This window comes from Oncorhynchus nerka, linkage group LG25 (genome assembly GCF_034236695.1).
Source record: "Oncorhynchus nerka isolate Pitt River linkage group LG25, Oner_Uvic_2.0, whole genome shotgun sequence".
Classification (NCBI taxonomy): Eukaryota; Metazoa; Chordata; class Actinopteri; order Salmoniformes; family Salmonidae; genus Oncorhynchus; species Oncorhynchus nerka.
This window is the reverse complement of record NC_088420.1, coordinates 19,674,925-19,893,165: the sequence shown is the minus strand read 5'-3', so window position 1 is coordinate 19,893,165 and position 218,241 is coordinate 19,674,925. Positions and strand designations below refer to the sequence as shown.

The 218,241-nt window shown below is 41.8% G+C and overlaps 9 protein-coding genes, 3 long non-coding RNA genes and 1 pseudogene across 21 annotated transcripts in view; 5 read left to right on the top strand and 8 right to left on the bottom strand.

The window, feature by feature from the left end:
* Nucleotides 1-10,272: 10,272 nt before the first annotated feature.
* LOC115108870 (prostaglandin E2 receptor EP4 subtype-like) lies at nt 10,273-14,322 on the top strand (annotated as a pseudogene).
* Nucleotides 14,323-17,992: 3,670 nt separating this feature from the next.
* slc35e1 (solute carrier family 35 member E1) lies at nt 17,993-29,743 on the bottom strand. The gene is made up of 6 exons (XM_029633790.2): nt 29,103-29,743; nt 27,537-27,607; nt 26,792-26,929; nt 25,869-25,994; nt 25,014-25,259; nt 17,993-20,837 (listed from the first exon to the last, which is right to left on the bottom strand). Exons 1-6 carry the CDS (start codon nt 29,428-29,430, stop codon nt 20,601-20,603), a joined length of 1,146 nt encoding a protein of 381 aa, XP_029489650.1. The 5' UTR covers nt 29,431-29,743; the 3' UTR covers nt 17,993-20,600.
* A 675-nt stretch (nt 29,744-30,418) lies between these two features.
* Nucleotides 30,419-34,468, top strand: LOC135564507 (uncharacterized). 2 transcript variants are annotated; one of them, XR_010461087.1, is made up of 4 exons: nt 30,420-31,650; nt 33,002-33,780; nt 33,889-33,953; nt 34,158-34,468. It is a non-coding gene; the product is annotated as an uncharacterized LOC135564507 (long non-coding RNA). The 2 variants fall into 2 exon arrangements; XR_010461086.1 differs by having other exon boundaries at nt 30,419-31,650; nt 33,002-33,953.
* A 310-nt stretch (nt 34,469-34,778) lies between these two features.
* On the bottom strand, nt 34,779-35,945 carry LOC135564506 (uncharacterized). Its single transcript, XR_010461085.1, has 2 exons — nt 35,470-35,945; nt 34,779-35,272 (listed from the first exon to the last, which is right to left on the bottom strand). It is a non-coding gene; the product is annotated as an uncharacterized LOC135564506 (long non-coding RNA).
* Nucleotides 35,946-36,660: 715 nt separating this feature from the next.
* LOC115109155 (mediator of RNA polymerase II transcription subunit 26-like) lies at nt 36,661-46,283 on the bottom strand. 2 transcript variants are annotated; one of them, XM_029633786.2, is made up of 3 exons: nt 45,886-46,283; nt 40,463-40,540; nt 36,661-40,353 (listed from the first exon to the last, which is right to left on the bottom strand). In XM_029633786.2, exons 1-3 carry the CDS (start codon nt 45,955-45,957, stop codon nt 38,713-38,715), a joined length of 1,791 nt encoding a protein of 596 aa, XP_029489646.1. In that variant the 5' UTR covers nt 45,958-46,283; the 3' UTR covers nt 36,661-38,712. The 2 variants fall into 2 exon arrangements, with proteins under 2 accessions (XP_029489646.1, XP_029489647.1); XM_029633787.2 differs by having other exon boundaries at nt 40,463-40,537.
* Nucleotides 46,284-46,894: 611 nt separating this feature from the next.
* LOC115109156 (small integral membrane protein 7) lies at nt 46,895-50,342 on the bottom strand. Its single transcript, XM_029633789.2, has 5 exons — nt 50,172-50,342; nt 49,758-49,799; nt 48,830-48,885; nt 47,834-47,924; nt 46,895-47,465 (listed from the first exon to the last, which is right to left on the bottom strand). Exons 1-5 carry the CDS (start codon nt 50,195-50,197, stop codon nt 47,450-47,452), a joined length of 231 nt encoding a protein of 76 aa, XP_029489649.1. The 5' UTR covers nt 50,198-50,342; the 3' UTR covers nt 46,895-47,449.
* An 870-nt stretch (nt 50,343-51,212) lies between these two features.
* LOC115109154 (trimeric intracellular cation channel type A-like) lies at nt 51,213-61,443 on the top strand. The gene is made up of 6 exons (XM_029633785.2): nt 51,213-51,712; nt 54,389-54,545; nt 54,778-54,962; nt 55,131-55,218; nt 55,633-55,750; nt 60,593-61,443. The coding sequence occupies exons 1-6, from the start codon at nt 51,589-51,591 to the stop codon at nt 60,803-60,805; spliced, it is 885 nt and encodes a 294-aa protein (XP_029489645.1). The 5' UTR covers nt 51,213-51,588; the 3' UTR covers nt 60,806-61,443.
* Nucleotides 61,444-63,917: 2,474 nt separating this feature from the next.
* comp (cartilage oligomeric matrix protein) lies at nt 63,918-75,269 on the top strand. The gene is made up of 19 exons (XM_029633433.2): nt 63,918-64,143; nt 65,991-66,064; nt 66,179-66,230; nt 66,796-66,941; nt 67,201-67,338; nt 67,455-67,532; nt 67,656-67,808; nt 68,008-68,112; nt 68,227-68,334; nt 68,440-68,599; nt 68,702-68,820; nt 68,930-68,982; nt 69,250-69,443; nt 69,566-69,744; nt 69,865-69,913; nt 70,009-70,205; nt 70,540-70,712; nt 73,819-73,958; nt 74,788-75,269. Exons 1-19 carry the CDS (start codon nt 64,077-64,079, stop codon nt 74,844-74,846), a joined length of 2,244 nt encoding a protein of 747 aa, XP_029489293.1. The 5' UTR covers nt 63,918-64,076; the 3' UTR covers nt 74,847-75,269.
* A 597-nt stretch (nt 75,270-75,866) lies between these two features.
* On the bottom strand, nt 75,867-113,905 carry LOC115109153 (CREB-regulated transcription coactivator 1-like). 2 transcript variants are annotated; one of them, XM_029633783.2, is made up of 14 exons: nt 113,744-113,905; nt 109,918-110,034; nt 108,328-108,453; nt 107,708-107,769; nt 106,004-106,098; nt 101,298-101,374; nt 101,168-101,208; nt 100,648-100,871; nt 97,037-97,167; nt 93,237-93,455; nt 82,786-82,872; nt 81,039-81,125; nt 80,740-80,905; nt 75,867-80,451 (listed from the first exon to the last, which is right to left on the bottom strand). In XM_029633783.2, exons 1-14 carry the CDS (start codon nt 113,867-113,869, stop codon nt 80,240-80,242), a joined length of 1,770 nt encoding a protein of 589 aa, XP_029489643.1. In that variant the 5' UTR covers nt 113,870-113,905; the 3' UTR covers nt 75,867-80,239. The 2 variants fall into 2 exon arrangements, with proteins under 2 accessions (XP_029489643.1, XP_029489644.1); XM_029633784.2 differs by lacking the exon at nt 82,786-82,872.
* A 1,570-nt stretch (nt 113,906-115,475) lies between these two features.
* On the bottom strand, nt 115,476-123,797 carry LOC115109152 (kelch-like protein 26). 2 transcript variants are annotated; one of them, XM_029633780.2, is made up of 3 exons: nt 123,498-123,797; nt 120,826-121,008; nt 115,476-118,556 (listed from the first exon to the last, which is right to left on the bottom strand). In XM_029633780.2, exons 1-3 carry the CDS (start codon nt 123,545-123,547, stop codon nt 116,975-116,977), a joined length of 1,815 nt encoding a protein of 604 aa, XP_029489640.1. In that variant the 5' UTR covers nt 123,548-123,797; the 3' UTR covers nt 115,476-116,974. The 2 variants fall into 2 exon arrangements, with proteins under 2 accessions (XP_029489640.1, XP_064865721.1); XM_065009649.1 differs by lacking the exons at nt 120,826-121,008; nt 123,498-123,797 and adding an exon at nt 119,882-120,814.
* A 928-nt stretch (nt 123,798-124,725) lies between these two features.
* Nucleotides 124,726-128,084, bottom strand: LOC115108868 (uncharacterized). The gene is made up of 3 exons (XR_003860410.2): nt 125,569-128,084; nt 125,217-125,445; nt 124,726-125,107 (listed from the first exon to the last, which is right to left on the bottom strand). It is a non-coding gene; the product is annotated as an uncharacterized LOC115108868 (long non-coding RNA).
* A 187-nt stretch (nt 128,085-128,271) lies between these two features.
* Nucleotides 128,272-143,254, bottom strand: LOC115109151 (interleukin-6 receptor subunit beta-like). 5 transcript variants are annotated; one of them, XR_010461084.1, is made up of 17 exons: nt 142,950-143,254; nt 141,894-142,017; nt 139,633-139,805; nt 139,115-139,192; nt 138,867-138,943; nt 138,730-138,757; nt 138,419-138,541; nt 138,057-138,136; nt 137,705-137,933; nt 137,419-137,583; nt 137,190-137,288; nt 136,918-137,079; nt 135,081-135,239; nt 134,745-134,814; nt 134,518-134,593; nt 129,503-129,617; nt 128,272-129,428 (listed from the first exon to the last, which is right to left on the bottom strand). XR_010461084.1 is itself a non-coding variant. In XM_065009645.1 (17 exons), the coding sequence occupies exons 1-17, from the start codon at nt 143,011-143,013 to the stop codon at nt 129,920-129,922; spliced, it is 2,034 nt and encodes a 677-aa protein (XP_064865717.1). In that variant the 5' UTR covers nt 143,014-143,254; the 3' UTR covers nt 129,903-129,919. The 5 variants fall into 5 exon arrangements, 4 of the variants coding, with proteins under 4 accessions (XP_064865719.1, XP_064865717.1, XP_064865720.1 ...); XM_065009645.1 differs by lacking the exons at nt 128,272-129,428; nt 129,503-129,617 and adding exons at nt 129,903-130,133; nt 130,222-130,334; XM_065009647.1 differs by having other exon boundaries at nt 128,272-129,617.
* A 38,214-nt stretch (nt 143,255-181,468) lies between these two features.
* Nucleotides 181,469-218,241, top strand: part of LOC115109149 (microtubule-associated serine/threonine-protein kinase 3-like) — a 57,071-nt gene continuing 20,298 nt past the window's right edge. Inside the window, exons 1-19 of one of the 2 annotated variants that reach the window (XM_065009641.1) lie at nt 181,469-181,811; nt 190,766-190,846; nt 199,240-199,328; nt 200,191-200,263; nt 204,319-204,397; nt 207,140-207,297; nt 208,950-209,025; nt 209,165-209,374; nt 211,936-212,037; nt 212,238-212,370; nt 212,491-212,552; nt 212,847-212,909; nt 214,318-214,406; nt 214,685-214,893; nt 215,042-215,180; nt 215,264-215,396; nt 215,671-215,836; nt 215,928-216,029; nt 216,269-216,391. In XM_065009641.1, coding sequence (XP_064865713.1) covers nt 181,765-181,811; nt 190,766-190,846; nt 199,240-199,328; nt 200,191-200,263; nt 204,319-204,397; nt 207,140-207,297; nt 208,950-209,025; nt 209,165-209,374; nt 211,936-212,037; nt 212,238-212,370; nt 212,491-212,552; nt 212,847-212,909; nt 214,318-214,406; nt 214,685-214,893; nt 215,042-215,180; nt 215,264-215,396; nt 215,671-215,836; nt 215,928-216,029; nt 216,269-216,391 — 2,134 coding nt within the window. In that variant the 5' untranslated portion in view covers nt 181,469-181,764. The remainder of the gene's footprint in view (nt 181,812-190,765; nt 190,847-199,239; nt 199,329-200,190; nt 200,264-204,318; nt 204,398-207,139; nt 207,298-208,949; nt 209,026-209,164; nt 209,375-211,935; nt 212,038-212,237; nt 212,371-212,490; nt 212,553-212,846; nt 212,910-214,317; nt 214,407-214,684; nt 214,894-215,041; nt 215,181-215,263; nt 215,397-215,670; nt 215,837-215,927; nt 216,030-216,268; nt 216,392-218,241) is intronic. The other variant, XM_029633774.2, reaches the window with a different exon arrangement.

Here is a 218,241-nt window from a genome sequence, read left to right as displayed (position 1 = left end):
CTGACACCCCAGTGCTCCCACTACAATCCTCCCTCCTTTAAAACAGTTTGCTCCATCTGTCTGTCTAAGAATAAGTAGACCTATACAGAACGATATAAACAAACAAAATGTATTGAAAATAATATTTTCTATAGAATCTCACAATATTATACAATTAGCTTAGTCTACACAATGTAAACATAAGCCTATGGCTGCAGCGATATGTCTTAAAATAGTCAATAAAACCTAGACAGATGTGTGATTAGCTTTGGTTCTCTCTACAGCCTGGGCATTTTCAGCATCAGCATGGACACCAGTCTATCTGGATGTATATCAAAGTATATCACATAGTTAAGCAGTCATTTACACAAATGCACTTCTGCCATAAAATCTCAAATGTTACTAAGTGTGTAAACATTTGAATGTTTGAAATAAAATCTTACCATCAAAATATTCCTCTTCTGCAATTTCTTTCAAAATCATAAATGACGTCATCATAGGACATGTGTTTCCCCACGTCATGATTAATGCTCATGATGGCCAGACCACTCAAACGCTCATGATTAATGCTCATGATGGACAGACCACTCAAACACTCATGATTAATGCTCATGATGGCCAGACCACTCAAACGCTCATGATTAATGCTCATGATGGACAGACCACTCAAACGCTCATGATTAATGCTCATGATGACCAGACCACTCAAACGCTCATGATTAATGCTCATGATGGCCAGACCACTCAAACGCTCATGATTAATGCTCATGATGGCCAGACCACTCAATCGCTCATGATTAATGCTCATGATGGCCAGACCACTCAAACGCTCATGATTAATGCTCATGATGGCCAGACCACTCAAACGCTCATGATTAATGCTCATGATGGCCAGACCACTCAAACGCTCATGATTAATGCTCATGATGGCCAGACCACTCAAACGCTCATGATTAATGCTCATGATGGCCAGACCACTCAAACGCTCATGATTAATGCTCATGATGGCCAGACCACTCAAACGTTCCTGTGACATAGTAGGCCTCAGGTACCTTTTGATGCGTTTGAATTTTGAAAAGCTCCTCTCTGATGATGCTACTGTTACCTGTAGGGTGACTGCCATTCTTAGGGCTATCCAAAGTTTAGGATACAGTTACTCCAGGTTTTTCTTACAGAGAAAGGAAAGCAGCTCAAAAGGTAGTCATCTTATCTGATGGCAGATCAGGTCTATTCTGAATCTCGTGTGCCAGATCCATTCCACTGATGTCACAGTGATCTCTGAAGATTAGAGTGTTTTCAACTTATCTAAGATGACAGTGGACCAATTCGAGCCTGTTGTAACAACATTCACAAAGCCAAGGAAGTTCTCCTTGATCTCTGGCTTTCTCTTTGAAGCCACGCTTCTCAGAAAAATTGACATTTGCTCCTGGTGACTAATGTCAGGTGTACAGTCCAAGATAATGGAGAAGTACTTTGAGTCTCTTACTTGAGTCACTATTTCTTGTCACTCACAATCTGTATCAGCTCATTTTGTGTGCGCCTCCCAAGGTAATTTTGCTGAGATGATTTTCCATAACGGGGTCAAATTTTGCCAGTAATTCAACCTCTTTTAGGAAGTTTTCCATTATCTGGTTGGAAGAGGTTGTCTGATTAACCCCTGAATGCTTGGTTTATTTCACCCAGAGACTGGGTGATACTTATTAAACATGTAAGGACATCCCCACCGTCTCTTTCTTTCAGCCTCCAAAATGGTCATTTGTATCTGGTCAAGAGTCTGTCCCAGACTTCGGCGCAGATCAAGTTCTCTCCACTTAATCATATTGTTTGTGTGTTCAGGACTACCCTCATGGAGTTTCAGGAATGGCGTTGATATTTGACCAGTCATTCACACCTTTATTATTTTGTAGTCTTTTGTAGAAAAAGCTTACAGCAAAAACAATACACAGCTTTGTTTTTGATTGAGTATGAAAGCAAGCTCCTGGTAATCTTTTCCCCATTTGACAACTGTCTCTGTAATAAGCCTGAATGGAAACCTCTTCTAGACTTGTCTTTAGGGTAAGAAAAATGTAGTCCTGGTTTGAATGGACCTCTACGCAATAACTCAGTCCTCATAAAATCTGTTAAGACTGGGGGCCAATCTGCTGGGTCATTTTGTGGAGCAGCAACTGTTCTATTAGGGTCTGAGCTGCTTGTATCTGATGCTGGCTGTACACCTCTAGTAGTGCTAGTACTGGCTCAGGCTGCCTGTACTTCACCTGGGTCTATGTTAGTATTTGCTGAAGCCGGCTGGACTGGGTCTATGTTAGTACTGGCTGAGGCTGGGTGTGGATCAATTGAGTCTGTGCTTGTACTGGCTGATGATCCAGCATCTTCTCTACTGACAAACTTACGCAAAGCACCTGTAAATTATAGATAATACTATTAATTTTGTCAGCTGCATCAGGCCCATTCAAACTGGCTCCCCAGATTTCCTTTTATACATTTTCAAATATAAAATACTATTTATACTAGGGCTTGGCTGAATACTTGATGGTTATTATTTACTGAGAGATGTGCATCCATATTGTCCAGTATGCCCAGCTAATCAACTTTTTAAATTGAATATATGAATCAATAGTCAATGTCAATCCATTGCTTTCCATCTTGCATTAGTCCAGAATGATAACTAAACATTGACCGAGAGACGAGATAATCATGGTCTTGTTTTAAAATAACGTGCGCCTATGAGGAGTGTCATCACACTCATAAATTGTCTGGACTGGTCCCCACAGAGGTTGCAGCTGGAAAGCGCGAGTTTCATTTTGTGCACTCGCATATGAACGCATGTTCCTGCGCGACGCGTTATCTTTTCCGAGCTGCAGTTTATAAACACCATTGCCCGTTGGCGTTTATCAAATGTAATAAATAGTTGCATTTCACTTTTGTCAGGCACAAAGTCACAGAACACAGCCCTGGAAGTGGCTGGCAAGCAAGCAAGACACTGACAGACCAAGAGACGCACTGCCCAGCTAGGTTAGCAAGACAGAGACTAGAGAGAGATGTACTGCAAGCTAGCCTATCAACTTAACGTTACTGTTATTTACTGACATCAAACTTGGAGAGTAGAGAACACAAGTTTACCTGATTGCTGTTCCCGCAATTCACTCTCATGGTGTTTGTTGTGTGTGTTTTTGTGACTATAAGGATAGTTCCGCTTCATCCTAAGAGAGAGAGAGAGAGAGAGACAGCTGCATGTGAGCGCTCACATTTTTCAACATGTTTTTTACAAAAGGATAGATTTGGAGTTAACTCCAGGTCAAAACTCCAAACCTACAACATAATTTTGACCAAAATTAGCCCGGAGAGATTACTGCTTCCAAAGTTTTCTTTTCCAAGCTATATGGAGGGTGCTCTAGCTAACAAACAGTAGAGATCTAAGAACACCATCCAACCTGGAACTGAGTGAGTAGTGTTTGGTTTGATGCTAGTTAAAAAGCCAAGAAGAAGAAAAATAAAATAATAAATGAAAAATAAAGTACATTACAATGATATGGGGACTGAATGCTGAGTTAAGGCTCCCAGGCTTGCAACAACAGACCAGATACAAATTCAATTAGCACTAAGGTGTGAGGTAAAAGGTGTCGAGGACTTTGGGCCCAACAAGTGTCAGGAGTCTTTGAAGCGTCCTCTGAAGCCCCCTACTCCTTTTGCCTGCTGCACTACTGCTTGGATTCCACCTGGTGACCTGTTCACCGTCTGCCCTAGCCTGTCTCCCCCTGTCTGGTACAGGTACCCCCACCACACTCACCCCTCTCTCCAGAGCTTTCGCTCACCTCCAGCACTCGCACACTGTTGGGGAGAGTGACTCTGAACTTACAATGGCTAGCCCCAAGTCGTTATATATTTGAGTTCTCATGTGCATTTTGCTATTTGCCTCATGACTCCTGCATACTTTGTTGACTACAAACTTTCTATACCCAACCGTGGGACAGACTGTTTGTTCCCACACTCGGGACACTGACTCTCTATTGGTTACACTGACTTTTGGCCTCCCATCCCATTCTAACCACCTCTCGCCAGCTTTGTATTCATGTTACCTGATAAAATTGCTGTACAATATGATCTTGCTGCCATCTGATGCACATTCAGATGTCATAAATCTGCAGCGCTCTCCCTGTCCTATGCCGTGATAGTATTACTGTTGATGATATCTGGAAATGTTTATGTACAACCTGGCCCATCTACTGTTGCTAGCCCCAATTCTGACTTGTGCTCTGATATCTACTTCACTGATTTCTGCTCTCGTAAAAGCCTGGGTTTTCTGCACGTTAACATTAGAAGCTTATTACCTAAAATGGATCAATTGAAAGTGTGGGTTCACAGCTCCAATCCAGATGAGTTGGTCATTACTGAGACGTAGTTAAGGAAGAGTGTTTTGAATACTGATGTTAACCTTTCTGGGTATAACCTTTTTCGGCAAGACAGATCTTCCAAAGGTGGGGGACTGGCAATCTTTACCAAGGATCACCTTCAGTGCTCGGTTGTCTCCACCAAGTTTTTCCCCAAACAATTTGATTTGCTGGTTTTAAGCCTTAAACTTTCAAATAGCTCTTTGTTGACTGTTGCTGGGTGCTATCGTCCTCCATCAGCACCGGCATGTACCCTACCTGCACTAAGCTCTCTCCTGGCCCCTTACACTAAGTCTGAATTTGTCCTGCTTGGTGACCTAAACAGGGACATGCTTAATACACCTGACCAAGTCCTAAAGCAATGGGACGCCCTAAATCTTGCTCAGATTATTACCAATCACACAAGGTATGACTCCAAACACGCAGAAAAGGCCACTCTCTCCTTGATGTTATCCTCACAAATAATCCTGATAGGTATCAGTCCGGTGTTTTCTGTAATGACCTTAGTGATCACTGTTTAACAGCCTGTGTTCATAATGGCTGCCCAGTGAAACGATCTGTCCTGATTTGTCATAGAAGCTTGCTACAAAACTTCAATGAGCAAGCCTTCCTTCCTAAACTGGCCTCTGTTAAATGGTATAGAATCAGCTTCATCCCCTCTGTCAAAGACGCTTGGACCTTCTTTTTTGATATTTTCAGTGGTATTGTTAACAAACACGCCCCCATACAGAAAATTTGAATTAAAAACAGGTTCAGGCCCTGGTTCGACCGTGATCTTGCAGAGTTACTCCACCTCAAGAATTGCATTTGGTGAAAGGATCGGCACAAGGTTACTCAGGCTGACTGGCTTTCATTCAGGCAAATGATAAATAAGTGCACTCAGGCTATCCGGAAGGCCAAAGTTAGTTACTTTAAGGAGCAGTTCTCTCTCTTTGGGTCTAACCCCAAGAAGTTCCGGAAAACAGTTAAAGACCTGGAGAATAAACCCTACTCCTCACAGCTGCCCATGTCCCTTAATGCTGATGATGTGGTTGTTACTGACAAGAAGCACATGGCTGAGCTCTTTAAATCACCACTTCATTAAATCAGGATTCCTATTTGACTCAGCCATGCCTCCTTGCATGTCCAACATTTCCTAATCTCCCACCCCTTCCAATGCGACTATCCCCAATACTTCTCCCTCTTTTTCCCCTGCCCCGCTACAAAGATTCTCCCTGGAGGAAGTCACTGAGTCCGAGGTGCTAAAGGAGCTCCTTAAACTTGACCCCAAAATATAATCTGGGTCAGATGGTTTAGACCCTTTCTTATTTAAGGTTGCTGCCCCTATCGTCGCCAAGCCTGTCTCTCCTTTCTGGGGAGGTTCCCATTTCTTGGACGGCAGCCACGGTTAGTCCTTTATTTAAAAGGGGGAGATAAAGCTGAACCTAACTGTTATAAGCCTAATTCTATTTTGCCCTGTTTATCAAAAGTGTTGGAAAAACTTGTCAATAATCAACAGACTGGCTTTCTTGATGTCTATAGGATTCTCTCGGGTATGCAATCTGGTTTCCTCCCAGGTCATGGATGTGTCACTGCAACCTTAAAGGTCCTCAATGATGTCACCATTGCCCTTGATTCTAAGCAATGTTGTACAGTTATATGTATTGACTTGGCCAAAGCTTTTGATACGGTAGACCATTCCATTCTTGTGGCCTGGCTAAGGAGTATTGGATGCAAGATGGCGCCAACAGGGATGGTCGCCTTGATTCAGGTCCTTAGAAAACTATGCAGGTATTCCTTTTTTTATGTATTATTTCTTACATCGTTAGCCCAGAAAATCTCAAGTGTTTTGCATACAGCCAGGCCATTGCATACAGCCAGGAAGAACGACCAGGAATATGTCTTTCCGAAGCGGATCCTTTGTTCGGACCTCCACCCTGGACATGGGATCTTATCCCAGAGGCCGACCCAAAACAATGCGGTTGCCGCAGGAGTGGCAGAAGGAGCGGCCTACTGGTCAGACTCAGAAGGCGAGCACACTATCCACCGCTTCTGAGCATATTACTCACCAATCTCCAATCTCTAGATAACAAGGTGGACCAAATTAGGGCACAAGATGCCTTCCAGAAAGACATTCTCTTTTTCACGGAAACATGGCTCACTCGGGATATGTTATCAGAGTCGGTACAGCCACCCAGTTTCCTCATGCATCGGGCTGACAGAAACAAACATCTCTCTGGTAAGAAGGAGGGTGGGGGAGTATGCCTTATGATTGAGGACTCATGGTGTAATCACAACAACATACAGGTACTCAAGTCCTTTTATTCACCTGACCTATAACTCCTCACAGTCAAATGCAGACCGGATTATCTTCCAAGATAATTATTTTCGATTATAGTCACAGCCGTGTACATCCCCCCCAGCAGATACATCGTCGGCCCTGAAAGAACCTCACTGGAATTTATGTAAACTGAAAATCCCCAGCTACAATAAATGCAGCCTCAGGATGTATGGTTTCAACAAAGCTACCGTGAGAACAAGACTTCCTCAATTCTATCAGCATATCGAATGCGTGACACGAACTGGTAGCATTCTGGATCATTGATACTCTAACTTCCGCGATGCATACAAAGCCCTCCCCCGCCCCGCCTTCAGCAAATCTGACCACGACTCCATTTTGTTGTTCCCAGCCTATAGACAGAAACTAAAACAGGAAACGCCCGTACTCAGGTCTACTCTGGTCTGACCATTCAGATTCCATGCTTCAAGATTGCTTCAATCACGTGGACTGGGATATGTTCTGGATAGCCTCAGACAATAACATTGATATATACGCTGACTCGGTGAGCGAGTTTATTAGCAAGTGCATCGGAGATGTCATACCCACGGTGACTATTAAAACATTTCCTAAACAGAAACCGTGGGTTGATGGCAGCCTTCGCGCAAAATTGAAAGCACGAACCACCGCTTTTAATCGCGGCAAGGGGACTGGAAACATGGCCGAATGCAAACAGTGCAGCTATTTCCTCCGCAAGGCAATCAAACAAGCAAAGCATCAGTATAGAGACAAAGTAGAGTCGCAATTCAATGGCTCAAACACGAGACGTATGTGGCAGGGTCTACAGTCAATCACGGATTACAAAAAGAAAACCAGTCCCGTCGTGGAAGTCTTGCTCCCAGACAAATTAAACAACTTCTTTGCTCGCTTTGAGGAAAATACAGTGCCACTTACACAGCCCGCTCCCAAGAAAGCGAAGGTAACTGAACTAAATGACTACCGCCCCATTGCACTCACTCCTGTCATCATGAAGTGCTTTGAGAGACTAGTTAAGGATCATATCACCTCCACCCTACCTGATAGTCGAGACAAACTCCAATTTGCTTACCACCCCAATAGGTCCACTGACGACGCAATCACCATCACACTGCCCTATCCCATCTGGACAAGAGGAATACCTTTGTAAGAATGCTGTTCATTAACTATAGCTCAGCATTTAACATCATTGTACCCTCCAAACTCGTCATTAAGTTTGAGACCCTGAGTTTCGATCCCGCCCTGTGCAACTGGGTCCTGGACTTTGACAGGCCGCACCCATGACTGCGCATCAGGAGGCTGAAGAAATTTGGCTTGTCACCTAAAACACTCAAACTTTTCCAGATGCACAATCGGGAGCATCCTGTCAGGCTGTATCACCGCCTGGTACGGGAACTGCACTGCCCTCAACCCGCAAGGCTCTCCAGAGGGTAGTGCGGTCTGCACAACGCATCACAGGGGGAAAACGACCTGCCCTCCAGGACAGCTACAGCACCCGATGTCACAGAAAGGCCATAAAGATCATCAAGGACAACAACCACCCGAGCCACTACCTGTTCACCCCGCTATCATCCAGAAGGCGAGGTCAGTACAGGTGCATCAACGCTGGGACCGAGAGACTGAAAAACAGCTTCTCTCAAGGCCATCTAACTGTTAAACAGCCATCACTAACATAGAGGTTGCTGCCAACATACAGACTCAAATCTCTGGCCACTTAAATAAATGGACTTGACAAAGGGATCACTAATCACTTTAAATAACGGCACTTTAATCATGTTTACATATCCTACATTACTCATATCATATGTATATACTGTATTCTATACCATCTAGCCTATACTGTATTCTATACCATCTACTGCATCTTTCCTATGCCGCACGGCCATCACTCATCCATATATTTATAAGTACATATTCTTATTCATCCCTTTACATGTGTGTGTATCAGGTAGTTGTTGTGAATTTGTTTGATTACTTGTTAGATATTACTGCATTGACAGAACTAAAAGCACAAGCATTTCACTACACTTGCATTAACCTCTGCTATTCATGTGTGTGACCAATACAATTTTATTTGATTGGTCTCTGAGAGGTCTTTGGGCTGGTTTGCTAACTATCTCTCAAAGAGTGCAGTGTATAGTCAGAAAATCTGCTGTCTCAGCCACTGCCTGTCACCAAGGGAGTACCCCAATGCTCGATCCTAGGCCCCACTCTCTTCTCAATTTACATCAACAACATAGCTCAGGCAGTAGGAAACTCTCTAATCCAGATATATGCTGATGATAGTCTTATACTCAGCTGGCCCCTCCCTGGATTTTGTGTTAAATGCTCTACAACAAAGAGTTCTTAGTGTCCAACAAGCTTTCTCTACCCTTAACCTTGTTCAGGACACCTCCAAAACAAAGGTCATGTGGTTTGGTAAGAAAAATGCCCCTCATCCCACAGGTGTTATTACTACCTCTGAGGGTTTAGAGTTTGAGGTAGTCAACTCATACAAGTACTTGGGAGTATGGCTAGACTGAACACGGATTTTCTCTCAGCACATATCAAAGCTGCAGGCTAAAGTTAGAGCAAACCAAGTCTAGATTTATCGTAATCGCTCCTCTTTCACCCCAGCTGCCAAACTAACCCTGATTCAGATGACCATCCTACCCATGCTAGATTACGGAGACATAATTTATAGATCGGCAGGTAAGGGTGCTCTCGAGCGGCTAGATGTTCTTTACCATTTGGCCAACAGATTTGCCACCAATGCTCCTTATAGGACACATCGCTGCACTCTATACTCCTTTGTAAACAGGTTATATTTGTATACCCATCGCAAGACCCACTGGTTGATGCTTATTTCTAAAACCCTCTTAGGCCTCACTCCTCCCTATCTGAGATATCTAATGCAGCCTTCATCCTCCACATACAACACTCATTCTGCCAGTCACGTTCTGTTTAAGGGCCCCAAAGCACACACATCCCTGAGTCGCTCCTCATTTCAGTTCGCTGGAGCTAGCGACTGGAACGGGCTGCAACAAACACTCAAACTGGACAGTTTTATCTCAATCTCTTCATTCAAAGACTCAATCATGGGCACTCTTACTGACAGTTGTGGCTGCTTTGTGTGATGTATTGTTATTTCTACCTTCTTGGCCTTTGTCTGTGCCCAATAATGTTTGCACCATGTGTTGTGTTGCTACCATGTTGTTGTCATGTTGTGTTACTGCCTTGTTATGTTGTTGTCTTAGGTCTCTCTTTATGTAGTGTTGTCTCTCTTGTTGTGATGTGTGTTTTGCCCTGTATTTATATTGTTTATTTATTTTATCCCAGGCCCATCCCCACAGGAGGCCTTTTGGTAGGCCCTCATTGTAAATAGGAATTTGTTCTTAACTGACTTGCCTAGTTAAATAAAGGTTAAGTAAAATTGTACAAAATGATCCTATCATCGAAGTTGTAAACATTAACACCCGCTTTGACACGAGGAGTATGCGGGCCCTTGCGTAATTTGCGGGGCCCTACGCAACTTGCGTAGTGAGCGTATAGGGCCGCCTGGCTCTGCGCCCCACTGGCTTTGATATATCTATTAGGACCAGATTGCTGTGCGTCAAGAGCGCATTTCCAAGTTTTTCCATCCACGGGATATTTCAAAAGGTTGATGTCAATGTAGGCTATTGAACAACAGCCATCATGAAATAGGGATTCTACAAGAGAAAACACATTTGTCAATATCCTGCTTGGATTGTAATGGACTCAAGAAGTAAGTGGCATCTATCTAAAAGAAAGGAACAAATAACGCCCATTGGATAGCTTTCTTTTGGAACGGAAAACATGAACGATACAAGTAATTTCACGACACACACTGTGCCTTACAAGTCAGCTGCAGCCATGGCTTTACCTGTATTTATGTTTGCAGTTGGTGTCATTGGAAATATAATAGCAATAGCCGCTCTATCTGGATCTAAGCAAGGGCGCAAGTCGTCCGCGTTCTTCACCTTAGTTTGCGGTTTGGCTATCACCGATCTTCTTGGGACTTGTTTGGCCAGCCCAATCACTATAGCCACTTACCTCGATAAAAATGTACTCCACGACCGTCATCTTTGTGAATTCCACTCATTTTTGTTGCTGTTTTTCGGAGTGGCAGGACTAAGTATTATATGCGCAATGTCTGCTGAGCGCTACCTCGCAATATGCTGCCCTTACACATACCAAAGATGGGGAATTGGCCCACATTTTGCGCGCAAGTGCTTGTTTTGCATTTATCTCAGCAACATTGTATTTTGTTGTCTTCCAGTGATGGGTATGACTGAAAGCATGAGCCAGCCCTCCAAAACTTGGTGCTTCATCAACTGGATGGCTCATGAGCCGTGGTCTGCAGCCTATTCGTTTTTATATGCAAGTTTGAGTTTTCTACTCATATTGATGACGATAGTCCTCAACTTTGCAGTTTGTGGCACTCTATTGATAATGCATCGCAGGAAAATCCAACGTCCAGTTACTAGAGGGAGCACACGGGCGCATTGGACAGCGCTTTCCTCCGGCGTGGAAGCCCAAATGATGACGGTGCTCGTGGTGACCTCGATGGTTGTTTTAGGTTGCTCAGCGCCGCTGGTGGTAAGGAACGTCTTAATATTTTATATGTTAATTTAGTTTGTCTACGAGGAAAGCAGTGGGTCTAATTGGCATATCTCTTGTTATGCTGTTGTAGGTACGCGTATTTGCTAACCAGATATCACGGGAAGATAATTCCCATGCAGATTTGAAGGCTATACGGATTGCCGCCGTCAACGCCATCCTTGACCCTTGGATCTACATTTTGCTGAGAAGGACTCTGTTCAGTAAAATTCGGAGATTATCTAAACGAGTTTACAGTGATCGAAAAGGCAAATAACCCATGTTGCCAGTCAAATCCTCACAAAGGACTTTCCACTACCAAACAAACACCCATGACTTGCCTAGTTAAATAAAGGTTCAATTTAAAAAAACGAATGAATTCACATACCTCTGAAGCACTGTACAGCAGCATCAGCATCAATCAACTAACAGCCAGTCTCCCATTGCGCCCACATCACGCAGGGGGGACAAACATAGCTAACAAGTAGGGCTGCAGCACCCCCTGAAAAATCAGAATTTAAAAATACAGTACATTCGGGAAAGCATTCAGACCTGACTTTTTCAAAATTGTGTTACCTTACAACCTTATTCTAAAATTGATCAAATATTTTTTTTTTATCTTTATCAATCTACACACAATAGCCCATAAAGACAAAGCAAAAAAAAGAAACAAGATAAGTATTCAGACCCTTCACTCAGTCATTTGTTTTAGCATATTTGGCAGCGATTACAGCCTCGAGTTTTCTTGTGTATGACGCTTGGCACACCTGTATTTGGGGAGTTTCTCCCATTCTTCTCTGCAGATCCTCTCAAGCTCTGTCAGGTTGGATGGGGAGCGTCGCTGCACAGCTATTTTCAGGTCACTCCAGAGATGTTCTAGTCCGGGCTCTGGCTGGGCCACTCAAGGACATTCAGAGACTTGTCCCAAGCCACTCCTGCGTTGCCTTGGCTGTGTACTTCGGGTCATGTCCTATTGGAAGGTGAACCTGAGTGCTCTGGAGCAGGTTTTCATCAAGGATCTCGCAGTACTTTGCTCCGTTCATCTTTCCCTCAATCCTGAATAGTCTCCCAGTCCCTGCCGCTGAAAAATATCCCCACAGCATGACGCTGCCACCACCATGCTTCACCGTAGGGATGGTGCCAGGTTTCCTCCAGATGTGACGCTTGGCATTCAGGCCAAAGAGTTCAATCTTGATTTCGTCAGACCAGAGAAAATTGCTTTAGATGCCTTTTCGTATCATACAAGCGGGCTGTCGTATGCCTTTTACTGAGGAGTGGCCACTCTACCATAAAGGCCTGATTGGTGGAGTGCTGCAGAGATGGTTGTCCTTCTGGAAGGTTCTCCCATCTCCACAGAGGAACTCTGGTTCTTGGGATCTCGGTCACCTCCCTGACCAAGGCCCTTCTCCCCCAATTGCTCAGTTTGGCCAGGCAGCCAGCTCTAGAGTCTTGGTGGCGCCAAACTTCTTCCATTTAAGAATGATGGAGGCCACTGTGTTCTTAGGGACTTTAATGCTGCAGAAATGTTTTGGTACCCTTCCCCAAATCTGTACCTTGACACAATCCTGTCTCGGAGCTCCACAGACAATTAATTCAACCTCATGGCTTGGTTTTTGCTCTGACATGCACTGTCAACTGTGGGACCTTATATAGACAGGTGTGGGCCTTTCCAAATCATGTCCAATGAATTGAATTTACCCCAGGTGGACTCCAATCAAGGATGATTAATGGCAACAGGATGCACCTGAGCTCAATTTCAAGTCTCATAGCAAATGGTCTGAATACTTATGCAAATAAGGTATTCCTGTTTTAATACATTTGCTAGCATTTCTAAAAACCTGTTTTCACTTTGTCATTATGGGGTATTGTCTGTAGATTTGAGTAAAACAAATATTTACTCCATTTTAGAATAAGGCTGTAATGTAACAAAATGTGAAGAAAGTCAAGGGGTCCGACTACTTTCCTGAATGCACTGTATATATCAATACAATAAAACAAAACAAAAAAAGTTATATTAGCGGACCGAAATAGACATCTGTAATGTGACGAAACATTTTTTTTCAGCATCTCTGCTTTGGCAAAAAAAAGGTAGTTGTATAATTAAGAACAGTATCTTGCAGGATTCAATAGTTGGAATTAAGTTGTTGCCCTGTTGCTTTCTCTGCAATTGTCATTCTAATGATGTCCAGAAAGAACAAAACCATGTCCTCAAACATTTATATGAAACGGTGCAAAGTTATGGGAAAACACACATCAAATAAAATATTTTTCTTGATCAAATAACATGGAAAAACACCCACTTTTGTGCAGTATTATTTTACCACTCTTACAAACCACTTAAAGTAAATGTATGTTACTGTATTGTACCATAGGTTGGACATCTAGGTTTGTACCTGTAGACTTTCCATCACCATGAAGAAAAACAATGCACAATACAGTAATTGAGCACATTGATATATCAAGTGGTTTGTGATGATGTGGCTCAGTTGTATGGCGTTTGCAATGCAAGGGTTGTGGGTTCGATTCCCACAGGTGAACAGTATGAAAATGTATGCACTTACTACTGTAAATTGCTCTGGATAAGAGTGTCTACTGAAAAGGAATGAATAAACCATTTCAGTTTTCAAATAGAAATAAGTTGCATTTGCAAAGTATTTCAAGCACGCCAATACTTCCCCCAGATTGTCCAATATCAAGTCTCACTGAATGCTGTTGGAATCTGCACAGTCAGCTAAACTTTGAACATCAAGATATTAAATAAATGATAGATCAGAAGCATATAATATTTGGAGTGAGATCTGTAGAAAGACAGAGTGCCTGTGGAATGTGCTGGGTGGGCGGGAAGAGATCAAAAGATTGCTATCATGGAGGCAGATGGACATCTGTGGACTAGGCGAAGGAGGGGTTGAGGTCAGATACCCTGATGGGAGTAATAAAGGTTTTACTACCCTCTTCTTGTGGAACCATTAGATGTAAGGATTGGAGAGAAGGAGGAGTGTCTTAAGTGGTATATACACACCTGTGATGGTGAGAAATGTTTGGTTGGCTGAATTACAGCTGTAAAGACCCTTTGGGAAGAATTAAACTTGGTTAAGCTTCTCTAATGTCTGGGAGTTATTTATTCTGAAAAATAAGAACCAAATAATGTGTTGTGTCGATAATTGAAGACGGTTGGAGATTCACCCGTTTTCATTATAGAACTTTCAAAAACAGTAGGTAAATTGACTAAATTAACCAGTCAATGTTAACATTTAAATTAAAGATAGGTCAAGTGCCTGAGCCTGCGATGTATTACACCAACAATAATGATCACATTGTGAAGTTAAAGAGACCAAGAGTTATAAGTTTTATAAAACACCAGGTGTGATTAGTGCTGCAAACCAATTCCGACTTCCTAAACCAGGGATAATGAACTCGATTCACATGACAATTTTTTTCTTGAGCGGATGGTCCGGGGACCTGGAACATAATTTAGCAATAAGGCCCGAGGGAGTGTGGTACTATGGCCAATATACCACAGCCAAGGGCTGTTCATAGCACGACGTAATGAGGAGTGCCAGGATACAGCCCTAGTCATACCAGTGGTATACGGTCTGATATAACCACAGCTGTCAGCCAATCAGCATTCAGGGTTCGAACCACCAGGTTTATAATTACAAATAATTTGTAGACTGAAAATTGACTGCAAGAAGCCCAAACAGATAGGTTTGACTAAAACAATACTTTCAAACCTTGCTTACATTTGTATACGATCACGTGTCTCTCTATTATGGTGGGAATACTTGGGAACATATTTCTTAAATTAAAATCACATATCCTGTGGTTTTTACAGTATTTTCATGTCTAGGTGTTTTTACATGTCCAACACACACATACATATATATATATATATATACACACACACAGTGGGGAGAACAAGTATTTGATACACTGCCGATTTTGCAGGTTTTCCCACTTACAAAGCATGTAGAGGTCTGTAATTTTTTATCATAGGTACACTTCAACTGTGAAAGACAATCTAAAACAAAAATCCAGAAAAATCACATTGTATGATTTTTAAGTAATTAATTTGCATTTTATTGCATGACATAAGTATTTGATCACCTACCAACCAGTAAGAATTCCGGCTCTCACAGACATGTTAGTTTTTCAATCAGTTCACATATGGTGTCCAGAGCACAGCTGGGGGCAGAGGGTGGTCTATAGCAGGCGGCAACGGTGAGAGACTTGTTTTTAGAGAGGTGGATTTTTAAAAGTAGAAGATCAAATTGTTTGGGTACAGACCTGGATAGGAGGACAGAACTCTGCAGGCTAACACTGCCCCCTTTGGCAGTTCTATCTTGTCTGAAAATGTTGTAGTTAGGGATACAAATTTCAGAATATTTGGTGGTCTTCCTAAGCCAGGATTCAGACACAGCTAGAACATCCGGGTTGGCAGAGTGTGCTAAAGCAGTGAATAAAACAAACTTAGAGAGGAGGCTTTAATGTTAACATGCATGAAACCAAGGCTATTACGGTTACAGAAGTCATCAAAAGAGAGCGCCTGGGGAATAGGAGTGGAGCTAGGCACTGCAGGGCCTGGATTCACCTCTTCATCACCAGAGGAAAAGAGGAGGAGTAGGATAAGGGTACGGCTAAAAGCAATGAGAATATTGAGCTTGTTGAGCCGTTTTTTCTCCATTGAGGCCACATAGAGTGACCATTACTTGTTAAACCAATACCCTTGCTGATAGTGTGATTAGTTACTGCATATCAGACCCTTGAGGGGCTAATGGATCAATCTCAAAGGCAGTTAATGCACAAGATGTAAAGTTAAATTTCCTGGATCTACCCCTCACCAATGCTAAAAAAGCAGATGTTTCACAGCAGACACTTTGGTGCCTCTTCTGCAGAGGTGTAAACAACCACAGAGGAGCAGGAGGATGTAACCTGGACTCAAGCATAGACGTAACATAGTAAATATAAGTTTGTCCCCCTCCATCTCGTAAACGTTGAGTATTTAAAACATTAGGAACAACTGCTCTTTCCATGACAGACTGACCAGGTGAATCCAGGTGAAAGCTGATGCCTTATTGATGTCACCTGTTAAATCCACTTCAATCAGTGTAGATGAAGGGGAGGAGACCGGCTAAAGAATGACATTTAAAGACTTGAGACATGGGTTGTGTGTGCCGTTCAGAGGGTGAATGGGCAAGACAAAATAATTAAGTGCCTTTGAACAGGGTATGGTAGTAGGTGCCAAGCACCGGTTTGAGTGTGTCAAGAATTGTAACGCTGCTGGGTTTTTCACCCTCAACAGTGTGTATCAAGAATGGTCCACCACCCAAAGGACATCCAGCCAACTTGACACAATTATGGGAAGCATTGGCGTCAACATGGGCTAGCATCCCTGTGGAACACTTGACACCTTGTAGGGTCCATGCCCCGACAAATTGAGGCTGGTCTGAGTGAAAAGGGGGGTGTAACTCAATATTAGGAAGATGTTCCTACTGTTTTTGTATACTCAGTGTACGTTACATTTAATTTGGTACAGTATGTATTAATTTGTGGATGTCCATCAACCATTTAATTTGTTACGAATTACAGCAAGTATGATATGTTATGAATTCCTATTTGTTGTGGCTAATGTTAGCTAGGTGGCTAAGTAGTTGCAAAGTAGCAACAACAACAAAAAAGTAGTAAGTACAATAGTTGCAAAATGCTAAAGTGGTTGATTAGATTTGAACACGCAACCTTTGGGGTGCTAGGCGTTCGAGCTATAGGTCCAACCAACCACCTTATTTGAATTTTTAACCTTTCCAAAATGTAACATCATACTAATGAGTTTCCAGGATTTACGTTCCCTATGTTACGTCTAGTCTATCCCACTGGGCACTGTTGGAACCAACGTGGAACAGATGTTGAATTGACGTCTGTGTCCAGTGGGATGAGATGGGATGGGATTTCCACACGTTTTTCTCCTCTAAAACTTTGATTGGACTGAATTCGAAACACTGTGCAGCAGCTATGCATCTCAGGAGTGAAGTTACTCAACAACAAATCTAGCTTTTTGAACTTTTGTCATGGAGGTTGTGGGAGTACGCCTCATCCCCTGGGAGATGACTAGTTCTCCTGGGTTGTGTTCCTGTTGTCCACCCTTTCACCCAGAAGTGTTCACTTCCTCTCATGCTTTAGCCCTACCAGCCCCCATGGCACTGTAAACATTAGATAGGTGTAGCAATATGGTGAAAATGGATAGGTATAGCTACAAAATGGATACAAAGCTACATTTCCATTTACAGGCTCTTTCGTGGTTGGTAGTTAATTCCACCAATACAAAGTCCTATTGTCCTCATCCAAGCAAGAATCAAATACCCATACCATGCCTGAAAGTTAGATATGGAGGGGAAATATTAACTTGTGAAAAGTCCATTCTTATTCTTGACACAAGAGGGAGCACTTGCTTTGTTTTTAAAATTATTTTATTTAACTAGGCGAATTACAGTTAGTGTGATATGTTACGAATTAGTTGGCTATTGGATAAGCCGAAGCGTTTAGTATAAATTCATACTAGTCCAAATAAACAATTGAAAACAATGCAATGAACAGATGATCATTAGAATTGTCAACAATAGTAATAGATGACTCACCTTCATCCTTTACCAATGTAAGCACCCACCTGTCCAAAGTCAAATAAATGTTTACTATGCATTCAATGTACAGCACACCTTTATCAAGAAAATTAAATCATACATTCATTTCACAATGCATTTATTTTTTTAGACATTTAAAAATAGTATTTACTAAACGTAAGCAGACAACACTGTGCATGGTTGCACTTATGTATACTTTTCTGTACCTAGACACCATAAATAAAAATCTATAAACATTGGTTCAGTAAAAATTCGGGTTTTCAAGATTATTTAACACAAAAAATTGCATTTATACAACTTTTACAAAGCAAACCCCACATATCCAAATGTACATTCCAGTAAATAACCTCATAGCAAATACCGTCCCAGAACTAACAAAGTTTCTCTAAATTCTCATGTTCAAAGTGTTATCCATTAGCTTACTGTATAGACAAATTAGGCTTTACGTTAAATTAAACATATACATAATGCACATCAGAATTCATCACTCCATGCTACTGGGTCAAAAAATTATAGAGTAAAAAAAAATAATCCTTGTGATGCACTTTGAGCCAGGTAGCGCCTTCCATTTGGCACCTTGCGTAAGGACGTGACATACTCGACCATAGATTTAAGAAGAGACCGTGAGACATTTGAACAGAATGACATACAATAATACAAAATAAGTAACAAAATAACAAGATGGGATCCAAGCTGACTTACCACAGCTCTTCATAACATCTTATGTTAAAGGTGACAGAAAAATGATTTAGTAGAATCCAAATTGTGGCTCCAACATTTGATATTCCTTCCACAAATAAAACATTTGTTATCCAATTACAGATTTCTACAAATAGTTCTCTGTAAAGAAGATTCAAAAGACAATGATAGGACAAAGTCAAGTCAAAACTCATTCGTGAGGACATGCAGAGAACAGGCATAAGTGACAGTCAAATGTATTCAAATCCCCATAGCCTAATCACCACGCCAGTATGAATTTCATTACGTAAACAGACCAAACCTGCCAAACTAAATGATATGGAAGTTTCACTAAATGGACTATGATAAGCTTGGAACTACCTGAGAATTCCACACAAGCTCACACACAAGAGTTCCTTAAATGTGTAAATACACATGGATCCTCTGTGCAGTCTTCCATAACTATCCATCATATACCATAGGGGAATATTCAAATACATTATTTGTATTTATGGTAAACAGTCAAAATGCTTTTTCAAAATCTCAGCATGTAGTTTGTTGCCGGCCAGTCGCTGAACATGCAATAAAATCAGGTTAGATCAAACTTTCCTGCCGTTAAGAAACGGCAAAGAAATTCTCCACTTAAAATGCTTGAATGTGCTGTAGCAAATTGAAACACGCAAACTCAAATAAAAAAGTTGGACTAGAAGAATATTCCTTTTATAGTCAACAAGGATAACATTTTGCTAGTGTCACACAAGTTAGTTAGTCTCCGTCACATCTTTCATTGATTTGCAAAGTAAATAACCAGTTCAGGTGCGTCACACCAGCTTTGAAAAACAGCTATTGTTCCCTGTAGGCTAAATTACTCGCATGCAGGGGGAAATACTACTCCTTAATCAGAACATGATTGTAAGTGTGAATATTAAGAACAAAATGACAAACAGGAAAAACAAGTGGAGTCTACTGACACTAAAGCCTGATCCAGTAAGTCTGCCAATCCTGACCCTTCTACCGACATATTACACAGCTATTACCAGATCAGATACGAATTGATTAAATGACCGATGTAAATATGGAACAAAATGAATTAAAATAATATATGTTTTTGTCACATACACTGGATAGAGCAGTGAAATGTGTCGTTTCACATTAACCTCCAGAGGTACTACTATGGCTGACAAGGGCCTTGTTCAAGGACACAGACATATTTTTCCCCTTTTCGGATTGGGTATTCAAACCAGGAACCTTTCTGTACCTACAACCGATTATATACATTTTCATTCCTCCATCACTAGACAAACCAGAAAATGTCATAAGAGCAAACGGTTTTACATGTATAGGACAAATGTTGCCAATCTCTGCAAAACATTTATGTAAAATGTTCATGCCTTCTGTGATAAAATTGGGGTCAATGTAACCTTGAGGACAAGCCTGATTCACATGGCATTATGGGCATGGTAAACATTTCATGGTCTTTAACTGTATATCAAAGTTGTGAACTATTTATTTTTGAACTACGCTATTGTAGCTACAGTAACAATTATTCCCATGTTAGCGAACTCCCACAGAAAAAAAGAATAAGAACATCCCTTCCTTAGCAAGCAAACAAAAAACAAACAGATAGTTCACTCCAAAATCTAAATTTGTCAAACGAGTCCATGTTCCAAGCCATCTGTTTTGTAGATCCAGTGGTATGCATCAATCCAAAATTAACTGGAAAGTTTGACACTATCGGCAACAGTTGACGAAGGACAAGGTTGGAAGTGGACAACATTTGGGGTCTGAAAACATCTGACAAACTTTGATTTTGACTTAACTATCCCTTTAAGTGTTCATATCAAAATAAATACAACACAAGGAGGTGAAGAGAATATGTTAGAGAACATGTTTGGGACAAAACGCTGGCCAACTCATGACTGATACTTCCCTCTCCGCCAATACGACAGCACTTGCCTTTCTTTTTGTTAGAGGTGGTTTAAGAATTCTGCTGGAAACAAATACAATATGTCCATGGAGAAATCCACCAGCCTAAACCACATACTGGTGGTTGGAGGCACCATAGTTCATTGTGTAGGCCTGCCGGCTGTACTGGAAGTGGTCGGTCAACACGTTGCTTCGACCATACTGAATGTCTGAACCTTGGGAGAAAGGCACTGAACCATTGGGCTGCGTCTTGTCCAGTCCCAAATTGTCAAAGGACATCATGTCCTGCTTGGAGGAAGGCAGCAGCTTTTTCTTAGCTTCCTTGTTTGCGTCATATTTTGCCTGTTGGCAGTGAAGAGAAGGGAATAGCTTAGTGTAGCACATAACAAAGGATAACAAAAAAAAAACACATGTAAATTACTGTGTGATTTCCCAAAGTTAAATGTGGTATGTAAACTTTCCACAGTGAGTGGGGGTGGGTTTCAGAGCACGTGAGCACTGTACAGCGTGAGCCATGTCTACCACATGGCCTCACATGTGAATCCTTAAAGAGATGTGTGGGGCTAAAGCTTAAGAGTGTGAACGACACTGAACGGGAGTAGACAAAGAAGAGCTCTCGAGTAGGTGTACCAAAACATTCAAGGGCCATTTTCTACAGTTGGGTTACAAGTTTAACAACTTCCAAAGCTGAATTAATTTCATATTGTTCTTCAACTGCAGTGTATGATATACCATTTTCTAGCTCTGAGTCTATACTTTTATTCAATGTAAAAATTTTAAAAACTTGAGGTAGTCAGTCACATTTGACATTTTACTCATTTAGCAGACGCTCTTATCCAGAGCAATTTACTATTAGTGCATTCATCTTAAGATAGCAAGGTGAGTCAACCACAAAAACACAGTCGTAGTAAGTACATTGTTCCTCAAAGAAGTTATCAGCAAAGTAGGAAAAGACAAGTGCAAGGATATGTTCTTATTATATGTGGTTGTCTCATCTCGCTATCTTAAGATGAATGTATGTTGCTCTGGATAAGAGTGTCTGCTAAATTCTAAAAATGGAAAAATGTCTTTACGGCTCCCATTGGAGCTACAGTTGAAGTTGGAAGTCTACAGTCGTGGCCAAAAGTTGAGAATGACACAAATATTAATTTCCACAAAGTTTGCTGCTTCAGTGTCTTTAGATATTTTTGTCAGATATACTATGGAATACTGAAGTATAATTACAAGCATTTCATAAGTGTCAAAGGCTTTTATTGACAATTACATGAAGTTGATGCAAAGAGTCAATAGTTGCAGAATGGACCCTTCTTTTTCCAAGACCTCTGCAATCTGCTCTGGCATGCTGTCAATTCACTTCTGGGCCACATCCTGACTGATGGCAGCCCATTCTTGCATAATCAATGCTTGGAATTTGTCAGAATTTGTGGGGTTTTGTTTGTCCACCCGCCTCTTGATGATTGAGCACACGTTCTCAATGGGATTAAGTTCTGGGGAGTTTCCTGGCCATGGCCCCAAAATATCAATGTTTTGTTCCCCAGGCCACTTAGTTATCACTTTTGCCTTATGACAAGGTGCTCCGTCATGCTGGAGAAGGAATTGTTTGTCACCAAACTGTTCCTGGATGGTTGGGAGAAGTTGCTCTCAGAGGATGTGTTGGTACCATTCTTTATTCATGACTGTGTTCTTAGGCGAAATTGTGAGTGAGCCCACTCCCTTGGCCAAGAGGCAACCCCACACATGAATGGTCTCAGGATGCTTTACTGTTGGCATGACACGGGACTGATGGTAGCGCTCACCTAGTCTTCTCCGGACAAGATTTCTTTCCGGATGCCCCAAACAATCGGAAAGGCGATTCAGAGAAAATGACTTTACCCCAGTCCTCAGCAGTCCAATGCCTGTACCTTTTGCAGAATATCTGTCTGTCCCTGGTGTTTTTCGTGGAGAGAAGTGGCTTCTTTGCTGCCCTTCTTGACACAAGGCCATCCTCCAAAAGTCTTCGCCTCACTGAGCATGCAGATGCACTCACACCTGCCTGCTGCCATTCCTGAGCAAGCTCTGTACTGGTGGTGCCCCAAATCCCGCAGCTGAATCAACTTTAGGAGATGGTCCTGGCGCTTGCTGGACTTTCTTGGGCACCCTGAAGCCTTCTTCACAACAATTGAACCGCTCTCCTTGAAGTTCTTCATGATCTGATAAATGGTTGATTTAGGTGCAATCTTACTGGCAGCAATATCCTTGCCTGTGAAGCCCTTTTTGTGCAAAGCAATGATGATGGCACGTGTTTCCTTGCAGGTAACCATGGTTGACAGAGGAAGAACAATGATTCCAAGCACCACCCTCCTTTTGAAGCTTCCAGTCTGTTATTCAAACTCAAACTGCTGAAATGCAGTGGAAATGTTTTTTTTGCGATTCAGTTCACTTGCATGGCAAAGAGGGACTTTGCAAGGAATTGCAATTCATCTGATCACTCTTCACAACATTCTGGAGTATATGCAAATTGCCATCATACAAACTGAGGCAGCAGACTTTGTGAAAATGAATATGTGTGTCATTCTCAACTTTTGGCCACGACTGTACATACACCTTAGCCAAATACATTTAAAGTCAGTTTCACAATTCCTGACATTTAATCCTAGTAAAAATTCCCTGTCTTATGTCAGTTAGGATCACCATGTCACAATAAAAGTAGAGAGAACGATTTATTTCAGCTTTTATTTCTTTCATCGCATTCCCAGTGGGTCAAAAGTTTACATACACTCAATTAGTATTTGGTAGCATTGCCTTTAAATTGTTTTAACTTGGGTCAAACGTTCCAGGTAGCCTTTCACAAGCTTCCCACAATAAGTTGGGTGAATTTTGGCCCGTTCCTCCTGACAAAGCTGGTGTAACAGAGTCAGGTTTGCAGGCCTCCTTTGCACACACACGCTTTTTCAGTTCAGCCCACACAATTTCTATAGGATTTGAAGTCCGGGCTTTGTGAGGGCCACTCCAATACCTTGACTTTGTTGTCCTTAAGCCATTTTCCAAGCTTGGGGTCATTGTCCATTTGGAAGACCCATTTGCGACTAAGCTTTAACTTCCTGACTGATGTCTTGAGATGTGGATATATTGAAGCAACAACTTTCCTCCCTCGTGATGCCATCTATTTTGTGAAGTGCACCAGTCCCTCCTGCAGCAAAGCACCCCCACAACATGCTGCTGCCACCCCCATGCTTCACGGTTGGGATGGTGTTCTTCGGCTTGCAAGCCTCCCCCTTTTGCTCCAAACGTAACGATGGTCATTATGGCCAAACAGTTCTATTTTTGTTTCATCAGACCAGAGGACATTTCTCCAAAAAGTACAATCTTTGTCCCCATGTGCAGTTGCAAACCATAGTCTGGCTTTTTTTATGCCGGTTTTGGAGCAGTAGTTTTGTCCTTGCTGAGTGGCCATTCAGGTTATGTCGATATAGGACTAATTTTACTGTGGATATTGATACTTTTGTACCCGTTTCCTCCAGCATCTTCACAAGGTCCTTTGCTGTTGTTCTGGGATTGATTTGCACTTTTCACACCAAAGTACGTTCATCTCTAGGAGACAGAACGCATCTCCTCCTGAGCGGTATCACGGCTGCGTGGTCCCATGGTGTTTATACTTGCGTACTGTCGTTTGTACAGATGAACGTGGTACCTTCAGGCTTATGGAAATTGCTCCCAAGGATGAACCAGACTTGGAGGTCTACAATGTTTTTTCTGAGGTCTTGGATGATTTCTTTTGATTTTCCCATGATGTCAAGCGAAGAGGCACTCAGTTTGAAGGTAGGCCTTGAAATTCATCCACAGGTACATCTCCAATTGACTCAAATTATGTCAATTAGCCTATCAGAAGCTTCTAAAGCCATGACATCATTTTCCAAGCTGTTTAAAGGCAGTCAACTTAGTGTATGTAAACTTCTGACCCACTGGAATTGTGATACAGTGAATTATATGTGAAATAATCTTTCTTTAAACAATTGTTGGAAAAATTACTTTTGTTATGCACAAAGTAGATGTCCTAACCGACTTAACTATAGTTTGTTAACAAGAAATTTGTGGAGTGGTTGAAAAACGAGTTTTAATGACTCCAACATAAGTGTATGTAAACTTCCGACTTCAACTGTATATTATACACCTGCATGCTGAATGCTGAGTTTGATATAATTGTTAATCTATTTCATGAACTAACTTGAATTAGTTGTTGGTGGCCAAAGTGTTGGAAAATTAAAAAAATTAATACTATTAATACTAATACTTATACTATTTCAAGAGATTATGTTTTAGACGTTTTCGAAAGATGGACAAGAGTCCTTCACACTCGCATTTCTCTTTTTTCTTACTAGCACTGATTTAGCAAACAGTGAATATTATAAGGTTTAAATTGCAATAATTGTGAAAGTGGTCGTTTTACACATTTTAGTTGAATGCAGTGATTGTAATGACTGGATAACAGCGTCTGCTAAATAACTAAAACGTAAATGTAAGCATGTCAAAGAGACTCACCTTGTTGTACAGGAAGACGCCCACTATTGCCGTCATCATGCCCATGATGTTGGTGGAGCTGACGGGGTTGCGTAGCATTAGGAGCGATATGCTGATGACCATGATCCTCTTGGTGGCGTTGGCCACGGCGTAGCTCAGCGGGCTGATCAGGTTGAGGACACTGAAGGCGATGACATTCTGGGCAAAGTTACAGAAGCCGCTGACCAGGAGGAGGAGAAAGGTGCCTGTCCATTCAGACATGCCCGTCTGGAGGGGTTATGCAGAGGAGGGAGAGGGAGTGATTACTTGGATATTTGGAGAGAACAATGGATTTAGTCATGACTTTCTAGGAAAAGAGAACGTATCCAGGTTGTGGTCTCAATGGGACAATTGAATAAAAGGCAACCGGATACTAAAGATTTTGGGGTGTGGAGTTTAATTTAGTATTACTTATTTTTTTATTTCACCAGGTAGGTCAGTTGAGAACAAGTTCTCATTTACAACTGTGACCTGGCCAAGATAAAGCAAAGAAGTGCGACAAACAACAACAACAGAGTTACACCTGGACTAAACAAATGGAATGGAATAAATGGAATGGAGTCAAACATATGTTTGATTCCCTTCCAGCCATTACAATGAGTCTGTCCTCCTATAGCTCCTCTCACCAGCCTCCTCTGGTACCCAGTATATGACATTCCTGTGGACTTGTGTATGTTAAATATATCATATGTATGGCACACACACACTACCAGTAGATGAAACACTATCATATAAGCTCATAAGCCGGACAACAAAAGATCACATTATTTGACGCATAACATACATGAACCTGCGCATACACTTGACAAAACTGAAGCACGTATTATTTAAACTCACAAAATCCCCCTCAACCAAAAATGAGGAGAGGTCCACCAGAACCCACGTAGGCACCATGAAGAAAACAGCATTGAAGCCCAGTATGTTGAGAAGTCTCAGGTGGTGGATCCTCGTGTCCCGCAGCACCTAAAAAGCAATGAATATTAATTCATAGCTTTGTCATTTCTTAGGCCAGCCATTTCAGAAAACTGTTGTGTGTTTACCTTGGAAATCAGTGGGCAGCGAAATATATCAAGGTTACGCAAAGACAAATCGTTATAAATTGAGAGGGCACAAATTCCTTGTTCGTTGAATGCTTTGGTTTTCTTCATCAACAGCATGATAGACAGGTAATGTAATCACAGTTGGTAATCAACAAGACATGGTTGTTAAACTCTTAACACTACAAATCATTACACAATAATGTAACTGCAGGGTTAGTAATATCAAAAGTAATTCTAGCACTTGTCAGTTTTCATAAAACAGCATTTAACCAAGTAATAATGTCCAATGGAGGAAATATGTTTTCCTCAAATATTGGTTGAAGGGAGGCCACATCAGCATAGTATAGGACACTACCCATACTGCACATCGACAGTATGTAAAGAACAAATACATTGAAAAGATTCACAAGGCTTCACACTTGAAACCCTTGAGTTTTCCTTTCGGGTGTTTTCATGTTTAGTATGAGTGCTGTCTACTATATCTACACTTGAATATTGCAAGGAATGCTTTTACAGTGTGAATGATCCATTCCTTCAAATGGCAATACAGTATTCTATTAAATAAAACAGCTTGAGTTTATTCTCCAACCATTACCCAAACATAGGTAATTTAAATGTCCACCAAAGTTCAAAATGTGCTCTCCGGCTATACTTTTATCCATCATCTAACACCACATAAATAACAGTATTTTTGAAAGGGTGCAGACTGGTAAGATGTACCTTTTTGGAGAAGATGTTTTGCAGAGAGAAGCAGAGTGTGGCAGCCAGGGCACTGACTAACCCAGATACATCAAAGGACATTTCTGTCATCGTGGCCAGAAGCACTCCTCCGATGATGGGGATGAGAGATACATACACCTGAGACAGGCACAAGACAGGAGTGCAAAAGAGAAAGGGTTATACTTTATTTGGATAGTCCAGATTTTCCATCTGTAGATGCTATACAGATTGATAAAAATATAAACAAACGATCTGTTGATAAGCAACTGCTTGCTAAGGTTACGGTTAAGGTACTTTTAGAATAAGGGTTAAGGTTGGGGCTAGGGTTAAGGTCATGGTTAGTAGATAGAGCATCTACAGATGGACTTCAGACTATCCAAATAACGTGTTACTAGGCCAAAGTCAGCAGGATATTCCTAATCATGGAGGAGTCTCAAAGTACAGTTGAAAAAAAGATGGCCATCCATACACATGCAGTTGTTTTGCTAATTTGTTTTGGGACATGTCACATTTGCCCAACCTCTAAATGCCTATGACACATAAATAGCTTTGTTATTGCGGAACACTACTAAAGCCCCTGCAGTGTTAACATGATGTAAGAAGCAGGATACATTTTCTGTAAATGCACCTGCAAGGCTGGCAAGATATATGAGCCAACATACAGGCTCATATTGTGCCATGTCACCATTGCATGGACAAAATATCTTCCAAAGCAGCTTTATGTACAATTTTCTGAGCTACTCACTTTTGTTGTTTGCTTCTCCTTCATGATAATCCTTGATAACAACACAACCCATATTGGCATTGTGGCTTTGACTGTGGGGTGAAAAGAAACAAAGAATGTCAGATTGGAAAATGGATAAAAAGATCCTGTTCAGTGCATGAATTGAGGACAATGGCTTGAGTGGAACAGGTATTGATTGGAAAGGTAAGGAGCATGACTTGAGATACAGTGGTTTAAAGACTTAGTTGCCCATGCAACTGTGCCTCACACCTACAGTTTAAGTTTCATTGTGTATTGTGTGTCACAGACACACCCCTGGTAACAACAAACGTGTTACTTTGCATACTGTATCATCACGCCATAGCTTGATGTGTCAGTTAGTGAGGTGAGACAGCAATGAGTTAGTTACACTGTATGGGCGCTGACGTGCAACATTGGGTACCTAACTAATTATGAAGTAAAGGGCATAACACATAGGGATTGACATGAAGTGTTATCGGGGGGCAAGTGAACTGAGCAGTTAGGAAACAGTAATTGGGCAGGTGGAATTTAATGCAAAGATTTTCAGTACCTTAAACAGATCATTCTGGTTCCTCCCAGTTTTTTAGGTGAAAGACAAGTAATGGCATTTCCGTGTGTAAACTACTTCTACATTTTCAATCAAGTGACCATAATCTTCGGTTAACCAAGAAATACTCCTGTCTTGCCCGATGGGCTAGTGCTGTTCAGACCTCAATGCCAATCCCTGACACAGTACCTTGAAGTTCTGCTTTCTCATAGTAATGACAGCATAATTAAAATACTCATTGTGAATAATCATACTTTACACTTTCATTTAGAGGTGACAAACTGCAGTCACACACTCCCCTATAGGCTGTCGCTGTAGCAGGTATTAGGCTTAGTACGCTGTAGTTGTAACCATGGACGTCATACATGACAGGCAATAATGCATCATAAGGAGTAACACAACATAAAACCTATTGTGAGCAGAAAAACGATGGTTAACGCACAGGTTTAACCATTTACTTAATGATCAACGGAGATCCAGCCTTACTGTTCATTGCCACTGAATGAGACAACTGTAGTGGCGCAGCAGTCTAAGGCACTGCATCTCAGTGCTACAGACACCCTGGTTCGAATCCAGGCTGTATCACATCCGGCAGTAATTGGAGTACCATAGGGCGCAGCACAATTGGCCCAGCGTCGTCCGGGTTTGGCCGGTGTAGCTCGTCATTGTAAAGAATAATTTGTTCTCAACTGACTTGCCTAAATAAATAATGGTTAAATAAAAGTAACATTACAATTTTAAGCACTGGCTAGGTGGGGCCCTCCCCCAAACAAATAGGTATTCAAATAACCCAGTATGTCGCAAGCTCCTCGGTTAAACGGAACGTGGGTAATACAGTCCCATGCAAAGGAAGCCAATTCACTTAAAGCTTGCCTAAAATTGTCCAGCACAAGACACCAATTCATTGAAGTTATGTTAGCAAGGTAACGCTAGCTAGCTAGCATTCCATGTTGCTAGTTAGAATACCAAGCAATGCTTCTGCGCTAGCTAGCCTAATTCGGAGTTCTTGCAATGCTTACCAGTGTGTGCGTAGGAAACCGGTACCTTCCATATACTGAAGTGGGCCGACACAGATGCGAAGTATTTTCCAAAAGCTAAAGGGATAATATACCATTTGAAGTATCTAGTTGGTATTTCTGTTTTGGGGACTCCCCATGCTCGCAGCAACGGTGGAAGGAAGACGACGATTGAGAATATATGAAAAAGCGAAACTGTGACAGGATAAGGGAACCCATTTAGAATAATTTTGTTAACTACGTTGCCTCCCGAACTAACAGTATACCAACAGAAACAGAGTAAAGCTATCCGGACCCCTTCCTTGACTGGGGGACGCTCCACCGCAGCCATCTTCCACTTCGGAGTCACCGGCGGCAGTGTGTGGCAGCAAGGCCAGCAGTGTGAGACGTGGAGAAGCTACTATGCCGCGTTCCAGACAAGTCGGAAACTCGGAATCCCCGAGTTAACATTTGCGTACGTTTTTTGTAGAGCTTCCTTTTGGTTGATTCTGATAAATTACAAGTGGATAAACTCGGAGCATGAACTTTATATAACAAGATTCCATGTCGGAAAGTTCCGAGTTGGCATGAATGTGGCAGTATGTACAATGTTGAGAAAATACTCGTAGACCGGGTTCGAGAGCATCAAAACCGTGATGTGTCGTGGGTAAATTCTTACTATCTACAAATAATAATGAGTCGTTATGTATGATATAAGGTGATGTGTAGATATGGCAGTCGGCTGCACTGGCCGTGCTCGAGAGGGTCAAACCGTAATGTCTCATAGGTCAATTGTGACTGATTTACAAATAACAATTAGTAGTTATTTATGATGCAAGCCCATTGTCGGCTGCAATGTCAAACTAGCCCATAGATGTATTGCTAATTCATAGATGTATTGCTAATTGCGTCACTTCCTGCAATCAAACCGCCTCCAAAGATGATGATCGCAGACAGTTGCACCGGTTTTGCACTACTCAGACAGTTGCACCGGTTTTGACTAGATAGAATACCGGTTATGTCAGAATGGACTTTTCGTAGCAGCCGCAGGTTAGGATCATTTACGTAGCAGGTTAGGATAATTAGGTTAAGGCTAGGAAAAGAGTTAGTTAAAAAGCTAAACAAAAGTCAACCTTAGAGGTCAATATGGCAATCTGTATCCCATCATTGTGGAATGAAGGCTGAGACAATGGTTCCGTGTCACGTCATTGACTGTGCAATCGGGCACCAGATTGCTTTGACTTATCCTCATTTGTTTGTTGATATTTGTTAATACATTTATTTAAAATGTGCTTAGCTGCTAAATAAAATACCTATCCAGGCGTTGTAAGATCTGACAGTCGTCAGCAACGTCTGAGCAGAGGAACGCGCCCTCAGTATGTTGGTACAGCAGAGGTCCCACATAATTTACACATTGTTCTGATTGATCAAAATACCAATTATTTAAAATATATATATCCGAATTGGGCTTCCTGTGTAAATGCAGCTATATAGCCCAGTGGTGTCAAACTCATTCCATGGAGGGCCTAGTTTCGACAGGTTTTAGTTTTATCTTTCAATTAAGCCCCAGACAATCGGTGTTCCTTACTAATTAGTGACCTTAATTCATCAATCAAGTACAAGGGAGAAGCGAAAACACACAGACAATCGGCCCTCCGTGGAATGAGTTTGACATCTATTATAGACATATTTATCATGCACAATTAAACACTTCCACGTTGAATCATGTTTTCAGTTCATTTGATTGTGCAAAACAAACATCGTTTATGTCTGGCTGTCCATACCAATTTTTACTATTAAAGAAATCTCCAGTGTTGTAGATATTTACAGAATAAAAAAAAATGTATATTTATTTTGCACACCGTTTTTATGGGTCCAACAGACATTTCCACCTGCAGTGCAGAGCGATAGTAGATCCTCCTCCAGAGGGCGTTCTTTACTAGGGACTCAGAAATAGAAACTTGAGAAATTATCAAAAAATTTCATCTGGATAGCGCATTGAAGTCCAATGTATGTTGTAGGCTACTTTGAGAAAGACGGGCTCAAAAGAGAGTAATTTTAACTGCTTACAATGTGGATATTGAGTTTAAAATTCGAGCCATTGTTGATGCGCTCGTCTGGCCTGAGATGTTTGCAACAAGATACAGTTATATCGAAAGAATACTATAGGTTGGAACGCCGTTTGGGTTTTGTCATGTCAAATAACACAGTTATAATATAGAATGTTTTGAATTTACACGTGCAAGCCAAGCGCAACCACTACTATCAGTAACAATGTCAAAGCTGTACAAAAAAGTCTGCAAACACCGGCGATGACAAATCGTTCATCGCCGGTGTTTACAATACCGCTTAACCGGGCATGTACAAGTTAAATGACCGCTTATTGTGATTCGCTTGTGGGTGTGCTGGCAGTATTTTGACCGTGCGTCAAAAATTCAGCACAGCAAGTTTGTATGAAGGTCTTATTATTAAATGAGTAAATAGTTCAATAGTAATATCCTCTAAAACGCTCTGGTGACAAACTTTGCTACCCTGTTTCCAATTGTTGACATGGCTGGGAGAACCTATTCAAGTAAGTAAATATATGTCGAAAATGTTAAATTATGCATTATTAGCTAACTAGCTACAGTGCAGGCTAACTTAATTGAGCACGCTAACATTAGCTATCTAGCCAACTTCACATACTCTATAGATAGCTAGCTAAGTTAATTACATTTCACCAGCTACCTAACTTCATATTAGCTATCTTGATGTATTTATCATTGTAAAAAAACAAACTCCAAATGCATTTGTAGCTAGCAGCCCCAACTGTCAAAGTAAGAAAGTAGGCTATTCTGGATAGGACAGGTACTTGTGTAGTTCCTGTCCCTAGAAGTGAGGACGGAGATAATAGTAACATAACATTCAGTGCGTTGAAATTTGAGTATAATGAAGTCTTGTGAGGTTTTCTGTTCTCGGATAAAGAGCTATGAAAGCCTGTCTACATATGAAGAGCAGTGGTTCTCAGTGCTGGGGACTCAAAGAAGTGCACATTTATTTTTGCCTTAGCACTGCACAGCTGATTCAAATGATCAATTCTTCAAGTGGTATTTATGTATTCATTTGTGATGCTATCCTTGATATGATCCTGTAATTGTCACATGCTACACGTATGCCCATGCATCTGTAGCAGTGTGATGTTATTCCCCTAGATTATGCACCAAATTGCACACAAGGACCAATTCAAATAGGCCAGGACAAGAGGGGATGTTAATAATTTGATAATAATAATAGTTCAGTGTATTTAAAAAAAAAAAAAAAAATACAGCTGCATAGCTAATGTTTTTCTTTGGTGTACAAACACTTTTTCATATCAATATTGTACATGTGATTGTAAAAGTTTTGTATATTTTTGTTTGGTCCATCGCTGGTTACCTGTATTTCCTTACCCCCTTATTGTTTTCTTTTGCCTGACCTTCAGCTAGTAAGGTATGTTTTCCTTGGCTCCGAAATGGTTTAATATAAAACCGTCATAATGTTACACAATGGACTGTTATGCAACCATAAGTTTGTTACAATGTGGATAATATAAAGATTTATGTTAACAAGTTTCACAAAGCTCGCTAACTAGGGTATCTATTGTAACTTGTGAGTACTTGGGACAGTGTTTGAGTGAGTGTCCATGTGCTTGCGCAGGTGCCTGAGAGCTAGGACCGCGCCAAGGGTTAACATACTGTGTGTTGTCTCTTCGTGTGCAGGGCAAATAAAAATAATTCAACTAGCAGACCTGCAGTTGTGGCAGCGTCCTAATTAAAGTACACAACGCAGAATGAACCACGCTACACATCTATCAATCCAATGTTATAAGGGATATTATACTTTAGTAATCTACAATGACCTGGTGATGTAAAAGTCTAATTACATCGTCTTCCATATTCTTACAGATACCTTGTAACTGGAGATATCTTCAAAACGATTGCCTAGTTAACGTGTAGGGCACTGCAAGGTTGGGTCACCAGGGACTGCCTCCTGGAGGAATTCAGGTGTGTGAAGGCTACCTGTGTCCTGCATAACTTCATGAGGATGGACACGAGGACCAGGAGGGGATCTGCAGCTCACCGCCATGTGCCAGAGGGGAAGTCTGCTGCTCTGCAGGATGTTTCAAGGATGGGGTCCAACAACGCAGCAAAAGAGGCAATCTGTGTGCGGGAGATCTTCACCTCCTACTTCTACTAAGAGGGTGCTGTTCCCTGACAATGCCATAGACTACACTATGCACAACCAACGGCTCTTTTAATAGCCATTCACATTGCAATAAGAGTATTCTTCCATTTACTTAGCTATGTCAACTGCAGTTATTCAATTCCCACTTTCTCTCCCTTTGATTTCAACTTCTCAGGTGATGGTGCTGTTTAGGTAAGTGTGATGCCTGTACAAAAACAAAACAGGCTATTTTAAATCAACCATATTGAAAAAATGTAGAACAATTAGACACCCTATAGCCCAAACGCATGTATCAATCTGATTGATGAATTGTGTTGTGCAGTAAGCAGGCTCAGGTGTATAACTGGCTCCTTCCACCTTCAAAAAATAGGCAAGGCCAACCATGGAGAATAGTAAGACACTTCATTATTTCTATAACTACGCTATATTGTTTGTCCTCGTGTGTCCGTTCATGTTTTTCAGCATAAAGTACTCTGTAGCCACTTGGTGTGGACACCAGGTGAGGCCACACACACAAATTCCTATTGAACACTGTCTCTAACTACCTTATTTTCTCAATAAGTCTTTCTCCTTCACTTCATCCCTCTCTTCTTCCTAAATCCTCTAGGTTATATCAGCTATGTAGGTGAACCCCTCCCGCATCTGACTTGGCTACATAGAGGGCACATCATGGTGAGGTCACTTGGTCAGGTCAACAGGAAGTATTACTAAAGAGATGCTTTACATTGAAATATAGAGATGCAGTAGTCCCACAGTTAATTATTGAAGATCAGTTTTGCATTTCACTTCCTGGTGATTGATGATTAACAATGTTTGAATAAAAAAATTAAAACAATGCTTAAACATGCTCTCTCTCTCCATCTGGCTCGTCTGCAGATATATTTTGACATGAGAGGATGCCAACCCCTGGTCCCATCATTGCCACCTTACCCGCTCTTAAGATAATCTTCGGGCTGACTAGAAACACTAATTTTGATGAACTGAGAGAATATTTGGATTCATTAATCATACGCTGCATTCTCTGCTCTTTCCCTTTTATGCCTCTTCCTCTGTTTTTATAATGCACAACAGATGTGCATTGAAGTACAGATTGAACGTGTATTTATATTACAATTATAATATTTAATGCATGTATTTATAACACTTTGATAATGAACTTCTTTCAATAAAGCATTTCACATTCTCTACTGGTTGAAATGAAGTCTCATTTGATGAAATACTATACCTATCCTGTGTTTATCAAATCAATGCAGATGAAGGGCATTAGATATTGAGATGAATGGGTTTTAGAGTATTTACAAGTTACAAATCAGCCTTTAACTAGTTAAATCCTGTTTCTAGTCTTAGTTACAATGTGTAACCATTGATGTCCCAGAACCAAGATTGGTAAACACTGTTGAAGTGTATAATTGTAATACATACATGCAGACACGCATCATTCAAAGACTGGAATTTCATCTCCTGGTATTGGATATGACTGAAAAATAATCTTAGACATTTATACCTGAACTGCACCTTTATTTGCCAAGGTAGAGTACATGATCATTGACTATATTAAATATACAGGCTACAATGTGGGGATCTCATGCATGGTAATAACTACATGTATATACGACTTGCATCCTTGGCACAAAGTTATATTCTACTGAATCCTTAGGCTTCATTAATGTCATTGACTGTTTTGAAGTTAATACAACTGGCTATGATAGCTTGGTTCTGAACAAATATGTATACCAAACGTTTGGGTCCATACACAGATCGGCTAGATAGCTAGCTACACATCCATAGGCATATACAGTTATTTTTTTATCCTCCACTGCACAATAAGCAAGAACGTAGCTAGCTTTCTCCCTTGCATGGCAAATATCAGCAAGGCAAGCTGAACAAATTTTACATTCAATTTGCAGTAAATGCTTTAGCTAGCTACTAGATTCTTTACATCCACTGTTTCACAAGATGACAGCCTGGTTTGCTGGTTGTTTCAGGAGTCCCTAAAACGAACAACCATAATGTCATACTCATGTCACAACATAAAGCTAGCTGGCTAATGTTATCTAGTCAGCTAAATCGCGATTTTCGTAAATTAACTTTATGATTAAAAAAAATGCATAATCGTTTCTCTACATTAACTAACATATTACTGTCAACTACATTTTTTGGATGATTCGTTAACGTTTCAACCACTTACATTTGCTTCCGTCCTAGTATTTTTGTCAGCCATCTTTGCTGAAGAACGTCTCTAGCCTTGGGTCGCATAGCGACAAATTCGTCATGGGACGAAGCACTCGATATGATTGGTCATCGCCCAGTCGTCGCTGGTGATTTGCATAAAGATGATAAAGTTGAACTTTTTCACCGCCTCCCACGCCACCTTCCATGGAAGATAATGGGAAGCGGTGTTTGGGATAACTAGCTTTAGCTTGGTACCTAGCTAGCACCAATACAACCAGCCAGAAAACTATGACCAGTAGAAACTGCAGTAATTTTCATTATTCTTAACAATGATTTAGGAATCCTTGTAAGTATTAGCTAGGTAGCCACTTGTTGTTCGCCAATTGGAACTGAATTTAGGTTCATGAAAATAAATAGCTATCCAGCTACTTAACCCTTTTGCCCAAAGCTAACGATATAAGCAGCCAGCTAGCTTCATCTGGCTTAGTGGGGCTCAACCGGACAGGGCTGTGTTGTGAAGCTAGACACAATAAGGATTAGTCACAATGGTGGAATGTGTGGTTTGTCTTCAAAATAAAAGTACCTATTTGAAAGTGTTGCAGAAGGTTACATTTGGTGGAATAATGCAATGAAATGGGGTATCAGTCTACTCGGTGACACCCACACAACACAACTGTGAAGAGTTTATACAAATAATAGCATTGTAGCACTTATCGCAGGACTGTGACTGTGAAATCACCTCTCCAGTCAGCCTATTGTGTCATTCATATTGCACTGTACAGCTTTACCTACAGATTGGGGATCAGTCTACTCAATACACAATATATTTTTTCCCCAACGTCCTCCTCAGAGATATCAGACTCCAAAACACAGTATTGTTTTTCTTCTGAAATAGTGTTCAATACACATAGGTTGACAATACATGTGGCTCAATTCACAGTTGTTTCAGAGTCCCGCAATGAGAGCTACGAAGCTAATGTTCTCTGGGTGTCACGGAGTAGACTGATACCCATGTCATTGAGCCATAATCCATAGGCAAGGCTGTACAGTGAAGTATGCACCCAATGCAATTCTAAAGTAAAATTACATCCAGTGTGATTTCAACATTTTTGTCAGATTAACAAATAGTCTTTTGTTGATTTTATATAACATTTGTTAGAGGCTGCGTCTTTCGAATCCAGTATCAGGAAGAATAAAAGTCAGAACCTGTCGTTAATTATCTTTAATTGAGGTAAATGCAATTTTCGTATATACGGGCTCTCTGTCCCACCTCGCAGGGCAAACAGAGAACTGACAGGATGTACGTAAACAGCTGTTCTTATACTGTGATAGACATAGTTCCAACCCGTCTATTGGCCTATCACAGTAGAGGCTGAGCGTGGTTTAGACTTGCTCAGCCTATCGCAGGCTCTCAGACTAGTCCTAGCTTCTTGGAGTTCACCCTTTGTCGATGTATAGATTCTCACTGTTCTGGTATCACACCCTAGTTGTAACAGTTGCTCAGTTCCTGCTATTGTGTTCAGTATTTTTCCATCTCAGTTAAACCTTGTGATGACCACCCCTCCCTATACCTGATTACCACAACTTTGTAACATGCAGCAAGTCACACCATGTGCTCAATATTGTCACACACACAGACAGGCAGGGCAAATGTAGCAAACAGTACACCACTTTGCAACATGCAAGTCACACCATGTTACTCAGTTCTTGTCACACACACACACACAGATAAAGACAAAGCAGCTGTTGTTCAAACAATTCAATCTTAAGTAATATGGTAGCGGGTTTAAAATGCATTAATCCTAAATCCTTACACATTCCAACCTCGTTTAGCCTGATCTATTCAATTATGGCATAATTCTACTATTTGTATTAATTTGCATCACAGTCAATGATATACTTTTATTTTGAAGTCTAACCGCAAAGTCCACTATTGTGGCTAACTTCACATAGATGTGTCCGACGACCATTAATCAAATAACGGTCTTATAAATTAGGGTTATTTTATATGACACCTCGCTATAGCTACTGAAACAGTTGTTGTTTTGCTATGTTTTTGGGGATGAACATTGTTTGCATCCATGAGCTAGCTAGCTTTTTTTTTAATGACCAGCACTGTAGGTGCGCGAGACAACATTACGGCCAACATAGCATACGTATCTATAAATAGTTGTGACAAATGAAATACGAGTGTGAGTGTAATCACTACGTTAAAAAATTAGTTACGCTTTAAAGTATGTGACGTGCAGTTATATTCAGGTCCTGATTGGTCAACAAGCTTATTTGACGTGAATATTTGACACGCAAAGACCCAAACGGCTTTCCACATGAAAGGGAGAAAGACACTCACGATATGCTTTTTTATTTTTTATTAACACATACTGTATCAACGTGTCCATTTAAAAAGGACTAAGTAGCAAATATGTTCTCCTCTGCATTCCTGAACACAAAAAGGCAAATTTATGTACATTCACTAAGGCTCCGTTTGAGGAAACATTGTTTTCCACAAGGCAAACAATATAAAGGAATGGGAACAAGTATATTTCCAGCATAAACATTTTATTTTTCTGTTTGTCCTCATAGTTGCAATGTTGTAGCATCATCTGCTTTGCCATTAGAATTCATATTTTACTACCTAGAAACAGGAAAAAAGGAAAAGCTAAAGAAAATGCTATTAACTCACACATTTCCATAATGTGTCATTTTGCAGATAGTTTCCCTGTATATTAAGATGTTAGTGTTGGTGCAAGAACCGTTCTAGTTGTATGGTGGTATGGAATGTTGCTACTGCAAACAATTTTTGTGAGAAAATATGCAGAACACAGTTTTACCTTATCTGACAAGCAGAACTGATTGAATAAGTGAAGTGTATAATATTATTTTATGTAACTAACAAAATGAAAGAAAATGAGATAAATAAAATGCATACATGATATAACCACACGTTTCATTCCCTTTGCCAGCATGTACATGCCAAACAGGTTCCATACTTGAAGTTACTGGGCACCTTAAACTCTTAGCATTTGGCAGACAATGTATGGACCCATTCCACTCAAAGAACTTCAGTGATGCTACAGCTGAGCTCTCTCCCATCGAACACTGATCAACGTTTGCTTTTTATGGGAGCAGCACAATTAGCAAGGCCTCTCTTACACCACCTCTGCAAAGGAGTGAGCAGGTTCTTCCATTGACAATTGCCTTTTTGCACTCAGCCAAGGAAGGTGCCATTTTTCCCTCTTGAAGCCACAGCTCATTAAACTCAGTCTAGGCAGACATATGGCAGGATATTCAGCTTGCCATCATCCCCATGTGAGTCTAAGGAAATGCAATCTGTCCATTCATACCAGTTGTCCTTGGTGTCATAGCAACCATTCACCCCAGGCCAGTGCTCCTTGTGTATTCTGTTGAGATCCTCGTTTGTGACCGCTCGGCTCACCCCTGGTAAGTCCGTATCAGGGATATTTGGTACCAGCATGCGTTTTTTTCTGCCCTCTTTGATATGATGTCCCTCTTGTTTCAAGTACTCAGACATGAAAAAGTGTGCCCCCGAGGTTTGAGCCCCAGACAATGTGAGCACATTGCTTTGACGGTTAAGGTAGGACTGGATGATTTCATTCCTTGACAGCTCTTTCCAGTTGGTCTGTTGAAACGGACTGGGAGTAACAGGGCTATTCTGTGCACAATGGTTCTGCTTGAGCAGTTCTGTCCGAGGAAGTTCTGGTGTGACCGGAGCCACTGTAGCCTCCCGTTCCGGGTCAGACTCTTTGAGGGTTGAGGGTTTGATCTGTCCTGTTACAGGGTCAAACGTAAGTCTACGGTCTTTTAACCTACATGGCATTGTGGTCTCTTCCGTGGGCTGCCCACCCAAGTTCACTGTATAGTCTCTGGACCTGTATTTCTTTCTCCTCTTTCTCTCTGTGCTAGTGACAGAACCATCACTCTCTGCCTTCACCTCGCTGTGGGACGAGGCTTTGGGGTGCAGAGTGCTTTGTTGAAGGCGTTGGTCCACGTCTGCCGGTCCGTCCCAATGAAGGGCAGACTCTGTAGGCAGAGGCCCAACAGTGAGGGAACCCTGCATACATGGAGTTAAAAGGTGTGGAGAATGCAAAGGAGAGGGCCCCAGTCCAGAGCTGTCCATGACCCTGGGGCTCCGAGCAGGGCTCAGTAGAGTCGTTGATTTGGTCATAGACAGTTTAACTACCGCATCCTGTTTTGTACTTCTGGGACTATATGAGTTGCTTCGAGGGTGTTTGGGCTGATACAGCCCCCCTCCTGAGACAGCCAGGTCCATTTTGCCATGCTGTTGCAAAACAGCCGTTTTGAGCAATGTGGAAGTGCTCGGAGGTTTGGCTACTCCCGGTGAGCTAGGGTGAGGTTTGACAGCATTGACAGGGATATTGTTGAGCCTGTCGATGTCAAGATGCTCAGCACCATCCTTGTCTGATTTAAGATGTGTACCACATGTGTCCGTAAAAGCCTCAGGACCGGCTCCAATTCCATTTGTTGGCAGTCGTGAGTTGTGTGTTCTTTCATAGGTGGTTATTTTGGAAATTTTCACTGGTATGTGCTGTCTGTCCCTCTGTTCCCCCTTCCGTTTTCGGTTGCCTGACTTTTCCGCTTTGGGGGAGTAATGGTTGTTGAAGTCATTTCTACTCTTGAGCTCCGGAACCATTTTACCTGAAGGCGAGATAGCAGCTGGAGGGGAGACGTCCATCCGGCAGAGATGCATACCACCGTTGGCAGTGCCTGGCGGACCCATATGCCCCTTGGATAGTGCCTCACTCTGCCCAGGCTCAATTAGCTTCTGCCATGTGCGCAGGAGCTTCTTTGCGCGCTTGGCTAGATCCTCATCCTTCGTCTTTTTCCTTACGTCATTGATCAGCTTGCCAAGGCGGGTTTCCTTGAGGAAGAACAGGAAGTTTTCTTTAGTACAAACCCCATCTTCACAACATCTATTTCCAAGAGCTGACATAATATTATTATGGATATTTACCCCTAGTGTATCCTACCTCAAGTGCTTCCTTGGTGATGGGATATTTCTCCAAATAGGAAATTACTTCCATTACAGCCACCATGTTGCAGATCTGCTGGAAAGTAAACATCAAATCATGTTAAAACTATTCATAATAAAGAAAGACAGAATATGTCCCTAGGAAAACCCTCAATTACTATTTACAAAGACAGATGAGGCATTTGGATATTTGTAAATAAAGAGCTTTGAGTGTATATAACAAATCATTGAATCATTGGATTCAAAACCACACACTGACATCCATAGAGTCGGTGGCTTAGATCAGGTGTTTACAAACTTTTTCACTCAAGTCCCCCCTTCCACCATTGGGGAACATCCCGCATCCCCCCTGCACATGCACACCACTTCTATTTCTATGGGCACAAGAACTGTTCACACCCCTCTTGTTGGCGGAGAGAAAATGTTGCAGGTTTAAAGCTTATTTCATGCAATTCTACACATTGTCATGGGGTGCAGAGAACATTTAGCAGTTTTAAAGCTCATGTTCTTGGAATTCTATACATATTGCCATGTGTAATGTGTATTCATGTGATATTTGAGTGACTTGAACATTACTACAAAATCTTTGGGATAAAACACCTAGTTAAAAAACCTGACATGGGCTAGTTGATCTGGACATTTCTGATAAGTTATAAATAGCCATCTAAGGCAGTGTTTCCCAACCCTGGTCCATGAGTACCCACAAAAGTACAGTTCCGTTGTCACCCTTGACAAACACACCTCATTCAACTCATTAAGGGTTTGATGATTAGTTGTCAAGTTAAATCAGGTGTGCTTGTCCAGGCTTACAATAAAAACATGTACTGTTCGGGGTACTCCACTAAAATGACAAGAGGAAAACTGATGATGCACTACCTCATTTCGAAATGGCACCTTGTGCATTCTATTATGTTCTACTAGTATGTTGCAAGCCAGACGGAGTTCCTTAAAAAACTTCTTTTTTTTTAATTGATGAGGCCTAACGGATCATTCCCCAGATCAATGGATGTATAGAGGTTGACAGTCAGCTACTGACCTGTGGGCAGAGACCATATGAAAACAAATAACATGTTCGCCAACAAGTCATGTCTGCAGGCAGCAGCAGGACTAATCTTTAACTAAGTTATTCATATCATGAGTCTCTCTCTGGCTAGCTTCTTGGTAGCTCCCCTCCGTCTGACATTTTGTTTAGTTTGAATGTTTTTCATCTCAAAAAACAATATACAGGAGTAGTTAGATACTGATGTTAAGGCCTACTAGCCTCGCATAAAATGTCACCCCCCCCAAACATTAGCCTACACAGCTTCAACCACTTGTACAATGCAAATAGTAGTCTGTCAGCAGCTAGTAGTCTATCAATATTTCCATGGTGTAGCCATCTCTGTTTAACAGAAATCTCACTGATGATGAATTTAGTGTTGTTGATCATCAAATACAAATGGCTGTTATTCAGATTAGCACCTCACAGTGATTTCCCCTGTAAAATGTGGAGGACAAAAGCATATGGCTAAATTTGAATGGACTTTCAGATGTGCACCTGTACCGGGGATGTAAACCGATAGCAGTTTCAAGTTTGAGATTACAAAACTGAGAATACACATGCAAATGTTAGCCATTCTAGTCATACCAGTAAGGAGCATTAGGCTAAACCTAACCAATCCACTAAATCTGACTGGCTAGATTTATTCATATTCAAAAAACTTGACTCAACAATAAGGGGGTTTTGTGCAAGATATGTTCAACTAAAACTGTTTACACACACAATATATATAACAACCCAAATCAAATCTCAGCTCTGAATTGGCTCAATGAATATTATGCTGTAAGCCTTGGCAGAGAAAGGTTCTTTTCAGCAGTGTATGCCTATTAGTGCTGAGTGAATAAATTACATTTCAGGGGGGTTTTCAGTTATTAAACAAATCATTTTGGGAGGGGCCTATCACACCATTTCTCAGACATGGCTAGAAAGATTCCAGATTTAATCAAAGTCAGTGGTGTAAAGTACTTAAGTAGTACTTGAAAGTATTTTTACTTAAGTCATTTTGTTATGGTATCTGTACTTTACATTTTTATTTTTGACAACTTTATTTTCTTTAAGAATGTAGTGAATCAAAATGATGTACTTTTTACTCCATACATTTTCTCTGACAGCTAAAAGTACTCCTTACATTTTGAGTGCTTAACAGGACAGGAAAATGGTCCAATTCACACACTTACCAAGAGAACATCCTTGGTCATCTACTGCCCCTGATGTTGCGGACTCACTAAACACAAATGCTTTGTAAATTATGTCTGAGTGTTGCATTGTGCCCCTGGCTATTTGTAAATTTAAAAAACAAGAAAAAGGGGCCCGCTGGTTTGCTTAATATAAGGAATTTGAAATGATTTACACTTTTACTTCACTTTTCATACTTAAGTATATTTTAATAATTACATTTACTTTTGATACTTAAGTATATTTCAAACAAAACACTGTATTTTACTGGGTGACTTTCACTTTTACTTGAGTCATTTTCTATTAAGGTATCATTACCTTTACTCAAGTATGACAATTGGGACAAGCATTTAGCTAAACTTGCATTAACATCTGCTTACCATGTGTATGTGACCAATAAAATTTGATTTGGGTACTTTTTCCACCACTGGTCAAAGTAATGTCAAACGTTGAAATTTTAGCTAACCCTAAACCTTTCCCCAACCTTAACCTAATTTTCCTAACCTGCTGCGAAATGTCAAATCTGATGTTAATTTTATTAAAGCTGGATCCCTTCTAGCCATGACCCCATTCTCATTCATGAGAGAAATTAAGTTAAGATATGGGAAGCTGGGCTGAGAGTTGTAGTTTTCCTGAAGCAAATATTCAACCTAGTTCAGCACATAAACGTGGTAATTAACTACAATGGTCATAATCCATTGCGGCTGTTATTTTCCGGATCAAAGTAGATACACTTTTACGCCTGCTACGTTAGGGTAAGATACACACAGACCGCAAACACCGCCGCATGAGAGCGGAATGTACACAACACTACTACGAGAGAGACGGATAGAGACAGTTTGTGAAAGTCAGTGGTGGAAAAAGTACCCAATTATCATACTTGAGTAAAAGTAAAAGTACTTTAATAGAAATGACAAGTAAAAGTGATTCACCCAGTAAAATACTACTTGAGTAAAAGTATTTGGTTTGAAGTATACTTGAGTATCAAAAGTAAAAGTATAAATCATTGCAAATTCCTTATATTAAGCAAACCAGACAGCACAATGAGTTTTTTAATTTACGGCTAGCCAGGGCCACACTCCAGCATCATTTACATATTAAGAATTTGTGTTTAGTGAGTCCGCCAGACCAGAGCCAGTAGAGACGACGTCTTTATAAGTTTGTGAATTGACCATTTTACTGTCCTGCTAAGCATTCAAAATGTAACGAGTATTTTTGGGTGTCTGGGAAAATGTATGGAGTAAAACGTACATACTTTTCTTTAGGAATGTAGTGAAATAAAAGTCGTCAAAAAATAAAAAATAAATAGTAAAGTACAGATACCCCAAAAATCTACTTAAGTATTAATTTACACCACTGTTGAAAGTATGCCTTATGTTTTTTTTTTTTAACTAGTAAAATTATCATCTGACAGCTCTGCAGCATACAGTACTTAGGCAGGCTAGCCTAGCTAAATAGGATGACTAAAGACAGTACAGTATGGGGAGAACAGAGTAATGTTAGATGGTTGTCTGGCTGGCTGCTTCTGCCTGAGCAGAGATGAGATTACTTTAAGGAATGAAAAATAATCAAATTAAATAAAACGAAACGAAATATACACAACTGAAATGTTTCAATATTTCATAGTAATTTCCTATTTGTCTATGTGGACCTGAGATACAATGGAATATTTTCATTTTTTGGCAATTGAATGTTAACAATTTTTGCTTTGGAATTTACATTAAAAAGCTCTTATAATTTTACGGTCATCATTTCATAATGCATGTAAAAAAAATAATGTTAACTGAAATTTAGGACTTAAAAAAAAAAAAAATCAAAAATCACTAAATTGCTCAGCACTAATGCCTATGATAGGTAGGCCCACAAGTCTTGACCAACAGACTTGGCAAGCATCCTTGCAATGTGTTGTCACTTCAACAACACATTTGGTTACCTCAGACATTTCTTTCAAGGGAACACTTTGTTAATATCAAATAGCATAAGTAGTTGGGCCTTTGACTGATGGCACCCATACTAAGCCTACACTACAAACTGATCCAAGTCTGGCTGTGCTGAATATGTTTAGTGCGCTTTTAATTTAAAACATTGTCTGTCAAATTCTCTTTACTGGGTAATAGGCCTAATCACTGACTATGTGTGAATGCTATAGGTAGCTAATTACCAAAGACATTGCTGACGTTGGTGCTAGATTAAGAGTGGTCAGGTCATTATTCCATTTAGTTAGCTAGTTACAGTGCCTAGTAAGCAGTTAGCTGAATGTCCACACTCGCCAGTCTACTTGGTCCTAACTTAAAATCAGTAAAAGGGTGGCGGACTAAACTCCAGTAAAGTCGCAGTTTTTATCTCTGGTTAGCTACAATAGTCATAGGCAACGGTAATGTTTGCATCTTTAAATATACTGAACCAAAATAAAAACGCAACATGCAACAATTTAATTGATTTTACTGAGTTACAGTTCATATGAGGAAATCTGTAAATTTAAATAAATTCATTAAACCCTATGCCACACCTGTCAGGTGGATGGATTATCTTGGCAAAGGAGAAATGTTCACGAACACATTTGAGAGAAATACGCGTTGTGGGTATTGAGCATTTCTGTGATCTTTTGTTTCAGCTCATGAAACATGGGACCAACAATTTACATGTTGCGTTCATATTTTTGTTCAGTGTAGTTAGCTTGCTTGCTAGTTAGCTAACATTAAGTTTCGAAATCAAAACTAACTAGCTAGCTGTGCTAAATGACAGGTAAGCAGATAGTTATTTTATTAGAATAACTGAGACAGGTTGAAAACGCTGAGGTATAATAACGGTTGAGAATAATGATTGATTTATACTATTGGTTGAGAACCGAATATGTCAACATACTAGCCTCACAAGGCTCCTGATCTCGCGAGTTTACATGAATGGTTCATTACCAGCAACACCGCGGTATTGTTTATACGAAGCTATCAACATGTTGGGGGTCAGTCCAGAGTCCAGTGTGTTTAGCTAGTTACTACACAGCTAATTAAACTAACTTAGTATCTAGTATTTACTTAGCTTAACAAACTCTTAGATCTACCTAGCTACCAGGCTTACAGCTAACGTTACTGTAGTTAGCTAATGTACGCTGTCGACTTTAGTCATAAGACAATAACAATAGGGGACCATTGCAATTGTGGGCACATACACTTAAAATGAGTGGAAAAGTTAACTAGTTAACTCACATTGCTTTGGCCATCGATGGCCTGCATCAGCCGGTCTCTCATCTCCTGCGGAGTTGCTGTAGCCGATGTCATTGCCTGGCAGTGGTGCGGATCAGTACAGTAGACGAGGGCGAGGAATCCTCCGAAAAGACGGGTGGGTGACTTAGACACTCACAGGCCTTTTGGGAGATGTGTTAGTAAATAAAGCCCCATATTATATGGGGCTTTATTGTTTGTCCAGGTGTATTCATGTATTTTGCAATGAATAACTGTCTCCAGAGAGAGGATCTTCCGAATACGCATGTGTCCAACTGCCTCTTCGGCAGTAGCCAACGCTGTGGCAGTGGTCTTTCAACATCGGTTTCTCTGCTGTTGAAAAACGCTCTCCTGGTGCATGGTGGGAAATGTTGTAACACAGAGACGTCAGATGTCACCACGTACACTGCCATCGACTGTGAATGGAAATGGATCAACATAAGGAGATATTTTTTGTATACCTTCAGTTTCATTACTGGGTTATCATATTGCAGTATGGATGTGTAACCAAACACTAGCTGGACAACGTTGTCTCAGAGCAGTTCTTATTATTCTGTATTTATCCTGAACAGTAACGTAAACGCAACAATTGACGATTTTACGGAGTTACAGATCATATGGAAATCAGTCAATTGAAATAAATGCATTAGGCCCCAATCTATGCATTCCACATGACTGGGCAGGGGCGTAGCCATGGGAGGGCATCTAGTCTTAGACTAAACATTATGTAGTCTCAATTCAATAACTTTAGCATGAACAGTAGAGCCCAAAAAATACATTCTGATAAATGTCAAAACTGTAGCCTATATAGGCCTATGCTCATTCATTTAATTGAATGAAGACTTAATACACAAATGTTTTACATGCTTACACAGGTGAGTGAGTGTGTTAAATACACGATTAAGTACAGCAACCAACTAAGGTTGAGAATCACTGAAACACTACTCAAATACCAGAATAGAAAAGGAAAAAAAGGTATGCTGAAAACACCAGGTGCATTTCAGAGTAAAGGTTTATTATACAGAACAAGGTTATAGATGTGACAAAAGTACACAACGATGAATTGAGGTCTGACTGCTGGTAACATCAGAAGGCCTATGTAAGCAACACATCAAACATGTCTAAAATGGTTGGGGATTTACATATTTTCTTATTGTATTCACAAGTTTAGAAGAAAATGAGGACTATAAATAACAGGTCAGCAACCCAAATAAGATACTAAAAGCCTGAAAGGAACAGAAAATTATGAAGAGAACAGCCAAGAGTCCAATGTTTTGTATATTCACAGTTGAATAAACATGGAGGTCCAAATATAACATGTACAAATGTGTTTGAACTAACTTATACATGTAGTAGTAAGTGTTATTGTGCAGAATAATCTGGTTACTGAAAATTACAGGCAAGACATTGAGATATATAAATACAAGGTAAATGCACAGAATGGTCACAGGATCTGACACAAGAGCAACCCATCAAAGTATCAACTCGAAAAACATTGAGTATTTGTTTCATTTTTCAGCAGGGGTCCCCAATCCAACAACGAAGTTGATCATGATCCAAACAATCTGTAAGTGTAATAGATATGGGCAATAAATACATTATAGTCAATAAGGAGTATACCTTTTGAGGCACAGAAGCACCTCAGTGTGAACATTACTATTATAAACTGAGTGGTTTGTGCCCTGAATGCTGATTGGCTGAAAGCTGTGGTATATCAGACCATATACCACGGGTATGACAAAACATTATTTTTACACTTGTAATTACGTTGGTAACCAGTTTATAATAGTAATAAGGCAACTCAGGGGTTTGTGGCATATGGCCAATTGTGCGTAAGAAGAACACTTAGCCGTGGTATATTGGCCATATACACCACACCCCCTCGGCCTTATTGCTTAAGTAGATTAGCCTCTACAAGATGGCAGATACTTACAGAATCATGCAAAACATCATGAAGATGTTCCATAAGGCAATGAAGATCCGGAAGTAACGTAGACTCAGGAGGAACTCCCTGATGTTGTCACCTAAAACAAATACGCCATGACATAATTTCAGCCCTTCATTGTGTTTTATTGGTCCATCTAGCCTGTTTATAGATGCTAACTACCTTTATCGCCTATTGACGATAGTATCCTAGTATCTTCTGGCTGGGGGAGTTTTGTTAAGAGTCCCGACGCTTGCTCTAAACGTTAAAACACACATCGCTTGCAGTACGGTTTTGGAAAGGAACTTACCTTTCATATCAGCAAGAAATAATTTTCCCCAAAAAGGTAAATTACCACACACACCTTTAAAAGGGTTAGAGTTCCCACATGGCCATATTCCCATTTTACATAGCTTGTTTAAGGAAAACAGACGGAAGAGAGTCGCCTACCTGTGCTAATTAGCTATCCGAACACCTGTGTGTAAATGGAAGACTGACATCACAAACATGTTGTCACTGAAAAATGCTGTTGGATGCAACTGTTAAAACAGTGTACAGTAAGTATATTTTGCATTTGTGAAATTAATTTGATGTGATATGAAAGTAGAGCGTTTTATGTTTCTAGAACCGTACAGCAATTGAGAATCAATTCACATTTAGATGGAGTATGTGGATGTTTTGGTTGCCAGAGACAATTCGCCTCAAAGAGAACATGCAAACTCCTAGAACTATAAGGATTAAGGTTAGGCTCCTTTAGTCCAATATTGGGCTACTATCCATCATGCAATGCAGTGTACCAATCATGCTTCAGTCTGACTCAAAGGCAAAGGGGAAGGTATACAAACAATGCAGAAACATCAGCCATAGCTGCCTGCAGCCTAATGTTATTGAAAAACAGATTCTCTCTCAATGCAGACCACTCAAGTGTCCCTACTTTTTCATGGATAGTTACCCTGTGAAGTTCTCACGGGTGAGGTTTTTAATACACTGTCATGCATTACACACCTGTAGTTGGTCCACGAGGTTCATCTCCAAATCCTCCATGCGTCTCCTTTCTCTTTCTGTAATAGAGGACAGTGTTGTTTGTCTTGTATTGATGAGCTAGTAAAAATATGTGGTTGAGCAATATTGTCTGTTACCAGTGTATCAGTTGTTATAATACTTTGAATTTCACCAGGTTCATATATTAATATAGCATGTTGATTTGTTATTACGCATTCCTGCATCCTGGGGAATTAGGAGAGCGCATACTTATGTTTTACCCTGTGTGCTCATGCTCAAATAACTGATGCACTAGGAGAGGTAGGTATGCTTTTTCTGTCATCTTCAGAAAAAAAGTTAGATTAAGCACAAAGTCAGTGTTTTGTTCATGAATAATGATGTATAGTTTACTCATAAGTGGATGGTATTGTCAAGATGTATTTGTACTTTTTTAGGATGATATTAACATTATGAATTTAACATGTGGTTACTAGCTAGCTAAGGTATTGTATGTGTGAACGATGGCAAGGTCCTCGACTAATCCCAGTCCTTTGTATTGTCCGTCCGTTGTACAGAGAGGTGACGATTGGCAGAACATATTTGTGCTCTACAAATGTTTTGTCTTCTTTTGGATGCAGTTATGTGGTTTTATCTATGTAAAATGTACATTGTGTTGATACATTACAAGGAGAGGCTGTACTCACTTTATTTTAAAATAATTTTGATGCACTAGGAGAGCGAGAGAGGCGACGATTGGCAGGACCTATTTATGCTCTACAAATGTTTTGTATTTTATTTTGGATGCAGGATAGAGAACTCTGATACAATAAAACAAACTGATCTCTGAAGTCAACGTCTTTAGTCTAAATCAATCAAACACAACGCAGAGCTACAGTACAGGTTACACATGCACAACGTCTTCAGGGTAAGACTCAAATTGTATCATACTCACAGTTTGAAGTTTAACACAGCACCAGCATTCATGAGTAAGGTCCTAAAAAGGAGGACACAGACAACTAGAAATGATCACTTCTAATGAAGCACATGCCATGGCACAGAACTCCAACTTTGTCACGAAGCAAGTCTAAACTGGGCTACTGTAGCTAGCTAACGTTAGTGAGCTGGCAAAGAAAATAACTAACTAGGCTTGCTCAGCCACACAGGCGTAGCTGGTAGTAGTTAGCTTTCTTTTACGCCTGCTAAGCGTTAGCTTGCTAAGAACAACAATCAAACTACACACTGGCTGGTTGAAACAAAATACCACTATTGCTTAATATCACATTACCTATTTTTTTAAATAGCATTAATCTTTTCATTAAGTCGTTGATTTGTTTCAATAACACAATTTTAAAAAGGAGAACATTACCCGAATATCAAGAGATCCCCGATCATTTTGTCCACATCAGAGGCGCTATAACTTCCGTACACGTCATCAAAATAGTGTCAAAAGGCTGAAGGGAAATCCTGGGTTATGTTCAGTAGAGAAAACGTTTTGAAGAGAAAGCCACATTAGAAATATGATCAATCACGTTGGGCAGGGGTGTCAAACTCATTCCATGGAGGGCCAAGTTGTTTTTTCTTCTTTCATTTAAGATCTAGACCAGGTGAGGGGAGTTCTTTACTAATTAGAGACCTTAATTCATCAATCAAGTACAAGGGAGGAGCGAATACCCACAGACACTCGGCCCTTCGTAGAATGAGTTTGACACATGTGACGTAGGGGGTAATGAATGGAAACAATCAAGCACCACCCTCATCCAATAAACTTGAGGAGTCTTCGAGGAATTAAATTACGTTTTAGGTTTTCTAGACCCTACGTTTCTCGTCATTAGGCCAGTTAAAAGACCGAGGTTCCATAAATTTAATACCTTTATTATATTCAATTTTAGCGTATGTATTGCAAAAAAGAAATGGGAGATAATATCTAGATGCTTTTTATAGTGGAGATCAAGTTTATACATTTCCAGGGTTGACGAGACAGTGGATTGCGCAGTGAGATGGAACAGAGTGAATCAACATTTTGACGTCATAGATTTAGCCAGCGGTAACTTGTGAAATAGACTCCGGCTGGAATGCGGTTTTAACCAATCAGCATTCAGAATTAGACCCACCCGTTGTATAATTTAGCCTGTGTATTGCAAATGGCTTTATTGTTGGCCACCAGATCCAGTCAGTGGAATTGTATTTCTAAAGAAAGACACATATTAATCTGTCATAGTTTCTATAAGCATATCCATACGATTCAGTACCGATTTTTCACATCAGGGTCCAATGCCAATTAAATTAGGCTACCCACGATTTAGGCCTATATAAAAACGTGTAATAGTAAAATAAACCGCATAGTGTCATGCGCATCGTCTGTCCTTTCACTTGGCTCTCTCTTTTTCTTTGTGTTATTTGCAGAGAACTATAGTACATCGTCAATATCTTTCTTAGGCCAGCTGACCTTCAAAGATTTGATTCAATAATTTAGAGCGATGCATATCTGATTTAAAAAATCGGGATTCGAAAAGAAAAGCCTATCTGTCATTTTTCAACAGCAGCGACGAGTTTGGGAAGTCCTTTAAATGGAGTTGACAAATAAAACCTGTTGGCTTAGAAAAAACTCCCGGCTGAAGAACAAATTATAAGGCTGTGCAGATGAGGTATATTAATAGGTTGGCTTGAGTGTCCGTTTTTACTCGTAAAGACGAGGGGCTTAGTGGCGGGTCGCGGGACAACTGACATTCTCGTTACGCATTGATCATATAAAATACATGCGGTAGGGTTATACATTTTAAATCATGGACGTGTTGGGAGTCCTCAATTTGGGCGATGTTGCCCAAACTTTCTCAAAAATTGGAATGTTTCCAGTTTTTGATCTTGCTTATTACATCGTGTCCATACTCTACCTCAAGTATGAACCAGGTAAGTGTTTTTTTTTATCCCTATAAATGCACGTTCAAAAAATCAACAATGATTGTGATGTTGAGAGTAGCTTATAATTGTGTAGGCTATAGAATATAACACAGGTCAACGTTGAAATAGATGGCTATATTGACTAGGTTATAACCAATATGAGTTGTCAACCTCTGGAAAGTATAACACCTATAAATACATGCACCTATACAAGCAATAATTTGGCAACTGATAGCCGTACTATGGAAGCCATAATACACTTTTGCTAAATTCATTAACCCATTATTTGTCTCATAAATAACATTTGCAGTAGCAGCTTGGCATATACCTTGAGGGAAGAATAAAGAAACCACAACAGGAGTTAGATTAACCCCGTTTTCTTTAATACCTCACATTTCCCAATATTTAACCCTGTAAACAGACAGGGTCTATTGTATGAAATCTGATAGAGACTCGTTGCATACCAAAGCTTTGGCCCCTATGCAATAAATAGAATGTCCTTAAATAGAATTTCAGTGGGCTACACACTACATAAATTATCCTCTGCTTTAGAGCAGGCTTGTTCATAGACCTTTTGTAATGGTGCATGTTTGTAAGACCTCATTGACATTGTATTAGTCAGAAGTGAAACCCACAATACTCAATAATATTTTCAGTCGAGCCTCTTAGAAACAAAGAATATGGGCAAAAGCACTTATGTTGTCCTCGAAAGGAATATGTTTAATGAAATCCCAGCACTAATCCACCCTTCTGGATCTCCCTTGTTCACACACAGAATGGTAAACTGAATGAGGAATTGCACGTTAGTTGATAAATTACTTTGAAATATTTTATTATTTACTTATTGACACCGTTTTGTCTTAAGTACATTTTAGTGGCCTATAAAAACTTGTGTAAAAATACTCTGATTCCCTACTTTGACTCTTTGGACAAACATTAGCCAAATTATGGGTTAGTTCATCTCCAGTAATGGTCTGAAAAAAACAAATGAGTTCCTAGATCTAGACCTATGTAAACCAATCTCTGAGAGACATGTTGGAAGTGGTTCCCTGGTTCTCACTATATGGTGAAACCCATGAATGAGTTTGGGGGCTGGGGATGTTAAGGGTCAAAGTTAATGTCAAGCCTACCAGTTGCTTTGCGAGGCAGGAAAATAAATAGAGCAATGTGTATTTTTAGGCCACATTTCTAGGGATCAGTTTTCTGTCAAACAGCAGGCTAATCGCTCCTCCACCCAGAATCACATTTGTTCTTTTAGATCTTCACAGTTCTGACTCACATATCCTGATTTACTCCACAATGTTGCAACGATCCATAAATGTTTCATTTCATCTTTGGCCTTTTTAAGTTACTTTTTGGTTTGTTTGATTGTAGTGCAAGACTTGATTCCTCTTTCCTCATGACCAGTAACACTCATGAGTAAAGTTAATGAATAAGTGAGTAATGGATGAGTTAAAGGATCAGAGACCTTCTCTGCAACTTTGTCCTTGAGTAACTCAATCAATGTTGGGAGTTGGTAGACATGTGATATGGGGATGAAAGCTAAGGAATAACCAACCAAAAGATAATAGTACATACACCGTAACACTTTATAATAACTTTGATTTACATTGACATTTTTGTCATTTAGCAGACGCCGTTATCCAGAGCGACTTACAGTTAGTGCATTCATCTTAAGATAGCTAGGTGGGACAACCACATATCTCTGTCATAGTTAGTACATTTTCCCTCAATTAAGTAGCTATCAGCGAGTGTCCTGTGTAGCTCAGTTGGTAGAGAGCATTGTGCTTACAGTGCCAGGGTTGTGGGTTTAATTCTCACAGGGGACCAGTACAAAAAAAGTAGGAAAATGTATGTACTCACTACTGTAAATGACAAAAAAAAAAGAAAAACATGCTGTGGGATTATTTAAGATACTCTTTGAAGAGGTATGTTTTCAGAAGATGGGCAGGGACTCTTCTGTCCTAGCTGCAGGGGGAAGCTGGTTCCACCATTGGTGTGCCAGGACAGAGAATAGCTTTAACTGGGCTCAGCAGTGGGCCTTTCATCCAAGCTGAGATATCTGCCAGGCACGCAGAGATGCGTGTCGCCACCTGGGTGTGAGAAGAAAATAGTTGAATGTCATCCGCATAGCAATGATAGGAGTGGCCATGTGAGGCTATGACTTGGTGTATAGAGGAGAGGGCCTACAACTGAGCCCTGGGGGACACTAGTATTGAGAGTTCGTGGTGCAGACACTGATCCTCCTCACGTCACCTGGTAGGAGCGGCCTGCCAGGTAGGCTGCAATCCAAGAGTGTGGAGAGCCTGAGATGCCCAGCCCTAAAAGGGTGGAGAGGAGGATCTGATGCTTCATAGTGTCGAAAGCATCGGATAGATCTAGAAGGAGGAGAGAGTGTCAGCTTTGGCGGTGCGGATAAGCCATAAAACAGTCATGAATAAGCATTAAGGAACAATTGATAAACTATGAATAAATGTGTGCTTCTTTACTAACATTTAGAAACATTTGTAAGCATTATCAGCATTACAAATCATGAGTATTTATTACATTTCAAATAATTTATGAAGCGTTGATAAACATTTATAGTGATTTATAATGGATTATTTATGAAAGTTACTATGAGTGTTCCCGATGTATAATCTGGCTTCATGTGAAGAAAATATCTAAATTGTTATTCTTCTGCAGGGTCAGTGGAGGTGGCTCGCAAGAGCCCTGTGGCCTCTTGGCTTTGTGCCATGCTCTATTGCTTTGCGAGCTACATCTTAGCAGACGTTTTGCTCGGAGGTTGCCCCCTGGACTATTTTCAATACAACACCCACATCCTCCTAGCCTCCATTATTTGGTAAGATCTTTAAATTGTTAATGTTCTAATCTTCATCATTGGTTTAGTTTTTGCTTGAGAAACTGCAAAAACGATGTCTGTATATGCCTAGGATTGTTGAAATAGGTCAAATTCAATTCGATAGAAAATATTTTGAAATTATTTTTAAAATGTTATTGTTAAGTAACCAAACGACCACCTCAACATTAAAGATGTACTCTTTTGTTTCTTGTTCACTAAAATGTAACAACAGGTACCTCATCTTTTTTTGCCCACTGAACCTGTTCTACAAATGTGTGGCTTTCCTGCCTGTAAAGCTTGTGCTGGTAGCCTTAAAGGAGGTTGTCCGTGCTCGTAAAATTGCAGCCGGCGTGCACCATGCCCATCATGCCTACCATAACGGCTTCCTCATCATGGTCATCATCGGCTACGTCAAAGGTTGGTGTCTCACTGCACTTCCCCCCATTGCTACAGCTGCGACCTGTAGGCCTTTCCTTGTGTGTGTTCATTTTGCAGAGGGAGGAAGGCAAAACGAAGATAAGACCAGTGAAGCGAGATACAGACCTTTGTCCTAATTATTTGTACCTTCTATTTATATCCTCTCAGGGTCAGGAGTAGCTCTCATTTCCAATTTTGAGCAACTGCTTCGTGGTGTGTGGAGCCCCGACACCAATGAAATCCTCAACATGTCATTGTGAGTTGGTTTCCCTTACAGCTCTGTGGTTTATGTCAGCCGCCGATATGTGTTGCCGCCTCCTCTCATGAGAGATTTATTTTAGATGTCTGTTTGTTAGTAACCTAAGCTGTTTCAGGGCGTCTCAGGTTATTCCAGCTCTAGTTTTTTAAGAACTTTTTTTTATATTACAGCAAATAATCTGATATTGATATTTCCATCTATTACTCCTGAAGGTATCAGGTATTGCAACAACTTGATTTGAAGGCATTCAAATGCATTGACTGACTCTCTAGGAATCTATAAAATATCAAACACTTGTAATTTGGGCTGAACTATCCCTCTTAAAGCTGACCAATGGATAATAATGGATAGTTTTTTTAATCAAGAGAAGTTGTGACTTTGCTTTATTTTCATAAAATGTTCCCTCTCCAGCCCTACTAAAGCCAGTCTGTATGGAGCCATTCTGTTTACACTTCAGGAGGCACACTTACTTCCCGTGTCCAAGAGCACCCTCATCTGTCTTTTCACTCTGTTCATGGCTACTACCAAGGTAGGTCCTGAAGTCCATACTAGTGAGTGAACACCATACTTTTACTCAGGGATTGGGGCAAATATGCTTAAATTGTGCAAATGAAATAACAATAATGTTTCTGGAAAATAATTGTCATTTTCCAGTTCATGGATTCATTAGCTGCCAAGAAAAGGAAACACCAACATGAAGTGTCTTAATAGGTCTTTGGGCCACCAAGCCAGAACAGTTTCACTGTACCTTTGCATAGATGGGTTAACTGACGACGTCACAAAAATTATGTGCGTGCTTACATGGGGCAGAAGTCAGCGCGTTGTGTTGCTGTGATTCTGGATAGCCAGACTGATTGCAACAATGACAATAAACTATTATGTGGGGAATCATAAGTGGCTCGTTTCAACTCCTTTGATCTTGTTCTTGATTAGAATTTTTATTTAACCTTTATTTAACTAGGCAAGTCAGTTAAGAACAAATAAAGCCTGGATTCGAACCAGGGATTGTAGTGACGCCTCTTCCACTGAGATGCAGTGCCTTAGACCGCTGCGCCACTCGGGAGCCCCAATATGTTACTCTCGGGGTGAAAACCTGAGGTAAGGCTGACCGAGACCCCTAGACATCCTTGAACGCCCTCCAGACCCTCAACGTGAACTGGAGACCCCGATCAGACACTATTTCCTCAGGCACCCCGTAGTGCCGGAAGACGTGAATAAACAGGGCCTCCGCAGTCTGTAGGGCCGTAGGGAGTCCGGGCAAAGGGAGGAGACGACAGGACTTAGAAAACTATCCACAACGACCAGGATCGTGGTGTTACCCTGTGAAGGTGGAAGATCGGTTATGAAATCCACCGACAGGTGCAACCACGGCAATTGTGGAACGGGTAAGGGTTGTAGCTTACCTCTGGGCAGGTACCTAGGAGCCTTACACTGGGCGCACACCGAGCAGGAGGACACATAAACCCTCACATCCTTAGCCAAAGTGGGCCATCAGTACTTCCCACTAAGACAGCGCACCGTCCGGCCGATCCTAGGATGACCAGAGGAGGGTGACGTGTGGGCCCAATAGATCAGCCGGTCGAGGACACCAGACGGAACGTACAGATGCCCAGCTGGACACTGAGGGGGAGCAGGCTCTGCACGTGACGACCCGCTCCATGTCTGCGTCCAGATCCCACACTACCGGCGCCACCAAGCAAGAGGCGGGGAGTATGGGAGTGGGATCCATGGCCCGCTCCTCTGTGTCATACAGCCCAGACAATGCGTCTGCTTTAACATTCTGAGAGCCAGGTCTGTAAGAAAGGGTAAACACAAAACGGGTGAAAAACATGGCCCACCTTGCCTGGCGAGGGTTCAGTCTCCTCATCGCCTGGATGTACTCCAGATTGCGGTGGTCAGTCCAGATGAGAAAATGGTGTTTAGCCCCCTCAAGCCAATGTCTCCACGCCTTCAAGGCCTTGATGACAGCCAACAACTCCCGGTCCCCCACGTCATAGTTTCGCTCCGCCGGGCTGAGCCTCCTCGAGAAGAAGGCACAAGGGCGGAGCTTCGTTTGCGTACCCGAGTGCTGAGAGAGCACAGCTCCTATCCCAGCCTCGGACGCGTCCACCTCCACTATGAACGCCACAGATGGATCCGGATGGGCCAGCACGGGAGCCGAGGTAAACAGAGCTCTCAGGTGACTGAAAGCCCTGTCCGCCTCAGCTGTCCACTGCAAGCGCACCGGACCCCCCTTCAGCAGTGAAGTAATGGGAGCCGCTACCTGACCAAAACCCCGGATAAACCTCCGGTAGTAGTTGGAAAACCCTAAGAATCGCTGCACCTCCTTTACCGTGGTGGGAGTCAGCCAATTACTCACGGCTGCAATGAGGTCACTCTCCATCTCCACCCCTGATGTGGAAATGCGATACCCTAGGAAGGAGACGGACTGTTGGAAGAACAGGCATTTCTCAGCCTTGATGTACAGGTCATGCTCCAACAGGCGACCAAGCACTCTGCACACTAGGGACACATGCTCGGCGCGTGTAGCGGAGTATATCAAAATGTCATCAATATACACCACTACACCCTTCCCGTGCAAGTCCCTGAAAATCTCGTCTACAAAAGCTTGGAAGACTGATGGCTCATTCATCAACCCGTACGGCATGGCGAGGTACTCATAGTGCCCAGAGGTGGTGCTGAAAGCCGTCTTCCACTCGTCTCCCTCTCAGATATGCACCAGGTTGTAAGCGCTCCCGAGATCTAGTTTGGTGAAGAAGCGTGCCCCGTGCATTGACTCTATCGCTGTGGCTATGAGCGGTAGCGGGTAACTATACCTCACAGTGATCTGATTTAAACCCGGTAGTCAATACACGGAAGCAGACCTCCCTCCTTCTTAACAAAAAAGAAAGGAGGCGGGTGAAGTGGAGGACCGAATGTACCCCTGACGCAGGGATTCAGTGACATATGTTTCCATAGCCTCCGTCTCCACCTGTGAGAGGGGATACATGTGACTCCTGGGATGTGCAGCGTCTACCAGGAGATCTATCGCACAATCGCCCCGTCGATGAGGTGGTAATTCTTTTTAGAGAAGGCGAGAGCCAAATCGGCTTTTCAGGGGGAATGCGCATGGTGGAGACCTGGTCTGGATTCTCCACCTTAGGTGCACCAACAGAAACCCCTAAACACCTACCTGAGCGCTCTTGCGACCACCCCGTGAGAGCCCTCTGTGGCCAAGAAAGAGTGGGACAAGCTAACCAGGTTAGGCCCAGCACCACGGGAAACGCAGGAGAGTCAATAAGGAAGAGACTAATTCTCACCGTATCACCCCCCCCCCCCCCCGCGTCACCATGCCCAAAGGAGCGGTAACCTCCCTAATCAACCCTGACCCTAATGGTCGACTATCTAAGGCGTGAACGGGAAACGCACATCCACGGGAAAAATGGGGATCCCTAAACTATGGGCTAAAGCTTTATCAATGAAATTCCCAGCCGGGCCTGAATCGATGAGCCCCTTATGCTGGGAATGCGGGGAAAACTCAGGAAAAGTGACGGACACAAACATATGTGCAACAGAGGACTCTGGGTGAGGATGGTGCCAGCTCACCTGGGGTGACGCCAGAGCGCCCTGCCTGCTGCCTTGATTCCCACCCGGTACCGACCGTCAGTGTGATCTCTGCGGCCACAGATAGTGCACGAGCGGGAACCCCCTCCGGTCTCCCTGCGCACCACCCCTCCCAGCTCCATGGGTATCCGAGAGGGGGTGCGGGAGGATGGAACCACCAGATCACGATCTGAACGTCTGCGAGTAGCCAGCAGGTTGTCCAGCCGGATGGACAGGTCCACCAGCTGGTCAAACGAGAGGGCGGTGTCTCTGCAAGCCAGCTCCCGACGGACGTCCTCACGTAGACTGCAGCGGTGATGATCGATCAGGGCCCTGTTGTTGTTCCATCCCGCGCCGGCAGCCAGGGTCCTAAACTCCAGGGCGAAATCTTGGGCGCTCCTCCTGCCTCAGAGGGTAGAGGCACTCACCCTCCATACGGCGTTGGCCCACTCCAGGGCTTTCCCGGTGAGGCACGAGACTAGGGCGGACACCCTCTCACGGTCCGATGGAGCTGGGTGGACCGTGGCCAGATAGAGGTTTAATTGAAGGAAGAACCCCTGGCAGTTGGCGGCACTCCCTTCGTACTCCTGTGGCAAGGAGAGACAGATCCCACTGGGTTCAGGCGGGAAAGGGGCGCTCAGGGGAGACCCCGGTTGTGCTGGTGGAGGCGCTGGAAGAACTCCCTGTCTCTCCCAGCGGTCCATTGTCTGGACAATGCTGTCCATGGTGGCACCAAGATGGTAAAGTATTACTGCATGCTCCTTGACGCGCTCTTCCACCTCCAGGGCCGGGGTACATTCTCCTGCTGACTCCATAGAAGGGTAACAGAGACCAGTTGGTTGTTGTAATTGGTGCGTGTTGGTGGCAGGGAAGTCAGGCGCAGGAGAACGAACTTGATATAAACGGAGTCGTTTAATAAAAGTTAACAAAACTCCAAAAACCTAAATATATAAAATAATCAAAGTGGGTAGAAAACCCGTCGCGCACCAACACACACAACATACAATCAAACAATCGCCAACAAGGACATGAGGGGAATTCTACTCTGTTAAATACACAACATGTAATTGATGGGATTGGAACCAGGTGTGATGGAAGACAAGACAAAACCAATGGAAAATGAAAAATGGATCAGTAATGGCTAGAAGATCAGTGACGTCGACCGCCGAACACCGCTCGAACAAGGAGTTGGGGCCGACTTCAGCGGAAGTCGTGACATTTGTACCAGAGACCAGTTGGTTGTACCAGAGACCAGTTGGTTGTACCAGAGACCAGTTGGTTGTACCAGAGACCAGTTGGTTGTACCAGAGACCAGTTGGTTGTACCAGAGACCAGTTGGTTGTACCAGAGACCAGTTGGTTGTAACAGAGACCAGTTGGTTGCACATTTTAGAGTGGTCTATTATTGTCCCTAGCACAAGGTGCACCTGTGCAATGATCATGCTGTTTAATCACCTTCTTGATATGCTACACCTGTCAGTATTATCTTGGCAAATGAGAACAAACAAACAAATAAACAAATTTGTGCATAAACTTTGAGAGAAATAAGCTTTTTGTGCACATGGAGAATTTCTGGTATCTTTTATTTCAGCACATGAGACCAACACTTTACATGTTGCGTTTATATTTTTGTTCAGTATACTTACCTCTGACATCCTATTATTTACTATTAGTATTAGCAAATAAACACAATTGATAGTGATCATAAACTATGGTTATTTGGTTGTCTCAACTAGAAATTACGCAAACTAAGCAAATATTTTCACACTGATGATTTGTAATTTTCTTAGGTGATCTTGACCGCCCGCCACTCTCACGGCTCTCCCTTCATCCTCATCGAGTCTTGGGTGTGCCACTTGCTCTTTGGCTCCCCTCTTGGAGGTGGTGAGGAGGAGCACCACGCCACCCTTGCCCCAGCCCCTGTCGCCCCCGTCTCACCAGTCAAAACCAAGGAGGAGCTCGGCGAAGGCACCCGCAAAAGGAAGTCCAAGAAAGCCGAGTAGAACACAAACTACTACACCAGTGAAGGGGGGAAAAAGGTCCCCCATCAATTAACTGCATCTGATTTCCTCTCATAGTCCAGCCTTCTATTTAGACATGATGGAGTCTCCCATTCCTTGCTGTGGAAAGGGGCAGTTTGATGTTTACCAAATGAGCAAATGAGTAAATCTATTGAAGCAAATGGTGCTTTCTATGACATATTACACAGTATGGGGATTCTGTAAATAGCTCACCGAAGTCGAGTCAAACACTTAAATCTTCCTTCCAGCCAGTACATACAGTATAAACATATTTATTTCCGTATTTATTTTTCATCTGTGAATATCTCTAACTGTGTGCAACAGCACGAGGTGAACAGTGAACTACAAGTTACTTGATTGTTTTAGGATGGCATTTGTTACAAGTACTTCTTGCCGTAAGCTATCAATGGGTTTTTGGTTTAAACCCTGTCAGACCTATTTCAGTAATGTAAAGAAATTGGATCAAAAGCACAATCTGACCCTAGATCAGATAACAGAATGAATCAGACAATACAACAGAATATGACGTAAGTAATATAATGTGAAGAATACATGGCTGCTTTTTACAAAGTAAACAAGTGAAATGCATGTCCTTTATAAATAAAGGCAAGTGAAAATTCTTACGTGGTGACACTTTGATTTATTTGTTTAGTAAATGACATTGTTATATGTTGTTAACGGTTACCATATAAACAGAAAGTATGAGGTGGAAAGCTATGCATTCATACAGAATTGTGCTACATAGTAAGGAATTATTTCATAAAATGTTGTTTTTATATTGAAATGTAAAATAAATCAATAAGGGCAAATTGCCACTGTACCCATATACAACACATTAAATAAAACAAGTGACCACACAAAAAACACAACAGAAATTCAGGTATTTAAGGAGAAAGTTGCATGTCTCTATATACTTTTCCATGAAGAAATGGAACTTATTCAAAAGTGAGCAGTGTCATTACAAAAGTATCCTCAAAGGTTGTCATACTGAACTCAAAATGGTGTTGAAACCTTAAGCTATGTCTGTGTTTGTTTGCACTTGTCTCACTTCCTGTCCTTTGTAGTACGTCTAATGAACCATCACTGATAAACTTTATAGAAGGTCACAACCTCTGACCTCTGACCCCTGACACTTACATACCCCACAACAGCAGAAGAGATCACTGACCAAGAACAAGCATTCCCTTTATTTTCCCTCTTCATACAAATGATAGCTTCTTTTGTATGCACCTCAGTCCCATCTCACATACAGAAAACAATGCTCTTTTTCAAGTGAAACCAAAAGTCAGCACAGAGAGCTGAGGACACCTTGAAAGATTCATTTTACTCTCAGTTTCGTCAGCCTGGCTAAAAGTTTAAATGCACAACTAGAGAAAGGTATTAACGTTTTTCCAGAGTTGGACTTGGATCATCAAAGGAGACTTCTAAGGGACAAGTCATGCATCACCTTGTTTCCTGCCAAACTTTGAGTCCATGTCCAAAAATCCCAAAGAAACATCAACATCTTTGGAAAGAGATGCCTTGAAGCCAACCCCATGCCTTCCCTTTTTCTTTACCCTCTGACTGATAACTGTTTGTAGAGAGAGGCAAAGACACAGTCAAATGTAGTGTAGTTTTGTTTCCCTTCTGAGATCACTATTGAAGCATTCAAGCTAGTAGTGAAGACAGAAATCAGGGCTTGATTTGTTTTTCCAGCGAGGGACCAGGAGGAAGCTTCTCTATTGTAGAGGGTTTAGGAGGGAGCTAGGATAAATGTACTGGATGTGATGAAAGCCAGTCAAGGTGCATGCATCAGAAAGCCTCAGGGGTGCCTGCACTGGAATGCAACCAACATCTGTTGGTTCCATCACTGGCAAACAAAACATATAACACAAATCCATGCTTCCCATGCAATCAGTTGTAAATCATGGTTCAAGCAAATACTGGAGTTGATCTGGGTCCCCATTTTATTTTGACAGAAGTTGTGATGTCCAAGAGGTGTACCCAATAGACAACCCGATCAGAAAAAATACTAATCATTCAAATTCATTATAACTTAATAGAGGTTTGAAGACTTAAGACATGGTTAGTTTCAGTTTGTGCTGCTTATTGGGTTCTCTCTTAATGCTTTATTTGATGAGCTGATAACTTAGCTGCTAAACTGACTAGGCTTACTAGCAGGCAAAACGTGTTGTGATGACCCACGCATCAGGCCTCCAGTGCGCCTCCACAGTCCAGAGCTTCCGGCGACAGTTCCCAGTCCAGAGCTTCCGGCGACAGTTCCCAGTCCAGAGCTTCCGGCGACAGTTCCCAGTCCAGAGCTTCCGGCGACAGTTCCCAGTCCAGAGCTTCCGGCGACAGTTCCCAGTCCAGAGCTTCCGGCGACAGTTCCCAGGCCGGAGCTTCCGGTGACAGTTCCCAGTCCGGAGCTTCCGGCGACAGTTCCCAGCCCGGAGCTTAAGCCGACGTTTCACGGTCCGGAACCTCCGGCGATGGTCCGCGGTCCGGAACCTCCGGCGACGATCTACGGTCCGGTTCCTCCGGCGACGGTCCGGTGCCTCCAGCGATGACCCATGGTCCAGAGCTTCCAGCGATGCGCCCCGCACCGGAGCCGCCCCCGACGCCCTGTGTCATCCATCATAGATGCCCACCCGGACCCTCCCCTATTGAGTCAGGTTTTGCGGTCGGAGTCCGCACCTTTGGGGGAGGGGAGGGGGGTACTGTTATGCCCTGACCATAGAAAGCTGTTTATTCTCTATGTTTGTTGGGGCGTGATAGTGACTAGGGTGGGTCATCTAGGTGTTTTTGTATTTCTATGGTGGCCTGATATGGTTCCCAATCAGAGGCAGCTGTTTATTGTTGTCTCTGATTGGGGATCATATTTAGGTAGCAATTTCCCCATTGGTATTCGTGGGATCTTGTCTACATTTAATCAAAGTTGAGAGGACTCTGTCCGAAAGCACCATGATTTTGGGCCAGTGGGCTTCTGTGTTACGTGGACATTCCAAAGTGAAGGGTTCCAGAGGACCTCCTGGGCGGAGGTGATGTCACTCTAGGAGAGATGTATAAAAAGACAGGCAGGAGAGGAGACAGATCCCACTCTCTCTGACTCTCCAAACCCTGCTGCAGGAGCCTTCCCTGGTCCTACTTGAAGACAGGGCAGAATTTGGATAAACGACCTGGTTGAACCACACCAGACTTCACACAGTGGCTCCAGACTTCACATACCTTTACTTGTCAGTTGCCGTAGAGAAGTCTAAGGGAAAATAAGAACATGCTGTGGATCCTGGTGTTGGTGATTTCTCTCAGTGTGAGCAGTGAGCTAGTAGCTGGTCAGAGAGGTATGTCTATAATCACTTTAGTATCTTTAGTGAGAACTTAATATATACTTGTAGGTCAAAAATGTTGGAGAGATTTGAAAGTCTGGTAACACCTTATAATAACAGTGTCATGAATAAGGCATTTATAAATTAATGATTATAAATTGTATAAATGATTACGAATTGTAGTGCTTATAAATGCTTATACATGTTTATAAATGTTTACAAATAATTATTTCTATACATGAGTTATTATTAATAGTATATAAATAGTTTATTAATGCTAACTTCTTGGAAGTTATTATAAAGTGTTACCACCTTTACAGATCAAATTATTTTGGGAGCCTGTGATAAATGTAAAATAAATGTCTTGTCAATGTCACGTAAAATTATATTTGTCTAAAATGCTACGTTTATACGTTGAATGTCACTGTTTTTATTAAGCATATTCCTTATTTTCAGCATTCATATTCAGCATTCATTTACACATCTGAATTGCTAAGTCCTATCATCTTCATGGCCAATGGGTTGATTCATTCAGCAGCTTATGCTGTTGAGCAACTTGTCAAATCACACTGGTAGTGTCATCGTAGTGTTCACACCATTATTTCTGGAGCCTGTTTGCTAGGAATTCATACAGAAAACATTTCAGCTCCTAATGTGAAGACCACACTTCCCCTCCTCCATGCTCAAGAGATGTTGACACAACACAGATCCCTAAGGAGTTGTCCTAGGTCAAATAATATATCTAGTAGGTTCCTATTGGAGCAGCACAACAGTCCCCACATACCAGGTTATCCCAGCATCCTATTCATCTGGGACACTTCTTCCTGGGTAAGGCCCAGACCTCATGCCCTGTAAATCTAACATCCACAGGAGTCCATAATTAAGCCTTAAAGTGAGTGACCTTGCCATGATTCTTGCCAACAACTGTGAAACTTAACCAGACTCCAGTATAGTATCTGCTCTGTTCTTTCCAAGCTCCTATTCGATATCTTTCACATTGAAATTAGTGTGAAAAATTCAATGAATTCCTTATCGATCCAAATTTGAGACAAATTGGTTTTGCAGCAGTAGGAAAAAGCATTTGGCACAAACCCCACGACATGTAAGTCTCTGTGTTTGAGTATGCATGTAATTCAGGCCAACGGATAGTCTTGGAATGCCAGCTCTTGTGGCAGGGGGATAGTAGCGCAGAGGCAGAGAGCCCACTCAGGTAGTAAAGATGATGAATGGGGAAGTGGATTATGTTGTTTTATAGAAGGACATCTGCATAGTTCATCCCCAACTCATTGCTCACTGATGACTTGAGTCCAACACAGATGTGTTTCCAAAACAATGTCACAAGAAGAGGAATGAGGTAGAAAAAAAGGTTTCTGAAAGGTTTCTTCAGCTGTCCCCACAGGATAACCCTTTTTGGTTCAAGGTAGAACCCTTTTTGGTTCCAGGTAGAACCCTTCTGGGTTCCATGTAGAACCCTCTGTAAAAATTATTCTATATGGAACCCAAAAGGGTTCTACCTTAAACCAAAAAAGCATTATTCAAATGGTTCTCCTATGGGAACAGCCGAAGAACCCTTTTAGGTTCTAGATAGCACTTTTCTTTTTTAAGAGTGTACGAGCAAGAGCTTTGTGATGTGACTAACATTCTGTTGCAACATGAGGAGGACTTCGGTGGGGTTGACATTAGTTTGAGTTGATCTTGGCATCCTATGATGATAACACCCCATTCACCTAAAATGTCTATTCTTACTATCAACTGACTCGTCCTTTGACTTTGGTTGAAACGTAGTATACTGGAACAGGAAGTATGTTCTGTCCATTGCTAATGTGTCGCTAATACAGTATTATGAAATATTTAATTTTCAGATGGAGAAATCATCAATCAGATCAAGGGAACAAATCAAGCTCTGGCTGAGATCAAAGAACTGCTGAAACAACAGGTAAAGCCACTGTTTGGACGTACAGGGCAACTCTCTGTGAGGATGTCAGGTCCAGTACACGGTCCCATACAGTTTAATAATGTGAACTAATAGTGTATTTGTACCTCCATGCAGATCCAAGAGATTGTGTTCCTGAAGAACACAGTGATGGAGTGTGAAGCCTGTGGTGAGTAGCCTAGACCAGCCAGCAGAAATAGATATGCCAGTTGGATGGCAGTAAATACTGTGGTGTAGCAGGCTAGAGCTCCTTCAGGCACATAAAACAGTTACTGTATTTTGAATGCAGTACATACATTAATAAGTACATATTTAATATATAATTATGTATACATTCCACATAGTACATTACACCAATATATCAACAGCATGATTGCTATCTCTATTATATGTAAATATGGTACATTTATCATATTATTGGCTTTCATGTACTTTTGAATATATACAGTACATAAATCAACATATTCATATTTAATGGAAAATGTAAACAACTAGAAAATTCCATGTTTTTTTATTTTATTTATTTTTACCAGATAAGTCGACAGAACAAATTCTCATTTACAGCAACTACCTGGGGAATAGTTACAGGGGAGAGGAGGGGGGATGAATGAGCCAATTAAGTTTCATTGCCTCCAGTAGATGGAGACATTGTACGGGAGAGCGCTACAATTCAGAACATTAATTCAGGTGGTCTACTTGGCTGATGGATGACTTATCACCCCCCACCCCCCTAGGCATGCAAGGTCCCTCTCGCCCCTCCTGTGACCCTAACCCCTGCCACCCGGGGGTAAAGTGCATTGAAACAGCTGGCGGCATCAAGTGTGGCCCCTGCCCTGAGGGCATGGTGGGCAACAGTACCCGATGCATGGATGTGGACGAGGTAGGACACTTGAGCAAACACCCCCACCTCCCCCAAAAAAACAAATTCACCTAGTATTCTGTAGTGGGCCTAAATTGAAACACGATCATGTACTCATAGTATGTGTTATTGTGTATTGCACAAGTTATTGTGTACGTTGGTTTTAAATCAACTGTTAAAGTGTCTGATTTCATGATATCTCAATGGCAAATTCTAATATCTATTGAAGAGTCACATTTCGAACATATTAATACACTCTCTCTCCTCTGCTCCTGTGTAGTGTGTGGTGAAGCCTTGCCACATGGGTGTGCGCTGCATAAACACGTCCCCAGGTTTCCGCTGTGGCCCCTGTCCAACTGGCTACACTGGCCCTCAGGTGCAGGGAGTAAGCCTCTCCTACGCCACTAAAAACAAACAGGTAGGCATTTTGGCTCAAGCAAAAAGCTTATGAGCTTGGCATTGGCAACATGTAAGGTTTTTGTTTGAAGATATATGCATTATGGCTTTCTTTTTTTGTATTTGAATTCTACTCAGGTCTGCAAGGACATCAATGAGTGCGAAGGACCCAAGAATGGAGGTTGTGTGGAAAATTCCAATTGTGTAAACACACCTGTAAGTATAAATAATAACCAATCAATGCCACTCAATACTGTATATTTGAAAATCCAGAGGTCTTTCCTCTGAGGTCTTGAGGAACTAAGTTTACAATGTGGTGGCGGTGTTTGTTGTTGTCAGGGCTCGTTTAGGTGTGGCCTCTGTAATGCAGGCTATGTTGGGGATCAGCGCAAGGGCTGTAAGCCTGAGAGAGCATGTGGTAATGGCCAGCCCAACCCCTGCCATGCCAGCGGAGAGTGTATTGTCCAACGAGATGGGAAAATAGAGTGTCAGGTAATGGGATACGATTATGTTGCAATGGATCAATATGAATATGAATACAACCTAAATGTATACTGCTCCTTTTAATACATGTTGTCTATAGCATTCTGTTGGATGCAGATTGCCCTCTATTGATTCTGCTGAAATGTAATTGAATGTTAATTGACATTTCATGTACAGTCCATAACTCTGTCTTTATCCTGATTCACAGTGTGGGGTGGGATGGGCTGGCAATGGCTACTTCTGCGGATCTGATATTGACATTGATGGCTTCCCTGATGAGAAACAGGAATGTGCCGAGAGGAACTGTGCCAAGGTAATACACTATTATCACCTTGAAAAGACAAAGGAAAACTGTGACTATACTATTTCAAACAGAAAGAAAAATCTAAAGCAGAAAAATTAAGTCACAGTCATGTGCTTTATATAGGATAACTGTCAAACGGTACCCAACTCTGGCCAAGAGGACGCAGACAAGGATGGTATAGGAGACGCCTGCGATGAGGATGCAGATGGGGATGGAATCTTAAATACACAGGTTACTGGTCTCTCTCTCGCTCATGCTTACTACAAGTATTTACACCCTATTTTGTATCTTAGTGTAAAGACAGGCTCTGATAAGAATCTGATGCCTCTATGGTAGGACAACTGTGTGCTGGTACCAAACGTCAACCAAAGAAATGTGGACGAAGACGACTTTGGAGACGCCTGTGACAACTGCCGTATGATCAAAAACAACGACCAGAAAGACACTGATATTGATAGACTGGGTGACGAATGTGACGAAGACATTGATGGCGACGGTCAGTATGCATGGACAGTATTTGACCGTGACAAGACTAATTCTGCTATTGCTGTAATACATGTCAATTGACATACAACAAAGATAATCTTCCCTACTACAGGAATCCCCAATAACCTGGACAACTGCAAAAGGGTTCCCAATACTGACCAGAAGGATCGAGATGGGGACAAAGTCGGAGATGCCTGTGACAGTTGCCCTTACGTTCCCAACCCTGACCAGGTCTGGTTTCGTATTGGCTGTACTTGTACACATTCTAGTCATTACAACATGTTGTACGTAGCAGCACAACCAACTTTGGTTTGTTTGAATGATATTTATGTTTCCACAGTTGGATATGGACAACGACTTGATCGGAGACCCTTGTGACACCAATAAGGACAGGTATAGTAGTGTTACTAACTAGCTTTCTTTCCACCTCCCTGCCTTTAACCATTGTAGGCCTGTGCGTGTGGATCCAATCTATTGGTACTCCATTATTAAAAATGACCTTCCAAATATTATTTTATATGTTATGTAATGACTTTGGATCAACACTTAAACTTTCATAAACCCACAACAGTGAGAACTGTAAAATGGTCTCCAATGCTGAATCCTACCCCAGCCAAATCTCTGTATTGGTCTCCTTGTGTTTTTCTCTACTATTCTCAGTGATGGTGACGGTCACCAGGACTCTCAGGACAACTGCCCTGCGGTCATCAACAGCGCCCAGCTGGACACGGACAAGGATGGCCTGGGGGACGAGTGTGACGATGACGATGATGATGATGGTATTCCTGACCTTCTGCCCCCGGGACCAGACAACTGTCGCCTCATTCCCAACCCTCTGCAGGAGGACTCTGACGGTGAGTCTAGACATTTTTCAGCCCAGTTTCAAAACAGTTCTTCAATATATCTGTGTCATTTTGATATTAATGTTATCCTGTGTCTTCAAAGTCACACATTTCTTTCGATTTTCTTGTTACAGGTGATGGGGTTGGGAACCTGTGCGAGAACGACTTTGACAACGACACCATCATCGACAGCATCGATGTGTGCCCGGAGAACGCTGAGGTTACTCTCACAGACTTCAGGGCCTACCAGACAGTGGTGCTGGACCCGGAGGGAGACGCACAGATAGACCCTAACTGGGTGGTGCTCGATCAGGTATTGATGCATGCATTACATCTAATCTAAGTCAAAGGGTGTTACAGTATATACAAATAATTGCCAGGAGACATGTTAACTGCTTAAGTTCCATCATTTTATCTGATTCTCTTTCCACAGGGTAGAGAGATCGTCCAAACTATGAACAGTGACCCTGGACTGGCTGTTGGTAAGAACAGCAATCTCACGTTGGATTCATTCAATAAACCAATTGATGTACCTTTAGAAACACACCCTGACCCAAACTCACGCCATTCTCTCAAGGTTACACGGCTTTCAACGGTGTTGACTTCGAAGGGACGTTCCATGTGAATACGGTAACAGACGACGACTATGCAGGCTTCATCTTTGGCTACCAGGACTCTTCCTCCTTCTACGTAGTGATGTGGAAACAAGTTGAGCAGATCTACTGGCAGGCCAATCCGTTCCGAGCTGTGGCAGAACCAGGGATACAACTGAAGGTAAAACAAAATCCTATACGCACATACTATATATGACTTATCCAGTCATAGTAAAAGTCAAGTTCATATACAAATTCATGCCACCACAACACAACTCGGTCAATAGTCTGACCTACACACAACTCGCCCTTTGTAGGGAATACCCATAGGGCCAGTTTCTTAGACCAAGATTAAGTCTACTCCTAGACTAAAAACCAGCTCAATGGAGAATAGATACATTTTCCAGTTTCTTCCCCCTTGAGCTGAAGTATTAAAACACCTGCCCAGATTGATACATTGGAAGAGATCCACAGTTATGTAACATTGGTGCCTATGCAATTGTGTTGACAACTAGGCTGTAAAGTCCAACACGGGACCAGGTGAAAATCTACGTAACTCCCTGTGGCACACCGGAGACACCAGTGACCAGGTGAAGCTGCTGTGGAAAGATGCCCGCAACGTGGGCTGGAAGGACAAGACCTCCTACCGCTGGTTCTTGCAACACAGGCCCCAAGATGGATACATCAGGTAGTAGGCTGCTATTAGACACAAGTCATAGGCGTTTGATGGCCTTTGGCGCAGTTTGACATTTATGACATGACATTGTCCTTTGATAATACACTCAATTTTAATTTGTGGCATTACGTGTACAACTGATTGAACTGACAACATTTTATAAGAACACATACTGTTGAACTTGAACAACACAAAATTATTTTCATGCATGTTTTCTCTTATCATATTATCCAAATGGTATTCTTTACCACAATAGGAAACATCTTCCAGTTCTAACATACAGTACCAGTCAAACGTTTGGACACACATACTCATTCAAGGATTTTTATTTATTTTTATTATTTTCTACATTGTAGAATAATAGTGAACACATCAAAACTATGAAATAACACATATGGAATCATATAACACATATGGAATCATATAACACATATGGAATCTCTGGTGACTATGGATTCTCGTTCAAGTGCTGTCTGTAAATCCAAATGTTGTAACCCTCGATCTAGACTTGCCATTATCTTGCTGCTTCTATTGTCTGGAAATTGTCTAACCCAGGTCCTGACATTCTTACCCCTGTCGAATTAAGTAGTCAGAGTGGCCTGAAGTTTTTGCATATGAATGTAAGAAGTCTTCTGCCGAAGCTTGATTTAGTGGATGTATGGATAAAAACTGCCGACCCTGATGTATTTATGCTTTCTGAAACCTGGCTTAAAAAATATATTACAGACAAAAATATTGACATAAATGGTTACAATGTTTTTTGTACAGATGGTAAATCTATGGGTGGTGATGTTGCTGTATACGTAAAAGACAAGTTCCCTGTGGTTTACTGATTTCTGTTACTAAACCTAAGCAATTTGAATATCTGTCTTTCAACCTAAACCTTGGTGCATCTTTAAATATTGTTCTATCTTGTTGTTCTAGACCTCCATCTGCTACTGTTGGCTCTCTGGATTGTATTTTCAAATTGTTATCACAGAATGTCAATTCTGAGTTTGTCCTGATGGGTGATCTGATTCAGGACTGGCTAACATCAACTCAAAATTCTATGCAATACCTATAATCTCACTCAGATTGTCAACAGTGTAACTAGGTTGAATATAAAATATCCTCTTTGATTTATTTGATTTTAACCAATACTCCTCATCGTTTTAATGCTTATGGTATTTTTGCAAATGACAAGTGATCACTGTGCTATTGCCTGTGTGAGAGATGGCAAAATTCCTAAGAAATCTCCACGTGTCATTACGAAAAGAAACTGGAAGCGGTTTGACATTCAAAGTTTTTTACATGATGTATATAGCATTGAATGGAATGGAATTAATCCCTTATGTTGAACTAGCCTTTTCTTACTTCCACAACGCATTCCAGGATGTATGCAATAGGCATGCCCCTGAAAATAAAATCAGGATTAAGGGCAGAGAGAACCCTTGGTTTACTAAGGAATTTACACAAATTATTGTTCTTTTCTTTTCCCATTCTCATTTGCTTAGAACAGTAACAAAAATTAGAACAGGTCATGGTAGAAATAGTTTTAGTTACTTAGCTCCGTAGTCCTGGAATTCTCTCCTGTACTCCCTGTTCACCCACGACTGCGTGGCCACGCACGCCTCCAACTCAATCATCAAGTTTGCGGACGACACAACAGTGGTAGGCTTGATTACCAACAACGACGAGACGGCCTACAGGGAGGAGGTGAGGGCCCTCGGAGTGTGGTGTCAGGAAAATAACCTCACACTCAACGTGAACAAAACTAAGGAGATGATTGTGGACTTCAGGAAACAGCAGAGGGAACACCCCCCTATCCACATCGATGGAACAGTAGTGGAGAGGGTAGTACGTTTTAAGTTCCTCGGCATACACATCACAGACAAACTGAATTGGTCCACTCACACAGACAGCATCGTGAAGAAGGCGCAGCAGCGCCTCTTCAACCTCAGGAGGCTGAAGAAATTCGGCTTGTCACCAAAAGCACTCACAAACTTCTACAGATGCACAATCGAGAGCATCCTGGCGGGCTGTATCACCGCCTGGTACGGCAACTGCTCCGCCCACAACCGTAAGGCTCTCCAGAGGGTAGTGAGGTCTGCACAACGCATCACCGGGGCAAACTACCTGCCCTCCAGGACACCTACACCACCCGATGTTACAGGAAGGCCATAAAGATCATCAAGGACAACAACCACCCGAGCCACTGCCTGTTCACCCCGCTATCATCCAGAAGGCGAGGTCAGTACAGGTGCATCAAAGCTGGGACCGAGAGACTGAAAAACAGCTTCTATCTCAAGGCCATCAGACTGTTAAACAGCCACCACTAACATTGAGTGGCTGCTGCCAACACACTGACACTGACTCAACTCCAGCCACTTTAATAATGGGAATTGATGGGAAATGATGTAAAATATATCACTAGCCACTTTAAACAATGCTACCTAATATAATGTTACATACCCTACATTATTCATCTCATATGTATACGTATATACTGTACTCTATATCATCGACTGCATCCGTATGTAATACATGTATCACTAGCCACTTTAACTATGCCACTTTGTTTACATACTCATCTCATATGTATATACTGTACTCGATACCATCTACTGTATCTTGCCTATGCTGCTCTGTACCATCACTCATTCATATATCTTTATGTACATATTCTTTATCCCCTTACACTGTGTATAAGACAGTAGTTTTGGAATTGTTAGTTAGATTACTTGTTGGTTATTACTGCATTGTCGGAACTAGAAGCACAAGCATTTCGCTACACTCGCATTAACATCTGCTAACCATGTGTATGTGACAAATACAATTTGATTTGATTCCATATGTGTTATTTAATAGTTTTGAGGTCTTCACTATTTTTCTACATTGTAGAAAATAGTAAAAATTATGAAAAACCCTTAAATCAGTAGGTGTGTCTAAACTTTTGACTGGTGCTGTAACTATTCTGGTTCAAGATGGTCATATTTTGGCTGCATTTACACAGACAGCCTAATTCTGATCTTTGCAGAATTATTGGGAAGATAATTGGTCTGCCTGTGTAAACGCAGCCTTTGTCATATTTTTGTGTTCCTTACTGGTCTCCCTATGTGTTTGTGTGTGTCATGTTCAGGGTGCGTTTCTATGAGGGTCCTCAGCTAGTGGCAGACACAGGCATCATCATAGACACCACCATGAGAGGAGGCAGACTGGGCGTCTTTTGCTTCTCTCAGGAGAACATCATCTGGGCTAACCTACGCTACCGCTGCAATGGTGAGCAGCACACTAATGCTGATCCCCCCCCCCCCCCCCTTTAGAATACCCTTTTAACAAGCAGGAAGTAGAGGAGAATGAGGACCTTAGGGAATCAATTACAGAATGATTGCCTTGCAGCATCCCGATAATATAATTCCTGTATTGAGAAATGGATGAAACTGGTCTCTGGCTAAAGGGGAACTGCATTTACCTATATTTTGTGCCTGCTTCTATGCCTTCACATTAGCATGAAGTGATACTGTGGCCGCATTTATATAGACTCCATCTAAATGACCTCTTGGCACACATACGACTAGTTTGAGGTTTTAGAGAGAAATACATTTGAGGCAATCAGCAGTTGAAACAATGAAGTGTTTTCCCCACCCCTTTTTCGGTTAACAGCTGAGGGATGGGACTAGAGGAATATAACCACTCTAAATTCATATACACCGCTATGGATGCAAGGACTGATATCCATGATATCAACATTATAGTTTCAAACATGGTTTGAGGCTATATAGTATGTTTACATTTACTTTGTTTATAAACAGAGTAAAACAGGCTTATATTTTGGTTTCTGATGCAGTACGATAGTTGAACTAAGCTTAAGTTCTAAGTTATATTCTTTAAGAATCAATGGGTACATATCCTTAATTTATGAAAACAAATGGATGCAGCAACTGCAGAATGCCCCTTTAATTATATTGGTCTGTTGGTTGTGTGGTATTGTAAAGACATTTGGACGTACTACAGACACCAACTAACTTACAGTATGACTCATTTACAGTAGGTTGGCCTATTGCCATGCACAGATTCCATATTGACTTATCTCGCCCTCTCCCTTTAGATACAATCCCTGGGGACTTCGATACATACCAAGCCCAACAGGTCCAGCTGCAGTTCTAACAGGGCACGCACATCTGCCCAAATGAAGACTGAGAAGACAATGCATCTACAACCCCAACATTCCGGAACACATCTCCCAGATGAACAGTACAGTGTTGCTTCTTAAATGGCACCCAATCTCCTATATAGTGTACTACTTTTGACTAAAGACTATATAGGGAATAGGGTGCCATTTCACACCTACCCAGTGAGATTTCACTCAGCAAAATGGCGGCTGACATATTGATCACCACCAGCAATGACAGAGGATTTTCCTGTCTTACATTCGCTCCCCAATAAATTCCAGTTCTCAGGGGACTTTTCTGTCTACCATTACTCTGTCACCAATATATAAATGTGAAAATGTATTTTTGTTTAATAATCAGGGTGTTGCCAGTAAATGTGTTACATTGTGAGGGGACCCTATAAAAATAAAAACATTTGATATGCATTAGATTACATGTGATCAATTATTACTGTTGAGTGCCCTAGAAATAAATGTTTAACTACACATCTTTATTTTGCTTTAACATATGCTGAATATATACTATAAGACTTACTTTTAAGTCAAAACAGTGAAGAAAAGTTATACTACTACTAACTAGACCGAAACTGTGATTAAATGTTCTAACTAGACTGAAACTGTGATGAAAAGTCCTACTACTAACTAGACTGAAACTGTGATGAAAAGTCCTACTACTAACTACACTGAAACTGTGATGAAAAGTCCTCCTACTAACTAGACCGAAATTGTGATGAAAAAGCCAACTACTAACTAGCCCGAAACTGTGATGGAAAGTCCTCCTACTACTAACTAGACTGAAACTGTGATGGAAAGTCCTCCTACTACTAACTAGACTGAAACTGTGACGCCTTGAGCAACTGCTTTGAATGCTGATAAAAAGTTAGGAACTGAAATCACGAACATGCACAGGTATTCCATAAAAAAAAAAAACACATACAGAAATATAGTTTACAAAATATAAATAACAGAATAAGGACAATATATATATAGTTCAAATGTCACACATTTAGTAAACCTTGGTGAAAATGAGTTTTATTTGATATTGAGACTATGTACAGGAAAAAGATGCCACCCACATTCAAGTTTCATCTTACAAATGGGCCACATACGTAGTTTCACATAGCAACAAAGAAATACATCTCTGAATATGATTTACAGGACAATGGTTAAATATGTGATACCCACTTAAAACTGACCAAGAAGAGATTTTCTTTACATTACTAACTGGAAATACTTTCCAAAAGTGTCATTTTAGGTTTTCCAACATCAACTGTCCTAGAGGCAATTATATGGATTCATACTAATGCATTTAAAGTATGGGTAACAAAACCAAATTCTTCATTCACTTGAGATTAAGTTCCTTTGCAATTGCTCAATGTTTACCTTATTAGTTGAGGGAATTTGTGGTGACAGGTCCTCAGGCAGTGACAGTATACTTAGTGAGAATCAAGATAACATTCTCACTTCAGTCAGTTGATTTCAATAACTACTGTCAACACAGGAGTCCACATCACCTTATTAGATTTCCACTTCCCATGCATATGCAGAGCAGTATGGTATATTGATCGACAATATATTGACTGCTATTTCTTTTTTTTAACACGATGGGAAAACAAGCTGCATTGGAATAAGCCCTTTCTGGTTTTGCATCCCAAAATAAGGAATATGCTTCCAAGTCACATTTAAAATGACCGGCTTTACAAAAAGAAAAGAATATACGCTTTCTTCAAATTTGGGGTAAAACAGTCAGCATTGACAGAACAGTCACTGTTCACAAGGCAGGTGACCATAAATAACTAAAGTGAGAAAGCAACAGAATAAGAACGAACACATACAATACAAACATATTTGTTAAACCTTACATAGAATATGTCTTACTGTATGCAGTCACAGTAACTGATATGTGTTTAGAATTGATTTCAAAACATGCCTCAATGTATGTTAGCTAGCTAGCCATAGTTCATACGCATACTGCTGAAGTCAACATGATAGTGCTGAATCATTTTCAATAAACCCGTATCAGCAATAGGGACTACTTATAACATCTGTCATGTCATGCAACTGACAGTAAGCTCTCTTGACAGTCAAGTTCTACTGCAAATAGAGTACAGTCAAATAAATAGGCACGTTACAATTGAGTGCAATGGAGCAGAATGTTCTCTTTTCAAAATGGTTTGAATGGCTATTTTTTACCCTGTAGACACCTGCAACTTACCACAGGTGAAAAATTACACAGTAAAAGAGAAATCACTTGCCTCTAACCAAATTCATTTGAATTTTGAATAATTCAGTCCATCAATTTTTTGACTTAAGTTAAAAATCTCAATTTCATTTTCTCTCTTGGTCATGTGCGGTCGTAAATCAAACAAATACACTTAAACCAACAGTCTTTCCAATTTCAACTTATTTTTTAAAGATCGTAAACAGTGCCAAGTTTGACCGCTACTGTAAGCAGCATATTTAAGTAGCTAGTGAAACTGTTTTTTTTTCCACTCTTGCCAGGACAGTAAAGTGACAGTTCACTCCAAAATCTAAATTTGTCCGAAGATGTTATATTGTGGTCTAATGTCAAGGGGAGTCCATGGCCCAAGCCTAATATTCTGTAGCTCCAGCTATTCAGTGTGTGCCTCAGTCTTAAAGGAATGGAAAAGATGCACAACATCTGATTCCATCATTTTTCCCTTTCAGTTCACACTTGTAGCTCAGTAATTTGGGTGGTCATTAAACTAATTACAACATGCATGCTATAAATCACATCAACTATTTGGCTTTTATCCACATCCATCATTTTGATTTGATTATTTGAGGAGAACGCAATGTGAATTTCCAATTCAATTGAACAACAAATGGATGGTAGTAAGAGATATTCAAGAAAAATGCTTTTGGCTTATGTCATTTGTTGAAACAGAAATTCCAAGACCTTAAACAAATACATTCTTATTTCAGCAATGCGCTAGCATTATGCATAAATGGAGGCAACACAGTCATCTGAAAAGTAACCATTTACATGAATCATTAGGAACAACTGACACATGCATAATTTTTGATGTGGTGTTTTCTGTTTTTACTACATTGTAGAGCGCAATTTAAATCAAAACTGTATAGAAAACGAGCATTTCGCTACACCCGCAATAACATCTGCTAAATGTGTGTGACCAAACACTTGATTTGAAGGCCTTTTTCTAAGGGTCACTTCCATTTTTGTCATGCGGTCATTTTGTTTCAGCTATAGCCTATGTACAGGATATCAGAATGCACATTTTGGAAAAAATGTTCAGACAAACAAAAATGAACAAAAATAATTTGCAGCGAATTAATCTGGATGGCACTGTAGAAAGTAGCATACTGGAGTATTGCAGTTTGGCTCAAACAGTTTTTTGTACAACGGTGCATTTCTACATATTCTAGTGATGCAATGGTATGATTTCTCATTTCCGATTTGCGTAAGAATCAAATATTCTTTCTCAAATATATATTTGTACTTATCATTAGCTCATAGTTGGGGAACTATGCCTCTTCCCACATTGGGATTTAGTTAAAAAGTAACATGAACATTTTCTGTATATACACACACAGTACAGTAGAAACATGATCAAACATAGCTACAGTATAAAAATGTCAAATGTTGAGAAAAACAAAAAAATGTAATATTGTGTTCTTTATAAATGGTTGACACATTCTCAGCCCATATAAGGAAACATCACATCCAATTTAGCCAAGTTGCTCTTCACTTCCATCTCGCTATATTAGTTTTCAAACCGGAAATGTCAGAATATGAAACAGAGAGGAAGATAGAGTAAAATAAAAAGTTAAAGTATTTCAGCTCTACAAGTTAGCAAATAGACGAAAGCTCTGCCCATTTTAACCTCTTTTGCAAAGTTCTACATGTGTTTTGGGACTCATTTTACTAGGAGCATAAAATGGAATGGTTCAAATAATTTTCTACCAGCCCCTAATCGGGAGGGAAGAACCAAATATGAATTCTAAGTAACATTGTTTTTTATCATAACAATTGTCTACCAAAATAATTGTATTTGCGTTTGTAAGTTTCCCTTTAAGGAGAAGAAAGCCTCCCCATATTTGCACTCTCCATCACAAATTTGAAATCAACATTTCCTTTTTTTTTTTTTATTTTTTTTTTTACAAAACACCTATAACTCATTTAGAAAGTGTACCAGTACAAAATACAGTACAGTGATTTGTCAAACTTTACACTACATAACCACAAATATTGTCACTGACTAGGATTTAAAATTCCTCTCAAATACAAGAAAATGTTAGAAGTTAAGAAAATACACTGTCACATTAGTTACACTTAAAAACAGTACAATACTCAATATGTAAGGCAAAATCAGGTGATCTCACAGTGACAAGTTCAACAGGTTTCTGAGGAGTTTGTATCCTTCAGATTTTCAGGAGGCGTTCAATCTAGATTTACATGCAAAGGAGAATTATGGCCATCTAGTTTGGGTATTTGCATTTTCCATGTTTACATTGTCACATTTGCTTAAGCTTATAAGCATCTGTTGAATATGTTTTTCATTAGTTAAGATACATCTAAAAACAGCATTGGCACAAGATGAAACCCAACGATTGCGGGCCCATGTAAGTGATGAAAACACAATTGCAGATCCTATCCTATATTTTAAGAGGCCTTATCTGATTATATCTAGTGAGATGTCGTTGCAACTGGCAACCGTAAGAGCAAACATGGGGAGGATTTGTACTCCTTAAGTTTAACAGAGCAGCTCAATACATAAATATGTAACTTAAATTAATAGATCCATAATCAGTGTAGTTTGCACAATACAGTTAGAGCAGAGACATTGGCTTCAAACTCAAACACATTTTGAAATGCAACAAAAAACATTCAACTGAAGTAATAAATATTTCAATAAATAAAAATCCATCATACGCATAACGCAAACATTAACATTTGGTTGTCAATAAAAATAAAGCTTTGAGTGTGAAGTATAAAGCTTATATGGTTGGTAAGGAATGATAATAGGTATGGTGCAGCTCACCTTCCTAGTGGCTTTTCGCTTTTTAAATGCATGTAGATTTGTAGAAAAATAAAAAACAAAATAAAAAGGAGATATACAATCTTTTATCAAGTGTGACACTGTGGGATATATGGTAAGACATTAGAGATAGTTAACGCAGCAAGCTAGCAAAGCACTGACCAACCAACAATCTCATTGGAAATTACAACAATTCCATTCATGACCTTAACAAGCCATTGCATGTCCTTCTCCACAATGGGTTTTGGTGGCTCATCATTTCAAAGGACTTGAGGGTGAGTGCGAGGTTGAATAGCTGAATGGCCATGCCTGGTTTCCCTTTCTTCCTAGGGTTCTTTTTTGTCGTTGGCCACTGACAGCATTCTGTATTACAGCCTATCCATCCTGAACGTGTCCTCGGTGGCAGTGTCGGCCAGAACCATGTCGGGGTCATTGAGCATGTGCAGTCCGTCCAGGGTGAGGGGGTCCATCTTCAGCTCGTCCAATGGGAATGGAGAGTCCGCGTCGAAGCTGACATCTCCGACGCCAGCCAGTGAGTTGGTTAACTCCTTAGAGAGGCTGGGTGGAGACTCGCCTGTCACTAAAACGCAACAATTAGGGAAACATTTGACATTCGTTAAATCAAAGCAGCTGCTAGTTAATTAACAGTATTACTTTAAGTAACAGTCTTCACCCCAAATAATCTGTAACAAGATAAACTAAATACAATTAATCTTACAAAACACGTTTTACTCATACTGGCCAAACTTCATAAAACAATTGACTAATAAAGCCAGGATGAACAAATAACTTTAATAGGTGTGTACAGTGCCCGACTAAGTTGAATTACATGACAGGCTCTCTAATCGACTCAGCTGCTGCTTGGTACCTGTGAGGATGATGTTTGGGATGTTGCCATGGCTACCGTAGCCCAACGGCTGCAGACTGCTCCCTGTGAGGCCCATCATAGCTGCTTGTGTGTAGTTGAGGGTGGAGCACTGGCTGTACAGGCTATTGGAGCTGATCGGGTTCTCAATCATATTGAACTGTTCGAGCTAAGCAAGTGAAAAAAACAAAACATGTAATAGGTCAAGTTAGGGAATAGAACACAGATCAGGCACAAGTTGTAATATGTGGGGATGTAGTGGCTGTGAAATTCATGGCCTAGTTTGGTGTGGGTTAAGTCACCTGATGGGAGAGAGCATTGGTCTGCCTTGATGCTAGCTGCTGGTCGTAGAAAGAATCCCCAAATATACTGCCCACCACTGGAATGTGCTGAAAGAGACATTGGACATCTGATTAAAGTAAAACAAAAAAAAAAGGGTTATGAAAACTAATAGACTTATAGTCAATGGGTAAAGCCTTTTCTTGGGTATCTGAGGGATATAAGGGAACATTACAGTCATGAGACATCACAAAAGGCATGAGGCAATTCACAAGCCATTCAATTACTGTTAGGTAAATGGCTGTTCATGATGGCACAAACACCAACATCTCATAACACTTCATAATGCCTATTCAGGCCCAAAATTACCATAGACACATCATGATTAATAAGAGCCACATCCACATAAATGTTTCATCAGTAAGATGTGAACCCTAACATTATAAAAATATGGCGCAATAGGCCTTCATTTAGAATATAGAAATGTCACAATCGCCATCTTGTCATTTTTAGAGGTATGATATTGTAAGCTAGCAAAACAATGCTGTAGCACTAACGACAGCAAATAAATGCAAATGACTTTGGCTAGCTACAGTAGCTAACTTGGCTTCCTGTGGGGTGAGGTTATTTGGCTTTGTAGTTTCTCTACTCACAACCCCACTGCTGTTTCATGCCTTCAAAACTGACTAGGTCCAGTAATATTTACCATTTGACACATTTTGTGATGTATCCACTTTCTAAGGATGTATTGATTGTCAAAGTTGGCCAATATAAAACAAACTTTGGCATTCAGTAACAGAATAGAAGATTAAAAAAAAACAGCACAATAAGTTGGTGGAAGATTACATTTTTACAGCTAGTTACAGTACATGGAATCAGACACTTTCAGAGGAACAGAACTAGAAAGAGGTCAAACCTATGGCACTTTTTTGTAAAATATGCTGGAAACAAGGCCACGTAAAACAGGAAACAACCAAAGCTGCTATCAACGTGTTGGACTAACTAAAAATAATCAGAATTAAGGTTCTATGTAGGTGCTGCAAATACACAGGACATGCACTGAGTGTACAAAACATGAAGGACACCTGCTCTTTCCATAAATTAGACTGACCAGGTGCATTCAGGTGAAAGCCACAATCCCTTATTGGTGTCACTTGTTAAATCCACTTCATAACAATGTAGAAGGATTTTTAAGCCTTGAGAATATTGAGACACGGATAGTGTATCTGTGCCATTCAAAAAGGGAGAATGGGCAAGACACAATATTTAAGTGCCTTTGAACAGGGTATGGTAGAAGGTGCCAGGCGCACCAGTTTGTGTCAAGACATGCAACATTGCTGGATTTTTCACACTCAACAGTTTCCCATGTGTATCAAGAATGGTCCACCACCCAAAGGACATCCAGCCAACTTGACAACCGTGGGAAGCATAGGCGTAAACATGGGCCAGAATCCCCGTGGAATGCTTGACACCTTGTAGAGGTGGGTGGTGCAACTCAATATTAGGAAGGTGTTCTTAATGTTTTGCACACTCCGTGTATATTGGGTTCAAGCAAAAACACAAAAAGCTGCTATGCGACAACACTCAAAGACCTGAGCCAATATGATAAGCAGACAGCGAGCAGTGGTCTGGAGGAGAGGAGATGGGGGTGTGATTGCTGACACCATGGAGGGGAGTGAGAGGCTGGGATGAGCAGCAGCTAGACCAATTACAGCCAATTTTTGGCAAAAAACCCTCCCCAACAAAGCATCTTGGTGGTTTCGCCCTTACTTGAGGCGAGCCGCCAGGGGAGAAGCCTTGATTGGAGACTGGGGAGGTTGGAGACTGATTGGCCGGAGAGCCAGTCTGATTGCGGTACTGTTGGAGGGAAGAGTGTTAACCGGTGCAGAGTTCCATAATCCTAGACACAGAGCACTCAGAAAGGGCCCAAGAGTCTAAGGTGGGCTCTTACACCATCTAAATCACAGACCAGTTCACTCCCCAAAAAAACAGCCACTGCTGAAGGGGACCAGTGAACCAAACCTTGTAGGAGCTAGAATTTCACTGGGTATTAACAGTCAAGGTATTGACAAGCAGGAAACGCAATCCAACAAAATAAACTTGAGTAAAGAGACTGTACAGCTCTTAAAGTGCAACTGACACCATTTTAGCTACTTGGCAGATACTGTATGGAAAAAAACAATTATCAGCCCAAAATATCAAATTCACCAACTTCATAAAAGGTTTTAAAAATAGGCTCCATTTGAGTCAAAACTCCATTGCTTATAGTCTGACATTGTTGGCAGAATAGATTAATGCCCCAATACATTGCTTGGTAATCCACTAAATATTGCTGTTCGGTTGTAAATCACAGCTGGCAAGCTACATTATTTGCTGCTTGCCATTCAGTTGGCACTCACTCATAACGATTGGACGAAAATACAAAAAGTCTGGGAATCTCAAACCAATCAAACTCGACAAGGCAATGATCATGTCATAACGTGGCTAATAGGCTAGCTTAACTAATATTTATTTATTTAGCAAGCTAAAAAAAAGCAGAGCCTTGTAGCTAGCTAGCTGCTGGGAGAATTTAATGTCAGTCTGGATGAGTAGGCTGACAGGCTACACAATAATTTAATTATTGTTTTCAATAGTAAAAAATTCTACTCAAGGCTGCAGTGAAAATATAATTTGAATAACAGCGCAGAAGCCCTGTGATTTTAATGTTTCATTCCATTTGGATGAGTTGTGGGTTTACTCAACTGTTTAACAAGGTCTAAAAAGGCACAGCAGCAGGCCAATCTGGCTGTATCTTTACTTCTGATGTGGAGATGTCCTGTTGCAGATCCTCACTCTCCCAAGATGTACTATAATAATGTGGCCCCACATGCTCCTGGCTGGCCCAGTTATTCAGGAAAGCTTAAGGAGTGCACTGCCTCCAATCTGAGCTGCTATTCCTCATGCACCTAGAACCTAACACTTCAATATACCCAAAATATTTACCATTTCACTTTTTAAAATGTATTTATATGTGGCATAAACACAACCAATCACAATGTTCATCTGATTAGGCTACATGTATACATGCGCACGTCTGTCCAAAATATAATTCCATTCAACCATTTCATGCGAGTAAAGTTCATGTCGGATAAAAAAGGTCAAGACATGAGAAAGCATGCAGTTTATTAGGCTACAGATGAAATATGATGAACTTCACTGGGTGGTGAAAGTGCAAGGTGTAAGTCGCTCTGGATAAGAGCGTCTGCTAAATGACTTAAATGTAAATGTAAATGTGATGAGCTTGATGCTCCTTTCAATAAATACTGAGGGTCTTATGTGACAATGATGCTTGGCTGCTGTTAGACAAATTATCTAGCCGGCTTTAACTGCACTGTATCTGCGAGCTGTTGGCTGGAGCACACGTGCAAATACCAGAATGGGCACATTCACTATACCTACGCAACATTTTGTGGTAAACCATCAGTTCGTCTAGAGTTGAAAATGAGATGGAAACTCATTTAACTTGTATTCTTATTCAGTACATGGGAATCTAACCGCAAAAGTTGTGCACTATGTATTTAATAATAAAAAAATGTAACTAGGCAAGTCAGTTAAGAACAAATTTGTATTTACAATGACGGCCTACCAGGGAACAGTTAATGGTTAACTGCTTTGTTCAGGGGCAGAGTTTTACCTTGTCAGCTCAGGGATTCAATCATACAACCTTCCAGTTACTGGTCCAATGCTCTAACCACTAGGCAACCTGCCACCCCAACATAATGGTTCACCATCAGCACCAAACATCAACAGAATACTTGAAGCTACAGCCCAGCCAAAACAAGGTTGTAAGAACTCCCTCACACTCATTTGGAGGTCAAGCATCTCTGTGTCTGTAGCTACAGTATGTAATTGTATATGTATTTATGTAAAAGAAAAAAGAGACTAGAATGGAAATAAGTCCAACTATTGTGCAATCCCAGTGCTAAAAATAAATAATGTAATGAGTCTTTTTAACTGTCAAATAAAAAGCTTTCAAACTGTCAAGCGGACATTTCACGAACAGAAAGAAACATCTGTTACATAAGACCAAAAAGTAGAATGACATTCGAAGACAGTCAAATCCAATTTTATTTATTTGTCATATGCGCAGAATACAACAGGTGAAATGCTTACTTAAAAGCCCTTACCCAACAATGCTTTAAGAAGTTAAGAAAAATGGGTTAAGTAAAAAAATTGTATAAGTAAAAAATGGAAAATAAAAGTAAACAATTAAAGAGCAGCAGTAAAATAACAGTAGCGAGGCTAAAGTCAGAAGATTACATACACTTTGGTTGGAGTCATTAAAACTAGTTTTTCAACCAATCCACAAATGTCTTGTTAAAAAACTATAGTTTTGTTAAGTCAGTTAGGACATCTACTTTGTGCATGACAAGTAATTTTCCAACAATTGCTTACAGAGATTGTTTCACTGTATCACAATTCCAGTGGGTCAGAAGTTGACTGTGCCTTTAAACAGCTTGGAAAATTCCTAAAAATGATGTCATGGCTTTCTGATAGGCTAATTGACATCATTTGAGTCAATTGGAGGTGTACCTGTGGATGTATTTCAAGGCCTACCTTCAAACTCAGTGCCTCTCTGCTTGACATCATGGGAAAATCTGCCAAGACCTCAAAAACAAAAATAAAAATAATAATAATAATAATCTGTAGACCTCCACAAGCCTGGTTCATCCTTGGGAAAAATGTCCAAACACCTGAAGGTACCACGTTCATCTGTACAAACAATAGTACGCAAGTGTAAACACCATGTAAACACCACGAAGCCGTCATACCGCTCAGGAAGGAGACGCGTTCTGTCTCCTAGAGTTGAACGTACCTTAGTGCGAAAAGTGCAAATCAATCTCAGAACAGCAGCAAAGGAACTTGTGAAGATGCTGGAGGAAACAGATCCAAAAGTATCTATATCCACAGCAAAGTCCTATATCAACATAACCTGAAAGGTCGCTCAGCAAGGAAGAAGCCACTGCTCCAAAACCGCCATAACAAAGCCAGACTACGGTTTGCAACTGCACATGGGGACAAAGATCATACTTTTTGGAGAAATGTCCTCTGGTGTGATGAAACAAAAATAGATTTGTTTGGCCATAATGACCATCGTTATGGTTGGAGGAAAAAGGGGGTGGCTAGAAAGCCGAAGAACACCATCCCAACCGTGAAGCACGGGGTGCTAGCATCATGTTGTAGGGGTGCTTTGCTGCAAGAGGGACTGGTGGACTTCACAAAATAGACGGCATCATGAGGATGGAAAATTATGTGGATATATTGAAGCAAAATCTCAAGACATCAGTCAGGAAGTTAAAACTTGGTCGCAAATGGGTCTTCCAAATGGGCAATGACCCCAAGCATATAGAAAATAGAAAATGTGTGGGCAGAACTGAAAAAGTGTGCGCGAGCAAGGAGGCCTACAAACCTGACTTGGTTACCCCAGCTCGGTCAGGAGGAATGGGCCAAAATTCACCCAACATATTGTGGGAAGGCTACCCAAAACATTTGACAAAAGCTAAACAATTTAAAGGCAATGCTACCAAATACTAATTGAGTGTACGTAAACTTCTGACCCACTGGGAATGTGATAAAAGAAATGGAAGCTGAAATAAAATCACTACTATTCTCCTGACATTTCACATTCTTAAAGTAAAGTGGTGATCCTAACTGACCTAAGACAAGGGATTTTTACTAGGATTAAATGTCAGGAATTGTGAAAAACTGAGTTGAAATGTATTTGGCTAAGGTGTATGTAAACTTCCGACTTCAACTGTATACAATAAGTACCGATTCAGAGTCAATGTGTGGGGGCACTGGCAAGTCAAGGTAATATGTTCATACAGGTAGAGTTAAACTGAATATGCATAGATAACGCTGCTGCTTCTCTGTTTTTCAGAGTCTTGGGGGGGGGGGGGGGGGGTAGTAGAAACTTAAGAATCCTCTTGGTCCTAGACTTGGCGCTCCGGTACTGCTTGCCATGCAGTAGCAGAGAGAACAATCTACGACAAGGGTGGCTGGAGTCTGACAATTTAGGGCTTTCCTCTGACACCACCTGGTATAGAGGTCCTGGATGGCAGGAAGCTTGGCCCCAGTGATGTACTGGGCCGTGCACAGTACCCTCTGTAATTGGAGGCCGAGCAGTTGCCATAGCAGGCAGTGATGCAACCACGACTGTCTTGATGTATTTGGACCATGATAGTTTGTTGGTGATGTGGACACCAAGGAACTTCAACCTCTCAACCTGCTCCACTCCAGCCCCGTCGATGAGAATGGGGGCGTGCTCGGTCCTCTTTTTCCTGTAGTCCACAATTATCTCCTTTGTCTATATCACGTTGAGGGAGAGGTTGTTGTCCTGGCACCAAAATGGCCAGGTGTCCGACCTCCTCCCTATAGGCTGTCCCATCGTTGTCGGTGATCAGGCCTACCACTTTTGTGTCATCAGAAAACTTGGTGTTGGAGTCGTGCCTGGCCGTGCAGTCGTGAGTGAACAGAGCATACATCCCTGAGGGGCTCCCGTGTTGAGGATCAGCGTGGCAGACATGTTGTTACTAGAGGTTGACCGATTCAGGCATGGCTGATTACAAGTTTTCATAACAATCGGTAATCTGCCTTTTTGGGCGCCGATTATGGCCAATTACATTAAAATCCACGAGGAAACTGCGTGGCAGGCTGACCACCTGTTACATGAGTGCAGCGTCAAAAGGACCTTGTGGGTGCAAGGAGCCAAGGTAAGTTGCTAGCTAGCATTAAACTTATCGTATAAAAAACCTCACATAATAACTAGTTAACTACACATGGTTGATATTACTAGGTTAACTTTTACTTTTTTCTCAAACACTGTTTTTACATTATTTAAACCAAATTGAACATGTTTCATTATTTATTTGAGACTAAATAGATTTTATATAAGTTAAAATAACAAGGTTCATTCAGTATTGTTGTCATTGTCATTATTGCAATAAATATATATACATATAAATTAATAAATCGTTTTTGAATGAAAAACAAAAAATCAATTAAAATCGGTATCTGCTTTTGTGGTCCTCCAATAAAATCGGTCATAAATCGGTCAACCTCTAGTTGTAACCTACCTGGGGGTGGCCCATCAGGAAGTTCAGGATCCAGTTGCAGAGGGAGGTGTTTAGTCCCAGGGTCCTTAGATCAGTGATGAGCTTCGAGGGCACTATGGTGTTGAACGCTGAGCTGTAGTCAATGAATAGCATTCTCACATAGGTGTTCCTTTTGCCCTGGTGGGAAAGGGCAGTGTTGAGTGAAAGATAGATTCCGTCATCTGTGGATCTGTTGGTGCGGTATGCAAATTGGAGTGGGTCTAGGGTTTCTGGGATAATGGTGTTGATGTGAGCCATGACAAGCCTTTCAAAGCACTTCATGGCTACAGACGTGAGTGCTACAGGTCGGTAGTCATTTAAACAGGTTACCTTTGTGTCCTTAAGCACAAGGACTATGCTGGTCTGCTTAAAACATGTTGGTATTACAGACTCATCAGGGAGAGGTTGAAAATGTCAGTGTAGACACTTGAGTTTTATTTATTTTACCAGGTAAGTTGACTGAGAACACGTTTTCATTTACAGCAACGACCTGGGGAATAGTTACAGGGGAGAGGGATGAATGAGCCAATTTTAAACTGGGGATTATTAGGTGACCGTTAATGGTTTGAGGGCCAGATTGGGAATTTAGCCAGGACACCAGGGTTAACACCCCTACTCTTACGATAAGTGCCATGGGATCTTTAATGACCTCAGAGTCAGGACACCCGTTTCACATCCCATCTGAAGGACAGCACCCTACACAGGGCACTGCCCTGGGGCATTGGGATATTTTTTAGACCAGAGGAAAGTGTGCCTCCTACTGGCCCTCCAACACCACTTCCAGCAGCATCTGGTCTCCCATCCAGGTACTGACCAGGACCAACCCTGCTTAGCTTCAGAAGCAAGCCAGCAGTGGTATGAAGGGTGGTATGCTGCTGGCCGAGTTGGTCAGCGCATGCTTGGAGTACACGTCCCAGCAATCCGTCTAGCCCTGCGGCCTTGTGAATGCTGACCTGTTTAAAGGTCTTACTCACATTAGCTACGGAGAGCGTGATCACACAGTCATACGGAACAGCTGATGCTCTCATGCATGTGTCAAGCCTTCAATACTAGGTAGGACTACAAGTTACTGTAGGGAGGGACGTATTTTCTGTTTGTCGAGATTGAGTCTATATATTCTGGTGTTGAAAACACCAACCATAATATTTAGGTGCCCAAAGTCAGTATGCTTTGTTTGATTGGTTGTGTGGTGCATTGGCACAGAAACATGTTGTTGGAAAAGTTGTTGTATGTATAAACTCAGCAAAAAAAAGAAACGTCCTCTCACTGTCCACTGCATTTATTTTTCAGCAAACTTAACATGTGTAAATATTTTTATGAACATAACAAGACTCAACAAAAGACAAACTGAACAAGTTCCACAGACATGGAATGTGTCGTCAAAATCAAAACATAAAGTCAATGCAGCTGGTGGCCCCACCAGATACTCAGTACTACAGTGCATCTCCTCCTCATGGACTGCACCACATGTGCCAATTATTGCTGTGAGATGGTACCGCACTCTTCCACCAAGGCACCTGCAAGTTCCCGGACATTTCTGGGGGGGAATGGCCCTAGCCCTCTCCCGCCGATCCAATAGGTCCCAGGCGTGCTCAATGGGATTGAGATCCGGGCTCTTCGCTGCAGAACACTGACATTCCTGTCTTGCAGGAAATCACGCACAGAACGAGCAGTATGGCTGGTGGCATTGTCATGCTGGAGAATGAGGATGAGCCTGCAGGAAGGGTACCACATGATGGAGGATGTCTTCCCTGTAACGCACAGCGTTGAGATTGCCTGTAATGACAAGCTCAGTCCGATGACGCTGTGGCACACCGACCCCGACCATGACGGACCCTCCACCTCCAAATTGATCCCACTCCAGAGTACAGGCATCGGTGTTACGCTCATTCCTTCAACGATAAACGCGAATCCGACCATCACCCCTGGTGAGACAAAACCGCGACTTGTTAGTGACGAGCACTTTGTGCCAGTCCTGACTGGTCCAGTGACAGTGGGTTTGTACCCATAGGTGACGTTGTTGCCGGTGATATCTGATGAGGACCTGCCTTACAACAGGCCTACAAGCCCCCAGTCCAGTCTCTCTCAGCCTATTGTGGACAGTCTGAGCACTGATGGAGGGATTGTGCGTTCCTGGTGTAACTCGGGCAGTTGTTTCCATCCTGTACCTGTCCCGCAGGTGTGATGTTCGGATGTACCGATCCTGTGCAGGTGTTGTTACACGTGGTCTGCCACTGCCAGGACGATCAGCTGTCCGTCCTGTCTCCCTGTCTTAGGCGTCTCACAGTACGGACATTGCAATTTATTGCCCTGGCCACATCTGCAGTCCTCATGCCACCTTGCAGCATGCCTAAGGCACATTCATGCAGATGAGCAGGGACCCTGGGCATCATTCTTTCGCTGATTTCCAGAGTCAGTTGAAAGGCCTCTTTAGTGTCCTAAGTTTTTATAACTGTGACTTAAATTGCCTACTGTCTGTAAGCTGTTAGTGTCTTAAAGACGTTTACACAGGTGCATGTTCATTAATTGTTTATGGTTCATTGAACAAGCATGGGAAACAGTGTTGAAATCTTTTTACAATGAAGATCTGTGCAATTTAGATTTTTACAAATTATCTTTGAAAGACAGGGTCATTTCAAATCTTCGTGGCATCAACTGTGCCACAAGAGCATGTTGGTTGAATTGGCAAAGTCGATATCCACAGGGTCGCTACAGTTAGTTATTTGTGGTCGTAAATATTATTTTGGAGTTAATCTATATGAGGGGGTAGGGTGTGTAATTTATTTTACAGTACAAGGGAAGTGTGATGTGAGATATTTTTTACCTTTCGGAGTGCATTTTTTTATGACACCTTGAGTTGGACCAAACTGTCCCTAACATGTGTTGAAGTGGTTGTTGTTGTAGCTGTTGGTGATGTGTATACATTAGGCAACTGAGGGAGAGATTTAAAGTTCCCAGAAAGTAAGACGAGTCCCGTGGTATTTACAGGAAATCATTCAGGTATTTACAGGAAACCATTCAGGTGTATTGTGGCTTTTGCGACAGCTTTCTAATAAGTGAATTGCAGAGGCTAGTATGGCAATGGCCTATTTGCATATAGGGCTACTGTAGATATGATTGGTCATGGCGCACACCGGTTTGTGTAGACTGGACAAGATTGACAAGCTTTTATTTACTGCAATGTATTAATTGTCCAAACGCATGACCGCTTTCCTACTCTTATTACTAGAAAAGTATTTTTTGAATGTATGAAAACACCTTGAAGTATAAAAAAAAGGTAATAAAATAAAATAAATATTTGGGCTTACTGCTATTAGCCCATGCAAACGCACTGAATAACAGATTCACTACATGGAGGGGTCGATTAAGGAAGACATCCTCTTCTGCAAACCAGAATAACAGAAGAGGATATTTTTAGAGTACTGGACCGCTTTGTGACATCAAATGGACTTGTGGTCAAGATGTGTTTGTATCTGGACTGATGGCACTAAAGCCATGACAGGGAGACACAGTGGAGTGGTAACGCGCGTGCAAGTAGTTCCTCCCGACACCACTTGTGTACACTGCAGCTTCCACCGAGGCTCTTGCTGCCAAGGGAATGCCTGACAGCTTGAAAGATGTTTTGGACACAACAGTGAAAAAGCAAGGCCCCTGAACTCTTGTGTATTTTCTGCATTATGCAATGATATGGGCAGTGACCATGTAACGCTTTTACAACATGCAGAAGTGCGATGCTTATCAGGGGGCAAAGTATTAACATGTTTTTTTATTGATAAACAAGCTTAAAGCTCTTTACTGACCATAATTTTCACTTGTCTGACCACTTGCATGATGACGAGTTTCTCACACGACTGGCCTTTCTGGGTGATGTTTTTTCTCACCCGAATAATCAGAATCTAGGATTACAGGGACTCTCTGCAACTATATTCAATGTGCGGGACAAAACTGAGGCTATGATTAAGAAGTTGGAGCTCTTTTCTGTCTGGATTAACAAGGACAACACACAGTTCTTTCCATCATTGTTTGATTTGTGGGAAAATGAACAAGCTTACAGACAATGTCAAATGTGATATAGCGAAGCACCTGAGTGAGTTGGGTAAGCATTTACGCAGGTATTTTCCCAAAACGGATGACACAAACAACTGAATTCGTTATCCCTTTCATGCCCTGCCTCCAGTCCAAGTCAACAAGAGAGCCTCATCGAAATTGCATTCTGTGAAAATTTAATTTAAAATCAGAAGCCACTGCCAGATTTCTGGATTGGGCTGAGCTCAGAGCATCCTGCCTTGGCAAATCGTGCTGTTAAGACACTGATGCCCTTTGCAACCACGTACCTATGTGAGAGAGTGGATTCTCGGCCCTCACTAGCATGAAAACTAAATACAGGCACAGACTGTGTGGAAAATTATTTAAGACGGAGACTCTCTCCAATACAACCCAACATTGCAGAGTTATGTGCATCCTTTCAAGCACACCCTTCTCATTAACCTGTGGTGAGTTATTCAAAATTCTTGTTGAACAAATAAGTTTTTATATGTAAGACATTAAATAAAGAGCAAATATAATAATTATTTATTTGTGCCCTGGTCCTATAAAAGCTCTGTCACTTCCCACAAGCCAGGTTGTGACAAAAACTCACTCATTCTTTGTTTAATAAATGTATTGTATAGTGTGCGTGTGGCAGGCTTACAATGATGGCAAAAAAATAATATTTGAGAGTGTGCGGACCCTGGTGCTAGAGGGAGTACGCAGCTGTAGGTTGAATGTTTGAACGGGTACAGGACCATAAAAAAGTTTGGGATCCACTGATCTAGACAATTGTTCTGACTGAAACAGCGGTCTCAAAAATCATGAGAATTACTACTGGTAATGTCACCTCCCATACTCTTGTGGAAAAGGCTAATCTACTTACACTTAGCAACAATCCCACCTCCAATGTCACAAGCAAAAGCGTTTCACCGTGTAGAGCACCATACAAAAAGTCCATGGTAAGTCTCATCAAAACAAGGACTACAACACTGGCTTTTTCTTGGATCTTGTCAGCTCAGTTTTCCACCGTGTCATTGGTCTACAGAGCGTGCGACTCACCGAGTTGATGTTGACAGTCGTCGCGATCTGGCTGACTGGGGAGGACTGGGTGGCTGTGGAGGCAGTGGTGGTGGCCAGGGTAATTAGCCTGATGCCCTGGGGCAGGGCTTGCTGCTGCAGGTCATTGAGCACTTGGGCCTGGGACTGCGCTGTCAGCTGGCTAAAGAAGGCATACTGGGATAGCTGCTGCTCCAGAGTCAAGGCGTCCATCGCCATTGCCTGTTAACGATACAGGAAGAGAAAAAAGCTTGAACTTAACCTGAAAACGAGGAATTCAACACTTACAACAGGGTTACAGTAGCTAGCAAAATAACATAAGAACGTTTGGTAACTTTAAAACTGTAAATAATTTAAGAAAGCTTGCTAACCAACTTGGGTAACTGAGGTGAAACAATTACATAACATCCAATTAGTTACCTACCGCACTGCTCTTTGCTGGCAAACTGCCAAAACTGATGTTGGCTCAAATAATACTTAAAATGCCTAAATGTTAGCATCATCTTCCCAAGTGTACTATAAAAAATAAAGTGGAAAAATATACATTACCTATATCTAGAATATAGCACCAAGATGAAGACTGATAAAAATTAATGAATCACCTTTTACTGCGCATCCATTTCAATATATTACAAGAGTAGCTAAATATCTTGTTTTCACCCAGCGACGCAAAGGCTTTAATACGTTATAGAAAAATTCTCAGTTCATAGACAAAACAAACATTAGATACTGGTGCTATGGGCAGAGAAAGGTTATCGTTTCATATTTTAAAGCGTCGCACACTGAGCATTGTTTGGGATGTTATGCCTTCCTCGAGCAATTGAAAGCTCCAAATTACTCTGGAGTAGAGGTCGACCGACTAATCGGAATGGCCGATTAATTAGGGCCTATTTCAAGTTTTCATAACAATTGGAAATCAGTATTTTTGGAAACAGATTTTTTTTTTAACACCTTTATTTAATCTTTATGTGACTAGGCAAGTCAGTTAAAACCACATTCTTATTTTCAATGACGGCCTAGGAACGGTGGATTAACTGCCTCGTTCAGGGGCAGAATGACATATTTTCACATTGTCAGCACGGGGGATCCAATCTTGCAACCTTACAGTTAACTAGTCCAACGCTATAACCACCTGCCTCTCATTGCACTCCACAAGGAGACTGCCTGTTACGCAAATACAGTAAGCCAAGGTAAGTTGCTAGCTAGCATTAAACTTGTCTTATAAAAACAATCAATCATAATCACTCGTTAATGACACATGGTTGATGATATTACTAGTTTATCTAGCGTGTCTTGCGTTGCATATAATCTGACTGAGCATACAAGCATACAAGTATCTGACTGAGCGGTGGTAGGCAGCAGCAGGCTCGTAAGCATTCATTCAAACAGCACTTTCGTGTGTTTTGCCAGCAGCTCTTGTGCGTCAAGCATTGCGCCAATTATGACTTCAAGCCTATCAACTCCCGAGATGAGGCTAGTGTAACCGGTGTGAAATGGCTAGCTAGTTAGCAGGGTGCGCGCTAATAGCGTTTCAAACGTCACTCGCTCTGAGAATTGCATGGGTAACGCTGCATGGGTAACGCTGCTTCAAGGGTGGCTGTTGTCGTTGTGTTCCTGGTTCGAGCCCAGGGAGGAGCGAGGAGAGGGACGGAAGCTATACTGTTACACTGACAATACTAAAGTGCCTATAAGAACATCCAATAGTCAAAGGTATAGGAAATACAAATGGTAGAGAGAGAAATAGTCCTATAAATACTATAACTACAACCTAAAACCTCTTACCTTGGAATATTGAAGCCTCATGTTAAAAGGAACCACCAGCTTTCATATGTTCTCATGTTCTGCGCAAGGAACTTAATTAAAAGTTAGCTTTTTTTACATGGCACATTTTGCACTTTTACTTTCTTCTCCAACACTTTGTTTTTGCATTATTTAAACCAAATTGAACATGTTCAATTATTTATTTGAGGCCAAATAGATTTTATTGATGTATTATATTAAGTTAAAATAAGTGTTCATTCAGTATTGTTGTAATTATTATTTCAACTACATTTTTTTTAAAAATCGGCATCGGCTTTTTTTTGTCCTCCAATAACCGGTATTGGCGTTGAAAAATCATAATCGGTCGACCTCTTAGCTAGCTGAGTCATTCCAGGAAACAAGGCCAAACTACACCTGGTAGGCATCATTTGCTCATCTCACATAGGGATTTAGCCATGTATATAGGGCAGCAGGTAGAATAGCAGTTAGAGCGTTGGTTCAGTAACCAAAAGGTTGCTAGTTCGAATCCCCGAGCCAACAAGGTGAAATGCAGACCCTGGACATGACCCAACTCTCTGAAGGGCGTCTTAGGAATAGTTGAGATGTGCAAAACACATTTTCAATTCACACATGCGTATTGAAATAGGGCAAATATACATCACCCACCAAATCATTATTATATACACTGAACAAAAATATGAACGCAACATGTAAAGTTGGTACCAACGTACCATGTTTCATGAGCTGAAATTAAAGTTCACAAAAATCTTATTTCACTGAAATGTTTACATCCCTGATAGTGAGCATTTCTTCTTTGCCAAGATAATCCATCCACCTGGGAGGTGTGGCATATCAAGAAGATGATTAAACAGCATGATCCTGACACAGGTGCACCTTCTGCTGGGGAAAATGAAAGGCCACTAAAATGTGCCACACAACACAAAACCACAGATCTCTCAAGTTGAGGGAGAGTACAATTGGCATGCTGACTGCAGGAATGTCCACCAGAGCAGTTGCCAGAGAATTGAAATGTTAATTTCTCTACCATAAGCTGCCTCCAAATTCATTTTAGAGAATTTGGCAGTACGTCTAACCAGCCTTACAAATCGCAGTCCACATGTCCTGTATGGCGTTGTGTGGGCGAGTGATTTGCTGATGGCAACATAGTGAACAGAGTGCCCCATGGAAGCAGTGGAGTTATGGTATGGGCAGGCAAAAGCTATGGACAACGAACACAATTGCATTTCATCAATGGCAATTTGAATGCACAGAGATACCATGATGAGATCCTGAGGCCCATTGTCGTGCCATTCATCCGCTGCCATCAACTCATGTTTCAGCATGATAATGCACATCCCCATGTCGCAAGGATCTGTACACAATTCCTGGAGGCAGAAAATGTCCCAGTTCTTCCAAGACTTGCATATTCACCAGACGACATGTCACCCATTGACCATGTTTGGGAGGCAGTGTGTTGCAGTTCCCACCAACTTCACACAGCCATTGAATAGGAGTGGGACTATATTCAACAGGCCATAATCAACTACCTGATCAATTCTATGTGAAGGAGATGTGTCGCGCTGCATGATGCAAGTGGTGGACACAGGTACTTTTCTGATCTATGATGGTCAAAAGGTATGTTTGACCAACAGATGCATATCTGTATTCCCAGTCATGTGAAATTCATAGATTAGGGCTTAAATGATTTAAATATAATGTTAATTTTTAGTTCAGTATAAATTGAAAACACTACTACCAGTTCTCCTTTTGAAGTTTGTGTGGAGAAAATACATTTGTCTGCATAGCCGTTTAGCAAACTCCAGCACCTTTCTCTCTCAGAATTTACCTTGTTGATTAAACAATCTAATTCATCAAAATGTTACATCATGCTTTTGGCCCTTTAAAAACATCAGGGTAAAATCCCATTTTAGTTAAGAGATTTACTGAAAGTGATATCTTTATGTTAAAAATGACTTGTTTACAACCTCTGTTAAAGTTCAATAATATCACTGCTGAATGCGACCGTAGAAAAAGCCTCTCACCTGGATGTTGAGAGGGGGCGATAGGGTGGGGCAGAGCTGCTGCGGTGACTGCTGTGGGTTGGCGTTTAGGGGGACCAGGGTGGACTGCCTGCGCTGGGCCGTCACGGTAGGCTGAGCGGTGGTTGGGATCCCTGCCAAGACAACAGGACAGGCATCAGTGGCTCTTCTCTGAAATACAGCAAAACTCATTCTGGGCATTGCTGTGCAATGTAACATTGCCAGGGATTTTTCACAACTACATTGTACACAGATTTTCTAGTGATGTGTGCTGTATATGTTTATATGCATGCATCCACTCATATGCCAATCCCTAAGTAAGTACCAATCACTAAGTAATAAAGTACCTATCCATCGACCCATCTAGCTTTCAGTAGCTTGACAAATGGCGTTTCTAGTGAAACTTGACGCATAATCATTCTGTGAAATGTTTGCAGTAGTGAACAGGTTCACCTACTACCTCAGAATCTAGTCTGCATTTTAACTAAAGATCCTCAAGGAGCCATAAATAAATAAGTGGAGCCATCCATATTCCTGCCAGCTATCTGTGCATGTTATTTCAACAGCATCTTTTTCCAGATACAGGGGGGTGGGAAACACCTTGCTGCTAAAGCCACTTTCTATCACTCTAAATTCCAAGCATCTGCCTCTAACCCTAGGAAGCTCTTTGCAACCTTCTCCTCCCTCCTGAATCCTCCTCCCCCTCCCCCTCCTCCCTCTCTGCAGATGACTTCGTCAACCATTTTGAAAAGAAGGTCGACGACATCCGATCCTCGTTTGCTAAGTCAAACGACACCGCTGGTTCTGCTCACACTGCCCTAACCTGTGCTCTGACCTCTTTCTCCCCTCTCTCTCCAGATGAAATCTCGCGTCTTGTGACGGCCGGCCGCCCAACAACCTGCCCGCTTGACCCTATCCCCTCCTCTCTTCTCCAGACCATTTCCGGAGACCTTCTCCCTTACCTCACCTCGCTCATCAACTCATCCCTGACCGCTGGCTACGTCCCTTCCGTCTTCAAGAGAGCGAGAGTTGCACCCCTTCTGAAAAAACCTACACTCGATCCCTCCGATGTCAACAACTACAGACCAGTATCCCTTCTTTCTTTTCTCTCCAAAACTCTTGAACGTGCCGTCCTTGGCCAGCTCTCCCGCTATCTCTCTCAGAATGACCTTCTTGATCCAAATCAGTCAGGTTTCAAGACTAGTCATTCAACTGAGACTGCTCTTCTCTGTATCACGGAGGCGCTCCGCACTGCTAAAGCTAACTCTCTCTCCTCTGCTCTCATCCTTCTAGACCTATCGGCTGCCTTCGATACTGTGAACCATCAGATCCTCCTCTCCACCCTTTCCAAGTTGGGCATCTCCGGCGCGGCCCACGCTTGGATTGCGTCCTACCTGACAGGTCGCTCCTACCAGGTGGCGTGGCGAGAATCCGTCTCCTCACCACGTGCTCTCACCACTGGTGTCCCCCAGGGCTCTGTTCTAGGCCCTCTCCTATTCTCGCTATACACCAAGTCACTTGGCTCTGTCATAACCTCACATGGTCTCTCCTATCATTGCTATGCAGACAACACACAATTAATCTTCTCCTTTCCCCCTTCTGACGACCAGGTGGCGAATCGCATCTCTGCATGTCTGGCAGACATATCAGTGTGGATGACGGATCACCACCTCAAGCTGAACCTCGGCAAGACGGAGCTGCTCTTCCTCCCGGGGAAGGTTCATCCACCTCTGGCCTGCTCGCCTCCCTACCACTTAGGAAGTACAGTTCCCGCTCAGCCCAGTCAAAACTGTTCGCTGCTCTGGCCCCCCAATGGTGGAACAAACTCCCTCACGACGCCAGGACAGCGGAGTCAATCACCACCTTCCGGAGACACCTGAAACCCCACCTCTTTAAGGAATACCTAGGATAGGATAAAGTAATCCCTCTCACCCCCCCCCCCCTTAAAAGATTTAGATGCACTATTGTAAAGTGGCTGCTCCACTGGATGTCATAAGGTGAATGCACCAATTTGTAAGTCGCTCTGGATAAGAGCGTCTGCTAAATGACTTAAATGTAAATGTAAACAGTCTAGCCAGGACGTTCAAGGAGCTCCAGTGTCTGTAGGCAGTTTGATGCAATATTTTGCAGGGTAATGGGAAACACCTTACAAAGACAATATAGTTGTGTCACATGATTACCATTGTAATATCTGCATGGTGTACGTTAACAGGTTATTCTGCATGTAGACTAATTGCCAAAGTTAGATTTTTGGCTGTTATGTCCAAAAAAAATTGGTTTCCTTGCTCAAATGGTAGAAATGGTGCTGCATGGAGTTCAGGAAGGTTTCGTACATAAACCACCAGTAAAACAGTGGATCACAAAATTAACTTTGATACAGAACTTGCTTGTTAATTAAAAACACGTAGAGATTATCCTTGGTTACATTATCAGAATTTCAAATAAATAAATAATATTTATATATACACTACCATTCATGTTTGGGGTCACTTAGAAATGTCCTTGTTTTTTTAAAGAAGAGCACATGTTTTGTCCATTAAAATTATATCAAATTGATCAGAAATACAGCGTACACATTGTTAATGTTGTAATGACTATTGTAGCTGGAAACGGTTGATTTAATGGAATATTCGTGGGTTCGATTAAAGGCTCAAAATGGACAGAAACAAAGCTCTTTCTTCTGAAACTCGTCAGTCTATTCTAGTTCTGAAAAATGAAGGCTATTCCATGCGAGAAATTGCCAAGAAACTGAAGATCTCGTACAACACTCTGTACTGCTCCCTTCACAGAAGAGTGCAAACTGGCACTCACCAGAATAGAAAGAGTGGGAGGCACCGGTGCACAACTGTGCAAGAGGACAAGTACATTAGCGTGTCTAGTTTGAAAAAGACACCTCAAGTCCTCAACTGGCAGCTTCATTAAATAGTACCCGCAAAACACCAGTCTCAATGTCAACAGTGAAGAGGCGACTCCGGGATGCTGGCCTTCTAGGCAGAGTTGCAAAGAAAAATTGCAAAAAAAAGCCATATATCTCAGACTGGCAAATAAAAAGGAAAGATTAAAATGGGCAAAAGAACACAGACACTGGACAGAAGAACATCCTGGAGTCGCCTCTTCACAGTTGACGTTGAAACTGGTATTTTACAGTGCTATTTAATGAAGCTGATGCTACAGATACTCAAATAGTCTAAAGAAAGACAGTTTTATTGCTTCTTTAATCAGCACAAGTTTTCAGCTGTGCTAACAATTGCAAAATGATTCTAATGATCAATTAGCCTTTAAAAAAAAAAAAAACTTGAATTAGCTAACACAACGTGCCATTGGAACACAGGAGAGATGGTTGCTGATAATGGGCCTCTGTACACCTATGTAGATAATCCATAAAAATCATCAATTTCCAACTACAATAGTCATTTACAACATTAACAATGTATCTCTGATCAATTTGATGTTATTTTAAAATGGACAAATATTTGTTTTGCTTTTCTTTCAAAAACAAAGACATTTCTAAGTGACCCCAAACTTTTGAATGCATATAGTAGTATATATAGTATATTTTATATATATTACACACACAAAATGTGCCACATTCATTTTTGCCATCAATGGCTTACCGTGGCTGGCAGCACTGATGCCTAGGAGGGTGAGGTTGGTTGTCAGGTTTCCCGTGTTGTTGGAGGTGCTAAGGGAAGGAAACACCAACGTTTTGCCCAGGTCCAGCGGAGTGGGCAGTGGTGGAGGGAACTGGATGTTGGTCAGATCGGGCAGGGAGCCTCCTGTGTTGAGCGTGGCCGGGATCAATGACGTGTTCACTTCCTGATCAGGTGATGGAAATATACTAGAGGGGAGAAAGAACAGGGATACACATGACCTAAAACAGCACATGGCAAAGGTAATCCATTCTGAATGATTTTTGCTTGCTTTCATGAATTATGACATTTTTCTATGCCTTGTGTGGAAATGTCAGTTCTGGTGTCATAGGTCCTCTCAGACAGACACACTTTCTGTTCACAGAGTAATCTTTGAACATAATTAATTCTAAGCATGGCCTGGACAGTGATTTTTCTCACAGCACCTTTCTACAGTGTACCATATTTAGATTTATGAATGATAGGATGTGCAGTAAGTACTCACTTGATCCCGGGGACTTCACAAGACTTGGGTCTTGAGTCATTCTAAAAGGCAAAGCACACTCAGCATAAAAAAATAAAAAATTGTGAGCAAGCACTGATATAACAACTAGGCTTCATGTTCGCTCCACTACCTTTTTGTTACCCCACTGTGTATCCTTGTCTGCGAGTGATTCAGACTCCTCAGTCCCAGGAACTGTAAGCAGCAGCACTGAATGGTGAAAAATCAGGTAATGACCAACAATTGAAGGCAAATCAACCAACATTGCAATATTTTCAAAGTAGTACTTTTCCTGTAGTGAAATGAAGCTGCTTAATGGTTTTTAGACACTTAAAACATCAGGCACAGCTCAATGGCAGGTAGCTAGATGCTTCCCGTTTTCAGAACACCACATAAATGTGTCACCACAATATTGTTGATCCGTTTTCCATGCATTCTTGAGTAAAATCAATTACAAAATCAAAATACTACAAACATTTCCCTCATCAGAAAGCAGTGGTTGGTTGTACACAAGGTGATAGTGACACAAAGAGAATATTTGCTCCAACATGGACAAAACCTGTTAGCTAGTGGAACCTGGGATGGAAGTTAAGAATTTTTCTAGCCAGGGCCCGAAATCTATGCCATGCGATATTTGAAGACAACATGTTACCAGCTGGCGTGCTAGATGGGCACATTTTCTAATAGCCCGGTCTAAAAAGTAATAGTCAGGGCGCAGCGGTCTAAGGCAGTTGGGCACAGCGTGTCATTACCAGGAGTCCCATAGGGTGGTTCACAATTATATATTTTTTTACCTTTATTTAACTAGGCAAGTCAGTTAACAAATTCTTATTTTCAATGACGGCCTAGGAACAGTGGGTTAACTGCCTGTTCAGGGGCAGAACGACAGATTTGTACCTTGTCAGCTTGGGGATTTGAACTCGCAACCTTCTGGTTACTAGTCCAACGCTCTAACTACTAGGCTACCCTGCCGCCCCAGCGTCGTCCGGGTTAGGGCATTACTTGGCTCATCGTGCTCTAGTGACTCCTTGTGGTGGGCCTGATGCCTGCAAGCTGACTCTGGTCGTCAGTTGAACGGTGTTTCCTCCGACACATTGGTGCAGCTGGCTTCCGGGTTAAGCGTGCAGGTGTTAAGCGTGGTTTGGCAGGTCATGTTTCGGAGGACGCATGACTCGACCTTCGCCTCTCCCGAGCCGGTTGGGGAGGGGGAATACTTTATATAAATTTTTTAAATAACTAGGATTAATTTCCATCCCTGATTGGAACCCAACCCACTCATGTAATACATGATCGAGAAGACTGTGGCTTACCCTTTTATGAGGACATGTGGATTCTAGGGATGCACGATACAGTTGAAGTCAGAAGTTTACATAAACCGTAGCCAAATAAATTTAAACGTTTCACAATTCCTGACATTTAATCCAAGTAAAAAATATCCTATTTTAGGTCAGTTAGGATCACCACTATTTTAAGAATGTGAAATGTCAGAATAAAAGTAGAGAATTATTAATTACAGCTTGTATTTCTTTCATCACATTCCCAGTGGGTCAGAAGTTTACATACTAATTGAGTGTATTTGGTAGCACTGCCTTTAAAATGGTTTAACTTGGGTCAAACGTTTTGGGTAGCTTCCCACAATAAGTTGAGTGAATTTTGGCCCATTCCTCCTGACAGAGCTGGGGTAACCGAGTCAGGTTTGTAGGCCTCCTTGCTCGCGCACGCTTTTTCAGTTCTGCCCACACATTTTCTATAGGATTGAAGTCCGGGCTTTGTGATGGCCACTCCAATACCTTGACTTTGTTGTCCTTAAGCCATTTTGCCACAACTTTGGAAGTATGCTTGGGGTCATTGTCCATTAGGAAGAACCATTTGCAACCAAGCTTTGACTGATGTCTTGAGATGTTGCTTCAATATATCCACATAATTTCCATCCTCATGATGCCATCCATTTTGTGAAGTGCACCAGTCCCTCCTGCAGCAAAGCACCCCCACAACATGATGCTGCCACCCCCGTGCTTCACGGTTGGGATGGTGTTCTTCAGCTTGCAAGCATCCCCCTTTTCCTCCAAACATAATGGTCATTATAGCCAAACAGTTAAATTTCTTTCATCAGACCAGAGGACATTGCTCCAAAAAGTACAATCTTTGTCTCCATGTGCAAACCATAGTCAGGCTTTTTTAGGCCGGTTTTAGAGCAGTGTCTTCTTCCTTGCTGAGCGGCCTTTTCGGTTATGTCGATATAGGACTCGCTTTACTGTGGATATAGGTATTTTGTACCTGTTTCCTCCAGCATCTTCACAAGGTCCTTTGCTGTTGTCCTGCTCACTTTTTGCACCAAAGTACATTAATCTCTAGGAGACAGAACGCGTCTCCTTCCTGAGCGGTATGATGGCTGTGTGGTCCCATGGTGTTTATACTTGCATACTATTGTTTGTACAGATGAACATGGTACCTTCAGGCGTTTGGAAATTGCTCCCAAGGGTGAACCGGACTTGTGGAGGTCTATAATTTTTTCCCCCCCTGAGGTCTTGACTGTTTTCTTTTGATGTCAAGCAAAGAGGCACTAAGTTTGAAGGGAAGCCATGAAATACATCCACAGGTACACCTCCAATTGACTCAAATGATGTCAATCAGCCTATCAGAAGCTTCTAAAGCCATGACATCATTCTCTGGAATTTTCCAAGCTGTTTAAAGGCACAGTCAACTTAGTGTATGTAAACTTCTGACCCACGGGAATTGTGATAGTGAATTATAAGTGAAATAATCTTTCTGTAAACAATTGTTGGAAAAATTACTTGTGTCATGCACAAAGTAGATGTCCTAACCGACTTGCCAAAACTATAGTTCGTTAACAAGAAACTTGTGGAGTGGTTGAAAAACGAGTTAATGACTCCAACCTAAGTGTATGTAAACTTCCGACTTCAAATGTATATCGGAATTGTCCGATATTATCTACAAATGCCAATATCGGTTGATGTCTAGTTTAATGCCCGATGTGTAAAACCGATGTCAAAGCTGACCTGCATACCTATATAATGAAGGTACATGACGGCACATACATTTTTGCGCTATACGTACAACACAGCATTCCTAAAACTAGCCCACAATGTCTGCTGTGTGGATCGAGCAGTCAACAAGTCAAGCAGTCATTTGTAAGAGTAAGACAATTTCAGCGAGACAACTCAAAGGTGAAATCCATTAAAGCCAAGATAATGGTATTCACTGTCCTTGACAATCAACTGTTCTCTGTCGTGGGTGATGTTGGCTTTCGCCGACCGGTTAACACTTTTTTTTCGATGTTGCTCTACCGGAGTCACACAGTAATAGCGTAAATGCTATTAGCTTCACGACATACACACATGCAATGGAACACCGTTTGGGTCTTTCCGTGTCAAAAAAAAGACAGTAGCATTGTCAAAGTCGTACAAAAAAAATTGATGTGTTTACAATACCACGCTGTTAATAAAGTATAATTTGTTCGACCGCAACTTCTGGGGTAGCTAGCTTTAGCTTGGTACCTAGCTAGCACCAATACAACCAGCCTGAAAACAATGACCAGTAGAAACTACAGTCATATGAATTATTCTTAACAATGATTTAGGAATCATTGTGAGTAAATATTAGCTAGGTAGCCACTTGTTGTTCGCCAATTGAAACTGAACTTCAGTTAATGAAAATTAAATAACTAGCCAGCTATTTAACCCTGTTGCTCAAAGCTAATAATGTTATAAGCAGCCAGATAAAGCTATATGGCTAGTGATGCTCGACCATAAGGATTAGGCACAATGGTGGGTTTTGAAGTTAGCCTTCAAAATAAAAGTATGCGATTGACAGTGATACAAATAGAATTATGCCATACTTTTATTTTGAAGGCTAACCGCAAAGTCCACTATTGTGGCTAGCTTCACATAGGTCCGACTACCATTAAATCAAATAAACTGCATTAGGATTATTTTAGATGACACCTAGCGATGTAGTTAGCTAGCTAACTATATAGCTACTGAAACAGACAATGTTTTTGGGGAAGAACATTGTTTGCATCCATGAGCTAGCTATTTGTATATATATATATACACACGTCTTTTTTACCAGCATCATAGCATAAATATCGATGAATCGTTATGACATAGAGTGATCGTGTAATCAATGTGTAAAATTAATAAAGGCGTTAAATTGTGGCATGCAGTATTTAGGTCCTGATCGGTCAACAAACTTATTTGACACCTTGAATAAAAGTGTTAAATAGTATATTTGACATGCAAAGACCCAGAGTTCCATAGAAATCCTGGTTGAGAATGAAACTACTGAACAAATATACAATGAAACAGCACAGCAAGTAAGTGAAAGAAATAGGTTTTGATTATGTTTTACTGGTAATAGGGACATATGTAAATGGCAACAAAATAACTTTTTGGTCAGTGTGGTGTGTGTAACCTTTTATTTAACTACGCAAATCAGTTAATAATAAACTCTTATTTACAATGACGGTCTACCCCGGACGACGCTGGGCCAATTGTGCGGTGCCTTAGACTCCCAATCACGGCAGGATGTGATACAGCCTGGATTCAAACCAGACTGTAGTGACGCCTCTTCTACAGATGCAGTGCCTTTGACTGCTGTGTCCATGTGTGTGTGTTTTAACAAGTACTAGAATGCTTACAAGGCCACTAAAATTTAAAATATCAGTATCGTTTTTTTGTCAAGGAAAATATTGGATATCGGTATCAGCCAAAAATGTAATTTCGGTGCATCACTAGTGGATTCATGCATAAATAAAGTGGTACAGGCCTGAATAAATAGAAGCTGTTCCGTGTCCATGTAACCTTGATCCTCCATTACCTTGTTTAGGCTGGAGCTCTTGTGAACCCCCTGTAAATGAGCCCTGGGGCACAGGGTGCATGGCACTCTGGTGTAGGGCTGAGTCGGAGTTCGTCCTGTGGCATTAGAATGAAGAGAAAGATCAACAAAATCTCTGTGGCCCCTATTCCCCAACCACATATGTGCCATGTTAATTTTCAGACTGGGTCAAATGAAAATCACATTGTAGGATTTTTAATTAATTTATTTGAAAATTACGTTGGAAAATAAGTATTTGGTCAAAAACAAAAAAGTTTCTCAATACTTTGTTATATACCCTTTGTTGGCAATGACAGAAGTCAAACATTTTCTGTAAGTCTTCACAAGGTTTTCACACACTGTTGCTGGTATTTTGGCCCATTCCTCCATGCAGATCTCCTCTAGAGCACTGATGTTTTGGGGCTGTTGCTGGGCAACACAGACTTTCAACTCCCTCCAAAGATTTTCTATGGGGTTGAGATCTGGAGACTGGCTAGGCCACTCCAGGACCTTGAAATGCTTCTTACGAAGCCACTCCTTAGTTTCCCGGGCGGTGTGTTTGGGATCATTGTCATGCTGAAAGACCCAGCCACGTTTCATCTTCAATGCCCTTGCTGATGGAAGGAGGTTCACTCAAAATCTCACGATACATGGCCCCATTCATTCTTTCCTTTACACGGATCAGTCGTCCTGGTCCCTTTGCAGAAAAACAGCCCCAAAACATGATGTTTCCACCCCCATGCTTCACAGTAGGTATGGTGTTCTTTGGATGCAACTCAGCATTCTTTGTCCTCCTAACACGACGAGTTGAGTTTTTACCAAAAAGTTATATTTTGGTTTCATCTGACCATATGACATTCTCCCAATCTTCTTCTGGATCATCCAAATGCTCTCTAGCAAACTACAGATGGGCCTGGACATGTACTGGCTTAAGCAGGGGGACACGTCTGGCACTGCAGGATTTGAGTCCCTGGCGGTGTAGTGTGTTACTGATGGTAGGCTTTGTTGCTTTTGTCCCAGCTCTCTGCAGGTCATTCACTAGGTCCCCCCGTGTGGTTCTGGGATTTTTGCTCACCGTTTTTGTGATCATTTTGACCCCACGGGGTGAGATCGAGGGAGATTATCAGTGGTCTTGTATGTTTTCCATTTCCTAATAATTGCTCCCACAGTTGATTTCTTCAAACCAAGCTGCTTACCTATTGCAGATTCAGTCTTCCCAGCCTGGTGCAGGTCTACAATTTTATTTCTGGTGTCCTTTGACAGCTCTTTGGTCTTGGCCATAGTGGAGTTTGGAGTGTGACTGTTTGAGGTTGTGGACAGGTGTCTTTTATACTGATAACAAGTTCAAACAGGTGCCATTAATACAGGTAACGAGTGGAGGACAGAGGAGCCTCTTAAAGAAGAAGTTACAGGTCTGTGAGAGCCAGAAATCTTGCTTGTTTGTAGGTGATAAATACTTATTTTCCACCATAATTTGCATATTTTTTTAATCCTACAATGTGATTTTCTAGATTTTTTCCCCCTCATTTTGTCTGTCATAGTTGAAGTGTACCTATGATGAAAATTACAGGCCTCATCTTTTTAAGTGAGAGAACTTTTTTGGCCCACTGTACATAGGCATTGCATTTCCTGTGCTTTTCCTGAATGTAGATGAAATTGCTCCCAACCCTAGTTTTTCTGAATATGAAGTCGTCGTTAATGGCCTACCTCCTCCAACTGGTATCCGGTGGGGGTGAGAGGTACACTGAGCCATAGGGGCAGCTGTCAATGTGAATCTCAGTTAAGGACACAAAAAACACATATAAAAATAGCTGTGAAATATAAATCTTATGTAAATCTATATTTGAATGGTCAAGTTAACTGTCAGTATTCATTGACTAAAGTGCAAAGTCTACCTAAGAATTTTCTAACAATGACAACACGCTGTTTTTAATACTTGGTCCCACCTGAGCCGAGTCAGAGAGGAAGAGGCGAAGCGAGAGGGTTTACTCCACCAAAAAGTTCAAAGTGTCAATTTGGTCAAAAAAAAATCTAATTGCTAATTTGCTAAGTAAGGCTTATTGGATCAAATAGGAGTTTTGTAATGGTTAGGTTGTTACGAATGAACTGATGTGGAATTTTGGCAACTTTGGAAAAAGAAAAAAACAACAACTTTATATTGGAGTTCTGCCTGTTGTTCATGTGCATATCTGCCCTTTCATTGGCTAGAATGGTCCCACCTGATATCGCTTTACATCTTTGAGGACATGCATTTCCATTGTTAGTGCAGTCACAACTATCTTGTCAATATAATAGATCATCTTTGGCTGAGTGCCGAAGAAGGATATCTGGCGGCCATGTTTGTCCACAGAGAGGGGCCGGCGGTTCGGAGAGGTGATTCGGTTCCGATCGCGGTAAACGCGGTCTACCAGTCCGTGGTGCCTGGTCGACCGACTGCTGTCCAAGGTGGAATTCTGGACAGGAAATGCAAAAATCAACCATATGAGAAACATTTGTCTTTTGAAACATACATACAAAAAAATAATACAATTTCAAATGTCTTTGTATAATATGGTGCAAATGTATTCATTTAAAAATGGGTCACGCTATGGGCCCTCAAACACATTCTCAAGTTAACAAACATATTTCAAAAATGGAATGCCATGATATAGAAAGCAATGACATAGGCTACTTGTGTCTTTTTAAAGGCCAGTGCAGTCTAAAACGTGATTTTCCCGTTAAATAAAAATACACTATAAAAACGCAACCATTTCAAAAGAGTTACAGATCATACAAGGAAATCAGTCCATTTAAATTAATTAGTCCTTAATATATGGATCTCACATGAATGGGAATACATATGCATCTGTTGGTCACAGAAACCAATTCTTATTATTTTTTTTAAAGGGCGCTGATCAGACAACCGGTCAGTATCTGGTGTGACCATTTGCCTCCTGCAGCGCAACATCTCCTTCACATACAGTTGATCAGGCTGTTGATTGTGACCTGTGGAATGTTGTCCCACTCCTCTTCAATGGCTGTGCAAAGTTGCTGGATATCCCTCAAAACTTGAGACATCTGTGGCATTGTGTGACAAAACTGCACATTTTAGAGTGGCCTTTAATTGTCCCCAGCACAAGGTGCACCCGCGTAATGATCATGCTGTTTAATCAGCTTCTTGAAATTCCACACCCATCAGGTGGATGCATTGTCTTGGCTCACTAACAGTGATGTAAACAAATTTGTGCAAAAAGCTTTTTGTGCTATGGAACATTTCTGGGATCTTTTATTTCGGCTCACTTTACATGTTGCGTTTATATATATTTTTCCAGTACATTTCTACACTATGATGTTGAAAAAGAAAAGGGGGGAAAAAAAAAAGGGAAAATTATGATAATGCCCTTTTAAAAAGAACACCTGCAATCTCTGCCTGTTTTGGTAGGATGGAGTTTTGGCCTGCCTGGTGACATCACCAGGTGGTAAATTTGTTAATTTGTTAATAGACCAATAAGAGAGTTCCAAACCTCTCTTCTCCTCCCCCCCACACACACTCAGACCACTCCCAGACAGTCATTTAAAACAATCAGAGTAAGGTACTTAAATTGTTACCCAGAAATAATTTGATATGGAGATAAAAACTGCTTCATTAATTCAAGATGGCGAGAGGGTGTCTGATTCTCAATGTTAGCTTCCTTCTGAGATGGTTGGTCCCAGAAAATTCAGTGTATCGATACCCCTGAACAAGTCTTCAAAATGGTAAAATACTAAAGTGTCTTGTAATGTTAACAGGAATCCAATTCAAGGTAACGCGAGGGTAAAACAGCCCATCATGGAAGCAATCAAAGACTACATTTCCCTCAGGTGAGACTGATTTGCATCATTGAACAAAAATGTTTTTATTTTTTTTAAACCAACTGATAGAGAAGCTGAGAGCTCACCTGAAAAGGCAGGTCAATGTTGCTATTTCCAATCTGATTGACATTGGGCAGTGAGCCTCCATAGTACTGTCCACGATTCTGCCCTAGTTGCAAATACTGGGTCTTCTGTAACTGCAACTGTGCAAAGTAAAATTGCATGATAGCATGAATGAATGATTAAACTGATAGGCCTATATGAAAAAAAAATCACATTCCAAAACAGTTGATATACAAGTTACAGTGCTAAAGATAGAATGGACCACATCTAAAACATTTTTTTTAAAGGACAAATGAGATAAGACATAGGTTAGCCAGCAGATCCAACACCTTATTCTTGCTTAAAGCTGCACTAGAGGGTCAGACAGACCGTTTGCTTAAATTAAGACACCGCGGAACCAGCGCAAGATTTGGCTCAGAATACATACCTCAATCCAGGGATGAATTCCAAATTGGCTGCGGTGGCATCTGCTACCTAGCATGAGGACGAAAAGGTCAGTTTTCGGAAAAACTAGCAGTCATTAAATCTTCTCGGTATAACATTTGGGATAATGGGACAATTGAGTACAACTCATTTCTTATCCCTCGCGCCGGTGCTGCAGTGTCTTAATTTAAAGGGAAACTTCAGGATTTTGGCAATGAATCACTTTATCTACATCCTCAGAGTCAGATGAACTCTGGGATACCATTTGTATATATCTCTGTGTGCAGTTTTAAGCTCAATATCTAACTGATGTAAGACCAATACTGGAAGTATTTGGTAACTGCTAGCATGCTCCTTTTGAAGATACTCTTCAAAAAGAGGTAGGGTTTCAGATGTCGAAATATGGGCAGGACTCCACTGTCCTAACTTTTGGGGGAAGCTTGTTCCACCATTGGGGTCAAGAGGGGGCCAAGAGACCAGAGGTGGCGGAACAGAGTGCTGCTCCGTAGGCAAGCACCAGGGTCTTGAAGATGCTTTGAACTTCGACGGGAAGCCAGTGGAGTGTGCGGACGAGCGGGGAGACATGGGAAGGTTGAACACCAGGGGGGCTGTGGCATTCTGGATAAATTGCAGGGATTTGATGACAAGCAGGGAGCCCAGCCAACAAAGAGTTGCAGTAGTCTAGACAGGAGATTAAATGTGTCTGGATTAGGAACTGCGCCGTGTGAGGTAAGGTCATACTTTACTGATGTTGTAGAGCATGAAACCGCAGGAGCAAGTCACTGCTTTGATGTTTGCAGAGAATGGCAGGTTGTTGTCTAGGGTTACACCAAGGTTCTTTGCACTCTGGGAGAGGGTCACCGTGGAGTTGTCAACCCGTGATAGAGGTCTTGGAGCGGACAGACCTTTCCAGGGAGGAAGACCAGCTCTGTTTTGTTGAGGTTGAGCTTGAGGTGGTTGGCTGACATCCCCTCAGAGGAAGAAGAATAGTTGAGTGTCTTCTGCATAGCAATGATAGGAGAGACCATGTGAGGATATCACAGAGCCGAGTGACTTGGTGTAAAGCGAAAAGAGCAGGACCTAGAACCGAGCCCTGGGGGACACCAGTAATGAAAACATGTGGTGCAGACACAGATCCTCTCCACACTACCTTGTATGAGCGACCTGCCAGGTAGGATGCAATCCAGGAGTGTGCAGAGCCCAAGACGCCCAACCGTGAGAGGGAGGAGTGGAGGATCTGATGGTTCAGTGTGTCCAAGGCAGTGGATATATCTAGGAGAATGAGAACAGATAAGTCAGCTTTGGCAGAACGGAGAGCCTCTGTGACACAGAGGAGAGCAGTCTCAGTTGAGTGAGCCGCCTTGAAGCCTGACTGGTTAGGGTCAAGTAGATCGTTCTGAGCGAGATAACGAGAGAGAGAGAACGAGAGGTCATAGACAGCATACACAAGTATTTTGGAAAGAAAATAACTTAGGGATACTGGTCTATAGTTTCACAGAGGGGTCGAGTGTTGGTTTCTTGAGGAGGGGAGCGACTCTAGCCATCTTGAAGTCTTAGGGGATGCAGTCAGTGGTCAGCTGATGAGAGAAGTGAGGAATGGGAGAAGGTCTCCAGAGTTGGTCTGGAGAAGGGAGTCAAGTGGGCAGGTTGTGGGGTGGCCCGACATCACTAGTGAGAGGAGCGGATGTCATCACCTTTTTTTCAAAGGTGTTGACAAAGTAATCGCAGAGAGGGAGGAGGATTAAAGGAGGTAGAAAGTGGCGAATAATTTCACAGGATTGGAGGCAGAAGCTTGAAATGTAGTGATAAAAAGCAGCTTTAGCAGTGGATAAAGAGGAAGATAAGATCGAGAGCAGGGAGTGGAAGGATGTTAGGTCCTCCGGAAGTTTTGTTTTCCTCCATTTCCGCTCAGCTACCCGAAGCCCTGTTAGCACGCAATGAGTCACTCAGCCACAGAGCGGGAGGGGAAGGTCAGCTGTGAGGAAAGGGGACAGTGAGAGTCAAAGGATGCAGAAAGGGATGGTAGTAGGGTGGAAGAGGCAAAAAGTCAGGAGATAGGAGGGAGCAGGATTTAGAAGGGGAAAGAGTAGTGGGAGAGAGAGCACACGTGAAGACTGCAGCTGCGAATAACCATCTGGATAGGGGCTGAGTGGGAAAGGTTATCAAGGTGTCAATCTCATTGAGGAACTCTCCAAAGGCACTTGGTGGGCAATAGGCTAACATGAGCCGCAAATTGTTTATATCTTAATCAATTCGGTATCAAGTTTGTGCAAGGTCAGTACTATGTCCCAAGTCAAGTGGACAAAGTCAGTAGGCCTAGGCTTAATAGCTGGAAGCTGTGTCAATCTCATAAGGAAAGATGATGTCGCTAGATTTGTCAAACATTGTTTATTTTATTTGTTTTTAAATTAAATAGGCATATTTTAAAACCACAACATAAATCTATCCTGTTCTCCTAAACCATTCCTTTATTATATTCACAACTGGTAGGTTCACCACCATACTCCTTTCAATAATTACTTTGATTTAGTTCACCAATTGCTTTAATAATGAATTGCATGAAGGATGGATTAAACAAAGGCCTGATTTGATGGGGATGAATAAACAGGCTAACATGAACTTTTGATACAAACCAGACTGATTGTTGACAGTAACAAACTTTGCATTACACATAATGAACATCTTCAAGACAAGGAAGTAAATCCCATGTTCTCCATCTCTGCCTTCAAGGCTTCGATGTTTCAAATCTGTCAAACCTCAGCATGCATATACACGTAAATGCTGCGGGATTCTTGGTGCTGTCAAAGATGGTTTGGTACTTTGTAAATATGCAAACCCATTGCATGGCGTGCAAAACTGAATTGTGAATTCTGTCAAAATGGCTTGTCAACATTAGCGTTAACGTTGTATGCATAGCAAGTGACGCTTTAGTTTACAGGTAAACAATTAAAACGTTAGTCAGTGTCAAACGCACCAGTTTGAGTCGAACTGGTAAACATGTTCAGTCTTCATTGCAATTTCAAGCGGTTAAATCTCTAACTTACTACACGGAATCTTTTGATGTATGGGAATATGAATAGGACCAGGTGCTTGCTAGCAATAACCTAGCTAGTTTTACCTGAGCTTGCCTGGGTGCCTACCATAGCAAACATCAAAGACAGCTCACGGGATGGTTGCGGTTAACAAATTATAAATGCTGGCAAAGTAACGCCCCAATCAATGATGGTTATCAGAATACAAATATTTAGCTTTAATTGCGAGGGCAGTCAATCGACCACTTATGTTTGCCACTACCAGCTGGCTAAAAACAACTTGTAATAAAAACGTGCTGCAGTTAACGTTAGCTAGCTAACCTTAGGTTACTGACAGTACAGCAGTAGCTAACTAGCCTAGCAGCAGAATTAATAAACAAAACAAGGCACTTACCCGTGCAGCTCTAGTAATGTTTAGGTCTTTCATCACCTCTTCGAAAGCTGCAGTCTCTTCGGCCTGTTTCTGATTATGTAAAGCGATTTTCTCGCTAAATTTACGTGGATTGTTTGAACTCGCCATCTTCTGCTCTTCTTCTCAATGGGACCTTACGCACAACGCTTGGATACGATGGTTTTGTCGTCATTACGCGCGTACATGTTTCTATTGCATTTCGTGGAATACAAATGAGCATTGTCACATAATTAAATCAGGAATGAACTTGTGTAGGCATATTTGATTTGTATTACGTGCTCTAAAATGTCAATGACATTTGTTTAAAGGGATAGTTCACTCAAAAACGATGTACATGTCAGCACGACATCAGTCAAGTTTAAGATAGAGCATTTCAGTACCGAGCAAAAACTGTGACATCCGATTTTTCATAGGAAAGGTTGATAAAAGGAAAACAATCTATTTCTTGAAGTTAAGTTTAATTAAAATAAACTTAACATCTGAACACCACAATGACCTGGGTACTGAACAAGGCACTGTATCACCAGAGGATAACCTACCTGTCTGGAGCAGCACAGTATACTTAGACATTCAAAGTTCTTGACATTTTCCGGATTGACTGACCTTCATGTTTTAAAGTAATAATGGACTGTCATTTCTCTTTGCTTATTTGATCTGTTCTTGTCATAATATGGACCTGGTATTTTATCAAATAGGGCTATATTCTGTATACCACCCCTACATTGTCACAAATGCATGAAGAAAGAAATTCCACAAATTATCAAGGCACATCTGTTCATTGAAATGCATTCCAGGTGACTACCTCTTGAAGCTGGTTGAGAGAATGCAAAGCTGTCAAGGCAAAGGGTGGCTACTTTGAAGAATCTCAAATAGAAAATATATTTTGATTTGTTCAACACATTCTTGGTTACATGATTACATGGGTTATTTCATAGTTTTGATGTTTTCACTATTATTCTACAATGTAGAAAAGAGTACAAATAAAAACCCTGGAATGTGTAGATGTGTCAAATTTCGACTGGCACTGTATATTTTTTGTTGTAAAAAGCAAGATATTGCTCTACCAAAGTTTAAATACCTGTAGTGGATAGATCACATCCTTGGAACTGTATCAAGGTCATGATGTACAGAGCTGAACTGAAATATACCAAATGTATCAGTTACCCAGATACAGTACACCTATAATTGACAGGAAAGTCAATATTGGGATTCATGTCTTTCGGTCATGACCTTTGTGACATTTAACAATGGAGTTGCACAGTATTTTGCAGTGTATGTATGTATAAATGCAGTGTTTCGTCAAGTAGCACCTCCATATAATCCATCCATGAATTATTAATCTTCGTCTCCTGTAAATCGTCTGACATACTTTTAAAACATGAAGCTCTGGAGCAAGGGGTTCTCTCTATACCTTAGTCAAATGAATGTTCTGTAAAACTTACAGAAATTACAATTATACCGATTACCAATCACAAAATATTTGCACAATCTTCATTTCACATCTGTATTACAGTACTGTATAAAAACTCATAAGATGAAACATTGTGTGGCCTTGTATTTCAGTTTCACTGATAGAAAATAAAACCTTAACTACGATTGAGAATAAGGATTAACTGGTCTTCAATTTACATTAATCTGCCAAACTATTAACATTTTGTAGGTCTTTGTAAAATGATTCATTCCACCATTGAGAGAACACTTGAATACCTTTTTCAGTTCACGTAACACCTTTAATTAAAAGTTATACATTTGGATACAGAAAAGTCTACATTCTCATTGGATTACAGTGAATTCCACTTATAATGCACTTAATAGATAACTATGTGCTTCTGAGTTGGACAGACAAAACATCACAAAAACCCTGTTCCTAAGGCAAACAGGTGACATTTTCAGAACCAAACATTTTTCAACGAGTGCCATGTTGTGCTTCCAAATAAAATTCAGCTCGTCTCAGCATTACCAACAGTCTAAAATCAGTAAAAGCCACATCAGTTTTGCATACAATACTGAAATCCTCACAAATAGGCTACTCCTCATAAAACAAAAATGCTACCATCTGCACTGTATTAAAATAAGAAATACACTAGGGAAAATAATCACATATCACTGCTTGTGTGCTGTGCTGTTCTTTCCATCTATGCCTTTACTTTGACCCTTACGTGAAGTTCAGCCCCTTGCGACCAGCTCTTTGAGATTCACAGTTCTGTCAGGACTGGATAAGTGAAAGCTGTATGCTTGTCTAGGTAAAATTCATTACCATAGTGCTCACACTGATGCTGTCCTTTTATGTAGGAGCTTGGAGAAAGAACGTGGCACCAAAATATATCTGACCACTTGACCAGTTTCCCCCACAACTAAACACTGCAACAGATGGACAAGACAAAAGCACTTCATTCTGATCTACAGTATATTGATTATACACAGTATAAGAGACTTCAGAATATTCAGGAAGCCTACCTAATACCTACCAAAGGAGCACTAAACACAGATGTTCTCACACACTTACACAAAGGAGTTGAAAAAAATGATTACGGTGCCATAAGAGACATATTAGCTTGTCAGTTTGGAATACACATTTCATTATGATGACTGTGTGTAAACGTCTCCAGTCAATTGAACAGCCTAATGAGCACATCACCATACACAGCAAAAACAGATGTTCTGAAATAAACATAAAACATTAGGAGAGTCTTCTTAAGTCAATCACTAGTTCTCAAATGGTCCTAAACAGTCAAATATGTCATCCAATATGTTGCAAAAAAGTTTTTTTTACATTTTCTTTTATTATTTGAATGAATATACTCAATTAAATAATCAAAACATGCTTCCTTGATGCATGGCACAAATTTAAAAAACTATCCTGCAAATCAGTTAATAGGTTGACTGTGGGTAGTGTTTTAAGTGTTGCTTAAAATACCCTAAAAGCGAGTTTGTCCCGGAAAGCTAACACTTATTTTCCATTAAAACTGCTCATTACAATGCAGCACATGGACCTCAACCATAGGATGGAAAATGAAGTAATACACTGTATATTATAGCAAAATAGTATTCCTATTTCCACTTATTCCCTCAAACACACCCACCCACCCACATTACATCAAAATTACCACTAATATTTCAATAGTTTATGTAATGTGCCATGTTTGTATTAATTGGACAGCTCAACAGTAAGAATGCATGGAATCAAATTGTCAGTCTCTTTGGGCCGAAGGATTACCGTTGCGTGGTGGTTTGTGGAAGTATGATCGGCGTACACGCAATTCCTGCAAAAGACTCAGGAAAGTGCAAATCCCTCTCCCATTCATCAGTCTCTGTGTTGTACACTTGCACAATGCTTGTGACATTATTTAGATGCCAATTGTACCCTCCAACGATATAGATCTTTTTATCCAACAAGCAGCAGCCTGCCTCAGATTGCCCTGTTCGCATGGGGCTAACAGTGGTCCACTGGTCATTCTCTGGAATATAATACTCAACTGCCAGGACGTCAAAGCAGCGATCCACATGGTCCATGCGACCGCCAAGGCAGTAAACACGGTCTTTGGCACTGATCATAGCATGAAGCACTCTGGGCTCGTTCATAGGCGATTTGAAATCCCATTGGTCAGACGTGGGGTCGTAACAGTGCAGGGTTTTCTTATCATCCACTGAGACACCGTAACCCCCTGAGATGTAGAGCTTGTCGCCACAGGGAGTTCCTGCATGGCCCCAGATTCTGCGTTTTAGTGGTTCCACGTAGGTCCACTCGTTTTTCTTAGGGCAGTAGCACTCTACGGACGACAGACTTCCAGATCGGTTGCGCCCCCCAGTGGCGTAGAGTTGTCCTTGAAGAGCGTTGAGGTGGAACTGAATACGCCCCTCCTGCATTGGCTGGATACGCAGCCATTTGCTCAGGTGTGGGTCGTAACGGAAGCAGATGTCCACTGCCCCTTCACCGCTGCGGTATTGCAGGTGCTGCCCGCCAACTACGTACACAAAGTTGTCCAGCACTGATACACAGGCGTGGCTGGATCCTGTCTCCATCTCCGTTAGTTCCTTGAACTGACGCGCTGCAATGTCTGGGAGATAGAACACCTTACTGCTCACAGTGCGATCATTGTCAGTGTAGGGTGTCCCGCCAAAGGTAATTAGCGAAACCACGTCAGAGCGGATCACGGTCCGCGGGGACTGCATCTTGTGCTGACGGAATGGGAGGATCTGGTAGTTGAAGGCCTCCAGGAGGTACTGCCTGCACAACACGTCCTCCACCATGATGTCCACCGTCTGCACGCTGTCCACCAGCTCCGAGGAGGGCATGAGGGGGAATCGCACGTGGCAGAGGACCTCGTTTACACCGGCTCGGCGGGCCTCATCGTGCTGCAGCCAGCGGATGGCAGCGTGGAACAGGTCGATCTCGCTGCAGTTCTTCAGCTTGTTGCTCTGTAGGAAGAAGACCAGGCGCTCCATGGGGATGTGCAGGAAGTCTTCCTCCTCGGCAATCTGCAGGAAGTGGCGGAAGGTGAAGGTGTCCACAGACTCCTTGAGGGAGGTCAGGTTGAAGGTGGTGGCCATCTGGCCGATGTTCAGGCAAGTCTCTACGCTCATAGCCGACTTGAGGAATTCTTCGCAGAGGTCAACGACTGGGACCATCTGTAGAAAGACTGCTGCTCCCAGTACGTCTTGAATGCAGTCCAGGTCAAGCGTGACCTCTGCGCTGTAGGCAAAGTCAATTATGTGTTTCAGGCCGCGGGCAGACAAGCCCTTCAGCTCAATGGTTTCCTGGTTTGACTCCCTCATGCCTCCAGTGAACATGGCTCTGTAAGGCAAGTGAGAAAGTCATTTAAATAACTGTCATTATGTTAAACTTGTTTTATTGATTTCCTCCCATTCAAAACAACATATTCATCCTAGGTAAATTAGACAATGAACAACAACTCCTCTCTACTTGCCATGTAACATCAGGATGAGAACATCAGATTATAAATGTAAACATATGTGACCGACCGGCTCGATCTTACGTAGCAACATTTTTAATAGCTTTTTAAATATATTTTTTTACATTGGATAAAAGTAGAGACTCACAGCTAGAAAATTGTACATCATACACTATAGTTAATGAACAATGGGAAAGTAATTCTGCTTTGGAAGTTGATAAACTTGTAACCTCACTTTTGAGAAAATGTTTTGGTACCTAATGGAGAGCTCTTCTTTGTCTACACCCATTCAGCGTCGTTCACACACTATCCACATGTGAGGCTATGTACTAAACAACCAAAGATTTCAAGACTATAGGCTGGTTTATACTACGAGTGGGTTCGTGCATTTTATCTGGAGCACCAGAGTGTGCTCTGGGCGTTCGTAAACTCAGAGCATTGTCAGATTGTCCTTTCGTAAATTCAGAGCGTTTCGCTCTCGGAGCGTTCAGGGTGCACACTGGACGCTCTGGCCGAGGAGTATGGTTGATCCGAGCGTTCTGGCATAACAACAGCATTCAAGCACCCAAGCTAATGGGCTAACGTTGGCTAGCTACTTCCAGACACAAATGAGAGAACAGCTCACTGACCATTTACTCGCCCTAGCAGAGCTGGTTTGGCTGTTTTTATGTTATCCAGAGCGTTGGTGACTGCAACTATGCTGCTGGCAACAATTTAATTACGCTTTTTTTTTGCTAACGTTTACTGACACAGGCCATATTCAACGGGTGTTGAGCTTTCGTAAATGTGTCAGTTATTATGCGCTGTGGCACACTCAGACGAGAGTGCACGGAAATCGGAGTAGATAAAGTGAATTTACCAGCTACGTCTATTGACAGTTGTCACAGTGACATCATGAACACTCTATTGAAATGGTTACTTGCATAGCTAAACAATGAACCATAATCCCAACTCATAACGTTACTACCCTGCATGAATCTGCAGGTAGCTGACCAACCAGGTTCAATGTTAGCTAGCTAACATTAGGCTATAACTAGCAATGCAAATGGCTGAGATAAGAATAATATTACTACACAGATCATAGATGTAACACTAGCTAGCCAGCCAGCGAACGTTAGCTAGCTAACAGAACACTAACTTGAAATTAAAACAACTTTGACAAAATTTGAAACATGTAATATCTGAAAATATAGCTAGCCTATCTTACCCGTATACATGGATGGACGCTTCTCCCTCTCTGTCACAGATGCCATAGTTGCCCTTAGTTTGAAGATGTAATCCGGAGACAGCCTTCTGTGTGTTCTCTTTTGAACTCTGTCTGCATATTTGCAATCAAATGCCAGATTTTTTTTCCATCTCCTTAGCTATAATACTCTTAATTCCACTGATTTCAAAACTCGGGCCTCCAGAAAGTGGAGAGCAACACTTATGCAGCTCTACTACGTGATATCTTAAAAAAAAAAAAGCTGTGCTAGAAAGGATTACCTACACATACTGACCAGCTCATGATATAGACAGAAGCCCGCTACATGGCAGACCAATCAGAACTCTTCTCTTGGCATGTCCAGCCACTCATCATCTCAACCAATCTTGGCTAGCGATTAGGTTGCTGTCTTTTTCCGTGGCTAAACTAACTAGGCTCCTAACTTAATTTTATTCGTATTTATAGATGGCATACAAGTTTGTTATTAAGGTACATGAAAGTTCACATGTTCAAGAAGGCATTTTTTTTATGTTCAAATGGCGCTCCTGTGTAGTAGTGACACGCGGCATACGCCTAGTTTCCTGAAACAAGTTACATATTCACATTATACACCTGTAATGTTATTATATCCCTACCTATCAGTTCCACATACTTCAACAATTACTCAGTTTTCTCTCTACCATACCTCATCTGACTAAGCTTTTGATGTATCAATTATTTCACACCAAAGACTAATTTACCAACACAGTCTCTCAACACTCTTCCCTTCACCTCTACATCTGTATGATGATTTGATTTGTATATCTGACTTTACCTGGGTCTCTCTTTCCAGGTCAGTTCATCTCTACAGTCAAAAAAATACATCCAGTGTCCAGTTGTCTCAAATCAGTGCAGAGGAAAGGAGATGAAGAGCAGAAGCCATGTCGGAGAGACAGTGTCAGTCTCACCTGAAGTAGTCACTGCAGGAGGCCAGCACTGCCTTGTGAACCTGGAAGCGCTCCTCATTGATGGCCAGCACCACATCCAGGAGCTGCCCCTGGGCTCGCAGGACCGACAAGCCCTGTAGGAGAGTGGCACTATGGCTTGGGGCTGAGAACGTGCAACGCAGGGAGCTATTCTTGTTAGCCATACTGCAAGAGAAAAGGCCCATCACTGTCAGTGTATCAGAATAGGATATTTTAGAAAAAATGTAAGTTAGACTCAGCGAAATTACATTGCCACGAGCAGCACCGCCGATATTGAGATGAGCAAGATACAAGACTTTGCTCTCACACAGTCACACAAAGCATCTGCGTATGTGCACTGGTTCGCTTCACGCTGTCCACAGCATGGTAGCCAGGTCACCAAAACAATGGAGAAATTGAGCCTCGCGCTTCAACGCTCTTAGTTGTTGCAGAAATTGATCCACTATGCTGTTTACTTTTTGCATCTATGCCATATCGCTGAGTCTACCTTTAAGCTTCTCGGATGCTTGTCAGAGTTTACTGATGTTGTTGTAGCATCAGTGACAATAATGAGCTCTTGCTCTCCTGCACTTTTTCCATCCGTTTTTCCCAGCAGCTGCATCATTACCCTCCTCCCAACTCTTTTCTCTTGAATTATTCAGCTGCTTCATGGGAAAAAAGCTTTATTTTCTATTCAGAGCGCACAACCTGTGTTAATGATGATATCCCTTAAACACGGAAGAACATCTTTAATTGTTCACCACTGTCAGGCCACTTTAATGTCACTAGATTTTGAGTGAGGATATGACCTTCTCCATGGATCAAAGCCACCACTGAAAAGTTGTTTACATATATTTGCATGATGTTTCCAATGTATTTTTAAGATGTAGCTATAGGCTACATTATCATCAAAATGGAGCAGATTAAATTCAATAAGCCTAGCCATAAAAATGCTTATTTGATGCTGACAAGATAGGGACTAGTATGTAGCCCATTCATGGATGCCAGCTACCATTAGCGTCTATTCATGAAGGTATCTTTTGGCTGGGGGAGTTTTAAGAGCCCCGATGCTCGTTCTGAAAGTTAACATGCATCGCTTGCGCTACGGTTTTGGAAACATAAGCAGTCTTTCATATCAGTGAGAATTAATTTTCAAAAAACAAAAGGTTACATTTCTACACACCTTTATAGGGTTAGTGTTCCCACACGGCCATATCTCCATGTTACAGTGCTTGTTTTACGGAAGACAGAGGCGACAACCTGTGCTAATTAGCTATCTAGCCTGCTGGAACACCTGTGTGTAACATGCTGAAAACACCGCCCACGTCACGTGCGCTGCAAAATAAATGTACACATACATGTTATTTAATCATTGCACCCACACTGAACACAATAGCCAGGCGCTAAAATAGAACTCACTGCAAGTCCCGCCTCTCCCATCTCATTGTTTTTAGGAGCATATACCCTCGTGGGTGATTGAAAGATTAACTGAAGTCCACACTCCAGTCGGTTGTGGTAATGCACCTTATAGTTGGTTGCAAACCGCCATTTAAAGTCCAAAGAAGAGGCCTGAAGGAGGAGAGATTACTAGAAACAAACTCGTTTGAACCTTTTATCTGTGGATTAATTGTCAGAGTAGAGGACCTTGTGCATTTCAGGTAAAATAACAACCCAATGTTTATATCCCAGGACAAATTAGTTAGCAACAGCAAACTAGCTAGCTAAATTGCCAAATGTTTAATGCTTTTCGACCTGTCCCCAAATTAATATAGTTGGTTCAGACTTTGTTTTGACATGTGTCCTGATTGTGTGTGGTGTGGATGGACAAGAATCAACATGCGTGTGATTAGCGGTCTGGTCAGCATGTGAGCATAACTGGAGAGGAAGTGTTGTAGAAATGTAGTTAGTCAGCTGGAGACACACAGCAGTATGGATCTGACCTGCTACAGTAAGTGTCTTTTTTTATTTGAAAGACTATTTCTCACTGATATGAAAGATACCTTTATAAAATAGATTGCAGTTTTGAAACTGCAGTAGAAGTGCAATAACTGCATTAGACTGTGGTTCCACTGCAAAATTACTGCTTCCAAAAAAAACGGTGTTATTTTGGAATTAAGTATTTGCAGAATACTGGTGTTATACTGTACTCAGACAGCACTCTTTTTCATAAGAGTAAATTCGATATGTTTCGAAAACCGTCTCGCAATCTGAATCTTGACGTTTCTAAACGTTATAACAAAGCGTCTGGATTGTAGTTCACCGGGTCCCATTGGTAACGTTAAAGGGTGCTGAGAACCCTTGAGACAGTTAATGTATTGGTTCTCGAAAGTAAGGGACTATGCACCGTGTTGCGCCGTTGCACCTGCTAGATTAAACTTTAACTATGAATGTAAATGTTACGAGAGATTGACAAACATATTCCTAACATTCCTTCTTACTCGATACCTTGTCATTAGAAACATTTACAGCCTTCCATTGTAGACTACTGTACAATGTACAGTGAATTAATCAATCTGCAACGATGTGAATATTAATGCAAAAAAAATGACCAGTGTCCTCAATGTCCTGATGATCCAAGCGAATGCCTCATATTTATCTAATTCATTCCGTATCCCTAGCTGCCCTTTGGTCAAAATACAGTTTTCCCATATTGATTACTACATTGTCATCCTCACCTGTTCTGTGGACGATTCGAGGCGAAATCCCCACCATCTGACTCCGCCATCTTCTAGCACCGTGCTGTATGCAAAGGGGATTATTCGTAAATGTAGCAGTGGGTCAAAGGCATTACTGCCCCGTTCATGACAAAATAAACTCATCAATCAATCCTATCGACCTCTAACTATTGAACAACATATGGTGCCCCGTGCTGAAAGATGTTGACCTCTGCACCAGATGAAAATGTCCTGTCGTGCGCTGTGTACGACTTCAGTTTGTCGGGTTTGTGCTGAGCCCATGCGCTGCTGCTGTTCACCGCTAGGATGCGCTGAGATTACAATACCGGTCATTTCAATCACTTTGGGACATCTTTCACATAACTGGTTTATTTTGTAAACTCTAAGTACAAAACTCTAAACAGTTGTAATATCCACTATATTATGTTCAGAACCTTTGATTGTGCATTCATTGAGGGTTCACACATTTTTCACCGCTGAGTCAATCATGCAAAATCAGTTTTCTGTGAAATACCATGACAACATTTTGTTTTGTCACCAATACATCAGATAATGATAGACTCACAATTTAGTCATTTTAACTACCATTTAATCCAATATAAAAATACAAGATACACATTTCAAAACTGTTGTTTTTGGAGTGCTGAATATAATAAATAGTAGAGAGTAAATATATCTTTCCATACAGTTTGGACTATAACTTGACATGCACAATGTTGTATCATTTGTATCCAATGGCAGGTTGTGAGCATGTTGAGAAAAATGTCAGTCTTACATTTTAATTATCCTTATACAGTACATACGTAGGACAAATCATCAGACATTGGAGTATTGTAAAGCAGTTGGCAACTGTAAAAACGTAGCATGTGATGAATGCCATTTCAGCCCCATGCAACATTGTACAAGATCACTTTTTTTACGTGACTTGTCAACTGATACTGTATCGCCGTCTCTCTGCTTACAGTGTATCAATGAAATTCAGGTAAGTGGGATAGGTATTTCAGCAGTGCATTGTACACTACAATACAATTACAAAATGGTTGCACATTTCTGACCTTTATTTCACTAATTCGTCTTTTGACCAAACAGATCAGCGCTAAAAAAACGTATGTGAATAGAGCTGATTGGTCAAATGACCAATTAGTTAAAAAAAATCTGAATTTGGCTGCCTGTGTATACACAGCCTTAGTGACTCTTGAAGAGCACTGGCTGACGGAGAGAGATGACATGTACATGAGATGCATTTCTGTTGTTTGTGGCTTTCCATCAGTTTGTTTGTGAACGAGGTAAAAGTAACGTACATAGTCGTCCATCTCTAAAAATCAAAACCAGACATTATCTTCAGTTCAAGAGAGAGACCAAGATATACAGTATATCACAGTAAGACGAACACAGACATTTCTTATTCTTAAGAAATATATACTTTTCGTGAAGTTCCCCCTTAATTTGTCTGATAGATTTGAGTGTTTCCTCCAATGTTCCATTCATAATTTTTGATATATTCACTTTGGCTGGTTGTGTTTCTCCGTCTGTTAGCTTGTACCATTCCAGACAGGAATTTTTAAGGCGAGGGGTGTAATTGCGTGGGATGAGTTTGTCATCAGGCCAAGCTAATTGGAAATGAAATAACAAAATGTTGATTTAAGGAATGAACATCATTGTGTAGAAATAAATGAAGCAAAAGCACAAACGAACACACAAACGCACACACATACTTACACTTCCTGGGATATGTAAGATGTTTTGCTGGGACAAGGATATGTGTCTGCGATGACTTTCCCACCTTATTAAAGGCAAAAATGTAACCATTGACAGCAGAGTAAGTCACATAAACACTAAACTCAGTGGTAGTGATATTGGTGTGGTTCGTTTGCTTTAGTTGGCAAGGCCAAATATGGAGAGAGAGGTTGTAATTCACCTGTCCCACAGAGACTGGATAAGGTGGTGTCTGGAAGACACGGGTACAAATTAAGTTATGCAGCTGTTTAAAACACAATTTGAGCCTAATCATAATCAGCAGGTTCTAGAATGTTGTGTAATTTTCAACGCTGTGTAACTTTCTGTAACTTACACCCCAAGTCAGATTGAGGAGTCGGGTACCATTGTTAAAATCCTCCACTGTCCACTTAACCTCTGTGGGATTTTGGATTTCTGCAACAAAATTACAGTTACAACCAGAAATGGTAAGCCAGGAAAATGTCTCTATCTTGGGGCAGAGTCAGTCAATTCAAAATTCAGACAATATAGAAGATTAAAATGAAATTCATGAATTGAAGAACAGGACATTATTTCCAATCATCATCTACTATAGTAGGCCTATCTACAGTATATATGTAAGAACAGAGAATTGACTGATTTCAAATACTATTGCACTTAAACCTGATGAGTTGGACTGTAGGCGGCTGCAGCGAGTGTTACAGTGACTCTTGAAGAGCACTGGCTGACGGAGAGAGATTATGTATTATTTACAGCCAAGTTTGGTTTACCTTCCAACATAAATTGATGTCAAATTGATACATTTGAGGTAAAAATATAGAAATGTACAGTGTTCAGCAGTTATCAAACTATATACGTTAACTAAGCACTACATAATTTTGGTTCAGTAGTTATCAGTTTTGAGCAGTTTGATTAAATTATAGTTAATCTTATTGTTAACAAATGACAAGAAAATCATATCAAATGTAAAGTGAATATTGCATTTTGAAAAGCAGATACTTAGTGAATATGTATACACATTGGTAGTGATTTGGTGCAGTGGACAAGTGAACCAATGACTTAGTGAATTTATTTGCTGTACTCAATTGAAAATGTGCTTAGAGTTTTGAAATGAGCCATTTTGATGATCTGTTTAGATTTTCATGCTTAGAGTTGTGAAATGTACAACATACTAAATTGCACCAAACCCACTGGGCAAAGACGTCATTTCAACGTCTACTCCACATTGTTTCAACGTAAATGTATTGAAATGATATGGAAACAAATTGATTCAACTAGTGTGCACCCAGTGTGAAATGATTGAAAAAAAACTGTAATAATATCAGCCTATTGCAGCTTAAGCCTACTATCACTAATGACAATAGTGATACATCAATAGGGTCTCCTGATGTTTATCAGGTAGAAATGTAGTATGAAACCCAATTATGATTTTCATGAAGTGAATGCACCACCCATGGGCAGCAGCTGTAGGCCAAGTTGTTGAGGTAAAACAGTAGGCATCATATCATTTCTTGTTGTTTCAATGTAGCCTAGGCCTCACTCCCACTTCTCAATCACCCCTTTCCCACCTTGACCAAAGATGAGTGGCTCTAAAACTATTTCTGCAGGCCCTATGTTAAAAAAACAAAATACTTAGAGACAAAACCATAGGGAAGATTTTTTTTTTTTTTTTTTTAATTTTAATTACCCCTTTTTCGTGGTATCCAATTGTTAGTAGGTACTATCTTGTCTCATCGATACACCTCCCATACGGGCTCAGGAGAGACGAAGGTTGAAAGTCATGCGTCCTCCGATACACAACCCAACCAAGCAGCACTGCTTCTTAACTGAGGATAGCTTCATATTATTTTTAGATTTTTATAAAGCATTTGACACAGTAGAGCATCAGTTTCTCTTCCACTCCCTTGAGAGACTTGGCTTTGGGGATTTTTTCTGTAAGGCTATTAAGACTCTCTATGCAAATGGTAACAGCTCTATCAAATTGAAATATGGCACCTCACCTAGATTTGAGTTAAAGAGAGGAATTAGGCAAGGTTGTCCTATCTCTCCGTACCTGTTTTTATTAATCACCCAACTTCTTGCAAATTCTTTAAATAATAGTCCTGTACAAGGTATTTCCATAGCTGGTAAAGAAATTATTATAAGCCAGCTGGCTGACGATACTACACTTTTTCTGAAAGATGCTAACCAAATTCCCATATCGATCAATGTGATACAATCCTTTTCCAAAGCGTCTGGTCTATATCTTAACATTAAGAAATGTGAACTCATGGCTGTCAAAGATTGTGTGACACCTTCATATTATGGTATTCCAGTAAAAGAAGAACTTACATATTTAGGCATAACCATTACAAAGGATCAGAAGTCTAGAGGCTTACTAAATTTTAACCCTCTTATTAAAAAACCCCAGAAGAAACTAAATCAATGGCTACAGAGGGACTTATCTTTAAAAGGTAGAGTCCTAATAACCAAGGCTGAAGGTATCTCTAGACTAACATATGGTGCTCTATCTTTATATCTTGACCGTAAAATAAGCAAGGAGATAGACCAGATGCTTTTCAACTTTCTTTGGAGAAACCGTACCCATTACATTAGGAAAACTGTTGTAATGAACACTTATGAGAATGGTGGACTGAATTTTCTGGATTTTACTACTTTAAAAATACTTTCAAGATCAATTGGATAAAACAATTCCTAAGAAGACCCACTTCTATCTGGAATTGTATTCCTCATCATGTCTTCTCTACTTTTGGTGGCCTTAACTTCATGTTGTTTTGCAATTATAATATTGACAAAGTTCCAGTGAAACTTTCTGCTTTTCATCGGCAGGTTTTCTTGTCATGGTCCTTAATTTATAAACACAATTTTTCTCCACACAGATATTATATATGGAATAATCGGGATATATTGTATAAAAATACCTCTCTGTTTTTAGAATATTGGTTCAGAAATAATATCCTATTGGTGAGCCAACTGGTAAATGCAGAGGGTCTTTTACTCAGTTATAAAGAATTCTTATCACTTTACAAGGTCCCTGTAACACCTAAAGATTTTGCAATTGTTTTAGATGCCATTCCCTCAGGTGTTGCTATGTTATTCAGGAACATGTCAAGACCTGACCCTCAGAGCCTACCTTCTATTGACCCTGTTGACTCATCAGTAGGAAAGATTTGTTTCTCTTTTGGTCCATTCAACAACAGAGCGATACGATCCTTGTTTCAGCAGGATGTTGTATCTATACCTTATGTCATGCCTTACTGGAATGGATTTATTGATAATATCTGTTGGAAAAAAGTTTGGATGTTGCCACAAACATACCTACTTGTTAACAAAATTAAGGAAATTTCCTTTAAAATTATTCATAAATACTATCCTGCCAACCACGATATGAAGAAGTTTAAGGAAAACATCAACTCAAATTGCTCCTTTTGTAATGACCACCCAGAAACAGTTGTGCATCTTTTTTGGCATTGTATGCATGTAAGAAAACTGTGGCAAGACATCAGTAGGTTTATAATTGAACACATTTATGAAGATTTTACACTATTGTGGAGAGATGTACTGTTTGGATTCTTTACATACAATAGAAATAAGCGGAATCATTTTTATGTAATTAATTTCATTATTCTTCTGGCCAAATTTCATATACACAAATGTAAATTTACAAACAGAAAACCACATTTTCGTATCCTACAAAAAGAAATTGAACTGTATTTTAAGACGGTTAAATGCTCTACTAACAAAAAAGCTGTTAGAATTGTAAGTATATGCATGTCCCTTAAGGTCCTTGTGTAATTGTAATGTGAAATTGTACCCCCTAGCTCGATTGTCCATTGTTTGTAATCTATGTATGCTTGTGTTCCCTCATGTGCTTTATGTATTGATTTGTTGTTAATAAAAAAATTTTTTTTTTTTTTTAAATAAAATAAAATAAATTTTAAAAAATAAGCACTGCTTCTTAACACAGCGTGCATCCAACCCGGAAGCCAGCCGCACCAATGTATTGGGGGAAAACACCGTGCACCTGGCAACCTTGGTTAGCGCGCACTGCGCATGGCCCGCCACAGAAGTCGCTGGTGCGGACGACGCTAGACCAATTGTGCATCGCCCCACGGACCTCCCGGTCGCGGCGGGTTACGACAGAGCCTGGGCGTGAATCCAGAGTCAGGTGGCACAGCTGGCGCTGCAGTACAGCGCCCTTAACCACTGCGCCACCTGGGAGTAGGGAAGATTATTTAATGTGTTTCAACATTAATGATAATACATTTGTTCAAATAACTTGTTCTCACCAGTTGCTTAAGTCAGATGGTTTTTGGGATCCCCAACTCCATGCTGGTTCATTTTGTGATTGATGGTAGACATCGTACAGGCTCAGAATGCCCACTCCGCAAACAGATTGTCTTTCTATATCGTTGAATGAGATGGATCATTGTGATGAAATCATTAAGAAATCAGGCTTTGACAGAATATACATTTTGACAAGTGTATAGGCCTGTCCTCTGTGTTCAAACTCTGGTACTTTAGAAAAAAATGTAATTAGGTATCATATGAACAGTCATTGCAAATATTCTGTGAAATTGTTTAGTCTTTGTATTCATGTATTCTGACACTGTCTAAAATATCTACACATGATACATGATTGTTACGCAGAGTGGAACCCAAGAGCAGACTCAGATGAGGAGACTAGGATGAAGTAACCAAGGTATTTATTGAAACACGGGGGAGATGGAGTGCAGGTCAGGGGAAGCTCGGGCGGGTTGCTGGAAACCAGGTGCGGAGGCTGAAGCGAGAGGGGTTGAAACAGGGTAAGCAGGTCCGGAGGGGAATCCAAGGGAGTAGTAGAGTGGGGAATCCAGGACAGAGTAGCAGGATGACGAGACGTGGGACTGGAGACAGGGACCAGAGTCAGAGCGGGCGGAACTGTAGCGGAGAGGAACATAGCGTCAGGCAAGGAAAACAGGCCCAACAGGATCGGAATAGTAACAAATGGCTAGAAGCGTAGACTGACTGAGCAGAGATTACGATCTGGCAGTGTGGAAGTGGCAGGTGCTGAGTATTTGTAGAGGTCTTGATTATGGAACAGGTTGCAGCTGGTGGGGATCTGCTCTGACTCCAGCACACCTGTCTCCACCCACACAATCACACACACACACAGAGAGAGAGAGAGAGAGAGAGAGAGAGAGGGAGAGAGTACTGGGGGAGTGGCGGCAGGTCAAGGAGACACAGGATGAGCAGTAGAGGGCGTTGCAGGAGCAGATGTGACAATGGTTACATTCTTCTGACATGGCTCTTTTCTTTGTCACATTTATATTCTAGTATGATACGGCAGTGTCCCTTCTCCCTCAGGAGGCTGAAACGATTTGGCAGGGCCCCTAAGATCCTTAGGAACTTTTACAGCTGCACCATCTGTCTGGTATGGCAACTGCACTGCCTTCAACCAAAAAGCCCTACAGAGGGTGGTGGGGATGGTCACACAGGGGGTGGGCTCACAGCCATCCAGCACGTACATGCTAGGGGGTGTCTGCGAAAGACCAGAAAAATTGCCAAAGACTCCAGCCCACTGAGACATGGACTGTTCTCCATGCTCCTGTCCGGCAGGCTGTACCAGTGCATCAAAGCTCAGACCAACAGACACCAGGCTTCTATCCCCTGGTCATAACACTAAATGATTATTGATTAGACTTATTAATGGCACTACACTGCTGTTCATTGACTATTGATTGCCATGACCATTAGTATCTATCTATTTATCCTGCTACTGGTCACTATTACGCCTGTTTACATGTATACAGTATATACCATAGGTATTTTACCATAAGTATTTATATATTCCTGCTACCAGTCACTTTTCAGCCCTGTTTACATGTATATCCATCCACCTATTACTCTTACACTGACACTCACCCACACGTAGACACACTCACCCACACACTCACACTTACATAGACACTCACCCACATACTCAGGTAGACACACTCACCCACACACTCACACTTACATAGACACTCACCCACACACTCATGTAGATACACTTACATAGACACTCACCCACACACTCTCACTCACGTAGACACACTCACCCACACACTCACACTTACATAGACACTCGCCCACACACTCATGTAGACACACTTACATAGACACTCGCCCACACACTCATGTAGACACACTTACATAGACACTCACTCAAGTAGACACACTCACCCACACATTCACACTTACATAGACACTCGCCCACACACTCATGTAGACACACTTACATAGACACTTACCCACACACTCACACTTACATAGACACTCGCCCACACACTCACGTAGACACATTCACCCACACACTCACACTTACATAGACACTCTCACCACCACGCAGGCACTCACTCACCACTTATGCTGCTGCTATGCTGTTTACTATTGTTATTATTATTAATGCTGTTACCAGTCACTTTCTCCTAATGGCTGCCTACATATTTACATCTACCTCAATACTCCAGTATCCCTGCACACTGACCCTGTATATGGCTTCCTCTCTTTTTTCTCGTGGTTTTTATATATTTGATTATTACCTATCCTGTCCTTTTTTGTATTGAATACTGCACTGTTGGGTAGGGCGTGCAAGTTGTGCATTTCACTACTGTACATGTGACAAAATAAACTTTAACTTGATAGGCACTGTGTATGTGGACAGGTTGCTATCAAGCCTGAAAAAAGTGAATTAACAGAATTTTATTACATTTTGTTCACCACACAACTATGGTCATCTGAACACATCCAGACATCCACAATCAAAACCAGGTAAACATTTATTTCAAAATCATTTCTGATCTTGTTGTGGTTCAAGTTTGCAATTTGTTAATACTATGGGTCCCTTTAGTGGCAATGAATATACCAGTAGTTCAAATATATTACGCGTTGTCATAACGTTAATGATTGTGATGCTTTTTTGCTTTAACTTCTGTGAACATTGTGGTTAGATCCCATTATGATTCAATGTACCATGTTTGTGGTTCACAATAGTAACCCAAATCTGACCAGAATCTGTCCCACAATAGATAGTGTGTGTATATACACACTATCATCTTCATCTGATGTGTGGTTAAATACACAGGTCTACAAGATTAAATATGCTATTTGGATGTTCTTTTAAAACACCTATTCATTCTGAGACACATGCCATTCTCTGAATTCAGAATTCACGCCTTAAAGAAAATACAAATATTTTTTTTGGAAGGTGAACACCGTCATCAGAAACATTTTATTTTCCATTTCCTAAGTAGGTTGAGATGAAACACTAACAACCATAAACATGAATGAGTCAGCAATATTGTCACCCTGGTAATGTACATACAGAGGTTGGTTTTAGGCCAGTGTTCTGTGTCTCACCACTTCCTGTCTAGCCTACTGAGTAAAAGTTCTAGCAAGGGAAGTTCACACTTCAGTTTCACTTGTTGTCTACTACCCCTGTATGATTTTTACTTACTCACTTTAGAAGGTTTACTTTTACTCACTATAGAAGGCCTTTAAATATAACATTATAATGATAAAATTAATTATTATTCAGTACTATTCCAAGGCATTTCTACATTGTAGAAGACAACACAAATCAACACAGTCCTTATTGCTAACAAGGTACATCTCAAAAAATACTTTTTCAAGCCGCTCACGTCAATGCAAACTATTTATATCTACAGTAATAATCTGTCAATGAATTAGCCTGGTCATTTGAACAGGCAAAGTGCTAAACGGCCCAGCCAGGCCACCGTCACAGGCCCCTAGCAGTATTGGTAACACTTTACTTAAAGTCTGTAGATATAATTCTTTATAAGTTGTTATGAACATGTATGAACCTTTTATAATGTGTTATTATAAGGATTATTATAAACCTGGTCGTTCGAGCCCTGAATGCTGATTGGCTGAAAACCACAGGTATGACACAAAATTACTTGTTTACTGTTCTAATGATCTTAATAACCAGTTTATAATAGCAATAAGGCACCTCAGGGGTATGTGGTATATGGCCAATGTACCATGGCTAAGGGTGCTGTGTTATGCCTAAGAACAGCTCTTAGCCATGGTATTGGCCATATACCACATCCCCTCGGGCCTTATTGCGTAATTATATTATGTCATGTTTCTCAACTGACTCAAAATGGCTGTTATTTACTCAGGATCAATAGGAAACTACAATACACCATGTTAAGGGGGTCTTGCATGCTTAAGTTATGACACGTCTTATAATGCACCATAATGCATTTTAATTACAGTCTTTAAGTAAGTGCTACCGCAGTGATGTCTACAGTGGCGTCCCGACATCCTCGGTGGAGTCTGCCTTCATATCAAAGACCAGACCGTTCCTATACATCAGCATGGTGACTTCACAGTCAATCTCTCCTTGGCTTGGATCGGCGGTTTCTAAACTTAACACCTGGCCCTTAAAATCAGAGGTCAGTGGGTCACTGACTCCATCTGGTGTGCTGGAGTCTCCAAGGCTCTTCTCGTTCTCGTCTTCACATACCTCCAGGAGAGTGGCTTCCTCAGGGTTGGGATCTTGGCTGCTCTTGTCATGTAGCTGCAGCTCATGCACCTCTTCCTTAATCTCATACATGTCCTGTTGAGACCAAGTCATTCCAATTCAAGACCAAATCCTGACTTGAGATGCCCCAAGTTCACCAGAACTCTGGCTACACAGGTTCGAAGGGACTCGAACAGTCAGGCAAATGTCTCAATGATAACAGTATCAGTACATGCCTTGGACAAAGGTTCAAGTTAGTTACGCTTTACAAGTATAACGCACCAGTTAGGCATTATTTAAACGTAAGAAAGTTGACCTCATTCACATTCGTTTCTATACCAGCTGTTAAATACATTTTGGGGTGCAATATTGTTTGTTGAATGCATGGAAAGTTTGTGGCGACTGAGTGCAGAAGGCAGTTTCTCCTCAGATTGTGCTTTGTTTGCTCAGCAGGTGCTTTCCTCCCACCAATTCACATAGACATAAGCACCTCTATGGCTGTAGTCACTAACCCTACCTTTTATGGTTACAGTCTGACAGGGCTCGAGTCATTGCACTACTTTTTGCATCAATCGTGGCTATAGCATTACTCTATCATTTTAGATTTTATGTAAAAGAACAGAGCATGTCATGTGATAAGTGTCTACTTTAAATTCTGTTTTGTATCAATAATGTGATGCATATATTCTGACACTAGCACAGTCCAACCTTTTTTATATTTATGGAAAATGTGGAGTTCTGCACAGAAAAGTAAGAACACAATCCTAAATATGTAAATTGTTAATTGGATCTTACCTGAGTACTCGCTCGATAGTTCTTGGACTCTGCGACCATAGGACGTGGTATTGGTGGGAAGATCTTGCTTTTATGTCTGAGAATTAGAATAAAGGTAAAGATGCTGTTTAGTATGATTTGTGAAATCTTGTTGATGTTTTTATAAAATGAAAAATATTCATCCCGGGGAAACCAGGTTTTCTTGCTAGTCCTGAAGATGTGTTGTAAAAATATATATATCAGCTCACCTCTTGATGATAAATAAGCATATTGTTATTAATATTGCAATTAAAACAATTTTGCCAGCTATCTTCCAGCCTTATTGGAGAAGATAAAGAAGATAATTTAATTATTTTATGTTGGTGAGTTGTTAGTGTTAAGCATCTTGAATCTGTATGAACACATAATTCAGGCAGCATCCACATGTCAATCATTTGAATAGTAAAAATCGCGACTGAAATAAAATATAATCATAACATGAATGTATGTACTCTCTATTTCAAAATAGTTTGAATGTTTTGATTGTTCTCTGGTCTAGTATAGTCTGTGCCATTAAAAATCATTCCTATCTTCTTGATTCATACCAGTAATGGACTTGTGTTGAGGCTTTGTCAAGATATGGATAGATATATTTCGTCCTGAGCCTGCAGCTGTTGCTCCAGCAAGATAGATATTGTATTCGGACTCAGGTGTCAGGTTTTGAATAAGGTACTCTGTTTTTGATGCTGAAATGTTGTGACACTCTGATAAGAGACAGAAATGTGATATTAATATTTATAAGTCAAAAGTTTGGACACATTTACACATTCAAGGGTTTTTATTTTTTTTACTATTTTCTACATTGTAGAATAATAGTGAAGACATCAACTATGAAATAACACATATGGAATCATGTAGTAACCAAAAGTGTTATACAAATCAAAATATATTTTATATTTGAGATTATTCAAAGGAGCCACCCTTTCCTTTGATGACAGCTTTGCACACTCTTGGCATTCTTTCAACCAGCTTCATGAGGTAGTCCGCGCAAATGCATTTCAATTAACAGGTGTGCCTTGTTAAAAGTTAATTTGTGGAATTTCTTTCCTTCTTTATGCGTTTGAGACAATCAGTTGTGTTGTGACAAGGTAGTGTTGGTATACAGAAGAAGCCCTATTTAGTAAAAGACCAAATCTATATTATGGCAAGAACAGGTCAAATAAGAAAAGAGAAATGACAGTCCATCATTATTTTAAGACATGAAGGTGAGTCAATTAGGAAAATGTCAAGAAGTTTGAACGTTTCTTCAAGTGCAGTCGCAAAAACCAACATGCGCTATGATGAAACTGTCTCTCATGAGGACCGTCACAGGAAAGGAAGACCCAGAGTTACCTCTGCTGCAGAGGATAAGTCCATTAGAGTTAACTGCACCTCAGATTGCAGCCCAAATAAATGTTTCACGGAGTTCAAGTAGCAGACACATCTCAACATCAACTGTTCAGAGGAGACTGTGTGAATCAGGCCTTCATGGTTGAATTGTTGCAAATAAACCACTTTTAAAGGACACCAATAAGAAGAAGAAGAGACTTGCTTGGGCCAAGGAACACGAGCCATAGACATTAGACCGGTGGAAATCTGTCCTTTGGTCTGATGAGTCCAAATTTGAGATTTTTGGTTCCAACCGTCGTGTCTTTGTGAGACGCAGAGTAGGTGAACGGACCTCCGCATGTGTGGTTCCCACCGTGAAGCATGGAGGAGGAGGTGTGATGGTGTGGGGGTGCTTTGCTGGTGACACTGTCAGTGATGTATTTATAATTCAAGGAACACTTAACCAGCATGGCTACCACAGCAGTCTGCAGCGATACGCCATCCCATCTGATTTACACTTAGTGGGACTATCATTTATTTTTCAACAGGACAATGACCCAACACACCTACAAGCTGTGTAAGAGCTGTTTGACAAAGAAGGAGAGTGATGGAGTTCTGCATCAGATGACCTGGCCTCCACAATCACCAAACCTCAACCTAATTGAGATGGTTTGGGATGAGTTGGACCGCAGAGTGAAGGAAAAGCAGTCAACAAGTGCTCAGCATATGTGGGAAAAAAGCATTCCAAGTGAAGCTGGTTGAGAGAATGCCAAGAGAGTGCAAAACTGTCAAGACACAGGGTGGCTAATTTGAATAATCTCAAATACAACATAGATTTTTAATTGTTTAACTTTTGTTTACTACATGATTCCATGTGTGTTATTTCATAGTTTTGATGTCTTTCACTATTATTCTACAATGTAGAAAATAGTAAAAAAATAAAGAGAACCTTGAATGAGTAGATATGTCCAAACTTTTGACTGGTGCTGTAAATACTATTTTAATTCATTAATTAAACAATTACACATGTTCACCACAGAGCATTAACTCATCTAGTTAGGAGGATAACTTTACTTTTTATTTCAATGTGGGCCCCATTATTTTGGCCTCTTGTGTAGCAGACTTCGTAGTGTGTAAGGAAGCCTTGCTGGTCTTGCACAGGAATAGGTTTCCAATGCAGCACTGCAGAGTTGGTTACTACATTAACAGTGAAATTCTCAGGTGCCTTACTAGCTGCTGAAAAAAGATATTCCTGTTAAATACTGTATACAGTATTTTGTAGTAAAGAACTACATCATCTAGCATTGCTGTGACAGTCAGATTTTTCTTATATGAACTTTGCTTACCACCCTCTTTTTTGTACATGAGACGCATTTCTGTTGTTTGTGGCTTTCCATCAGTTTGTTTGTGAACGAGGTAAAAGTAACGTACATAGTCGTCCATCTCTAAAAATCAAAACCAGACATTATCTTCAGTTCAAGAGAGATACTGTATATCTTGGTCTATCACAGTAAGACGAACACAGACATTTCTTATTCTTAAGAAATATATACTTTTCGTGAAGTTCCCCCTTACTTTGTCTGATAGATTTGAGTGTTTCCTCCACTGTTCCATTCATAATTTTTGATATATTCACTTTGGCTGGTTGTGTTTCTCCGTCTGTTAGCTTGTACCATTCCAGACAGGAATTTTTAAGGCGAGGGGTATAATTGTGTGGGATGAGTTTGTCATCAGGCCAAGCTAATTGGAAATGAAATAACAAAATGTTGATTTAAGGAATGAACATCATTGTGTAGAAATAAATGAAGCAAAAGCACAAACGAACACACACACACACACACCAACGCACACACATACTTACACTTCCTGGGATATGTAAGATGTTTTGCTGGGACAAGGATATGTGTCTGCGATGACTTTCCCACCTTATTAAAGGCATAAATGTAACCACTGACAGCAGAGTAAGTCACATAAACACTAAACTCAGTGGTAGTGATATTGGTGTGGTTCTTTTGCTTTAGTTGGCAAGGCCAAATATGGAGAGAGAGGTTGTAATTCACCTGTCCCACAGAGACTGGATAAGGTGGTGTCTGGAAGACACGGGTACAAATTAATTTATGCAGCTGTTTAAAACACAATTTGAGCCTAATCATAATCAGCAGGTTCTAGAATGTTGTGTAATTTTCAACGCTGTGTAACTTTCTGTAACTTACACCCCAAGTCAGATTGAGGAGTCGGGTACCATTGTTAAAATCCTCCACTGTCCACTTAACCTCTGTGGGATTTTGGATTTCTGCAACAAAATTACAGTTACAACCAGAAATGGTAAGCCAGGAAAATGTCTCTATCTTGGGGCAGAGTCAGTCAATTCAAAATTCAGACAATATAGAAGATTAAAATGAAATTCATGAATTGAAGAACAGGACATTATTTCCAATCATCATCTACTATAGTAGGCCTATCTACAGTATATATGTAAGAACAGAATTGACTGATTTCAAATATGCACTTAAACCTGATGAGTTGGACTGTAGGCGGCTGCAGCGAGTGTTACAGTGAAATATCCATTGCTCACCAGTGGGAACGTCCAAGATTGGAGTCCAGTCACTCCACAGGGGACGTTTGACATGCTTGGACTTTTGTCTGACCTGCAGTTGGTACATGTATTGGTTCTGGAGATTCTCCAGAGTGACCATGGCTGTACAGACAAACACAGGTTTACAGTCTCACTCTAGTGATAGTTTTGCACTGTTTCGAACACTCAGGCTGAATTTTATTCAGACCCAAACGAACATTACAATGTGTTGTCGCTCTACTGCATTTCGGATATGCCAGAAAGGGCTGCTTATTTCTCAAAAGAGCTTAGTGAAACTGAAAGTAGTTCACCTTGTTTGACTTCTGTTTCAGTTGTGTTCTAGACCAACAGAGAAAATGTAAAATGAATTAAGGCAAAAATACTAATCATCAGAAAATAATAAAACAATGAATGGAAGCATTGTTGCAAGGAAAAGAAGAGATCTTACCCATATCCCAGAGGTTTTCTCTAATCTTCTGAACTTGACCTCTAATACAACATCTTCTGGCATGTGATTTTTCACTTCTGTGACAAAAGTGTCCTTTAAGAATTGTTTGTATTTTTTTACGACTACATTTTTATTTGACTCGTAGCCTCTTTTCTCTGGTGTTACTTGAAATGTAACACATCTCATCTGATATCTTATAAACTCTTGAATCTTAGAAAATGTTCACTTTGGTGCATGGCCTTTATTACCTTCCTTGTTAACCCAGCTGAGGGTAAGATTACTTGAGGATCTTGACATAGACATATTTTGGGGCGCTTCATACTTAACTGCAGGGAAATAACAAAACGTTATATCTTAACAAGGATTACACAATATGACTCTTGGGATTAAAATCATACCATGGTTATTCATGTGAAGTCCTTTGTGGATTCTTAATAATAATAGTACTTTTTATTTGGAAGATGCCTTTCAGGACACTCAATGACATCTTACATTAAAAGTAGGCCTACATAGAATCTAGTGCAGTACATCAAATCATAAAATCAAGTGCATCAATCAATAGTGCAATTAAAAGGACCAGATGAAACAGGACAGAGCACATAGGGCTACTGGGAAGACATGGCGGGTAGGAAAGTCAATCAGGCACCCAAGGCTATCTGGAAGATGTGTTTTGAGTTTCATGTTTTGACTGTCTGCATTTTGTATTACTTAGCCTGTATTTTACATAGAAAAACAGAATCTTGTGAATAAAAAAAGTTTTTTTTACCACTTTCATTCAGTCGAACAGAGATACTGAGTGACTGGCAGCTCCAGTTGCCCATATAAGCAACCACCCATAGATCCACGGGCACTTTTTCGAGCACTTTATCGTCATTCACAAAGATATAGCTCTGCTGATTTTTGCCCAATGATTTTTTATTTTCCGTAGAATTGGAGCGCCTGAAAACATTAAGGATGACAGCAACATTTGGTACACACACACTAAACAGATATCAAATCAATCAAATGTATTAATAAAGCCTTTTTTTACATCAGCCGATTTCACAATGTGATGTACAGAAACCCAGCCTAAAACCCCAAACAGCAAGCAATGCAGTTGTAGAAGCACGGTAGGTAGGAAAAACTCCCTAGAATGGCAGGAACCTAGGAAGAAACCAGGCTCTGAGGAGTGGCCAGTCCTCTTCTGGCTGTGCTGGGTGGAGATTATAACAGTACATGGCCAAGATGTTCAAACATTCATAGATGACCAGCAGGGTCAAATAAGAATATATGCATTTCAGAAACAGAAAAGGATTAATAGTTTATTGATTGGGGATATACTACAGTTTATTGTGCCTTGTGCTTGAGGATTAACTGTCTTCACACTGTCAGCCTTGCTTTATCTACCAGTCCACATAACGTGCACACACACTCACATTTCACAACACTTGTTGTCATAGCATAAAGTAACTAAGTCAGAGGTCTCTGACATACAGTGCATTCGGAAAGTATTCAGACCCCTAGACTTTTTCCACGTTGTTACACTACAGCCTTATTCTAAAATTGATTAAATTGTTATATTTCATCAATCTATGCACAACACCCCATAATGACAAAGCAAAAACAGGTTTTTAGAAATGTATAAATAAAAAACTAAAATATCACTACTTTGTTGGAGCACCTTTGGCAGTGATTACAGCATCAAATCTTCTTGGGTTTGATGCTACAAGCTTGGCACAACTGTATTTAGGGAGTTTCTCCCATTCTTCACTGCAGATACTCTCAAGCTTTGTCAGGTTGGATGGAGAGTTTCGCTTCACAGCTATGTTCAGGTATCTCCAGAGATGTTCAAGTTCTGGCTCTGGCTGGGCCACTCAAGGGCATTCAGAGACTTGTCCCAAAGCCACTCCTACGTTGTCTTAGCTGTATGCTTAGGGTTGTTGTCCTGTTGGAAGGTGAAACTTCACCCCAGTCTGAGGTCATGTGCAGGTTTTCATCAAGGATCTCTCCGTTAATCTTTTCCTCAATCCTAACTAGTCTCCCAGTCCCTGCCGCTGAAAAACATCCCCACAGCATGATGCTGCCACCAACATGCTTCACCATGGGGATGGTGCTATGTTTCCTCCAGACTTGACACTTTGCATTCAGGTCAAAGAGTTCATTCTTGGTTTCATCAGACCAGATAATCTTGTTTCTCATGGTCTGAGAGTCCTTTAGGTGCCTTTTGGCAAACTCCAAGTAAGCAGTCATGTGCCTTTTACTGAGAAGTGGCTTCAGCCTGGCCACTCTACCATAAAGGCCTGATTAGTAGAGTGCTGCAGAGTTGTTCCTCTGGAAGGTTCCCATCTCCACAGAGGAACTCTGGAGCTCTGTCCGATTGACCATTGGGTTCTTGGTCAACTCCCTGACTAAGACTCTTCTCCCCAAATGTTCAATTTTACGGGCGGCCAGCTCTAGGAAGAGTCTTGGTGGTTCCAAACTTCTTCCATTTAAGAATGATGGAGGCCACAAAATCCTGTATGGAGAATTCCTTCGACCTCGTGGCTTGGTTTTTGCTCTGACATGCACTATCAACTGTGGGACCTTTATATAGACAGGTGTGCCTTCCCAAATCATGTCTAATCAATTGAATTTACCATAGGTGGACTCCAAGTTGTAGAAACATCTCAAGGATGATCAATGAAAACAGGATGCACCTGAGCTCAATTTCAAGTCTCATAGCAAAGGGTCTGAATACTTATGTAAATAAGGTTTCTGTTTGAAAAATTTTATAAATTTGCTAACATAATATATTTTTTTTAAATCACTTTGTCGTCATAGGGTATTGTGTGTAGATTGGTGTGGACAAACATGATTTAATACATTTTCGAATAAGGCTGTAACGTAACAAAATGTGGAAAAAGTCAAGGGGTCTGAATATTTCCGAATGCACTGTAATAGCAAACTGGATCCTGCCAGGTTCATGGAGGCATACTAATAACACGCTGAGTTTGAGGTCTCTGTCTGTGTGACTTATGGAAAGTGCACAAACATGCATAGCTAACTTACTTGTAAAAAAGCTCATAGGTGGCATTTTGCATAGACCCATACTTCGTCCATTCACATGTATAGGTGGTAGCTTTTTCAGTTTTCTTGTAGCATTGAAGACTAGAAAGATATTTACTAGTTGTCCCTTTATTAAGAAATGTAAAAAGAGTGTTTAAATGAAGAGAGAAATTATGAGTTGCGGTCCTTTTCAGTAGTATGTCTTTAACATATTTGCTCTCACCAAAGAGGGTCGAGTTAAACTGAATATCCCCTCCATAATTATTGGGACAGTCAAGCATGTTTTGTTATTTTGGGGTCTGTATTTCAGCACTTTGTATTTGAAATTATACAATGACTGAGGTTAAAGTGCAGATTGTCAGCTTTAATATGAGGGTATTTTGATTGATATTGTTTGAACCGTTTAGAAATTACAGAACTTTTTGGACATAGACCCCCAATAGAAATTAATGGTAAAAATAATCTGAAACAACCAAAACAAACAGCAAATGCATCCAACAGGTTTGTAGAGTCAGACTATGTACAAAAAGTTCTGTAATTTCTTAACAGTTCACACGATATGGATGAAAATACCCTCAAATTAAAGCTGGCTGACTGCACTTTAACCTCAGTCATTGTTTGATTTCAAATCCAAACTTTTGAAGTAAAGACCCAAAAGAAGAAAAATGCTTCACTGTCCCAATAATTATGGAGGGCACTGTATATTATGAGTGGAATATGCTATTAATCATTATATCACATTAGATGTTACTTTGCATAAGCATCCCCAAATGAGTATTTCAAAAATGAGATAGAAATATAATTGTAACTATCAGTGTGAAATAAATTCTACACATATTTCATCTGTAGTTCTGTACAGATAAATTACAGTAGCAGCGCTGTCACAAGCTAACCAAAAGCTTCCGCATTGTCACACCTTGATCACAGTAAATGCATTTTAGCGTTCTCTTATGGTTTTGGCAGTATGACAAGGGTATCACTACAGAGATAAGCTGAAAAGAACTGATGCTGAGCCAAGAGCCACTGAAAGCCGCTGAGTAGAGAGAAATATAATAGTACCTTGAGCTATTACCATAGCAAGAACCAGAAACCCTGGCAGGAACCAGTGTTCCTTTGCCTCCATCACCTCAACAACCCCCTGAGGGAGTTAGTGTGTAAAGTGTCCAAACAGGTGGTTATCCAGGGTTGATCCGTCTGCGTATAGCCAAGGAGACGTGGGTTTGCTGGACTGTTAACACTGTTCCATGCAGATGTCCTCAAACCTGTTTCAGTTACTCTTCTTGTAAATGAAACTGTGGGGAGAGAAATGTCAGCATACTCTTGTTTTTTGTCAGGTAGAAAGGCAGAGCAAGCAGCCTCTCAACCATAAACCACAGTGTTGGGGGAGGGGACTGTTCTGACTGTTGGGGGATTAATGTGCCACATTGGCATATTTACAGAGAGGATGTTGGCCACTGCGATCTCCTGGGGTGACCGAAAATAACATACCTTCCCACACAGTAGCATCATCTATTTTCACACTGCTCCTGAAACAACCAGCTCAGGCTTTGATGGACACTTTCATATCAAAAGCATCACTCATCACAGAGGTTAAGAAGCATTTCTTTACAATGGTTTGCTCAACCAATCTGAATGAAGCCACTTTGGGAGGTCCTTCTGGGAATCAGCTGAAGGTGAGGTCAATTTTGAGGCTAAAGATTGAAACTTATCCTCTCTTATATCCTCAAATTGGATTCCCATTTTCAGTTTCCCTGAAATGAATGCATTTCTTTACCATTGCCTTATTCACATCATACCTAAAAAATGTACCTATTAAATGTGTGTTATATTTCCATACGCAAATTGCCCTTAAAGAGGAACTCCACTCCAGGTCTATCGTAAGCTATGGTGCTCCTCACCAGAAGTATTATTTATTTTGTGCATTTTATTTGCTGTACAATGCTTTAGCCAACACAATAAAAAATGACAATTCACACAAATGTAAGATGTTACAGAGATTCATTCCCATACTTCTACTTATTCGGAGCTAGCGGGGTTGATTCTTGAATGGATGTAAAGCCAGTGTAATGTGATTGTTGGATGTTGCTGTGTCTTTGATACACTATGGTTCTCTAAACTTTGAGAACCATGGCTTGTAAATGTGTTAGAGTACATTGTTTGTATGTTATTTCAAGTTGTCTATATTGAAGTCAATTACATTTCAAGTAATGACGTTATTTCAACTAGAGTTCAACCTGTCTGACATTACGGCATTTCAAATCAAATCAAATCCAAATTTATTTGTCACATACACATGGTTAGCAGATGTTAATGCGAGTGTAGCGAAATGCTTGTGCTTCTAGTTCCGACAATGCAGTAATAACCAACAAGTAATCAAACTAACAATTCCAAAACTACTGTCTTATACACAGTGTAAGGGGATAAAGAATATGTACATAAAGATATATGAATGAGTGATGGTACAGAGCAGCATAGGCAAGATACAGTAGATGGTATCGAGTACAGTATATACATATGAGATGAGTATGTAAACAAAGTGGCATAGTTAAAGTGGCTAGTGATACATGTATTACATAAGGATGCAGTAGATGATATAGAGTACAGTATATACGTATACATATGAGATGAATAATGTAGGGTATGTAAACATTATATTAGGTAGCATTGTTTAAAGTGGCTAGTGATATATTTTACATCATTTCCCATCAATTCCCATTATTAAAGTGGCTGGAGTTGAGTCAGTGTGTTGGCAGCAGCCACTCAATGTTAGTGGTGGCTGTTTAACAGTCTGATGGCCTTGAGATAGAAGCTGTTTTTCAGTCTCTCGGTCCCAGCTTTGATGCACCTGTACTGACCTCGCCTTCTGGATGATAGCGGGGTGAACAGGCAGTGGCTCGGGTGGTTGTTGTCCTTGATGATCTTTATGGCCTTCCTGTAACATCGGGTGGTGTAGGTGTCCTGGAGGGCAGGTAGTTTGCCCCGGTGATGCGTTGTGCAGACCTCACTACCCTCTGGAGAGCCTTACGGTTGTGGGCGGAGCAGTTGCCGTACCAGGCGGTGATACAGCCCGCCAGGATGCTCTCGATTGTGCATCTGTAGAAGTTTGTGAGTGCTTTTGGTGACAAGCCGAATTTCTTCAGCCTCCTGAGGTTGAAGAGGCGCTGCTGCGCCTTCTTCACGATGCTGTCTGTGTGAGTGGACCAATTCAGTTTGTCTGTGATGTGTATGCCGAGGAACTTAAAACTTACTACCCTCTCCACTACTGTTCCATCGATGTGGATAGGGGGGTGTTCCCTCTGCTGTTTCCTGAAGTCCACAATCATCTCCTTAGTTTTGTTCACGTAGAGTGTGAGGTTATTTTCCTGACACCACACTCCGAGGGCCCTCACCTCCTCCCTGTAGGCCATCTCGTCGTTGTTGGTAATCAAGCCTACCACTGTTGTGTCGTCCGCAAACTTGATGATTGTGTTGGAGGCGTGCGTGGCCACGCAGTCGTGGGTGAACAGGGAGTACAGGAGAGGGCTCAGAACGCACCCTTGTGGGGCCCCAGTGTTGAGGATCAGCGGGGTGGAGATGTTGTTGCCTACCCTCACCACCTGGGGGCGGCCCATCAGGAAGTCCAGTACCCAGTTGCACAGGGCGGGGTCGAGACCCAGGGTCTCGAGCTTGATGACGAGCTTGGAGGGTACTATGGTGTTGAATGCCGAGCTGTAGTCGATGAACAGCATTCTCACATAGGTATTCCTCTTGTCCAGATGGGTTAGGGCAGTGTGCAGTGTGGTTGAGATTGCATCGTCTGTGGACCTATTTGGGCGGTAAGCAAATTGGAGTGGGTCTAGGGTGTCAGGTAGGGTGGAGGTGATATGGTCCTTGACTAGTCTCTCAAAGCACTTCATGATGACGGAAGTGAGTGCTACGGGGCGGTAGTTGTTTAGCTCAGTTACCTTGGCTTTCTTGGGAACAGGAACAATGGTGGCCCTCTTGAAGCATGTGGGAACAGCAGACTGGTATAGGGATTGATTAAATATGTCCGTAAACACACCGGCCAGCTGGTCTGCGCATGCTCTGAGGGTGCGGCTGGGGATGCCGTCTGGGCCTGCAGCCTTGCGAGGGTTAACACGTTTAAATGTTTTACTCACCTCGGCTGCAGTGAAGGAGAGTCCGCATGTTTTCGTTGCAGGCCGTGTCAGTGGCACTGTATTGTCCTCAAAGCGGGCAAAAAAGTTATTTAGTCTGCCTGGGAGCAAGACATCCTGGTCCGTGACTGGGCTGGTTTTCTTCTTGTAGTCCGTGATTGACTGTAGACCCTGCCACATACCTCTTGTGTCTGAGCCGTTGAATTGAGATTCTACTTTGTCTCTATACTGACGCTTAGCTTGTTTGATAGCCTTGCGGAGGGAATAGCTGCACTGTTTGTATTCGGTCATGTTACCAGTCATCTTGCCCTGATTAAAAGCAGTGGTACGCGCTTTCAGTTTCACGCGAATGCTGCCATCAATCCACGGTTTCTGGTTAGGGAATGTTTTAATCGTTGCTATGGGAACGACATCTTCAACGCACGTTCTAATGAACTCGCACACCGAATCAGCGTATTCGTCAATGTTGTCATCTGACGCAATACGAAACATATCCCAGTCCACGTGATGGAAGCAGTCTTGGAGTGTGGAATCAGCTTGGTCGGACCAGCGTTGGACAGACCTCAGCGTGGGAGCTTCTTGTTTTAGTTTCTGTCTGTAGGCAGGGATCAGCAAAATGGAGTCGTGGTCAGCTTTTCCGAAAGGAGGGCGGGGCAGGGCCTTATATGCGTTGCGGAAGTTAGAATAACAATGATCCAAGGTTTTTCCGGCCCTGGTTGCGCAATCGATATGCTGATACAATTTAGGGAGTCTTGTTTTCAGATTAGCCTTGTTAAAATCCCCAGCTACAATGAATGCAGCCTCAGGATGTATGGATTCCAGTTTGCAAAGAGTCAAATAAAGTTAGTTCAGAGCCATCGATGTGTCTGCTTGGGGGGGAATATATATGGCTGTGATTATAATCGAAGAGAATTCTCTTGGTAGATAATGCGGTCGACATCTGATTGTGAGGAATTCTAAATCAGGTGAACAGAAGGATTTGAGTTCCTGTATGTTTCTGTGATCACACCACGTCTCGTTAGCCATAAGGCATACGCCCCCGCCCCTCTTCTTACCAGAAAGATGTTTGTTTCTGTCGGCGCGATGCGTGGAGAAACCCGCTGGCTGCACCGCCTCCGATAGCGTCTCTCCAGTGAGCCATGTTTCCGTGAAGCAAAGAACGTTACAGTCTCTGATGTCACTCTGGAATGCTACCCTTGCTCGGATTTCATCAACCTTGTTGTCAAGAGACTGGACATTGGCGAGAAGAATGCTAGGGAGTGGTGCACGATGTGCCCGTCTCCGGAGTCTGACCAGAAGACCGCCTCGTTTCCCTCTTTTACGGAGTCGTTTTTTGGGGTCGCCGGCTGGGATCCATTCCGTTGTCCTGGTTGAAAGGCAGAACACAGGATCCGCTTCGCGAAAATCATATTCTTGGTCGTACTGATGGTGAGTTGATGCTGATCTTATATTCAGTAGCTCTTCTCGACTGTATGTAAGGAAACCTAAGATGACCTGGGGTACTAATGTAAGAAATAACACGTAAAACGCGTAAAAAAACAAAAAACTGCATAGTTTCCTAGGAACGCGAAGCGAGGCGGCCATCTCTGTCGGCGCCGGAAGTAGATTTCAGCCTATTAGTAAGGACATTTACTAACATGTGAAATATGCTGAATTTATTAATGTAAAAGTTCCCTAAATCTTCTTAGGGATCGGTGTCCCGTCAACGGGACAGTTGTAAATCATGCAGCGCCTTATCACGATCACAGATTTTAGAGAAACAACAAATGTTGGTACATATAAGTGTCTTATATCGGCTGAAAGCTTAAATTCTTGTTAATGTAACTGCACTGTCCAATTTACAGTAGCTATTACTGCCGAAAAATGCCATGCTACTGTTTGAGGAGAGCTCCTAACAACAACACTTTTTTCACCACGATAGGTTTGATCAATTCACCTCTGAAGATGAAATGTGAACTTACATTATTAAATATTACTCTGATTTATCATCCAAAGGGTCCCAGTGTCGTTTTGTTAGATAAAATCATTTTTCATATCCTAAAAAGGTCCATATAGCATGCACAATCTATTTTGTATTTCCACTCGTTCAATTTGCATAGAAAGGAATCTGTGAAAATCCAACCCTAAACGTTGTTTCAACCAGTCAAATCACACTCATATGTATTCGTAACCAGACTTCACTATATCATTAGGGGTGTAGTATATTTTATAGGACACCAAATTTGGTCAGAGAGCAACGCCTTCATGGCACGCCGATGCCACAGGCGTTCTTCACTTGATCGACTCTAACTTTGTCAAATAAGCACCAATCGGGGTCAAACAAAGCTAGCTAGATAGCCAATGAGCTAGGCTTTACGGGAGTATCCGGAAACCCTGTATCTGTCGCTGCTAACCTTGTGTGACAGCATGCCTTTTCCTTTTGGACAAATATTACAAGAATATGGAGAGTTATGAAGTTATGAAAACTGGTTGTTTTGCAAATGTTGAACTTATAATATGACTACTAATACTGGAAAAGCTAAATCAAAGTCCAAGTATACAGATTTGACGATATTCTTGCAGAAAAATTTGATACGGATGCAAATATCTCCTTGCCCAAATGTACCTGGGTGACTTCACACTAAATGTCATGTAGTTTGCTTATACTTCAAGTGTCACGTTCTGACCTTTATTTCCTTTGTTTTGTCATTATTTAGTATGGTCAGGGTGTGAGTTGGGGTGGGCAGTCTGTTTGTTTTTCTATGATTTGGGTATTTCTATGTTTCAGCCTAGTATGGTTCTCAATCAGAGGCAGGTGTCATTAGTTGTCTCTGATTGAGAATCATACTTAGGTAGCCTGGGTTTCACTGTGTGTTTGTGGGTGATTGTTCCTGTCTCTGTGTTTGCACCAGATAGGGCTGTTTTAGATTTTCACGTTTCTTGTTTTTGTTAGTCTGTTCATGTATAGTTTTCTTCATTAAAGAACCATGAATAGAAACCACGCTGCATTTTGGTCCGCCTCTCCTTCAACTCAAGAAAACCGTTACATCAAGTTATCCATCTGAAATGTTGCACTTACACTGCTGCCATCTTGTGGACACCATCGGAATTAGAACCAGAGTGATGGCTAGAACTGGGACCTTTCTGTTGCATTTCGAAGATGGTCGTAGAAAAAAGTTTTTTTTTTCAGTGTATTTTCTTCTACCAGATCTATTGTGTTATATTCTCCTACATTCAACTCACATTTCCACAAACTTCAAAGTGTTTTCTTTCAAATGGTACCATATCCTTGCTTCAGGACCTGAGCTACAGGCAGTTAGATATGGGTATGTCATTTTAGGCGAAATTTGAAAAAAATGGCGTGATCCCAAATTAAGCAGTATACAGCAAGTGCTCTGTGATGTAGACTTAGTTCTCCTCACTGAGGAGAGGCAAACCTGCCTACGAAGAGGGTGGACTTGGTCTTGTTGTATCTGATGTTATCCTAAAAAGGTGTATATCTTCATGAGAACTTCCGCACCTCAGCGAGGCCATACTACTGTACATGCGGCAGCTTCAGTTCCCTTCTCGTTCACCTCCACAACTACCTTGTGGATCACAGTGGACAGAGAGTGATTTTTGTCTCCATTCATCCCAGACAGGTCTGCCTTGTCCCGGTCAAACACGTCTGTCATGCACAGTTGAGTCAGATGCTTCCTCAGTTGGTAGTCCTCCTCAACTTTAAACTTAAGAAGTTTGACGATGACCTTGGTGTCGGCCATGTTTCTCCTGTCCGTCCACTGATTTGATTTTCTCTGGCGTCAGCTCTCTTTCCAGCTTTGACACAAAGATGGAAGAGACCACTTAGAATAGAACAGGTTTAATTGCTGTAACTGCTACAATTATATTGACACACTTCATTTAAACTTCAGTTAAACTCTATAGCAGTCCCTCCAGGCTTCTGTGATTCTGCAACCGCGTAAGTCAATGCAAAATCAACCAATCAGAGAGTATCATGCGAGAGCTTGCAATTTTGACCAATCCCCACACTTTTAGTGCATAAAAGGGTCCAATCAAAAGCAGGTTCGTAATGTTGACCAATTACTGCACTGAAAAATGGCCCAATCCAACCACGTGTCAACAAAGTTGATGGCTGACAGGCAGTACAATGAACAGAAATCAATCTCATTTGCCAACAAAAATAACAGCTAAAGACCGTGCGAAACAATTTCCAATCAGCAGTCAATGTCAGAACAGTTTCCACACAGCGGCAGATCACCATGACTGAATTGGTAGCAGGGAAGACTGTAGCAAGCGCTGAAAGAATCAAAGTGTGTGGCATTTTACTCAAACTTTTACTCCGCTAACCTTGGCTTTAGTAGGGTGGTCGGCACTCTTCTCTCCCCAGTCTGTCTATGGAGAACGCTGCTCAAAGCACTGAGTGCAATTGGTCAGCATTGCCGTTTTAAGCTCTGTAAAACTTCATACGGATCACAAAAGCACACTCTTTCTGGATATTTTTTAAATTGTAATAGTGTTTTAAATGTACATATCAACCACAATATTCTATTTTTACGTTTTCAGTATATCACAATCGCAAGTATTTTGAAGTCAATTTATTCTAAATAAATATCTATCCTCAAATTGAAAGCGATTGATTAGCTTTGAATCTATTTTTTTTTTTTTGAGAGAGTGTGAGTGGGAATGGGAGGTGCATCTCGTGTTGATAGCAAGCCCCAAGCCCGATGGAGAGGTGTGAGTGGATTATGACAGAGCTGTTTGTTCAGGAAAATAACAATATTGAGCACTTTAGATGTTTCTAATTGTTTTTGTATCATGTATTCTGCTTAAAATCGTCCTAAAAATCAGCATGGCACTGACAGAGATGGTTGCCTCACTTCAAGTTATTAATAAATTATGCAGTATTTAGTTTAGGAATTATTTCTTACATTGTTACCCCAGGAAATCTTAAGTCTTATTACATACAACTATTGGATATAAGAGCAATGTCAACATACCAACATTATGACCAAGAATACGACTTTCCCGAAGTGGACTCTCTGTGTGGACCACCACAATGGAGCTAATTCCAGTAGGCGATCTAAAACAACGACGTCGCAGGAGGGGAAGACTAAGCCGGCCACCTGGCCAGACTCCGTAGACATGCACATCGCACACCACTCCCGAAGATACTAATTGCCAATGTTCAGTCTCTTGACAACAAGGTATACAAAATTCGAGCAAGGGTTGCCTTCCAGAGAGACATCAGAGATTGTAACATTCTGTTTCACGGAAACATGGCTCTCTCGGGATATGTTATCAGAATCGGTTCAGCCACCGGGCTTCTCCATGCATCACACTGATAGAGATCTCTCTGGGAAAAGGAAGGGCGGTGGTGTATTCTTCATGATTAACGACTCATGGTGTAATCATAACAACATACAGGAACTCAAGTCCTTCTGCTCACCCGATCTAGAATTCCTTACAATCAAGTGCTGGCCATTTTACCTACCAAAATAATTCTCGTCAGTTATAGTCACAGCTGTGTACGTTCCCCTTCAAGCAGACACCAAGACGGTATGGTGATTTTTCAGTAGCATATTGTTAAATATTAATGTAATAAAACAGAATCAATAAAAGCTTTAAAGGAACCTGTAACCACACCTGTATAGCATAAGAAAAGCCAATAAACAAAATGAATAGACACACATTCTAATCCAGATGCATGCCTGGATAAGAAGTGTCAGAATCAATATAATGAATGTACTTGTGACTGCAGCCTGTCACACCCTGACCATAGTTTGCTTTGTATGTTTCTATGTTTTGTTTGGTCAGGGTGTGATCTGAGTGGGCATTCTATGTTGTGTGTCTAGTTTGTATGTTTCTGTGTTTGGCCTGATATGGTTCTCAATCAGAGGCAGGTGTTAGTCATTGTCTCTGATTGGGAACCATATTTAGGTAGCCTGTTTGGTGTTGGGGTTTGTGGGTGATTGTTTCCTGTGTTAGTGTTTGTGCCACACGGGACTGTTTTCGGGTTTTCACTTTGTTGTTTTGGTTATGTGTTCATGTTCAGTTTTCTAATTAAAAAACCATGGACAACTACCGCACTGCATTTTGGTCCTCCTCTCCTTCTACACAAGAAAACCTTAACACAGCCTGGAAGGGGCCCCTATTCTTTTTTTAATCAAACCTTAACAGTTGCGCCACCAATATAATCGGTTCAGTGATTTGTGTTAAATGATTTGTAGAGGTGGGAAAAAGTCCGCCTCAAAGAAAGAACTGAAGGTGGGAAACAATAGTGGCGTGAAGCCAAAAAGAGTTTACATAGAGAGGAGTGACTGTATGTGATGTAAGGATGGAACTGTATAAAAGGAGTGTGCAGAGGCTGGGAAAAACAGTTGATCCATGGACCAGCTCGGCTTGTTACTTTGTAATAAAGTCTATTTCATTTCACAAATTCCGGTATCTGAGAAATATTATTGGAACAATATTTCTACGACAACGGCTATCAAGGAACTTCACTGGACTATATGAAAACTGGAAACCATACATCCTGAGGCTGCATTTAATGTAGCTGGGGATTTTAACAAAGCAAATTTGAGAACAAGTCTACCTAAATTATTCCAGCATATTGATTTGCTTTACGCCCTTGCACAATACCCTCGACCACTGCTACTCTAACTTCCGCTATGCTTACAAAGCTCTTCCCTGCCCTCCCATCAGCAAATCCGACCAAGAAGCCATCTTGCTCCTTCCGTCTTCTAGGCAGAAACTCAAACAGGATGTACCAGTGATGAGAACCATTCAACGCTGGTCCGAACAATCGGAAGCCAAGCTTCCAGATTGTTTTGATCACACAACCTGTGTGAACTATACTGAATATGTTCTGGTCAGCCTCAGAGAACAACATCGACCTATATGCTGACTTGGTGAGTGCATTTATAAAGGAGTGCATTGGAGATGTTGTACCCACTGAGACTATTAAAACCTTCCTGAACCAGAAACCGTGGATGGATGGCGGCAATCGCACAAAACTGAAAGCGCGATCCACCCCATTTAACAATGAAAGAGGTCTGGGAATATGTCTGAATATAAACAGTGTAGCTATTCCCTCCGCAAGGCAATCAAAGAAGCCAGTACAGGGACAAGGTGGAGTCGCAATTCAACGGCTCAGACACGAGACGTTTGTGGCAGGGTCTACAGGAAATCCCGGACTACAAAAATAAATCCAGCCACATCACGGACACCGACGTCACGCTTCCAGACAAACTAAACACCTTCTTTGCCCCGCTTTGAGGATAACACAGTGCCACAGTTGCGGCCCACAGACAAGGACTGGGCCACCCCCCTCCTTCGTCGTGGCTGACATGAGTAAAACATTTAAACGTGTAAACCCCCGCAAGGCTGCTGGCCCAGACGGCATCCCTAACCGCGTCCTCAAAGCATGCGTAGATCAGCTGGCTGGTGTGTTTACGGACAATATTCAATCAATCCCTATCCCAGTCTGTTGTCCCCACATGCGTCAAGATGGCTACCATTGATCCTTTACCCAAGAAGGAAAAGATAACTAAACTAAATGACTACCACCCCGTAGCACTCACTTCTGTCATCATGAAGTGCTTTGAGAGACTAGTCAAGGATCATATCACCTCCATCTTACCAGCCACCCTAGACCCACTTCAGTTTGCATACCACCCCAACAAGTCCACATACGACGCAATCGCCATCACACTGCACACTACCCTATCCCATCTGGACAAAAGGAATACCTATGTAAGAATGCTGTTCTTTGACTACAGCTCAGCATTCAACACCATAGTGCCCTCCAAGCTCATCATCAAGCTGGAGGCCCTGGGTCTCAACCCCGCTCTGTGCAATTGGGTCCTGGACTTTCTGACGGGCCGCGCCCAGGTGGTGAAGGTAGGAAACAACATCTCCACTTCGCCAACCCTCAACACTGAGGCCCCACAAGGGTGCGTGCTCAGCCCCCCCCCCCCTACTCCCTGTTCACCCACAACTGCGTGGCCATGCACGACTCCAACTCAATCATCAAGTTTGCAGATGACACAACAGTAGTGGGCTTGATTACCAACAACGATGAGACAGCCTTCAGGGAGGAGGTGAGGGCACTCTGAGTGTGGTGTCAGGAAAACAACATCTCACTCAACATCAGCAAAACAAAGGAGATGATCGTGGACTTCATAAAACAGCAGAGGGAGCACCCCCTATCCACATTGAAGGGACAGCAGTGGAGAATGTAGAAAGTTTTAATTTCCTCTGCGTACACACCACAGACAAACTGAAATGGTCCACTCACACAGACCGTGTGGTGAAGATAGCGCAACAGCGCCTCTTCAACCTCAGAAGGCTGAAGAAATGTGTCTTGTCACCCAAAACCCTGAAACATTTTTACAAATGCACAATCGAGAGCATCCTGTCGGGCTGTATCACAGCCTGGTACGGCAACTGCACCGCCCTCAACCGCAAGGCTCTTCAGAGGGTGGTGCTGTCTGCACAACGCATCACCGGGGGCAAACTACCTGCCCTCCATGACACCTACAGCACCCGAAATCACAGGAAGGCCAAAAAGATCATCAAGAACATCAGACTGCTAAACAGCAATCCCTACCTCAGAGGCTGAGGCCTACATTGAGACCCAATCAAATCCACTTTAATAAATTGATCACTAGTCACTTTATACAATGCACTCTAAATAATGCCACTTTAATAATGTTTACACATCGTACATTACTCATCACATGTATATACTGTATTTTATACCATCTATTGCACCTTGCCTATGCCTCTCAGCCATCGCTCATCCATATACTTACATGTACATATTCTCATTCACCCCTTTTAGATGTGTGTGTATTAGGTAGCTGTTGGGGAATTTTTAGATTACTTGTTAGATATTACTGCACTGTCAGAACTAGAAGCACAAGCATTTCGCTACACTCACATTAACATCTGATAACCATGTGTTTGTGACATAACATGTAATTTGATGACTTTGTATTGCTTTATATGAAATGAATGTAAAAAAAAAACATTGTAAAATGTATTGCAGAATTTCAGAAATTCTCCCCCAAAATCAAGCATTTTTGTCCGGAGAAAACAAAATCCGGAGGGACTGCTATAGATGTTGTAAGGCTCTATACCTTCAGTGTAAAGTCTGTAACTTGGTTGTACTTGGAGGTTCAGTAGTGGTTCAGTTATGAGCCGGACTCTAGATGGAAGTTTATGGCAGTATATATAGGCTCACTGGAAAGTGCTGTACATTTAGGAGGGGTCAGTGGCCTTGTCAGACAGTAGGACAAACATGCTCGTCTCCCAAGTAGGGGAGCGCTAAAACCTTTAGCTGATACTCAGGGTTATAGCTGTAGGGAAATATATTTAACACCTCGCAGATCATCTCAACTGGTCTTCTCTCATTCTGAATCCACAGGAGAGATGAAATTAGTTGGGTTACCAGTTATGATACAGTAAATTTGAAATGCTAATATGCATGATTTCAGATGTTTATTCTCTTTTCAAATGCTGCTCAAAGGGAAAACACTCACTCACATGATTGATTTTAAATAGCTGTTGTGACGTGCAAGCATTTTCGATTTCATGTAACAAAGTTGGTTTAAAGTTGAGAGCATTCACAAGAACCAGTCTGGTCATTTTGTGGACAGCTTCTGGTTTCACAAGCTCTTTCTTTTCATCTGTGGAAAAACAAAACAAATGTGGAACCACTCCACAATGGGGAAAAAAAGATGAACACTTCTTAATTTCACCTCTAAATACTGATGATAATGTACTTTAAAATATTCCTTTAATTGTTTCTACACTGCAAAAACACCAGTGTAAAATCAACTCCGACAGAGTTGCATATGGTAACACTACCTCAAATAACATGGTCCCACTCCAGAGTGCAAAATTCCCGAGTTGATTCAACTTGAACTCATGTTGATCCTGTTTAACTCTTTGCTTTCCTTTAACATCCAATGTTAGTTTCTGTTAACACTTACTCTAACAGTGTTGGAGTATATTACACTGGTGCCTTACTTGCATATTTCCCAATGTGGCTTCACAGTGAATGTTAGAGTATAAACATTCATAACAGTTACTGAAAAGCATTTAGAAATACATTACACAGGTTTCCCTGTGTGGTCTTACCTTCTGCTGCTCCACCCAGGCGAAGTCTTCTCCCCATACAAACGGTTAGCAAGTTTCAGGAGGTAAGAGGCAAGAGAGGTTGATCTCTCCATTGAGTGTTTTAGAATCACTGTGCACATATTTGATCTTGATGAAATACAGGAGACAGTAATTGGAGAAGACAGTAATACCTTGAGCCATGTTTGAACTGAATGCATTCATGCTAGATACTGAATAGTTCTGAATAGTTAACCTAAATTACAACATTAGTTAGATGATTCCTTAGCTTGAAATCAGTCCATGGGCCATGATAAACAATGAGAGCGAATGGGGTGTTTTGTCAGATCACCTGTGTGTGTGTGTTTGTGTGTGTGTGTGTGTGTGTACACGTGTTCCATCTGAGCAGCAGAGTTTTCTTCCTTTGGCACCCAGATGGGCCATGGTAAAAGCTGAACTAATGCTAGAGAAGCGGATGTTCCTACTGGAGTTGGATAGGCCCAGAGGGGAGAGAAGCAGATGTTCATTCTGGCGTTGGATAGGCCCAGAGGGGAGAGAAGCAGATGTTCCTACTGGAGTTGGATAGGCCCAGAGGGGAGAGAAGCAGATGTTCCTACTGGAGTTGGATAGGCCCAGGGGGGACAGAAGCAGATGTTCATTCTGGCATTGGATAGGCCCAGGGGGGACAGAAGCAGATGTTCATTCTGGCGTTGGATAGGCCCAGAGGGGAGAGAATCAGATGTTCCTACTGGAGTTTGATAGGCCCAGAGGGGAGAGAAGCAGATGTTCCTACTGGAATTGGATAGGCCCAGAGGGGAGAGAAGCAGATGTTCCTACTGGAGTTGGATAGGCCCAGAGGGAAGAGAAGCAGCTGTTCCTACTGGAAGTTGATAGGCCCAGAGGGGAGAGAAGCAGATGTTCCTACTGGAGGTTGATAGGCCCAGAGGGGACAGAGAAGATGTTTCTTCTGGCGTTGGATAGGCCCAGAGGGGACAGAGGCAGATGTTCATTCTGGCGTTGGATAGGCCCAGAGGGGACAGAGAAGATGTTCCTTCTGGAGTTGGATAGGCCCAGAGGGGAGAGAAGCAGATGTTCCTATTGGAGTTTGATAGGCCCGGAGGGGAGAGAAGCAGATGTTCCTACTGGAGGTTGATAGGCCCAGAGGGGAGAGAAGCAGATGTTCCTACTGGAGGTTGATGGGCCCAGAGGGGAGAGAAGCAGATGTTCCTACTAGAGGTTGATAGGCCCAGAGGGGAGAGAAGCAGATGTTCCTACTAAAGATTGATAGGCCCAGAGGGGAGAGAAGCAGATGTTCCTACTGGAGGTTGATAGGCCCAGAGGGGAGAGAAGCAGATGTTCCTACTGGAGGTTGATAGGCCCAGAGGGGAGAGAAGCAGATGTTCCTACTGGAGTAAGAAAGTCCAAAGCAAACGCTATGTTTGAGCTACTGACAGTGGCTATGGCTGACTGGTGTTTTTAACAGGATGGGTATATGAAATGACAATTATGATGCTAAAGCATTACAAAAAAATACTAAAATCTTTCTCCATCCACCAAGGCCAAGAAAGTATGGAATCAGTCCTCCCGACACCTACTTAGCTCCCAAAATCCCTAAACATATTACAGTAATTCTGTTGCTTCATGACAAAACAAAACACACCCGCTGTTGAGGGAGAGAGCGAGAGTCCTTTTTCTAGTGAAATGTACATACATAGTACAAACATTATTTGACAGAAACCAACACACACCTAATACCATAAAACACAATTTACCAGACAACACCACAGAGAAGAACAGAGGCAAGTGCCAAGGACAGTACTGATATGATTACCCTAAAGTAGATACTGACAGACAGACACACAGACAGACACGAAGTACACACAAATGAGTCAGTATTACTCAACAAAGAGGAGTCAAAGTCAGGATGGTTCCAGGAAATATCCCAGATAGCCAAACCCCCCTGGAACTGCTTGGGTGAAAAAGATATATCATTTCTGTCATTGGTTTTGACAAGGATTTCATTCTGGTGGTATAATCTGTTTATACTAGACTATGTAAACATTATAGCTAAAGAATGACAAACTGCAGTTTGTTGAAGGGTGCTAAAGCTGATATTGCATCATAGACCATCTGAGAAAATCTAGACTCCTCTCAATTGGATTCAAATAGTCTGGCAGTTTGACTGGGCAAAAAAGTTAAAATAATTCACAAAATCCAGTTTAACATGTTTAATCTTGGTCAGTCCTTTTATCAGGTTCTCTCTGTGTGAACAGGTTACATTGTTCTAAAGCAAAAATCTGAACTAGTTCAATTGAGATTAGTTATCAGATTAATTTAGATAAGGAAAATATCGGCTGAATGAGTTTCCTATAAGGCAATGTGTGTGTAAATCATTTTATTTCGGGAAATACAATGCTTCTTCATATCAATAAAAACACTCCATTTGAGCATATAGACCGAAAGAGACAATTGTGAATTCAGTCAAAACGGGGAACTGGAAAGGCTAGTTGTAACACTGCCAGTCACACCAATCTCGTTCTTGGTACCCCTTAGGACCAAAACATTACCTCATCCAATGGCATATATCAATTGTCAATTCAAGTTACTCCCATCTCAAATACACCTCCTCCTGGACAAGCTCACCGAGACAGTGAGCCTCTTAGGTCATATACTAGATCAAGATAAGGGCAACCTCAGAGGGGACATACAATAGTTACAGATACATTCCCATAAGAAGACAAGCCTCCATTCTGTCCTCCTCCCCTTCTGATATTCTTCAGAGCATCACATGGTTTAACAGATACATTGACATATGAAGACAAGCCTGACCTCTCCCCTCTCTGGGGCCCAAGTAACTTTCTCCACATAAGTATACTTATGAAAATTGATAAAACATCCTTATTTATCAATGTTACCTAACTAATTCTGATTCTGCCACGACATTCCCTCATCAGTCTACATACAATAGCCCATAATGACAAAGCATTTGCAAATGTATTAAAAATGGTAATTTACATAAGTATTCAGACTCTTCACTCAGTACTTTGTTGAAGCACCTTTGGCAGTGATTACAGCCTTGAGTCTTCTTGGGTATGACGCTACAAGCTTGGCACACCTGTATTTGGGGAGTTTCTCCCATTCTTCTCTGCAGATCCTCTCAAGCTCTGTCAGGTTGTATGGGAAGTGTCGATGCACAGCTATTTTCAGGTCTCTCCAGAGATGTTCGATCAGGTTCAAATCCGGGCTGGGCCACTCAAGGACATTCAGAGACTTGTCCCGAAGCCCCTCCAGCGGCTGTGTGCTTGGCTGTGTGCTTAGGGTCGTTGTCTTGGCTGTGTGCTTAGGGTCGTTGTCCTGTTGGGAGGTGAACGTTCACACTAGTCTGAGGTCCTGAGCACTCTGGAACAGGTTTTCATCAAGGTTCTCTCTGTACTATGCTTCGTTAATCTTTCACTTGATCCTGACTAGTCTCCCAGGCCCTGCTGCTGAAAAACATCCCCACAGCATGATGCTGCCACCACCATGCTTCACCATAGGGATGGTTCCAGGTTTCCTCTGGCCAAATAGTTCAATCTTGGTTTCATCAGACCAGAGAATCATGGTTTCAGAGACTTTAGGCACCTTTTCGAAAATTCCAAGTGTGCTGTCGTGCCTTTTACTGAGAAGTGGCTTCCGTCTGGCCACTCTACCATAAAGACCTGATTTGGTGGAGTGCTGCAGAGATGGTTGTCCTTCTGGAAGGACTTATGTAAATAAGGTATCTGTTTTTATTTTTAATAAATTAGCAAAAATTTCTAAAACCTTTTTTTACTTTATCATTATGGGGTATTATGTCTAGATTGATGAGGAAAAAAAGTTATTTAATCAATTTTAGAATAAGGCTGTAATGTAACAAAATGTGGAAAATGTATAGCACTGTATAGCCCTTGCTCTATCCCAAGCACCAAGCGTCTCGGCAAGAGAGAAAAGCATCAACCGGGAACCCCGACTTATGTCCTCCATTTTCATAACATTTTCTGAACATCAAATCAAAATCTAATCAAATTGTCACATGCGCCAAATACAACAGGTATATACAACCTTACCATGAAATGCTTACTTTCAAGCCCTTAACCAATAATGCAGTTCAAGAAATCAAGTTAAAATATTTACAAAATAAACAAAAGTAAAACATTTAATAAAAAGTAACACAAAAGAACAATAACGAGGCTATATACAGGGAGTACCGGTACAGAGTGAATGTCCGGTGGTACAGGTTAGTCAAGGTTATTTGTACATGTAGGTAGGGATAAAGTAACTATGCAGAGATAATAAACAGTGAGTAGAAGCAGTGTAAAAACAATGGAGGGGGGGGGGTCAATGTAAAGAGAGGCTGTTAAGGAGCCCTTTTGGACCTAGACTTGGCGTGCTAATATAGGAGTTTGGCGCGCTAATACAGGAGTTTGGTGTCACCTTAATTGGGGAGGATGAGCTTGTGGTAATGGCTGGAGTAGAATGATATTAAATACATTATAAAAACATGGTTTCCATGTGTATGATGCCATAACATTTGCTCCGTTCCAGACATTATGATCCGTCCTCCCCATAGCAGCCTCAACTGGTACACAGGATCTCTGGTTCTGCCTTCTAATGTCAATGTTTCACACTGAATATCCCATTAGAAAATGTGTGACAATGCTTTAATATATCATGCTTTTGAGAGAGAGTTGTGGTTTGATTATGGGCATATGGGGGAGATAAAAGGATTATATTCAAAAATGCGTCTTTCTAAGCTTTACATATCAGATGCATAAGGTCAAATCTGGAGTGTGTGCAGAATCCTAGCAACCACCAGTAACCATGTACAAGCATAAAGCCTAATTAACACAAACACACGCACAGACAAACACTCATGCAAGCATGCACACACGCATACTCACACATGCAAACATGCACAGCACATACAAACATGAAGAGTACACGCGCATACACACACACAAAAAGAGACTGATGTACATGGTAGGCTATGGCTCTGACAGAAGCATAGGAGTCTGAGAGGAATTCCTGGAGCAGCTATGTTTTATTTGTATTTTTTATTTAACTAGACAAGTAAAACAATAAGTTTGAAAGAAATGTAAATGGGTTTAAAGGGTTAGGTCACCCAAATTTCAAAATAATATTGTTAACCTGTATGGACAAGGTATGACAACAATCTGTGTATTTGTTACCTGGCCAATTCATGTCACTCGCTAGGATTCCATCCAATTTGGCGACAGATTTTCATGTGATTATTTAAAAATCTGCATAAGGGAAAAAAAAATTATTATAATTTTCCCACCGGTAATGTTTTTTCACCAAACTGACTTGTTGCAGATAAAAATCAGTTTGCGATGGTGTAGTGCAAACAAAACGTTCACTTACATTTTCATGCACTGAATACAAATCTAAAGTGCAATATGTTTTCCATCGCATTTTCAACTGTACCACAAAAACTGATGCGTTAAATAGTAAATGTGCCTACTCTGGTCTTGGTACATCTGCTCTAGCCAACAGCTGGCAGATACAGTGCAGGTAGGCTGGGAGGGTAGGTTAGTCAACATGATGAGATTATTATGGATAAGAGTGAGAATAATTTTTAATTTGTAAAACGGCAGTCAAGCATTGATCATCATGTCACCTAAAGAAGATGGCGCTGGAGGGAATGGCTGCCGTCTAATCGGTTCTTTTTTTGGGGGCGTTGTTCGTAACTTGCTTTGTACATAAGAGACGGCAGCAGCTACATTATGACCGAAAAGAGCTTCTGGACATCAGAACCTCGATTACTCACCTCAGATTAGACTAAGAGTTTTTCTTCAATGAGTCGGACGGGAGGGAGATACTACAGACACCCGACCAGGCCCAGATCCCCTGCATTCGCTGGAGAAGGAAAAGGAAATTTAGCGGAAAAAGATCAGGGTGCCTTGTGAGGATCAGGCGACAAGTGGCTAATCTGCCTTTGCCTTCCGTCCTGCTAGCTAATGTTCAATCGCTGCAAAATAAATGGGATGAACTGAAAGCTCGTATATCCTACCAATGGGACATTAAAAACTATAATATCTTATGTTTCACTGAGTCATGGCTGAACAACGACATTAAGAACATACAGCTGGTGGGTTATACACTATCGGCAGGATAGAACAGCAGCCTCTTGTAAGACACGGGGCGGTGGCCTATGCACATTTGTAAACAATAACTGGTGCACGATATCTAAGGAAGTCTCAAGGTGTTGCTCGCTTGAGGTAGAGTATCTCATGATAAGCTGTAGACCACAATATCTACCTAGAGAGTTTCTGTATTTTTCATAGCTACATACCACCACAGACTGATGCTGGCAATAAACCACACTCAATGAGCTGTATACCGCCATAAGCAAACAGGAAAATGCTCATCCAGAGGCAGCGCTCCTAGTGGCAAGGGACTTTAATGCAGGGAAACTTAAATCAGTTTTACCTAATTTCTATCAGCATGTTAAATGTGCACCCAGAGGGAAAAACATTCTAGACCACCTTTATTCCACACACAGAGGCGCATACAATGCGCTCCCTCACCCTCAATTTGGCAAATCTGACCATAATTCCATCCTCCAGATTCCTGAAAGACCAGTGGCTCGATCAATAAAATATGTTGGAATATGTTCCGGGATTCTTCCGATGGCATTAAGGAGTACACTACATCAGTCACTGGCTTTATAAATAAGTGCATCGAGGATGTCGTCCCCACAGTGACTGTACGTACATACCCTAACCAGAAGCCATGGATTACAGGCAACATTCGCACTGAGCTAAAGGGTAGGGCTGCCGCTTTCAAAAAGCGGGACTCTAACCAGAATGCCCTCCGAACCATCAAATAGGCAAAGTGTTCATATAGGACTAAGATCGAATCGTACTACACTGGCTCCGACGCTCGTCGGATGTGGCAGGGCTTGCAAACTGTTACAGACTACGTACAAAGGGAAGCACAGCCGAGAGCTGCCCAGTGACACGAGCCTACCAGGCAAACTAGATAACTTCTATGCTCGCTTCGAGGCAAATAACACTGAAACATGCATGAGAGCATCAGCTTTTCCAGACGACTGTAAGATTACGCTCTCCGCAGCCAATGTGAGTAAGACCTGTAAACAGGTCAACATTCACAAGGTCACAGGGCCAGACATATTACCAGTACGTGTACTCCGAGCATGCGCTGACCAACTGGCAAGGGTCTTTACTGACATTTTCAACCTCTCCCTGTCTGTGTCTGTAATACCAACATATTTCAAGAAGACCACCATAGTCCCTGTGCCCAAGAACACTAAGGTAACCTGCCTAAATGGCTTCCGACCCATAGAACTCACGTCTGTAGCCATGAAATGCTTTGAAAGGCTGGTCATGGCTCACATCAACACCATCATCCCAGAAACCCTAGATCCTCTCTAACCCACGCAGAGACCTGACTGTGTAGTGCAAGGACAACAACCTCTCCCTCAACGTGATCAAGACAAAGAAGATGATTGTGGACAACAGGACAAGGAGGACCGAGCACGCCCCCATTCTAATCGACGGGGCTGTAGTGGAGCAGGTTGAAAGCTTCAAGTTCCTTGGCGTCCACATCACCAACAAACTAACATGGTCCAAACACACCAAGACAGTCGTGAAGAGGGCACAACAAAACATATTCCCCCTAAGGAGACTGATGTTTTACATCTGCACCATTTACAGCATCTTGACGGGTTGCATCATTGCCTGGTATGGCAACTGCTCGGCCTCCGACCACAAGGCACTACAGAGGGTAGTGCGTACGGCCCAGTACATCACCGAGGCCAAGCTTCCTGCCATCCAGGACCTCTCTACCAGGCGGTGTCAGAGGAAGGCACTAAAAATTGTCAAAGACTGCAGCCACCCTGTTCTCTCTGCTACTGCACGGCAAGCGGTGCATCAAATATAGGTCCAAGAGGCTTCTAAACAGCTTCTACCCCCAAGCCATAAGACCCCTGAACAGCTAATCAAATGGCTACTCAGACTATTGGCATTGCCACCCCCCACCCCATAGTCACTTTTATAACTCTACGTACATGTAGTTACCTCGACACCGGTGCCCCCACACATTGACTCTGTACCCCGCTATTGTTATTTACTGCTGCTCTTTAATTATTTGTTATTCTTATCACTTACTTTAAGGTATTTTCTTAACTGCATTGTTGGTTAAGGGCTTGTAAGTAAGCATTTCACTGTAAGGTGAAACATATGTTGCATTCGGCACATGTGACAAATACAATTTTATTTGATTATAAGACCATCAATATTTATAGGAAAGGAAAATCAACATCACCGTGCACTTTTTACTGTGAAGTAAATGATTAATTATTTGATCTATACTGCACAGACCATACAAACGCTCCACACCGCATGGCCGCGGCCACCCTAATCTGGTGGTCCCAGCGCGCACGACCCACGTGGAGTTCCAGGTCTCCGGTAGCCTCTGGAACTGCCGATCTGCGGCCAACAAGGCAGAGTTCATCTCAGCCTATGCATCCCTCCAGTCCCTCGACTTCTTGGCTCTGACGGAAACATGGATCACCACAGACAACACCGCTACTCCTACTGCTCTCTCTTCGTCCGCCCACGTGCTCTCGCACACCCCGAGAGCTTCTGGTCAGCGGGGTGGTGGCACCGGGATCCTCATCTCTCCCAAGTGGTCATTCTCTCTTTCTCCCCTTACCCATCTGTCTATCGCCTCCTTTGAATTCCATGCTGTCACAGTTACCAGCCCTTTCAAGCTTAACATCCTTATCATTTATCGCCCTCCAGGTTCCTCGGAGAGTTCATCAATGAGCTTGATGCCTTGATAAGCTCCTTTCCTGAGGACGGCTCACCTCTCACAGTTCTGGGCGACTTTAACCTCCCCACGTCTACCTTTGACTCATTCCTCTCTGCCTCCTTCTTTCCACTCCTCTCCTCTTTTGACCTCACCCTCTCACCTTCCCCCCCCTACTCACAAGGCAGGCAATACGCTCGACCTCATCTTTACTAGATGCTGTTCCTCCACTAACCTCATTGCAACTCCCCTCCAAGTCTCCGACCACTACCTTGTATCCTTTTCCCTCTCGCTCTCATCCAACACTTCCCACACTGCCCCTACTCGGATGGTATCGCACCGTCCCAACCTTCGCTCTCTCTCCCCCGCTACTCTCTCCTCTTCCATCCTATCATCTCTTCCCTCTGCTCAAACCTTCTCCAACCTATCTCCTGAGTCTGCCTCCTCAACCCTCCTCTCCTCCCTTTCTGCATCCTTTGACTCTCTATGTCCCCTATCCTCCAGGCCGGCTCGGTCCTCCCCTCCCGCTCCGTGGCTCGACGACTCATTGCGAGCTCACAGAACAGGGCTCCGGGCAGCCGAGCGGAAATGGAGGAAAACTCGCCTCCCTGCGGACCTGGCATCCTTTCACTCCCTCCTCTCTACATTTTCCTCCTCTGTCTCTGCTGCTAAAGCCACTTTCTACCACTCTAAATTCCAAGCATCTGCCTCTAACCCTAGGAAGCTCTTTGCCACCTTCTCCTCCCTCTTGAATCCTCCTCCCCCTCCCCCCTCCTCCCTCTCTGCAGATGACTTCGTCAACCATTTTGAAAAGAAGGTCGACGACATCCGATCCTCGTTTGCTAAGTCAAACGACACCGCTGGTTCTGCTCACACTGCCCTACCCTGTGCTCTGACCTCTTTCTCCCCTCTCTCCAGATGACATCTCGCGTCTTGTGACGGCCGGCCGCCCAACAACCTGCCCGCTTGACCCTATCCCCTCCTCTCTTCTCCAGACCATCTCCGGTGACCTTCTCCCTTACCTCACCTCGCTCATCAACTCATCCCTGACCGCTGGCTACGTCCCTCCCGTCTTCAAGAGAGCGAGAGTTGCACCCCTTCTGAAAAAAACCTACACTCGATCCCTCCGATGTCAACAACTACAGACCAGTATCCCTTCTTTCTTTTCTCTCCAAAACTCTTGAACGTGCCGTCCTTGGCCAGCTCTCCCGCTATCTCTCTCAGAATGACCTTCTTGATCCAAATCAGTCAGGTTTCAAGACTAGTCATTCAACTGAGACTGCTCTTCTCTGTATCACGGAGGCGCTCCGCACTGCTAAAGCTAACTCTCTCTCCTCTGCTCTCATCCTTCTAGACCTATCGGCTGCCTTCGATACTGTGAACCATCAGATCCTCCTCTCCACCCTCTCCGAGTTGGGCATCTCCGGCGCGGCCCACGCTTGGATTGCGTCCTACATGACAGGTCGCTCCTACCAGGTGGCGTGGCGAGAATCCGTCTCCTCACCACGTGCTCTCACCACTGGTGTCCCCCAGGGCTCTGTTCTAGGCCCTCTCCTATTCTCGCTATACACCAAGTCACTTGGCTCTGTCATAACCTCACATGGTCTCTCCTATCATTGCTATGCAGACGACACACAATTAATCTTCTCCTTTCCCCCTTCTGACGACCAGGTGGCGAATCGCATCTCTGCATGTCTGGCAGACATATCAGTGTGGATGACGGATCATCACCTCAAGCTGAACCTCGGCAAGACGGAGCTGCTCTTCCTCCCGGGGAAGGACTGCCCGTTCCATGATCTCGCCATCACGGTTGACAACTCCATTGTGTCCTCGTCCCAGAGCGCTAAGAACCTTGGCGTGATCCTGGACAACACCCTGTCGTTCTCAAATAACATCAAGGCGGTGGCCCGTTCCTGTAGGTTCATGCTCTACAACATCCGCAGAGTACGACCCTGCCTCACACAGGAAGCGACGCAGGTCCTAATCCAGGCACTTGTCATCTCCCGTCTGGATTACTGCAACTCGCTGTTGGCTGGGCTCCTGCCTGTGCCATTAAACCCCTACAACTCATCCAGAACGCCGCAGCCCGTCTGGTGTTCAACCTTCCCAAGTTCTCTCACGTCACCCCGCTCCTCCGCTCTCTCCACTGGCTTCCAGTTGAAGCTCGCATCCGCTACAAGACCATGGTGCTTGCCTACGGAGCTGTGAGGGGAACGGCACCTCAGTACCTCCAGGCTCTGATCAGGCCCTACACCCAAACAAGGGCACTGCGTTCATCCACCTCTGGCCTGCTCGCCTCCCTACCACTGAGGAAGTACAGTTCCCGCTCAGCCCAGTCAAAACTGTTCGCTGCTCTGGCCCCCAATGGTGGAACAAACTCCCTCACGACGCCAGGACAGCGGAGTCAATCACCACCTTCCGGAGACACCTGAAACCCCACCTCTTTAAGGAATACCTAGGATAGGATAAAGTAATCCTTCTCACCCCCCTTAAAAGACCTAGATGCACTATTGTAAAGTGGCTGTTCCACTGGATGTCATAAGGTGAAAGCACCAATTTGTAAGTCGCTCTGGATAAGAGCGTCTGCTAAATGACTTAAATGTAAATGTAATCTATAGCACAATAAATTGTATGGTTTCCCCAAGTCGTAGAGGGAGAACCACAAACAATATCATCGTGTAACTCCAAGTTCTCTTCCATATGATGGTTTTTAATACCAATATTTGGTTAAAGGCGTTTCCACTGCCATGTCTCACAAAATTGTTCTGAAACCTTCTGTTTCCATCACAGCTGTCATGATTTTTTTTTATATGTATGAAAAACTGGATGGGCAATTAGCACTAGATGGGCTATTAGCACTAGATGGGCTATTAGCACTAGATGGGCAATTAGCACTAGATGGGCTATTAGCACTAGATGGGCAATTAGCACTAGATGGGCTATTAGCACTAGATGGGCTATTAGCACTAGATGGGCTATTAGCACTAGATGGGCAATTAGCACTAGATGGGCTATTAGCACTAGATGGGCTATTAGCACTAGATGGGCAATTAGCACTAGATGGGCTATTAGCACTAGATGGGCTATTAGCACTAGATGGGCAATTAGCACTAGATGGGCTATTAGCACTAGATGGGCAATTAGCACTAGATGGGCTATTAGCACTAGATGGACAATTAGCACTAGATGGGCTATTAGCACTAGATGGGCTATTAGCACTAGATGGGCAATTAGCACTAGATGGGCTATTAGCACTAGATGGGCTATTAGCACTAGATGGGCAATTAGCACTAGATGGGCTATTAGCACTAGATGGGCAATTAGCACTAGATGGGCTATTAGCACTAGATGGGCTATTAGCACTAGATGGGCTATTAGCACTAGATGGGCTATTAGCACTAGATGGGCTATTAGCACTAGATGGGCTATTAGCACTAGATGGGCTATTAGCACTAGATGGGCTATTAGCACTAGATGGGCTATTAGCACTAGATGGGCTATTAGCACTAGATGGGCTATTAGCACTAGATGGGCTATTAGCACTAGATGGGCTATTAGCACTAGATGGGCTATTAGCACTAGATGGGCTATTAGCATTTCCAGATTATTCAAAAATATCTGGAAATGTATTGTATAACTCAATAATGAATTGAAGTGTGAGTGCAAATTTAAGTGCATTCGGAAAGTATTCAGACCCCTTCCCTTTTTCCACATTTTGTTACGTTACACCCTTATTCGAAAATGGATTAAATAGCACATTTTCATTAATCTACACAATACCCCATAATGACAAAGAGAAAACAGGTTTAGACATTTTTGAGAGAAGAATGGGAGAAATTCTCCAAATACAGGTGTGCTGAGCTTGTAGCGTCATACCCAAGAAGACTCAAGGCTGTAATCGTTGCCAAAGGTGCTTCAACAAAGTACTGAGTAAAGAGTCTGATTACTTAAGTCAATTTCATATCAACTGTGGGAGCAATTATTAGGAAATGGAAGACATACAAGACCACTGATAATCTCCCTCGATCTGGGGCTCCACGCAAGATCTCACCCAGTGGGGTCAAAATGATCACAAGAACGGTGAGCAAAAATCCCAGAACCACACGGGGGTCCTAGTGAATGACCTGCAGAGAGCTGGGACCAAAGTAACAAAGCCTACCATCAGTAACCCACTACGCCGCCAAGGACTCAAATCCTGCAGTGCCAGACGTGTCCCCCTGCTTAAGCCAGTACATGTCCAGGCCCGTCTGAAGTTTGCTAGAGAGCATTTGGATGATCCAGAAGAAGATTGGGAGAATGTCATATGGTCAGATGAAACCAAAATATAACTTTTTGGTAAAAACTCAACTCGTCGTGTTTGGAGGACAAAGAATGCTGAGTTGCATCCAAAGAACACCATACATACTGTGAAGCATGGAGGTGGAAACATCATGCTTTGGGGCTGTTTTTCTGCAAAGGGACCAGAACGACTGATCCGTGTAAAGGAAAGAATGAATGGGGCCATGTATCGTGAGATTTTGAGTGAAAACCTCCTTCCATCAGCAAGGGCATTGAAGATGAAACGTGGCTGAGTCTTTCAGCATGACAATGATCCCAAACACACCGCCCGGGCAACGAAGGAGTGGCTTCGTGAGAAGCATTTCAAGGTCCTGGAGTGGCCTAGCCAGTCTCCAGATCTCAACCTTTGGAGGGAGTTGAAATTCCATGTTGCCCAGCAACAGCCCTAAAACATCACTGCTCTAGAGGAGATCTGCTTGGAGGAATGGGCCAAAATACCAGCAACAGTGTGTGAAAACCTTGTGAAGACTTACAGAAAACGTTTGACCTCTGTTATTGCCAACAAAGGGTATGTAACAAAGAATTGAGATTTAAAAAAAATATTGACCAAATACTTATTTTCCACCATAATTTGCAAATAAATTAATAAAAAATCCTACAATGTGATTTTCTGGATTTTTTTCCTCATTTTGTCTGTCATAGTTGAAGTGTACCTATGATGGAAATTACAGGCCTCTCTCATATTTTTAAGTGGGAGAACTTGCACAATTGGTGGCTGACTAAATACTTTTTTGCCCCACTGTATATATATATTTATATTGTGAAACAAGCATGTAATGTAAATAGGCTACAGTAGCCTATACTTCAGAGGGGAAGGTAGTCTCCACACACTAACACAGGCAAATATTGTAAGATATCAGGCAGACACTGGAAGTAGTTTCAGATTGAGGGCTTTGCATAGGCGGTTTGTTGTATTTTTTTGCGGGACTGGAAAACAATGCCCAGAACATAAAATAACGTTATTAACCAGTTCTCATACTTTTAAAATAATGGCTCTGTTCCTGGAACAGTATAGATCACTTTCGTTCCTTGTTCCGTTTCTGTTTTTAGAAACGTTTATTTTCTGGTTTTTGGTTCTGTTCCCTGAACCGGTTCCAACCCCTGCCTCCACCTAATAATTATCCTCAAGAAGTCGACAAGATTTCCAATGTAACACTACTTGGAGCATCAACATGCTCACAGCCAGGTTTGATAAGTAAGTCAAAGCACTTGAGGACATTAACTCTCAAATTAAACAGAACACGTGGATGCAATCACGAATGCATCTAAGACTGTTCAATTCAATGCTGCTGAGATAAAAGAAAGCAAAACGAAAATTGCTTACCTGGAAAAGGACTCATTACTCCTGAAAGACAACGAGGTAAAAACCAAAGCCATAGAATTAGAGCATATAAATGTGGATGGAACCTCTGAATCAACAGGATGGAGGAAAATAATGAGGAGAGCGCCAGAGATGAGGTAATCCGTCTCCTTGCTGAGATCGCACCCCACCTGTCAGGGAAGCTGGAGAACGTCGTCGGCTCCCATGCCCTGGATCCGTAGGAAGGAAGACAAGATGCAGCAAAAGATGATCATCCAGTTCTCCATGTGTCGGTACCAAGACGGGTTCTGGAGAATCCCAAAGCTGTCTTCTGTTTGTAAAGAAGATGGTTAAATCAAATTGTATTTGTCACAATCGCCGAATATAACTGGTTTAGACTTTCATGAAATGCTAGCTTTTGAGCCCTTCCCAACAATGCATAGTTTAAAAATAAAATAGTAAGAAGGTGGATAAAATACACAAATGGATCGACACTGAACAAAAATATAAACGCAACATGTAAAGTGTTGGTCCCATGTTTCTTGAGCTGAAATAAAAGATTGTAGAAATGTTCCATATGCACAAAAATATTATTTATCTAAGTTGTTGTGCACAAATGTGTTTACATCCCTGTTAGTGAGCATTTCTCTTTTGCCAAGATAATCCAACCACATCACAAGTGTGGCATATCAAGTAACTGATTAAACAGAATTATCATTACACAGATCCTAGAAATGTGGACACTAAAAGGCCACTCTAAAATGTGCAGTTTTGTCATAACACAACACATACAGCAGTTGCCAGATAATTGAATGTTAATTTCTCTATCATAAACTGCCTCCAATGTAGTTTTAGAGAATTTGGCAGTATGGCCAATTGGCCTGGGTGGGTGAGCAGATTGCTGATGTTCACTTTGTGAACCGAGTGCCTTATGGTGGCGGTGTGGTTATGGTATGGGAAGGCATAAACTACGGACAACAAACACAATGACATTTTATTGATGACAATTTGAATGCACAGAGATTGCGTGACGAGATCCTGAGGCCCATTGTCGTGCCATTCATCTGCAGCCATCACCTCATGTTTCAGCATGATAATGCCCCATGTCGCAAGGATCTGGACACAATTCCTGATAGCTGAAAATGTCCCAGTTCTGCATACTCACCAGATGTGTTTAGGATACTCTGGATCGACGGCGTTTTCCAGTTCACGCCAATATCCAGCAACTTTTCACAACCATTGAAGAGGAGTGAACAACATTCCACAGGCCACAATAAACAGCCTGATCAACTCTATGCGAAGATGTGTCACACTGCATGAGGCAAATGGTGGTCACACCAGATACTAACTGGTTTTCTGAGCCACACCACCTACTTAAAAGAAAAGAAGTTATCTGTGACCAGATGCATATCTGCATTCCCAGTCATGTGAAATCCATTGATTAATACCAAAAAAGTGTTAAACAAATTAAAATATATTTTAGATTCTTCAAAGTAGCCACCCTTTGCCTTGGTATTTGGTATTTTATTAGGATCCCTATTAGCGGTTGCAAAAGCAGCAGCTACTCTTCCTGGGTTCCACACAAAACATGAAACATGACGTAATACAGAACATTAATAGACATGAACAGTTTAAGTACGGAACTACATAAAACATTTTTTAAGTCACACGTAGCCTACATATCAATGCTGTTACGGATACAGTTATCGTGTGTGTGTGTATCCTGTGTGTGTGTTTCTTTTCTCTCCTTCTCCCCTCACAGGTGAAAATCATCACTCCCCAATCAGTCAACAATCAATCATCAATCAGAAGACACACCTCCTCCTATTTCCTACCCTATCACAGTTCCTTCCCCATGGTTTAAAAACCCCATCATTTGTTTGCTCTAGAGCTCAATCTCTCGCTCAATCTCTCGCTCAATCTCTCGCTCAATCTCTCTGTAAATGCCATGTCTGTAAATGCCATGTCTGTAGGTCTCTGTGTTTCACTCTCGCTTTGTGTCATAACCTCTCTTTTGTTTAAGCACCTCATAGCACTTTGTCATCACCTGTGAGTATTGTTTTTGGGTTATGGTGTTTGTTGCTGGTGGGAAAAGGGGGAAACCAAGACAAGTCGCCCATGGGCATACACTACCCGTAGGTGAACTTTGTTAAATACACTAGTTAGAACTGGGCGGACCACCCACTGTATTTTTGGTTAGTTAGTTAGCTGTTGTTAAAGTAGGCTAGTCTAGCTTAGGGGTGTTTTTGAATACTTATTGTTTCTTTTCTTGGGTCCAGCTCAGCCCCTTTTCCTGCTCCCCCCATTACCGTGTGTTTATAAATAAACCTAGAGTTTGACGGTAGATTTCTGTTGTCGTGGTTATTTCGTGCACACTTTTACTTTGTCACAATAATAATTTGCATGAGTTATGTTACGGGTCTCATTACCATCCCCCCTAGACTGTCGTGCCAAAAGGGATTCGTAACATAAGTGGGGGCTCATCCGGGATCTGTCATAACTGACACCCATGCCGCTCATGTAGATTGTTGTAGTGGTATAGTTCAGTGTTGAGCGTCATAGCTGAAGTAGCATTAGTGTTTGCTATTTTCTTTGGCACTTGTGAAGTAGTGTAACATGACTACTTTTGATTTGAGATCCTTTTTGGATAACCCTTCATGGGAGGTTTTTGACAAATGTCGTAGAGTTGATTTAATGACCTTGGCTGACCATTATTCAGTATCGATTCCGCAGAGTTTAGTTAAGGCGGAGGTTAAACAGCTAGTGTTAAATGTTTTGTTGGAAGAGCAGGTGCTTGTGTTACCGCTGCCTGAGTCTACTACCCCTGTAGCGGATGTTGCTGCTCCTGTAAGCCCATTGGTGTCTGATAATGAGGAGAGGCTAAAACACCAGCCACATTGTCCCGTTTTGATCCACTCTCCCCACTGTCAAATGGTGATGCCAGGAGGGATGTCCGTTTAGCACAGTTCCAACTGGAGGTGGAAGAGAGAGCCCAAATTAGGCAAGAGACTCTCCAGTTGGAGATATGTAAAATAGAGGCAGAAAAAGAACGAGAACAACGGCATTTGGAGATGTGTAAAATTGAGGCAGACAGAGAACAAAGGCAGTTGGAGTTCAAAATGCGCCATATGGAACTGGAGGCAGAGATAGCGAGGCTAGCCTCCGGTCCTACTGTGCCTGTTTGTGAGCCGTCCTCACCTGCTGTGTCCTCAAACACGTTTGACATTAGTAGGCAGATTGCCTTAGTACCTTTGTTCAGAGAGTCAGAGGTTGACTCCTATTTTTGTGTATTTGAGCGTATAGCCGTAGCATTGAAATGGCCTGAAGAGGTATGGTGCCTATTACTTCAGTGTAAATTAACTGGTAAAGCCCAAGAGGTTTTGTCAGCGCTACCTCTGGAGGACAGTTTGACTTATGAAGTGGTCAAAGCTACTGTTCTTCGTGCCTATGAGCTTGTGCCTGAGGCATACCGACAGAGATTTAGGTCTCATAGAAAGTCTTCTAGTAAGACTTATGTGGAATTTGCTAGAGACAAGGGAAATCTGTTTGATAAATGGCATGCTGCTAGTAAGGTAACTGATTTCAACTCTCTCCGGGAGTTAATCTTGTTGGAAGAGTTTAAAAATTGCTTACCCGAACGCATTGTAGTTTACCTAAACGAACAGAAAGTATCCTCCCTGGCAGAAGCGTCTGTGTTGGCAGACGAGTTTGTGTTGACGCACAAGAGTGTGTTTTCGGCTCAAACTGAGAGTAGAGCCACTGAGTTTCCTACCTTTAGCCCTAGTCGGCCAGCAGTAGTATATCAAGCACGCCAGAAGAATGAGCGTCCCTGTTTCTATTGTCATAAAGTAGGACATATGATTAATGATTGCTTCCTGCTTAAACGCAAACAAGGGATGCCTCTTCGGTGCCAAGCCACCAACAGGTGTTGCTCTAATTCGTACGGTTGTGAGGTCTGCAACAAAACAGGTGCCTCAGGGTAACTGTAGTTTGAAAGTCTCAATCCCCGACCGCAGTTATGAACCATTCATTTTCGAGGGGTTTGTGTCCCTAACGAATGACGTCTCAGCAACCGGTTAAAATCCTTAGAGATACTGGTGCGGGCGCAGTCGTTTATATTGTCAGATGTGTTGTCCTTATCTGACGATACATACTGTGGTTCCAGTGTGTTAGTGCAGGGTATTGAAATGGGTTTTGTCCCAGTGCCATTGCACTTTGTGAAAGTACACTCTGAGTTAATCAGTGGAATATTCAGAGTGGGGGTACGCCCTATGTTGCCAGTGAAAGGTGTGACCTTTATAATGGGTAACGATATTGCCGGAGGAAAGGTAGTACCCGTATTGGAAGTATTGGATAAAAGTGACCACTCTCTCTCGAATGAGCTGGCACAGAGTTATCCACATGTGTTCCCCGCTTGTGCTGTCACTCGTGCTCAGGCACTACAAGAGGGTGACGTGATAGATTTGTCGAACACTGTTCTGTTCAAAGAGGTTGATCAAGAAGATGGATTGTGTGATACCTCTGAGAAGCTGATCACCTCTGACAAACAGCCCAGGAAAGAATCAAAGAACGTTGAACTTATTGCTGATGCAATACAGTTAGCAGTCACTCATGAGCAGCTGATTGCTAACCAAAAGGTTGACAACAAGCTTGCTAAATGTTTTTCTAGTGTTGTCTCATTGGAAGATGTGAAGAAGAACGTGGCTTACTTCATTGATGGTAATCTCCTCATGCGTAAATGGAAATCCCATGTTGACGCGGATGGAGATTGGAATGCTGTTTACCAAATAGTGATTCCTACAGCCTTTCGACAAAATGTGTTATCCCTTGCTCATGATCACCAGTGGTCTGGTCATTTAGGAATCACAAAAACTTATGATCGGATCCTTCGACATTTCTTTTGGCCGGGTTTAAAACAAGATGTGGCTCAGTTCTGTCGGACATGCCACACATGTCAGATAACAGGAAAACCAAATCAGGTTATTCCTCCCGCTCCTCTTTGTCCCATACCTGTCATAGGTGAACCATTCGAGCATGTGGTGGTTGATTGTGTCGGACAGTTACCGAAGACAAAATCGGGTAACCAGTTTTTGTTAACGATAATGTGTATGGCTACAAGATACCCCGAGGCCATTCCTCTGAGAAGGATTACAGCCCCGGTAGTGAGTAAAGCCTTAATAAAATTCTTCACGACATTCGGGTTACCTAGGGTGGTACAAAGCGATCAAGGAACCAATTTCCTATCCAAGCTCTTCAGGCAGGTGTTAAAATCCTTGTCAATTACGCACCGTGTGTTAAGCGCCTATCACCCAGAGTCTCAGGGTGCACTTGAAAGATGGCATCAGACACTGAAGTCTATGCTACGTAAATATTGTTTGGAATCTGAGAAAGATTGGGATGAGGGAGTTCCTCTAGTTTTGTTTGCTGCTCGTGAAACTGTGCAGGAGTCCCTAGGTTTCAGCCCGGCTGAACTGGTGTTTGGTCACACAGTGAGAGGACCAATGAAAGTCCTTAAAGAACAGTTCTTGTCCCAAGAGTTGTGTACCAGAGATGAGAATGTGTTGGACTACGTTAGTCGCTTTCGTGAGCGCCTACACCAAGCTTGTGCTCTCGCAAAGGAAGCTCTGTCTTCCTCACAGAGGAGCATGAAAAGACACTATGATAAAGAGGCTGTTTCTCGTCCACTACAGCCAGGTGACCAAGTACTGGTGTTATTACCTGTTCCAGGATCTTCACTGTCAGCTCGTTTCTCGGGTCCTTATTTAATTGAAAAGAAAATAAGTGAAACTGACTATGTGATTCAAACTCCTGATAGACAACGCCAATCTCGTGTGTGTCACATTAACATGTTGAAAGCTTACCACACCCGACCCATCACACAGTTAGAGAGTTCAAAAACAGAGGAAGGTACTGCTGTCTCCTCTGCTACTACTGCTATGATAGTGGACTGTCATATTGATGATGTTGATGGCTTGAGTTGCGCAATACTCAGCAGCAGTGTGTTAGATTGCCCAACTCAGAAATGCTGCTGTCTATCCAATCCGGTCTGGTTCATTTAACGGATGGACAGGCCAATGATATTGTGAGGCTACTACACAGTTTTCCATGTCCCTTTAATGACGTTCCTACTCGCACAAATGTGTTGGAACATGACATTAATGTTGGAAATGCTACACCTATCAAGCAACACCCATATCGTATCAACGCTTCCAAGAGGAAGATAATGAGGGATGAGGTGAAATATTTGTTGGAGAATGACCTGGCTAAGCCAAGTTCAAGCCCTTGGAGTTCTCCTTGAATTCTGGTTCCTAAACCTGATGGTACGTCCAGGTTATGTACGGATTATCGAAAGGTAAATTCTGTCACAATGCCAGATTCGTTCCCGTTACCCCGACTGGACGACTGTATCGACACTATTGGTGCTGCTAAGTATGTAACTAAGTTAGACCTCTTAAAAGGTTACTGGCAGGTTCCGTTAACTTCACGTGCTTCTGAGATTTCTGCCTTTGTGACCCCAGACAACTTCCTACAGTACTCAGTCATGGCTTTTGGGATGCGAAATGCACCAGCCACTTTCCAACGACTGGTTAACTCCGTATTAGCTGGCGTTCCTAATTGTAGTGCATACCTTGATGACCTAGTGATTTATTCGTCTGAGTGGTCAGATCATGTTGACTCGCTAAGGGTAGTATGTGAACGGTTGGCAGCTGCTTCTCTAACCCTGAACTTGGCAAAGTGCGAGTTTGGGAAGGCTACTGTTACCTATCTCGGTAAAGAGGTTGGCCATGGACAGGTGCGCCCTGTTGATGCCAAGGTCTTGGCTATAACTGCATTCCCTGCACCTACCACCAGACGAGAGCTACGCCGCTTTTTAGGGATGGTTGGCTACTACCGGGTCCAGCGAAAGCACTCTTATGTAGTACACCTGTACTTGCTGCTCCAGATTTTGAACAACCGTTCAAACTTGAAGTAGATGCTAGTGCCAGAGGTGCTGGTGCTGTTCTACTGCAGCAGGACAAGAGTGGAGTGGATCATCCCGTTTGTTATTTTTCACGTAAATTTAATAAATGTCAAACAAACTATGCGACAATAGAACAAGAAGCTCTTGCTTTGTTGTTGGCTCTGCAATACTTTGAAGTATATATTGGTTCCAGTGCCCTACCCGTGATAGTATATACTGACCATAACCCCTTAGTTTTTCTCCACCGAATGTACAACCAGAACCAGCGCCTTATGCGTTGGGCGCTGATTGTACAAAATTATAATTTGGAGATCCGCCACAAAAAGGGTTCTGATAATGTGTTGGCAGATGCTTTGTCTCGTGTGTGAAAATGATTTCTGTATGTTTTGCAAGGTTGTTGCTTTGTTGTGAGTATTCATTGAAATACTGTAGTCGCAACCCCTAGGGTTGCTCTTTTAAGGGTGGGAGTGTTACGGATACAGTTATCCTGTGTGTGTGTGTATCCTGTGTGTGTGTTTCTTTTCTCTCCTTCTCCCCTCACAGGTGAAAATCATCACTCCCCAATCAGTCAACAATCAATCATCAATCAGAAGACACACCTCCTCCTATTTCCTACCCTATCACAGTTCCTTCCCCATGGTTTAAAAACCCCATCATTTGTTTGCTCTAGAGCTCAATCTCTAGCTCAATCTCTAGCTCAATCTCTCGCTCAATCTCTCTGTAAATGCCATGTCTGTAAATGCCATGTCTGTAGGTCTCTGTGTTTCACTCTCGCTTTGTGTCATAACCTCTCTTTTGTTTAAGCACCTCATAGCACTTTGTCATCACCTGTGAGTATTGTTTTTGGGTTATGGTGTTTGTTGCTGGTGGGAAAAGGGGGAAACCAAGACAAGTCGCCCATGGGCATACACTACCCGTAGGTGAACTTTGTTAAATACACTAGTTAGAACTGGGCGGACCACCCACTGTATTTTTGGTTAGTTAGTTAGCTGTTGTTAAAGTAGGCTAGTCTAGCTTAGGGGTGTTTTTGAATACTTATTGTTTCTTTTCTTGGGTCCAGCTCAGCCCCTTTTCCTGCTCCCCCCATTACCGTGTGTTTATAAATAAACCTAGAGTTTGACGGTAGATTTCTGTTGTCGTGGTTATTTCGTGCACACGTTTACTTTGTCACCATAATAATATGCATGAGTTATGTTACGGGTCTCATTACCATCCCCCCTAGACTGTCGGGCCAAAAGGGATTCGTAACAAATGCATACACATACACATAAGCTATCTAGGTCAAATAGAGGAGAGGTGTTGCTTTATCTGTTTTCTTTAACCAGGTTTGCTGTTTATTTGAGCAATATGAGATGGAATGGAGTTGCATGCAATAATGGCTCTGTAAAATACTGTACGCTTTCTTGAATTTATTCTGGATTTGGGGACTGTGAAAAGACCCCTGGTGACATGTCTGGTGGAGTAAGTGTGTGTCAGAGCTGTGTGTAGGTTAACTATGAATACAATTGGGGATTTTCAACACGTTTCTTATAAAAAGAAGAGGTGATGCAGTCAGTCTATTCTCAACTCTTAGCCAAGAGAGACTGGCATGCATAGTATTTATATCAGCACACTGATTGCAATGAATAGCAAAACGTGCAGCTCTGTTCTGCGCCAGCTGCAGCTTAACTAGGTATTTCCTTGCAGCACTGGACTGGACAATAACGAAGATTAGACAAAACTTGATGACAGCTTTACACACGCTTGGCATTCTCTCAACCAGCTTCACCTGGAAGGGTTTTCCAACAGTCTTGAAGGAGTTCCCACATATGCTGAGCACTTGTTGGCTGCTTTTCCTTCACTCTGCGGTCCAACTCATCCCAAACCATCTCAATTGGGTTGAGGTCGGTGGATTGTGTTGGCCAGGTCATCTGATGCAGCACTCCATCACTCTCCTTCTTGGTCAAATAGCCCTTACACAGCCTGGAGGTGTGTTGGGGCATTATCCTGTTGAAAAACAAATGATAGTCCCACTAAGCGCAAATCCGATTGGATGGTGTATCGCTGCTGAACGCATTGGTAGCCATGCTGGTTAAGTGTGCCTTGAATTCTAAATAAATCACCAGAAAAGCACCATCACACCTCCTCCTCCTCCATGCTTCACGGTGGGAACCACACATGCAAAGATCATCCGTTCACCTACTCTGCGTCTCACAAAGACATGGCGATTGGAACCAAAAATCTCACATCAGACCAAAGGACAGATTTTCACCGGTCTAATGTCCATTGCTCGTGTTTCTTGGCCAAAGCAAGTCTCCTCTTCTTATTGGTGTCCTTTAGTAGTGGTTTCTTTGCAGCAATTCAACCATGAAAGCCTGATTCACGCAGTCTCCACTGAACAGTTGATGTTGAGATGTGTCTGTTACTTGAACTCTGAAGCATTTATTTGGGCTGCAATCTGAGGTGCAGTTAACTCTAATGAACTTATCCTCTGCAGCAGAGTTAATTCTGGGACTTCCTTTCCTGTGGCGGTCCTCATGAGAGCCAGTTTCATCATAGCGCTTGATGGTTTTTGCGATGGCACTGGAAGAAACTTGAAAAGTTCTTGAAATTTTCCGCATTAACTGACATTCATGTCTTAAAGTAATGATGGACCATTGTTTCTCTTTGCTTATTTGACCTGTTCTTGCCATAATATGGACTTGTTTTTTTACCAAATAGGGATATCTTCTGTATAGCACCTCTACATTGTCACAACACAACTGATTGGCTCAAATGCATTAAGAAGGAAAGAAATTCCACAAATTAACTTTTAACAAGGCACACCTTTTAATCAAAATGCATTCCAGGTGACTACCTCATGAAGCTGGTTGAGAGAATGCCAAGAGTGTGCAAAGCTGTCATCAAGACAAATGGTGGCTACTTTGAAGAATCTCAAATATAATATATATTTTGATTTGTTTAACACTTTTTTGATTCCATATGTGTTATTTCTTAGTTGATGTCTTCACTATTCTTCTACAATGTAGAACATAGTAAAAATAAAGAAAAACCCTAGAATAGGTAGGTGTGTCCAAACTTTTGACTGGTACACACACATACACACAGGGAGTACCAGTACCCGATCAATGCGCAGCACAGGACGTTGGTGGCACCTTAATTGGGGAGGGTGGGCTCGTGGTAATGGCTGGAGCAGAATCTATGGAATGGTAGCAAATACATAAAACGAATGGTTTCCATGTGTTTGATGCCATTCCAGGAGCTTCATTCCAGCCATTATTATGAGCCGTCCTCCCCTGAGCAGTTTCCACTGATGTGCAGAGGTACGAGGTATTTAAGGTAAATACACTATACCTTTCAAAAGTTTGGGGTCACTTACAAATTTCCTTGTTTTTAAAGAAAAGCATTTTTTTTTGTCCATTTAAAATAACATCAAATTGATCAGAAATACAGTGTGGACATTGTTAATGTTGTAAATGACTATTGTAGCTGGAAATTGATGATTTTTATGGATTATCTACATAGGCGTACAGAGGCCCATTATCAGCAACTAATCCAAGTTCATCATTTTAAAAGGCTAATTGATCATTAGAAAAACCTTTTGCAATTATGTTAGCACAGCTGAAAATGCTGAGTATCAGCATTTGTGGGTTCGATTACAGGCTCAAAATGTCAAAGAATCCGGCGTCGGTCTAGCAATGCAGTCTTAAAACGCATGGGGGCGTTGCGATTCCCCTGTGTTGTGGACATCGCCATTGAAATGCATGACATACAATGGATATTGTGAACGAGGCTTTAGGGGGTAAATTAATCGTACATTCAATATTTATACATATTTTATTTGACTTTTCTCTCTCAACACTTTCTCCAGGGCCTTTTGATTACCTTGATCAACCTCTCATCCGGACCCCCCCCCCCATTAAGTGGGAGTGACCACTGTTCCAACAGCACTGTCGCTTCTCAATTCTGCATTGGTGCGCTTTGGACTACACACTTGACACGCGCCTTTTCAGAAACGGATTGTCTATGCTGAGTTTGCTTTCCTTGACATGTTGTGTCGACAGTGTTGGGACTAGTTAGCGAAGATGTGCTGAAGCCACCGGTAAACGATAGCTTGTTGACAGTTATTTTTAGTTCCCGCTCGCGCACGATGAAAGAGAAACAGACCGCGAAATCACCAGTGGTGCACGGTGACAAGTGAAGTGCAAGCAGCAGTCAACAGAGGTCCCTTTTGGAAGGAATCGTAGAACGATGATGTCGAGGAGAGACAAACTGAACATCCCCTCTCTTACTTTGGAGTAAGTTGTATGTTTTTATATGGTGTATAATTTATGCATAAATTATCTACATAACTGAATAATTAAATGTTGTCGGGGAACCAGGGGAAATAACTTGAATAGTTACTCAAGTTACTTTACAAAGACGTCTTATGTGCTTTATACGAAAAGACAACAGGCTACAGTTGTGTTTGGACACACCTATGTATTTCTCAACTCTACCAGTTGCAACCAGTTTGTGGAACGCGCAGTATGGAACACGCAGTATGGAACCTACAGACCCAATAGTGTGTATCGAAAACCACTGCAGCTTGTAGACTACAGGAGTTTTGAACTTGCACTTGATTGTGTGATTATTGTGGTGTATAACTCGCAACATTAATTCATTGTTCTGTCTGTGAACTATATAAGCAATAAGGCCCGAGGAGGTGTGGGATATGGCCAATATACCACGCCTAAAGGCTGTTCTTAATAAGCATGGTGCAACTCGGAGTGCCTGGACACAGCCCTCCCGGGTGGCGCAGTGGTCTAAGGCACTACATCTCAGTGCTAGAGGCATCACTACAGACACCCTGGTTCGAATCCAGGCTGTATCACAACCGGCCGTGATTGGGAGTCCCATAGGGCGGCGGACAATTGGCCCAGCGTCGTCCGGGTTTGGCCGGTGTAGGCCGTAATTGTAAATAAGAATTTGTTCTTCATTAACTTGCCAGGTTAAATTTAAAAAAATATATATATATAATAAAAAATATATAAAAAACATACTGTTGACATTTACAGTCGTGGCCAAAAGTTTTGAGAATGACACACATGTTAATTTTCAAAGTCTGCTGCCTCCGTTTGTGTTATGGCAATTTTCATATACTCCAGAATGTTATGAAGAGTGATCAGATGAATTGCAATTAATTGCAAAGTCCCTCTTTGCCATGTAAATGAACTGAATCCCCCCAAAACATTCCCACTGCATTTCAGCCCTGCCACAAATTGACCAGCTAACATCATGTTAGTGATTCTCTTGTTAACACAGGTGTGTGTTGACGAGGACAAGGCTGGAGATCACTCTGTAATGCTGATTGAGTTCGAATATCAGACTGGACGCTTCAAAAGGAGGATGGTGCTTGGAATCAATGTTCTTCCTCTGTCAATCATGGTTACCTGCAAGGAAACACGTGCCGTCGTCATTGCTTTGCACAAAAAGGGCTTCACAGGCAAGGATATTGCTACCAGTGAGATTGCACCTAAATCAACCATTTATCAGATCATCAAGAACTTCAAGGAGAGCGGTTCAATTGTTGTGAAGAAGGCTTCAGGGTGCCCAAGAAAGTCCAGCAAGCGCCAGGACCGTCTCCTAAAGTTGATTCAGCTTTGGGATCAGGGCACCACCAGTACAGAGCTTGCTCAGGAATGGCTGCAGGCAGGTGTGAGTGCATCTGCACGCACAGTGAGGCAAAGACTTTTGGAGGGTGGCCTTGTGTCAAGAAGGGCAGCAAAGAAGCCACTTCTCTCCAGGAAAAACATCAGGGACAGACTGATATTCTGTAAAAAGGGATTGGACTGCTGAGGACTGGGGTAAAGTCATTTACTCTGATGAATCCCCTGTCCGATTGTTTGGGGCATCCGGAAAAACGCTTGTCTGGAGAAGACAAGGTGAGTGCTACCATAAGTCTTGTGTCATGCCAACAGTAAAGCATCCTGAGTGTAACGATCTGGGTGTAGAAAACAACTACCCACAAAACCCATGTGGGCAAGAGCTACCTAAGTATGATTCTCAATCCGAGACCACTACAGACAGCTGTCCCTGATTGAGAACCATACCTGGCCAAAAACAAAGAAATACAAAAACATAGAAAAAATAACATAGAATGCCCACCCTAGTCACACCCTGGCCTAACCAAAATAGAGAATAAATAGCCTCTCTATGGCCAGGGCGTGACGCTGAGACCAGTCATGTGTAGGGTTGCTTCTCAGCCAAGGGAGTGGGCTCACTCACAATTTTGCTTAAGAACACAGCCATGAATAAAGAAAGATACTAACCCATCCTCCAAGAGCAACTTCTCCCAACCATCCAGGAACAGTTTGATGACGAACAATGCCTTTTCCAGCGTGATGGAGCACCTTGCCATAAGGCAAAAGTGATAACTAAGTGGCTCTGGGAACAAAACATCGATATTTTGGGTCCATGGCCAGGAAACTCCCCAGACCTTAATTCCATTGAGAACTTGTGGTCAATCCTCAAGAGGCGGGTAGACAAACAAAAACCTACAAATTCTGACAAACTCCAAGCATTGATTATACAAGAATGGGCTGCCATCAGTCAGGATGTCACCCAGAAGTTAATTGACAGCATGCCAGGGTGGATTGCAGAGGTCTTGAGAAAGAAGGGTCAGCACTGCAAATATTGAGTCTTTGAATCAATTTCATGTAGTTGTCAATAAAAGCCTTTGACACTTATGAAATGCTTGTAATTATACTTCACCATTCCATAGAAACATCTGACAAAAATATCTAAAGACACTGAAACAGCAAACTTTGGAAATTAATATTTGTGTCATTCTCAAAACTTTTGGCCACGACTGTAGTTGTCACGCCCTAGCCATAGAGAGGCTTTTATTCTCTATTTTGGTTAGGGCAGGGTGTGATTAGTGTGGTGGCCATTCTAGTATCTTTATTTCTGTGTTTTCTATTTCCTTGTTTTTGGCCGAGTGTGGTTCCCAATCAGAGGCAGCTGTCTATCGTTGTTTCTGATTGGAAATCATACTTAGGCAGCCTTTTTCCCCACCTGTGTTTTGGGGGTAGTTATTTTTCTGTATAGTTTATTTGCCTTACAGAACTGTTAGTTTTTTCCACTTTGTTATTTTTGTTCGAGTGTTTTGATCAATAAAAATCATTAACACTTACAACGCTGCGCTTTGGTCCACTTCCTTACGACGACAAGCGTGACAGAACTACCCACCACCAAAGGACCAAACAGCGTGGCCAGGAGGAGCAGGGATCATGGGCCCGGGAGAAGAGTGAGTGGAGGACCTCATGGACATGGGAAGAGGTTATGGCAGGGGACAAGACCCTGCCATGGAAACAGGCGGAAACAGCAAGGGAGGAACGGCGGCGATACCAGGAGTCACGGCAACGAGGCAAGCACGAGAGGCAGCTCCCCCCCCAAAAACTAATTGTGGGGGGGGCACAAGGGGAGAGTGGCAGAGTCAGGGTTTTAGACCTGAGCCAACTCCTCGTGCTTACCATGGGGAGCGAGTGACCGGTCAAGCACCATGCTATCCGGTTCTACGCACCATGCCTTCAGTGCGCATCCACAGCCCGGTGCGCTCTGTGCAAGCTCCCCGCAGTGGCCGTGCTAGAGTGGGCATTCAGCCAGGTTGGATTGTGCCGGCTCAGCGTTCCTGGCCTCCGGTGCGTCTCTTCGGCCCAGGTTATCCTGCGCCAGCAATCCCCGGTTCGCCAGCAATCCCCAGTTTGGCCTGTTCCAGCTCCCCGCACTTGCCGGGCTAAGGGGGGTATCCAGCCAGGACGAGTTATGCCAGCTCGGTGCTCCAGACCTCCGGTGCGCCTCCACAGTCCAGTGTGTCCTGCGCTGGCTCTACGCACTATGCCTCCAGTGCGCCATCATAGCCCAGTGTGTCCTGTGCCAGCTCTCCACACTCACCGAGCTAAAGTGGCTATCCAGCCAGGACACGTTGTGGCAGCTCCACGTACCAGGCTTCCAGTACGTCTCCTCAGTCCTGTGAGACCTGTTCCGGCTCCACGTACAAAGCCTCCAGTGATGATCCATGGCAAGAAGCCTCCAGTGATGATCCATGGCACGAAGCCTCCAGTGATGATCCATGGCACCAAGCCTCAAGTGATGATCCATGGCACCAAGCCTCCAGTGATGATCCATGGCACCAAGCCTCAAGTGATGATCCATGGCACCAAGCCTCAAGTGATGATCCATGGCACCAAGCCTCCAGTGATGATCCATGGCACCAAGCCTCCAGTGATGATCCATGGCACCAAGCCTCCAGTGATGATCCATGGCACCAAGCCTCCAGTGATGATCCATGGCACCAAGCCTCCAGTGATGATCCATGGCACCAAGCCTCCAGTGATGATCCATGGCACCAAGCCTCCAGTGATGATCCACGGTCCAGAGCCTCTGGCAACGTTCCCCAGTCCGGAGCCTCTGGCGACGGTCGGTGGTCTGGTTCCTACGGCGATGATCGGCGGCCCGGTTCCTCCAGTGAAGGTCCATGCACCAGGGCCACCACCAAAGCGGAGGTATCTGCGGGTGGAGGGGGGGTCTACATCCGCACCGGAGCCGCCGCCGTGTAGGGATACCCACCTGGACCCTCCCCTTTAGAGTCAGGTTTTGCGGCTGGAGTCCGCACCTTTGGGGGGGGGTTACACCCTTATGGTGTCATAATCAGACATAAAATAACTACAGTGCTAGGTTTTGTGGGTTTTGAAACACTCTTATGTAGGTGTCGTCATAGCCCAACCATAAATAGCACAATGTATGTCACAACAGGTTTAAATATGTGTCATGACAGTGTTATGACCATATTATGACATGGTTATGACAGTGTTATAACATGTTATGACACTAGTTTTCAAGTAGTGTTACTGAAATGGAACCAATTATCAGATCATAAACTGACAATTTAATAGGCTAGATTGAGGGATACTTCTCACTGTTTGTTTCAATGCAAAAATAGGCAAGCTACATTAGATCAGATCTTTTTCAAAGATACCTTAGCACACAGATTATTTGCCCTCTTCTGAATTATTGTTAAAATGTTTTCAGATGTCACATAGCTTTGATTCAGGCCAGTGTCAAACATATGATATGGTATTTATTATGACCAAAATCCCAATTCACATCGCTCACTCCCTACTCATTTTGAAAATATGCACCAATTTTTCAACCGCTTTATAGTAATTCCTACCTCAAAGCATTAGCATTGCTGTAGTTATTTTCTTTCCACCCACTCTCCTTCCTGAACCAATGTAACCAGGGGCTGCTGCCTGCCTTCTGCCCACTAGATGTTGATCTATAAAGCGTACATTCGGAGCTTCTTCTCCAAAACTTATCTGACTCTCGCATGGATCACAAGCTCAGCACATGGTATTGACCCCCAGTTTTTTGTGGGTGCAGCACAATGAGCATTATAACCGCACCGCAGAGCCCCTTTTCTAAACGAGCACAGTGTTCACAGAACGCTTCACACATCATGTTATTTCCACAAAATTAAACGAAAACATGGGAGCTCTCAAGTTTGAATGTGTGATGCAGCAAATTCAGCACCCCCAAACATCTACAGTTGAAGTCGGAAGTTTACATACACCTTAGCCAAATACATTTCAACTCAGTTTTTCACAATTTAATTTAATCCTAGTAACAATTTCCTGTTTTTGGTCAGTTAGGATCCCCACTTTATTTTAAGAATGTGAAATGGCAGAATAATAGTAGAGGGAATGATTTATTTAAGCTTTTATTTCTTTCATCACATTCCCAGTGGGTCAGAAGTTTACATACACTCAAGTAGTATTTGGTGGCATTGCCTTTAAATTGTTTAACTTGGGTCAAACATTTCGGTTAGCCTTCCACAAGCTTCCCACAATAAGTTGGGTGAATTTTGGCCCTTTCCTCCTGACAGAGCTGGTGTAACTGAGTCAGGTTTGTAGGCCTCCTTGCTCGCACACGCTTTTTCAGTTCTGCCAACAAATGTTCTATAGGATTGAGGTCAGGGCTTTGTGTGGCCACTCCAATACCTTGACTTTGTTGTCCTTAAGCCATTTTGCCACAACTTTGGAAGTATGCTTGGGGTCATTGTTCATTTGGAAGACCCATTTGCGACCAAGCTATAACTTCCTGACTGATGACTTGAGATTTTGCTTCAATATATCCACATAATTTTCCATCCTCATGATGCCATCTATATTGTGAAGTGCACCAGTTCCTCCTGCAGCAAGCACCCCCTGTGCTTCACGGATGGGATGGTGTTCTTCGGCTTGCAAGCCTCCCCCTTTTTCCTCCAAACATAACAATGGTCATTATGGCCAAATAGTTATATTTTTGTTTCATCAGACCAGAGGATATTCCTCCAAAAAGTATGATCTTTGTCCCCATGTGCAGTTGCAAACCGTAGTCTGGCTTTTTTCTGATGGTTTTGGAGCAGTGGCTTCTTCCTTGCTGAGCGCCCTTTCAGGTTATGTCAATATAGGACTCTTTTCACTGCGGATATAGATACAGGAGGGTGACTCTGGCAGCTCCGGACAGGAGGGCGACTCTGGAGGGAGGAGACGGAGAGACAGCCTGGTGCGTGGGGCTGCTACAGGGCCCACCAGGCTGGGGAGACCTACAGGAGGCCTGGTGCAGGAGGCCTGGCCTGATGAACCGGGCTGTGGGGGAGCACAGGAGCTCTGGTGCGCAGCCTTGGCACCACTCCTCCAGGCTGGATCACCACTTTTGCCCGGCCCCTCCAGAGTGCAGGCACCGGTCAAACCGGGCTGTGAAGGAGCACTGGAGATCTGGTGCTTACCAATCGCACCTCTCCCTTAGGCTCAATGCCCACATTCGCCCGGCACGGGCGGAGTGCAGACATAGGGCGAACTGAACCCTCCCAACGCCCCGGAAACACTCAGGTCTCTCGCCTGACTCTGCCAATCTCCCCGTGTGCCCCCACCAAAACATTTTTGGGGCGCCTCTCGTGCCTGTTGCGCTGCCTTGCCTCATATCGCCGCCTCTCCACTTTAGCTGCCTCCAGCTCTTCCTTGGGGCGGCGATATTCCCCAGCCTGTCTCCAGGGTCCCTGTCCGTTTAAAATCTCCTCCCATGTCCAGGAGTCCAGGAAACGCTGCTTGGGCTCTTTGTGGTGGGATCTTCTGTAACGGCTGTCGTCGGAAAGATGAGACCAAGGCACAGCGTTCCTTGAGTTCCACATAATATTTATTGTTGAAGTGAAACTTTTTAGACAAAACAATAAAGAAAACAATGACCGAACAGCTTCGTAGTGCAAACTACCTAGTCACAAACGAAGAACAAGATCCCACACAGAAAGAGGGGAAAAAAAGCTACCTAAGTATGATTCCCAATCAGAGACAACATAGACAGCTGTCCCTGATTGAAAACCATACCTGGCCAAGCACAAAGAAATAGAAAACATAGAAACATGAACATAGAATGCCCAACCAAATCACACCCTGACCAAACCACAAATAGAGACATAAAAAGCTCTCTACGGTCAGGGCGTGACAGTTTTGCACTGGTTTCTGAAGAGCCCTCTGCTGCAACAGCACTGAAACCATATCAACAGTGTGCACTCGCGTTAGCAAAGCAGAGATCTGTACATGAAAATTAACATACAGTAGCCAGCCTTCTAGCTGGGTCAGCAACTTCTGAAAGCCGGCCTGCTACAGCATTATAGCTGAACAGGCATATTTTGACGATGGCGGATGTGTTGGGTAGTATACAGTCAGGTCCATTTATTATTGGCACCCTTAAAAGGATTAGCAAACAAGACTATATTGTATGCTCCAAAAGAAATGTGAAATTGTATTATTTTATACCAATATATTCGCTCCGAGAAATGTTTTTTGTTTAACAAGTAATAACAAAAATACATAAAAAATATTGGGGTCAAACTGATTGTTGCTGCCCTACCCTTGTGAGGATCACGACACTGCGCCTTTTTTCTCAAATGTTTTATGAGATTTGAGAACATGTTAGGAGGGATCTTAGACCATTCCTCCAGTGGCCATCGAAGTCTCTGGACTCGAACCCCAATGAAATCCTGTGGTTTGAATTGAAGGGGGCAGTCCATAAGAGCAGACAAAGGATATTACCGATCTGAAAAGGTTATGTATGGAGGAATGGTCTAAGATGCCTCCCAATGTGTTCTCCAATCTCATAAAACACTTCAGAAAAAGGCTCAGTGTCGTTATCCTCGCAAGGGTAGGGTACTGGAGTACTGAAAACTGGTGTGCCAATAATTGACCCCTATCTTTTGGAGGTTTTTTATTATAAAATCTCTTTCTCTGAGCAATTGTTTTAGCATAAATAATGTTGGCATGCAATATAGCTCAGTATTTGTATTTATTTTATACAGTCTTTTTTGCTAATCTTAATTATTATTATGGACCTGACTGTAAGAGTCTTCCTATAGAATACAGAGGACAGACAGCATGAGCTAATAGTATGCTCAAAACATAAGACCGTATACTGCAGTGGCGTTTGGTGGGAGGAGCTGTATGAGGATGGGCTCATTGTAATGTCTGTAATGGAAGAATGTAATGGTATCAAACAATTGCATTCAAGCCATTACAATGAGCCCATCCTCCTATAGCGCCTCCTTCCAGCCTCGTCTGGTGTACTGGTTTGTGTAAATCTCTGATTCTCAATGGTGTCTCCATTGGGACATTAGAGGCTAGACCTATCAGACCACCAGTGTTACGTGCGGGTAGACTTGGACAAAACGTTATCAATGTGGAAACCAGGCAAAAGTAATCAATAAGTGATCTGAAAGTTATTTTCATTTAACTTCTGCTTTGACTGAAAACAGCATGTGACAAAAATCATGCTGTGACCTGCCCTGGACATTGATCTGGTGTCCTGTGTGGATCAGTTGGTGGAGCATGGCACCAGGGTTGTGGGTTCGATTCCCATAGGGGACCAGTACAACAATGTACGCACTCACTACTCTAAGAGCGTCTGCTTAATGACTAGTATCTATCCGATGACGGACTATCATATATACTGTACAATCAGGTACTGTCTGGAAAAAGTATTCTAAAACAGCGGCTGTGGAGTTGGGTAATGCCCCACCATTTGCAAACAGTTGTTGAGTGTCTATCACGGAACTATTAGTGTCAGCCAATGAAAGTGAGATGTTGGGGTGTAGTCAGCTGATACCCAGACACTGGTTGGCAACAGCAACAATGCTGAGTCAACACACTGATCCATGTGACTGTGTCTTGTCTTACAGTTTGTCACCCACTTGCCAAAGCCCAACTCTACTGAGCCCATGCAGCCCCTGCAGCCCTTTACAAACCCTTCATCCCTGGAGGTAAGAAAGATCGCCCACATACAGCACACAGCCACACAAGTGGCTTGAGAACAGATCCTATGAAGAACATGGGCGGCAGGTAGCCTAGCAGTTAAGAAGAGTGTTCGGCTAGTAACTGAAAGTTTGCTGGTTCGAATCCTGAGCCGAATAGGTGAAAATATGTTGATGTGCCCTTGAGCAAGGCACTTAACACTAATTTCTCCTGTAAGTCGCTTTGGGTAAGAGTGTCTGCTAAATGACTAGGTAAAATGTAATTATGAAGATAGTGTTTTAAAGCAGACTTACCTTTACAGAAAGTATTTTTGCTTATTTCATTTGACTGATGAAAGCACAAAATGTTTCAATCACAATTTTATCCAAACTCTCATTTTATCCAAATGTTTTGGATAAAATGTTGCAACATGCTAAATGCAGCTGTAATTAAATGTCTTGACTATTGTAAGTCATGCTCTGTGTTTATGGTGGAAAAACAAAACATCTATTAGTTGTCTTTCCAGCCTATGTGGGTTGCCTGGCAACCCCCAATGGTGCGCTGCAGAGGAAATAAAACTGATTTGACAAACAGAAGCAGCATCCAGTATGCTATGTAGTGAGCACCAAGTTATTGTAATATATGGCGATAAATTATATCTGTATCTTGTTAATTTGGCAAAACTACCAAGAATGTTGTTCTGTTAATAGAGGAACTGTTGATATTTTAAGATTACAGATTAACTTAATTTTTGTTTAAATTACATTATTTATTTGATCACCATCTAAGATTCTACTATTTTATAGTGTTGTGCATCAATTTGTTTCTCTATACTATCCTGAAATCTCTACACCACCCATTCCTTACCCTTAACTCAATTAAAGTTTTATCAAGGCCTTGGTCCATCATTATGTTTGGAGGGAAAAGGGGGAGGCTTGCAAGCCGAAGAACACCACCCCAACCATGAAGCACAGGGGTGACATGTTGTCAGGGTGTCATGTGTCATGTTGTGGGGGTGCTTTGCTGCAGGAGGGACTGGTGCATTTCACAAAATAGATGGCATCTTGAGAAAGGAAAATTATGTGGATATATTGAAGCAAAATCTCAAGTCATCAGTTGAAGCTTGGTCGCAAATGGGTCTTCCAAATGGACAATGACTCCAAACTTACCTCCAAAGTTGTGGGAAAATGGCTTAAGGACAACAAAGTCAAGGTATTGGAGTGGCCCTCACAAAGCCCTGACCTCATCCTATAGATAGTTTGTGGGCAGAACTGAAAAAGCATGTGCGAGCAAGGAGGCCTACAAACCTGACTCAGTTACACCAGCTCTGTCAGGAGGAATGGGCCAAAATTCACCCAACTTATTGTGGGAAGCTTGTGGAAGCCAACCCTAAACATTTGACCCAAGTTTTAAAAATTTAAAGGCAATGCTAGGATTAAGGAATTGTGAAAAAAATTGTGAAAAACTGAGTTTTTGGCTAAGGTGTATGTAAACTTCCGACTTCAACTCTAGCTTATAGATACCTCAACTGATGTATAAACCAATCTACTTTGGTTTAAATACAAGCATCATGAAACACATTTATTTGACTTTGTGAAAATCTGTTTTTTTTGGATCTAACTTGCTTACCACCATGTGGTTTCTTCCTTCACAGGCTCCATGAAATGATGAGCTCTTCCTAAGTATTTGGTCACATTCATTTTGTGTATTGTTTCCTAGGAAGAAGCGGTGGCTCAACTAACTCTTTGGCTCAATATACACCACTCTCTCTTACCTGTAATCTTCTAAAAAATCGAATCTCTGGTCCTGCTTCATAATCTCGGATTGTATAGTTGCTCCTGTGCAGAATAGATCCCAGGCTCCCTAGCACTATATAGTCGCTTGTCATCTCTATGAAAAGAACCATATCGGCTAGACGCCCACCAATATCTTGGCACCCGGAACAAGGATAACGTTTCAACCTTGAAACAGTAGCCTGAAGCTCTTCTATAGAGCTAGGGTCAAGAAAGGCGAAAAGCATCCTCTTACACTTGCATGCAATATACATGGAGTGTAAAAAACATTAAGAACACCTTCCTAATATTTAGTTGCACCCCACCCCTTGCCCTCAGAACATCCTCAATTAATCAGAGTATAGACTCTAGAAGGTGTTGAAAGCATTCCACAGGGATGCTGGCCCATGTTGACTCCAATGCTTCCCACAATTGTGTCAAGTTGTCTGGATGTCTTTTGGGTGGTGGACCATTCTTGATACACACGGGCAACTGTTGAGCATGAAAAATACAGCAGTGTTGCAATTCTTGACACAAACTGGTGTGCCTGGTATTTTCTACCATACCCCGTTCAAAGGCACTTAAACCTTTTGTCTTCCCATTTGCCCTCTAAATGGCACACATACACAATCCATGTCGCAATTGTCTCAAGGCTTAACAATCCTTCTTTAACCTGTCTTCTCCCCTTCATCTACACTGATTTTAAGTGGATTTAACATGTGACATCAATAAAGGATCATAGCTTTCACATGGATTCACCAGGTCAGTCTATGTCATGGAAAGAGCAGGTGTTCATAATGTAGAGCAGGTGCAGGTGTTCATAATGTAGAGCAGGTGCAGGTGTTCATATTGTATGTTTGTTATTTTGCAGTCTACTTCTGAATTTAACTGCATTTATTAATTTAACTGCATCACTTTAGATAATTTGCCCCTTGGAGTGCTTAGCAAATGTTACCTGTAGTTCTGTAGAACAAATGTATGTATCACGCCACACAGTTAAGTCCCTCTCAGATGTAAAAGTGTGTTCATTTATCACTTGATTTGAGAGGCTGGCCTTTTGTATTAGCACAGCGACTTTAGCACTTACCTCATCACAATATACACTTCACTAGGCTTCAACAATAAGATAATGAATTAAGTATCTCCCATAGTTAATTAATCTGCCTCTTAGATATATTGTCATACATAAATCATTAATTTGTGAATATTTACATTTTTTCATTGTATCTCTTACAGTACATACTGTGAGGGTATTAAAAAAATAAAATACAATTATGGCATGATTTGTATGATTGTGAACTTAAAAAGAGATGTGGCACAGGCATTTCTTTTTACAATAAGAATTCACAAAGACACAAATCTGCAGAACAAAAAACTCCCATAGAATGTAGTTTCAATGTAATACACATGGTCGACATACCTGGCATTACTGTGAACACATGAATTGTTTTAAGGATCTCTAGGAGGACCCTGTCACCATTGTGGCTGGTTAAGACGTGAAACAAATCCTCTTGACACCAGAGCCACACCCAGATCTTAGTTGTGTCAGTCAATAGCACTCTGATAGTTTAGGGAAAAAACAACTAACAGTCACTCTTTACTCCCACCCTCTCCCTACTAGCACTGCCTTTGCTGATAGGTACTTAATTGAGGTCAGATGTATTTGTCCCACCTAGTTTAAGATGAATGCACTAACTGTAATTCGCTCTGGATTAGAGCAACTGCTAAATGACTAAAATGGAATGTAAAAAGTACTGACAATTTATATTAACATGAAATGTATAATGAAAACTCATTACACTAAATAGGTTTATCCTATGTTGATGATCTCTCAGTTCCTTGCAAAACTGATTTTCGTCTTGAATTTAAAAAAATATGAGATCCTTATGTTTTAATGCTCAACACAAGAATTGAAGCAGCAATTGGTTTTAAATGTAATGAATTAAAGAAGCCTATTGTAGAGCAACAGTCTCACATTGGTTTTAGCCTAACCTTATAGGCCTATGCCTACCTCCATAGATGTTTTTATTCAAGTGTTATTGAATTGAATTATTCATCCATTTGATGCAATACATTTGTATTTATTTGCATGTATTTAATTATTTTATTTAATCTTGAAATGTGGTATTTAATTAGGCTGTTTATGAATTTTATATATTCATGTATTTATATATTTGATTTGGATTACTTTGGTCCTCCACAATATAAGGGGCCTTTACTTTATTTATAAGGAGGTGGTGAGAAAATGTGCATGAAGAGGGGACCAGGAAGATGGCGGAAGTGGATGGGGATTTCGACTCAAGCAGTGGGTTGAGCAAATTTGTAGTATCGAAAACTGGAACAAAAGGGAAATTGTGTAAAATTGGAGTGGAGGATACGTGTGTGAATGATAATGAATTGCTTCTTGTTGGGATGTGTTTGTTGAGTAAGGATGCAAATGTGGGAAGCCTATTTGATGTGTCAAATGGTGACGTTTGTGCTTGGAAAAGTGGAGTCTGTCAGAGTGACCAGGAGTGGTTTTATTTTGATTAATTGTATTTCTGAAAAGCAGAGGAAGATTGCAGTGGGCCTCAAAAGAATCCAGACAACAGAAGTTTTGTGTTTTGAATTTTGGACTAGAGCACCCGTTAAAGGAGTCCTCTCAGGGGTGACGACGGATGTTCAGGTTGAATACCTGAGGAGAATTCAGAGTGGGTGGTGCCCGATGTCTGACACACTGGGTGAATGGAGAAAAATAAGAAAGCCTGTCGATCCTGTTGTTTTTTGATGAAGAGCAAATACCTATGCATGTGAAGCTTGGTTATGTAATATACGCCGTAAGAGCTTTCATCCCCAAATTACTGCAGTGTAAGAATTGTAAAGGATTTGGCCATGTTTCAAGTGTGTACAGACAAACAGTATACTAAAGAACAGTGTGCAGAAGGATGACGGTGTTGCAATTGTGGTAGGGATCATGATCCTGAGTTCCTGGAGTGCCCTGTAAGGGTGAAGGAGATTGAGGTTGGGGATCATGATCCTGAGTTCCTGGAGTGCCCTGTAAGGGTGAAGGAGATTGAGGTGGCAAATGTTTGAGTGGTCAATCGAATCTCCTAAGCAGAGGCGATTTAAAATAATTGAGAAAACAAGTGATATTAGTGAGGATATGGTAGTGGATTCACCACAGCTTGTAGTAAATGTTTGTTGCCAGGCAAAATATACCCTGTGTCTTAAAAAGATGGATTTTGTTGCATTCATTGCCATAGTTATAACTGTACAACACAAGTCTCAAAGAAGTCTAAGGAACCTGCATTATTATGGCTGCGGCAGAACATTTTTGGGACTGAAGACTTGCAAATGGTACTGGTGTCGGAAGACCCGCCCTCCCAGGTTCCCCTTGAGCCTGTGTAGGAGTCAGATATGTCTTGTTTTTTTTTTACAGAAAAGCTGTTTGATATAGTCTATTTAATAATTTTTCTTGGTATATTGTTCAGTTGTTTGGGGAATGCTGTTTACATCCCGCATAGTAGGTTGTAGTCTATCACAGTGCCATCCGTTTTGTTACCAAAGCATCTTATACCGCCCACTACTACGACCTGTATGCTCTAGTCGGCTGGCCTTCCCTACATATTCGTCGCCAGACCCACTGGCTCCAAGTCTAAGCATAAGCATACGTCTATGCTAGGTAAAGCTCCGCCTTATCTCAGCTCACTGGTCACGATAACAACACCCACCCGTAGCACGCGCTCAAGCAGTTATATCTCACTGGTCATCCCCAAAGCCAAAACCTGCCTTTCCTTCCAGTTCTCTGCTGCCAGTGACTGGAACGAATTGCAAAAATCGCCGAAGCTGGAGTTTACATTTACCTCACTAACTTTAAACATCAGCTATCTGAGCAGCTAACCGATAGCTGCAGCTGTACATAGTCCATCTGTAAATAGCCCACCCAATCTCCCTAACTCATCCCCATATTGTTTTTATTTACTTTGCTGCTCTTTTGCACTCCAGTATCACTACTTACACACCATCATCTGCTCCTCTATCACTCCAGTGTTAATCTGCTGAATTGTAATTACTTTGCTACTATGGCCTATTTATTGCCTTACCACCTCATGCCATTTGCATACACTGTATATAGACTTTATATTAAGTTATTGACTGTACAATTGTTTATTCCATGTGTAACTCTGTGTTGTTGTTTCTGTCGCACTGCTTTTCTTTATCTTGGCCAGGTCGCAGTTGTAAATGACAACTTGTTCTCAACTAGCTTACCTGGTTAAATAAAGGGAAAATAAAATAATAAATAAAGGTGGTGGGATGCACATTACATTGTGTGATTGCCAATATACCAGAGAAGAAGAAGAAATTGGCATGAACCACTTTTGGGAGCATAAGGGCCAATGGGGGCTTTCAAGAGGTTATCCCCCCCCCCCCCCCTTCGCATGAACGAATATGGTATATCCCAACTACATCGATTACCTACCTCATCGTCGCAACAATTCGTTTTCAGCGTCGTAGAAGTCTGTGTGGGAATGGTAGGCCACATCAGCCAACGATGTAGTACTGGCAGAAGAGAGCGTTAGTAGCCCATGTTCACTAACTAGGGACAATTAACCAACAGATGTAGGTGCTTGGATATGAGACAAAATAAAGCGACGGTGGAACCGAAAGCTGGCTTCATCAATCATGAAGCAGTTCGTTGAATGAGGTTGTAAGTCTATCTAACTGGCTAACTATTCCAACACAAAAGACTTCCACAGCGATGGAGGGTCTACCCGGGGTCCTGTATCTACCGTTTAGAATTCTTTGTCCTTTTGGATCGGAATTTGCGTTATTTTCGTTCTAAACAACATCCACTATGTCGGATCCAAGTTGCTGGACCGCAGTGCCCATCCAAAACAAGTTGCATTTTGTATCAGGAGCGATGCTAAAACGATCAAAAAGGTAGGTTGATATTAGCTGTTTAGCCAAGCTCAACGGAAACAAATTGTTGACATTTTAATGTGTTTGTATTATTTTTTTGGGCTTTTTTCTTGTTCCTGGCGTTCTTAGACAAGTCTCTGAAAGAACACGTCTATGGTGCAGAAGTCCATCCCAGATGTACACATTGACCGCAACTTTGTTGCATTGTGTCCATTGCACACTTTCGGAAACGATGTAATACAACTTTTCTCGTTACATTGTAACTGATAAAAATAGCTGATGTTGACGCGTCATTGGCTCATTAATTTGCTTTCGATATTGTTGTCATACGCTGTCTTATCCAAATAGTTTTTGTTTCAGAGGGTGCAGCTAGGTAAACGTGGTCAGTGCTTAGTGAATGTGCTGATTGTGAATATTTGTTTTCTACAGTACAGTTATGGAAAGGTGTTTTAAGTCTGTAATAAGGTTTGTTTATAACGAGAAGGGAACAAAATTGGTATTTTAAAAAAACTGTCTACAGTCTGAGATTCAAAACAATGATACTATGCAGAATAAGCATATTCTTGTTTCACGTGGCATTTTGTGTTGTTCAATACTGTGCAAACCATCCTAGATCTAGTATCTACTCCTTATTGGTCACCATGTGACCATATTATGTCCTTTATATTGGGACCCTTCTGCTCAAATCCAGGAGATGATTCACTTGACTCCTCCTAGTCTTTATAGTAAACTGTCTGTGTCTGTCTCTCCTGTTGATACACAAGGCCAATACTCAAAGTGAAATGCATGTTTCCCCCCTCATATTTTGTTGCTTCACAGTTTACAAAAGCCATTTGCAATTATGTTGCTTTTGGTTATATTGAAGTTTTGAAGATCATCATAGGACCTAGGCGACTGTCCCTACACCTATTAAATACTCAAGCACCCCTTTTGTTTTTTTACAATGACCTGTCCTCTCCTGTTGCTTATGGCAAGTATTGGTTGGTATATTTGTAGTGCTTAAATACATTTTTTATGGTGTCACTTTTTTGTCATGTTTGACAAACGTGTTATTAATCTGTCCTGTTGTGTTCCAGCCCTGTAATTAATTCCCTCAAGTTTCAGTCTCTAGTCATCATAGGTTTCTGGGCACAGCAGGTCAACAACAACACGATGCCAACACTGTTTGATGGGGCATAGCATGGCAGTGACTGAGAATGGTAGACTGACTACAGTAGATGGATGAAGGCCTTGAGTAGGTCACATCAATTATTTAGGTGTTGTGATATTGGTTGAGGGTAAATGCTCTTTGGCCTCTGGTTTGTTTCAGTCGAAGGAATAGTTGTGTGCCTTTTGTCCTATTGCAATCTGTAATAGTAGTCTGTAAGGCTCTCTGCAGGTACTGAAGACTGGACAGAATGTGCGTGGATGCTTCTGTCCTCCCTTTTTTTCATAAAATATTTTTCTCTCAGTGCTGCTCTTCCCTTCTGTGTAGGTTGTCCAGCCTGCTAGTAGTTCATGACTTCTGGATTTGGGCTACAAATCCTCAGTTTTTGCAGCCTGGTTTGGCAATGTTAGCCTGAAGGTTGCATAACAGAGGTGATCTAATCATATGTCAAAGTTTATTTTCTCAAAGTGTCTTGAACTATTCCCATTGTTATTTACAAAGCGGAACTAAAAAACCTGTGTTTTTTAAGCACTGCAAGATGGTTGACTTAAGTGTTTTGTTGTAGTTGGTGACTGACATCTCTGTTCCTGTTTGTGTTTCACAGTTGCCGGAGCAGCAACAGGAAGAGTCTTGGCGTGGGGACACCATCTCCCACTCTGTCACGCCCTCTCTCCCCACTCTCCGTCCACACCGGTAAGAAGCATATAAACCATCACAGGAACAGAAGTTTGACTCCAACATATTATTTTTGGGGCCTGTACTACACTAGGTAGACCTATGCCCTCCCATTGACACGTTTGAATGTTTCAGAGTTCGCTGTACTACTCCGACATAGCAGAAAAACCAACTCCTTTACTGCAAATATAAATATTTTAGGTTTGTCACACTAACCGTTTGGGCCTAAAAGTTTTTGTAGATTTATGCTGTGCTGATTGTAGAAAGGAAGAGAAATAAATCTTATTGGGCAGGAACAAAAAAAAGTTGTCTAAAGTTGTCTCTTCAGTAAAGTGTTTGGTTTTGTGTTCCCCTCAGCATTTGAATCAATGGGAGTGTATATCACTCCTAGTTGTCAAGCAGGTGCACCCTATGAATACATTTCTGTACTAGGGCCTACATGTCAAAGATGTGCAGACACTCTCTTTCAAGTTCAATTATGTTGAGGCTTATCTTATTAGGTGGCACAATTAAACATTCATTTAGTTTACAGTTGCTTAATTGGTATCAAACAGCTCGCATGTTAATGAACTTTTGTGTCTTGAGTACAAAACAATCCAGTCACCATCAAAGACGAACCAAATTCTACTTTACAACTGCACATAGACTCCTCTCGATTAATGGCCTTTGACGATAACTGCTGCTTTGTTTGGCACCCTACACCAGACCTATGTGAGATTGTATTTAGTCTAGCTACTTGGAGTAGTTGAGACGTGCCTCCCTCCTTAGAGGTTGCTTCATCGTTATTCAAAATATTTGAAAAAAAAGCTTGAATGACTTATTCTTGTTATCCAAGCTTAATGTAACGTAATGATGGTAATCATCCCTTGTTTTTTTTCAGCTGCAAGCAGTCCCCTAGACAGCCCCCGGAATGTATCCACCTGTGCCTTCCTCAACTTCCCATTCGCTCGCAGGTATTTTGGTACCCTGCTACACTTAAGCTCTGGATGTTTATTTGTGTGGGTGTTTATGAATTCTAAGGGCCATTTTCCTCTACCTTCAGATCATACTTACTCTAGAGTAGTAGACCAGTCTTTCTCCACCACTCTTGCACCTGGTCCTCATTCTTGAAAACCATTTACGTTAATCAAACAAAGAAAAGCGTTTCATTATTGATGGAGAGACCAGTGGCGTTGCACGCACAAGAGGTCGAGAAACAGTCGGCTCCTCTAATTCCTCCCCTTCAGCGTTTGCTTGCTCGTGTCCCTCTTGCCATTTTAATGTGGGTTTAGAAAGGATGTCACACTCAATGCAATGATGTCACACTCAATGCTCTTCTCTGTCCTGGCACCCAAATGATGGAACAAGATTCCCCCTAAAGTTAGGGAAGTATACTGCACAACACTAACACCCTTGCCTTTTTTGCACTAACACTCATGCTTGTCTTTTCTGACTAGCACTAACTTTGTTGATAGATGCTTTATTGAGGAACATTTTACTTACTATGATTGTGATATGTTTTATTTTCTCCTAGAAACCTTAAGACTAATGCATTAACTATACTGTAAGTCACTCTGGATAGTAGCGTTTTAACCATTTTCAACATATCTGCTAACCTCACAGCAAGAGGTTTTCCGGTCCAGTGTGGGTCTATACAGCAGTACACATTGATGTAGCTGTGTGTGTGCAGTAGCGGTGCGTGGGTAAAATCACTGGGGAAGCCAATCCAGGAAAAAAATCCATATCACAAGATACAGTACAAGTCAAAGGTTTGGACACACCTACTCATTCAAGGGTTTTTCTTTATTTTTACTATTTTCTACATTGTAGAATAATAGTGAAGACATCACAACTATGACATAACACATGGAATCATGTAGTAACCAAAAAAGTGTTAAACAAATCAAAATATATTTTAGATTCTTCAATGTAGCCATCCTTTCCCTTGATGACAGCTTTGCACACTCTTGGCATTCTCTCAACCAGCTTCATGAGGAATGCTTTTCCAACAGTCTTGAAGGAGTTCCCACACATGCTGAGCACTTATTAGCTGCTTCTCCTTCACTTTGCGGTTCAACTCATCCCAAACCATCTCATTTGGGTTGTGATCGGGTGATTGTGTAGGCCAGGTCATCTGATGGAGCACTCATCACTCTCCTTGGTCAAATAGCCATTAAACAGCCTGGAGGTGTGTTTTGGGTCATTGTCCTGTTCAAAAACAAATTATAGTCCCACTAAGCGCAAACCAGATGGGATGGCGTATTGCTGCAGAATGCCTTGGTAGCCATGCTGGTTAAGTGTGCCTTGAATTCTCAACAAATCACTGACAGTGTCACCAGAAAAGCACCATCACACCAAAGGACAGATTTCCATTGCTTGCGTTTCTTGGCCCAAGCAAGTCTCTTCTTCGTATTGGTGTTCTTTATTAGTGGTTTCTTTGCAGCAATTCAACCATGAAGGCCTGATTCACACAGTCTCCTCTGAATAGTTGATTTTGAGATGTGTCTGTTACCTGAACTTATTTATTTATTTATTTATGCTGCAATTGCTGAGGCTGGTACCTCTAATGAAATTATCCTCTGCAGCAGAGGTAACTCTGGGTCTTCCTTTCCTGTGGCGGTCCATGAATACACACTCATGAGAGCCAGTTTCATCACAGTGCTTGATGGTTTTTGCAACTGCACTTGAAGAAACTTTCAAAGTTCTTGACATTTTCTACATTGACCTTCATGTCTTAAAGTCATAATGGACTGTCATTTCTCATTGTTTATTTGACGTGTTCTTGCCATAATATGGACTTGGTCTTTTTGCCAAATAGGGCTATCTTGTGGATACCACCCCTAGCTTGTCACAACATAACATATTGGCTCAAATACATTACCTTTTTTTAACAAGGCACACCTGTTAATTGAAATGCATTCCAGGTGACTACCTCATGAAGCTGGTTGAGAAAATGCCAAGAGTGTGCAAAGCTGTCAAGGCAAAGGGTGTCTACTTTGAAGAATCTCAAATATAAAATATATTTAGATTTAACACTCTTTTGGTTACTAAATTATTCTATATGTGTTATTTCATAGGTTTGATGTCTACAAAGTAGAAAATAGTAAAAAATAAAGAAAACCCTTGAATGAGTAGGTCTGTCCAAACTTTTGACTGGTGCTGTATTTGTTGTGATAATTACGTTTGCTCTATAACTTGTTGGTTCATATGCCTTGTGACCGTGATACATATACTCACCCTACTTGTAGAGAAACACCAATGCCATCCTCCTCTCTTTCATGTTGACAAAACGGTCTATGACTCTGTCATACAGTACATGCTTTTATTTTTTGTCCAAGGCTACCTGGCTAAAATGCTTGCTCGCTAGCCTAACTTCCTTTCATGGGCAACTTTAGCTAGTTAACCAGTGGTGGAAAAGTACTCAATTGTTATACTTGAGTAAAAGTAAAGATATCTTAATAGAAAATGACTCAAGTGAATGTCAGCCAGTAAAATACTACTTGAGTAGAAGTCTAAAAGTATTTGGTTATAAATATACTTAAGTAGCAAATGTAAATGTAATTGATTAAATGTACTTAAGTATCAAAAGTAAAAGTATAAATCATTGCAAATTCCTTATTAAGCAAACCAGACAGCACAATGTTCTTGTTTTTTTATTTATTTACAGATAGCAAGGGGCACACTCCGACACTCATATTATTTACAAATGAAGCATTTGTGTTTAGTGAATCTGTCAGATCAGAAGCAGTAGGGATGACCAGGGATGTTCTCTTGAGAAGTCTGTGAATCAGACCATTTCCCTGTCCTGCTTAGCATTCAAAATGTAAGGAGTACTTTTAGGTGTGAGGGGGAAAAGTATGGAGTAAAAATTTGATTATTTTCTTTAGGAATGTAGTGAAGTAAAAGTTGTCAAAAATATAAATAGTAAAGTACAGATACTGAAAAAAAACGACTTAAGTAGTACTTTAAAGTATTTTTACTTAAGTACTTTACACCACTGTAGTTAACATTAGCCTTCCACATCTAGCTACTGTGCATATTGCACTTCCATCCTCTCAGGCCAGGGGCACAATGTATGAATTTATGGTTGGCTCAGAATCACCATTATAATCATTGGCCAGTATGGAGAATTAAGTAAAAGTCCAAATCCTTATTTCCAACCATTGCTCATTTAGGAAAGGGACAATTTTAGCTGGCTTACTAGCCACCGGAGGACAACAAAAGAAAGAAATGCAGAATTTAAGTAATTCTGTCAGTATTGCAACAGCCATCTCTGATTTAGAATAAAGGCACATCACATTATTGGTTATGCAAATCTAGAGAAATGTGATTTTTCTTAACCCAGATGTGATTGGAAAATACATGGTTTTATACAATGTCTCTGGAAATGGGCTGAAAAAGAACTCTACTGGACTAGAGCCCCTTCTAATGTCAGTGACCCATATCCCTGGTGATTACAGTAGAAAGAATGAAAGTGCTATGCACATTTATTTGCTCTTTAAATTGGTGTTGGGCTAGACAAATTAAGACTGACACATAAGCCAATTGTGTCAGACTTCATATGTCAAATGAAATGTCACAGGTCAGTGGCTCACTATCACAGTCACGTTTGGTCTAAGCATGAGACTGTAGAAAGATTTAACAGTTCAAAATGTTCACCATCTCTCTCTCCTGCTTCTCCTGCTGCCGTGACCTCCGCCACATGGCTCGCACTGACAGGTACTTCTTTCGCTTATCCTATTGTCCTTCATGCTTTTCTCATGCCCAGCTTTAAATTGATAACCACATTTCCTCAAACCAAAATATAAAATCCCCTTTTATTTCCTCAGCCCAGATACACTGTCACATGTGCATATTTGATTACACATAACATAATCCCTCAATGTATATTACATGAACAACAAAGTAATAACAAGACACCACAAAGCGTTGTAGTGCGGGGACGACATAATGTGTTATAAGGGAGTTTGGGATATGATATGTAAATATAAAAGGTTACATAACAATGCGTGTGTCTTTTTTTCACCAGAACGGAAGGCAGAAGATGGTCTCTGGCGTCCCTCCCCTCTTCCGGCTACGGAACCAATCCCCCCAGCTCTACCGTTTCTGTAAGCCTCTAAACCTAACCCCACTCCACTCCCACAGGGGCCATATGAAACTGCAGTTACACAACACCACACCATTAAACAAGATAATATACAGTATACGTCTGAGGCTGACAGAGAGCAACGATGTATGTACACTGACCATGTGACCAGACAGGACAAATCCTGACTGGAATCATCATCTGTCTGAATGAGCCATCATGTTTGACTCCTAGCCTGCGGTGGATAATGTCCATAGGACATGCATATATTAAGTGTGACGTGATGGGCTAATGTTCTGTATTTGTGCTCGTAATATGATTTGATGCTTTTGAAGAGCGTTATCAATGGTCTGGTGTCTTAGTGGTTCGCACTCAAATGCCCTCATCTTATATTTTTCTTACCCTGTGAATATTGTTAATGCATTAACATAATCATCAGAATACGTTTAAGTTGTGTGTAAGTATTCTAAGTATTCTAAGAGAGAAAGTGTGGGGGCTCTATAGCAGTGGAGTCTCCTCCTCCAAGGAAGGGGAGGACCACTGCTCTATTGTGACTGATGAGAGATTAGGACTCTGCTCTTCATATGTCTCAACAAACCCTAAACACAAACTCCTCTGCTCACAAATCCACCAGCATCCATGTTTCTGACAGACTAACTTGGTTCCTTTTCCCCTCTAAATGTCCTGCGTGACACTATATCTAGCCATCTTGTCTCAAGAGGACCACAATGGAAATAAGTCCCAGACTTTGTGTTATCCTCCATGATTTTACTCGTATGTATGGCTTTTTCAAGTTTTGTGTGTGCTCGTTTAAAAAAAATGGTTGTCATGTCTTTGGCTATGCCGGATTAAGTGATATGACATGCTATTCTATAAAATAATTTATCTGTAATTAAGATTACCTGATTGAGCTAATCATGTAAATGTAATTAACTAGAGAGTCGGCCACCACAAAATAATATTTATAGAGCTGTTCCGAATAAACTCTTAAAGACCTTGTAATATTTTACATCAATAGCAGTCAATATTAATCGTCATCTTAATTCAGTCTCATCTGAAAGTTGTAAATTCTTGGTTATCTGCACGAACCCTGGCTAACAAGTTGAACTAGCAATACAAAATTGGGTTTAATTATTTATTTACTAAATACCTAACTAATCACACAGAATTACACATACACATAATTCAATCATAACTTGATTACAAATTACGTCATAAAGGAAAACGTCCCTAACGCTGGAACAGATATGACAGCTGGTTACACAAAAGAAAAGGGGCTGGGTTTGAGTGAAAGAGCGGGAAGACTGAGGAACAAAGGGCAAAGCTGTGCTATCGTAAATACAGTATCTTATGCATTCTAAATTACTTCCCATTTGGAAAAGGAAAATGCAATAAATATTTACTCTGAGCTGCGCTTCGGTAGGTTGGTGGTAGATGGAAGGCCGTGTTGCCCAACCGAGTCCTGTGTCCTTTGAAGAATGTCTCTGCTGGTAAATTGAATACGTTGTAGTAACGTCGTTGTGCGGATACTCTGTTCCTCCCGAACCCTCGTTTGCAGCGGCTGTTGCTAACTCAACGGCTAGGAGGTATCACTTCTGTAGTGAATAAGAATTCAAAGTTCATACCATTCGCAACCAAAGCTCACGCTGATGTTGGCTTCGTTCTGTAGTTATTATCTGAACCATTCTGACATTGGACCGTCGTCCTCACGTCCTCGGAACAGGAGGTTATATTGTCGTCAAGGGAGATGAGGGCGTGTTTGAAAAGTTTTATAGCCCATGTCCCTTCACAGGGGCGGGCTACTGATTGAGCAGCCCTATCTTATGAAAACCCAACTCTCACATTTTAGAAGCTAAAATCACATTTCATCCCATCACAAAGAATTTCATATTCAAAAATTTTAATTGAACAACAATTCCATGTGAATCCGATAACTCTGATGTGTAGACTTTCCACTGTAGAGTTTGTCATCTTATCATTGATGACAATGTCTCAGATGACAACCGAACTGACATCATATTCATTAAGTACCACCGCATATGTTCAGTTGGTCTGATTACCAGAATATAGTTCATTTCCCCCCACCTTCTGATGTTCCCAGAATCTCTATGTTAACCAAGGGCTTTGCAAATGTAACATCAGTAGGGTAGAGAGAGGAAAAAGGGGGGAAGAGGTATTTATGACATCATAAACCTACCCCCAGGCCAATGTCATGACATGGTCTAATTAATAAACTAAAGTACAGAGTAGGAGAACGACATGAGACAATGTGAAAAATCTAAGGTCCTTAGGAGAAAGATGGTGAGATGAGAACAGGCTGTGTGTTCCTCCACTTTTAGGGAGTTTAATAAGGTAAAACCTGGCACATGCGGCGAGGTCAGACTGGGACAATAGGCCTGTCAGAGGTCCTCTGTGACCTCTTTATGAGCAGGCAGAAAAGGGACATCACTGCTATTCAGGACTCATGGGGCGAACAATTGGACAGATTGCCAGAAGTGGCCAGTGTGTGCTTTTCATCGAATAAAAAGATTAACAAAAAGAATGTGCTCAGCCTCAATAGCCGCAAGAAAAAATAACAGTTTTCTTGTCCTAAATATGATACCGATCCTCCATCTTTTAGGATAAAGTGTTGGCTTTTGAATTTTAAAATATGTCAAACACAGTTCTCTTACATATGTCAGTGGGATAATGTGTTGATTTTTTTGAGTGGGCATTTACCTAGACCAATGGAACCCTTGAAAGATATGTACTTCTTTTTCTCCAGCCCTCCTCCTCCTCCCAGGAGCGCCTGCACCAGCTGCCCTACCAGCCCACTCAAGACCAACTCCACTTCCTGTTCAAGCACTTCCTCAGCTCGGAGAATGTGGCCGACGAGGAAGTGCGACCCTCACCTTTCATGCGCCCTCGCTCCCACAGCCTCAGGTAGCTGGCAGTTACCCCTTGCCTGAACTGTAATGAGCCGTCCTTGAACAATAATAATGAAGTGCTATATCATCAAAATGAGATTTAATGCATCACCTTACGTTTGTTTTTGTGGAGTTTTTTTGTTTTATTGTCAGACATGGGAAGTTACTACATGCAAATTGGTACTTCCAAAACAAGAGAGCCTAGGTGTGGACTAAACTTGAGTCAGTGGAGGTTTTACAGTGGAGCCAGCCAGCAATCCTGTTTTGTGCAATCCAACCCTGCTGCCAGTATTGACAAAGGGTGTTCCGCCCAAATGTGGTCATCCCTGTATTCAAAGTAAAGCAAAGTATTTTGCATTTGCCAATATTCAGCACACCTCAAGTTGACCTCTGGCTAAGCTCACTACTGGGGTTGGGCGGTATTCAGATTTTCATACCATTCCTGTACCAGGTAGCCTAGCGGTTGATGAGCATTTGAATCCCTAAGCCGGCAAGGCAGTCAACAACCCCCCCACAACAACAACTGCTCCCAGGGGCACTGATGACGTGGACGTTGATTAAGGCAGCCCCCCGCACCTCTCTGATTCAGAGGGGTTCGGTTAAATGCGGAAGGCACATTTTGATTGAATCCATTCACTTGTGCAACTAAATATATATCCCCTTTCCCATACCAAGGTATACGGTATTGCCAGCAGTGCACACTATTTTTGTTTTAAATAAAATGAGGCAGCAAGGATCTTGATCAAGGAGGGAACTGATTGTCTCTGCTGTAACCAAGAACCAAGAAGCTTGATCTTGCAAGCTAGCTACTAGCTAGCAAACTTAATGCATCGCTGGAGCCCTGTGCTGGAGATGATGTATTTGGCACATCTTTGATAGTTAACTTATAAGCACCCCCCTCCCCAAACACAAAAAAACAAAACAAATATTTTATTGAAAATCGTACCGTCTGTATTTCAAAATACCCTACTGCTGTGTGGCTTAAGGCAGAGAAGAGGGCAGCGTTGTGTACCATGCTCCGCAGTGTGGTGCCTGCCTGGGCAGGCATCAGCTCCCTGTGTTCTCGTGGCATGGTGTGGTGTGCCGTGCGTGGGTGGTTTGCTAGCAGAGCACTGCGGGAACCTGCTAGGCTGGGGGGGCAGCAGCTGCAGGGCATGGTGGGCAGGTTGCCATCTGCTGCAACAGAGGCCTCTTTCATGGCAAAAAAAAAAACAGAATGGGTCTGTGGATGTTTCTGCTCTGTCCCCCTAACTCTTGGACAATGAGTTTAAGCAGGAAAAGGGGAAAACTAAGGTCCTGTTTGTTGGATATATGAGCCAGACAGATGTGGTCAATAACTTACAGTATCTTAGCTGTTATCTTACCTAATACTGAAGTTTAAAAAAAAAAAAATATAATATTTTTTTAAATCTAAAGTAACAGTAAAACAGGACATGAGCTTGTAAGTGAAATAACGTGTTGATTTAGATGTTTTGAAGGGATTCTATTACATTCTTTTGTCAAAATGGTGCACAGTCACTTTTCCACAATAAATATTTGTGGGATGATAATTTTTGCCATTATTCAAAAGATTGCACCCACCCAATAAGAACGGCCGAGCTCTGTCAGTCCATTTGGTTGGATTGGAATAATAGAAATTGACCAGCTTCATGTCCTTTTCTGTTGTAGCCCCGCAAGAACAATGGGTTCATTCGATAATGAGGTCGTCATGATGAACCATGTTTACAAAGAACGTTTTCCTAAGGTATGTCGTGTTGTCTTCTCCCCCTTTTTTGTACAGGAGGCAATGTCTGTTTGTATTTGCAATAATCAGAACACTTATGCGCTCTGATCTTGCGTAACAAGTGCTTCGGTGTGTGTTTGTGAATGTGTGTTGTCTTTAGGCCACACTGCAGATGGAGGAGCTTTTGCTGGATATCGTCACTGCCTGCTCCTCAGAAAGCACCCTCCCACTGTCTGATGGCGTACTGGGCTTCATCCAGCACCAGCTGGTGGAGCTGGTCCGAGACTGTCTGGACAAGTCCCACACGGGCCTGGTCACCTTGCGCTACTTTGTGGAGTTGCAGGATAAACTGGAGAAGCTGCTCCACGAGGTGGGATGTCCACAAATGTCTTTGTGTCTGGGTTTAGCAATGTGATAGTTATCAATCTTAGATTCCTCAATGTGATCGACCGATAACTGTCCATGATATTGATAGATATCTTAGATTCAATAATGTGATCAGCCGATAACTCTCACTTGAGTCTGTTCCCTCAGACTACCCATTGTTTAATGATTTGCATGATTTGCTTAGGATTCTACTGCTACTTTTTTCACTTACTAAGCTGTCTAAAGTTAAATATTCATAGTTTGTCCTTATTCGTTTCTAAAGAGGTTATGGAGTTTTTCTCAAAGGTTAAGACCGAAGGAATGAAAAAAGAAAGACCATAGTCTGGCATCAGAGGGAAAAATTGAAGGCATTTAAACAATTCCTGAGGGATCTTCTGGCTTCTGTCCTTTAGCTTCGGTTCACTGTTCACTAACAGTGACTGAGTGAGCAAAGCCTCATGCCAACACTGACAATGAACTTTGCCTGTTACATCACTTCCTCCCCTCATTGATTTTGCTGTCTGTCTAGGGAAGCATCAACATCATTAAACTGTCCATATACATGTAGAGACAACCCTACCATATTAGTGCTGCTGGGTATAAATGAACTACTTGTTCATCAGTTAAACATCCAAATGTGATAGCGCTAAATCAAGAGGAATTGATTGAGCCTGGGCCAAGAGAAACGATTAGCCAGACAGTCTCAAGCCCTAAAGTGCACAATAGATTTGGAAATGGAATTTCCCTGTAATTGGTAGTGTGACTGATCTGTACTCTCTTATCCGTATAGATCCTATTAAATTACTCATGTATTCTAATTATATGATCTTATCACTGTTATGATGGAATGGTTGTTTCTATGGCAACATCTTTCTAGTGTGTGGACAGCCAGTGTGTACTTTCAGATAGCAAGCATGGCAGGGGCACAGCTGAGATGATAAATGTGTTCCCATACAGTGAAATAAATGATCCATTGACATGGCCAGTTTTCTTGTACCGAAATATCCTCAACTAAGGTATGGATATGTCAACCTAAGGAATAGATAAGTTGTTTTTGGGGGGCGTGTTAGTTATGTGGTTTCATTAGTGCAGTTTGTCACCCTTGCCATGTTATTTCAAGGCAGACTCAACGACGATGACTCACTGTTTGAATCAGGGGGCTTTCGGAATACGCAAGAGGAATATTCTCCTTTGTTTAATGTAACGTCCTCTCTGACGCATTGTTGTGGGGATATCCATGTTGCCACATTTTATCCATCTGTTCAGGGGGACACATTACTTTTCGCTTCCTTCTTCAGACATTCGTCTTCATTGCTTTGGCTTGTTTCATTTTTTATGAGTCTGACTGAGCCCGTCTCATGTGGTCCCGTGGGGTTGTTTCCAGTGAGGCGTCTTTCCATGATGCACAACATATTTCCTGTTTTGCATCTAATTCAAAAGAGTTCTCACTGCATTCTTGCTGTGTCTAGGTGGTTCATCTAGATAAGACTTCAGAGCATTCTCTTCCGCAGAGCTGCCCTTATTCGAAACACAGTGTTGCTCTCACCACTCTAACCTGAGCAGACAGTTTGCCTTGAAGCCAAACTCACTTAATGTAATGTGTGGTATAGTTAGTTGTCCTCTTTTTGTGTGTGTCTGTACACTGACAGCTGTCCAGACACTTGCCCCTGACCTCAAAGGACACCGCAGCAATCACCAATGCTATTCTGCCTCTTGATCCTCGTGAACTAGAACATGATTACAATGCTTATATTGGGTTTCCTATACTGATGCATAGTGTAAGGGCTTAAGAACCATTGGCTTCCTGATTTGTGTACTGTAGAACAATCTATTCCCTGGAATTGATCATCCACTGAAGTATTTTCTAACAAGCACAAGTGTAATTTCTTCCCTTGAAGGCACCAAAGAGATTTGAAAAGAAACTGCACTGTGTGGTCCTGTCCATGAACAACCCCTAGCGGCTAGCTCCTTCCCCCTCGGCATTTGGGTGGAATTATTGCCATATTATGTACACTTATCCAGTCCTCTCAGATCTACAGAGGTGTCTACCAACTGCACAGACGTCTATTCCACATTGGTTCAAATGTAATTTAATTGAAATGACGTGAAAACAACTCTGATTCAACGAGTGTGTCCCCAGTGGGTCAGGGCTAGCGCCCTCAAACTCAACTCTAGATCTCGAAGCCAGTTCCACTGCGTTTTTTTCATTGTTCTCCTCTAATAAGGGACTGATTTAGACCTGGGACAATGGGTGTAATTAATTGTCAGGTGGAACAGAAAACCAGCAGGGTCCGGACCTTGTAGGGTAAGAGTTGAATACCCCTGGGCTAGGGTTTCTTTCTGGACAGGACCTATCTCTGCAAGATGTCTATTCTGTCATCATTCTGCATGTAGCTAGGTTGTTTTGGACATAGTATGCTAGCTTTAATGCTAGGTGGTTGTGTTCTTGCTATGGCGAAAGATGTGAATAGACTTTTCTCTTTTTGATCTCTGTGTCTTAAACAAAGTTGATCATCTCCATGTTATGCTGTTAAAAAGCCAAAACATTTTGTCTTTGCATTTCAGGCATACGATCGCTCGGAGAGCGAGGAGGTATCCGTCATCACCCAGCTGGTGAAGAAGATTCTCATCATCATATCCCGACCGGCGAGGCTGCTCGAGTGCCTGGTGAGATGGAGAAAAGTCTCATTCTGATTGAAAATGAGAGCGATTCTGTTGAGAGCGATGGAAAGCCGTCTCTCTTAATCTGTTGCTTGGGGAATTGAAGGTTTTTAAGCCACTGCATTGCCAATAAGCTCTTTCATGGCTAGGTGATTTTATTCACCTTAATCCAATCTAATTTAATGGGCCTTGGATGTAATTGGCAGGAATTTGACCCGGAAGAGTTCTATCATCTGCTGGAGGCAGCCGAGGGTCATGCCAAAGAGGGCCAGGGCATCAAGACGGACATTCCACGTTACATCATCAACCAACTGGGCTTGACTCGCGACCCCCTCGAAGGTATTGGTACATCTTTTGCCATAACATTGACCTGAATTTACCGCACTTGAGGCAGACATCCAGAACCAGTAAATATCATGCATTGCTGTTCAATCATATCTTTCTCCCCTGATCTTTTAGATATGGTACAGCTTGAACAGTCTGCTCCGTCAATGACAGTGAAGTTTGATGAGTCGGTGGAGGTAAGGAGTTAGCCACCCTGATAGAGCCTGCAGAATAAAATAACAGGACTTTCAATTAACAATATAGGTCCTGATAGCAGCTTTGTTTACATGACTTAATTTAGTAGTCTGGCTATGTAATCATACCTGTGCCAGTCGGATAATGAGTTCCTGGGCACCTTCTTTATAATGTGAGCCTCCTAACTTGTCGTGACTTGACTTTAACATTAATCTGAAGACTGTTATTTATCTAATTACCTAAATATGTTTAATTGTTATCCAATTAAATTAATCATGTAACAATTAACTCATTAGGTTCTGGGGCACCACGAGAGTGGTTCTTTAAAGAGTTACCATCTCCCGAATAAAACTCTAAAGGTACCTATCACATCTATAAATAGTCAACTTATTAATCATAAACTTGTATCATATCATCATTCTGAACAGTTGTAACCTCCTTGCATCTGCAAAAACCTGAGCCTCATGATTCAGTACTACACAAATTGGTTTATTTATTTGTTTACAAGCTAAGTAAATGGTAATACAGAATTAACATACACACTTCATAGGTTAAAAACAGGTCCCTAGTGGAATGACAACAACATGGCTGCTTGTTACAAAAGAGATGGGGATGGGGGGGGCAGAGAGGGACAGAGACACTTTACCTTAGTACATTTAGAAACTACTCATTTACTGTATCATATACTTTGCACATGAACCGCCGCCCTCTTTGAGTAAGAAATCATGAATGTTACGTGAAATTCCATATCTATCTCGTTGGACATGGCCTTGGAATGGGGGTTGGGCCTTTTCGCAGCACACTTGTAAGGCTCTGATTGTCCAAAAAAAGGGTTCCAACACCTCTTTTACTGTTTTTCTTCTCTGTAGTTGTCTGGTATCCGGTGACTTGTCATGTAGTCCTAAACAGAACTACAGAATTGGTTTTCCTTCCATTCGCCCCTGAAGATGCTTCTTTGAAGATAGGCTAGCCAGCCGTGTCGATGGTTCCCAGTGGGGTGATGAGAGTAGCGTAATACGATGGTTTGAACAGAGTAGTAGAATAGTTCCACTTAAATTCACTTTCGTTAGGACAGTTAGAACAGCTAATCAGCCGTACCAGTGATTGTCCGGGAGGTGAGTTTGTCTCTACCTCGTGTTGAGATTCCGAGTTCAGACCACTTTTAAACGTGAGCTGCAGCTCTACTTCTCTCTGGTCTAGTATGTTAATTTCTTAATCCATCATTTTATACAGTTTGTTCGAAAGGGTGGTTTCGTCAGGGGTGTGACTTTTATCACTGTTCAAAGTTTATGTAAATCAATTATCTCTTATGGATTCTAAAATCACATCCCTCACTTAACAAAAATACTTTAATCATTTTGCATATTGCATGCACAACACATCAGATGGAATTGGGTATACTTTCCAAGTTACAGTATTTCCTTCATAACATTTTTAATGACACCACCAAATAACAAACACTATGACATTAGTGTTCTATAGATTGTCTCTGACCATTCCCCATGTTCTATGTTAGACATATTGTTCCAGTATTCGCTTTTGAAAGTGTCTCTTGAAACAAAGACACATTCCTTTGGTGAATTTGGAGAGTGAGACCTGAATCTTCTTTTGATTTACAACAGAACGCAAGCTGTTAATCCCCACCAGTTCCATCCTCTGCACGTGAGAGGGGGTCTGGTTGAAGTTATTAATTTCAAACCTGATCTGACCTGTTTGGATTCTCGTGGATAGTCATGACACTTCTCTTGTTGTTTGCACTGTTTGCAGCAGAACAAGTGTCCACAGACCCCAACGCGAAGGAAACCACTGGAGAGTGACTTTGAAACCATCAAGCTCATCAGTAATGGAGCTTATGGGTAAGCGCTACAGACAGGTGGTTAACCACACTAATAACTAAAGAACAACTCTCAATTAGCTATTAGCTGACATATTTACTATAAATCAATGCACTCAGCAATAGTTGGTTCAAGTTAAAATGTCAACTGTAGACTTATGTCATGATTGGTAAACATTTAGACTACTGAAAAAATAGAACACACTTCCACTTACTATGAATTAACCTACCCCTGTAGTCATGGTTTATCAATGTGGAGGTCTTGTATGACCATGGCTCTTGTCCTGTGGCGGTTGGCAGGGCTGTGTACCTGGTCCGTCACAGAAACACCCGGCAGCGTTTCGCCATGAAGAAGATCAACCGGCAGAACCTAGTCCTGAGGAACCAGATCCAGCAGGTGTTTGTGGAGCGGGACATCCTGACCTTTGCCGAGAACCCCTTCGTGGTCTCCATGTTTTGCTCCTTCGAGACACGGCGCCACCTGTGCATGGTGATGGAGTATGTGGAAGGTAATGTCATATGATGATCTACCCCAAGACTGATGTGTTTATGATGTTTCTAAAAGAGGCGGACTGAATGAAAAAAGTTGGAACGGTGAATGTGTTCTTACCCATGATTTCTCGTAGCTGAAGCAAAACGGTTGGTCATCTCTTGCAGGTGGGGACTGTGCCAACCTGCTGAAGAACATGGGCCCCCTTCCTGTGGACATGACCCGGATGTACTTTGCTGAGACTGTGCTGGCCTTAGAGTACCTTCACAACTACGGCATCGTCCATAGAGACCTCAAACCTGACAAGTGAGTACAGAACCAGCTTTAGTCTTTACACAGCTCAAGTTGAAGAAAGTGTAGTTTGAACATTTCTCTCCATCCCCCTGCAGCTTGTTGATCACCTCTATGGGCCACATCAAACTGACTGACTTTGGCCTGTCCAGAGTTGGCCTGATGAACATGACTACCAACCTGTATGAGGGTCACATGGAGAAAGACACCAGGGAGTTCATCGACAAACAGGTGGGAGTCAGTGCTGTAAAACTTAACCCTTTATTTGTCATTTCACTATAAATAAAGTACATTCAGCTCCATAGTAAGGCATAGGACAACAATATACCGAAAATGCCAGACACATGTCTTGAACACAAAAGCACATATTCACACACTTACACCAGGTCAAATACTCAATCCAGTATAGGTGTACCATCTCATAACTATTGTGTAACTAAATGTCAATGTGTTAAAAATACACATGCTAAAGGTATAATTCAACATTATCGGTGTGGTTCTCTAGGTGTGTGGCACCCCAGAGTACATAGCCCCAGAGGTGATACTGAGACAGGGCTATGGGAAGCCAGTAGACTGGTGGGCCATGGGTGTCATCCTGTATGAGTTCCTGGTTGGATGTGTGCCCTTCTTTGGGGACACGCCCGAGGAACTCTTTGGGCAAGTTGTCAGTGGCAAGTATCCATTGATGGAATATAAACGGTGTATAGGCTTTTTAAAATGGTGTTCAATGTGGAGATTAACCTGTGCTTGCCCGATGTACAGATGACATCACCTGGCCCGATGGGGACGAAGCTTTACCTGCAGACGCCCAGGACATGATCACACGGCTGCTGAGGCAGAGCCCTCTGGAGCGCCTGGGGATAGGTACGTAAAACCACTCTGCTGCATTCCAATGTCCTACTAACACCCCACATGGAATTCATGTCCAATCTCACATGGAATTCATGTTCAATTGCTTCATTCTTAGTGGTGCGCTAGTGTAGATATTGGAACCAAGCCCTCGTCTTCCATTTCACATCATCCCGGTCTGACGTTTTGCTGTTGGCTATTGTTCTGAAATCTGCACACATGACTGTGATCTACAAAAATACATTTTGTTCTAGGAGGAGCACCTGAGGTCAAACGACACAGCTTTTTCTTGCATCTGGACTGGAACGGGCTACTGCGACAGAAAGCAGAATTCATCCCTCAACTGGAAGCGGAGGACGACACCAGCTACTTTGACAGTACGTGGCAGTCCTTCACAAGTGGTCTTTTTTTCATGTATTTTAATTTATCCTTTATTTAAACAGAGAAGTCGCATAGAAATGTACATATCTTTTCCAAGTGAGCACTGGCCACGAACGCAGCATATATAGGCTATTCTCCTAAAACTAATAGTGTATGGCTGCATTTAGACAGGCAGCCTAATTCTGGTCTTTTGACCATACAGTTCAGCTCTGAAAATGAGGTGATCTGATATGATTGGTCAAAAGACCAATTAGTGGAAAAAATATCAGAATGGGCTGCCTGCGGTAACACAGCCATACACGCTTAGAAAAAGGGTGCTATCAAGAACCTAAAAGGGTTCATCAGCTGTTCCCATAGGAGAACCCCTTTTGAAGAACCATTTTTGGTTCCAGGTAGAAGAACCCTTTTGGTTCCAAGTAGAACCATTTTCCACAGACAGTTTTACCTGGAACCAAAAAGGGTTTTTACCTGGAACCAAAAAGGGTTTTTACCTGGAACCAAAAAGGGGTTTTACCTGGAACCAAAAAGAGTTTTCCCTGGAACCAAAAAGGGTTCTTCAAAAGGGTTCTCCTATGCGACCAGCCGAAGAACCCTTTTGGAACCTTTTTGTCTAAGACTATAGTTACACATGAGACATCACACAACATAAAACAGAACAATGAATGGAAGTTAACAGTGTAAAGTGCACAAGAGAACTTAAGTAGCACCTTTAATAAGACCTGCTCTTTTAAGGTGAAAAATAATAATTATAAATTGTATTGTAATTTCAGAAAATGGCCATAAATATACAGTTGAAGTTGGAAGTTTACATACACCTTAGCCAAATACATTTAAACTCAGTTTTTCACAATTCCTGACATTTAATCCTAGTAAAAACTCCCTGTCTTAGGTCAGTTAGGATCACCACTTTATTTTAAGAATGTGAAATGTCAGAATAATAGTAGTGATTTTATTTCATCACATTCCCAGTGGGTCAGAAGTTTACATACACTCAATTAGTATTTGGTAGCATTGCCTTTAAATTGTTTAACTTGGGTCCAAACGTTTCGGGTTGGCTTCCACAAGCTTCCACAATATGTTGGGTGAATTTTGGCCCCAATTTTGGCCCCCTCCTGACAGTGCTGGTGTAACTGAGTCAGGTTTGTAGGTCTCCTTGCTCGCACACGCTTTTTCAGTTCTGCTCACAAATTTTCTATAGGATTGAGGTCAGGGCTTTGTGATGGCCACTCCAATACCTTGACTTTGTTGTCCTTAAGCCATTTTCCCACAACTTTGGAATTATGCTTGGGTTCATTGTCCATTTGGAAGACCCATTTACGACCAAGCTTTAAATTCCTGACTGATGTCTTGAGATGTTGCTTCAATATATCCACATAATTTTCCATCCTCACGATGCCATCTATTTTGTGAAGTGCACCAGTCCCTCCTGCAGCAAAGCACCCCCGCAACATGATGCTGCCACCCCGTGCTTCACGGTTGGGATGGTGTTCTTCAGCTTGCAAGCCTCCCCCTTTTTCCTCCAAACATAACGATGGTCATTATGTCCAAACTGTTTAATCAGACCAGAGGACATTTCTTTAAAAAGTACGATTGTTGTCCCCATGTGCAGTTGCAAACCGTAGTCTGGCTTTTTCATGGCGGTTTTGGAGCAGTAGCTTCTGACTTGCTGAGCGGCCTTTCAGGTTATGTCGATATAGGACTCGTTTTACTGTAGATAATTTTATAATTTTTTACCGGTTTCCTCCAGCATCTTCACATGGTCCTTCGCTGTTGGTTTGGGATTGATTTGCACTTTTCGCACTAAGGTACGTTCAACTCTAGGAGACAGAACGCGTCTCCTTCCTGA

Excerpts from the sequence above, each read along its gene's own strand:
- slc35e1 (XM_029633790.2), bottom strand. The coding sequence starts at position 29,430 with ATGGCTGCGGTGGAGCGTCCCCCAGTCAAGGAAGGGGTCCGGATAGCT. Across the intron at positions 25,260-25,868 it reads TTTTGGTTGAGGGGGATTTT|ACGGGCATGTCTGAATGGAC; the intron begins GTGAGTTTAAAT and ends TAACCCCTCCAG. Across the intron at positions 20,838-25,013 it reads GCGTCTTCCTGTACAACAAG|GCAAAATATGACGCAAACAA; the intron begins GTGAGTCTCTTT and ends CACTGCCAACAG.
- LOC115109155 (XM_029633786.2), bottom strand. The coding sequence starts at position 45,957 with ATGACATCGGCTACAGCAACTCCGCAGGAGATGAGAGACCGGCTGATG. Across the intron at positions 40,541-45,885 it reads CCATCGATGGCCAAAGCAAT|CAGATCTGCAACATGGTGGC; the intron begins GTGAGTTAACTA and ends TTTACTTTCCAG. Across the intron at positions 40,354-40,462 it reads TCACCAAGGAAGCACTTGAG|GAAACCCGCCTTGGCAAGCT; the intron begins GTAGGATACACT and ends TTCTTCCTCAAG.
- LOC115109156 (XM_029633789.2), bottom strand. The coding sequence starts at position 50,197 with ATGATCGGGGATCTCTTGATATTCGG. Across the intron at positions 48,886-49,757 it reads GCTGTGTTAAACTTCAAACT|AAAGAGAAAGGAGACGCATG; the intron begins GTGAGTATGATA and ends CCTCTATTACAG. Across the intron at positions 47,925-48,829 it reads ACCTCGTGGACCAACTACAG|GTGACAACATCAGGGAGTTC; the intron begins GTGTGTAATGCA and ends TATTTGTTTTAG.
- LOC115109154 (XM_029633785.2), top strand. The coding sequence starts at position 51,589 with ATGGACGTGTTGGGAGTCCTCAATTTGGGCGATGTTGCCCAAACTTTC. Across the intron at positions 51,713-54,388 it reads CTACCTCAAGTATGAACCAG|GGTCAGTGGAGGTGGCTCGC; the intron begins GTAAGTGTTTTT and ends ATTCTTCTGCAG. Across the intron at positions 55,751-60,592 it reads TGTTCATGGCTACTACCAAG|GTGATCTTGACCGCCCGCCA; the intron begins GTAGGTCCTGAA and ends TAATTTTCTTAG.
- comp (XM_029633433.2), top strand. The coding sequence starts at position 64,077 with ATGCTGTGGATCCTGGTGTTGGTGATTTCTCTCAGTGTGAGCAGTGAG. Across the intron at positions 64,144-65,990 it reads GCTAGTAGCTGGTCAGAGAG|ATGGAGAAATCATCAATCAG; the intron begins GTATGTCTATAA and ends TTTAATTTTCAG. Across the intron at positions 66,942-67,200 it reads GATGCATGGATGTGGACGAG|TGTGTGGTGAAGCCTTGCCA; the intron begins GTAGGACACTTG and ends GCTCCTGTGTAG.
- LOC115109153 (XM_029633783.2), bottom strand. The coding sequence starts at position 113,869 with ATGGCGAGTTCAAACAATCCACGTAAATTTAGCGAGAAAATCGCTTTA. Across the intron at positions 107,770-108,327 it reads TGGACAAACATGGCCGCCAG|ATTGACAGCTGCCCCTATGG; the intron begins ATATCCTTCTTC and ends ACTGAGATTCAC. Across the intron at positions 81,126-82,785 it reads CCCCTGGCGGCTCGCCTCAA|CACATTCCAGTGGTGGGCAG; the intron begins GTAAGGGCGAAA and ends TGTCTCTTTCAG.
- LOC115109152 (XM_029633780.2), bottom strand. The coding sequence starts at position 123,547 with ATGGCGGAGTCAGATGGTGGGGATTTCGCCTCGAATCGTCCACAGAAC. Across the intron at positions 121,009-123,497 it reads TCGAATCGTCCACAGAACAG|TATGGCTAACAAGAATAGCT; the intron begins GTGAGGATGACA and ends TTTCTCTTGCAG. Across the intron at positions 118,557-120,825 it reads TCCTGCAGTGACTACTTCAG|AGCCATGTTCACTGGAGGCA; the intron begins GTGAGACTGACA and ends CTTGCCTTACAG.
- LOC115109151 (XM_065009645.1), bottom strand. The coding sequence starts at position 143,013 with ATGGAGGCAAAGGAACACTGGTTCCTGCCAGGGTTTCTGGTTCTTGCT. Across the intron at positions 138,542-138,729 it reads TGAAACAGAAGTCAAACAAG|CCATGGTCACTCTGGAGAAT; the intron begins GTGAACTACTTT and ends TTGTCTGTACAG. Across the intron at positions 138,137-138,418 it reads AATCTTGGACGTTCCCACTG|AAATCCAAAATCCCACAGAG; the intron begins GTGAGCAATGGA and ends ATTTTGTTGCAG.